This window comes from Brachycentrus maculatus, unplaced genomic scaffold, assembly GCF_059751285.1.
Source record: "Brachycentrus maculatus isolate JH-2025_06_01 unplaced genomic scaffold, ASM5975128v1 h1tg000206l, whole genome shotgun sequence".
Classification (NCBI taxonomy): domain Eukaryota; kingdom Metazoa; phylum Arthropoda; class Insecta; order Trichoptera; family Brachycentridae; genus Brachycentrus; species Brachycentrus maculatus.
This window is the reverse complement of record NW_028280957.1, coordinates 73301-361658: the sequence shown is the minus strand read 5'-3', so window position 1 is coordinate 361658 and position 288358 is coordinate 73301. Positions and strand designations below refer to the sequence as shown.

At 35.7% G+C, this 288358-nt stretch overlaps 5 protein-coding genes across 6 annotated transcripts in view; 3 read left to right on the top strand and 2 right to left on the bottom strand.

The window, feature by feature from the left end:
• LOC148307138 (sodium-dependent neutral amino acid transporter B(0)AT3-like) overlaps nt 1-35572 on the top strand; it is an 85328-nt gene extending 49756 nt beyond the window's left edge. The window contains exons 3-14 of one of the 2 annotated variants that reach the window (XM_088263854.1): nt 11696-11928; nt 14835-15056; nt 15760-15870; nt 17648-17889; nt 19283-19430; nt 22124-22325; nt 23430-23589; nt 26293-26455; nt 27237-27437; nt 31518-31595; nt 33335-33476; nt 34584-34708. In XM_088263854.1, coding sequence (XP_088119980.1) covers nt 11696-11928; nt 14835-15056; nt 15760-15870; nt 17648-17889; nt 19283-19430; nt 22124-22325; nt 23430-23589; nt 26293-26455; nt 27237-27437; nt 31518-31595; nt 33335-33460 — 1886 coding nt within the window. In that variant the 3' untranslated portion in view covers nt 33461-33476; nt 34584-34708. Of the gene's footprint in view, nt 1-11695; nt 11929-14834; nt 15057-15759; nt 15871-17647; nt 17890-19282; nt 19431-22123; nt 22326-23429; nt 23590-26292; nt 26456-27236; nt 27438-31517; nt 31596-33334; nt 33477-34583 lie in introns of both variants that reach the window. The other variant, XM_088263855.1, reaches the window with a different exon arrangement.
• A 19972-nt stretch (nt 35573-55544) lies between these two features.
• LRP1 (LDL receptor protein 1) lies at nt 55545-236673 on the bottom strand. Its single transcript, XM_088263885.1, has 93 exons — nt 236270-236673; nt 201931-202032; nt 198387-198533; nt 195635-195763; nt 193654-193770; nt 191862-191987; nt 189963-190104; nt 189581-189696; nt 188484-188646; nt 187393-187618; nt 186897-187071; nt 185824-185961; nt 184553-184730; nt 183499-183753; nt 181447-181602; nt 176716-176963; nt 175638-175815; nt 173371-173459; nt 172158-172241; nt 171994-172081; nt 170757-170836; nt 169996-170138; nt 167519-167646; nt 166306-166387; nt 164725-164962; nt 163886-164131; nt 163201-163401; nt 161633-161837; nt 160848-161018; nt 159395-159639; nt 158710-158838; nt 157502-157668; nt 156788-157023; nt 155868-155992; nt 154187-154284; nt 152988-153129; nt 150905-151078; nt 149471-149602; nt 148361-148492; nt 146531-146659; nt 138395-138534; nt 137978-138126; nt 136992-137108; nt 136436-136566; nt 134336-134438; nt 132877-133007; nt 131475-131679; nt 128882-129086; nt 127816-128005; nt 126741-126909; nt 126278-126369; nt 125193-125331; nt 124508-124758; nt 121725-121886; nt 120393-120509; nt 119078-119265; nt 117650-117848; nt 116925-117056; nt 116121-116286; nt 114805-114887; nt 113665-113891; nt 112700-112887; nt 111164-111381; nt 110049-110145; nt 109201-109370; nt 106854-107053; nt 105807-105968; nt 104726-104878; nt 104131-104255; nt 100945-101088; nt 99547-99648; nt 98284-98427; nt 95875-96102; nt 95214-95302; nt 94534-94614; nt 93601-93715; nt 93460-93512; nt 91800-91911; nt 91133-91286; nt 89285-89463; nt 86914-87137; nt 85057-85233; nt 82448-82566; nt 81158-81352; nt 79952-80069; nt 79027-79178; nt 78840-78948; nt 67071-67178; nt 64796-64944; nt 63043-63236; nt 60451-60612; nt 59065-59191; nt 55545-57592 (listed from the first exon to the last, which is right to left on the bottom strand). Exons 1-93 carry the CDS (start codon nt 236418-236420, stop codon nt 57434-57436), a joined length of 14214 nt encoding a protein of 4737 aa, XP_088120011.1. The 5' UTR covers nt 236421-236673; the 3' UTR covers nt 55545-57433.
• An 817-nt stretch (nt 236674-237490) lies between these two features.
• Nucleotides 237491-242318, top strand: ND-B12 (NADH dehydrogenase [ubiquinone] 1 beta subcomplex subunit 3). Its single transcript, XM_088263861.1, has 3 exons — nt 237491-237612; nt 241065-241220; nt 241906-242318. Exons 2-3 carry the CDS (start codon nt 241069-241071, stop codon nt 242060-242062), a joined length of 309 nt encoding a protein of 102 aa, XP_088119987.1. The 5' UTR covers nt 237491-237612; nt 241065-241068; the 3' UTR covers nt 242063-242318.
• Nucleotides 242319-249948: 7630 nt separating this feature from the next.
• Rae1 (ribonucleic acid export 1) lies at nt 249949-260497 on the bottom strand. Its single transcript, XM_088263863.1, has 10 exons — nt 260353-260497; nt 259753-259937; nt 256683-256775; nt 255775-255852; nt 254494-254589; nt 254043-254114; nt 253294-253450; nt 252884-253002; nt 251887-252093; nt 249949-250598 (listed from the first exon to the last, which is right to left on the bottom strand). The coding sequence occupies exons 2-10, from the start codon at nt 259930-259932 to the stop codon at nt 250512-250514; spliced, it is 1089 nt and encodes a 362-aa protein (XP_088119989.1). The 5' UTR covers nt 259933-259937; nt 260353-260497; the 3' UTR covers nt 249949-250511.
• A 1331-nt stretch (nt 260498-261828) lies between these two features.
• On the top strand, nt 261829-274125 carry Gmppa (GDP-mannose pyrophosphorylase A). The gene is made up of 9 exons (XM_088263872.1): nt 261829-261961; nt 262035-262233; nt 263613-263784; nt 265331-265542; nt 266966-267062; nt 268419-268604; nt 270658-270778; nt 271437-271580; nt 272724-274125. Exons 1-9 carry the CDS (start codon nt 261922-261924, stop codon nt 272822-272824), a joined length of 1272 nt encoding a protein of 423 aa, XP_088119998.1. The 5' UTR covers nt 261829-261921; the 3' UTR covers nt 272825-274125.
• Nucleotides 274126-288358: the final 14233 nt, after the last annotated feature.

The window sequence follows — 288358 nt, the reverse complement described above, 5'->3', positions numbered from 1 at the left end:
CCACTTACGAGTTTTATTTCATTACACACGAGTAGTTTCGAAAACTCCGTAGTGTAATGGTTAGCACGCTCGGCCACCGTTCTGGAGGTCCCGGGTTCGATTCCCAGGGGGGGGTGGTTAAATAAATATAAGTGATTTTTCACTCCGATATTTATTCAATATTACTCTGGACTGGTACCTGAAGCAGAGGGCTGATCACCTTTCCTACGTATTAACGATCAAGATAACACTGTGTTTATATAATGCAGTGCCCTATGCACCATTGGGGTGCGGATAAGAGTTAAGGAAATTTTTGAAAACTAGCACATGTTTATGTTTATGTATATATATATATATATATATATATATATATATATATATATATATATATATATATATATATATATATATATATATGTATATATATATATATATATATATATATATATATATATATATATATATATATATATATATATATATATATATATATATTATATATATATATATATATATATATATATATATATATTATATATATATATATATATATATATATATATATATATATATATATATATATATATATATATATATATATATATATATATATATATATATATATATATATATATATATATATATATATATATATATATATATATATATATATATATATATATATATATATATATATATATATATATATATATATATATATATATATATATATATATATATATATATATATATATATATATATATATATATATATATATATATATATATATATATATATATATATATATATATATATATATATATATATATATATATATATATATATATATATATATATATATATATATATATATATATATATATATATTATATATATATATATATATATATATATATATATATATATATATATATATATATATATATATATATATATATATATATATATATATATATATATATATATATATATATATATATATATATATATATATATATATATATATATATATATATATATATATATATATATATATATATATATATATATATATATATATATATATATATATATATATATATATATATATATATATATATATATATATATATATATATATTAGCCGATTTTCCACTTTTGGTGGAGTTGAATCGTCTTGTTTCAGTCAATTTTTCACTTTTGGTAGAGTTAAATGACGTCTAGCCATGTACATATTATGTATGACGTATGTTCGGATGGTGATATAAGGAAAGACGGGTGGAGACTGACCACGAAAGAAATAAACTGATTATCACATTTGTAACCCACGAAGAAGAACAACGAACCATCTTTTGTAGCATATTTTAAAAACTAAAAATAGTCCAGATTTTTTTTTTGGAAGACCTCATTATCTCATTTTGTGTGATGACAGTCTGCAAAATGAAATTACGACGAAGGATTATTTTCACAGGTATTGAAACAAATTTGGACAATTTCCAAAACACACATACGAGTACATAATCTTTACATACATCTAAAAACTATGTACTGTTTAGTGTTACCCCGTATACGTCAGTGTTGGCATATTAAATAGGGAGCTTATTCTGAATGCGTTGACAGATTGACATTGAAAAATTCATAGATCAATCTCGCCATAGATGTCTCTAGTGAAATTCTAGTGATTCAAGAAGTATGAAATTTTTATATATATATATATATATATATATATATATATATATATATATATATATATATATATATATATATATATATATATATATATATATATATATATATATATATATATATATATATATATATATATATATATATATATATATATAATAAATTGTATATATAATATGTGAGGAAATAATTTTTTATGTGTAAGATATATACAACAAAAAAATTCATGCATAGGGAATGAAATTTATTCCCGATTTTCCCGAAACTCAACTGGAGGATAAAGGGGAATGCTTAATATTAAATTATTCATTTTCATCCGTTTCGCTCAGATGCAGATATGTAGATACCTCCCTTGCGCTTAGTAAAACAGTACACGGAATAATATACGAGTACACATTACAGACCCTGGCCTCAAATTGCTTTGGGAATTTGGAAACTTCTAGCAAGGCCACCTCGAGTTGTGGGAAGCACTGACATGCAATTTGCTATGCGCTTTGTAACGAATATTTCATTTATTGATTCGGCAGTCGCTTTGTGGTGATATATATCCGTTTTCTAAGCACGTGTCACCAACCAAGCACACTCAATAAGAAAGCTTCTTTATCTCACCAATAGATGTCTCCAGTGAAAATTCTAGTGATTCAAGTACAATGTTTCGAAATTGGATCATATTACCACGTTATATATATATATATATATATATATATATATATATATAAATATATAAATATATATATATATATATATATATATATATATATATATATATATATATATATATATATATATATATATAAATATATATATATATATATAAATATATATATATATATATATATATATATATATATATATATATATATATATATATATATATATATATATATATATATATATTTATATATATATATATATATATATATATATATATATATATATATATATATATATATATATATATATATATATATATATATATATATATATATATATATATATATATATATATATATATATATAACGTGGTAATATTTTCCTTTTGAAAATTAAGTGTAAATAATATGTAAAGTGGGTGTATAATAATAAAATAAACAATGTGTTGCTTTGTAATAAAAGTTTATTCTAAATTTATCTTTATAATAATTTTATATCTATCTATCTATCTATCTATCTATCTGATTCTGACAGTTAATTATATTATCGGAAGTCTTTTGTTTTCTTCTGAGCGACGCATGCGGCATATGGTGGTAGAACTGTTTTATGTAGGTACTTTTGTAAGTACTTAATAAAATGTATAGGTAGGTACCTAGTTATTTTATTACATCTCCCCCCTTGGGGATGAAAATTCATAGTAAAATTTTCACTCGTCCTCCGGATCATCTTCTTGTAGTGAAGGGACTGGTATAAGTTTAGTGATATGATAAAGTTTTTTATTTTATTTTTCTTTCTTTCTTTTTTTTCCTTTTTTTTTCTTTCTTGTTTTTTTTTTCTTTCTTTCTTTTTTTTTCCTTCTTTTTTTCGTTCTTGTTTTTTTTCTTTCTTTCTTTTTTTTTTCTTTTTTCCGTTCTTTTTTTTCTTTCTTTTTTTTGTATTTTTTTTTTCTTCTTGACCCTTTTAAAGTAGACACAGTTTTTTTTCAATCCATTTGTTTTTTTCTTTTGAATTCCTTCATTTTTATTCTGATCTCTTAAAGTATCTTCTAATTTAACCAAATTTACAACTTTTAATTGTTCATCTGCATTTTCATTCAAATTTAATACTGGATTCCTGCTTAGACAATCTACTTCTAAATTCTTCTTTCCTGGAGTATAGTTTTTTCTACTTTATTTTTATTTTCATTTTTCAAGCACTGTTTCTGTGTTATTTGTATGTCTTCATTTTTATTCTGATCTTTTAAAATATCTTCTAATTTAACCAAATTTACAACTTTTAATTGTTCATCTGCATTTTCATTCGATTTTAATACTGGATTCCTGCTCATACAATCTGCTTCGAAATTCTTCTTTTCTGGAGTATATTTTATTTTATATTTTGTAGAAATTTTTTCCACATTATTTTTATTTTCATTCTTCAAGCACTGTTTCTGTGTAATTTGTAAATCTTCATTTTTATTCTGATCTTTTAAAATATTTTCTAATTTAACCAAATTTACAACTTTTAATTGTTCATCTGCATTTTCATTCGAGTTTAATACTGGATTCCTGCTTAGACAATCTACTTCTAAATTCTTCTTTCCTGGAGTATATTTTATTTTATCTTTCGTAGAAGTTTTTTCTACTTTATTTTTATTTTCATTTTTCAAGCACTGTTTCTGTGTTATTTGTTTGTCTTCATTTTTATTATTAATCTTATCATCCTCCTTTGTTTTAAACCAGCACGTTGCTTCAGAGTGATATCGAGTTCCCTTATTTAAATTTTCACAAATCTTACATGGACTTTTATCTTTAATTTTATCACTAGTTCTTAGATTTCCACGTCTTCTTTGATTATCTTCTAATCGTTTTCTTTGATCATCTTCTAATTTTTCTCTCTCACTCCGAACATATTGTAGTAATTGTTTTAATACATCTAATGTTTCATAATTCATTTCCAATTAACAAAATTGTCGTTTTATAACGTGGTAATATTTTCCTTTTGAAAATTAAGTGTAAATAATATGTAAAGTGGGTGTATAATAATAAAATAAACAATGTGTTGCTTTGTAATTAAAGTTTATTCTAAATTTATCTTTATAATAATTTATATCTATCTATATCTATCTATCTATCTATCTATCTATCTGATTCTGACAGTTAATAATATTATCGGAAGTCTTTTGTTTTCTTCTGAGCGACGCATGCGGCATCTGGTGGTAGAACTGTTTTATGTAGGTACTTTTTGTAAGTACTTAATAAAATGTATAGGTAGGTACCTAGTTATTTTATTACATATATATATATATATATATATATATTTATATAAATATATATATTTATATATATATATATTTCTATACCCAATTTACGAAGAAATATATATATATATGTATATATATATATATATATATATATATATATATATATATATATATATATATATATATATATATATATATATATATATATATATATATATATATATATATATTTCTTCGTAAATTGGGTGTAAATAATATGTAAAGAGGGTGTATAATAATAAAATAAACAATGTGTTGCTTTGTAATTAAAGTTTATTCTTAATTTATCTTTATAATATTTTTCTATCTATCTATCTGATTCTGATAGTTCAGAATATTATATTTTTTCTATCTGATGTCTTTTGTTTTATTCAGTGCGACGCATGCGACATCTGGGGGTAGATTTGTACTATATGTAGGTACTTAATAAAATGTATAGGTAGGTACCTAGGTATTTTATTACATATGACGATCGTAAGCCCCGTAAATGCCCAGATTTCTATACTCTTCTTCATGTATGTTGAGATGTCAAAGAAAAATACATAAAACTTTAATTAAAAATGCATAGATATTACCGCAAACTGACTGCTGAATCAATTAATGAAGTTGTTATGTTATTGTGTCCTGAAATTTCCATAGATTGGAGATAATCCAGATTTGTGAACAATTATTTGGAAACACTCATTAAGTAAGATTAACATAATTTTATTTAAATTTTATTTTAAACACTCATGACATACATTTTCCTACGTCACTCTTGGCAGTTCAAATCCACTCGATGCTAACGTCCGTCATAATAAATTTGTATCGAACAATTTGTACTGAAGAGACTCTCGGGGCTAGTGGATAGTGGAAGTGGTAGTCAGTGGCAGTGGTAATCAACTGTCATGCAAAATATTTCATTTGACAGCTGCAAGTTACGTGGACTGACGTTCGTTAGCTATTCTAAAACTAGGGATCGAGATCTCAAATCATTTGGCACAGGATTATTAACAGAACGTTACACATATAGCTCACTCCTTTCAAGAACGTCATAAATATAAAAAAATCGTCAATTTTCAGTTGTGCATGTTTTCCGGAATGCCCTGAAAATGTACTATATCCCAGCAAAAGAGGCATATTTTTAACTTAATATTTACCCGCCACAGGGCAGAATGTGTTGTTTTTGCATTTTAAAGAAAATATATTGTTATTATTTTTTTAATTATACTAAATTTTTTTCAAGTGGAGAAAAAACCTTCAGGTTTTACCTAAAAAGATCTGTCGCACAGTAAAAAGTTCAATAAGTGGCCTGATATTTATTTTTAATACATTGTATTATATATTTTAACTTTAAAAACTTTCTCATGAAAAATCAAGTTTTTTTATTTATGACGTTCTTGAAAGGAGTGAGCGATATAACATAACTTCAAAAGCACATAGGTGCACCCTATAGAGGGTGTTTTGGTTTTTAACCGGCAACATTGTTTCTACAGACAATTTGACAGTTGATTTGAAGTCAGTACGTTTTGCCATTTCACCATGAATTGACTGAATGACCATTATGCGCGTCGTGGGTTCGGTGAATGGGCCATAATCAATATTCAGCTTGATAATCTTTTTCAAAGTAAAATTTTGTTCACCTATGAGGCACATTTTTGGTCGAATGGCTATGTCAATAAGTACAATTGCCGAATTCGGAGTGGATAAAACCCAGAATCCTTTGTCGAGGCACCCTTACATCTATTAAAAGTCAGTGTTTGGTGTGCTTTATGGGCAGGTGGAATTATTGGCCCGTATTAAAAAAAAAACGTTTCCGACCAGAATGTTACGGTCAATGAAGATCGCTACAGAATTATGATTACTGACTTCTTCGTACCTCAGTTGAATGGCATTGATGTGACAGAACTGTGGTTTCAACGCGATGGCGCAACATGCCACACGGCGGGTTGAGGAACGATAAAAGGGTATAATAGCATCATATTTAAATAGATATTTATCCAAGTTTTTAACTAAATAATGGGGGTTTTCACACACTTTTGACAACCAACGATCTTGGAATCTAGGCTTTATAAAATTCGAACAGATGCTTACTTCTTTTCGAAATATCCGGATCTAAATTCGATATTTTGAGCAAAACATTTAAAATTGTACAAGAATTAGGGTATTATCAATCGGGAGGGATATCTAATTTAACATACTTAACCTATAATGGATTATGTAACACTCGTTTTGTGTTTATAACAGCAGATATAATCAATATTTTCATTCATCATTTTCTTTTGCAAAATTCGCCTTCGTAAAAACGTTGTTTTCGTAAGTTGGTAACAAATGACGTCACAGAAACGAATCTACACTACTACTATTACAGTTCAATAAAGCAGATACATAAAGGGATACACCCCATAACACACCCGATGATGTAAAATTTGATGACGTATAGCGGTGTCCGTTTTTCGTTTTATTAAAATATCTAAAGTTTAAACCTTCATATCTCCCTAAATTCTCTACAGATTTCAATAAGATTGTTACCGATTGTCTTGTGATTTTTTAATATTAATTTATTAGCCAATAATAATACACCATGAGAATGATCCATTGAAAATGATAGCTGTCTTTATTACGAAGCCGATCCTCGATCGAGCGGGAAAAATATTTCGTATTGTAATTTTCCATTGGCTTTACGAAATTTCATTGAAAATTTACGTACGGAATTTTACGATATTAGCAGTACCTGGCGTCAAAACGCTCCGATATTACGATCTAAAAATAGCCACCGCGCTGCAGTATTATAAGCCGTGGGTCTGTGTATACCTATGCACATATATATGTAGGCACTGGGTGCCTACCTACCCAAACAGTGAGTGAAGTTTGTGTGCGTGACGTCACCGGCTCGGTGATAGGCGGCGCCGACAGATGGCAGACGGCGCTATCGATCCGCATCCGGCTCGGAGGACCACCATTCATGGTTTTCGGTCTAGGGCGATTCAGTGAGGATGGAAAATTCTTCCAGATTGAAGTTGCACGTTCGTCGAGATATGATGCTATGTGTGCGTCTGAAACAGCCCTTCGGGTACCACTGGTTACGCTTTTCCAAACACAAACACAAGTATAGGGTGGTACAAAACTAATCTACGCTTTTCCAAACACAAGTACAGGGTTGCGCAATATTAATCACCCTATCGGAAGATGTTATAATTTTTGCAAATGGCGTCGTACGTCAATCGCATTTGTGAACTATGCATTCCAGACGAACAAGCTCTGATAGATGTCTCATATATCGATCATCTTTGAAAACTACATCTATAGCTATCCCAAACCCAAAAGCTTTATTTTTTTATTAGTAAACATTTATTTAAATCACAATTTTTACATATGTAGCACAATTTTTTTGCAGAGACCCCACGAAGCCACCTTGTGTGTCTTGTCGGTGGAGTTCTTTTTTATAATTTTTTTTATTGTTTTTAACGATTTTAGCCTAATATACACACAAAAAAGATTAAAAAAGTTAAGAATATAAACATTTTACAATTTTCATAAATTAAATCTTGATCATTTACCCATTCCTTTATTTTGCCTTGGCTCCATATTTTATTTTGACCTCTAACATCCGTCGGCAAAAAATTAAAAATGTTCGGAACGATGTATTGGAGTGTTCGACTCCCATATTTATTGTTAATTCTTGGGACTATCAACCCTTCGTTGTGTGTAAATCGTGTATCATGGTTGTGTACTAAAGGATTTCGATATTTTTGTCTAGTTTGTTGTTCAGCAATGATACTCATCCACAATATTCCACGTACCGGCAGTAATTCAATCAGGGTATTATCAATTTAGAGAGCGTGCATTTGCTGTTGAAGGCTCGTTGGCGTGGAATGCTTTTGAACTAGCATATTGTAACTGTAAGATTGAGTTGATCTTAAAATCCTCTTCCTTTTATCGCTACATCCCAATTTATCGACTGTTGGAGACAGCTCTCCCCGTTTTTAGTTTGTAGGTCCTTTTATCATATACGTATAACGTCACCTAGGCCATGCCTTCGAATTTTTTTGTCTTTTTGTAGCATCCATGATTTGTTTTAAATCTTCTGATATCGTCATAAATGCGTAGTACCACATACAAAGGCAGTGGCGGTACTCCATCACTAGTGACCCCGACGCTACTAATTTATAATAAAATTCAAAGCATTTTGACTCTTATTGACAAGTGTCGTTGGGATAATTATCGAATGTCAGGTACGTCCGCTGCTTTGTGAAACGCGCGGGAAACACCTGAATGGGTCCTCTCCATAGAAACGAGCCTTTCTTTTGTCTCTGGTTCCATTTTCGAATTGAATGGGCGAGGCCGTTCGGCAGCCCCCCAATTTCTGCAAATTGTAAAGGGAGCCGTACAGATAATGAAGGCCGGCACATTTTTCGCCGACGGTTTTTATAATAGGTACCTACCTACGTACCTACGCAGTTTGTTTATATTACTGGGTTAAAAGAATGGATCATTTGCAGACGGGAGGAATATCTGATTTAACATAATCAACCTATAAAGGATTGTATTAGACTCGTTTTGTGTTTAAAACAGCCGATATAATCAATATTTTCATTCATTCATTTTCTTTTGCAAAATTCGCCTTTGTAAAAACGTTGTTTTCGTAAGTTGGTAATGAATGTCGTCACAGAAACGATTGACTTTGACGAAATTGAAAATCATATTTTCCGGCGTCTCCCAGAATGTAAAATTCAAGAGATTGAAGATTTATGCGCTGGTTGAAGTGAAGCCATTTTAGTTCTGTGCGAGATAGTGAAACATATTACAAATATTAAGAGAAATATTATTTCGAGAAATGAAAATACTTTGTGTTTTGATTCACTCACATTTTTATAAACCAACTAGTTTCGGCAACAACCTGTTGCCCTCTTCAGGGTTTAATTTATGTCATAAATTAAACCCTGAAGAGGGCAACAGGTTGTTGCCGAAACTAGTTGGTTAATAAAAATGTGAGTGGATCAGAACACAAAGTATTTTTATTTCTCGAAATAATATATCAATATGATCCACAAAGTTAATGCTTTCAATATTCAAAACATTAAGAGAAATTTTTACCTCGTGGTTTTATGCGAAATAATATGGAGGGCACAGATTAATCGATTGAAAAATAGTGCCAATTTCGATTCTCATACTAATCTGTTTGAGCCGGTTTCATTTCGCATTTAATAATGTCACAGAGACGCGTGTCAGACTGGGGGTCAACTGCAGTCAATTGCAATATATGAAGACATAATTGAAGTGCATCGAGCGCATTAATTACAGAGTTCAATCAGTGCAGCGATATAGAGTGTGCCATCGTTTTTATTGTGTTCTCTTACTTGTGTTTGCAGCTTTGTAAACAGGTCGATGGGTGTGAGAGGATTACTTATAGACAGTTTGAAATAATACCACTATTTATTAATATTATACCCAATTTATACTGGTCATTTTTTATTTGTTGCCGACGGTTGTTAGAGGTCAAAATAAAATATGGAACGAAGGCAAAATAAAGGCAAAATAATGGTCGAGAGTTAATTTTATGAAAATTGTAAAATGTATATATTTTATTTTATTTATTTATTCAAAACATATTACATTCATTTATTACAATATTCATGTCTTGTAATATGTGAATGTTATATGTTTTGTATCATATATTCAAAACATATAACATTCACATATTACAATCATATTATTATTAAATATTTATTAAAACCCTTATCCGCACCCCAATGGTGCATAGGGCACTGTGTCTTATAAACGCAGTGTTATCATGATCGTTTTACACATGAAGGAAAGGTGATCAGCTCTACGCTTCAGGTACCAGTCCATGGTAATATTGAGTAAATATTACAGTGAAAAAAATACTTATAAATCATATATACATACTTATAATATTCCTGATGAGCAATTTCTATTTCTCATTTTGGGACATGGGATTAAGGTTAACAAGACTGGAATACAAATAATAAAGTACCTAACAAAAGAGATTTTTTTAAGTAACCAAAACTAATACATGGCAAAATATAAAAACAATAAACAGGTATAATATTATAAATCGGCATAAGAAGCATATTTAAAATAAATAAATGAGAAAATATAAAAAACATAAGGTAAAAACAAAATAAGAAAATATGACTGATCACTACAATATTCTTAATTTTTATATCTTTTCTTTTGTGTATATTAGGTTAAAATGGCTAAATACAATAAAACATGTATTCAAAAAGAATATATGTGTGTGTGTGTGTGTGTGTGTGTGTGTGTGTGTGTGTTTGTTTTGGGTTGTGGTCCCTCGGTTAGTGTCGCGGACTCACTGCCACAATTTAATACATATTTCTAATAATGAGCCACCTAGGCTTATTATTAGAAATGTACATATTATTATAAACTTAAAATTGTAAATACATGTATGAATAATAAATGATTTTTTTTTTAAAAAACGTACTAGTAAAATATGTAATAAAGCAGTAGAAATACCAAATATTTTTACTACTTAAGAGAATATCAAAAAAAATGCAAAACACATATACGGTAGTGTATTAGAATAAAATTTTGTGCCTGATTTTATGAATTCGTCATTCGTGAGTAAAGTTTAAGGTGAAAGAAACATGCTTAAAAAAACTTGGTTTATTAATAAAGTTCTACTCGCGCCTGGAGGAAAAGGTTATGCAATCCGCATAGCGCAAATGCCACGCGAGTTGCATACCTAAAATTCCCGCATACCTTCGTAAATTCTCGGTTTTGTTTTCTAAATAAAGCTGTATTTTTCTATTATAAAATTAAACTAACATGAAAGCACAAACTCACGAAACATTAAGAGTTTTTTTTGATTTTTAAAAATTACTATGGATATACATATCGCTCTTTCCTTTCAACAAGGTCAAATATCAAAAAACTTGATTTTTCAGGAGATCGTTTTTAATGTTTAAGAATATAGTAAAATGTATTAAAAATAAATATCAAGCCACTTATTGAACTTTTACTTTTTCAATTTCAAAAACACCGATTTCGGGGCACTGCTTTATGCTATACTTACTGTTGGTTTTCAATAACAATATGCGGGTTGTAATGTTAGTTTTCTTCTTCCCCAGGCGCCTTCCTGATCCCCTTCGCCGCCATGCTTATACTCGAGGGCGTCCCGCTGTTCCTGATCGAGATCGCCATCGGCCAGAAGATGCGCCTCGGCGCCCTGGGCGTTTGGAACACCATCCACCCCTGGCTGGGCGGCATCGGCATCAGCAGCTGCGTGGTCACCCTCTTCGTGGCGCTCTACTACAACGTCATCATCACCTGGGTCTTCTTCTACCTCTTCAACAGTTTGCAGGTGACCATTTTTCTCTCATTTTGGTATTAATCCCCTTTGATTATCTCTCCTGGGTGTTCTCCTACTTCTTCAACAGTTTGCAGGTGACCATTTTTCACTCATTTTTGGTCTTTATCTCCTTTGATTATCTCTCCTGGGTGTTCTTCTACTTCTTCAACAGTTTGCAGGTGACTATTTTTCATTCATTTTTGGTGTTAATCTCCTTTGATTATCTGTCCTGGGTGTTCTTCTACCTCTTCAACAGTTTGCAGATGACCATTTTTCACTCTTTTGGTCTTAATCTCCTTTGATTATATCTTCTGGGTGCTCTTCTACCTCTTCAACAGTTTGCAGGTGACTATTTTTTACTCATTTTTGGTCTTAATCTCCTTTGATTATCTGTCCTGGGTGTTCTTTTACCTCTTCAACAGTATGCAGGTGACCATTTTTCCCTCTTTTGGTCTTAATCTCCCTTGATTATATCTTCTGGGTGTTCTTCTACCTCTTCAACAGTTTGCAGTTGACCATTTCTCTATCTTTTGGTCTTAATCTCCTTTGATTATATCTTCTGAGTGTTCTTCTACCTCTTCAACAGTTTGCAGGTGACCATTTTTCACTCATTTTTGGTCTTAATCCCCTTTTAATTCTTTTTCTTCTGTTCGTGTGATGTCAGGTGCTCCCTGACGTCGACTATCACTTGAGAGTAATAATTGTCCTTGTCTTGGACAGCTCTAAACATCGCCTCGACGGTCCAATCTCGTATTTTCCCTATTAATTATCTCTGGTTATTGGTTTTTCGCGGTGTTGTTTCAAAATTTAATACCGGTCTGCGAATACCTATAGGAGACTTAAGATTTTGAAAAAACGTAGTTTGTAACATAAAATAAAATTTTAAATTGGAAGATTTTGAACAAAGGAACATGTTTATTTTTATGTAAATATTTTTATTTTACATTATAACTGTATATACTAAACATCTTATAACTGTTGTATGTTTTTTTTTACTTTAGCTCTATATTAATCTTCTTAACTTTTGCTATATTTTATTCTTGCTGTTTACTTTTAACTCATTTGTTAAATTTTGTAATTGGAATGTTATAATAACCTGTTTTATTTGTTATTCATTATTGTAAATTTATTTATGTTAATGTTCTTTTAAATTTCTAAATAAATAAAACATATAAATAATTTATTCAGGAATTTTTGATGTTAGTGAAGGGTTTCAGTATAGGCTCCACCTCTCACTGATCGACATTAAATTGAGAAGCGAGCTAAAAAATTGTAATGGTTTATCGCTTTATGATTTATTATATAATATTATGACTAATAAATATCCCTCTGTCACAAGGGATTACCAACTACTCGAGCGAAAGCGAAAAAACGCAAATTTCGTTATTTCCTTATTCTTCTTTATTTTATTTTATAATAGGATAAAAAATTCTGTATTCATTACTTTTGTATTGTTATTTATCCTTTCAAGGACGGCTTTCGTGAAACGACTTGGGAATTTGTAATTTAGATTGCTTTAAAAGACTTGTCCTTTTTCTTGAATTTTATAAGATATGTTTTAATTATACGGCCTTAGAGAGGAATAAATTTTACTTCATTTTTTATTTTAAATAACTTATTTTTTTGATTTTTTAGCAATCATTTAGTGTTTGTAATCTAATTAGAATAAACTGACCATTTATTTTTGTCCTCAAGACGGGACATCTACCAATTTTTTACGTAATAGTATGTATATAAAAAAAACAGGAATTTTTGTATTAATTATGTATTAATAAAAAGAAAAGGAATGTTGATAAAGAAAATAAGAGGAATAAATAAAATAAATATGAAAAAAATATTGTTGGGTAATATATCCAAAATTAAACACGGTTAATGGATTGAATTCAACATTATTTACAAATCGCTCACTCCTTTCAAGAACGTTCGTTTTATATCAAAAATCGTCAATTTTCAGTTGTGCATAATAATAATAATAATAAAATTGGATAACTTATATAGCGCCATTTTCGTAAAAAAATACCTCAAGGGCGCTTCACTGTGAATGAATTGGGGAAAATATTATGGTGGAAATGATTTAGCAAACAAATGTGTTTTTAGTCTTTTTCTAAAGATCATCTCACTCTCACTATTTCTAACCATTGGTGGAAGAGCATTCCACGCCGTCGGTCCTGCAACAGCAAAGGCACGCTCGCCAAATTTAGTGCGTTGGTTGCGAGCTGGTAAGATAACTTTGCCCATTGCAGATGTTGTCGCCGATCGAAGCGTGAGACGTCTATCAACCAATTCATCTGGAATACACAGCTCCTTAAGATACTCTGGAGCCATATTGTGTATTGATTTATACATGAGTAGGCAGAGTTTATACTCAACCCTTTCGGGAAAGCGTAACCAGTGGAGTTTGTGAAGTAGTGGGGTGATGTGACTGAATTTAGAAATTCCAAAAATTAGTCTCGCTGCTGCGTTTAACACTGATTGCAGTCGAGTCATTTTATTGTTTGGTAGACCCGTGTATATACCGTTACAATTTTACATGTTTTCGGAATGCCCAGAAAATGTACTATATTCCAGCAAAAGCTGCATATTTCAAATTAAATATCTACCCGCTACAAGGGAGAAAGTGTTGTGTTTGCATTTTGAAGAAAAGGTATTGCTTAATTATATTTTTTAAAATATACTTAATATTTTTCAAATGCAGAAAAAACATTCAGGTTTTACCTAAAAAGATCTATTACATAGTAAAAAGATCAATAAGTGGCTTGATATTATTTTTCAATACATTTCATTATATTTTTAAACTTTAAAAACGATCTCCTGAAAAAATCGTCTTCTTATTAGGTCTGATGTACGCCTTGAGAAGCACCTTGCCATCTTCAGGGATGGATATTAATTAGTCACTAACGAGTCCTTTTTGTCCCCAGTCCCCGCTGCCGTGGTCGTCGTGCCCGACGCTGAACGGTACCGCCGTGGCCGAGTGCGTCAAGTCCTCGGAGACGGCCTACTTCTGGTACCGGACCACGCTGGACGCGGCGCCCTCCATGGACGAGCCCGGCGGGCTTAAGTGGTGGATCGTGCTCTGCCTGCTGCTCAGCTGGACGGTCGTCTTCTTCATCGTCATGAAGGGCATCCAGAGCAGCGGCAAGGTCGGGAACAACAAGTGCTGCTAACTTGACACGTTGACTGGCAGTTGTTCAAGTGCTTTATGCTTACAACCCTTGAACTGTCGTTAGCATTTAAAGCTTTTGGACAGTTTGGAAACTAGAAGTCTTTAGGGATAAAACTTAAAACAAATCTAGATTTTAAAAAAAATTGGAAACAAGTTTTATCAGCTGGTGACGATTAGTATAAACGTATTCCACATTTCGCTCACTCCTTTCAAGAACGTCATAAATCAAAAATCCTCAATTTTCAGTTGTGCATGTTTTCGGAATGCTCAAAAAATGTACTATATCCCAGCAAAAGAGACATAATTTAAACTTAATATTTACCCGCTACAGGGCAGAAAGTGTTGTTTTTGCATTTTGAAGAAAAGGTATTGTTTAATTATTTTTTTAAAATATACTAAATATTTTTCAAATGGAGAAAAAACCTTCAGGTTGTATCTAAAAAGATCTGTTGCATAGTGAAAAGTTCAATAAGTGGCTTGATAGTTATTTTTAATACATTGTTTTATATTTTTAAACTTTAAAAACGTTCTCAACTTTGAAACACAGGCCATGCCATCCGTAATACATATAGTAAAAAAAAAATATATGTAACTATAAAATAAATAATAAAAAAAAAATAGAAATAAATATCGTTAAAATGGATTGATTTTAAAGTTTTAAATGTTTAATTTTGTTTCAGGTGGTCTACTTCACTTCGCTCTTTCCTTACCTCGTGTTGACCATCTTCTTTATCCGAGGAATCACCCTCAAAGGAGCCGGAGCTGGACTCATGCACATGTACACACCGAAGGTTTGTTATTTTCCCATATCTTTTATCTTGGTCTTGTACCATTGTCATACTCATTGTCTTACAGATTGTCATACAGCATTGTCATATTCGTATGTTATTGCTAGACAGTGTCTTTTGAAGTATACAATAAAGGAATTTTCATTTATGTTTTAACCCTTGACATGAGACTTGTTTCGATGTAGTAGCGTGTTCGGCAGTCCTTGGAGCTGCACGTCTTGTTACGCCCATTTTTTCTCTAGAACATATCGCTCACTCCATTAAAAAACGTCATAAATAAAAAAATCGTCAATTTTCAGTTGTGCATGTTTTCGGAATGCACAGAAAATGTACTATATCCCAGCAAAAGCGGCATATTTTTAACTTAATATTTATCCGCTACAGGGCAGAAAATGTTGTTTTTGCATTTTGAAGAAAATGTATTGTTTAATTATTTTTATAAATAAATTAAATATTTTTCAAATGTGGAAAAAACCTTCAGGTTTTACATTAAAAGATCTGTTGCTCAGTAAAAAGTTCAATAAGTGGCTTGATATTTATTTTTAATACATTGTGTTATATTTTTAAACTTTAAAATCGTTCTCCTGAAAAATCAAGTATTTTGATTTATGACGTTCTTGAAAGGAGTGAGCAATATGTTGATTTTTTTAAGGATGTATATTGAAAAAATGTATTTATATTTTTTTTTACTTTCAATTACTCTTTTCTTTTTAAAACCCTATATTTATGTCGAAGAATAGTTTATCTTTTTTCTTTACAAAAATAGTGTAAAAAATACAAGTTGCTATTTAACGAATACTTGGCTTTAACTTTAGCAACTTTTTATTTATTATTAATTTTATTTATTTATTTATTGGAATACCAACAGAATATTTAACAAAAATAACATAATATGATAAAATAAAAAAAATAACATTCCAATTAGAGGTTTTCTCTTAAGTAATCTAAAAATAAAAATAAACTGTCATGTACATAAAAGTAAAACTATATAATAAACTTACAATACATGTTTTTATCAAGTAATAGAAATTTTCTTTATCAACTAGTCGAATAGACGTCGACAATATTTGTCTTAAACGTATTAAATGAAACATTATTGACGTCTATTTCATTAAGCATTACATTACACATATCGCAGGCTCGATTTGAAAATGAATTTTGGTATGACTTGTTGTGCATTTTAGGGATTTTAAATAAATTTTTGTTTCTGGTCTGTGCTCCCGGGACTCTAAAATTGATGATTGATAAAAGCTCTGGGCAATCTACATGATTATGAAAAAAAATATACAAGAAAATATGTTTTCTTTGAAATAAGGTGGTTTTAAAAAACAGACGTAATCTTTGGGGAGATTATGTCTGTTTTATAGAATGGTGAATTTGGCCGAGTTGGACATTTCGGCTGTCCAAACTCAAAACACAGTAAGGGACATTTTTTTATGTTTTTTTTTTGCATTTTTGGATTAAGTAGATTCTACTTAGTCCAAAAGCGCAAAAAAACGTACCTACTACAAAAAATGTCCCTTACTGTGTTTTAAGTTTGGACAGCCAATTTGCCTCTTTTGTGATTTATGTATGAATGCTTTTAAAAAATGAAGAAAAAAAAAAACACTTCCCCGCTAAATCACTGTCTCGCTTTTTCAAATGTTTAATTTTTTTTATTTTTAGTGTAAACGTTTTTAGAAAGGCAATAGTTTTTTTTATGGTCGTAAATTTTACAATGGTCCCGTATCACGGTGTTTTGAAACAAGTCCCGTGATCTGTTCAACGTCTGATGACGCAGGTGGAGAAGCTACTGGACCCGACGGTGTGGCTGGACGCGGCCACGCAGGTCTTCTACTCGTTCGGGCTGGCCTTCGGGTCGCTGATAGCCTTCGGCTCGTACAACTCGCCCAAGAACAACTGCGTCAGGGACGTGATCCTCGTCAGCTTCTGCAACGCCTTCACGGCCATCTACGCCAGCGTCGTCATCTTCTCCATCCTCGGCTTCAAGGCCATGTCCAACGTGGACAAGTGCATCGACTCGTGAGTCATCTTGCTTCCTTCTAGATTGGCTTATTTTAATCACAACGCTGTGAGTGTGTCCATATTACAACACTTACAACATTTTGAATGTGTACAAATACTTGTTCACAAATTATTATCTCTTATTAGGAGTTATTTTTTATATAATTTTTTGATATCTCAACATGGATGAAGAAGAATATGAGCATTTGCTGGACTTACAACTGTCGTGGGTTGGAACTGGTCACTTTGTGATTATAATCCAGGATTCCTATCTCACATACAAATGAAATAGTTTCTGCTCAACAAAGGGCTTCTTTCATCTCACCTTATATGTCTCTAGTGAAATTCCATTGATTCAAGCACTTTGTTTTTAATTTGAACCATACATATAGAAGTTCCAAGAATTTGAGGAGTGTGGTTGTCAATCATGGGTAGAATTGGTGAATATTACACATGGAGTGTAAAGAAAGTGATCACTTAAACCAGCCGGTCAACCATGACGGTCGTAAGCCTCGTAAATGTCCAGATTTCCATATTATTCTTCATCCATGTAGAGATGTCAAAAAATATTATAAAATAACCCCCAATTGAAGATAATCCATATTTGTAAACAAGTATTTGGACACACTCAAAATTATGTAAATATATTTATATTTGTTATTTACTGCTTCGGCATTCGCTTAGTGGTATGACATGATTAAATTATAAATAAAACACTTGATTTTTACCACTTTCGTATCGTATTTTTTACCACTAGTTTTGGAAACTATAGATAGTTCCATTTTCAGGTTAAAATTAACCATTTATACAAGTATTTGGACACACTCAAAATGTATCGCCTACTTTCAAAATCCGCCAGATCCAATTTTATTTCTTTTTAAATATTTATATACTTGAAAACCCTGCTAAAAAATACTTAAAAACAGCGTTGTATTTCAAACTCCGCTATATTCATGAAACTTGCTTTCTGACCCATATCGGCCAATCAGAGAGCGGGCATAGGTCAAAAATTAAGATGACGTCATTATCGGTTTTTGTCTCGTGTTTTTTTGAAATACTGATAAAAAATCCAAAAGAACGGGAAAATTCATTTCATAATATTTTATCTAATGATAGTCAAATCTTTGAAACATAAATGTTACCTGGAATATTTGAATTTTTCGTAAAATCGACTTACATGGATCTGGCGGATTTTGAAAGTAGGCGACAGAAATGTGGTATATATATTACATTTTCTATTGGTTTTATTTGAGTAAGATGAAGTAACACTACGATACGCAGCTATTCACCGTGATTCCAGTCCAGTTATTGTCACCACATACAATTTTGAAGTGCGACAATAATTTGAGATGTAGGGTAATTTAGTCATTTCAGCCGCATGTTGTTATTTAGTTGTCGTTTTGCACTGCAGCAACATGGGCAAGATGTTCGAGCATCACATCATACCTGCCAGGAACGTGACCAGCGACATGTACGACGCCAAGCTGGCCGCTATGGACAACAGCACCTTCTACTCCATAGGACTTGAGGTCTGCAGCCTCTCCAAGCAGCTCGATGAGGTTTGACCAAAATTATTTTACCCGTCCATTCCATCCATTTCTAATTTAAATTTCACTTGGTAAATACCACTGTTTATTTTTTTTTTTTTTAAACCCCTATCCGCACCCCAATGGTGCATAGGGCACTGCGTCATATAACGCAGTGTTATCTTGATCGTTTGCACATGAAGGAAAGGTGATCAGCCCTCCGCTTCAGGTACCAGTCCAGGGTAATATTGAATAAATATTACAGTGAAAAAATCACTTATATTTATTTGACCCACCCTGGGAATCGAACCTGGGACCTCCAGAACGGTAGCCGAGCGTGCTGACCATTACACTACGGAGGCGGAGGCCTTTAAAAAAAGTGATAAAAAATTATGCATAGTGCACACGTGTCACAAAATAATTTAAGAAATTTAACCTGTTTTACAACATTTTGAGTATGTCCAAATACATGTTCACAAATCTGGATTATCTCCAGATTCGTTGTATATGTTGTAAATAAATTAACTGGTCAAATTATAAGCTAAAATAATAAAAATAAAAATGATATTTTCTGGCGTTTCTCATGTATGTGATTATAATCCAGGATTTGGACCTCACATACTAATATAAGAGTTTCTGCTGAATAAAAAGCTTCTTTTCATCTCACCAGTAGATGTTTGATCTAAAGTGCTGCATCGTAAGGGTATTATCTTTGTGTAAAGTACTGCGTAATATTTATTCAATATTACACTAGACTGGTACCTGAAGTGGAGGGCTGATCACCTTTCCTTCATGTGTAATCGACCGAGATAACACTGCGTTTATATGAAGCAGTGCCCTATGCACCATTGGGGTGCGGTAAAGGTTTTATTATTATTTTATTATTAAAGTACTGCGTTGTGTTATTGTTGTCTTTCAGTGTCGTGGTTAGGACTTTGTGCCAGGTTGTGAGATAGGGTTGTTCTTTATTATTTTTTTTATGTCCATCGTTTGTTAGGATTGTGATAGGCGTGTATCAAGAAAAAACATATGTGTATGTGTGTATATACGTATATATATGTGTCGTTACTTGTGAAAGGGATCCGAAATAGTGTCGATGAATAATGGTTGAGTGGAAATGCGATGACTGACCATTCTCTGTAAATGTCTTTGCACTGTTCCGTGTCTGTCTGCTGTGCTGGTCGGGGTTGTGGGCGTCTGTGTACCGGCCAACGTCGAGTCGGAATCGGATCTAGCTGACTAATTGAACTAAACACTAATCCCTTTCACTGCCTACACTGGGGTACTTCTAGAAAATTTGGTGATGGACTTACAATCTTATATTTATTTATTAAGATTGGCAGTGACAGGTATATTGAAAGCTTTTAAATGTAAATTCACAGCAAAATCGGGATACAATTTTATATTGTTTCAGATTTTCAATAAATTTCGCAACTTAGTTGAAAAAAAATTTGCTAAGCAAGAGCAGATCTGTCAGGAAGCCTAGATGCTTCTGTATCAGATCTGGGCATGCGGTGGGACAGCTTTCAATATGTATGGCAGCAGGATTCAAGAGATGAGAACAGATAATCTTTTTTTGTATAAGCTTTTGGGAACAAGGTAAAATTTTAACACGATTTGTGAATACGAATAAAATGTAGTTATCTCGAATGAACAACGCGTTGCTTACGTCATATTGCGTGTCAAAAATTTATCGTCAGATACTGATTGGTTTTCCAGTTGAAAGGACATTATCGACAAAATGGGTTAACGAAAGAAAAACGCTAAAATACACTCGAGTAATTTTTCCACACATTTAGCAATTGATCGTATGGAAATTTAGATAACACACGAAACTTTCGGTCGTAATACAATTTTTTTAAAAACAATATCTAGTTAAATTTATGAGTGAAAGACATTGGTACTACAAACCAAGCTAGGACACAAAATGCCGAACCCTCTTCTAGTGGAACGGAAGGCCTGTTGACGACAGTCAGCAGTCCGGCTTCTCCTGAGGAGTCCGCCTCCGTAGTGTAATGGTCAGCACGCTCGGCTACCGTTCTGGAGGTCCCGGGTTCGATTCCCAAGGAGGGTAAAATAAATATAAGTGATTTTATCACTTACATATATTCAATACTACCCTGGACTGGTACCTGAAGCAGGGCTGATCACCTTTCCTTCATGTGTAAACGATCAAGATAACACTGCGTTATATGACGCAGTGCCCTATGCACCATTTGGGTGCGGATAAAGGTTTTATTATTGTATATATATATATATATATATATATATATATATATATATATATATATGTATATGTGTATATATATATATATATATATATATATATATATATATATATATATATATATGTATATGTGTATATATATATATATATATATATATATATATATATATATATATATATATATATATATATATATATATATATATATATATATATATATATATATATATATATATATATATATATATATATATATATATATATATATATATATATATATATACATACGTATATGTATAGGTATATGTTTGCTTTGGAAATTTTGTTTTACGGCACGGTGTAAAATGGAATTTCTAAAATCTGGCCCAGCTGCTGAAAAGGTTGGCCACCCATGATTGAATTCATCCCATTATCAGTAATTTCTTTATCAAATTTGTCTTCCATGACGGTAATTGTTACTCACCTAACTGGGTATATCAACATAAATATTTTTTTTAAGGCTGCTGAAGGAACTGGCTTGGCCTTCATCGTGTTCACGCAGGCCATCGTGGAACTTCCCGGAGCTCCCTTCTGGTCCATCATCTTCTTCCTGATGCTGCTGTCGTTGGGGCTGGGCTCCCAGATCGGGATTATGGAAGGCATGCTCTGCACCATCTTCGACATCGAGATCTTTAAGAGGATCCGGAAACCGTACGTCACCGGTAAGAAAACGTCAACTCTCAAACATAGGGTGTACGTTGCGGACTGTATCCACCTTGCTGTGGTTCTATTGGTCACACATCGCGACCATTGGTAGACATCTCGACATAGATGAAGAATAATACGGATGTCTGGGTATTTACAGGGCTTACTATGACTTGTTGAAGGCTGGTTAAGTGATCGTGCAACATTCACCATTCTACCCATGATGGACAACCACACAACTCAAATATATCATTAATCTCATGACACACTACATGTGACATTTCACTCAATCCTTTCAAGAACGTCATAAATACAAAAAAACGACAATTTTCAGTCGTGCATGTTCGGAATGCCCAGAAAGTGTACCATATTCCAGCAAAAGTGGCATATTTTTAACTTAATATTTACCCACTACAGGGTAGAAAGTGTAGTTTTTGTATTTTCAAGAAAAGGTTTTTTTTTTTAAATACACTAAACATTTTTCAAACGTTCAGACGTTCTTGAAAGGAGTGAGCGATATGTAGGATTTCGGATGCGGTGACAGAGGCTCCACGATCGTTTACGTAGTATGGTCAAATTGTTTCTACAGACTGTCGATTTGACAGTTGACAGTTTATTTAATGTAAGTGTTTTGCTATTTCATCATGAACAGACTGAATGACAACTAAGCGCGTCGTAGGTTCGGTGAATGTGCCGAAAACAATATTCAGCTTGATCCTCTTTTTCGACGAAAAATTTTGTTCACCGATGAGGCACATTTTTGGTTAAACTGTCAATAAGCAGAATTGCCGGATTCGAAGTGGAGAAAACTCAGAAGCTTTTGTCGAGTCGCCCTCACAACCATTAAAAGTCACTGTTTGGTGTGCTTTATGGGCAGGTGGAAGCATTGGCCCATAATTTTTTTAAAGACGATGCCGGCCAGAATGATACGGTCAACGGAGAGCGCTACAGAACCATGATTACTGACTTCTTCGTACCTCAGTTGAATGGCATTGATGAGACAGAGCTGTGGTTTCGACAAGATGGCGCAGCATGCCACACGGCGGGGGCCACCATCAATTTATTGCGGGAGATTTGACTTTGTAAACCTATAAAAAAAAACACATACATTTTCCGTTTAGGTGCCGTCTGCTTGTTCTGTTTCCTCGTGGGCTTGATCTTCACCACAGGAGCTGGAGAGTATTGGCTGAAGATGTTCGACTCTTTCGCTGGAACCATCGGTCTCGTCGTGGTGGCCCTTATGGAGATGATCGCCGTCATCTACGTCTATGGACACGAGAAGTAAGTCAAAAAGCATGTACACTTTATATTTTATACCGTACCGTGACCTTGTTCTAGTTAGCTTCTTATATGACTAGAATATGTTTGAGTGACCAACGAGATACGAAATACGTCCTACAAGGGGTTTGATTTACGTTTCATAATATGTGTAACTAGAATATGCGTAATCAGTTTCATCTGGGTTTGAGTGACCAAAGAGATACGAAACTCGTTCTACAGCAGATTTTCTTCACGTTTCGTAATATGACTAGAATATGCGTAGTCAGTTTGATGTGAGTTTGAGTGACCAAAGAGATTTAGATCTGCGTTTGAGTGACCAAAGAGATACGAAACTCGTTCTGCGGGGGGTTTGTTTCACGTTTTATAATATGACTAGAATATGCGTAGTCTGTTTGATCTGGGTTAGAGTGACCAAAGTGATACAAAACTCGTTATATGAAGGGTTAGCTTCACGTTTCATAATATGACTAGAATATGAACAGTCAGTTTGATCTGGGTTAGAGATAAAGCGAAGAGATTTAGATCTGGGTTTGAGTGACCAAAGAGATACGAAACTCGTTCTACGAGGGTGAAAGGTTAGTTTCATATTTCATGATACGACTGCAATAAGCGAAGTCGGTTTAAACTGGGTTTAAGTGATATATGTACTTACATAATATAAATATATCTACCTTTTTTTTATTCCTGATAATAAAAACCCTATTTACTGTCTGTAAATATTAAATTCACGTAACACCTCTACTACGAAAATTGATGAGAAAATGCACAGTGGCAGATGGATGACGGGTGACATAGCAAAGATATCTTTTTTTTTAAATATTAAAAATGATTCTGTGATTATATATATTTTTTAAATGTATTCAATTTGTTCAATATTACTGTAATTTTCGCAATTTTTCTTGAATGTTGGACGTCACGAAGTACCTAGGTCATAATGTAGTACATTTTGTAGGGTAAGGCATAAAATTTCATGGATCGAGATATTTTATTTAATTTGGTTGGAAAATTATTATTTTTACGTTTCCGTTTCTACATTTACTACGGGTTTTACTGCCCGAGGTTATGTAGGACCATTTCTTACGAGTTACTAATGATGTGTCATCAAATTTTATTTATTCGTGTCCGACATCTTTATATATCATCCAATATGATCACTTTCAAAATTTTATGATTGAATTATTAAATTATTGTGTCGGGTTGTGGTCCCGTGGTTAGTGTCGCGGACTCTTAAGCCAGAGTTTCTCGGTTCGAACCCACTCTACCACAATTTCGTACCTATTTCTAATAATGAGCCGCTCAGGCTCACAGAAATAGTATGAAATTGAATAAATAAAAAAAAAACAAATATTTCTTTTAAAAAATGTATAAATATATATATATATATATATTTATATATATATATATATATATATATATATATATATATATATATATATATATATATATATATATATATATATATATATATATATATATATATATATATTTATATATATATATATATATATATATATATATATATATATATATATATATATATATATATATATATATATATGTATATATATATATATATATATATATATATATATATATATACATATATATATATATATACATATATATATATATATATATATATACATATATATATATATATATATATATATATATATATATATATATATATATATATATATATATATATATATATATATAAATATATATATATTAATACTAAAAAATTGAAAAAAAAGACACAAAATCTAATATAATGTCATAAAACATACACACGGACATTCGTGCGTTTATATGAACTTCCAGTTTATATGTATGTGCAAGTCAGCTGCTGGCTTTGAAGGTTGAAATCGATATTAGGTCTATTCAATATACATACATACATATGTAGTACCTACATGTACCTTCCAGACGGGAACCCATAAACTTCTGTAATAAAAACGTTTTATGGGAAACGCGACATCGCGTGACACGGTGTAATAATTATAATTGCGATCAGTTACTTCCGAATATGACTAAGTTCTGCCGACGACAAATTGTATGAGGAGATGCATGAACGTGGAAGAGGCGAAGAATGTTTGCAAGGACAGAGTGGTGTGGCGCTCTATTCTCTCTGCCTACCCCTGCGGGGAAGCGGCGTGATGGTTAGTTAGTTAGTTACATCATCAAAATATTTACGTTCTGGTAGCAATTTATACCGTCTTCTTCGTCTTGTCTAGAAAATATTGAGTAAGCATAAGTCAAATCTTAATTCATGTACATCATTAATTGGATCACTCTTTCTTGATTTTCACACATTTTCATAAATAATTTACCTCTACTGGCCATTTGACTTCGAATTTAGTCACTATGTTTCTCTAGAAACATTTAAATGTCAAATGTTTCATACAGAACTTTAACTAACTTCATGGCGTTGAAAATTGTTACAACAAGCAATAATGTCCAACTGTCACTTGTTCACTTTTGCTTGTAAAGAAAATAAACATCAATGCAGTTAGTCATTTTTAACAAGTCAAAATATTATACTTCCAAGTTTAAAATCGCTCTGGGATTTTTTACAGGGCAGTATTAAGCTAGTAAGATGTCAAATAGTTAATAATCACGTTTTTGTAAAAACTGCAGTTGGTCACTTTCTCCTCTATGACTACGACATGTAGGTATTCATAAAGTGTGTTATTGTTACAGGTTCACGAATGACATATACGAGATGACCGGCTACCGACCAGGACTGTACTGGCAGATCACCTGGCGCTATGTTGGGCCTGCCATCATGTTCTGCATCCTCGGGTCTTCCGTGGTGTTCATGTTCATCAAGAACCCCACCTACCAGGCTTGGAATGCCGACACTGTAAGTTTATATACAAGATCACTCAAAACACCCAATCCTGCATATATGTCTTATGTTCTGCATCCTCGGGTCTTCTGTGGTGTTCGTGTTCAAGAACCCAACTACCAGGCCTGGAATGCCGTCTCTGTAAGAGATGATGTGGAGAAATGGAAGTCTGAGCATTCCAATGCTTACAACCTGGCATTTGGCTGGCTTAAGTGATCAATTTATACACTTGTGTAACGTCCACCATTCTGCTCACTGTCGAGTAAGGGCTGAGATCCCCAGACTTCTATCTTCCTTCGTCGATAGACGTTTCATCTCAAATTGAGACACCTTTTATCAAAGGTGTCTCAATTGATGAATAATCCAGTAATCCGATAGAAAAAATAAAAATCACCAATAGATGTCTCTAGTGAAATTCTAGTGATCCAAGTACAATGATTCGAAATTGAATCATATATATAGAGCTTCCAAGAATTTGAGTAGTGCGGCTGTCAGTCATGGGTAGAATTGGTGAATGTTACACATGTTTAAAGTGATCATTGAAACCAGCCTATGACGGTCGTAAGCCCCGTAAATACCTAGACTTCCATATTCTACATCTATGTTGAGAAAAAAAAGTTTATTTCAGTTTTTTTCAGTTTTTTATCTGACTGCCATATAAGGCATGAGTGCGTCACAAACCTCTTTTTGAGAATATTTATATATGACCCGAGTTGGCAGTTGATCTCGGCTCATAGGAAATGAGTTTATTTGCCATTTTCGTAGTATTTGATTAGTTTTTTATTTCTTCTCCCAGGGTGCCTTGGTGAACACGGCCTATCCCAACTGGGTCATGGCGATAGCTCTCAGCATGATCACGGCCGGGGTCCTCCCGATCCCGCTGGTGCTGCTCCTCCGCAGCTTCCAGTGCCTGTCGCTGGACGTGGACATCCACCAGGGCAGCATCCGCCGCATCGAGACCACCGTCTCCACCAAGGAAATGATGGACGACCAAGATGTAAGTCTCATCAGATCAAAGAAACAACCTTCTCGTTCTCATTCCAGCCTGGGATCTGCTGACCTCTATTGTGACGAGTCTCCATCAATGAATATCACCTTTTAGACCTTCTTCTTCATGAGCTCTCTGACCTCAACTGCTGGATATAGGGCTTTTCCCATTCTTTCCATTTCCTCCGGATGGTTGCTGCTTGCAGCCAGTTTCCACCCTCCATAGCAACAATATCGTCGGACCATCTCCTTTGGGGTCTTCCGACACATCTTTTGTTCTCCCAAGGTCTCCATCGTAGACTTCTTGGAATTTATTATTAGACCTAGGTCTTTATTATACAGGTTTTATCCACAGAACTTGACTTTTTTTGTTTCCTGTATTGTGACCTTTCAAACGTTTTCTTTTTTTAAACCTTGTCCAAATTATAATGATGGGAAAAATAGAAAAACGCCGAGGAACTGGCAGAAAGCGAATATCGTGGCTTCACAACATTCCTGACTATCTTCTTTTAATTAAATGGGAATTGTATTTATTATTTACCTTACTTATGATGTACAAGGTTTATAGATCATTAAGTGGATTTTTGTTTCTTCTAACTAATTCAGTATGTTTTTATTTGAATATGTGTTGGGAACAGGAGGGATGATCTAGTGTGGGCAAGTCAGGAACTTGTCAGCATTTGCTCATTGCTGGGAGGAAACCTCATTGCACTCCTCAGGAGAAGGCGGACTGTTGACTATCATCAGCAGACCTTCCGTTCTACTAGAAGAGGGTTCTGCGTTTTGTGTCCTAAACATTTGCGACTGGACCGGAATGAGAGAGTTGTTCTGGACGGCGCAGGACGGCAAAGCCTTTGCTATAGTGATTGCCAACGTTGAGGGGACCTAACAAGGCACACAGAGAGAAAGAAGAAACCTTGTCCTCCAGTTGTAGGCGTTTAGAAGATCTGGCTGTTGATTGAGGGTTCCAGTTCTGCGACAAAACCTTCTATGATACAGAGAGTCACTCTCTCCACTTTTACATTAATTTTTCAGACTTTTCTGTATTTTTAAGTGCTGTGAGCGTACCCTAGAATCTTTCAGGATAAATGAATTGATATATATTCCAGCAAATCCACATTCACTGGAATTCTGAGGAGAACAATATGGCTTCATCTTGAATATCAACTTATTTGTTAATAAACATATACCATATCATTCCATTTCAGACTGTAAAAACATTGATTTTCCTGACTTCTATTTTTGGTGTTGTGTGATTTTTATCCTGTACGGTTTTGATCTTCTTTTGCTTAGTAGTTAGTACTTATTTTGTTTGTGACTATCCCACTATTCTGTGTGTTTTGTTGTTGTATCTTTCCTACAAAACCTTTCAACTTTTAACTAAAAACGTTGGTTGTCTGTCTTCTTTATCTTCAATACCTTTTAACATCTACTAAGCTTTAGCAAAATACCATGGTGAAAAGAATAAATTTAAATAAGATTATGGTAGTAGAGCGATTATATAGAGCAAAGAACATAATATCATTCTCAAAGAGGTGCTATATAAGATTTTACAAAATATTGTGTTTTGAAATTAAATAAATATTTTTTTTGAATACTGATGGAAAAATAAAGAATTTGTACTGGCATTTCTTGGTAGAGCTGCATTTTATATAATAAAATAACAACTATACAAATTTTTCCATATTTCGCTCACTCCTTTCAACAACGTCATATATCAAAGAACATGATTTTTCAGGAGATTGTTTTTAAAGTTTAAAAATATAATACAATGTATTAAAAATATATCATGCCACTTATTGAAATTTTTACTGTGCAACAGATCTTTTTAGGTAAAACCTGAATGTTTTTTTCTCCATTTGAAAAATATTTAGTATTTAAAAAAAAATAATTAAACACAAAACCTTTTCTTCAAAATGCAAAAACAACACTTTCGGCCCTGTAGCGAGTAAATAATAGGTTAAAAATATGCCGATTTTGCCGGGATATGGTAAATTTTTTGGGCATTCTGAAAACACGCATAACTGGAATTTGTCGATTTTTGATATATGACGTTGTTGAAAGGAGTGAGTGATATATTTTATTTGACCAGTGACTCGGTTTCATCGTTATAGACAACATCAGACCGGTATTTTATAAAATGTGGAGTAGTTTAGTAATTTTATGAGGGAAATAAATACGAAATAATTTGTATTAAATTACAAGGCAAAGTGGAAGACATGGGAAGAATACTTGTATCCTGGTTTAACACATTTAGACAGTGATTCCATTGTAGCACTTAGTCGCTGTTTAGAGAAAGCAAAAATTTATGAATTGGCGTTCAATAATTATGACAATTTTAAATAGTTATTACATTGTATGTCGCCTGATTCTTCTTCTTCTTTCAATCCTTATCCACTTCATCTGGTGTTTAAATTATATTCTCGAGGTGTTATCTTGATCGTTAGTTACACGATGGCAATTAGTATACTTTTCCAAAATGATATTAAGTAGATATTATAGACAGATATATAAAGACCCTACTGGAAATCGAACCCAGGACCTCCAGCATGGTATCAAAAAGAGCTAATCACTATGCCACGGAGGCAGACTTTAGCCTGATGCAGCCATAAATGATTGTTTTTCTCATCTGTCATTTCAAATGAGCTGTTAGAACAACGCCATCTTGCCTTTTTTAGTAGAATGATATCCTAATTAAACATTAGTATATTTTTTTAGAAAAACCCCATTGATTTATTACAGGGTTGTCCAAAGCACTGTCCATGGCTTATATTTGTGCGACCTGTGACGTATTTTTTATCTACCGAAAAAAAAATCCTTTTACGAAATACATATCATGGAACATTATCTTATTTTTATGGCATCCCAAATAAATAAATGAGATATTTATTTTCATTAATTGATTCGGCTGTCACTTTGTGGTACAATCTATCCATTTTTAATTAAATTTTTAGTTGGTAAATAACAGTATTTAAAAAAAAAATCTATTGAGACACGTGTTTCGATGCATTCTGCATCATTTTAAAGTACCGTGTCACAATAGATTTTAAGATATACTCGTATTTACCGAGTAAAACTTAAAAGAGATATTTATTCATAGGGCAAAAAGTTTTCTTTCACAATTATTAGGAGAATTCTCGAACTGTGTATTTGTTTGCGTTTTGACGTGTTTGTCAAACGTGACGTCAACCGTACCAGGGCTTCACGTGTTTCTGTGGCCCTCCAATATGTTTTCCATTTCATTCAAACCCTCATCCGCACCCGATGGTGCATAGGGCACTGCATCATATAAATCCATTGTTAACACATGGAGGAAAGGTGACCAGCCCTCCGCTTATTGAAGAAATATTAGAATGAAAAATCACTTATATTTATTTGACCCCCCCCCTGGGAATCGATCCCGAAATCTCTAGGTCGGTAGTCGAGTGTACTGACCACAACACTACAGAGCCGGACAAAATATTTAATCTTCAAATTAATAAAATTTATTTACAATTAACATATACATTACAAACTTAAAATTTAAAGCGTATACATTAAAATCGAAAATATGCAAGAATACTATTGCTAAAGGCGTAGAAGAATCCCGCTTCGGAAAACTCCTTCAGACAAATGGAACAGATCAATATCCTATGAGATATTGTTTAATATAGCGGTAGCTCTTCCTACAGGCATAACCATCGGCAGGTTGGTCCTGTATATAGGAATGTGAAACAATCTATGCCGACGCTGTCTTAGGTAACTATCGGGAACATACAGACCAATGCTCCGGATAATTTAATTAATTTGTTTTTATTGACCCGGGAACGTATGTGCTTTGGACAGCCCTGATTTATAAAATATCGATTGCTTGGAGTGAAAAATTGTTGGATTCCTAATTTGTCAGGGAATTTTTCACCTTTCAGCTTTCCATAAGGAACCTTGCGGTTTTCAGTCTTAAAACAGCAATGTGTGATTGAAGCTAGATTGTAATTTTGAGCTTTTTAGTACTAGCAACCTAACCCAACCCGACTTGAGTGTATTGTATTGGCCATGTACCTAACCTTCCGCTACTAATGTGACGTATTGCTTGATGCACCGTGATTGGCAGGTCATGAGCCCTGACTACTCCCCCGGAGCGCCCCTAGAGCCCCCTCTGATGACCAAATTCACCATAGGAGACTTTGAGGTAAGATAACATCTATTTTTCTTTCATCCTTTTAATCATAAACTGGCTGGCTTAAGCGATCACTTTATACACTTGTGTATAAAGTTCACCGTTCTACCCATTCATAAATATCAAGTAATGGTGTCACAATCAACCTACTTCCAAATCTATTGAAAAATGATTACCCACATGTGGAAGGGATCCATGAACATTGCATGTATACAAGTTCCAAAAATTAATGAAATTTGACATATAGTTCAAAAAATATTTTTTTATTCGTCGGAAATGATAACGTGTTAACTATGTCAATCACAATTTTGAAGTGAACCATCTTAGCTGGCTATTCGAAACTGTCACCAGTAGTTGATAATGCCCTAACAAGGCGAAACAATTGTTACAAATATTGTGTCTTATTTCTATATTTTCTAAAAATAAAATATACAACTTTTGTATGGTCTCATGGTTAATAAAAAAATCTCTAATTTTGATTAGGGCTTTACATATTATATTAAGGGTCTACCCTCAAATATACAAAGTCAGTAAGCGACCGGCTGCGAGAGAAGCCGCACGTGTCATCCACGCACAATTTCTTTTGGCAAGGTAAAACAACCTACCACCACTTGTCTCCACCGACAAGACACACAACGTGGCTTGGTGGGTCTCTGCAAAAAAAATAGTTCTTAATATGTGTAAATTGTGATATAAATAAATGAATACAAATAAAAAAATAAGTAAATAAAAATAAAAAATTGTTTTAACCTTTCCGGGAGTACGAAAATTGATGTCCGACTTTCTCTGGGGAGTGGGTTCTTTTTACATGGAAAAAATTTTTTTTTCATTAAATCGATGTATTATGAAGATAGAAATTATGTAAAAAAAAAATTTAAACACCTCTTCGAAATATTTTTCAATTATGACAAAATTACACACAAATATCCACAGATGTCATTGCTATACAAGTTACATCATACTAACTGACAGATGGCCTTTATGCTCATCAATGTCGATACTACTTTAACCGGTTAACTGCCGGCAGGTACATGTATGGCGGTACCCAGCACGCCGCGAATTTTACCACAAAAATAAAACCTTCTAAACATATCGTTATTGAAAGTGTATTAACGTTTATTTATAAAACTTGCCAAATAAATGAAGAGCGCGCCAGTCGTTCAGTCATTTATCCATAATCATAAAATTAATTGTTCATGGTGCAGAATTGTCACAAAATTTGTCATAGAAAATATGAAAACTAAATTATATGTCAAAAGTTATTGTTTATCTAAGTTTAACATTAAAATTATACACACACTTTGATTTAAAAAAATTAAAAATTAAAAATTATCGGAATCGACACTAAAATCACTGTCATCAGATTCGGCAGTGACGGCTACTCGGAGATTATTGGACAACCCTGAGCGCCGTTAGTTGTTCCGACGACAAAGCTCTCTTTAATTTACGTTTAAAGTGGCAAAAACAAATTCTGTTTCAATCTAAGTATGCAAAGATATTCTCAATAGATGTCACTATGCATTCAATACTTAATAAATAATAGATTTTCTTTACTAAAAGCCCATTTAAAACGGCGCGTCTTAAGACGTCATTTTTGTATGAGCGGCGCTCCGGTCACAGAAAATTATGCGTCTTAAGACGCTCTTGGCAGTTAACCGGTTAATGAAAATTCGCACCGACGTTCGTTTACGTCCATACTCCCGGAAAGGTTAAATTTGGAAATGTATTAAGAAGTTTGAGCTAATTTCCAGGGAGGGAGCAGCCGGGCAGACAGCCGCAAGTACGGGGGCGCCGTGCCGCCGCTGCCCGGCCCCGCCGACAACAGGCGCACGCCGCCCCCCTCCTCCATCGCGCGCACCCGGCCGGCCCACCAGTAGGGGCCCCCCGGCCAGGGTAACTAACCGCTGACCGCTCACAGCTCACAGCATAGCCCCTACCTTACTTAAGTTTATCACAAAAACTATTACTTTTTATTGAATTTATTCTTTCCACTTTATGATTTGTTTGATTTTAGATGTTATGTTATAATTTTTATGATTTTTTTTCGCAGATATGATCCTGATTTTAAAGTAATTTTAATCTATTTAAATATAAATGTGAATGTTCTTTTTTTTAAAATCTTATATCTTATCTTCTTCTTCTTCTTCTTTTTGTAGATCCTAAGGATCTGTTTGTGCCTGCGCTTGTCGCTCTTGGGATGCTGACTCCCAGCTGTCTTTCCATCTTTTCTTTTTCATATATATATATACCATTCCCTCATCAGGAACATCAGGTCAGCCTATACTTATCCTGGTGAGGGAATGATTATTCCGAAACCGTTAGCCGTGAAGTAGAATTTTTAATTTGTATTACACAAAGTGAATTTTGAATGTCATGGAGAGTAGCACTCTCCATGCAAGTGTTTTTTTATGATGATTTTTCTTCTTTTATTTTCTTCTTTTATTTTATATTAAAAAATCATTCCTTGTTATTCAAACAATTGTCAGACCCGTACTCTTCTATGGCTCCGAATGCTGGACGATGTAAAATATAACACCTACTCCTAGTTGCCTACAACTAGAAACTGCTGAAATGTGAATGCTTAGATAGTCTTAGATGGAATGTCCCTTAGAGACAAAATAAAGAGTTCACTCATTCGTTGAAGCCTGGGTGTAACAGGCATTAAAGGAAAAGGCAATTGAAATGGTATGGGCAAATCGAACGCAGAGAACCTAATTATATAGTGAACCAAGCAATCGTCATGGATCTTCCTCGAAATACATCTAGAGGAAGACCAAAAAATTCATGGATGCTGCAGGAAGATAACATGATTCGAAGGAATGGCCTAGGTGACATTGTCCATGATAGAAGGACCTACAACCTGAGGACGAGGAGAGCTGAAGAACAATCTACAAAGACAATAAGTTAGGATGGAGCCAGGAAAAAGAAGATTCCATCTTCTTCAAAGATTATTTCATATTTATTTCCATTTGGATCTGACTGATGTATTTATCTTTCCAGGGCGATGACGATGATTTCAACGACTCGCCAATCCACCGTCTCGGAGACTTCAACCACAACTCTTCATCAGATGACGAGTCCACTCCATCGTCCAACAACCGTCTTCGACCCCCGATGAGCCAGCAAGCTCGTCGGCCCTTTCAAATGGAAGTTTTGGAAGACTATTGACACACTGTGGTCATGACCTTATCCAAAGGCAACATTTATATAAATAAAATATATGTATTTTTATTTGAAAACAATCATTTGTATTGCCATACCGTTAAAAATGCTTTCCTACCCATCTTGTATATATTTTTTTAGTCTGGTAACATTATCTGCTAACCAAATTGAAGTTTTGGAAGACTATTGACACATTGTGGTTATGCCTTAACCAAGGTAATATTTATATAAACAGATGTATAAATAATATTAGTTTCTTTAAATACAATTAATTTGTATTGTCACACAGTCAAAAATACTTTCCTACCCATCTTGTGTCCATTTTTTTAATCTGACAACATTATGTATTAACCATAGAAGCACAGTAATTTATCAACAGTCCCCGTTTTCTCAAGAATTGTTTGAAATAACGTTAGTAAATACTTATGACTAGTGACATCTCCTATAGTTACTGTACTCTTGATCAGGAGTCGAATAGTCTATGTAGTCTCAAATTATAGATTGGTTTGGCAAAGTACTGGTGATACGGTGCATTACACAAAATAATGTAACAAAAATAATAATTTTATATAATTTATAAAGCGCTATTTTCGTGAAACACAATTTCGAAGGCACTTGAATATATATATGTGTATTGGTACACAGTTTTGTATCAATGTGTAGATATTTAAATTGTCTATGATTGACTGCATTATTCAAACGATGTTTTGAAAGCATGGCTTTATATTTAAATATGTATGATGGGTAGGAATATGAATGTAATTAAATATTGTGCGAAAGGAAAAAATTCACACAGTTTGTGAATTTATTGACTTCTTGTCGCATTAAATTAACCCCATTTATAAGAATATATATATATATATATATATATATATATATATATATATATATATATATATATATATATATATATATATATATATATATATATATATATATATATATATATATATATATATATATATATATATATATATATATATATATATACATATATATATATATATATTTATATATATATATATATATATATATATATATATATATATATATATATATATATATATATTTATATATGTACATATATATATATATATTTATATTTATATATATTAAAATAATAGTAACATTTATTTGTGATATTATCGTAACATATTTAAAAAATATATACATACGTGCAGAATATTTAAGCAGAGACCGATTCATATTTATTTATTTATTTTCCAATCAAATTGGAACACAAATCTAATCACAAAATGCGATATGATCATGAATTTAGCTTCGACTCTTGCCAGTAGTGCGCGAAGGGGAGAGTATAATAATTATTATTAGGAGTAAGTTATTTATATCGAAGTGTTGGCAACACTCGCTGAATATGCAATCGAGAGTTACTAAGTGTTGGCAGTACTTGCTAAATATGCAATTGAGAGTTACCAAGTGTTGGCAACACTCGCTCAATATGCAATTGAGAGTTACCAAGTGTTGGCAGCACTCGCTCAATATGCAATTGAGAGTAACCAAGTGTTGGCAACGCTCGCTAAATATGCAATTGAGAGTTGCTGATTACTAGTGATTTATTTAAGTGTTGACAACAGTCGCTAAATATGCAATTGAGAGTTACCTATGTAAATAAATGTTTGGAAAATTCGAAAAAAATATATGTAGATATTATTCGTAAAAACAAAAAAAAAAAACGACGATAGTTGACTTTGATTTGAGTCGTATTTAAGTTAGGTGAATTTCGCTTCAAGCTCTCTGTGCTTTGTTCAAAACAATTTTGATAGTAATTGATATATTTTTTAAATATTAATATATTTTTAATTTTGACGAATCTTTTTTACTTATAATTATTTTATAAAACATTTTATCATTTTTTAAATATTTTATTAATTAATTTAGCACTTAGTTTGTGAATGACTATGATGATTTAAATATAATAGTAAAACACTTGTCTAAGACCACTTTTGAGTATATTAGTTTATTTACTAAACACGGTTAGTTTCGAAAACTGTAAAATGTTCTCATCGACTAGTGATTAAAACATCTGTAGTTCTCAAGTCTAGTCGTGTTTACATTAATAAACTAAAAAAAGTGGTATTTGACATTTTAACAGTATGATTTTGTAAGTACTTTGAAATGAAAAAGGCTATCTTTAAAACAATTCTTCATAATACAAATTCAAGTGAATTTAACTATGGTTCTAAATTTAAATTAATAGCCATTCAAATTGTATTATGAATCTCAATATTCAAAAGAAAATACTACTAAATGATTTTAAAAACTTACCTTTTAAAGTTTAATTTCTACCCATATAATTTTTTTACATGCAGTTAGGACGGTTCTGCATTCAGGTAACAGCATACAAAAATAACATAAATATATATGTATATCAAATTCCATTAATATACTATTATCCCTATTCACAAATCCTGTTAATTTTTGATCTAGTAACGAAAACTCAATTTAAAAAATATATAATTATAGGCCAATCGTCATTCTGTTTTCTATCCAGTTTTTCAGTTAGGAGAGTTGTTTATTTAGGTGACAAATTTACATTTGAAAAAAAAATACTGCATAGTTTTAAAAAATCTGGAATGCTGGAAGGCTTTAGACTTCCACCATCTTTCGTATAAAAGCGATAGATGCTTTGTCTTAAGTTGTTACACCTATAATAATATGTGTATATTAATATGTACAGGTTTTTCATTTCAAATCGGACGTTCAACAAATCTAATTAGTCATTTTACAAAACAATTTAGACATTATATTGTATTTTATAAAAAGCAGTACTTATGATTGAAAGAAGTATTGAAAACCTTGTCTGAAAACTTGAGTACACATCGCGTGCACAGTCTATTACAGCGCGCCGCGCAGGCTTGCCAACTTGACGACAAACGCACTTGCTAGTCTTAAGAATAAATTATGGTGGCATGTTATTCACACTGACGGTATATGTCGTACTAATATGAATATATTTCTGAAAACTTTTCTATAAAATACAATATAACGTCCAATTCGGTTAGTAAAATGTCCATTTAAAGTTAAAAAAAAACCATTGTCATCTGTAGGGTGAGTAATCCAGTTTCTGATAACTAAGAAAAAGTCTATATTCTTGGTTAAACGCTGCTTTAAATAATTTAAAGCAGACAGAAGAAGCATATTACAAAATGATAAAATTTACTGTAGCTACTGTAGTCGACAGTTTTTTATTGAACAGTGTGCCGTTATTATTGGGCGGCCATTTTGAATTCAAAGTACTGTTTGAGGTTTGAGCTGTTAGTTTTTCCGTTGCGTATATTAGAGTATAATTATAATACTAAATAAACACAGTGCTATATATTATTTGAAACTGACAAAACAAGCTAACATAATTCAAAGTAAAACAATTTGCTACAGTCGACAGTTTATTATTACTAGCGTCCTTGGGTGGCCATTTTGAATTCAAAGTACTGTTTGTAATATAAGCTGAAGTTTTTCCATTGCATATAATAGAGTGTAATAATAATAATAATATGGAATTAACACTGTGCTTTACCTGATTTAAAACTGACAGAACTAGCTAATCGGATTCAAAGTAAAATAATTTGCTACAGTCGACAGTTTATTTTAATTTATATAAGCATGTCTTTGTTATTTGGTGGCCATTTTGAATTCAAAGTACTGTTTGAAATATAAGTTGATGTTTTTCCCTTGCATATGTTAGAGTGTAAAAATGATAATATATTGAATAAACAACAGCTTTTAGGTACAATTCCATAGTATATACGGAGTAAGCGGTAGTTGTAGGATTAGTGACAGCCTGGAATGGCTTCCCAACCGTGCTCAATGCATTTTTGTATGTAAGGTACTGTTGGCAGATTGCTCCTTATTCACGGTATTAACATAGGTACATAATTTAGTAACGATTTTTTTTATTTTTTTTAATTGCATTGAAAATGTTTGCGACCCCTTTTTGGAAACTATATTATTGTGTTTAACTATTATGACTTGTGTTCTGTCAAAAAAAAATTCAAATGTACAAATTTTGTTCAAATGTTTTTTAATAGATTTTTTTAAAAGTGTTTTCACAAAAACTGTAAAAAGTCATGTTGTCACATTGAACAATTTTAAAGATAACATTTTAAAAAGTCATCTTATCCCTCAGTACGCCCTAATTAATTATTTATTATTTTCTATGTACACCAAATTCTTTAATTTATTAATCATAATATTAATACAATGAGAAATCTCACATTATTTATCTTTATATTGTGGATTGAGAATTATGTATTATTCAATATTATATTAAAACTTAAACCACGTAATGTTGAGCCAAACTCGACATTATTTGGCTCAATTTATTGTTGAGAGTTGGCATTATAAAAATGTATGTCTAGTCCAGTGTTCTGCAATTTTTTCTGTTCAAATCAAGAAATTTCAGAGGTACACCAAAGAAAAAACAAACTTAATTTAAAATTGATTTATTATTGAAATTAATAAAATTTGAAAACATATAAGTATATAACAAATAATGTTTGATGCGAGTTGTAAGACTGCTTAACTGAGTACAGGCGATAAAAAATTGGAGCAATTGTTTATGAGGCTGCTCTCACCTCTTCGTTGATCATCCTCAGGCGTTCTTTTAAAAATATATATAATATAGTCAGAGTCGAAAATCCCCATAGCTTTCAGCTGTTTCTAGGTGTGTTATCTTCACAAAACTAGACTTTTTTCCGCGGCACACCAACTAATCACCACGGTACACCAGTGTGCTGCGGCACACAGTTTGCGGAACACTGGTCTAGAGACATCAGACAGAGTATTAAGGGTTAATAATATGCTTTTAAAATTCTGAAAAATTTGTTAGACAATTGTCTAAAATACCTTAAAAATTACATCTACTTACCCAGCACGTGGATTTGTGTATACTACTGGTTGACATTGTCAATGTCAATTCACATATGCATGTTATTTAAAAGTTAAATACAACAATATAAACCCTTTTATTATTGTTTTTTTTTTAATTATATTGATAGGCCTAGAATGTAATCGAAATTGGAATTGTTCTCATACATATTATATTTTCAGTAATTATAAATGTAAAAATATATAATTTATATTATATCAGCTGTAACGATTTGTTTAAAAACAGTCCTTAATATATTACACATTTGTTGACTACGGATTTTAGTTATACACTAAAAATACAGATATAATCAGAGTATAGGATTACGAATCGCACAGTATAGGTTCGTCTGAATCAGACCTAACATTGTAAGGAACGCATCTCGATGTAAAAGTAAAGTATTACTATAAACAACATTTTAAGTGTGTTCAAATACTTGGTTACAAATCTAGATTATCTCCAATTGGAAGTAATTTTTTATATTGTTTTTTTGACATTTTAACGCAGATAAAATTATAAGCTAAAAAAAAAAAAACATAAAAGGATGCTTTCTAGCGTTTCTCATGTATGTGAATATAATCCAGGATTCGGACCTCACATACAAATGAAAGAGTTTCTGTTCAATAAAAAGCTTAGTCAATGCAAGCAATCTGTTTCAAATTTGAACAGTTTGTAAGTTTCAAGAATTTGATTAGTGTGGTTGTCACTCATGGGTAGAATTGGAAGTTACACATGTGTAAAGTGATCACTTATGACGGTCGTAAACTCCGTAAATGCCCAGACTTCCATATTCTTCTTCATCTATTTTGAGATGTTAAAACGTAATTTATTATTAAATCTTTACGTTGGTAGTTATACTAATTTTTCAAGTCAATAAATCCAATATGTATGTATTATTAACTTTTAATTTATATTTGAAGCACTAACTTTGTGATTTTCCATTTTATAATTAAAATGTAACTTTGTTTTAAAATCACCATAAATATTATATAAGTATTAAAAGCAGTCTTGATAAAGAAAAATATAAATATATAAATATATAATTAAATCAGTATAAATACTTTATTATAACTTAATTGTAATGTCTACCGGTTTCAAAGCTAACTGCTTCTTTTTCGACTCTTAATACTATTAATCAGTCTTGAAAAAGAAGCGGTTAGCTTCGAAACCGGTAGACATTATAATTAAGTTATAATAAAATATTTATAGTGATTTTAAAACAAAATTACATTTTAATTATATTATTAACTTGTTATTATAGAGTAAGGGTAGAGCCAAACGACACGAATAGGGTCTCAATATGTGATTCAAAATCAAATGTATAGTATTTTGAGTAGATAGCATTTTTGGAATGGAATAGAATCTGCGCTGAGCGCAGAAAAGTTATTTTTGGTTTGAGCGAGGATTTTTAATGTGTACTAGTCAAAATTATTTAGTGGAATGATACGCGTTTTATAAAAACGAATGAGTCCTTAGTGGTTCGCTTCCGACGCAATCGTCGGTGAATGAATTACGAGATGTGTTGTTGAACCCACCTCACTGGCAAGCATTAATACAGGAAACAATTAGTAACCGTCAAAGAAAAATGGATGAAAATATTGTCAGGTAATTGCCGTGTAAAAAGTAGGAAGAATTACGCAAAATATCAAAGCCGGCTGATAACAATTTACCGTGAAAACCATTTTCTAATTACGCATTTCGTTGATAGCTTAAAAAGTCATCTGTCAATTCCTGGTCAGGCTTAGTAAACTAAAATTTCAATCTTTTTAATGTTCAATTTATTTATTTTCTTCAGTAAAATATTTCTTTGAACTTTCTTTTTTTCAATCAATTGTTATACGAATTTTGCTTTTTTCATTTTTAAATAGGTGAAAATAGTTTTTATTGTTTAAATTAACAATGTTTTAACTATGTAAAATATCATCCTTGTTTTTTTCATACATAAGTCATAAACAGTCGAACTTACACATTACAAAGTTGATAAAGTTGTAAAATTATTTTAATTCTTGGATTAATTCAGTTAAAAACTAACATTCGAAGTGTATATAAACGGTTGACGCATTTGGAATTTGATAATTTATCAAAAAAAAATTTGTATAAAATTGTGAAAAATCTTTTGTTATTGCTGTCGTGTCGTATTGGGCACTGAATATTTTATTAGTTTCTTGAATGTTGTGGCACATTTTATAAACTTTATAAAATAAAACAACTTTGTTTTTAACCACTTTTTATTGATTCGTTTTTTCTTGTGTACATGTTTTCTGAGTATATGTTTAACCCATGACAAGGTTTTAGTCGAAACCAGTCAGAGATAAAATGTACCCAAAAAAAGTAGTTAAAAACAATGTTGTTTTTTTTCATAAATTTCAATTATTGAATGGAACTCTCAATAGATATTATAGGAGACGAATCTCATTGAAATAAACGACGTAAGATATAAATTTGTATTTGTTACATAAAATGCAAAATATACCAGGGATAAAGTTCTATTTTCAATAAAAATATCAACCAAAGTGAGAACTTTCTTTAGTTTAAAATTCGTTCTGTGGACATTCTATTTTATATTTTGTTTGTGATTATCATTTGAAAATAAGTAATTTTTATAAAACAATTTATTTGAATACAAAAATATTCATCAATTATTATCGATAGTGAAAATTGTTCTACCATTTAAATGTCTTCATTTCTGAGTATAATTATGTGAGCAAAAGTAATTTACCTAATTTTAATATTAATTTTAAGTGTTCGTTGGCAGTGTTTCTTCTTATTTATATTAGAATATAACTATTTTTAAATTTTGTCAAGTTTAAAAAATTTAAGTTTTCATAAGAAATAATGTAAATAATCTACCTTTTTTTGCTTTCATGTAAAAATATATTTTGCATATCGTCAAATCGAAGGTTAAACTCATCACATACAGAACGAGATGGTCAAGATCTTAGTTTACCATTTAAAATATACGTTTGTAAAATGTGTTTGCACTAGTAATAACGGTATTTGCAATTAGTAGTATGAAAAATTACGGTAATTACAGTTAATAACTTACACCAGTAATAATGGTTATTGCAATTAACAGTATTAAAAATGACATAATGGTAGCATTTAAAGCAAGGGTGGCCAACCCGTGGCCCGCCGGGTGTCTACTTGCGGCCCGCAAATCACTCATTTTTACTTTAGTATACACAAAACCACCAAAAGGACATTCCATATATGGGAGTATTTCACTATCTTCATAATTTCAAGACCCATAATGGTGTCAAGTAGTAAAGACGTTGGACTAAAGAAGAGAAGAGTAACAGAAGAACTGAGAAGTTTTTAAGACAGATGGATTATAAACTATTTTTACGTGGAATTTAAAAACAAAGCCAACATGCCTGATATCCCTAATAAAGTAACTAATAAATATGCTTTGAATAATAAAATTAAAAAAATTACGGCCCGGTAGGTAATCTCATTTCTAAAATCTGGCCCAGCTACTGAAAATGTTGGCCACCCATGATTTAAAGGGTCATATATTCATGTGGATAAATGATGACCCTCGGATTCAATATGCTCTAAAATTTAATATTGTGTCCTGCAAAAGATATAAGTTGAAGTCAACTTTATTTCCTATGACTATATAATTTTCTTCAACCCTTCGATTTGTATTACTTGGAAGTGAAAGTTACCAAATAAAAAACATTACTTTTTCAAAGTAAATTTAATGTTTTCTTCACTACGTTATTAAAACATTAATTTCCGTATGTAATTGATGCTCTGGGTCACCGTACTGTACTTTATGAGTTTTATCTTTCAATTCATTAATTATATATAATTCTAATTCATTAATTATATATATCATTATATATAATTTTATTAATTGATTCAACAGTCACTTTGTGGTAAAATCTATCCATTTTTAATTTAAGTTTTACTTAGTAAATACCACTATTCCTTAAAATCTGTTGTGATACATGTTACGATGCATTCTGTGTGATTTTCAAACACCATATACGGTGTTTGAAAATTATACAGAATGCATCGAAACACGTGACAAAATAGATTTTAAGAAGCAGTGGTAATTACTTAGTAAAACTTAAATAAAAAAATAATGATATACAATTTTAAATATTATATAATTCTATGTTCTAATATTTTTTATATATGAAAATAGCTGATTTTTTTTAGATTTGTCGCTTGAAGCTTATTTTTTAAAAATGTTGTTAAAAGTGGAATGGATGTCTTTATCTATATGAAATAAGAAATATGTAAATTTAGATTTGCACAGCAAAATACAGAAAAACGTAAAATGTGTAGGTAATATTAATCAAGTGTCAAACACATGATATAGATGTGCCATAAAAATTAGTTAGAAATCAGGGCCGTCATCAGGGCTACACGATAAGTGCGATCATACGCTCTAAAGACTGGAGCAAAATCTATGAAAATTTTTATAAAAAAATTGGGCGGTAATTTTCGCTTTTTTTCGATTTCGCTTCATAGCAGACTATTGCACCAGACCTTGTATTCCCCACGGACGGCCCTTAAGTGAAGCGGAAAATAATGTGAACGAATTATTTTGAATTATATAATTTATTTCATTTTTTCATAATTTAAAAAAAAAGGTTACTTATGTATTTCTCTTTGTGGGGAAAAGATTTGAATAGTATTTTGCTCAAAGCACCAATGCCTGATCGTTGTCTTTATTTATATTAAAGAAATGTATCGAAGATGTCAATATACTGTAATGTCTAAATGTTAAAAATGGTTGTAAAAAAATATAGAATTTGGACCGGTTTCACTGACGAGATTAGTAGCAAAATGGAGACTTAGGTAAATTCATACTAGGGCAATGTGCGGGAAGGTTAATATTATCAACGGTAATTACGGTTAAAAGTTTACCATGTATGGTAATTAACGTCAAAATTTGCTAATTCTGGTTAATAATTCACAATTGCGTAATTAATGTTAATTATTAACAATTACGGTAATTACAGTCAATAATATCCTGTTTCGGTAATGACGGTTAAGAAACGTCACATATTGATAATAATTGCCAAATTCGGTAATTATGGTTACTTATTCATGATTATTGCATAGCAATTACGGTAATTACAATTACTAATCAACTGTTTCAGTAATGATGGTTAATAATAAACACTTATGGTAATTACAGATAGTAATTGACAATTCGTAAGGTTGCTTGAAAGCAGGAATTTTTAATAAAATAATAAATTTTCCAAAGCAACTTTACAAATAGTTAAATGGTGAAAAAATGTTTTTCTAAAGAAAAAAGTAATGATTGTTGCGAATAACTATAAAATAAGCCTTGATAGTGTGAAAAGTATAGTGAACTAGTTGATGGAGGGTATTTAACTTTCATTTTTGATACCCATTAGCCTTACTCTACGTTTTATAAATGAAATTTCAAACGTCAGTTGACTATCGGATGGCGGGTGACTAAATGAAGGTTAAATTGACTAAATCCGTACGTAATATGGACCAACGTTGGACAAAGCTTCATTGGTCAAATTTAAGAACAATTTATAACACAGCTTAACTTATTGGCATTACAACATTTTACTTAAAATAATTACAAAAACGAAAACATTCATATTAATTTTCTCACACAAATGTGTAAATGTATTGTAAAAATTGATGATCTTGGCCAACGTTGACCCATATTTTTTGGAGATTGCCGTAACGTTCCAAAAGTGATGAAACTTATTAGAAAATAATCCTCCGCCTATTCACAATGTGCTCTGAATATTATTATATTTAAGAGAACTAAAATCTAATGTATTCGCCCTAATTGTTGACAGGTCTTTCTTTTCGTCTAACGATTCCTTTTGGTGTTTTTATAGAAAACTAAAGTAAAAGGAATGTGTTCTTTCATCGATTTATTCAGCAGGTACTTAAAGTGCTAATATCTACTGGTTTTAAATTTCACTTGAACAGTGGTATTAACAGAGTAAAGGTTAAATTTAAAATGGAATGTGTTCTCCCTATTTTTAAGTACATTTACTGAATAAGGATAGTGAAAAAGATATGCAAATTATAATATCCTGGTTCAATTTATTCATAAAATACTTTTGGAAGATCAGTTTCCTAATAGATATTAAATCCAGTTTCATTAAAAAATGTTCTACTCAGTTATTCAATCAAACAATACAAATTGTTGGATGTGTTTCACATTTTTTGTTTGTTTATGAATGATGTGTTTTAAGAGTGAGAGCCTTAAATTTGTAAAGTCATTTGTAGCGAACCTAGTTGTAGGTAGATGGTACACTTCTACACGGGAGTGAGTACTGTTCACTCTTGTACTAACTATTTGACAATAATGGATGATTGAGGAGGCCGCTATTATTAGGGAAATCACATTAGAGGCTAGACGAAGTGCTATCGTTATAATTATCCCTAAGATTTGATGTAAATATGCTAGACTCGAACGATGGTCAGTGATTGACACAACAAAACTTATCATAATGCACTCAATGTCCAAGGAAAATTCAAGTATCTCGATAGATATTCGATAATAACAAAAAATAATATCAATCTGTCCCAAAATGAAACTTACAGTCACATTTTAAACCCTAGATTACTAAACTTTCCTACGAGTAACGTTGTTATTAAACATTCGTGAAAAAAACACGTCAGAAATAAAATAATAACAAAAAAAACTAAATATTGTGTGCCCATAAGCATTGTGATATTAAACATATTAGAAATGTGTGCTTTCTCTTTTCTTTACTTTCTATTTAACCAGACTGGGTCACAGAAACTCGTGACTGGATACAGCTAGTCTAAATGTCTTATTGGGAATCATTCAGAATCTGAAATCAGTGTTGTCAAAATCACAATTTAATATTTGCAAATAGTTTTCACTGGTATTCAGTGCATTAAGATAAGAGGTATATATTTTGTCTTTAATCAATCAATTTTAATAATCTGATCTCTCATGTGGTGACTGTTTCCTTCAGAGAATGTGCTATTATTTTTAAACCCATGTAAAGTACTGCACTGTAAAAACTGACACACAAGTTTCAAAAGTATAAATTCTCCCCTCAAATTTGAATAAAATATTCGCTAATAAACTTAGAATGCCGAGTAAAAAGAACTTTAAGCTTTGTTAGGGTAAATAATAAGAGGAATATTTAAAAGTACCTATTTTCAGACTAGAAAAACTAATGAACAAAACGTTGAATACTTAAATTGTGGATAATTTAGTGGACTTTGATGCGAGACACAGATTTATATTAACTTTTTTGAGATTTATTTTATATATTTTTTATTTTTTTACTAACATATATTGTATATATTTATTTAAAGAACAATTTTAAGCATATTTAATTTTTTGCAGAGATCCACCAAGCCACCTTGTGTGTCTTGTTGGTGGAGTTCTTTAACAAACATTTTTTACTGTTTTTAACCATTTTAACCTAATATACACACAAAAAAGAGAGAAAAAATTAAGAATATAAACTATTTTACAATTTTCATAAAATTAACTCTTGATCATTTTGATATTTTCTAGAACATGCTTGTCTAACATTTTAATCGATTTTTTTTTATAAATTAAAATTTTACTGCGTAAATTTTTGAATTAAAAAGTTTTTGAGTAACTAAAACTCATATAACATTATTATTTTTTTTATTTTGGGAATGACAGGAAGAATTATACTTAAAACAATTTATGCATCTCAAAACTATATGTGATTTGTTCCCTTCCAACTCTTATACACACCCAATTGCATCGATGCAGTGTGATCTTGGTCATAAATTAATAATTAGTCCTGCACTTCAGGACTGATAATAGAGTAATATAAAATTAACATACAAGTGGAAAAATCAATCATATTTATTTAGATCCCACCGGGAATTGATCCCGGGACGTTGCACATTTGGCATGGTAGCCACAAGACAAGAGGCGGACAAATTACCTCTACATGGATTTTTAACCCTCGATTAGTCCGGATAAAGATGTTCTACTGTATTCATCATAAATGTTTAACAAAATATAAAACAGATTTGTTTAAATATGAGTATGTACTAATGTACTAATAAATACAGAAAATCCTCTGTGAGAGTATGATCAAAATTGCAGATTCCTGCACAATCGTAACAAATAAAAAAAAAATCACTCAGAGAGCTTTCTGTATTCATGATTTTTTACTGCAAAAAATTAATAAATGTGTTCTCGTCTTAGTCCTCTTGCTTGTCCACAAAACGTAAATAAATTTATAAAATAAAAAAATTGACAGCTATAATTATGTAAGAAATAATTCTAATTGGTCCTACACATGGACGAATGTTTTCATACATGCGTATGGCATAATATCCGTTTTGTCTCTATCTTTTGGTATTGTCTATAGTGTTTCCCGTCAGCTTCGCATTTTGCGGCGATCCGTTCATCGTTGGTTTTTATTCGCACACCAAAGTGGCAGAAATTAATCTGTCTCCGTCATAAGTCTTGCCGTTGCGAGTTTACGTTATTCTTATTTACAGTTAATCATAGCGGCTAAAGAGACTTTCTGTGATGTCGCCAGGTAACAATTCTCACTGTATCCATGGCAGTCAGGTTGCAATTCTGAAAATACCGGGGGACAGCCATATGCATTTATGAAATCATTCGTACGTATGTAGCAGCCATGATACACAAATAAAATGGCCACACGAAATATTAAGAAAAACTAGATGATATTTTAAAAGCGGGAAATCTAGAATTTAGAAGTTTTCAAGAAGATTTAGAGTTATTTTGTGAGAAGTTGTACGCAGGTCGATACGACTCGCGTACGAAACGATGATAATACACTTTTTATTAGGAATAAGGTTAACTTTTAATTTAAGTATAGGAATGTGTATTTGACAAAACTTGAATATTCTACATTGAATACTTGAATATTCTACTTGAATATTCGTATGGAGTTCAACTTTGGGTTTGTTCAATGTCATAACGAATGAGATGTTGTTATATGTGAAAGTAAATATTATTACCAAATTATTGTAGATACATTATGTTGTACCAGAGAATGACTTAATAAAGTGATTCTATAAAATTAAAATTGAAAACCTACTTTTATTTGTGTCCCCTAAGCTTAACTCACCACTCGCCACTCATCAAATGGCAGTGGGCAGGACATATTGCAAGACAGGACCCCACAAGACGGACCCCAAGAATTCTACGACGGAGACCTTGGAAGAACAAAAGAGATGGTCCGACGACACAGTCGCTGTGTGTGAGTAGAAACTGGCTGCAATCAGCAACCGACCGGAGGAAATAGAAAGAAGGGGAAGAGGCCTATATCCAGCAGTGGAGGTTAGAGGGCTCATGAATATGAAGAAGCACAACTCAAGTTTTTTTTAAATTTGAAAAAGAAAAATATTTGTGTTTTTATCATTTGCAAAAATACTTCAATTTCATACTATTGGTGTGAGCCTAAGCGGCTCATTGTGTCGAATTGTGGTAGAGTGCGTTCGAACCCAGAAACTCTGACTCAAGAGTCCGTGACACTAACCACAGGATCACAACCCGACACAGCTTGATCTCTTTAAGGTCATTAGCGGTCTTCCGGGCCGCCAGAATCGCTGACGATTATTCACCGACTATACTCAGCGGAACTTCGGGATGCCGGACTGACCTGGGAGGAAGCCAAGGAGATGGCGCGTGACAGAGTGACTTGGAGACGTCTCGTGTTGGCCATATGCTCCAACTAGGGAGTGAACATGGAAAAAGAAGAAGAGAAGTTTAACTTTCGTATGGTGAGCATAAGACACTCCAATTTATGAATGAATCAGTATCTTCTTCTTCTTCTTTTTCTAGATTCTAAGGATCTGTTTGTGCCTCCGCTTGTAGCTCTTGGGATGTTGTCTCCCAGCTGTCTTTCCACCTTTTTGGACGTCTGCCTGGGGGTCTGCGTCCTTCGGGGATTCCTTGAAGGGCGATACGTGGATGTCTGTCATCTGACATTTGTTTACATGATCATTCCAATATCGCCTTCGTTGTCGTCCCCACCTCACGATATCTTCCGTCTTACACATGCTCCGGATGTCGGTATTTCTTACTCGGTCTCGCAATGTGTTTCCGGTTATGGATCGGAGAGTCTTCATCTCGGAGGTTCGAAGTCGAGATTTTGTTCTAGAAGTATCTGCTCTTGCCTCAATCCCATAAGTGGCTATCGGTCGAACACATGTTTTGTTTATTTTCATTTTAATTTCTATTCTCATGTGTTTATTCAATTAGAGAAAATTATTAAAATCAGTATTTTAATTACAGAAAATTATTACGATGTAAAAAATTATACAATTTGAAAAATGTACTCCAGGACTTGAACCCAGGCCTTGTAATGTCACCTCGACTGCTCTATCAATTGTTACCTTAGTTGAGAAATTCATTCACTTTTTCATTCTAACCTTTTTCAGCATCAAATGGTGCATAGGGCACTGCTTCGCATGGTAAATTCCAAATTATGGAGAAATAAATTAGGAATAACCCGCAAAGCCTCTGTTTTAGAGGCTTGACTGTAGGTAGGATAGTAAGGATAGGGAAAGTAAATATGAAAAATACATCACAAATACCCAGACCAAGTGAAAATAAATATTTCCAGATTTATTTTACAATTGACAGGAATCGAACCCGCGATGCCAGTTTCGCAGTCGAGCGTCTACCCAACTACGTTACGGCGCCTGTCGCATTTTGAAATTGACGGGAATCAAATCCGTGACATCAGTTTCAGCGGTTGAGTCAACCAACTATAATGTGCACAAGGGAGAAATGAGAGAAAAGAGGGAGGGGAAGGATTATGACTACTACTACCACTATCACGCCATTTCCCGCAGGGGTAGGCAGAGAGGATGGAACGCCACACACTTCTGTCCTGACATACACTCCTCGCCTTCTTTACTTCCATACATCTAGTCATACATGCCCTCCAATTACGCAGACTTTTGACACTGCCAGATTTTAGGTTCTGATTGGTCTGATTGCGCAAAGTTTTTTTTCGGTCGTCCTCGTTCTGTTTTCTGTTCTCACATTCGCAACAAATATTTTCTTAGTCATTCTCTCGTTATCCATTCGCTCCACATGTCCATACCACCGTAAAGAACTCTTCCTAATCTTTTCCATTATTCCTCGTTCAGCCTTACATTCCTTTCTTATATCTCCGTTTTTAATTCTGTCATACAATGATTTTCCACACATTCGTCTGAGGGAGCGCATTTCAAATTATGACAATATTTTAAAATAAAACAAAACGTTTCGGTGAAATGGCAATTTATTTTGGCACGTAAAGAATGGTCCACTAACATTATTGGAAGTCGAGTTTTCACCAAAATACAGCACAACCGTTTATGTAATCTCACATAGGACAATTGTTTCAATAACAACACACATTTTTACAGTATTCATGGCACCTGAATAACTCTGATAGATGCAATATATTGCTTGAAGGCGGAGACTGACCGGAGCATTTCGTCGTAACATAACGTCGTAACATCGCTCGCGGCGAGCATCAGCGAGGATCCGAAACTATGGATGGAGCGCTCGGCTCGCTGTACTGACTGCCTGAATGCTGGCATCGTAACATGTTACGTTACGACGAAATGCTTCGGTCAGTCTTCACCCTAACATGTATTATGTACAGACATTGGCGGGGTTCATTGCCCAATCAGTGTATGGCCACCAAGGATGGAACTGAAAAGATAATTCTAGCCCTTATCCACACCCAATGGTGCATAGGGCACTGCATCGTACTGACGCAGTGTTATTTCGATCATAACTTACATGAAGGCAAGGTGATCACTCCTGCGCTTTGGGGACCAGTCCAGGGTAATACAAAATAATTATTCAAGTGTAAAATCACTAATATTTGGTTTCACCCCCCTTGGGAATCGAACCTGGGACCTCCAGTATGGTAGCTTAACACGCTAACCATTACACCACGGAGGCGGACAACAATATGAGATAATTAAACCTATTAAATGTGATCTTATCATTTTAAAAAGTGTTTATTTTTATTGATATTTCAGCCTAGACGGAGAAAGTTGGGCGAGTATGGAAGATAAAGTAATTACAAGGCTTACAAATTATCCTTGTCTGGTTTAAGTGTTCACCTTAAGCGTAACATTCGTGATTCTGAACGTGATTGTACTGTACTGACTCTTATCCGCACCCAATGGTGCATAAGGCACTGCATTAAATGGATGCAATGTAATATGATCCTTTATGATATGCAGGCAAGATGAGCAATCCTGCGGTGCAGTACAAGTGTAGAGTGATACTAATTAAATATCAGAGTAAAGTAGAATTTATTTAGTTGGAAAAAAGAGCAGAGGAAGACCGAGGAAAACTCGGCACGATCGGGTATGTCAAATACTTGAAAGCGGCCGGGTCAGGAGCCAAAAGAATCAGCGGGTATGTATGACATGTATGAATGTGGAAGCGAGGCGAAGAATGTTTGCAAAAACAGAGAGGTGTGGTGTTCTTTTCTCTCTGCCTACCTCTGAAGAAGGCGGCATGATGGTTAGTTAGTTAGTCAGTATTTATATAATATTGCCCTGGACTGATACCCGAAACGCAAAGCTGATCAATCTTGCCTTCACATAATAAATGATCTAAATAGCATTCCATCAATTCGATGCAGTGCCCTATGCACCATTGGGTGCTGATAAAGGTCAATTTCAATAAAATGTGCTTATTAGACAACTATTGTATGTAATCAAAAGTGATAGGCACCAATGTGATGACAATAAACGGTTCACTTTTCTACAAAAATGTGACATACACTAATTGAACCCCGAACCCCGCATTTAACACTAAGACAATTAATTCAACATGTCTGAAAAAAAAGGAAGTTATAATACTTAGACACAAATATTATCATTTTATTTACGTACATGAATTGTATACATTTTATACAGCATCGAGAGATTGTATACACATTATACAGAATTGAGAGATTGTATACATATTATACAGAATTGAGAGATTGTATACATATTATACAGAATCGATACATTTAAAATTTTATTTTTTACCTATCTAGATTGCGAAATTATAATTATTAGGAATAGGTACCAAAAATACAATGCCTAAATATACAAAATGTCATGTATTTAGAAAAATAAGAGTCTTAAAATTAATTACGAGTCTGATTGCTTTCTTGTAAAAAATTATTACAAAATAAAGTGTAAAAAATGAGGGAAACTTAACACAACCAAAAAATAGCTTAGATATATATGTGTAAATAGCTGAAAAATATGTTTGTCAAAAGGATTTGTTCGATTATATGTCATGGTAATGAATAAGGTATCTGTTGTGGTCAGTTTAATAAATAAATACAGTTTTATGAATTCTTAAATGATGCGGCATGCATAGAAATACGTGTCACAATAGAATTTAACCTTCCCCTCCCGGTGATATGTATTTACTACAACTCCACTTTTCAAATGAGAATATCATTATAAAACATAATAGATACTGGCTCACAATTTTTGCATTCCTCCGTTATATAATCATGTATTACGTGAAAGTATTATGATATACAGTTATTCATTTGCAGCGACGGAAAGAAATAATTTGTGAAAAAATCAAAGATAAAACCACATATAGATACACAGACTTTCCCCTCCCAGTGATATATATTTACTACAACTAGACTTTCAAAGTGAGAATATCAATATAAAATATTATAGATCACCAATACATGTTTCTGATTGTTTGAGCGTGTGCCGTTGCTTTGTGTATACGCAAATATAATGAACTATAGTGTTGTTTCAAGTTTAGTAGTGGGCAGACCATCGTACGCAATGGTCGTGTCGCTATGCGACTATTCACGATGTGTTTTTTCTCACTTTCAGATAATTATCAAAGGTAACGTTTTTAAAATTGTTACGTTTCTACTTCAACTATGGTCAATAAAAGCAACATTAAGGAATATTCAAATTTTCCCCGTTTATAAACCACGATATGAGTACAAAATACATATCACAAGAACACGCGGAAGTTTTTAGCACCGTAAGGGAAGGGTTAAAAAAATAGTGGTATTTACCAAATCTAATTAAAAATGGATAGTTATTACCACAAAGTGACTGCCGAATCAGTTAAAGATATTATTTTTTATTTAACATGTATTGATATAGGAAAATGCATTTAACATAATGAACATTTTGCAAAACCAACTTGCATCTGGAACAAATTAAGTATGTTAAAAGAGAGGCATCGCTATATTATCAAGTTATGTTACTCTTGCTTTGGGTAGAGAAGTTATGTTATGTTATATAAATATGTACATATTTTTTAAGTATATGTACCAGGTTATGATATAACATATGGAGTTTCTATTGCAATACATATCAATCAAATTATAGCCAAATTGAATTATCTTACATACATTTAAAAAAAATTACAAATGGATATATATGTATAGAAAAAGCTGCACGAAGTAACAACCGAGTTTATTAATATTTATTAAAAAAACAAGAAAACATAATAATAAAAAAGAAAATTTTGGCACATTCTCAAATTCGATGATTTGATTTTTTTGTCACATTTATTTAAAAACATTTTTTTTTTATTATAATTGACTTAAATTTAAACTGTTTTTTTATTTTTTATGAGTATATCTTCGCGTATACTTAAACGAGTAGAAAGTTAACATATGAAAATAAAATTACATCTCATGTAAAAAACGCATAGAACAAAATACTACAAACTATAATGGCCACATTTAAATCTATATAAAAAGTTTTTACAAAATATTTTGAGTTTTCACAAATAAACAAAAAATGTCAATATAATAAAATTACAACGTCTTCTTAAAAAACAACTTTTGTTTATATATTTACGTTGTTTATTTGTATCAATAAGGGCAAAGTCGTTGTTTCAAAACTAACAGATTTGAATTTAAATTTTAAAAAGTGGTTTTACACCAAATATGCAATTTATTTTTCAAAATGAAAAACCACAAAAGGTTTCGGATAATAAATCATTTAGCGACGTGGCGTTGCTTTAATATTTAATATTACACTAAAATAAATGTATACATAGAATAATTGTAAAAAATATGTATCAAAAAGTAAAAAAATCTTAAAAGAAAACTTAAAAAATACACATATCATAGCTTATTTAGGAAATAGTACATTTGTGGCGTATGTTTCAAATATCCGCCATCTCCATCAGTGATATTTTATTTAAATTCAAGCACAATTACACGTGTTTGCAAATACTAATTATTTTAGCATATTGTGGTCTATATATATATAAAATATTAATAATTGCAATGAAAAAATGTGAATTTTTCAGGAGACCAAATTTATATTTTGGATATGTGTTTTAAATTTTTTTTATATTTGAACTTTATTGAAGTTACGTCTATGGAAAAGCTTCGTAAAATTTAAAGCCCTCAAAATCACGTTAACTTTCACCAAAATATTTCTATGGTTTAAAATACAAAGTTGGACTAAGCGAAAAATTCTAGGTGAACTGCACAAACTTTGATAAATTAATTCATATTTCAAATGACAATATTAAAGAATTAATAAAAATAATAACAAAACATAAACACATATTATTACACATTATATTTCCTTCATGTGTTATATTGATCATTAACACATGAAGGAAAGGTGATCAGCCCTCCGCTTCAGGTACCAATCCAGGGTAATATTGAATAAATATTAAAATGAAAAAATCACCAGCATTTATTTGAACCCCCCCCTCCCTGGGAATCAAACCTGGGGCCTCCAGAACAGTAGCCGAGTATACTGACTATAATACATTATATATATATATATATATATATATATATATATATATATATATATATATATATATATATATATGTATATATATATATATATATATATATATATATATATATATATATATATATATATATATATATATTTATATTTATATATATATATAAATATCCGTCCGCCTCGTTCGCCTCCGTAGTGTAATGCTCAGCACGCTCGGCTACCATTCTGGAGGTCCCGGGTTCGATTCCCAGGAGGGGTCAAATAAATATAAGTGATTTTTTCACTATAATATTTATTCAATATTACCCTGGACTGGTACCTGAATGAGGGCTGATCACCTTTCCTTCATGTGTAAATGATCAAGATAACACTGCGTTTATATGAAGCAGTGCCCTATGCACCATTGGGGTGCGGATAAGGATTTTTATTTATTATTTTATTTATATACATATATATAAATTTCTAAGGAGATGGCAGGTAGTTGAAATATTCGTCACATTTAAAAGAAATACATTTTTACACATCTTATTTTATGACCTAAGTAATTTTTTAAATTCGGACTGACGTAATAATCAATGTCACACATTCGGACGCGGTTTTGTTCAATTTCTCCGACCAGCACAAAACCGGCCGCACAATTTTAATTGAACCTAAGTCTTTGGCAAACTAAAGTACAGCCCATTAACTACTCCTCTACTAGAAACATCGCACCAAACATAAATCGTGTCAACTCATTTTAAAGGTCACACTTTGTTCCGCACCACTCGTATTAAACGCGGTGCATAAAGGTCACACCTTGTTATGTACAAAGGTCACACTCGTAAATAAATGTGGTGTTAAAAAGTCACACCTTGTTATACACCGCTCGGAGTAAATGCGGTGCAAAAAGGTCTCACCTTGTTATGCACCACTCCTAATAAAATAAAACGGTGTAAAAGGTCATACCTTGTTATACACCACTCCTGATAAATTAAAATGGTGTTAAAAGGTCACACCTTGTTGCACCACTCGTAATAAATGTGGTGTTAAAAGGTCACACTATGTTTTATGACACTGATAATAAATGTGGTTGTAAAAGGTTACTCTTTATTATAACACCATTAGTAATAAAGTATGTAATATAAAACGCAACCGGTAGTAAAGTGGTTATAACCACAACTAATAAATTAAATGAATTGCGATTATTTGTTTTACACCACTCGAAAATTCAATGTTTAAAGTCTGTTTAATACCATAACTAATAAATTTGATCAAATACGGCATTCAAATATTAAATTGTATAAACTAATTTGAACGTCTTACATATTTTAATCAATAAAATTAATTTTTAAGATATTTTAGTCACATTTAAAAGGTTTTAAATATCACTAGAATGTGAGTAAAACTTTAATGTCATTTAATGCTGTTGAAAATGTCTCACATTAACAAAAGTTAGACGATGTCAACACCATCAAAAAATTACATGGTAAAAAACAAAGTGTGAAATTCAGATAATCAATACCGAATCACAAAGTCAGCGGTACAAACATTACAATTTATCCGTCTGCCATGTTTTCGGACACACGGCTTATCAGTATACAATTTTTTTTCCACAGATTATACCAATAGACAATGCATTCGCAAATGCATCAAACAAAGTCCTTAAAAAAACTGTCTGGAAAAAAAAATAACGGAGATTTTCAATAAACAAGCTGGAATTGACCCTTGTCCACACCTAAGGGCGAATGTCCACTACCCTGAATTTGACCGTCTGGCAGTCCGGTTTTGAAAAATGAAAGCGACTATGACAGATTCGTGATCGAATTTACGCGACGAGAGCACATGCCAATCCAAGCCAATCGTCGTTTTAAAACGCTAACTGACGTGCCGGACGGTAACATTCCGTGTAGTGGACAAACGCCCTAAGGGCGCTAAGGCTGATCAATCGGATGATTTGTTGTCAAACTCATGTAGAAAAGTATTTGAATGTAAGAAAACAAGGATTAAATTAGCCGGCCCACTGATGCCTAAATGCCAATAGGGGATCAAGTGACGTTTTGGAATCTGCGAACAAGGTGTCTTGTGAAGATTACGCAAGAGGATCTGTCTCCTGCTCGTTTTGAAGAAGTCCCGCCCTTTCCTCGGATCCTGTTCCCCTGGGAGTGGACAGCCCCACCAGCGGGACGCCCCCGGATGAGTTGGGAGCCGTGTACATGTCGTAGACGGGATTCGCGTAGTGTCCGTTGTTCTGGAAGGTAAAAAAAGGTAAGGTAAGGTTAGTTATAATTCAAAATTAATATAATAATAATTTTAGTCCAAAATGTAGGGACTTTATACAATATTTTATATTATTTTTTAAATGAAGGTACCATAAACTATATTTCATATTATTTTTTTAATGAAGGTACTATAACCTTTATTTTATATTATTTTTTAAATGAAGATACTATAAACTATATATTATATTATTTTTTAAATGAAGGTACAATAAACTATATTTCATATTATTTTTTTAATGAAGGTACTATAAGCTATATTTTATATTATTTTTTAAATGAAGATACTATAAACTATATATTATATTATTTTTTAAATGAAGGTACCATAAACTATATTTTATATTATTTTTTGAATGAAGGTACTATAACCTATATATTATATTATTTTTTAAATGAAGATACTGTAAGCTATATATTATATTATTTTTAAATGAAGGTACTTTGAACTATATTTTATATTATTTTTTAAATGAAGGTCCTATAACCTATATTTTATATTATTTTTTAAATGAAGATACTATAAACTATATTTTATATTATTTTTTAAATGAAAGTACTTTGAACTATATTTGATATTATTTTTTAAATGAACGTACTAATTACTATGTTCCATATTATTTATCAAATGAAGGCACTTTAAAATATATTTTATATGTTATTTATTGTTTCGGCATTGACTTTGTGGTAAGACACAATTAAATTATAAATAAAACACTTGTGTTTTACCACTTGAGTTTTTTACCACTTAAATCAACGCAGGGTTGGAACTAGGACTCCATTGCGTACTGCCAATTTAGCTACTTCTTCTTCTCTAGCCTTCTGTCCTACACTGCTGTATATAGGACTCTTCCGTATCCTTCCATTCCCTTCGATCGGTTGCTGCTTGCAGTCAGTTTTTACCCCCCACAGTGGCTATGTCGTTGGACCATCTTTTTTTAGGTCTTTCGACGCCTCTTTTACACCCTTTGACGCCCCTCCCCCCAGTTAAGCTTACATATACATAAAGTGAAAGAAAAAGAGATTCCCATATCGCTCGCTCCTTTCAAGAACGTCATAAATCAAAAATCGCCAATTTTCAGTTGTGCATGTTTTTGGAATGCCAAGAAAATGTACTATATCCCAGCAAAAGAGGCATATTTTTAACTTAATATTTATGCGCTACAGGGCAGAAAATGTTGTTTAAGCATTTTGAAGAAAAGGTATTGTTTAATTATTTTTTTACATTTACTAAATATTTTTTAAATGGAGAAAAAACCTTCAGATTTTACCAAAAAAGATCTGTTGCACAGTAAAAAGTTCAATAAGTGGCTTGATATTTATTTTTAATACATTGTGTTATATTTTTAAACTTTAAAAACGTTCTCCTGAAAAATCAAGTTTTTTGATTTATGACGTTCTCGAAAGGAGTGAGCGATATGAGTTAAAGCTTGTGGATTCTTACCATATCGGGATCAAGGACATAGGAACGATCAAGTGGCTCAATGTCGTCTTCTGGTCCCCCTTGCAGATACATGGGGTTGTTGATCTCCACATTGTCCTGCAGTCTAGAGTGGCTGAATGAGTTATTCCTGAAAATTTAACCATAAAGTATGATATTATTTTTAGACATTTCATCAAAGATGAAGAAGAATATGGAAGTCTGGGCATTTACGGGGCCGACGACCGTCATAGGCTGGTTTAAGTAATCACTTTACACATGTGTAACATTCACCAATTCTACCCATTATTGACAACCACAGTACTCAAATTCTTGGAAGTTTTATATATATGAACAAATTTCGAAACGTTGTTCTTGAATCACTAGAAATTCACTAGAGACATCTCGGCTGTCCAAACTCAAAACACAGTAAGGGACATTTTTTTGTAGTGCTTTTTTTTGCATTTTCGGACTAAGTAGATTCTACTTAGTCCAAAAATGCAAAAAAAAAAAACGTACCACAAAAAAATGTTCCTTACTGTGTTTTAAGTTCGGACAGTCGATCTATTGGTGAGATGAAAAGAAAAAAATATGAAAAATAACTCCTATAACTGGATATAACCCAGATTTGTGAACAAGTATTTGCACACTCAAAATGTTGTAATTAAATATTTTCATTGCTTTGTAAACATTGTGGAATTATAAGCATATTAAAAAAGCGTCCTTTTTATTTTCATTCTTTTCCATTTAGCCAGACTGAGCCACAGCAAGCGTTGCCGGGTACAGCTAGTATGTACATAAAATTTAAAAATAAATACTAATTGGTAACACACCTTTGGGGTCCGCTGTGAAATCCAAAGAGAAAGCGTGTAATCAGAAATACATACATGTATTGAAGAAACCAAGTATATATTTACTATTAGTCTATTCTACAGTATAAAATTGTTGATTTAAAATATTCAAAAGAATATTATTACAATAAAATATTCAGCAACATCTTATGTTGAGAACCTCTGACTTGCAAAGGTCAAAAATGAGTATTTAAAAAGGGTCATAAATGAGTATTTTTTAATTCACCTTTTTGAAAAAAAAAAATATTTCACACATTTTTTAACATTTTCCCTACACAAAGGTAGGAAAAAATGGTTTAAATAAAATGGGACTTTTGTCAGTAAGTATTGTTTTTGAGTGATCATATGAAAAAAAAAACACACATTTTTTAACATTTTCCCTACTCGAAGGTAGGAATAATGGTCATAAATGTTTTTTTTTTAAATGTCAACAAGTGCAGTTAATAATAATGCGGGTATATACACAATTGTGGGACGTTGTTGTCACCAACATACCCGCATTCCTCACAGCTTGTTACCGATCTCTGCACATGCAACCTTGACAAAGCAGTATCCTTACCCCCTCCTCCTGTAGATGAGCAGCAGCGCGGCCACCAGCCCGAGCAGCAGCAGCAGCAGCAGCACGGAGACGCCCACGCCGGTCCACACGCGCCGGGAGTGCTCCAGAGCCATCTCCTGGGGGTTCTTGTCGCACAGCGCCCCGCCCCAACCGCCCATGCACCTGGGACATGTTCAATGGATCTTTGTCAGACGGGAGGAATATCTAATTTAACATACTCAACCTATAAAGTATTGTATTAGACTCGTTTTGTGTTTATAACAGCCGATATAATTAATATTTTCATTCATCATTTTCTTTTGGAAAATTCGCCTTCGAAAAAACGTTATTTTCGTAAGTTGGCAATGAATGACGTCCCAGAAACGATGGAGTTATTTTAATGTTGGTGTGATTGCAAAATTATTGGCGACTCTATTTGTTGATGTCTATGGTCCACCCCCCGACTCCCCCCCTGCCCTCATATTTGTATAACACAAATGGTAGTGTAGTGGTAAACAAACAATCCACACTACTACTATTACAGCTCCACAGACAATAAACCATATGGAGTCATAAAACATTAGATGATGGAAATTTGATGACGTATGCGAATGCACGTTTTTTGTTTTATACAAATATCTAAAGATCAAAGACTTCAATAAGAATGTCACCGATAGTCTTGTGATTTTTCATATTAATTTATTAGCCAATAATCACACATGGTGATATTTATCCATTGACAATCAAATCACAACATCCAACTCAACTAAAAAACAGTGGGGGCCATATTTTTTTTTACATGAGTGCCTACAGAAATAGTGAAATTATTTTGTATGGCTAAATTAATAGATAATAATAAAAACCCTTATCCGCAACCCAATGGTGCATAGGGCACTGCGTTATATAAACGCCGTGTTATCTTGATCGTTTACACATGAAGGAAAGGTGATCAGCCCTCCGCTTCAGGTAACAGTCCAGGGTAATATTGAATAAATATTACAGTGAAGAAATCACTCAAATTTATTTTACCCCCCCTGGGAATCGAACCCGGGACCTGCAGAACGGTAGCCGAGCGTGCTAACCATTACACTACGGAGGCGGACAATAGATAAAGAAGTGATTTTTATAACTAGAGCTGTGAGCTATTTTTCCAACGATGCCTATGTGGTAACTAAACTGAATGAGAAAGAAGAATATTGTTTTTATTACACCATGATGAATAATACTTTCTATTTTTTATTTTATTTAAAAAAATCTGAAAATAAATTTAAATGCATTAAAATATGATTACAACATTTTGAGTGTGTCCAAATACTTGTTCACAAAATCTGGATTATCTCCAATTACAGGAGTTATTTTCATATTATTTTTTGACATCTCATCAAAGATGAAGAAGAATATGGAAGTCTGGGCATTTACGGGGCTTACGACCGTCATAGGCTGGTTTAAGTGATCACTTTACACACGTGTAACATTCACCAATTCTACCCATTATTGACAACCACACTACTCAAATTCCTATATATATGAACCAATTTAGAAACCTTGTTCATGAATCACTAGAACTTCACTAGAGACATCTATTGGTGAGATGTAAAGAAGCTTTTTATTAAGCAGAAACTCTTATATTATTTCTAAATTGGTTCATATATATAGAACTTCCAAGAATTTGAGTATTAATGAAAATATGATTAACTAAGAATCCTACTTATCGAAAAATATATATAAATATAGTCCCGTTAGCAAGAAAATAATAGGGCACAATCCCAGTAGCCGTGATTTACATAATTGTGTGAAATCCCGAGAGCCGTGATATGAGTATAATCCCGAGAGCCGTGATATAAGTATATTCCTGGTAGCCAAAAATAAAGTATAATCCCAGAAGCCAAGATTGAGTATAAAATTAGTACCGGAACAAATTTCGGGTATTATTTTAGTAACTAGGATTTATAAGTGTAATCCCGCTAGCCGGGATGTAACTAAGTATAATCCTGGTAATAATACATTAAGCTCAATCTTGATGATCGGGGAATAATTAAGTAAAATTTCAGAAGGCGAGAAATATTTTAATATAATCCCAGTAGCCGGGAAACATTTAAACATAATCCCCGTAGCCAGGAAATATACAAATATAATCCCGGAAGTCTAGAAATATTTGTATATACACCCGGTAGACAGGATTATATAGGGCAAGGATGGCGAACTCAATATAAAAAAAATTGGCATCTAGCATCCAAAAGCAAAAATCTCACTAATTATGAAGTTTGAAGTGTCATTTTTATCATAAGGCTATTTTTTTGCCATTTATAAGTTACTATCTTTTTCGATGTATTAATGTTTTGTTTATATTAAAAATCTGAAATTATACAATCATTTGATGCATTTTTACTTCCATGGCATGTGGCACGCGACATATTATACTGTTGAAAAAAAAATATTTTGGCAATTAGGCTCAAAAAGGTTCGCCATTCCTGATAAAGAGTGTCATCCCGGTATTTGGGAAGGCTAAGTATAATCCCAGTAGCCGGGAATAAAATGGGTATAATCCCGGTAGCCGGGTTCACAACTAAAATATAATACTACATAGGATCACCGAATGCTAGTACAACTCACAGGCACTTGAGGCTGCCGTCGGCGCCCGGCGCGCAGCTTCCGCGGTCCACGCGGTCCTTCTCGCCGCACATCTCGCCGGCCCAGCCCTCCATGCAGTGGCACACGGGGCTGCCCGGGCTGCCGGGGCTCTCCACCTGGCAGATGGCCTCGTTCTTGCAGTACCCCGTGCACGGGTTGTCGTGCCCGATGTAGTCCTGCAAACACACGTCCGTCAGGGACCGCCTCACTCAAACTGAGGATCTCAGAAACTAAGGAATAACCCGCAGAGCCCCTACTCTGAGAGGCTTGTCTGCAGGTAGGATAGTAAGGATAGGGAAGGTAAATGCGAAAAATACATCACAAACACCCGGACTAATGTAGTCCTGCACCCAAAACATCCGTCATTCACCCCCAAATAGGGATCAGCGATATTTTGATACTTAGATGGTCACCGGTAATACTGGCGACCCAATTCTTTGTGAAGTAGTTACTCATTCACTGCGACAGCTCCAAGACAGACGTAGTATTGTATTACATATGTCTATTGTTAATGTTGATATTTGAATGATTTCGGCTCGGCTATGGCTCGAGTTTATCTAAACTCGGATAAACTCGTCAGTGGCCATGAGGATATCGACCGGTGTAGCGACGCGGTAATTGTCTGATCTTGTTTCCACTCGAAACAAGACCAGATATGCATTGCGTCTAGAGTTATTTTTTAAAATTGCAATGAAAATATTTAATTAAACATACTGATTAAATTAAACATACATTGATTGACCATGTTACTATTTTTTTATTTTATATATTTTTAGAGTGCTTTTGTTATTTTATAAGCGGGTTTTTTTAAATGAAATTTTATGCTCGTTTTTCCGATTTTTGGGGTATGAAATAGTAAATACATAAAAAATGTACCATAGAACGGGGCTACTTTGAAGTTTGATGTGTTACTCGAGTCCAGTACAATTTTTTTATTTATATTTGTATTTGGTCTACAATAATAAAAGTATCGACATGATTCATTGTTTCCTTGACAGGTCACACTTATACGTTCATTATTGTTGACCAAATACAGATTTAATTTTTTTTTGCACTGGGCTCAAGTAACACATCAAAGTTCAAGTAGCCCCGTTCTACGGTACTATTTTAAAATAAATGATTATAAACTTTTCAAATTTATTTTTTACATAGGTATCTGTATTAAAAATATAAGCGTACCTAGTTTAGTTCTCTTTAGTGTATAAATCTACAAATAATGTTATACTTAAGACGCACGGGGATGAACGAAGTGAAGCAGTGACCCAGTCACTGTTAAACGAAGTGGTAACTTACAAGTCACCGTCGCTGGTATACCGGTGACTCAAAACTCGCTGTTAAGCTCATTCTACTGAAGACACTTGAGAACGGACGAAGTGAAGCAGCGACCCAAGTTGCTGTTAAACGACGCAATGACATACAAGTCACTGTCGCCAGTATACCAGTGACTTTAATGTCGCTGTTGAGTTCATCTCTATCCACAGATCAACTATCCCGTCGATTCAGAGGGATACAGAACACAGGAAAAATGCAATGACATTGAGGTGGGAAAGCCCAGAAATGGATAAGCTAATCAGGTAATCAGATTGCGTTTAGAGACATCTATTAGCCTCCGCCATAAGTCAGTCAGCACCAATGAAAGAGCTAATCAGGTAATAAAATTGCATTTAGAGACATCTATTGGCCACAATCGTAAGTTAGTCAGCATCGGACAGTAGTGATGAGATGAGGTACTCACCTCGCAGTAGAAACCCCCCCACTGCGGGGGGCAGCGACACAGCATGTCCGCATCTCCGGTCAGGGTGCAGTTCCCGCCGTTCCGACAGGAGCGCTTCGCGTCCGAGATTCCGGGTTTGCAGTTCCCGTCACGGGCCATGTCTTCGTCGTCTGCAACGGGAAATGTGGACCAAACCATTACAAGTATCCGGAATTGGGAAGTATTATAGTGAAATTTATTAACACTCTCTTTATCATTCATCTTTCACTTTGGTATTACACAAAATGAAAGATGAATGAATGGAGAGTGTTATATTACCATACCACAAAGTTAACAAGGCTTTTCATTTACATATATTTTTTTTAATTTTAATTTATTATTATTATTTTTTATTTATATTTTTTTTGACATCTCATAAAGATGAAGAAGAATATGAAAGTCTGGGCATTTACGGAGCTGACGACTGTCATAGGCTGGTTTAAGTGATGACTTTACACACTTGTAACAGTCACTAATTCTACCCATTATTGACAACCACACTACTCAAATTCTTGGAAGTTCGACATATATGAACCAGTTTTGAAACATTGTTCTTGAATCACTAGAACTTCACTAGAGACATCTATTGGTGAGATGAAAAGAAGCTTTATATTGAGCAGAAACTCTTTTATTAGTATGTGAGGTCCGAACCCTGGATTATAATCACACACATGAGAAACGCCATAAAATTTCATTTTCATTTTTATTGCTTAAGCTTATAATTTGACCAGATAGTTTATTCACAACATGGAAGTCTGGGCATTAAATGCCCAGACTTCCATATTCTTCTTCATCTTCGATGAGATGTCAAAAAATAATATGAAAATAACTCCTGTAATTGGAGATAATCCAGATTTTGTGAACAAGTATTTGGACACACTCAAAATGTTGTGAATGCTTTTAATATACTAAATTTATTGAGGTCTAGAAGGATGGATATGAGATATTGAGGTCTAGAAGGTGTCCTATCTGCGGCATGTGCTTAGAGGAGACAAATACAAGCTATCGCACCTAACACAGGGTCATAAATCAATAATAGATACATGAAATAATTCATGGAATGAATGAATTTGACCATTATTTAGTAAGTATCTAGTTTTATTTCATGTTAATCAAGCCCTTATCCGCACCCTAATGGTGCATAGTACACTGCGTCGTATAAATGTTATCTCAATTGTTAACACATGAAGGAAATGTGATTAGCACTCCAGAGTAATATTGAATAAATATTATAGTGAAAAAATCACTTATATTTATTTGATCCCCCTTGGGAATCGAACCCGGGACCTCCGGCACGGTAGCCGAGCATGCTGACCATTACACTACGGAGTGGATTTATACTCATGTATGTAAATATAAGTGATTTGATCAATTCATTTAACCCCTCCCTGGGAATCGCACCCGGGACCTCCAGTACGGTAGCCGAGCGTGCTGACCATTGCACTACGGAGGCGGACAATGATGAAATTAATTGATATATATTAAATTGTAAATAAGGTATCCATAAAATTAGATTGTAAAATAATGAATTTGATTTTCCAAGTTTGGTAAGTGTGATTTGTATGTAGTTGTTTTCAATTTTAGGAACAATTTTAGTTTCTCATTTATAAAAAAATAAATAAAATAAAATAAATGATATAAAAATACTTAAGAAAAAAATTAAAGCACTATACATTTAAATCTTGAAAAAATATACAAAAAAAAACTATTATATCTTTTATTATATAACATTAAACCACGAGTGTAAGTCCCTCTCCAAGCACAAGAGCACAGTCTCTTTTATGGAGAGGCACAGAGAATCGAAATATAAAAATTCTCCATATGTATAAATGATTCAAATGTATTGTTATAAATAAAAAATGTAAATATATTATAATAAAACCCTTATCCGCACCCCAATGGTGCATAGGGCACTGCCATATAAACGCAGTGTTATGTTGATCGTTTACACATGAAGGAAAGGTGATCAGCTCTCCGCTTCAGGTACCAGTCCTGGGTAATATTGAATAAATATTACAGTGAAAAAATCAATTAAATTTATTTTACCCCCCTTGGGAATCGAACCCAGGACCTCCAGAACGGTAGCCGAGCGTGCTGACCATTACACTACGGAGGCGGACAAAAATATATTAAATGAATAAAAAAAAAAAAAAAACGATATTTCATACTCCTCTTGACAAGTGTTACACAGCGTACAAAGCGATCACTTGAACTGGCCGATGACGGGTAGTAAGTTAAGTAAAGAGAGCGTAATTACTGTGACTGGAGCAGTCGGGTCCGGCGCAGAGGACCTCTTCGCAGCGGCGTCCGGTGAAGCGTGCGGGACACGCGCAGCTGGCGTGCGTTCCTGACACGTGGCACGCTCCTGGAACAACACAAAACATTTGTAATATGAGTGAAAAAATATACAACTGAGATGGTGTTCCAATATATGATAATTTAACACATTTGTGATTTGAGTGAAAAAATAAACAACCTAGATGGTCTTCTGATGGATGGTAATTTCAACACATTTGTGATACGAGTGAAAAAATATACAACCAATATGATCTCCTGATGGATGGAATTCAACACATTTGTGATACGAGTGAAAAAATATACAACCAAGATGGTCTTCTGATGGATGATAATTCAACACATTTGTGATTTGAGTGAAAAAATATACAACCGAGATGGTCTTCTGATAATTTTATTAGGGAGTTATTTTTTAAGTAATTTCATAATTTTCAACCTCTAAAAATGAACCAATTAATTATTTCTTTTATCCATCACATTATTTTGCCTTGGAAATGCTACGCGACTGGTATACGTGAGAAATTTACACCAGAAATACCATCAACAAAAGATTCAGTATGCAAATTTATAATGCACTTCTAACGACCTTTATAAAACAGGGTTGGGAAAAACCAGATTAAGAAAATGATTATGGTAATTTTACAGAGGTTTTTTTTTTATTATTTATTGATGTTAATTTTACAGACGTTAAATATTTTTTTTTATCAATATAATTGAATACCATATGAAATTATTTGAAAGTATCAGAAATAATTTCGCTTTTCTGACATTCAAATTTCTATAAATATTTTTTGCTCGTTATACGAATTACTCGTTATGAGAGGTTTCACTGTATATATATATATATATATATATATATATATATATATATATATATATATATATATATATATATATATATATATATATATATATATATATATATACATACATATATTCCTGAAGCGCAAGAATGATCACCTTGCCTTCATGTAAATAACGATCAAGATAACACTGCGTCAATTTGATGCAGTGCCTTATGCACCATTGGGTGCGGATATGGATTATAAGTAATAAATATATAAATATATATATATATATATATATATATATATATATATATATATATATATATATATATATATATAATGATAACAATATAGCTCTTACCAAAATATAAAAATTATAAAATCGAATGAAATTCTCAATTTTATTCTAATCGCTTTTACGAGAAATTTGTAAATAAAAATTACTCTTATAATCGAAAAAAATGATTTAAAAATATATAAATAAGACAGACCCAACAGCCACGTTTGGAGGCAGCCTCAAAAGGCACGATAATGAAAAAATATGTGTGTGAAGAATGAAGAACGAGGCGCCAGAAATTGCACGGACAGTGTCGGACTCGAGTACATCGCAAGGTTCCCGGATTTAACGTTTTCCCGCCAATTGCGTGTAATTATTTCAGTCCGGATATATTTACTACCCGCATTTACGTTTTTACCCCCGGTTTGTGTCGAAAATATCCGGTCATTCGATTTTTAACTCGATCAGTAACGCTTTTATTTTTTTTAAACATTATTCGCGGTCATTGTTTACTTGCAGTTTTTACGAATTTGGCAGTTTTTATGAATGTTTGTCTTATTCGTAAAGTCATTACATTTTTTTAAAAAGTTTTTCAATACCGCCAATTTATATGAACGTTTTCTCTACTTAGATTTTTTTATGAAGAAAAAAACATCTAAATAATTTTCACAAAGCAATAATAATTAAAATGTTTTTTTATCAACACTCCATTTAAATTTTCTCTCTATTTAGGTTTTTGTATGCAAAAAAACGAAAACAAAACATTCACAATAAATAAATAGAAAAGTTTTTTCTTAAATGATCTCAATGATGGAATTGATCACTCTTTGTCAATGTAACTCTGGAATTGATCACCCGTTATCAAGGAACATGTCACACAGGAATTTATCACTCCTTATCAAGGAACATGTCACTCACTCCTTTCAACAACGTCATATATCAAAAATCGACAATTTTCAGTTGTGCATGTTTTCGGAATGCCCAGAAAATGTACTATATCCCAGCAAAAGCGGCATAATTTTAACTTAATATTTACCCGCTACAGGGCAGAAAGTGTTGTTTTTGCATTTTGTAGAAAAAGTATTGTTTAATTATTTTTTTAAATACATATACCAAATATTTTTCAAACGGAAAAAAACCTTCAGGTTTTACCTAAAAAGATCTGTTGCACAGTAAAAAGTTCAATAAGTGGCTTGATATTTATTTTTAAAAAATTTTATTATATTTTTAAATTTTAAAAACGATCTCATGAAAAATCAAGTTTTTTGATAAATGATGTTGTTGAAAGGAGTGAGCGATATAACACTGGAATTGATTAAGAATATAGCATTTTTATTACGTAAATAATAATTTTGTCCGCCTCTGTGGTGTAAGGGTCAGCGTGTTTAGCTACCGTGCTGGAGGTTCCGGGTTCGATTCCCAGGGGGGGGGTGAAAATAAATATTTGTGATTTTACACTAATATTTATTTGATATTACCCTGGACTGGTTCATGAAGCGCAAGAGTGTTCACCTTGCCTTCATGTAAGTAATGATCAATATAACACTGTGTCAATTCGATGCAGTGCCCTATGCACCATTGGGTGCGGATAAGGGTTATAATAAATAAATAATAATAGTTACACTTTATAAACAATAATTTGCTTAAAAATATAGCGTATTTAATTACGCATTTGATTATTTCTAAAAATACATTTTAATAAAATATGAAACTAAAAATAAATAAAAAAGCTTTGGGCCTTTCTCGACATAAATGAGAGCCTGCGCGCAGAAACCGGTTATAAAATATAATAATAATCATGGCTGTCCCACTGACGGATTGATTACACATACTTAAGACCGGTACCAATAAGTTTTGTAACAATAAGAAGAAACGAACCGAAAATTACCATAAACCAGTATAACATACTCAAAAGATGCCATTATATATATATATATATATATATATATATATATATATATATATATATATATATATATATATATATATATATATATATATATATATATATATATGTATATGTATATATATATATATATATATATATATATATATATATATATATATATATATATATATATATATATATACATATACATACATATATACATATATACATATATATACATATACATACATATATACATATATACATATACATACATATATACATATATACATATATACATATATATACATATACATACATATATACATATATACATATATACATATATACATATATATACATATTATAAAATATAATAATAATCATGGCTGTCCCACTGACGGATTGATTACACATACTTAAGACCGGTACCAATAAGTTTTGTAACAATAAGAAGAAACGAACCGAAAATTACCATAAACCAGTATAACATACTCAAAAGATGCCATTATATATATATATATATATATATATATATATATATATATATATATATATATATATATATATATATATATATATATATATATATATATATATATATATATATATATATATATATATATGTATATATATATATATATATATATATATATATATATATATATATATATATATATATATATATATATATATATATATATATATATATATACATACATATACATACATATATACATATATACATATATATACATATACATACATATATACATATATACATATACATACATATATACATATATACATATATACATATATACATATACATACATATATACATATATACATATATACATATATACATATATACATATATACATATATACATATATACATATATATACATATATACATATATATATATATATATATATATATATATATATATATATATATATATATATATATATATATGTATATATATATATGTATATGTATATATATATATATATATATATATATATATATATATATATATATATACATATACATACATATATACATATATACATATATATACATATACATACATATATACATATATACATATACATACATATATACATATATACATATATACATATATACATATACATACATATATACATATATACATATATACATATATACATATATACATATATATACATATATACATATACATCAATTACTCAACAGCCCCTCATACTGGAAGTCCTGAAGAGAAGAAGGTGGACATGGTTGGGACATGTCCTTAGAATGCCACCTGAGGGCATCAACCCCTCATGTCTCTTCTTCCAACCCCGAGGATTCCGGCGCCCCGGAAGGCCGCTGACGACCATTCACCGACTATACTCAGCGGAACTTCGAGACGCCGGACTGACCTGGGAGGAAGCCAAGGAGATGGCGCGTGACAGAGTGACTTGGAGACGACTCGTGTTGGCCATATGCTCCACCTAGGGAGCGAACATGGAAAAAGAAGAAGACATATACATATATATACATATATACATATACATATATACATATATACATATATACATATATATACATATATACATATACATATATACATATATACATATACATATATACATATATACATATATACATATATATACATATATACATATACATATATATACATATATATATACATACATACATACATACATACATACATACATACATACATATATATATATATATATATATATATATATATATATATATATATATATATATATATATATATATATATATATATATATATATACATATATACATATACATATATATACATATATACATATACATATATACATATATACATATATATACATATATACATATACATATATATATACATATACATATATACATATATACATATATATACATATATACATATACATATATACATATATACATATACATATATACATATATACATATATACATATATATACATATATACATATACATATATATACATATATATATACATACATACATACATACATACATACATACATACATACATACATACATATATATATATATATATATATATATATATATATATATATATATATATATATATATATATATATATATATATATATATATATATATATATATATATATTTATATGTATATATATATATATATATATCATATTACCACGGTGTCCCTCGAGGTCGAAAATAAATAAATAATTATAAAACTACAGTGTCCCTTGCAGTCTAAAATAAACAGTCTAAAAACCACGGTATCCTTTGAGGTCGAAAATAAATAGTCCAAAAACCACGGTGCCCGACGAGATTAAAAATGAATATGTAGTCAAGAAACCACCACATACCTCAACAAAGTCGAAGATAAATAGTAAAAAAAAACACGATATACCTCAAAGTCTCATATAAATAGTTAAAAAACCGCGATATACCTCAAAGTCGAAAATAAATAGTTAAAAAATCATGGTGTTCTCGAGGTTAAAAATAAATACGACAGGATGACATCACCTAAAATCCTAACGCGTTCTTCTTCGAGTTACTTGTTTTAATATAATCCATGTACTAAGCGGTTCTCAGAACTACAACCGCACGAGAGACGTCGTAGTGCGGTGGTTAGCGCGCTTGGCGACCGTGCCGGAGGTCCCGGCTCGAATTCCGAGATGTAAATGTAGAACTAAAACTAACCAAAACTTCCGTCCGCCGCCTCCGTGGTGTAATGGTTGGTGTGTTTGGCTACCGCGCTGGAGGTCCCGGGTTCGATTCCGATTGGGTAGGGAGAAAATAAATATTAGTGTTTTTACACTGTAATTTTTATTTAATATTACCCTGGACTGGTACCTGAAGCTACTATATATAATATATATATATATATATATATATATATATATATATATATATATATATATATATATATATATATATATATATACATCAGTGTCAATTAAAAGTTATACCTTCCAGTTCGCGGAATCGAACCACTGACCTTTGCATCGAGAATTTGCGTGTTTAGTTATCCTTAGTACGTAATAATATTTCTTAGTATTTACACACGGTAATACTTCGTATAACGAATTTAATTCGTTCCACGAGGTGATTCCCCGAAAAACTTAAATTTCTAATTTAAATTTTTTGTGTTACTGTTGTTCCAAAATATACAAAAGTCCACAGAGGAAATATTTAACCAATTACAACTAAGATATATAAAAAATTAAATCAGATAATATATTCTAAAAAAAAAATGCGTGGAGACACGTCTGGCCCCTTGCGGAACTGATCGCTTAATGAATTGGATATTTGCGAGTTACCCTTAAGTACGATAAACAAAATATGTATTCTTTTCGGCAAAAAATTACATAGTGAATTAAGGGGATATTCTCACAGAACACAGAATTCATTTAACCGGAGACCACCGGAGAGGTCACATGTCGCTCACTCCTTTCAACAACGTCATAAATAAAATAAAAAGATTTTTCAGGAGATCGTTTTTAAAGTTTAAGAATAAAATGAAGTGTATTAAAAATAAATATCAAGATCTTTTTAGGTTAAACTTAAAGGTTTTTCATCCATTTAAAAATATTTGGTTTATTTAAAAGAATAATTCAACAATACCTTTTCTTCAAAATGCAAAAACGACACTTTCTGCCCTGTAGCGGGTAAATATAAAGTTTAAAATATGCCGCTTTTGCTGCGATATATGTAGTACATTTTCTGGGCATTCCGAAAACAAGCATAAATGACAAATTGACGATTTTTGATATATGACGTTGTTGAAAGGAGTGAGCAATGTCTGTTCACGCCCGATTGGTTTTGATAATTTTTTGTTTTTCAGAATATATATAGAAAAAATATTTTTATGATTTTTTCAACTCCTTACCTTACAATAACTCTTTTCTTTTCAAAACCATATAATTATTTTAAAGAAATACTTTTTTTTCAATTTCTAAAACGGTGTATTAACGAAAATCAATGACAATAAAATGTTACCTGGATTTAGAGAAAATTATGTTACGACTTACGAACGTAGGGACCAATATTCGATAAATTGACTCAAACCCTTATCCGCACCTCAATGGTGCATAGGGCACTGCATCATATAAACGCAGTGTTATCTTGATCGTTAACACATTAAGGGAAAGGCGATCAGCCATCCGCTTCAGGTACCAGTCCAGGATAATATTGAATAAATATTAGAGTGAAAAAATCACTTAAATTTATTTGACCACCCCCCCAGGAATCGAGCCCGGGACCTCTAGAACGGTAGCCGAGCGTGCTGACCATTACACTACGGAGGCGGACTAAATTGACTCAATCGACAAAATTCGCTCAGTTGACAAAAAGACAATTGAAGTCCGATTAAAACAAATTTTAAAAAAAATACAAAACGGCGATAATTTACTAAAACGATAGAAAATCGTATTTTTCGAATTTCCCACAGTACGATAATGCAATAAATTTTAAAAAAATTGTGAATTAAGTACAATTACTCACATTAATGACCGTAGAGTGACTCGAAATAATAAAAAATACACATGTATTGTTCGCCGGAAATCATTAAATACAATGGCCACATAGAATTACCGGCAAAATTGTGATTGTCGATTTTATTATGTGGGTTATTTTTATCGTGTGAAGGCAAAAAATGTTGCTTTGATAATGAATCTTTGTCAGACGGGAGGAATATCTAATTTAACATACTCAACCTATATAGGACTGTATTACTCTCGTTTTGTGTTTATAACAGCCGATATGATTAATATTTTCATTCATCATTTTCTTTTGGAAAATTCGCCTTCGAAAAAAAACGTTATTTTCGTATGTTGGCAATGAATGACGTCACAGAAAAGTATAGTTACTTTAATGTTGGTGTCATTACTAAATTATTGGCGGCTCTATACATATATATATATATATATATATATATATATATATATATATATATATATATATATATATATATATATATATATATATATATATAAATACTACATTGTATGTCCGCCTCCGTGGTGTAATGGTTAGCGTGTTTAGCTACCGTGCTGAAGGTCCCCGGTACGATTCTCGGGGGAGGGGGAAAATAAATATTCGTGATTTTAAACTATGATATTTATTTCATAGTTTTAAATCACGGACAGGTCACTGAAGCGCAGGAGTGATCACCTTGCCTTCGTGTAGGTAACGATGAAGATAACACTGCGTCGATACGAGTGCCTTTTGCGTCGATACGATGTATGCACCATTGAGTGCGGATAAGGGTTAGAAGATAAAAATCGTCCACTATTTAAAATATGCACAAAGTTAATACTAAATGATTATTTATTTGTTAACCTTGAAATGCCCGGTGGTCCCGTACGGGACCGAGGAATTAGGTCGTCGATGCTATGCGGTCCCGTACGGGACTAGTCATTTATCAATACACTTTGCTTTAGAAACTGATTTATGATTATGTTTAAAAAAAGTGAAAAGATCACAAAAATATGTTCGGGCAGGTATAACTTCTTGAGAGAATAACTGTACATTAGTGGGCTTATTGCTAAGTAGCAATATCTTCCAACCAAAAACGGGCTAGTGATACTGGTCAAAGTTTGAACCTCATACAGCCGTTTGAAATTAGTGGGCAGATTGATATATATATTTTTAAATATTGTATATATGTGTATTATGTTCGAAAAAAGAAAACTACAAACATGAAATTTTCTCAGATCGATCGAAATCAAATTTTCAATTCACAGTTTATCCCGAAATTTATATTTTGGGATAAGCTGCGAAAAATTATTTTTAAATCTTTTTAATCTGAACGACATTGAAAGAACGTATATCAAATATTTATTTTTAGACCTGAACTAAAATCTGAAACCGAAAACTTAAAAAAAACTTGAAAGAAGAAAAGAAAAACACAAAAATTTGAAAATTGTAAAAGTAAAAAAATCGAAAATATGATAATTAAATAGTAAAAAGATAAATAAAAAATCAAATAACAAAAAAATCGAAGTTCAAAGTGGTTATTCATATAAGCCAGAGTTATTTACCATTATTGAAAAAAAATTGTACAATTTATATAGCGTCATTTTCGTACCTGCTCTGTTATTGGCCTAAACAGCCTAACTCTGTTGACCCGAAAGGTTCACCCTTGTTAGCCTACAAGGCTCCCCTCCTTTTCGAGCCAAAGATCCAACGGACAAACTGACACAGCTTAAATTATCCGAAATTCGATACAAAGTTGTTGTGGCGAAAAACGCGAGTGGAAATTTATAAAAACGTAATCTTAAAACTTGTTTGACAAATATTATTAATTGAAATATCGGTAGCCACTATGTAATTACTAAACGATTTAATCGTTAATAATCGTTACTAAGTTACCGATAGTGATCGGTAAGCGAAAAACACGTTCTCTAGAACGTCTATCGCCGATGGATGCCGATCGACTATTGGCGCTAATGACGTCCGATGATCAATTAAACCCTTCCTTGCATGGCTTTTTTTTAATAAAAAAAACATTTCTATTTTATCTTACTCTAAACATTAGCGAAAAAAAATGTAACTTTCTTCAAATCTGACATTTTAAGGATAAAAACGAATTAAAATTATTGTACCGCATGTAAAACACTTAAAATAATATATTTGAAAGTAATCCATAAAACGAGCATTACGAAGCTACAATTGGATGATGTAACAAATTTGATACAATATCAAAAATAGCAATTTCAGTGATATGATTACAAAATAATAAATTTATTTATATTATAAATGATAAAACACTTACATGACTACCTCTAAATATTTTTTTCTAAACCAAAATCCCTCCAAAAAAGTCGAAAACGCGAATTTAAAATCGCCGATGTGCACAAATTGACAGTTCGTCTTCGAGTGAAGTTATTATTTTGGCGCTCATAGCGCGTCTTGTTGCTAAATTATAAACTATATACGTGAGTGATGAATATATCTTACCAGTAATAACAAAGAATGGTTGCTTATATTTTTTAAGGACGTTTTCACTTTTGGCTTTGTAACAAATTTGATACACGATGCAGCGAAGGGTTAAAGGTCATTTTCTTTACATATCATAGCAGCATTTAGCGTAGTAATAAAACAAACAGTCATTTGCATGCATAAGACACAACAGAGAAAGTGGGTTTTAGTGCAGTCTGCGATGCGCTTTTTACTCAAGGTTAATAATATTTAACCTTAGCATACTAAACTGTCGTAAAAATTACGACGGTATAATGACGATTCCTGGAAAAATACAATGTTCGCGTCGTTCCCGCGCCCCCTACTTCACAGTGCCTTCCTAATGTACCTTAATTATTATTCGTTTTTTATATTTTTTTAAAAAATTCAATACAAATAAAAAGAAAAAATAAAAATTAAATTAATAAATAAAAATAAGAAACAGCTACTACCCCCTCTTCAACCTTCAACGTCCCAAGGAGCCAACTCTAAAATTTTGAATTAGCTTCACATACGGTGTTTGAAAATGATGCTGAATGCATCGAAACACGTGTCACAGTAGATTTTAAGAAATAGTGGTATTTACTAAGTAAAACATTAATTAAAAATGAATACAATTTCTTTACATTTCTACTTTATACAATCTTATAATTTTAATTGCCCTGAGCCTCTTCAAAAAAGAGACTGAGCTCTTGTACTTAGAGAGGGACATTTTTTTTACATTAATTATTACGTGATCTCTTTCTTTAACCCAAAGAATGTAACATTTTATTTTAAAATAATAAAAGTTTTTGATTTTCGCACTTATTCCCGTTTTATTTCTATGTCGTATTTTTTACGAATGTTTGGTAACAACGTCACTCATGGATAGTTTAGTAATCTAAGGTTAAGTAGATCGAAAGCCGAGATTATGACGGGTTAAATGGAAATATTTTAAATTCAGGTAACCTTGGACAGATATTATGGATAAAAGCGATAAATGCACGCGAAAAAAATATTCGCGTCTGATAAAAGTAAGTAGGAAATCGGTAAAAGAAACCACTAAGAATTTCGAAAATAATGAAAAGAAAAATTCGCTATTAATATCACTGAGAATTCCGAATGATTGCCGGTAATGTTATTGGAATAGAAAAATAATTATAAAAAAATTTAAATCCGGTAACAGGTAAAAAAAAAAGTAATTTAAAAAAATCACTTTCAAATCCGGTAACAGGGTGAGAAAAATAATTTTAAAAAATCAATTATGAATCCAGTAACAGAAAGAGAAAAGTCATAAAAAAATCACTTATAAATCCGGTAACAGGGAGAGAAAAATAATTTAAAAAAAAAAATCACCTTTAAATCCGGTAACAGGGTGAATTTTTTTAAATCACTCTTTAATCCGGCAACAGGGTGAGAAAAATTATGTAAAAAAATACTTTTAAATCCGGTAACAGGGTGAGAAAAATTATTTTAAAAAATCACTTATAAATCCGGTAACAGGAATAGAAGAATCATTAAAAAAAACACTTATAAATCTAGTAACAGGAAGAGAAAATAACTTTTAAAAAAATACTTATAAATACTATAATACTGTAACAGAGTAACAGAAAAATCATATAAATCCGGTAACAGGGAGAAAAAAATCACTTATAAATCCGGTAACGGGGAGAGAGTGTCGTAAAAATTCACTTATAAATCCGGTAACAGGGATTGAAAATTCAATAAGTAATTCAGATAAAAGCTTTTGTGAAAATTACTAAGAATTCAGATGAAAAGGAGTAGAAAAATAACTCACCTCCATTCTTGCAGAAATCTCTGCAGATGTTCATCTGGCAGCGGACTCCCGACCTGTCGGTGGGACAGTCGCAGTACGGCATTCCCTTCTCGTCGATTTTGCAGAATTCCTGGAACAAGACCAACCACATACAGTACCCGCAGATTAGGTGTAGAGCAGCTAGGGCGTTTGGGGCAGATAGACTTACGTTCTTGTCGCAGAAGCTGTGGCAGACGGAGGTGTCGCAGTACTGGCCGGTCCAGCCCGGCGTGCACAGGCAGTGCGGCTCCCCGAGGGCCCCCGCCATGCAGGTGCCCCCGTTCAGGCACATCACGTTGCCGCACTTCTCGCAGTGCTCGCCTGACAAAATGCAAATCAAATTCAAAATCAGTAATGAGTAATAAACACAAAATAAATAAAAAAAATCAGTAATAAGTAATAAATAAAAAATAAATAAAAAATCAGTAATGAGTATTAAATACAAAATAATTAAAAAATCAGTAATGAGTAATAAATAAAAAATAAATAAAAAAATCAGTAATGAGTAATAAATACAAAATAAATTAAAAATCAGTAATGAGTAATAAGAGAACAAAAGAGGTGTCGGAAGACCCTAAAAGAGATGGTCTGACGACATAGTCGCTGTGGGGGGTAGAAACTGGCTGCAAGCAGCAACCAACTAGAGGAAATGGAAAGAAGGGGAAGAGGCCTATATCCAGACGTGGAGGTCAGAGGGCTCATAAAGAAGAAGAAAGAAAAATGAGTAATACATACAATAAAATTAAAAATCAGTAATGAGTAATAAATACAAAATAAATTAAAAATCACTGATGATTAATTTGAATTGCCAAAGGACAACTTCAACATCCGAGCATACATGAGAAAGTGTGAGGAACCGATCCGCGTGTCGGTGTTGTCAAACAGCACGGCTGTCCAAACTCAAAACACAGTAAGGGACATTTTTTGGAGTATTTTTTTTTTGCATTTTTGGACTAAGTAGATTCTACTTAGTCAAAAAATGCAAAAAAAACGTACTACAAAAAAATTGTCCCTTACTGTGTTTTAAGTTTGGACAGCCGAGCACTCAAGTACATAAAAGTGGGGAATAAAATAAGGCATAATGTAAAAATGACCTGTGTATGGATGAGGACAGATGCAGCCTTCCTTGGCGCAAGTTCCGCCATTTTGACACGAGCACGGCACCAGCGGAACATCACAGCGCTCTCCGGTCCATTGGGGGGGACAGTGGCACTGCGGATACCAAACAAGAGAATTAAAAACAAGAAAATAGATTTCAAAGGAAGTCGGAAGTAGGAAAAAAGCTGTGAACATTACTTATTTTACTTGCTTATAACCCTTATCCGCACCCAATAGTGCATAGGGCACTGCATTGAATTGACACAGTGTTTTCTTGATCATTACTTACATGAAGGCAAGGTGATCACTCTTGCGCTTCAGGAACCAGTCCAGGGTAATATTAAATAAATATTAGTGTAAACTCACTAATAATTATTTTCACCTCCCCTGGGAATCGAACCTGGGACCTCCAGCACGGTAGCTAAACACGCTGACCATTACACCACGGAGGCGGACAAAAACATACAAAGGTATAAAATAGTTGTACATATAAACAAATCTAATTATTGTGAGGGATGCGCCTATAAATTATGAGACTAGTACCATATTTTGTAGTCGTACAGGAGAAAGTGACCAACTACCAATATGTAAAATGTTCAGGAGGGCCATTTAAGTCACTTTTGCTTGGCAAGAAAATAAACACCAATGCAGTTAGTCATTTTTAACAAGTCAATATAATATACTTCCAAGTTTAAAATCCTTTGGCATTTTTTCAGGGCAATATTAAGCTATTAATATATCAAATAGTCAATGATCACGTTTTTGTAAAACAATGCACTTGGTCACTTTCTCCTGTATGACTACAATTTGTGAAGAATGCACAAGATATGAAGTTGGTACCAATTCTGTAAAGAATGCACCCATACAATACAAAGCTAGTAGGTACCAATTTTATCAAGCATTTATCTATAAAAAATTAAGGTAGTATAGTACCATTTCTGTGAAAAATGTACCTACAACAAATGTACCATAAAGGTGGTGCAAGGTCCAATGTTGTGGAGAATGCACCTGTAAAAAATTATTGTGGTACCATTTTGTGAAGAATGTATCTATAGAATACAAAGATGGTACCATTTTTGTAAAGAATGTACCTACAATATATGAAAGTGCCACCAATTTCGTGGAGAATGTACCTACAATATATGAAGATGGTACCATTTTTGTGAAGAATGTACCGATAGAATAAGGCCCCCGAGGCTCACCTTGTGCTTCTGGCCCTGGTTGTACTGGCACAGGCCGTGCACGCAGTGAATGGAGCACTGGAAGCGCTGGCAGCGGGCGCCCCAGTAGCCCGGGGGGCACCTGCAGCGCTCTACGCCCCCCTCCACCTCGCACCGGCCCCCCGCCGCGCACTGCAGCGAGCAGGCGGGGGCCACGCTGGCGTGCACCACGCAGCTCTACGGAACGGGTTAACAGTTATAGCAAACCAACCAGCGGACGTCAGGGCATTATCGGGGCTGACGACCATCATAGGCTGGTTTAAGTGATCACTTTACACACGTGTAACATTCACCAATTCTACCCATTATTGACAACCACACTACTCAAATTTTTGGAAGTTCTATATATATGAACCAATTTCATTAATTGATTCGGCAGTCACTTTGTGGTAAAATCAACCCATTTTTAATGAATATTTTACTTAGTAAATACCACTATAAATATGAACCAATTCTAAAACATTGTTCTTGAATCACTTAAACTTCACCAGAGACATCTATTGGTGAGATGAAAAGAAGCTTTATATTGAGCAGAAACTCTTTTATTAGTATGTGAGGTCTGAATCCTGGATTATAATCACACACATGAGAAACGCCAGAAAATATCATTTTCATTTTTATTATTTAAGCTTATAATTTGACCAGATAATTTATTCACAACATTTTGAGTGTGTCAAAATACTTGTTCACAAAATCTGGATTATCTCCAATTACAGAAGTTATTTTCATATTATTTTATATGGAAGTCTGAGCATTAAATGCCCAGACTTCCATATTTTTCTTCATCTTTGATAAGATGTCAAAAAATAATATGAAAATAACTTCTGTAATTGGAGATAATCCAGATTTTGTGAACAAGTATTTGGACACACTCAAAATGTTGTAGATCATTATGGCTCATCCCCAGGTAGTTTTGGAAGAGTGTGTTCAGTTCAGAGTTGTGAAAGTTATCATTCAGTTTTCTTCTTCTTCTTCCCCTTTATATAGGACTATGTGCTGTCATTCTCCGGTCCGCTCCTGGGAGGTGGAAGACCAGCTATCTCTCAGTTTTAATGTAAAAAAAAACACTTGAAAGACAAACCGGCGAATCGCCGGCTTTGTGAGTCAGTGACAAATTGACATTGGCCGGCATTTCTCCGGATTTGTGTAGCAATGGGTTAATTAATACTCAACCTTTTCGGGAAAGCGTAACAAGTACGGTCCGCGAAGTGACTGAATTTAAAAGTTCCACAAATTAGACTTGCTGAAAATTGGTCTTGTTTCTAAACTCACGTTAGATGGTCCAGATATAAGTCCGTCGGGACAGAGGCAGGTCCACTTGTTGGCACCGCCAGTGGTGTGCAGGCACAGGGCGCTCACGTGACACGGGTTCTTCTCACACTCGTTGACGACTGCCAAACAAAACCACATATTAGAACGGTCAACATAAAAAAATGCAGCATCTCCGTGATAAGGGTTAAAATATTCCCGAAAACTGCATTGATATGGTCGCCCAACCAAATTTGAATACTAACTACTAACCCTTGTCCGCACCCAATGGTGCATAGGGCACTGCATCATATAAACGCAGTGTAACTTGATTGTTAACACACGAAGGAAAGGTGATCAGCCGTCCGCTTCAGGTTGGACTGGTGTCCAGGGTGATATTGAATAAATATTAGAGTGAAAAAATCACTTATATTTATAAGACCTCCCTCTGGGAATCGAACCCGGGACCTCCAGAACGGTAGCCGAGCGTGCTGACCATTACACTACGGGGGCGGAATTTGAATAGTGCCAGTAAATAAGCGACTAGTGAATATCATAATAGATTTTAAGAAATAGTGGTATTTACTAAGTAAAACTTCAAATTAAACGTATATTTAACCAGTTCGCTGCCAAACCGCGTTAAGGCGCTCTCCGATTCCATGCGCACCAGGCTGGTCATACAAAATGAGCTCTCCTTTGAGCTTGTCGCAAGCCAATATCAAATCCAATTGTAATATTTTTCAATTAGAATATATAGAGACATCTATTAGAAAGCTCTAGAAATACTAAAATATTATAATTTACCGATATTATCAAAGTTAGTCATCTTTCTAAAAGGTTTCACATTTTTGCTAAAAAAATCACGGCCTGCTGGGTACGGCCACATAAAGGGTTACCCTTCCGGCATTGAAAGGGTGAACCAAACTCAAAGAGCTAGCGATCTTTTAGTGATAATCATCCACCGCCTTGCCACACAAAAGTTTGTGTGGTAAGGTGTGGGGTGCCCATAACTTTACATAAGAATATTATTTATTGATTCGGCATTAACTTTGTGGAGTGACTTGTTGAATATTTTTTTAGAATTAAACACTTCAATATACCACTTTAATGAGTTTTATTTATAAATATGACTAGTTTTGAAAACTTAAAGGAAACATTGATAATAATGGTGACTTGCGGTGACTGCGATAAAAAATATACTGGCCAAACTGCGAGAAGTCTAAAAATTAGAATAAGAGAACATCGCCGTGGACTAAAAAGTAATTATTTTTCGAAATTTGCAAATCATATCATGGAAGCTAACCACTCATTTGACTCTCATACACTTAAATTATTACACCCTGTTACAAATAAAGGTCAAGTCATGAATAATTTAGAAAATTTAGAAATATAAAAAAATTTAAATTCAGATAAAACAATAATTAATAATATGGTATATTGTTTCAAAATACACCTCAAGAATAAAAAATATAATCATTTTAAAATCTTATTATTATTTGTTATTTTTATTATTTATTATTTCTTATTTTTACTTCTTATTTATATGTACAAACCCTGTAAGTTTATTTTTACTTCTTATTTATATGTACAAACCCTGTAAGTTTATTTTTACTTCTTATTTATATGTACAAACCCTGTAAGTTTATTTTTACTTCTTATTTATATGTACAAACCCTGTAAGTTTATTTTTAATTCTTATTTATATGTACAAACCCTGTAAGTTTATTTTTACTTCTTATTTATATGTACAAACCCTGTAAGTTTATTTTTACTTCTTATTTATATGTACAAACCCTGTAAGTTTATTTTTACTTCTTATTTATATGTACAAACCCTGTAAGTTTATTTTTACTTCTTATTTATATGTACAAACCCTGTAAGTTTATTTTTAATTCTTATTTATATGTACAAACCCTGTAAGTTTATTTTTACTTCTTATTTATATGTACAAACCCTGTAAGTTTATTTTTACTTCTTATTTATATGTACAAACCCTGTAAGTTTATTTTTACTTCTTATTTATATGTACAAACCCTGTAAGTTTATTTTTAATTCTTATTTATATGTACAAACCCTGTAAGTTTATTTTTACTTCTTATTTATATGTACAAACCCTGTAAGTTTATTTTTACTTCTTATTTATATGTACAAACCCTGTAAGTTTATTTTTACTTCTTATTTATATGTACAAACCCTGTAAGTTTATTTTTACTTCTTATTTATATGTACAAACCCTGTAAGCGAACTCCCTCTCTAAACACGAGCAATCTGCTCTCTTAGTGAGGTAGCACGTAAAAAAAACTATGTATATGTAACTATGTTGATTATTTTGCCATACAATGTATCTTTGATTAAAAAAATTTAAAAAAAAATTAAAAAAAAAAAATTATAATAATAATATTTGTTTCCTTTTACAAAAAATCTTGTTCCTCAACCCCCCTCCCTTACCTATATTTATTAACCTATATATACCCCTAAATATATTTTTTGTTCGTTAGTTTTAATTTGTACCAGAAGATGAAAACATCTGTAAGTTTTCGAAACTAGTCGTAAATATAAATAAAACTCATTAAAGTGGTATATTCGAGGGATTCATTTAAACAAAAATACACAAGAAGTTAAGTGGGACTCACAATAGCGCTCCTGCACGTTCTCCTGCAGCATGGCCATGCCGGAGACCCTGTTGAGGCCGCGCACCAGGTAGGTGGCGTTGTCCCGCCCGTACTTGTCCATGCGCATGAGCGTCTGCCCGTAGTACGTGGCCAGGTACACCCAGTCCTCAAACACCGACAGCTTGTAGGGCACCTCGTCTGCGGAGAGGAGAGAACAACCATCTCACAACATTATGATAAAAATGGCGAAGGACATTGGTACCATGGACCCATCTGTTGCAAAGAAAGGTATTATTTTTTTTTTTAAATTAAAGAAATAACCCGCAAAGCCTCTACTTCACTACTAAACCAGAGGCTTGTCTGCAGATAGGTTAGTAAGTAAGTAAGTAAGGAGCTGTGTATTCCAGATGAATTGGTTGATAGACGTCTCACGCTTCGATCGGCAACAACATCTGCAATGGGCAAAGTTATCTTACCAGCTCGCAACCAACGCACTAAATTTGGCGAGCGTGCCTTTGCTGTTGCAGGACCGACGGCGTGGAATGCTCTTCCACCAATGGTTAGAAATAGTGAGAGTGAGATGATCTTTAGAAAAAGACTAAAAACACATTTGTTTGCTAAATCATTTCCACCATAATATTTTCCCCAATGAATTCACCGTGAAGCGCCCTTGAGGTATTTTTTTTACGAAAATGGCGCTATATAAGTTATCCAAATTTATTATTATTATTAAGGATGGAGAGGTAAATGAGAGAAATACTCCACAAACACCCAGACCAATTGAAAGTAAATCTTTCTTGAATTTAGTATGCAATTGGTGGGAATCCAGTTTTGCAGTCGGGCATCTACCCAACTACACCACGGCGCCTGTTTGCGTTGTTCTACGGGCCTCCAAAATTCTCCATAATTGTACATTTAATTTGTGGTTTCACTATATGTTCACATTTCACACACCTGTAATCACAAATCAATGTATATGAATCCCTCACTCTCCCTAAAGATGTCCATCACCTGTTGATTTGGGGCCAAAGTTTCAGCTTTCAACAGCTGGAGGCGCGTTGCAGGAGCCTGGGTGAGGACCTATCCGACATCGGATCCGTGTTAGTTCATAAAGAACTCTCACGAGAGGTGGTATTATACATGATAAAACTAGTGAAGGACTTAAACCAAGCTAGGACACGAAAAGTGGAATGAAAGGCCCGTTAACGAAAGTTAACAGTCTGGTTTTTCCTGAGGTGGTTTACGTGGTTACCTCCCAGTAATGAGCAAATGCTGAGAAGTTCCTGATTGGTTCACACTAGATTATTCTTCCGGTTCCCAACACAGATTAAAATAAAACAAGTCCTTAGCTAGAAAAAACAAAAATCCACTAATTGATCTATAAAAATCTTTTACGTAATAAGCAAGGTAAATGATAAGTGCAACTCACATTTGAATAAAAATCACATCCCATGTCGGAAGCATATCGCTCACTCCTTTCAAGAACGTCATATATCAAAAAACTTGATTTTTCAAGAGATCATTTTTAAAGTTTAAAAATATAATAAAATGTATTAAAAATAAATATCAAGCTTGAACTTTTTACTGTGCAACAGATCTTTTTAGGTAAAACCTGAATGTTCTTTCTCCATTTGAAAAATATTAAGTATATTTTTAAAAATAATTAAACAATACCTTTTCTTCAAAATGCAAAAACAACACTTTCTGCCCTGTAGCGGGTAAATATTAAGTTTAAAATATGCCGCTTTTGCTGGGATGTAGTACATTTTCTGGGCATTTTGAAAACACGCACACCTGAAAATAGTCTATTTTTGATATATGATGTTGTTGAAAGGAGTGAGCGATATCTATGACAATATGTGGGAGTCAGAGGCGTACCTTGAGGCAAGCGCTTGACTATCTTCCTGTCGCTGCCGTCTAGCAGCACGCACTCCACGGTGAAGGCGCGCGAGTCGGCCCAGTAGAGGCGCGAGGCGGGCCAGTCCAGCGCGAGCCCGCTGGGCCAGCGCACGTGGCGCGTGACCAGCGCACGCCGCGCCTCGCCCGACAGGGAGGCCAGCTCGATGCGCGGGTTGAGGTCCACGCACGTGAACGCCATCTGCCTGCAGAACAAAATAACACAATCAGACTAGCCAACTAACTATCTACCTATCTTCACGATTTTCAACACATTCTAAACTAACTAACTAACCATCTCGCCGTTTTCCGCAGGGGTAGGCAGAGAGAAAAGAATGCCACACCACTCTGTCTTTGCAAACATTCTTCGCCTCTTCCACGTTCATGCATCTCCTCATACATACCTGCCGATTGTTACGACTCCTAACCTGACCACTTTCAAGTATTTGACATACCTGATCGTGCCATGTTTTTCTCGGTCTTCCTCTGCTCCTTTTTCCAATTACATTCGCCTCATAAATTTGTTTTACTGTTCTTTAAACACATTAATTGCGTGTATATTGATGTAATCCAGTGCAAATTTTTGAAAGCCTATAACTTTGTTCAAAATCAAATTCTACTTTCATAAATAAGTATGTGTATTCTTCTTCTTTTTGTAGACCCTAAGGACCTGTTTGTGCCTCCGCTTGTCGCTCTTGGGATGTTGACTCCCAGCTGTCTTTCCATTTTTTTATGTGTATTCCTTTTTATTAAATAGACAAATCTCCTTCAGATTATTAGAATCCTAACTGTCCATCAAACCCCCTCCCTTAGTTTCTTCCTCTAGCTCCTTCCCTAAACTCCCTATTTCTTTTGTTTTCCTTATTATCATCAATTTGTAATTTATGTTTTTTTTAATGTTCAAATACTATCTACCCTCTAATTGCACAGCTATACAAGTATATCAACGGCCCCTAGGTAAAGTATTCTATCTGCAAATCTGTTACTTTACAGGAGAAAGCTTAGATAGTTTTTCATCGTATTTCTTTTTATTAATTAACGGTTTTATCTGAAAATCTAAACTAGTATTATACATTAAAAAACATGATAAAATAATGTATTAAATCGATTAAAAATTTATGCTTTGTCAAAATTAAGTAGTTAGAGGAGTTCAGTTCATTTTGAAAATTCGATGTAGATAGCGTCTTATACGCCTGAAAACTAAGCATAATTTATTTTATATATTTTTTTGTTTATTTATATTTGTAGATAACGGTCTGTCGATAACGTACACCAAATATCTGAAAATTGACAATAATGTAGTTAGAGCACTTTACGTAGCACGTCGATATGGTATCAAACGTTTTGACCAATATCGCTTGTCTGTTTTTGGTTGGTGGGAGGATATTGCTTTTTACCAATAAGCCTATCAATGTACTTATTTATTTTCTGTACATGAAGTTATAATGAATAAATAAAACACGACTCCCATCCACGCGTGACTGCGATATTTATATGGACACAGGAGCCATGTTCGACGCGCAGAACATGGTAACCCATCGGCCTATCAGCCGCCAACCGTTGGCGGTAGGTTTGTTTTTACATTTGCAAATCAGCCGCCGTTTAAGCCACGCCCCCATCCGTGGTAGTTCATATTATAAAGATACTTTCGTGTGATATCTACATATCAGTAAAGAAAGCTTTTTGTAATGCATTATTTCTTATAATTTTAATACAAATTTATTGACGACACTTGACCAAAGATGTCTCTGTAAGGATAGAATTATCCTTTTGATTGAAATATTGACTAAAATCAGTGAGAAATCAAAACTTTACATCCGAGGAGTAATGTTTTATTGAGTTATTTTTTCAAGTTTTCATGTTAATTTATCACATTTCTGATCTAGACACACGATAAAATATGTGCATATTAGTTATATGTACCATATTTATTGGTAAAACAGTATGTATAATTTTTTTTTTATAAACGTTATAATTTTATGAGATAGTTTATTGTTATAACTCCGCAGCCACGCGGTGTCATTGGTCGGCTGTTGGACCGCGCACTAAACATCAAATGTTTAGTGTGCATTAAATTATTTATTGTGCCCTTTTCTGCATTAAAGATTATTTCTATGTTTGTTCTCGCTTTATCAGGTGCAAAATATTAGCGCCTCCTTGTTTGACAACCCATATCACCTCCCCTCCAGGCGGGGCAACTTTCTTACTTGCGGGGATACATTCAATTAGTGTCTTTATATACATGTTTTGAAAAAAACTGATATGCGGATGGGTTAACATGATTCATGGCCAAAAATGAGAAAACCATTGCCAAGAGTTCAGTAGAAGACATTCACTCGGGAAGCAGACTCACCGAATGCCGGGTATCACTACGATGTCCATGGGCTCGTGCAGATCCCGGATGAGCGTGGTCCTCATACGGCCCTGCAGCGTGGCGGCCCCGATGGACCCGTTCTGCCCCATGGCCGTCCAGTACAGGCGCCGGGACACCCACTCCACGGCGATGGAGCGCGGCTCCGACATGGGTGAGATCTGCACACATTTCACAAATCAATCAATATATCGTAGTTATACAAGTAACCAAGTGCATTGTTTTACATAAACATGATCATTGACTATTTCATATCTTACTGACTTAATATTGCCCTGAAAAAATCCCAAAGGATTTTAAACTTGGAAGTATAATATATTGACCAGTTAAAAATGACTAACTGCGTTGATGTTTATTTTCTTGCCAAGCAAAAGTGACTTAAATGGCCCTCCTGAACATTTTACGTTTTGGTAGTTGGTCGCTTTCTCCTGTACGACTACGATATCCTTATGGTATGTTATTTATTTATTTATTTTATTGTTATTTTATAATATACAAATACAATTAATTACATATAATGAAGAGCCCTCAGTGAGATTTCCCGTGCCGAGAGCACATTTTAAAATATTTATTTATAATTGGCAAACTTAAAACTTGTGTCCGACCCATCATGACATATGGAATCGAAAGTAGAGCGGACACCGTTGCCACAAAAAACGCGCTTACAGTGTAAGAAATGACGACTCTAAGAAGCATATCAGTCAAGAGTCTTCGAGATAGAATAAGAAACGCCAGGATCAGGGAAATATGCGAGATCGAAGATGTCGTTAGGTGGGGAAGGCAACGAAGGAGATTATGGTATGCGCATGTGAGGAGAATGGAACCATCCAGACTCCCCCACATCGCACTGCACGGCCAACCCCATGGTAGACGACTCCCGGGCAGACCGCCAAAGAGATGGGTCGATAGCTGGGAATCGACATCGCAGGAGGCTAATCCCTCTTAAAAACAGACCACAAGGCCTACAACAAGATAAAAAAGAAGAAGAAGAAACTCTGCAAAATATGGAGATTCCGACCTGTCTAAAAAGAAAAGTGTACAAATCCTGCATACTGCCAGTGAACACATATGCACTAGAGACTGCTCTGACAAAGAGAAATGCAGAGAAGATCAAGTGCACACAGCGATCCATGAAAAGAACCATGGTTAGTTTAAGCCTGATGGATAAAATAAAAAATGAATATACCAGGAAAAGAACCAAAATAGAGGATTCAATAGATTTGTGGCGAAACTCAAATGGAAATGGGCAGGACATATTGCAAGACAAGATGGACCCCAAGAATTTTTTGATGGAGACCTTGGAAGAATATAAGAGGTGTCGGAAGACCCCAAAAGAGATGGTCCGACGACATAGTCACTGTGGGGGGTAGAAACTGGCTGCAAGCAGCAACCAATCAGAGGAAATGGAAAGGGGAAGAGGCCTATATGCAGTAGTGGAGGTCAGAGGGCTCATGAAGAAGAAGAGTCATAAATCTCTTCTCCGTCTTATTCCTCATTGCTGAGGGTTGTGACCCTTGCAGAAGCAATGACTCTTCTCCAGTTATCCCTTGACTGCGCTGCACGTAGCGCTCCAATAAACAGATATTGGCCAGAGTCAAGCCATCCAAGCGTAGTTCAATTTTATTTCATAAATAATATGAAATATGAAATAATATGAAAGAGTCAAGAGTCATTGCTTCTGCAAGGGTCACAACCCTCAGCAATGAGGAATAAGACGGAGAAGAAGAAATATGAAATAAAATTGTAACCGATTGTTACAATTTAGGTTTTTCACCCATAGATGTCACCGACGAAGTTTATTAGTAAAAAAGAATAATAAAGGCGACTTACGATGGGGGTGTAAGGCTGGGCGGCGGTGAAGTTCTGCAGGGACAGGTCGCGGGTGTCCAGGGTGATCATGGCCAGCATCTGGAGACGCTGCTCCAGCCAGAACACCTGGGTATGGTTTGGTCCCCACAGGATGTCCAGGTCGCCGATCTTGAACCTGTATATGCGGCAATACTTTAGACACTTGACGCTTTTAATTGGAAAACATTGGAAACCTTTCGATAAATGATAAAATTTTATTTTATTAATTATTTAAAAAATAAAAAAAATATTTGTGTCTTTATCATTTACAAAAATACTTCAATTTCATACTATTTCAGTGAGCCTAAGCGGCTCATTATTAGAAATAGGTATCAAATTGTGGTAGAGTGGGTTCAAGCCGAGAAACTCTGACTCAAAAGTCCCCGACACTAACCACGTGACCACAACCCGACACTTCATTTATAGTTTTTTTTTTATTATTATAGGGTTTTTCCATAGGCATGAAACAATTTTAAATGATTTAAATGGCAACACTGCTATTTTTTTAAAGTTTCTTATGTTATTTAGAACCCACTCCCCAGAGAAAGTCGGACATCAATTTTTGTACTCCCGGAAAGGAAAATGAATGATAATTCGGAGAAGGAAACATCGCATCACGATTATATATTGCCAAGGTAAAAATACCAACCCTGCAATTTGATTTTTCTGCAAGACGTGAGTGTTGGACTCCTCTCCGGCCTTATAGGGGTTGAACGCACGGATGTCCACATCGCTCGAGATGATCAATTTGGCGGGAAATCCTGCAAGGAAAAGGAGATATATCCGCCTCTGCTTCTATTACCAACCACATTCGACTCATAAATTTCTCAAACTGTTCTTTATTTCATTGTCTTTACACTGTTCCGTGACTGTTCTGTGTCTGCCTGCTGTGCTGGTCGGGGTTGTGGGCGTCTGTGTACCGGCCAACGTCGGATCGGAGTCGGATCTAGCTGACTAATTGAACTAAATACTAATCCCTTTCACTGCCTGCACCGGGGTACTTCTAGAAAATGTGGGGACGGATTTACAAACTTGTATTTATTTAGATTGGCAGTGACCGGTATATTGAAAGCTTTTAAATGTAAATTCACAGTAAAATCGGAATACGATTTTATATTGTTTCACATTTTCAATAAATTTCGCAACTTAGTAAAAAAAAAATTGCTTTGCAAGAGCAGATCTGTCAGGAAGCCTAGATGCTTCTGTATCAGATCTGGGCATGCGGTGGGACAGCTTTCAATATGTTCTTTATTTTTTATATTTTATATTTATTTGACATCTCAAAATAGATGAAGAAGAATATGGGAGTCTGGGCATTTACCGGGCTTACGACCATCATAGGCTGGTTTAAGTGATCACTTTACACACGTGTAACATTCACCAATTCTACCCGTGATTGACAACCACACTACTGAAATTCTTGGAAGTTCTATATATACGATCCAATTTCGAAACATTGTTCTTGAATCACTAGAATTTCACTAGAGACATCTATTTGCGAGATGAAAAGGAGCTTTTTATTTGGACACACTCAAAATGTTGTAGATAAATAAAATGTTATGCTTATTTTAATGTCTTAGCCCACACTAGATTATCCCTCCTATTCCCAACACTGATTAAAATAAAACATGTTCTTAGCTAGAAGAAAAAATCCACTTAACCCTTCAACTGCGTTAACTTTGTTCCTAAGAGACGCCCGTGTGCGGCGGTATTTTGCCGTTTTTTAAATGATTACTTTTATCATGTATTTAGTTAAGAAACGATTTGTTTTCCTAAACAAAAACGTTCAATGGGATTCATTGTGCCTTTTTGGTACTCTATAATACACGTGTGTCACATTATTCTTGAAATATATCGTAATATAAACAAATTAGATCGTAACATAGATACCCACTGGCGATGCGTAGCGTCGAGAGTGAGACAGATATAGGGCATGATTATGGCGCGGACTAATTACCGACCGCAAGAAAAATCAGGGATCTGTTCTTTTATTTATCCTTGTGATGTTACAAATTATAAGTCAGATATTTCAACAGATGTCATAAGGCCAAGGATTGACGTATTATTTTATCCAAAGTTCCACACCATGAAAAAATCCCTCTAAGTTGAACTGAGGTTTGAAACTTGGAGCAATGTAAAAACACAAACGCTTATGTCAGCCGCATATGGGGCATGTTTTGTTAAAACACATACGGTTATGCGAGCCGCGTGGATCCGGTTAATGATATATAAACCTTGTTTATAATAAGCAAGATAAATAATAAATGCAACTCCAATTTTAACATATTTTAACAACAAAAAATGCTTACCTATTGCCTCACAGCTATGCTTATTGTTCAGAGACTGGTAGCCCGGGGTGCATCTGAAAAGGATAAAGATATATAAAGAGACCGGACAGAATTAGATGTAAATGATGCGTTTCTTTTGATTACAACGCTTGTATTGCCCACCTGCAGGATATGAACCCTTTTTTCTTCTCCACGCAGAGTTGGGAACAGACTCCGAGTTGACAGATGGAGTTGACGCAGTGGACCTCATCAGACATGTCTCCGCAGTTGTCCTCATCTACAAGAAACATTACAAATAATTATTAACACATTTCGGACGGGTATTTTTTATGCCTGCGGAGCGCTGGCGACGGGATTTGATAATTGTGTAGATATATGTAGTTAAGACCCTAACAAAGATATCTTTATATAATATTCATATTAAAACATAGGATAATTCCTTCTTTTCTGCCTTTGAATTGAGGGCGGCGCAGAAGGTAAAAATAGCCTTCCCGTCCTTAAGCATCAATCGAACAAATGGGTAGAAATACCTTTCCCGTCCAAAGTGTGTTAATATTTTTTATTTCAATTTCAAAGAGATGGATTGAAAGCTGGGAATCGACATCGCAGGAGGCTAATCCATCTCAAAAACAGGCCACAAGGCCTACACTAAGAGGAAGAAGAAGAAAAAAATACAACTATTTCTTAAATCTTTAAGAAATAGTGTTATTTACCGAGTGAAGAGATAGATATACATTTTTTTGTTTGAATTATTATCTGTTGATAAGAACATATGAAGTTCTCGAAACTAGTCATGTTTACATTAATAAACTCAAAAAAATGGTATAGTATAAATGTTTTTAAATATTTAAACAACAACACTGTATTGATGTGATGCAGTGCCCTATGTACCACTCGGTGCGGATTGAGGGAGAAGAAGTAAAGTGAGTATAAGGTGGCAAGATACCAATTTCAAATGGAGTCATAGAAAATAAATATGTAAAATATTAAGCATTTTTTCAAAGCATATTACATACATACATAAGTCATATATGTATATAATATTCCCGATGAGTAATTTCTATCTCTCATTTATTTATATAAAATTGTACTTACTGTTGCAGGTGAGGTTTTTGGCAATGCAGTGGTCGTTGGAGCACTTGAACTCATCCGATTTACAGAGCCCGGCTTCTTTGCCTGGATAAAAGAGAGAATAGCTTTCAATAAAAACCAGACAAAAGATGTACCCTGTGTGCGATTGTAGTGTAGTGTGGTTCAACAGTAGTGTCTGAACTATGAATGTAACACTTCAACAGTAGTGTCTGCAGTATGAATGTAACACTATAGTTCTGTCTGCACTACAATTGTAGTAGTGTCTGGGCTACGAATGTAATACTTCAATAGTAGTATCTGCAGTATGATTGTAACACTATAGTACTGTCAGCACTACAATTGTAGTAGTGTCTGAGCTACGAATGTAACTCTTCAATAGTAGTGTCTGCATTAAGATTGTAATACTTCAATAGTGGTGTCTGGGACTATGACTGTAACACTTTAAGAGTAGTGTCTGCACTACAATTGTAGCACTTCGACAGTAGTGACTGCAGTACGATTGTATCACTTCAATAGTAGTATCTGTACTACGATTGTAGCACTTCTGCAGTATGATTACACTATAGTAGTGTCTACACTGCTATATGAATTTAGCACGTAGCTTGACCTCAACACAACCCAATGCTAGTACTATGTGAGGACACCTGGAAAGTAATATTGTAGGAATCAAAAGCAGAACTTACATGCTCCGATATCTTCGTCCGAACCGTCTCCGCAGTCATCTTTCCCGTCGCACCAGTCGTCTTCAGCGATACATTTGTGATTGCGACACCTGTCAACATCAACAGTGTTTAAACTCAAGACAAATGTTGAAGGTGTGGAAGCTAAAACTTAGCAGCCAAAAGAACATGGGTGCAACAACTGTATGGAGAAAAAATGTAAAACAGTTGAACCTCGAACCTCAAGAGGATTTAAAAGAATTTGGAATATTCAGTGATTCGGTATATTGAGGTTTGGATGGCTAAAAGCCCATCAAATCATTAAATGTTTGCACAACCAGTCAACGCACTTATATATGAACACGTTAATTTTTGTCTGCTAACGACATATTATTTCTTTCACTCTGATAAATGTGATATTACCACAAGGAGAGAGCGAGACAACTAGACTGGTCAGTTGTTGTTTGATTCGATTTCTGGCCTTTCGCTTATTGGATGGCTGCCGTAAGTCAGGGCTCGGCTGCGCGTTAGGAAAGATGTGGAATATGTGACTCTGTGACTTTGAGTTACGAGTTGCGTAATACGACTTCCATACAAATATGCACCGAGGTCTTTTCACTTCGGATAACGTGTAATTTTTGGATGATGAGTACAGGAAAGGTTAAATTGTGTTGAATTAAGTCACCTGAAGGTGTCCGGCGGGCAGACAAACTGCTCGCAGACGGAGGGGACTTCGTCAGATGCGTCGCCGCAGTCGTCAATACCATCGCAGTACCAGCGCTGTGGGATGCAGCGGCCCTCGGGGCACAGCAGCAGGCCGGCCCCGCACAACCCCACGGGCGACTCCACGCGCGGGCAGCCCACCTCGTCCGAGCCGTCCGCGCAGTCGTTGTCACCGTCGCAACGCCACAACCTGGCGAGTGAGACATTGTTAGACGATAGGAATGTCGGACATAGTCATGTTGTCACACAGAGGTGTCCCACAAGGCAGTCATCTTGGACCATACATTTCTTGACCAGATACAGTACAGATTGGGCCATAGAGTAGTCTGCTTGTCCAATTTATTCTTGAACCTGAAGGCTATAAAGACACGGCAAGAAGTTTTAAGAATTACATTCAATTTTATATTTTACGTAGCATTATATTTACTATATGAAAACAAAGCCTGTATCAAGGCATTCATTTGCATTATTTAATTTTTTTGTTTACCATTTTAGTGCTGAGATTTTTTCTTGTGTGCTGAAATTGCTGAAGACTTTTTCACTCACTCCTTTCAAGAATGTCATAAATCAAAAAAACTTGATTTTTCAGGAAAACGTTTTTAAAGTTTAAAAATAAATATCAAGCCACTTATTGAACTTTTTACGGTGCAACAGATCTTTTTAGGTAAAACCTGAAGGTTTTTTCTTCATTTGAAAAATATTTAGTATATTTCGAAAAATAATTAAACAATACCTTTTCTTCGAAATGCAAAAGCAACACTTTCTGCCCTGTAGCAGGTAAATATTAAGTTAAAAATATGCCTCTTTTGCTGGGATATAAAGTACATTTTCTGGGCATTCTGAAAACATGCACAACTGAAAATTGTCGATTTTTGATTTATGACGTTCTTGAAAAGACTGAGCGAAGTGTGTACAGAATCAACGATATTAACATACATATTAGGTTTTGACAAAAATGGTATTTTATGTTTTTCACTAAAAATTAATTTCAATGGTTTATTTGTGAATATTATTGACGAATCAGAACTTAAGAAGCGCGTACGCTGCAACACAAACCTCCTAGCTTGACCGCTTTTGGCTAAGTATAACACAGTCGATATATTAATTGTCAGGTTGTGGTCCCGTGGTTAGTGTCGCGGACACCTGAGTCAGAGTTTCTCGGTTCGAACCCGCTCTACCACAATTTGATACCTATTTCTAATAATGAGCCGCTTAGGCTCGCAGAAACAGTATGAAATTGAAATATTTGTGTAAATAATAAAAAAAACACAAATATTTATCTTTTTAAAAATCTCCGCACTGTAACGGTTAATATATAATTTTATTAATTGATTCGGCAGTCACTTTGTGGTAAAATTTATCCATTTTTAATTAATGTTTTACCATTTTTGATTAATGTTTTTCATACGGTGTTTGAAAATGATGCGGAATGCATCAAAACACGTGTCGCAGTAGATTTTAAGAAATAGTGGCATTTACTAAGAAAAACATTAATTAAAAATAGTTAATATATAATGTTGTGATTATTAGTTCAAATATCATACTTTTTTTTAGTAGATGGGAGTTTTTTACTTGCTCATCCTTCATACCCAATCATAATACATGTGTTTAATTAATTATCGTTCCAGTGCCTACATTAAATTTAACAGCCCAGTTTAAAAAGAGGAAATTTTATGACGAATGATAGCCTTAGGGTGGGTACATTGTAATGAATATTTACCGGTAAAACCGGTAGCCAGTTCCCAGACTGATCAAATCTTACAGGGGTATCCAATCTAGCGACTATTTGTATTTATCCTCCTTAAAAACAGCCAAAAAAAAAAAAATATATATATTTATTTCGTATTTTAATTCTTAAAAAAGGTACGTAACAAATTAATACAAATATTTGTAAAATCAAATATCAACCTAAAAGTAACCACAAAATGTGCTTGAAATCATAAGCTGACCACTAATGCCAACCTATTAAACCACTGAATAGTGTACTATAGAAAATATTTTAAAATAAAAAAGAATCATAAATCAACTCGAAAATGGTTGAAATTGATTTCACATATTGTTAAAATATTGTAATAATCACTTTTTTTTTAAAGCTGTATAAAAAATATTCTTGATTTTTTATTCTCACTCGTAAAATTTTATAGTTACAGCTACCTACAATAGTCTTGAATGGATTAAAATTTATATTCTCTATTAAATATAGTAATATACTCTATTAAATAATTAAATATAGTACTATACTCTATTAAAATTTATTATTAACCTTGCTTATTATATACAAGGTTTATAGATCAGTAATCAGATTTTTGTTTCTTTGGCAGTCCATGTGTTAAAAAATTAATAAACCAAATGAAATATAAGGGGTACGCACTTCATAATGCAGTAGGGGGGGTTCTTGCACTGGAACTCGTCGTGGTCGCAGGTGGTGTTGCAGTGCAGCTCGTCGGAGCGGTCATCGCAGTTGAACTCCCCGTCGCAGCGGTGAGACCCCCGAATGCACTTGCCATCCATGCACCTGAATATTTATTGACATTCACTATTCTACCCGTGATTGACAACCACACCACTCGAATTCTTGTAACTTCTATATGTATGGTTCAAAATCAAAACAAAATTTACAACATTTGTGTGTCCAAATACTTGTTCACAAGTCTGGATTATCTCCAATTACAGGAGTTATTTTCATGTCAGCCCCGTAAATACCCAGACTTCCATTTTCTTCTTCATCTTTGATGAGATGTCAAAATATAATATCAAAACAAAATGCCAACAAAATCAATAGAATTTCACTAGAGACATCTATGGTGAGATGAAAGAAACTCTTTGCTGAGCGGAAACCATTTAATTTGTAAGTGAAGTCCGAATCCCTGGATTACAATCACAAAGTAACCACTTAAACCAACCCATGACGGTTGTAACCCACAAATGCCCATATTCTTCTTCATCTAGTTGAGATGTCAAAAAGTAACTCCTAATAGGAGATAATAATTTGTGAACAAGTATTTGGACACATTCAAAATGTTGTAAGTTATATTATGCCTTAATTTAAAAAATCTTTGGTACGCTACTTCTTCAGTGAGATGTATGGTTTAAATTAGTAAGCTTTTATTAGTAATTAACTTTTTTTAAATGTATGTAACATTCTTCTCAAATGATTGTATGTATTTAGAGACGCCTGAAAACATGCCAATGATAAGTTGTAAGCCCTGTAAATAGTCAGATTTCCACATTTTTATGTTTTCAATATTAAAATCAAACACTGATTTTTAGGTATGGGCATATAGGACGCAGAGAGCCTGAACATGTAGTTAACCAGGCAATAGAAATGGATCTTCCTCCAAAGTTATCTAGAGGAAGGCCAACAAATTCATGGGTGCTGCAGAAAGATAACATGATCCGAAAGCATGGCCTAGGTGACGTTGTCCAGGACAGAAGGACCTATAACCTGAGGACAAGGAGAGCTGACCCCAGCAGTCTACAAGGACAATAAACTGGAATGTAGCCAGGAAGAAGAAGAAGATATATGTATAAATGAATTATAATAGAATTGGAGCGAAATCCAGGATTTGTAGACAAAAATTTGTTGGAATATTTCGTCAAAATATTGTGGAATTCACATTAGTTAAGTAAGTACCTGAATTCGCTTTCTGAACAGTTCCTCGGCATACAGTCTTCTTCGTCACTTCCGTCGGTGCAGTCGTCATCGTAGTCACAATGCCATCTTCCTGGCACACACCTGAAAACAATGCACAGTATGATTATTTTGATTGGGCAAGGAGGATTTTCACCAAATCCAGTGTCGAAGTGAAGACTTTTACAGCTCTTTAAAACATATTTATGAGGCAAGTGTAGTTGGATAGTGCTGCATGACTATTAACTGTCCCGTTCCGAAGGGGGTATCAATTTCTTTACTAGCGCTGTATCTATCTCCACAGTTTAGTTATGGGTGGTACATTGTCAAATTTGCACGCGTGTGCATCGTGTTCTCGATACGCAAGCGTTATTTGGCAAATACAGAGTGTTTTTTTTCGTTTCTAATAAGAATTATAATTAATTGCATTTTTACATTTATTTTATGAATATCTGCCTTTTTACACTGTAATTAAATTGTCATAATTTTAATATTTACTTTACCCTGACAATGAGTGGAAAACAACTGATAGATGATATGATTCAGCAACTTCTGAGCAATACGGACATTGATGTATCTTTAAGTGATGATGAAAGTGATTTAGGCTTAGAAAATAAAGATGATGATTCCGACGCAGATAACTATAAAATCGAAGAACTTGATGATTTTGACTCAAACAGCATGGAGTCGTAGATATGGAAGACAACAGTAGAAATGAAGAAGAAAATTTGTTCACTTCCAAATCAGGCTACAGATGGACATATATTCCCAAACCCAAGTTTCACTGTCCTAACTGTTCTCATACAACGTAATGTCATTTTTGTATTGTTTCTCGCTGTCTAAATTTATTTAACATTCTTTTTTTTCACCAAAATATAACGACAAATCAAAAACCCGCTGTGTAGTATGCTTCTCTCTCTCTCTCTCCTCACCCCCTCTCGCACGCATCGTTTCCGGCCGAAGCGTGACTAGTGGCCAGTGATATTTGAACTTCGGGCGGAATTGAATGTCATTTCCGCAGAGAACTTGCTCGCAGCTATGTTTTTTTTGAAAATTATTATGTGTATTGCAGAAAATTCAAATTATAATGGAAAAAATAGAATAACAATAGCATGATAAACATTTTGACATAAGTCGAATTTGTGAAAAAACTGTATTTATAGCATTTTACTTGGGGTATTGCCAGTACCCCCTTCGGAACCCGCGGATTGTTTCGTTTTTACTCCAGACCGGAAAGGTTAATGGGAGGTAGCCACACAAAGACATAGACGAACTCTCGCGTTTCATCTACTTTCAATCTCTCCAACATTTTCCATGTCAAATGTCGTCAAATGTTTTTTTTTCACAGTTAAAGAGTACTGTACATTAAAAAGGGTTTAAAGTACAAAAAGGTACACTCACCTTCCGTTCCGGCACTTGAAGTAGGTGGGTTCGCAGGTGTGCTGGCGAGGGTCCCGGCAGGACTCCGGCTCGTCTTCAGCTCCGGGGCAGTCCGGATCTCCGTCACAACGCCAGGAGAGCGGAATGCAGCGCCCGGATTGACATCTAGACGATTCAACAATATGAACTTTACAAATGCAGAATAATAATACAGTGAAACCTCTGTCTATCGTTTTTAAAGGGACCTATTAAAATAAACTATGAATGCGGGAAAACAATGAATGCGGGATTAAGAGGTCAACACGCAAGTAGATACGACCGAGTAAAGATACCGTCCTCCCAATCTGCATAACCATTCGTAGGCTAAAATTCTAAGAAGAATACAGGTTTCAGATGCAAATGTATTTATTTGAAAACAAAATACAAACCTGAATAGAATTTTAAAATAATACTAAAGCTTATTGATCAAAATTAGTTTTTTTAACTGTTTTATTTTCGTAAGTCAATAGTATATTTTTGGCTTTGCAAATAGTATTTTTTTCAGCATCGGTTATTGAATGTGCGTTGTAGAAAGTTTTCTTTCAAAGAGTGTGCATGCTTCTGGAAATGAAGATACAGGCGGCGGCTCCTTTCCATCAATATGGACCTCTCCCGCTATCGGTTACACAAGCTTTCGATAGTTTCTATCCCATACGTTGCCGTTGAATGTAAGAAAATTGAAAAGAATGTAAAAAAACAGACAAAATGTATCAAATATGCAGCTTAATTCGAACGATAAATGCGGTAAATGGTGATAGAGAAACGATCAATGCGGTTTAGTTTAGTATGAAATTAATTCGAGATAGAAGAAATAAACGACACATCCGGGAAAACGATTATTAGAGGAACGATAGATAGAGGTTTTACTGTATTTGGTATTAGTAAGGTAGAGAAAAAGCAATTCAGATATTTTTTTGTTAGATGTATTTATTATTTAATAATAATAATAATAATAAAACCCTTTTCCGCACCCCAATGGTGCATAGGGCACTGCGTCATATAAACGCAGTGTTATCTTGATTGTTTACACATGAAGGAAAGGTGATCAGCCCTCCGCTTCAGGTACCAGTCCAGGGTAATATTAAATAAAGATGACAGTGAAAAAATCACTTATATTTATTTTACCCCTCTTGGGAATCGAACCCGGGACCTCCAGAACGGTAGCCGAGCGTGCTGACCATTACACTACGGAGGCGGACATATTATTATTTACCTTGCTTATTATGTACAAGATTTATAGATCATTTAGTGGATTAATGTTTCTTACAAAAAAATAAATATGTTTTTATTTGAATCTGTGTTTGGAACAGGAGGGATAATCTAGTGTGGGCCAATCAGGAACATGTCAGCATTTGCTCTTTGCTGGGAGGAAACCACGTTGCACTCCTCAGGAGAAGGCGGACTGTTGACTGTCGTCAGCAGACCTTCTGTTCCACTAGAAGAGGGTTCGGCATTTTGTGATGTTATGGGTACATAGAATGTTAAGAACCTGAACATATTGTAAACCATGCGATCGCCATGGATCTTTCTCGAAAGACATCTAGAAGAAGACCAAAAAATTCATGGATGCTACAGAAAGATAACAGTATTTGTGGGCATGGTTTAGGTGACGTTATGATAGAAGGACCTACAACCTGAGGATGAGGAGAGCTGACTCCAACAGTCTACAAATATGATAAGTTGTGATGGAGCCAGTAAGAATACGAAGGTATTAGTTTGTGAGAGAATCCGTATATTGTATAAAATGATGATATTGTATGGCTATGTAGCGCTGGCGTGAGCAGGACAAAAGCGTTGCGAGACGAACGAAACCGAAGATTCCCGAGCGGACACGGCGCTAAAGCGAGAGAATCTTCGAAACAGCGAGAGCTGCTTGGTTCGTTGAAACAGACAGACGTGTAATTGCGACTTTCACTTCACTTCTTTAACTATATATAAATATATATACATATATATATATATATATATATATATATATATATATATATATATATATATATATATATATATATATATATATATATATATATATATATATATATATTGTAAAGTATTTGTAACAATCTAATTCCAGTGTTATCGCATTTATTTAAATAAAAGCACTAACTGTAAGTACAGCATTCTTTCATTTTTACTCTTGTCACCTAATCCACATCACAACACGCAACCAAAAAACCAGCCAGAATTAAAATAGCAACTAGCTATAAAATTGTATGAAACGACATAAGAGTGAAAACGGTACGTATACATGAATGCCGAATAGAATGTGTTAATTATTTATCGACAATGTATCAATGGTAAATATCATGGTATTTTCTGGTGTTTCTCATGTGTGTGATTATAATCCAGGATTCGGATCTCACATACTAATATAAGAGTTTCTGCTTAATAAAAAGCTTCTTTACATCTCACCAATAGATGTCTCTAGTGAAGTTCTAGTGATTCATGAACAAGGTTTCTAAATTGGTTCATATATATAGAACTTCCAAGAATTTGAGTAGTGTGGTTGTCAATAATGGGTGGAATTGGTGAATGTTACACGTGTGTAAAGTGATCACTTAAACCAGCCTATGACGGTCGTAAGCCCCGTAAATGCCCAGACTTCCATATTCTTCTTCATCTTTGATGAGATGTCAAAAAAAAAAATAATAATATGTAAATATCATGTTGGCGAGGTTGACTTATCCACTTTTATAGTGATTGGTGCATTTGACTACCATACTGGACAACCCATGATCGTTTCCCAGGGGTTCAAAATAAATAAGTGATTTTTCACTCCATTATTATTATTTATTTTTTAAGAGAAATATTTGTGTTTTTATTATTTACACAAATATCTCAATTTCATACTTCTGTGAGCCTAAGTAGCTCATTATTAGAAATAGGTATCAAATTGTGGTAGAGTGGGTTCAAACCGAGAAACTCTGACTCAATAGTCCGCGACACTAAGCACGGGACCACGACCCGATACGATTTGATCACTTCATGCTGGTTTTTACAAAAATAGAACTAAAAATATGAAACAAAATGCAAAATGCTATGCAGTGCCCTATGCATCAATGGGTACACATGAGAGTTAGAAGAAAAAGCTTGAACATGAACTTTTTTCAAGATTTTTCTTTTATCAATAACATTAACCATCTGACAATGTTGAACAACTGCGAATACCTGAAGAAGTCGGCAGCACACTGCCTATCGCTACACTGCTCCGTCTCATCAGAATTATCACCGCAATCGTTGTCCTTGTCGCACACCCACACTTTGGTTATGCAATTCCCGTTGTTACACAGGAACTGTAAAAAACACACAAAGTCATTAAAAAATCACATTTAAAAAATAAAACAGATTTTCAAGGCATATTTGACTGCTGTTCCTTTTCAATTACCCTTTGGCTGTCTCCCATCAAGAGTGTAGTACATATATTGTGTAATCTAGCAAATGTTCAGATAGTTATAATAATAAATAATTTGGATAACTTATATAGCGCCATTTTCGTATAAAAGGTAATTATAGTTTGATCTATAACTGAGCCCACCATCCACCCGCAGCAGTTATAGAGTCCTGAGGGACTCTCTGTCAGCTGCACATAGAGGAAAATCTTCAAAATATTTCTGAAGACTTCTTTATATAGTTTGATCTAGCAAATGTTCAAATGAATAGTAAAAATTACCATATAAACATCATGAAAATCAAGAGTCTAGCATGATAGATACATCAAAGCATGATTTGATCCAGCAAAGGTCAGATAGTTAGCAAAAATTACCATAGATGGAGGGCAGGTGCTCGCAGGACAGTCCTTCTCATCATCCCCATTGACGCAGTCTCTCTTCCCGTTGCATCGCATCGAAGCAGGAATGCAGCGGTCTCCGATGGTTCCGTTGCCCTTGCATTTGATTTGGGAGGAAAGGCACGTAAACTGAAAAAAAAAACACAATATTTTGAGCGTGTCCAAATCTTTGTTCACAAATTGGAGTTATTTTCATCAAAATAAACGTCCCAGTTTTTGCAGTGATAGGAATTAACACATTGGAAAAAAACCGCTAAAAAGCGTCTCTTATTACATACTGATGGTAGAGAGCAGGAGACGCTTATAACTGTTCTATTTGCTTACTTTTGGTAGAGCGCGAGAGACGGCAAAAAACAGTGTACAGATCGAAATCGCGTTTGCAGTTACTTGTGATAAGGTTACTTGTGATTAGGTTACTTGTGATTAGGTTACTTGTGATTAAGTTACTTGTGATTAGGTTACATATGATTAGATAACTTGTGATAAGGTTACTAGTGATAAGGTTACTTATGATTAGTATACGCCCCTAATTAGTATACTAATTACAGCCAGGGACGATGAAAAAACCACACGACAACAATGTGTTAATTTGACGTTTCTCATGTGTGTGATTATAATCCAGGATTTGGACCTCACATACTAATGAAAGAGTTTCTGCTCAGTAAAAAGCTTCTTTTCATCTCACCAATAGATGTCTCTAGTGAAGTTCTAGTGATTCAAGAATAAAGTTTCAAAATTGGTTCATATATATATATAGAACTTCCAAGAATTTGAGTAGTGTGGTTGTCAATAATGGGCAGAATTGGTGAATGTTACAAGTGTGTAAAGTGATCACTTAAACCAGCTTATGACGGCCTCAGCCCCGTAAATACCCAGACTTCCATATTCTTCTTCATCTTTGATGAGATGTCAAAAAATTATGTGTTAATAGCAAGCTAGTTCAGTTAGTCAGCTAGGTCCGAGTGCCGACCCTATAGTAGCTATATGCAGACTCTCCACAGCCTGACACGGAGCCCTGCCAAAGCACCACCTCATCATTCAGATATTCAGGGTTTACCTTGTCACAGTCCACCTCGTCGGAAGCGTCTCCGCAGTCATCGACGCCGTTGCAGATGTTGGAGGGCTGGACGCAGTGCTCGTTGTTGCACTGGAACTGCCCCGGCCAGCACTTGTACTTTGGGCAGGAGGCCGGCTCATCGGAACCGTCGCCGCAATCGTCCTGCAGTCGGGAAGGATACACTCACATTAATAATTTATGTATAATAATAAATAAAAAAATCTTGGATGATTTATATAGCGCTATTTTCTTAAAAAAACTACCTCAAGGGTGCTTATACAGGTATGGATTATGATATGAAAATTATAATCTGAGAAAATTAAAAAAATATATTAATGAAAAACGTTGTCAATCGGCTGAGTCTGAAGGCAGGAAAGTGGAGCCGCCGTATTATTGCGCTTTCTTCTCGGTCTTCTTGGGCTGGAGCATGGCCAAGATGTTGGAAAGGACGCCTCACTGTGTAATGGCAATGCCGGAGAACAGCTTGTTAAGGTCCCGTCATTGTGGATATTCAAATGCAGATGGCGGAGGTAATGCTGGTCTTCTTGTTGTCACTGGAGACATTGATGGGCATTTCCAACACCTTGCCAGCTAGGTACTCCATGACGGCGGCAAGGAACGCGGGCGCACAAGCCCAAACTTTCTCAACATAGTAAAAGGTATTGTTTAAAACCCTCAGGTTTTACCGTGTCACAGTAGATTTTAAGAAATAGTGGTATTTACTAAGTAAAACATTAATTAAAAATAAAAAGATCTGTTGCACAGTAAAAAGTTCAATAAGTGGCTTGATATTTATTTTTAATATATTGTATTATATTTTTAAACTTTAAAAACGTTCTCCTAAAAATCAAGTTTTTTGATTTATGACGTTCTTGAAAGGAGTGAGCGAAATATGTACTATGTTTAAAAGAAAAAGGAACTTAGATGGGTTTTTTCAATAAATGATTTAAGCAAAACAAAGCTCTATTATAATAGTTCTATTATGGTTCTATTCAGTTCCATTCTGAATGCTGACAAAGCATCGACTGAGCACCTATCACAGGGTACCTGTGTGTCGCACCGCCACCAGAAGGGGATGCACTTGAGGGAGTTAGCGCAGACAAAGTGCGCCATGGTGCAGTTGGGCGAGCAGGTGCGCCCGTCGGGCTGGAGCACAAAGTTCTGCGGGCACGCGCACCGCGCCCCGCCGCCGCGCGTCAGCAGGCACAGCCCCGTGCAGTTGAGAGACGCGCACTTGAGACTGCGATCTGCGCAAGGGTTAACCGGACAATCAGCTCTACATTCAACTAAATTCGCAACATTTTGAGTGTGCTCAAATACTGGTTCACGTACTCAAAACCTTTCCTGTACTCATAATCGAGGCGGGGTACACATATTTCTAACAGTATTAAAATTAAGAACTGCGTTTTTAATTTTAAGATTGTTAGAAATGTTTAGAAAATGAATTCAAATTAATTAAAAACATCGTAACTTTATTAAATAAATAATAAAAATATATGTCTTTATAAAATAATAAAAAATAGTCAAATTATTTTTTGACATCTCAACATAGATGAAGAAAAATATAAAAGTATGGGCATTTACTTACAATCGTCAAAGGCTGGTTTAAGTGATCACTTCACACAAGTGCAATATTCACCAAATCTACCCATGATTGATCACTTAAACCAGCCTAAATGAAATTATAAAAATAAAAAAAGGAAAATTTTCATCAGTATTAATTTTTGAGATAAGGAAAAACATGGAGTGAGTAGCTCTTATAATACAAAATTTATCAAATTAAAATTCGTATATAGCGGATTTCAATTCCTCTGTTTGAGCTGGCTAGGTGAGGTTAGATTAGGTTCGGTTAGGTTAGGTAAATTAATTTTTAAGATAACAAAAAACATGGAGTGAGTAGCTCTTATAATACGAAAGTTATTGAATTAAAATTCATATATGTATAGGGAATTTCTATTCCCTTGTTTGAGCTGGCTAGGTGAGGTTAGATTAGGTCCGGTTAGGCTAGGTAAATTAATTTTTAAGATAAGAAAAAACATGATGTGAGTAGCTCTTATAATACAAAATTTATCAAATTAAAATTCGTATATAGGGGATTTCAATTCCCCTGTTTGAGCTGGCTAGGTGAGGTTAGATTAGGTCCGGTTAGGTTAGGTAAATTAATTTTTAAGATAACAAAAAACATGAAGTGAGTAGCTCTTATAATACAAAATTTATCAAATTAAAATTCGTATATAGGGGATTTCAATTCCCCTGTTTGAGCTGGCTAGGTGAGGTTAGATTAGGTCCGGCTAGGTTAGGTAAATTAATTTTTAAGATAACAAAAAACATGAAGTGAGTAGCTCTTATAATACAAAATTTATCAAATTAAAATTCGTATATAGGGGATTTCCATTCTTTTGTTTGAGCTGGCTAGGAGTGGTTAGGTTAGGTCCGGCTAGGTTAGGTAAATTAATTTTTAAGATAACAAAAAACATGAAGTGAGTAGCTCTTATAATACAAAATTTATCAAATTAAAATTCGTATATAGGGGATTTCCATTCTTTTGTTTGAGCTGGCTAGGAGTGGTTAGGTTAGGTCCGGCTAGGTTAGGTAAATTAATTTTTAAGATAACAAAAAACATGAAGTGAGTAGCTCTTATAATACAAAATTTATCAAATTAAAATTCGTATATAGGGGATTTCCATTCTTTTGTTTGAGCTGGCTAGGAGTGGTTAGGTTAGGTCCGGCTAGGTTAGGTAAATTAATTTTTAAGATAACAAAAAACATGAAGTGAGTAGCTCTTATAATACAAAATTTATCAAATTAAAATTCGTATATAGGGGATTTCCATTCTTTTGTTTGAGCTGGCTAGGAGTGGTTAGGTTAGGTCCGGCTAGGTTAGGTAAATTAATTTTTAAGATAACAAAAAACATGAAGTGAGTAGCTCTTATAATACAAAATTTATCAAATTAAAATTTGTATATAGGGGATTTCCATTCCCACTGTTCGAGCCGGCCAGGCTAATTCAAAAATGATCCCTAACCCTTTCCACTCTGACCATTTTTTCTCATAACTGTTCAGCTAATGTCATCAAAAAAATGCGACGTTTTTCTACCATTCAAATTTTTTTTCCCTAATTTTGGGACAATCTGTCTGGCAATTCGTATGACCATGTTAATAAAGAATAACTAACTGTATTTATCTGAAATATTTTTTGGTAGAATATACTTGGGTGATAAAGAAATCAGTGATTAAAGTTATACCTGCGCCGGGCCAGACATTGTGGCCCACGGAGCTGCCTACTAGAATCATACGGGCCATAATGTCTGGCCTACAGAGTGGTAAGAGTTAAACAATTCCCATGGCATCTAGCCGCGTAATCTCATCACTGGTGACATGGCACTTGACTCACCGGGAACGGGGCGCTGGCGGTACGGGTGATAGATCCTGATGTCCATGGGCTTGTGGACCAGCTTGGCCATGGTGTGGCAGTGGGCCGACTGGTTGCCGGGAGCCGGAGTCGGAGCGGAGAGGCTGGTGTTGGAGAGGCGCGGCTGGCGCCACTGCGAGTGCCTCTCACACCTGTAACAAAACAACATTATTGCGAGATATTATTTTTTTGATATCTCATAAAAGATGAAGGAGAATATGGAAGTCTGGGCATTTATGGGGCTGACGACCGTCATGAGCTGGTTTAAGTGACCACTTTACACACGTGTAAACGTTCACCGATTCTACCCATTATTGACAACCACACTACCCAAATTCTTCTATATATTTGAACCAATTTAACAACTTTGTTTTTGAATCACTAGAACTTCACTAGAGACATCTAATGGTGAGATGTAAAGAAGCTTTTTACTAAGCAGAAACTCTTATATTAGTATGTGAGGTCCGAATCCTAGTCGAATCGTAAATGCCCAGAGTTCCATGTTCTTTTCTTGAATGTTTTCCGCAGATACATTTAAATAACTTAGTTTTAACCACTTTTTTATTAATACAATTTAACCTACCGGTTTCGACAAGAAAATTAGGATTTTCACGGAGTGTGGTGAGAGTATTTAATGTTTTTTAAATAAAAATAAACCCTGATGATGACAAGGTTCTTGTCAAAACCGGTAGGTTAAATTGTATTAATAAAAAAGTGGTTAAAACTAAGTTATTCAATTTTATAAAGTTCCATATTCTTCTTCATCTTTGATGAGATGTTAAAAAAAAAAATATATGAAGCATAGGACAAAAAAAATGTCGGTGTGTTACCTTTCAATAGTTTTAGTTTCCCAGTCGCTCCAGTAGACGTGTCCCTCCCAGACTGCGATGGCGAAGATGTGGTGCAGGTTTAGAAGAGAATTCTTGGCTGTTGAAGAGAGAAAACTTTGCGATCAACCATCTCATCTTCGAGAAGTTAAAACGTATATCAAATTCTCAAAAAGTTCATTAATTGATTCGGCAGTCACTTTGTGGTAAAATCTATCCATTTTTAATTAATGTTTTACTTAGTAAATACCACTATTTCTTAAAATCTACTGTGACACGTGTTTCGATGCATTCCGCATCATTTTCAAACACCGTATGTGAAGCTAATTCTAAATTTTAGAGTTGGGTCCTTGGGACGTTGAAGGTTGAAGAGGAGCTAGTAGCTGTTTCTTATTTTTATTTATTAATTTAATTTTTAATTTTTATTTTTATTTCTTATCAGAGGGAACATAGACAAAAGGGGGGAGGCTTTAGTCATTAACCACAATAACGTAGAAATCCTAAAAATAATCAATACGAAAAGCCATAAACTGCAGCATTTTGAAACAATAGAAATTCATAAGAATATAAATAACAGTAAACCCATAATTAACAATATGACAATGACTAAAGCCTCCCCCCTTTTGTCTATGTTCCCTCTGATAAGAAATAAAAATAAAAAATAAAAATTAAATTAATAAATAAAAATAAGAAACAGCTACTACCCCCTCTTCAACCTTCAACGTCCCAAGGACCCAACTCTAAAATTTAGAATTAGCTTCACATACAGTGTTTGAAAATTATGCGGAAAGCATCGAAACACGTGTCACAGTAGATTTTAAGAAATAATGGTATTTACTAAGTAAAACATTAATTAAAAATCTTAAAAAGTTTTTGGACAGCCCTGATCTCCTAAATCAAATAAATCTGACACTTTGGTCAGTGTTTGATAATGTCTTAATAAGACGAAACGCGTGACGTATTAACATATACATAAATAAATGTAGAATTCAATCCAATAAACCTTGTTTAATTTTGGATATACTACCCAACAATTCAATATGGAATTCTACCAACTGTCTTCAGTTACAATAAATATATTAAAGTTTTGTTTAATTTGAAGTTGGGAGATGGGGTACCTCTCCTGAAGAGGTATCGGATGTTCTTGCCGTCCAGGTCGGCCACGGCGATGTAGTCCTCCTTGGCGTCGGCGAAGTACAGCTCCCGGGACTCGTGCGAGATGCACAGCGCGTTGGGCCACACCAGCGAGGAGTTGATGATGACCTGCGGCTCCGCGCCGTCCATGCCCGCGCGCCCTATGTGCGCGTGCTCGCCCCAGTCCGACCAGTACATCATCCTGCGGAAGGAGAGGAATCAGTCTTAACACACTAAGGACGGGAAAAGTATTTCTACCCGTTCAGTCGTTGATGACCTAACCTAACCTAACCTAACTTAACCTTTCCCTTCCGGTGATATGTATTGTATTTACTACAACTCGACTTTAAAAATGAGAATATCAATATAAAATATTATAGATACGGGCTCACAATTTTTGTATTCCTCCGTAATATAACTATGTATTACATGAATGTATTATAGTATAAAGTTATTCATTTGCTGCGACGGAAATAAATTTGTAAAAAAATCAGAGATAAAACCACATATAGATACACAGACATTCCCCTCCCAGTGATATATATTTACTACAACTCGACTTTTAAAATGAGAATAATAATAATAATAATAAAACCCTTATCCGCACCCCAATGGTGCATAGGGCACTGCTTCATATGAACACAGTGTTATCTTGATCGTTTACACACGAAGGAAAGGTGATCAGCCCTCCGCTTCAGGTACCAGTCCAGGGTAATATTGAATAAATATTACAGTGAAAAAATCACTTATATTTATTTGACCCCCCTGGGAATCGAACCCGGGACCTCCAGAACGGTAGCCGAGCGTGCTGACCATTACACTACAGAGGCGGACATATCAATATCAATCAATGAGAATATCAATTTAAAATATGATATTATAGATACGGACCCACAATTTTTGTGTTCCTCCGTAATATAACTATGTATTACATGAATGTATTATAATATAAAGTTGTTGATTTGCAGCGACGGAAATAAATAATTTGTAAATAAAATCACAAATACACGCCACGCGCGTACACACTTTTCTGTGTGTACGCGCGTGGCGTGCTTTGTGTACCTATACGCGCATGTCGTAACGTGTTGACTGCGTTAGTAGTGCGCAGATCGTCTTATGTAGCCATTGTGTCACTACGCCAGCTATTGCGGCACTTGCGATGTAGTTTTTCCCATTTTTAATATACTTACCGGGGCTTTACTTACTTTACTTATAACCCTTATCCGCACCCAATGGCCCAATAGGGCACTGCATTGAATTGACGCAGTGTTTTCTTGATCATTACTTACATGAAGGCAAGTTGATCACTCTTGCGCTTCAGGAACTATTACAGAAATATTACAGTGTAAAATCACTAATATTTATTTTCCGGGGCTAACATTACAAAATTATTACATGGACAATAAAAGCAGCATTTAGAAATATTCACATTTTTTTATTTACAAAATATTCATCATCTATGTTGAGACATGTACATCTATGTTGAGATATCGATAGAAATGTTGATAAAAATTCCTCACCCGTGTTTGGGATCCAAGGCTATGGCTCTGGGTTCCTGCAGCCCCTTGTTGAGCAGGATCTTGCGGTGCCGTCCGTCCAGCCGGGACGCCTCGATGGTGTCGTGGCCCTTGTCACACCAGTACAGGTTGCGGCCCACCCAGTCGATGGCCAAGCCGTCGGGGTTCTGGAGAGTCGCCGAGTGGAGAATCTGGAAACGAGGTTTGAGATTACAGCCAATGGTGTATTTTCCGTGTCTGTCTGCAGTGATGGTCGGGGTTTTGGAGGCGTCTGTGTACCCACTGTGGATACTCACAGCTGAAGTGATCTGGACGTCATGCAACTGTACTCTAAGACAGTGTTACGTAAGGTGTGTGCCGCGGCACACTGTTGTACCGCGGTATTAGTTGGTGTTCCGCGCAAAAAAATCTAGTTTTGTGACGATAACACTAACTTACGAATTTCGATTGCCTGTGCTCAGTTAAGCAAGCTCACAATTTTAATAATAAATCAATATTAAATAAGCTTTATAATTAAAATGTAACTTTGTTTTCAAATCACTATAAATATTTTATTATGACTTTATTATAATGTCTACCGGTTTCGAAGCTAAAGGCTTCTTTATCAAGACTGATTAATACTAAAAAAAATGGAAAATCACAAAGTTAGTGCTTCAAATATAAATTATAAATAAGCTTTAGTTTCTTTGGTGTACATCTAAATTTTTTTGATTTGGCGGGTGTCCCTTGAACAGAAAAAGTTTGCGGAACACTGCACTAAGATACTTTTGTATTTTATATGTCAAAGCCCAATTGGGGCGTTAATATTTAAAATAAAAACATTAATATTTAAAATAAAATAATTTTTTATGAAAACTTGTTTTTTCCATGGGATTATTATGTGGAGAATTTGTGGGGAATCGGGACTTTGTTCTTTCCCAATTTGGGGAAATTGACCAAGATTTTTGGGTTGGCAACGCTGCGAGTACCTGGTAGGTGGCGTTGGCCCCCGAGCTGGTGGTGTTCATGTCGCACATGCGGCGGATGGTGGAGCCCTGCCGGTTGACGTCGGACCAGTAGATGCACTGCCCCGCCCAGTCGAAGTCCAGCGCCACCGCGTTGGTCAGGTTGTGCGCCAGCAGCGCCGACTCCCCGGAGGCCAGGTTCATCGTGCGCACGTAATACCGGTTCGAGAAGATCAGCGCGGGCGGCGTTCCTGGACAATAGCACACCAAACTAATGAACGAGGCACTACGAATAACCCAAGGAAGAAAGCACCTACTTGCGACTATCTCAAAGAATTGGTCACGTGTTTCAACAGGTAGGTTTCCTGCACCTGATAATAGTAATTAAACAATTTGTCTGCCTCCGTGGTGAAATGCTAAGCGTGTTTAGCTACCGTACTGGAGGTCCCGGGTTCGATTCCCAGGTGGGTGAAAATATATGTCGGGTTGTGGTACCGTGGTTAGTGACGCGGACTTTTGAGTGAAAATAAATGTCGGGTTGTGGTACCATGGTTAGTGTCGCGGACTCTTGAGTAAAAATAAATGTCGGCTTGTGGTCCCGCGGTTAGTGTCGCGGACTCTTGAGTCAGAGTTTCTAGGTTTAAACCCACTCTACCACAATTTGATACCTATTTCTAATAATGAGCCATCTAGGCTCACAGAAACAGTATGAAATTGAAGTATTTTTGTAAATAATAAAAACACAAATATTTTTGTTTTTAAAAAATAAATACATATTACACTCTAATATTTATTTAATATTACCCTGGACCGGTCCATAAAGCGCAGGAGTGGATCACCTTGCCTTCATGTAAGTAACAATCAAGATATCACTGTGTCAATACGATGCAGAGCCCTATGCACCATTGGGTGCGGATAAGGGTTAGAGGAGAAACAAACTAATTTTAAAGGTCTAATCTTGATATGAAATCAGTTAAATGCAAGGGTCTCAATTACCATCCACACGCAGGTACAAGTTTCTTATGGTTGATTGTGGCTTCAGCAGTTGAGAGATTTGTGATGTACATATTAATGTAGCTTGATCTATTTGAACATAGGTGAGATTCATTCCGAAAAAAGATATATTTTTTAGAGGCTATATATACAAGGCGTTTGAAAACTTACTGCTGTTTGCTCGGCAGGTGATTCTGTCATGGCTGAGGATGAATCCATCTTGACAGGAACACACAAAGCTCCCCTGGGTATTTCTGGAATAGACATATATTAAATATATTTAATACTATTTAAAAAAAGTCAAAAATTTAATTTAAAAAAAACAGTGCAAAAGAGAGAGAGAAAAGAAACGTTAATTTAACAACAATTTGAGTGTGCCCAAATACTTGTTCACAAATCTGGATTGTCTCCAATTACAGGAGTTATTTTTCATATTATTTTTTGACATCTCATGAAAGATGAAGAAGAATATGGAAGTCTGGGCATTTACGGGGCTGACTCAAAATGTTGTAAATAAATTAACTGGTAAAATAAACTAAAATAATAAGAATGAAAATGATATTTTCTGGCGTTTCTCGTGTATGTGATTATAATCCAGGATTCGGACCTCACATACTAATATAAGAGTTTCTGCTCTATAAAAAGCTTCTTTTCATCTCACCAATGGATGTCTCTAGTAAAGTTCTAGTGTTTCAAGAACAAAGTTTTTAAATTTATTCATATATATAGAACTTCTAAGAATTTAAATAGTGTGGTTGTCAATAGTGGGTAAAATTGGTGAATGTTACACGTGTGTAAAGTGATCACTTAAACTAGCCTATGACGGTCGTCAGCCCCGTAAATGCCCAGACTTCCAATAACACCTTCAAAAAATAAAATTAATTTAAAAACGCATAACAGTAATTTTGAATTTGCTACATCCCTCGCATTTACTTACTACTCAGTACTATGCGCAGTGAATTGATTACGCATTTTTATCGATTGTTGCGCGGTATGATCGATAATCCTGAAATTATCCGGAGCATTGGTCTGTATGTTCCCGATAGTTACCTAAGACAGCGTCGGCATAGATTGTTTCACATTCCTATACACAGGACCAACCTGCCGATGGTTATGCCTGTAGGAAGAGCTACCGCTATGTTGAACAATATCTCATTGGATATTGATCTGTTCCATGTGTCCGAAGGAGTTTTCCGAAGCGGGATTCTTCTACACCTTTAAGTCTTCTTGCTTACTTTTACTTTTAATATATACGCCTTGAATATTGTTTGTTATGTATGTATTATTTTGTTATTGAATAAATTGAATTGAATTGAAAAATTGAATTGAATCATTTTTATACCTTTGATTTTTAAAATAATATTGAATTTTGATTTTTTTGTGATATCCTGAATTGATTTTCATGCAACGAAACCTATCCACCATACTTTTATTTCAGTATAATTTTGTACATGTAGAGTTCTGGTTAACATTTTGAATTGCGTTACCTGCAGACCTGACCGCAGGGATTCTCCAGGCACTCATCGATGTCTATGCAGAGGTGCTTGTCCTTGTCGGAGACTCGGTACCCTCGGTTGCAGGAGCAGGTGTAGCCGATCTTCTGGTCCGTGCAGCGGTGGGCGCAAACTTCCGGAACCAGACACTCGTTTATATCTGCAAATAAACAAGTGTTACTACAAATATCTTCTTCTTTAGCCTTCTGTACTACACTGCTGGATAAAGGCCTCTTGCGTATCCTTCCGTTTTTTCGGTCTGTTGCTACTTGCAGTCAGTTTTTACCCCCCACAGCGGCTATGTCGTCGGACCATCTTTTTTAAGGTCTTCCGACACTTCTTTTATTCTCCCAATGTCTCTAATACTTGAGTCTTGCCATACGATTCATGATATCCTCTATTTCGATTATGTTCCTGATTTCTTCATTTCTTACTTTATCCCTCAGGCTTAAACCAAACATGAATCTGTCCATGGATGAATGTATGCTTATTACTATGCACTCCCGATTTTCTGGGATGGATAGTGAAAAAAATCCCATGTAATCGATTTCCTGGTCAATCCGAAAACATGAAAAAAATGTAAACAAGGAGAAATTTAAAACTGCGCTTTATACGTTTATGTATATCTCTACATGCTTAGTAAGACGCACGTGTTGACAGCGTGGGGGGTAGAAACAGGCTGCAAATAGCAACCGTTCCAAGAAATTGGAAGGACACGGAAGAGGACTATATCCAGCAGCGGAGGACAGAAGGCTAGAGAAGAACAAGATTGTAATAAACAAATAAAAATTAACTTACTGCATTTGGTCTCATCGCTGAAGTCGCCGCAGTCGTCCTGCCCGTCGCACAGCTGGGTGACGTTCACGCACACGCCGTTGGTGCACATGTGCTCTCCGCGGCCGCACGGAGTCAACTCCTTGCTGTGTTTCTCTGCAAAATGCCAGCCGAATCGCCCAAGTCATTTTACAGTTTGAATTCGGCCATAAAAACGTCAGGTGGGATAACTCTCTTCTCACAATAGAACGAGAATCAAACCTCGATATAACAGACCTCTATTTAATGAATTTCGGATGAAACGGACGAAAATCCGGTCAAACGTGAACGAATTAAAAACGTCCAGTTAATATTACACATGCTAAAATTTAAGCATTATCACATGTAAAAAAAATTTACCATATCATGGTCATGATCGTACGTGATCACAAATTATGTCAAAGCAGGATTACTGTAAGCAAGCGCGTTGATATCAAACAGCAACGTCACTTCATGACGAGTGTCCAAAGACAATCAATTGAATTTGGTTTGTGTTTTGTATTTATATCTAAATACAGTATTTGTATTTTCAAAAGATTTTTTATTTTCAAAAAGTTTTTTACTAAATTTAAACCTATTTTTATAAAATGGACTTTTGGTTTTAATGGACTCCCCCTCCCCCCAATTAGTTCATCATATTGAGGTTTTATAGTCAATTATTGAACTTGTCAAAGTCAATTTGGATGAGAAATATTAAAGCGTCATCTTACCGCATATTTCGGGGATTTCGTCGGTGCCGTCGCCACAGTCGTCGTAGCCGTCGCAGGCCCAGTGCGCGAACACGCACAGCCCGTTGCCGCAGGCGATGCGCCCCGGCAGGCACGCCTCCCCAGCACCCCCGGAGCCGACGCACCACGCCGGCTCGTCCGAGCGGTCCGCGCAGTCGTAGTCCCCGTCGCAATACACGTACTGCGACAACATATTATATTAACGCCGCATCCTTTTGAGGAGCAGTTTGGGCCAGTCTATTTTCTTGCATTCCATTGACAGGGCATTCCCGAAACGTCTTCACTGTTTTCCCCATCTGACTATATCCTACATACTTATTTAATTTACTAAGCTCATGTGCAAAGGCAAAAAGCCGCAAGTTAAAAACAGTAGTTTTCAGATAAACGAGTTTGTAGTGAACTTAAAATTATGCTTTTTGCCAACACATGTATCAAATTAATACCATTTTACGGCTATTTGGATAATGAATATCTCGGTAAAGGAAAGAGATAGAGAAAAATCTATGATTGTATATGATGGAGGCTAGTTATAAGAAAATAAAAATAAAATAAAATAAAATAGTTATAAGAATGATTTGACCCGTGTTATGCCAAACAGCCGCAACTTGAGTTACGTCTAATTGCCTTTACACATTAGTTAGGTCTCCTTCTGTGGTCTGAATCCTGTAAATTGGTCTGCAGCAACAAATGACTTCATCGCCATTCCGGTCTATTTTGCAAAACCCTCTTTAGCTCTCAATGCGTTGAACAATCCATGCTCGTACAAGTCGCAAAGATATTCATGGCGTGGGCGTCCTCTGGCATTTGTTCCCTCGATTGTTGTCATCTGCAAGAAACCCTGAGATCCATTTGGCGCATCTCTCGGAGATTGGTCTCGCGTCGCGAGTAGGTGCCTCCTTTCTTCGATTATTCGTAGTACCTCGTTCAAGATGTGGTCTCTCCAGGGTATCCCTAGCATTCTTTTATAGGTCTTAGATTATATCAATAATAATAAATATGGAATTGTAGAAGGTGAAGATGAAATAAGGAAAGAATGTGAGGCTGAGATAAACATTATCGATAAAATTAAGAAAGTTGTGTTGAGATGGTTTGGACATGTGGAAAGTATGAGTGAAGAAAGAACGGTTAAAAAACTTTGAGGCCAAAGTAGTTGGAAAAAGAAGCAGAGGACAACCGAGGAAAACTTGGCACAATCAGGTATGTCAAATACTTGAAAGCGGCCGGGTCAGGAGTCATAATAATCGTCGGGTATGTATGAAGAGATGCATGAATGTAGAAGAGGGAAAGAATGTTTGCAAATACAGAGTGGTGTGGCGTTTGATTCTCTCTGCCTACCCCTGCGGTGAAGCGGCGTGATGGTTAGTTAGTTTAGTTAGTTAAATGATGAATGATGATTTGGAGTGTAGCTACCTTGGGCACGCAGGCCCCGTTGGTGCACTGCAGGCTGTCCGGGGGGCACGGGGAGGGCAGGCAGGAGGCAAGAGCACCCTCGTCCTCGCCCCCCGCGCAGTCCTCCTGCTGGTCGCACACCCACGCCATCGGGATGCAGCGCCACGTGTTGCCGCAGCGGAACTCCTCCTTGGAGCAGTTTCTCTCCACTGCAAACAGACAATTCAATTCAATTCAATTTATTTTATTTATATATAATATACACATTACAAACTTAAATTTAAATCGTATTCATTAACAAAAATAGAAAATAAGCAAGAATATTATTGCTAAAGGTGTAGAAGAATCCAACTTCGGAGAACTCCTTCAGACACATGGAACAGATCAATGTCCAATGAGATATTTTTCAACATAGCGGTAGCTCTTCCTACAGGCATAACCATCGGCAGGTTGGTCCTGTGTATAGGAATGTGAAACAATCTATGCCGACGCTGTCTTAGGTAACTATCGAGAACATACAGACAAATGTTCCAAATAATTTCAGGATTATCGATCATACCGCGCAACAATCGATAAAAATGCGTAATCAAATACACATTCCTTCTAGTCTCTAAACTATTGTAACCAAGCATACCCTGGAGAAACTAGGTCAGGTAGAGCCAAGGATAATAAATAGCTGTACTCTGTCATGTAGAGATACCTCAGAAACTTCTTTTGGACTTTCTCTACCATAAGAGAGTACTTAAGCTCGTGTGGCCCCCAAATCATGGAGCCACTCTCGAGTCTACTTCGCACCAAGGAGTTATAAAGAGTTCTCAGCACGCGGGTATTTTCGAAAACCCTGGCAGTACGCAGAATAAATCCTAGCATTTTCAATGCATTACCACTGACCGTGAAATATCAGACAACATTCAGGATGTTACAAGTCCCGGATATACACGCCTTATATATACACTTGGATGGATTGACTCTGGCCAATGGATGTACATAACAGATTCTCCAGTTCTTGAATGAAGATAGCCTGGAACGACTGGTTGTGATCAGAGCCTGGGGGGGAAGAGGAGAGGAAAACCCCTCAATCCATTCGGCGCGTCTCTTGGAGATAGTCGCAAGTAGGTGCCTTCTTTCTTCAATTAATCTCATTATGCGCATATTATTACAAACCATGTACTCGTATAAAATAATTCACAAATATATTATTTTTAAAAACCTTTAAAAACAAATTAATCACAGAAGTAGAAGATGTGCTGTAGTTGTTACTTAATTATATCAAACAATGACTTTCCGGAAGTGGAGAATCGGAATGAACTCTCATGATGCAAGCAAGGGTACTTACTGCAATGCAGAGTCTCATCAGATCCGTCGGTGCAGTCGGGGCTGCCATCGCACTGCCAGGAAGCGGGAATGCACTCATTGTTGCTGCAAGTAAACTGCTCCTTATGGCACTGGTGTTCTGTAAGTGACCAAAATTACGGGCTGTGAATACAATTACTAAAGAAATCAGAAACTGGACAGGTCTTGCGGTGGAACATTAACACATTGCTTGCGGGAAATGCTTAAATGCGTCTTTTAAATACTGTTGATATCAGCGGGAGGCGCTTATAAGCGTTCTATTTGCTTACTTTTGGTAGAGCGCCAAAGAACATTGTATAGATGAGAATTGGGTTTGCGGTTACTTGTGAATAGTATACGACCCTTATTAGTATAGTAAATATGGTAGGGGTTGATTGAAAAGTTGTCCGACGACAATGTGTAAACAAGATTCATGACCAAAAATGGGAAAATCATTTCCAAAAGTTTGCAGACCCCTTCGTGGTGTAATGGTCAGCGTGTTTATCTACCGTACTGGAGGTCTCAGGTTTAGAGACGCTAAAAAACATTGTACAGACAGGAATTGGGTTTGCAGTTACTTGTGATTAGTATACGACCCTAATTAGTATACTAATTAGGGTCGGGGTTGATGAAAAAAACCTCTCGCCAACAATGTGTTAAGGTAATTTCTGTTTGATTGTGCGATTGATATTATTGCTTAAAGGGAATTTCACAACCAGCCCAATATCCGCTCTTAGTTTATACATTATATAGTGCATATAATGTGCAATTAACATTGGCGTTCATTAGTCGTGGAAATTTAAAAGTAGACTTTTAAAATTGCTGTTTACAACAGATATATTAGTAGTTTTATCATATCCTGTTATTTTTGTTTTGTATAAACCTCTGTAGTGTAATGGTCAGCACGCTCGGCAACCGTACTGGAGGTCCCGGGTTCCATTCCCAGGGGGGGTCAAATAAATATAAGTGATTTCACTCTAATATTTATTCAATATTACCCTGGACTGGTACCTGAAGCGGTTGGCTGATCACCTTTCCTTCATGTGTTAACGATCAAGATAACACTGCGTTTATATGGTGCAGTGCCCTATGCACCATCGGGGTGCAGATAAGGGTTTGAAGATGAAGAATAAACCTCTACAAGTGTCAAGAGGCAACTGGTATTATTACTAACATTATTTTGTTGATTTTTTAAATGCATTTATTTCCTATAAGTTTGATTTAAAACAAATAAGAAAACATGACCTAAATCGTCCTTCCGAAGCAAGGACTTCACCCAAAAATGGCACTGCCAAAGCCATGAAAATGCAAGATGTCCGGAATCGTTTGTACTCACTGCAGCCGGCCTCGTCGGAGCTGATGCCGTCGGGAGACTGGTCCCCGTCGAAGCAGTCGTCCTCCCCGTCGCAGCGCCACTGCAGGTAGATGCACACGTCCGGGTTCCCGGCGCAGGCAAACTTGTCCGAGGCACACTTGGTCACCGGAGCCACGGTGGTCACTGAAATATTATCATTTTAAAACACATTTCACAAACATATTTCTTTCTATCTTCTTTAGCTTTCTGTTCTCCGCTGCTGGATATAAGCCTCTTCTGTATCATTCCATTTTTTTCGGTCTTCTATCATAATTTCTACCCCCACAGCAGCTATGTCGTCTGACTATCTTTTTTGAGATCTGAAGACGCCACTATCATTCTCCCAAGGTCTAAAACTAACTAACTAACTATCACGCCGCTTCCCCGGAGGGGTAGGCAGGGAGAATAGAACGCCACACCACTCTGTCTTTGCAAACATTCTTCGCCTCTTCCACGTTCATGCATCTCCTCATACATACCCACCGATTGTTAAGACTCCTAACCTGACCACTTTTAAGTGTTGTCATACCTGATCGTACCATGTTTTTCTCGGTCTTCCTCTGCTCCTTTTTCCACTTACATTCACAAATTTGTTTTACCGTTCTTTCCTCACTCATTCGTTCTACATGTCCAAACCATCTCAACACACCTTTCTTAATTTTATCGATAATGCTTATCTCAGCTTTGCATTCCTTCCTTATTTCACTATTCGCACATCTATCATACATCGTTTTGTCGCAGACTAGTCTGAGAGATCGCATTTCGACTGCATTCAGTCTATTTTCATCCTTCTTTTGCCAACTCTATGTTTCATGTCCAAACCATCTCGACACACCAAGGTCTCAAGGTCTCCATCTCAAAAATTTAGGGGTCCATCTTAGTCTTGCAACACGTCCCGCCCATTGTCACTTGTGCCTTGCAATGTGATCCATAATACTATACGCTACTCTGGTTCAGTTCCTAATTTCTTAATTTTTTCTCTCAGGCATGGATTTGAGCTTCTCTGCGTTTCTTTTTGTCAGAGCCATGGTCTCTGTGCATATGTTTTCCCGGGCAGTGTACAGGATTCATACACTGTACATTTTTATCTCTTTACTCTCTAGTTCCAACCCTTATGTATGGAAGCGAAGCATGGAGTTGGCAAAAGAAGGATGAAAGCAGACTGAATGCAGTCGAAATGCGATCCCTCAGACGAATGTGTGGCAAAACGATGTTTGATAGATGTTCGAATGATGAAATAAGGAAAGAATGTAAGGCTGAGATAAGCATTATCGATAAAATTAAGAAATGTGTGTGTTGAGATGGTTTGGAAATGTGGAGCGTATGAGTGAAGAAAGAACGGTTAAACAAATTTATGGGGCGAATGTAGTTGGAAAAAGAAGCAGAGGACGACCGAAGAAAACTTGGCACAATCAGGTATGTCAAATACTTGAAAGCGGCCGGGTCAGGAGTCGTAATATTCGTCGGGTATGTATGAGGAGATGCATGAACGTAGAAGAGGCAAAGAATGTTTGCAAAGACAGAATGGTGTGGCGTTCGATTCTCTCTGCCTACCCCTGCGGTGAAGCGGCGTGATGGTTAGTTAGTTAGTTAGTTGCTCTCTAGAATGTGTTTGAGTTCGCCAAACGCAAACATCGTTAGATATTCTACATTAAAATTAAAAACTAATTCACTGACCATTACGCCACTCCTCCGCAGGGTTAGGTTAAGTTTTAGTTACTAGATTTTTTTATAAAATGAAAACCTGCAGTTGGAATTCGAATTTTATTTTAATATTATAATAATAATAATAAATAATAAAACCCTTATCCGCACCCCAACGGTGCATAGGGCACTGCTTCATATAAACACAGTGTTATCTCGAACGTTTACACATGAAGGAAAGGTGATCAGCCCTCCGCTTCACAGTCAGTCCAGTGTAATATTGAATAAATATTACAGTGAAAAAATCACTAATATTTATTTTCAACCCTGGGAATCAAACCCGGGACCTCCAGCACGGTAGCTAAACACGCTGACCATTACACCACGGAGGCGGACAAATGGAATATTATTACTAAGTTAAATTTTAATTTTAATTAAGTTGAATTTTAATTTTCACCTGTCAATGAAAACATCTGTTAGTTTTCGAAACTAGTCGCGTTAAATTAAATAAAACTCATAAGTGGTTTATTTCAAGTGTTTAACTGTCATTCCGCAAAGTTAATGCCGAATGAATAAATAATATTATTTTTAGTAAATATTCTATTAGTTTTCCAATAAATAAATAGGAAATGCATGAGTTCTGGCCAGCATAAAGCCTTCTTAGAACAACCGAAATGAAGACTCTACGGCCCAATGCAGGCCTAAAAACACATTTGTTTGCTAAATCATTTCCACCCTAATATTTTCCCCAATTCATTCACAGTGAAGCGCCCTTGAGGTATTTTTTTTTACGAAAATGGCGCTATATAAGTTACCCAAATTTATTATTATTATTATTATTAACACTTCGCGACAGAGAAACTCTGAAATAAGGAAAATCTGCGATGTTGAAGATGTTGTGCGATGGGGAAGAGAGAGAAGTTTCTGGAGAAATCATGTGGGAAGAGCGAGTTCGGATCGAGTGGTGAGGATAGCAGCGGACAGCAGCATAAGAGGAAGCAGACCCCCAGGAAGACCACCTAAACGATGGAGAGACAGCTGGTCTTCCACTTCCCAGCTGCAGACCGGAAAATGACAGGAATTAGTCCTAAATAAAGAGGGAGATGAGCAGAGTTAGGTACCGGTGCAGTTCTCCTCGTCGCTGTTGTCCAGGCAGTCGTTGTGGCCGTCGCAGATCCAGGCGGGGTGCAGGCAGGGCGAGGTGCGGGGGCAACGCTGCGGCAGGCGCGCGTCCCCGGGCGGGGGGGCCCGCGCGCCCAGCGAGCCCGCGCCGCACGGGCCCAGCGCGCACCCGCGCTCGTCCGACGCGTCCGGGCAGTCCGCCTTCAGGTCGCACGCCAGCAGCGCGTCGATGCACTGCCCGCTGCCGCATCTGCCAGTCATACACACACACACACACATGCATATTATTTTTTTTTAACATATTTATTTATTTAACTTGCTTGCTAACTTTTAACTTTTTACTTTTTCATCTTTTTTATGTTTTTCATTTTATTTTTAAAAAAAAATTGTTTTCTGATAGTCAAGTATTTTTTGTATTTTATAATAACACTATTATTGTAGTTCTACTTATAATACCTATACCTTTATACCCTTTACTATGATTAAATTATATTGTATACCCACACACAGGCCATGCCTTAGTGGGATCTTTTTTTTTAATATTTATATTTATATTTTATTCATATTTTTTTGTATTTGAATTCATGTCATGTAATGCAAAAGAATTTAATATAAAGAAAAAAAACCTTTCTGGGAGTATGGACGTAAATGTATATATGAGAGTTTGGCCAAGTTAGTCGTTACCTGAAGAAGTCGTCCTCGCACGGGCAGTTGAGCTCGTCGGAGCCGTCGTTGCAGTCGTTCTCCTTGTTGCACACCTGCGACTGGTGCACGCAGCGATTGTTGGTGCACTGGAAGTAGTCCTGGGGACATTTGCGGGTGGCTGCGGAGAAACAAACCATTACAGAACAGCTCAACAAGAGTCCATCAGAGTTGAAAAAATTAGACAATATTTAAAAAAAATTTAAAAAACAGTTGATGTATATTTTAAGACAGACCACAGGATGGATCCCAAAATTTTTAAGACGGAGACCTTGGGAGAATAAAAGAAGTGTTGGAAGACCTCAAAAAAGATGGTCCGACGATATAGCCGCTGTGGGGGGTAGAAACTGGCTGCAAACAGCAACCAACTGAAGGAAATGGAAGGATACAGAAGACACCTATATTCAAGATGTATATTTCTTTGTTTAGAATGGAATCTTTACTGGTAAAAGATAGATAAAATAAATTAAAACACCTAACTTATAGGAATACCGACAAAAGTCTTCACGGCGGTATTCCGAAACGCTGTTAAAATTTTACCTACTAATGAAAAGTAAATACAAAAATATATATATGACTGGTCATGTGTCAGGTTGTGGTCCCGTGGTTAGTGTCGTGGACTCTTGAGTGAGAGTTTCTCGGTTCGAACCCACTCTACCACAATTTGATACATATTTCTAACAATGAGCCACTTAGGCTCACAGAAATAGTATGAAATTTAAGTATTTTTGTCTTCTTCTTCTTCTTATTTTAAGACTAGGTCCTGTCATTCTCCGGTCCGCTAGTGGGAGGTGGAAGACCAGCTATCCTTTCATTGTTTAGGTGGTCTTCCTGGGGGCTGATCCCGCTGATGCGTATAGTGTTTTTGTAAATAATAAAAAACACAAATGCTTCTCTTTTTTTTTAAATTAGAAAAAACTTATGAAAATGTAAGAAATATATACGTATATGGAAGAAAAAGACTTCTTCAATAGACTGAATAGAAGTGATTGACACCAGGAAGATAGGGATAGTCAGTGGTCCAAACAAAAAGTAAAGGAGGATGGAAAGAGTCAGCACAAACTTACAGCAGTAGCTCTCTTCTTCGTCGCTGCCATCGCTGCAGTGTTTTATTCCGTCGCAAGTGGACTCCATGGAGATGCATCCTCCGGAGGCACACCTATTAACAAAACAAAATTGCATTCAATTTTCTTCTTCTTCTCAACCTTGTGTGTACCCAATGGTACATAGGGCTCTGCATCGTATAGAAGCAGTGTCATCTTATGCGTCAAATACACGAAAGCAAGGTGATCGGCCCAGCTTTTCAGGTACCAGTCCAGGGTGATATCAAATAAATATTTTAGTGAAGTAATCGAACAACAAGGAATCGAACCCGGGACCTCCAGCACGGTAGCGTAACGCGCACACCACTATGCTAGGGAGGCATTCAATTTTAACAATACACAATACCATTTCTCCAATCATTTTTGATATTCTCAGTTAAAATTTTTCCACATTCCAATAATTGTAGAAAAAACGAAGTGTCCTTACTGGAACGTGAGCTCCTTGTACTCGCAGAGTATGTTCTCGTTGATGCAGCGCTGGCCGTCCGAGGCCAGGACCTTCCCCCTGGAGCAGCCGCACACAGGGCTGCCGCGGGGATCCACGTTGCACAGCTCCGAGCAGCCGCCGTTCAGCACGTAGCACGGGTTCAGCATGCCTGGGGGGAAGAAAACATATATAAATAATAATATTTATATCATTTTTTAACATCTCATCAAAGATGAAGAAAAACTTGGAAGTCTGGGCATTTACAGGGCTGACGACAGTCATAGGCTGGTTTAAGTGATCACTTTACACACGTGTAACATTCACCAATTCTACCCATTATTGACAACCACACTACTCAAATTCTTGGAAGTTCTTTATATGAATCAAATTTGAAACCTTGTTCTTGAATCACTAGAGACATCTATTGGTGAGATGAAAAGAAGCTTTTTTTATGATAATCCAGATTTGTGAACAAGTATTTGTACACAATTCTATCAAACAGTTATTTATTCACAATGTTTTTAGTATGTCCAAATTTCCACTGAGGAGTTATTTATATTGATATAGATGATGATCATTTAAACCAGCCCATGACAGGACGTAGGCCCTTTAAATACCATGTCTTCCATTTTCTTTTTTATCCATGTTGAGATATCAATATAACTAACGATCCATCACGCCGTTTCTCCACAGAGGTAGACAGAGAGGATAGGACACCACACCAATCTGTATCCTACTAGCTTAATAATGCCCAGAAAAAAATCCCAATGGATTTTAAACTTGGAGGTGTAATCTATTGACTTGTTGAAAATGACTAACTGCATTGATGTTTATTTTGTTGCCAAGCAAAAGTGACTTAAATGGCCTTCCTGAACATTTTACATTTTGTTAGTTGGTCACTTTCTTGACACCTGTTGTTTAATTTCCTTATTATTTTTTACTGTGTACCTGTGTATTGAAATGTATTCTCTTCATCTTACCCTCTTTTGTTATTTTCCTAGTTAAAAAATGGAGAATCACAGAGTTGGTGCTACAAGTAGTGATCTATGTTCTATGGGACACATTTGGGACTCACAGTTGTCGGTGTCGTTGGCAATGGCCACGATGCCCATGGGCCGGAGCACGTCCTTGCGCAGGCGCGTGAGGCTGGCCCCGCTGGCCTTGTCCGTGCGCAGCACCGCGTGCAGCACCCAGTCCGTCCAGAAGATGTAGTCCCCGTGCACGGCCAGGTCAAACGGGTGCGCCGGCATGCCCATGGTGATCACCTAGAGACAGAACGCTGGCATTCAGAGATATTCAGAGGGATGTGATCACTCGAAGATAGAAAGCTGAGATTGAGAGAGATGTCATCACCACCCAGAGACAGAATGTTGAGATTGAGAGAGATGTCATCACCGCCCAGAGACAGAACGCTGAGATTGAGAGAGATGTCATCACCACCCAGAGACAGAACGCTGAGATTGAGAGAGATGTCATTACCACCCAGAGACAGAACGCTGAGATTGAGTCACTAGCCTACATTGATGACGATCTAATTTAATTCACCTTTCTTTGACAGTGGTATAAACTACCGCGTGCAACGGTGATATGTATTTTGTACACCATAAAAAAATGTGATTTAAAAACGATGTGTGAAAGATGTGGAATTCGTAAATGTTGCTTTTATTGATCGTAGAAGTTGTAATAATTTTGCAATGTTAGCTCTTCTGGTAGGTATCTGAAAATGAGAAATAAATACATCGCAGGTAGCCGCAATAGCTGACGTAGCGACACGACTGCCGCATAAGACGACCTGCACGCTACGAAACACGCTACGATGTGCGCCTGTATGCAAAGCACGGGACACACGCACACACTGGGAATCGTTTGTGTTTGGGAATCATCTGGCCTACAGAATGGTAAGAGTTAATATGTTTCTAATAATAAAATACAATTTAGTAGACTAAAAATCAGCGTGTGATTTTAATATTTAATATACCAATTAAAATGGAGCTCCAAAAATCTCTGAGTTAAAAACTATTCATATTCAGTTTAACCCTCCTGGGAATCAAACCCAGGTATTAGCATGTTAGCCAAACACACTATGAAGACGGACAGCTGTTCTTTCCGTGGATTTAGCGGCTGACGGGTGGCACACTCACCACTCGGTGGGAGCCGTCGTACTCGGCCCGCTCGATCTTGTCCAGGCGGGCGTCGGCCCAGTAGAGCTTCTGCGCCCGGTGGTCCAGGGTGAGGGCGTTGGGCATGCGGATGTCCGTGGTGATGATGGACTCCAGCTGGAACCCGTTGCTGTGCGCGCGCTGGATGCTCGGCGACTGGAAGTTCCAGTTGGTCCAGTAGATGCGCCTGGAAGACAGACACCTCCGCATTTACAAACTTACACAATAGAATAAAATACTTACTTACTTATAACCCTTATCCGCACCTAATGGTGCATAGGGCACTGCATCAAATAGACGCAACGTTATCTTGATCATTGCTTACATGAAGGCAAGGTGATCACTCCTGCGCTTCAGGAACCAGTCCAGGGTATCGAACCTGGGACCTCCAGCACGGTAGCTTAACACGCTGACCAGTACACCACGGAGGCGGACAAGAATAAAATAACAATTATGTAATTTAATAAACATTAATTTTAATTGACCAGCAACCGGGTTTCGTCGTAACCGACATCATCACACTGGTGTGAGGCTAGACAAAATTCTATGTTATATACACAACAAGGCAGGAGTTGCAAACCATGATTTTATGTAATTTTTCTGATAAAACAAATTTAAATTGAATGAGTTTAAGTATTCGCTCACTCCTTTCAAGAACGTCATAAATCAAAAATCGTCAATTTTGAGTTGTGCATGTTTTTGTAATGCCCAGAAAGTGTACTATATCCCAGCAAAAGAGGCATATTTTTAACTTAATATTTACCCGCTACAGGGCAGAAAGTGTTATTTTTGCATTTTGAAGAAAAGGTATTGTTTAATTATTTTTTTAAATATACTAAATATTTCTCAAATGGAGAAAAAATATTCAGGTTTTATCTAAAAAGATCTGTTGCACAGTAAAAAGTTGATATTTATTTTTAATACATTGTATTTTATGTTTGAACTTTAAAAACGTTCTCCTAAAAAATCAAGTTTTTTGATTTATGACGTTCTTGAAAGGAGTGAGCGTATTGTATTATAATAATAATTAGATGTGAATTATGGTAAAGGTTTTAGGCATGATTTGATATAATTATATGAAAGAAATGGATTTTGCATGTAAATTTAAATGATATTATTTGCAGTAAATTATTTATTAATTAGTGTTATTTGCTATAAAATGCAGTTCCACCAAGAAATGTCAGTACAAAACTTAAAACTTACACAAATAGCCCAAATGTGTAAATTAACACATTGTTGTCGGGCGTTTTTTTCATCAACCCGGACCCTAATTAGTATACTAACTAGGGTAGTATGCTAATCACCCTTATCCGCACCCCAATGGTGCATAGGGCACTGCGTCATATAAACGCAGTGTTATCTTGATCGTTTACACATGAAGGAAAGGCGATCAGCCCTCCGCTTCAGGTACCAGTCCAGGGTAATATTGAATAAATATGACAGTGAAAAAATCACTAATATTTATTTTACCCCCCTTGGGAATCGAACCCGGGACCTCCAGAACGGTAGCCGAGCGTGCTGACCATTACACAACGGAGGCGGACAATGCTAATCACAAGTAACCGCAAACCCAATTCCCATCTGTAAAAAGTTTTTTGACGTCTCTTGTGTCCTACCAAAAGTAAGCAAATAGAATACTTATAAGCGTCTCCCGCTCTCTACCAACATTATATATATTGCTTCCTCATACATAACTACTGATTATTCTGACTGAAACCTTCTAAAGTTATTCACATAAACATTGATCATGACAGCAACATGTTTCTTGACAGCTGCCTTTCTTGACATATTGTACAAGCATTCTGAATTAAAACATATCGTCCTCATACAGGGGAAAATGACCAAGCGCATTTTTTACAAAAACGTGATTATTGTTATATGGTTGACCTGGATAAATCCCAAAGCGATTTTAAACTTGGATGTATAATATATATATAACCATATCCGCTCCCTAGGTGGAGCATATGGAGTCCACAAACTGTCTCCAGGCTTTTCTGTCGGCTGCCAGCTCCCTTGCATCCTCTCAAGTCAGATCCGCGTCCCGAAGTTCTGACGAGAACTGCCGACGAATTGTCAGCAGTGTATAATATATTGACTTGTTAAAAATGACTAACTGCATCGATGACCAACGTGAACGGTTCAATGGCCCTCCTGAACATTTAATGTATTGTTAGTTGGTCACTTTCTCCTGTACGACTACGAAATTAGAACTGCGAAAACTAGAATGTGAATTAGGAGAAAGAACAGTAAAATGAATTTATGAAGCGAATGTGGTACGTAATAGAAGCAGAGGAAGACTCTACTGTATGGTGTACTGGCTACATTATTCGGGCGGGATACTACAGACTGCTGTATTCTTAAATATGAAAGTGGGTGTTGGCTCACTGCAGACAGCTGTCCACGGCGATGCCGCGCGGCTTGTCGTTGGCCTCCAGGCGTATGACCCGCTGCATGAGGGAGTGGTTGGTAATAGAAGCAGAGGAATACACTACTGTATTGGTGTACTGGCTACATTATCCGGGCGGGACACTACAGACTGCTGTATTCTACAATATGAAAGTGGGGGTCGGCTTACTGCAGACAGCTGTCCACGGCGATGCCGCGCGGCTTGTCGTTGGCCTCCAGGCGTATGACCCGCTGCACGAGCGAGTGGTTGGAGTGCGTGCGCGGCGCGAACACGGCCGACAGGTTGACCTTGTTGATGGTGGCGTCGTTGTTGCACGTCCAGTACAGGTGGCCCGTCACCTGGTCGTACGCCAAGCCCTCCACGGAGCCTTGCTCTGGAAACCAAGGTAACACTGTGTCAAGTCCTATTTTACCCGATTCATAGACATTCATTTGTGATGGCGTTTAAAATTTGGACATTTGCAGAGGGCCATAGAACACGGCAAGACAAAATACTTTCATTTGCAGTAGATGGATCTTACATAAACTGCAACATATTGTGGTTTCATTAATTGATTCGGCAGTCACTTTGTGGTAAAATCTATCCATTTTTAATTAATGTTTTACTTAGTTAATACCACTATTTCTTAAAATCTACTGTGACACCGCATCATTTTCAAACACCGTACGGTGTTTGAAAATGATGCGGAATGCATCGAAACACGTGTCACAGTACATTTTAAGAAATAGTGGTATTTACTAAGTAAAACATTAATTATAAATATTGTGGTTTGTTAATGTTTTCATTGGTGATTTGTTTGTTGTTCATGTAGATTATTACTGGTGTTTTCTGTTTAATTTTTTATCGGTGACTTGTGTGCTGTTTTCAAGTAGTTTATTGTTGATAATTTGTGTGTCGTTTTCATGTAGTGTGATACATACTGGTGATTTCCGTATCATTTTCATGCAGTGTGTCATTGGTGATTTGTGTGTCGTTTTTAAGTAGTGTGTTATCGGTAATTTGTGTGGTGTTTTAATACAGTTTATTACTAAAAATGTCCACCTCCGTAGTGTAATGGTCAGCACGCTCGGCTACCGTTCTAGAGGACCCGGGTTCGATTCCCAGGGGGGGTAAGAATGTGTTATGAATGATTTTTCCATGTAATATTTGTTCAATATTACCCTGGACTGGTACTTGAAGCAAAGGGCTGATCACCTTTCCTTCATATGTAAACGATCAAGATAACACTGCGTTTATATGACGCAGTGCCCTATGCACCTTAGGGGAGCGGATAAGGGTTTTATTATTATTATTATATTATTACTAATGATTTGTGTCTCGTTTTCATGTTATTGGTAATATCTGTATTGTTTTCATAGTGTATTATTGGTGATTTGTGTACTGTTTTCAAGTATTGTGTTATTAGTGATTTGTGTGTTGTTTTTATGAGGTGTGTTATTGGTGATAGATAGGTTAGGTTGCTGGGCAATGTTAAGTATTGTTTGTTATATTCAGTGATGTGGTGTACTTGATTGATTATACATTTAGACACTTGCGGACCCTTTGAGCGGAGCTTTTTGAATATACTCACGATCCACGATGACGGAGTGGCCGGTCCCGTTGAAGAAGACGGTGTTTATGGAGCCCTTCTGGATGTCCGAGTAGAAGAGTCGGGAGCTGGCGTAGTCAAACGACAGCCCGATGGCATTGCGCATCAGTTCTCTGCAAAGGGCGACAGGAATTAGTGCAAAAATACACAGGATGTAATAATTCCATAACACACACCTGTGCTGGGATTCAACACGGAAGATAAAGTTTCATCTTCAAGGTGTTCTTAACTTTAACTTCATTTCTTCTTCTTCTTCTTATTATTATAGGCCTTGCGGCCTGTTTTTAAGAGGGATTAGCCTCCTGCGACGTCGATTCCCAGCTATCGACCCATCTCTTCGGTCTACCATGGGGTTGGCCGTACAGTGCGATGTGGGGGAAAAAATTTCATTTCTACTTGATGAAAATATTTGTGTGGGGGAAAAAACTTGTTCATATTAAAATGGTATCTTTACTTGACGGATACACACGCGGTTTCAAAATCCCAAATTTATTGGAAATAAAAGGACAGTAATGTCAAAGCTATCTACGCTACAAAGTGACTTCTTTACAGAATACCAGACCCGAACTGGGATCACAGGTTGATATACTAATAAAAATAATAAAATTTGGCTAATTTATAATTTTACAAAATACTCTAAATACGCTTTACAGTTTTCTTACATAGTCTGCCAATATGCAATGGCATGGATGGCTTATGTTTTGCAAGACTGGCATAGTAAATATTTACCATATTGAAAGAGAAAAGGAAGATTTATGTATGGAAGCGAAGCATGGAGTTGGCAAAAGAAGGATGGAAGTAGATTGAATGCAGTCGAATGTAGTTGGCAAAAGAAGCAGAGGAAAACTTGGCACAATCAGGTATGCCAAATACTTGAATGCGGCCGGGTCAGGAGTCGTAATAATCGTCGCGTATGTATGAGGAGATGCATGAATGTGGAAAAGACGGAGAATGCAAAGACACAGTGGTGTGGCGCTCGATTCTCTCCGAAGCGACTGATGGTTGGTTAGTTGGTTATAATAAATAATAATAAATCCCTTACCGCACCCCAATGGTGCATAGGGCACTGCTTCATATAAACGCAGTGTTATCTCAATCGATTACACACGAAGGAAAGGTGATCAGCCCTCCACTTCAGGTACCAGTCCAGTGTAATATTGAATAAATATTAGAGTGAAAAAATCACTTATATTTATTAAACCCCCCTGGGAATCGAACCCGGGACCTCCAGAACGGTAGGCGAGCATGCTGACCATTACACTACAGAGGCGGACTAGTTAGGGTTAGTTGGTTATAAAGAAGATTTTCTACAAAATATTAGCAGATGGTTTGGCACTGCATTCGGCTCTGTAAACGGTGAATTCGTTGCGGTCACAACCTCGTGACTATTGGCCGTGGCACTTATAAAACAGTCGACTATTAAAAAGCTTTCAAGGCTCACCTGTTTTGTATGGCAGGGTACGGCGCATTCATGTCTTTGGCGTCAGTCATGTGTATGGAATCTATCCTCATCACTCGGGAGTACATCAAGAATGCGTCGTAAGCTAGAATAAATCAAATGAAAAACAGTAGGTAGTTTTCTTATGTATTTCTCAGTGAAAACAGGAGTAGGTAGTTTTATTAAGAAAATCTTACTTTCAAATGATTTTTTATCAATGAATAAAATCCTTATTGACCGTTTTAGTGTGGACCGTCAATATATCGACGCTTTATTAATAATAATAATAATAATAAAACCCTTATCCGCACCCCAATGGTGCATAGGGCACTGTGTCATATAAATGCAAAGTTATCTCAATCGTTTACACATGAAGGAAAGGTGATCAGCCCTCCGCTTCAGGTACCAGTCCAGGGTAATATTGAATAAATATTACAGTGAAAAAATCACTTTAATTTATTTTACCCCCCTTGGGAATCGAACCCGGGACCTCCAGAACGGTAGCCGAGCGTGCTGACCATTACACTACGGAGGCGGATATCTTAATCTGACGCTTTATTACTGCGCGAAAACTGCGTACCGTCCAAATATTGACTATCGCTAAGTTTGATTTTAGATATCCACCTGTGGAGACGTGTCGCGTAAATAAACTTTTAAAAAACATATCGCGGTGAAAATAATATTTGATGAAAATGTACAGAATTTTGTGTAAACGATCAAGATAACACTGCGTTTATATGACGCAGTGCCCTATGCACCACTGGGATGCGGATAAGGGTTTTAATCGAAAGGTTATTTTTCTCTATTGAAGGGCATAATATGTGAAGAAAGGCTCAGCAGAAAAATGGGTAAGTGTGACATCAACTTTTATTGGGTGCAATCTCAATTTAACATTGGTCTAAAATTATTTCATCAATTGATTCGGCAGTCACTTTGTGGTAATATCTATCCATCTTTAATTGAAGTTTTACTTTATTTTTAAAGAAAACACTTGTTTTTTTTACCACTTGAGTTTATTTTTGTGACAACTAGTTCAGAAGCTAAGCTTCCGCCTTCAGGTCTAAATGTAAACAAGTATTTTCTTTAATAATATCATCATGTCTAACCACAAAGTAAATGCCGAAAGAATAAATAAAATATGTTTTACTTGGTAAATACCACAATTTCTTAAATTTTATTGTGATATACAGTGTTTGAAAATGATGCAGAATGCATTAAAACACGTACGTGGCAAAATAGATTTAACCGGATCCACGCGGCTCGCATAACCGTATGTGTTTTAATAAAACATGCCCCATACGCGGCTGACATAACCGTATGTGTTTTTACTTTGCTCCAAGTTTCAAACCTCAGTTCAACTTGGAGGGATTTTTTCATGGTGTGGAACTTTGGATAAAATAATACGTCAATCCTTGGCCTTATGACATCTGTTGAAATATCTGACTAATAATTTGTAACATCACAAGGATAAATAAAATAACACATCCCTGATTTTTCTTGCGGTCGGTAATTAGTCCGTGCCATAATCATGCCCTATATCTGTCTCACTCTCGACGCTACGCATCGCCAGTGGGTAAGAGTGACACACGATGCGTGCTTTGATTTATTTATGTTACGATTTTATTTGTTTATATTACGATATATTTCTAGAATAATGTGACACAAGTGTATTATAGAGTACCAAAAAGGCACAATGAATCCCATTGAACGTTTTTGTTTAGGAAAATAAATCGTTTCTTAACTAAATACATGATAAAAGTAATCATTTTAAAAACGGCTAAATACCGCCGCGTACGGGCGTCTCTCAGGAACAAAGTTGACGCGGTTAAAAGGTTAAAGAAATAAGTAGAAATAATGGTAATTACCAAGTAAAACTTCAATTAAAAATGTCTAAAATTATAATAAAGATGTACTAGAATGGCTTTCAAGAATTATTTAATTTGTTGTAATATACATAATTTTACTCTAATAAGTTTGCCGACCGCTGGCCTAAGCTAAGCATCCGGAGAGCCGCCATCGAGTGTGTCTCTTTCACAAGGCATCAGGTTCCCGCCCGCTGTTGGCGATTCGTCGGCAGTCCCGCATTTACAGGAAGAAACTTACGTTCGCATTTCTTCCCGTCAGCAGCCACATTCCCGTGAGGACATGCGCAGATGGCTTTCTTCCCGTCAAACAAGCACAGCTCCGCACAGCCGCCATTGGCAGGGGCGGCGCAAGGATTAGTACCACGTTGTCTGAAATAAAACAGTTGTATTAACACTTGTTATTAGTTGGATGCTTCCGCCTCCATAGTGTAATGGTCAGCCCGGGACCTCTAGGCTACCGTTCTAGAGGTCCCGGGTTCGATTCCCAGGGGGAGTCAAATAAATTTAAGTGATTTTTTCACTGTAATATTTATTCAATATTACCCTGGACTGGTACCTGACCACCAAAGAGATGGGCCGATAGCTGGGAATCGACGTCGCAGGAGGCTTATCCCTCTTAAAAACAGGCCGCAAGGCCTATAATAATAAGAAGAAGAAGAAGACTATCTGCTCTTACAAGTGTTTTATCTATTCCAATACACCTCTTTCGTACTTCATTTGGACCTTAAATGTGAATTTGATAACACTATCACGGATGATATGTCCTGCAGCTTCGAGTATCAAAATGAACAAACCTTCGCTTGGAAAATATCTGAATGTCCTTGAGGGAGTCTCCGACATTTTTGGCAAGAGTCTGGATGTTGGTCATGTTCGATATGGAAGCCTTGTTGATTGATCCCCGATCGTGGACGCTGTAATAAATTAAAAAATTTATAAATTTCAAAATTCTTCACCATTGCTTTCCATTTTTCCTTTGTTTTCAAACTCCGTCCCTTGACTAACCCCTTCCCCTTACTTTCCCCTCTCCTTATTTATTGAACAATTTTATATTTTATATTTTAGTTACTATACAGACCTGAATGATGGAAGTTTAACTTCTGAAACATGTAGTCTATAATGAAACTCAAGTGGTAAAAAACGAAATGTTTTCTTTAATCATTGTAATAAATTAATATGTATAAAACAAAATTAATAAAGCCTAAGTAGGGTCATGATAAGCGGTGTTGCATAATACATAGCTAGATTTCAGAGAGACACTTGGACGTTAGGTAATCAAAAATCGACTTACATGGATCTGGCGGATTTTGAAAGTGGGCGACACATATCGCTCACTCCTTTCAAGAACATCATAAATCAAAAATCGACAATTTTAAATTTGTACATGTTTTCGGAATGCCCAGAAAACGTACTATATCCCAGCAAAAGCGGCATATTTTCAACTTAATATTTACCCGCTACAGGGCAGAAAGTGTTGTTTTTGAATTTTGAAAAGGTATTGTTTAATTATTTTTTTAAATATACTAAATATTTTTCAAATGGAGAAAAAACCTTCAGGTTTTAGCTAAAAAGATCTGTTGCACAGTAAAAAGTTCAATAAGTGGTTTGATATTTATTTTTAATAGATTGTATTATATTTTTATACTTCAAAACCGTTCTCCTGAAAAATCAAGTTTTTTGATTAATGACGTTCTTGAAAGGAGTGAGCGATATGCCACACTTAGTCACTGAGGTCCGAGGTTATATAGAAATACCGCGTGACGAGTGTTGGGTGTTCACTTACGTGTCGAGCCAGAATATCTCCCCGTCGTGGACAGTGAGAGAGAAGGGGTTGTCAAGGCTCGCGTTCAAGACCACTTTCTGCGAGGAGCCGTCGTAGTCCATGGACATGATGGCCATCTGGGCAGAGTCCGTCCAGTACAGCTTCTTGTTCTGAAAAATCAATCCAATCAATAGTGAACTAGCTAACTAACCATCACGCCGCTTCACCGCAGGGGTAGGCTGAGAGAAATGCCCAGACTTGCATATTCTTCTTCATCTTTGATGAGATGTCACATTTATTATTATCAGAGGTAGTAGACCCCCAGGAAGACCACCTAAACGATGGAGAGATGGCTGGTCTTCCATCTCCCAGGAGCGCACTCCGAGAATAACAGGACACAGTCCTAAATAAAGAAGACATTATTATTGGTAAACTTACATCGTAATCCAAAGTGATATCTGTGACCGTGCGAGATTCGTTATAGAGAAGAGACAAGTGAGATCCGTCCAGACCGGCTCTCTGTATCCAGCCGGCTCCGGCGAAGAAAAGGAAGCCTTGCACGGGATCCACGGCTAAAGCTGAAACCAACAGACAAAGCAAATCAAAACCTCATACTGAGAGACACCTGAAAACATGATTTTCAATATTTATGCAGTTATAATTTGACCAGATACACAATTTATCCACAACGAAGGTTTGATAGTCCCAAGAATTAACAATAAATATGGGAGTAGGACACTTCTCACTGGAGTATCTCACCAATAGATGTCTCTAGTGAAGTTCTAGTGGTTCAAGAAAAATGTTTCAAAATTGGTTCATATATATATAGCACTTTCAAGAATTTGAGTAGTGAGGTTGTCGATAATGGGTAGAATTGGTGAATGTTACACGTGTGTAAAGTGATCACTTAAACCAGCCTATGACGGTCGTCAGGCCCGTAAATGCCCAGACTTCTAATTCTTCTTCATCTTTGATGAGATGACAAACAATAATATGAAAATAACTCCTGTAATTGGAGATAATCCAGGTTTTGTTAACAAGTATTTGGACACACTCAAAATGTTGTAAGAGTAAATTCAGTAAAAATTATAAAAGAAGTTTTTATTTCTAATTTTTTTCTTTCTTTTTTGTGTGTATATTAGATTGAAATACATAAAAACATTTTTTTTAAAATGTATGTAATAAGAAATCCACCGACAAGACACACAAGGTAGCTTAATGGGTCTCTGCAAAAAAATATACTTTAAATATTATTTTTTGACATCTCATCAAAGATGGAGAAGAATATGGAAGTCTGGGCATTTACGGGGCTGATGACTGTCATAGGCTGGTTTGAGTGATCACTTTACATACATGTAACATTCACCAACTCTACCCATTATTGACAACCACACTACTCTTTTTTTTTTTTAAATTACCTAACGTTGAAGTGACTCTGAAATCTAGCTACGGCTTATGCAACACCGTTTATCATGTCCCTACTCAGGCTTCAACTTTATAAGTTTCATAGCCTATGCCTACTCGTGAGTGGATTTACTCTTTATGTTTAAAGTTACTATAGTTTCATGTAATTCATGGGTGAAAATGCTAGACAAAAACACTCGCAACCACACTACTCAAATTCTTGGAAGTTCTATATGTATGAACCAATTTTGAAACATTATTCTTGAATCACTAAAACTTCACTAGAGACATCTATTGGTGAGATGAAAAGAAGCTTTTTATTGAGCAATTGAAGCATTGAACTCTTTTATTAGTATGTGAGGTCCGAATCCTGGATTATAATCACACACATGAGAAACGCCAGAAAATACCATTTTCATTTTTATCATTTAAGCTTATAAATTGACCTGATAATTTATTTACAACATTTTGAGTGTGTCCAAATACTTGTTCACAAATCTGGATTATCTCCAATTATAGGAGTATTTTTCATATTATAATATGAAAAATACTCCTATAATTGAAAATAATCCAGATTTGTATTTGTGATAAGTACTTGTGATTTTGATAAGTATTTGTGATAGTGGATTTTGATAAGTATTTGGAGTTGGCAAAAGAAGGATGAAAGTAGACTGAATGCAGTCGAAATGCGATCTCTCAGAAGAATGTGCGACAAAACGATGTATGATAGATGTACGAATAGTGAAATAAGGAAGGAATGCAAAGGTGAGATAAAACATTATCGATAAAATTAAGAAAGGTGTGTTGAGATGGTTTGGACATCGAATGAGTGAGGAAAGAACGGTAAAACAAATTTATGAGGCGAATGTTAGCGGGAAAAGAAGCAGAGGAAGACCGAGAAAAACATGGCACGATCGGGTATGCCAAATACTTGAAAGTGGTCAGGTTAGGAGTCGTAACAATCGGCGGGTATGTATGAGGAGATGCCTGAACGTGGAAGAGGCGAAGAATGTTTGCAAGGACAGAGTGGTGTGGCGCTCTATTCTCTCTGCCTACCCCTGCAGAGAAGCGGCGTGATGGTTAGTTAGTTAGTTAGTTTTGTGATAATGACACACTCAAAATGTTGTATTTTAAATATGTTTAATTTTTTTTTTAAATAAATGTATAGTTTTTGTAAAAATAAAAAATAAAATAACGTTATTATGTGTTCTGAATTGATTTCTGGAGTCCATCATGAGAGAAGCGTTCATTTTCTTTTCCGTTATCGCGGTTTCTACTGTCTATTCCTGGGTCAGTGTCCTACTCTATGGTCGCTTTGTCCGTTTCCGCTGATTTGGTATCCGGTCATCCATGGATTTGGGTTGTTCATAAAGCGTCATTTTCCCATCGTGTAACGACGTTCGTTGATTTTGTCCGATCAATTCGAAAAAATCGTATTCATTCCTGGGCAGTATATCGTAGATAGTGTTATAAACTTTGAAAACATATTTAGTTCTTTTAACTTACGTCATTAAAACGTCAAGTTCTTGTGTATAACGGATAATTATCGTGTTTATTTTGATTGCGAGACGCCGCCGCCATTTTGAGTGCGCGGTAATTGTTTACAAACACCGTGAGAAGTGTGTGAATCTTATTATTATTAAGTGTCTCGTCTTCTATAAAAACAAAACTAAAGAAGTGCTCGTATTATAAACTTTCGCTTCAATCCAAACGGCATTGTCGCGCATTTACCGAAAAAACTTTTCATTTCGAATATTTTATAAACAAAACGACGCCATCTTGAAACACGTGTTTGTTGTTTACAAACATCGTGCGAGTCAAGATTTTCAAGGGCGACGGATAGTTAATTAAATTTTTATAGAACTTTATGCTTTGTGCCTAATTTCATATAAATTTTCACATCTGTCCGAAAACACCGATCTTTATAGAAAATGAGTGATACAGAAAATGTTTCGCCATTATCGCCGGTAGCTGGGCCTTCTCAGCGCAGTGAATCTCGAAAAAGATCCCGCGATCCATCCGTTTTATCGTCAGATTCAGAGTCTCCTGAACCGCGTCAGCAAAAGCGCCTTAAAGTGTTAATGGACCCACGGATAGACTATCTAGTTCAGCAGATAGGACTTTTGACTGACGCCGTGTTCCAAAGTCAAACCGGGGCTAAGGTCGCGGCGCCAGGCGACACTTCTCCCGTAGACTCGGGATCGCAAGAAGACGACGACGGTTTTCTACAGCAGCCTCCTGGACTAGAGGAACACGAGGATCCTCAGGATATCCAAGAAGAGCTGCAGCTGGATTTCCAGGAACCCAGCACAGTAGTCAAGGAACCTATCCATCCAACAGCAAATCCCATCAGGATTCGAGCCTTAGAAAAGCTGCAACACTTTGGTAGTGAAAACTGGGCAGGCGTGCGATATGCTGATGTCCAGAAGAAATTTCTGGCAGAGCCATCGTTTGTTGAATTGAAAGTCAACGACGAGCTCAGACGCTGCGATGTCAGCTCCCCTGCCCAGGCTTCGCTGGAAAGGTCTTTCGCCGCTCTATCTCATGCCCTCCTCATACAAAAAGAGGAGTTTCAATCAGGGCTCCAAGAACTGGTCAATTGGGCCGCTGATAAGAACACAATTCTTAATAAAAGAAACGTATTCGATAAAGTAAAAGTTTTGTTTGCTCCTGACTCCGCATACCAGAAGGTTTCCGAAGATATTCTTCAGATGGTATGTGGCAGGCGCACAGAGGCGGTACAATTCCGCAGAAAATCCATCCTCGGGGAAGTCAGAGACGAGCATGTCAGAGAGGGACTTTGCAAAATCCCTCCTTGCTCAGAATATCTCTTTGAAAAGGGGAATCTGACGGCCTTCCTCTCTAGGGTAGGTACCTCTGACAAGCTTACGATAAAACCTGCAACAACCCATCCTTTATCAAGACCCCAGGTTCCTACCAGAAAAAAGCCAGATAACCAGTTTTTTCGTGAACAGCGAAGGCCTCTCGCTAACAAAAATAACGGTCCTCCCAGAGGAGAAGCTGGCCCCAGCAAATTTTCCACCAAGAAAAAAGGGGGAGGCAAGTCTACTTCTGGTAGTTCAAAAGGAAAGTTTAGAGGAAGGCACACTCGAAATTGACGCCAGAAGGAATCCATTTCGCGGGGGATGCTTAAAGTTATTCCAGGCAGCATGGGCGACACTGGGAGCACCAGCATTTATGCTAAAAATGATAAGGGGGACACGAATACCATTTGTGTCAAAACCTCCTTTGATAATGCCACACAAGAATACTTTAAATCACTTCAGCACACCCCCTTCTGCCGAGATGGACTCCCAAATAAAGGAACTCACCGAGAGCGGTGTTCTGGAAGCCGCGGATCTCACTCCCAGCTTCTTATCAAAAATGTTCCTAACACCAAAATCGGACGGCTCCTCACGGGTAATCTTCAACTTGAAGTCCCTAAACCTGTTTTTAAACCCTGCTCCATTCAAACTCATAAGCCACTGCAAGGTTCCGGAATTTTTGCAACCAAACGATTGGTTGACAAAGATAGACCTCTCACAAGCATACTACCATCTCCCGATCGCATCAAAGCATCGGAGATTTTTGCGCTTGGTCTACCGAGGAAACTTGCTTCAGATGACAAGTCTGCCCTTTGGCCTTTCATCTGCTCCCAGAATGTTCGCGACCCTTACAAATTGGGTAGCCGAGTTACTGCGTCAGAAAGGTATACGGACAATCGTGTATCTCGACGACTTCCTCCTTGCGAGCCAATCCAAGGAAGATCTAGGCCGACAAACGCGGCTAGCAGTAAACACTCTACAATATCTGGGATGGAATGTAAATTTCCAAAAGTCAGTGCTCTCCCCAACACAAAAGTGCGAATACCTGGGGGTCGTATGGGACATGCGCAACAATCGCAAGTCCCTGTCAGAACGGAAGTGTGCGGCATTCCACCAATCACTTCGAGCAATACTGTCTTCTCGCCGATGGTCACGAAAGCAAGCGGAAAGTCTCCTGGGAAGGTTTAACATCTACTAAGTTTTAGCAAAATACCATGGTGAAAAGAATTAATTTATATAAGATTATGGTAGTAGAGCGATTATATAGAGCAAAGAACAAAATATCATTCATAAAGAGGTGCTATAGAAGATTTTAAAAAATATTATGTTTTGAAATTAAATCAAGTTTTTTTTTTTAATACTGATGTAAAAATAAAGAATTTGTACTGGCATTTCTTGGTAGAGCTGCATTTATATAATAAAATAACAACTTTACAATTTTTTCCATATTTCGCTCACTCCTTTCAACAAAGTCATATATCAAAGAAAATGATTTTTCAGGAGATCGTTTTTAAAGTTTAAAAATATAATACAATCTATTAAAAATAAATATCAAGCCACTTATTGAATTTTTTACTGTGTAACAGATCTTTTTAGGTAAAACCTGAATGTGTTTTTCTCCATTTGAAAAATATTTAGTATTTAAAAAAAAAAAATTAAACACAATACCTTTTCTTCAAAATGCAAAAACAACACTTTCAGCCCTGTAGCGGGTAAATATTAAGTTAAAAATATGCCGCTTTTGCCGGGATATGGTAAAATTTCTGGGCATTCTGAAAACATGCATAACTGGAATTTGTCGATTTTTGATATACATGTATGACGTTGTTGAAAGGAGCGAGCGATATATTTTATTTGACCAGTGACCAGGTTTCATCGTTATAGACAACATCAGACCGGTATTTTATAAAATGTGGAGTAGTTTAGTAATTTTATGAGGGAAATAAATACGAAGTAATTTGTATTATATTACAAGGCAAATCCTAGCTTAACAATTTTAGACAATGATTCCACTGCAGCACTTAGTCGCTGTTTAGAGAAAGCAAAAATTTATGAATTGGCATTCAATAATTATCACAATTGTACATAGTTATGACATTGTGTGTCGCCTGATTCTTCTTCTTCTTTCAATCCTTATCCACTTCATCTGGTGTTTAAATTATATTCTCGAGGTGTTATCTTGATCATTAGTTACACGATAGCAATTAGTATACTTTCCCATAATGTGGCATTCAAACCGAAAAGAGTTGTTCGCAGTGCTTGCAACCCTTCAACACTCAGCTCACAACCTCTCCGGTTCAGAAGTCTTAGTGCAATCGGACAACAAATCAGTGGTTGCGTATATCTCCAAGGAAGGGGGCACCAGATCCTTAACACTTTTAAATCTGACCCAAGACCTCCTGATCCTTGCAGACAAGTGGGATATCTCGTTGACAGCTCAGTTTCTTCCCGGAAAATACAACGGAGACGCGGATCACCTATCTCGGGGAAAAACACCTCCGGAGTGGCACCTTTTACCGGCAGCAACCCAACCGATTTTCAATCTCTTCGGGCAACCCGATATAGACCTATTTGCTTCCGTAACGGCACACGTGACTTCGACATACGTGTCAAGAGATTGCACGGACTCGTGCGCAATCTTTCAAAACGCTTTCAGTCAATGTTGGGACTTCAATCTGGCCTGGATCTTTCTTCCGCCAAATTTAATACCAAGAATCCTAGCACACCTGAACAAGGCGACCGGAACATACCTTCTCGCAGTCCCAAGGTGGCCGAGGGCGTTCTGGCGACCAGACCTAATACGCCGATCATTAGCGCCACCACTCAAAATAGCAAACCTGGAATCGGTACTAATCGACACATCCACCGGCAAACCTCCGCCCAAAATCCAAGAACTGGAAATAGAAGTTTGGAAAATTGGGGGTGGGACGGCGTTTTGAGTAGATGGAATCCTGAGGAAAAGAATTTGCTTTTATCAGGGTGGCGAGCTTCGACGCTAAATACCTACAAGCCAGCTTGGGATAGATGGTGCCGCTGGGCATCAAATAACAATTTCCATCCTAACAAACCGTCTGCAAACCAGGTGGCCAGATACCTGGCGCAGTTGTTTATCGAAGAGAAATTGTCATACAATACTATACTAGTACATAAGTCAGCGATAGCAACGTTCTGTAACCCAACAGCTGAGGAAAGTCTCAGCTCTAATTTTTTGGTAAAACATACCCTTAAAGCAATAGCCATGGCAAAGCCTACTCTTCCAAAATCTCCAATCTGGAATCCACAGATTGTTAAAGATTGGCTCTGTAAAAATAGCCCTAAACTAAACTCCTTATACGAGATATCGTGTAGAGTGGCAACACTATTGCTGCTCTCGTCAGGACGAAGAGTACACGACCTGACGTTACTAAACATCTCGGATGGAAACCTGCAGGATGAAGGCACTTCTATTATATTACATCCGTCTTTTGGATCAAAGACTGACACCCGGTTACACCAGCAATCCAGCTGGAAACTTTTAGAATCACCGGAGCTTAATATAAACCCAGTCTTTTGGACAAGAAAACTAGTAGAATTGTCCAAGGATCGAAGGTCGGAAGTGGATAACCTTAATAACCTATTTATAAGTACGAGGGGCCCCGTAAAAGCGGCTACAAGAACCATAATAGGAGGATGGGTAAAGAGCACGCTGAAAATGGCAGGAGTGGAAGCTACCCCCGGCAGTACACGCTCAGCGGTCGCATCCCTCAATTGGTTAGAAAACTACCCAATTGATAATATCTTAGAGAGAGGAAATTGGAAAAGTGAAAATACCTTCAGGAAATATTACCAAAGAGAGTTGCTTAATCACACCGTCTCAAAAGACTCCTCTCTAGCAAGCCTGTTTCAACCAGTTAACATCAAATAAAGGCATCACCCGGTCACCAGGAGATAACAGACAGATCTCTCATGATGGACTCCAGAAATCAATTCAGAACACATAATATCGGAGTTTTACCTACCATTAAAACTCTTATTATGTTTCTATTGATTTCTGGAGTCCAGGTAAGACCTACCTGGTGCATCATGAGCTTTATGAACAACCCAAATCCATGGATGACCGGATACCAAATCAGCGGAAACGGACAAAGCGACCATAGAGTAGGACACTGACCCAGGAATAGACAGTAGAAACCGCGATAACGGAAAAGAAAATGAACGCTTCTCTCATGATGGACTCCAGAAATCAATAGAAACATAATAAGAGTTTTAATGGTAGGTAAAACTCCGATATTTTATTCACAACATCCCAAAAAATTGTGTGTCCAAAAAATTCGGATTTCAATTTCAAAGAACTTCAACGACTCACCAGTAGGGGTCTCCATTTCATTAGCCAGGACGACGTATCGTGAGCTCCCGTTCAAACGTGACACTTCAATGACATTCCTCTTCGGGTCCGTCCAATACATGTTGCCAGCTATCCAGTCCACTGTCAGACCTGTCGACAAACATTTAAAAACAAATAAAATATAACACTAAAACAGTTTTAGTGTTGCGTTTGTTTCTTATATCGTAGTCGTACAGGAGAAAGTGACCAACTAACAAAACGTAAAATATTCAGGAGGGCCATTTAAGTCACTTTTGCTTGCCAAGAAAATAAACATCAATGCAGTTGGACATTTTTAACAAGTCAATATATTATTTTTTAACATCTTATCAAAGATGAAGAAGAATATGGAAGTCTGGGCATTTACGGGGCTGACGACCGTCATAGGCTGGTTTAAGTGATCACTTTACACACGTGTAACATTCACCAATTCTACCCATTATTGACAACCACACTACTCAAATTCTTGGAAGTTCTATATATATGAACCAATTTAGAAACCTTGTTCATGAATCACTAGAACTTCACTTTTTATTAAGCAGAAGCTTCTTTACATCTCACCAATAGATGTCTCTAGTGAAGTTCTAGTGATTCAAGAACAAGGTTTCTAATTTGGTTCATATATATAGAACTTCCAAGAATTTGAGTAGTGTGGTTGTCAATAATGGGTAGAATTGGTGAATGTTACACGTGTGTAAAGTGATCACTTAAACCAGCCGATGACGGTCGTCAGCCCCGTAAATGCCCAGACTTTCATATTCTTCTTCATCTTTGATGAGATGTTAAAAAATAATATGAAAATAACTCCTGTAATTGGAGATAATCCAGATTTTGTGAACAAGTATTTGGACACACTCAAAATGTTGTAAAGTCAATATATTATACTTTCAAGTTTAAAATCGCTTTGGGATTTTTTCTGGAATTTCATTTTTTAATTTTTTCTTTAATTTAGTTAGTAAGATATCAAATGGTCAATGATCACGTTTTTGTAAAAAATGCACTTGGTCACTTTCTCCTGTGTGACTACGATATGTACATTTTTCTTACATTTTTATACAAAGGTTATATTTATTTTTGTATTTACTTTTCATTAGATGGTTAAATTTAATAACATTTCGGAATACCGCTGTGAAGACTTTTGTCAGTATTCTGATAAATTAGGTGTTTTAATTTATTTTATCTATCTGGTACCAGTAAAGATCCCATTCTAAACAGGAAAATATACACGATATGTATGCTAAAATTGGTGAAGATTTTTTTGCTGTAGCAAAAATGCTCCTTTTTATTCCTCCTCATCCTCAAACCTTTATCCGCACCCCAATGGTGCATAGGGCACTGCATATAAACGCAGTGTTATCTTGATCGTTAACACATGAAGGAAAGGTGATCAGCCATCCGCTTCAGGTACCAGTCCAGGGTAATATTTTATTTTACCAGTCCACTTATATTTTATTTGACCCCCCCCTTGGGAATCGAACCCGGGACCTCCAGAATGATAGTCGAGCGTGCTGACCATTACACTATGGAGGCGAACTTTTTATTAGGTGTATACAAAATCAACAATTTTATCAACACTGTAAGGGAAAGGTCAATGAATTTTAGAAAGTGAGTTTATCAGTCCTGTCCATCAGACACCAGTCCAGGGTGATTTTGAATAAATATTAGAATGAAAAATCATTGTCCCCATGGGAATCGAACCCGGGACCTCCAGCGCAGTAGTCAAACAAAAGAAAAAACTCAAAGAAGATAAAATGGCAGCCATGGGTATCTCTGCGTAAAATTTATGAATCCTAGGATGAAATGACTTGATACCTGTCAGCCAATCGATGGGCACATTCTCCACAGACTCGGTCTGCTCCACAAGAAGTCGGCGGCCAGTTCCGTCTCTTCGAATACGGCTGATGGTTCCGTGATCAGAGTCTGCCCAGTAGATGAAGTCTTCGGCTGGATACAAAAAAGACAATATTAATATATTAGGCGCATGATTTAAATAATGATATAGAAAGGAGAGTGAATGCCGATAGTAGAAAAGATCTTCAGGTGCTGGTGACAAAGGTGTTTGATGTGTACAAGCAATGATGAATATTGGCAAATCCAAGGTCTCGGTTTATGATAGCGATGAATGTAGATCTGGGTGTAAAAAAGTAGTAAATAGGATCTGGTAGATGATTTAGTACAAGGGTGGCCAACCCGCGGCCCGGGGGCCGCACGCGACCCGCCAGGTGTCTTTTTGCGGCCCGCGGAGCGTATCACACATTTATTCTTTAAGTGTACATAAAACTAGGAAAACATTCTATCGTGAGTAGTTTGTATCATATCCCATTTATGAAAATATCTCATTATCTTCCACGGTATATTCGTTTTAACAAACAATCGCAACATTTTGCGATCAACTTTAAAATACACATTGATGCTGCTTTAACCAACTGACTAGACTCTAGTAACTAGAATGATTCAAAAGTCAAAATACTTTGTAACAGCTACTTAAGCAAAAGCCATGATACTAGCAAAAAAATAGAACCAATATTCAGATTGTGAAATGGGTAAAAAATGTTTGTAGAGTGTCATTAAAATTCTGTGTCTAGAAAAGAAAACTGATTTCTCGAAAATAAGCCTGTCCCTAATTTAATAAATACGTTTGATTATTGCCTAACTCTAATTTAATAAATATGTTTAACTATCGTTTTTTATATCGTCTTTAAAAAGCAATATATTTCATGTTTGCTTTAAATAATTAAATAAATCTTGTTTTATGGCCCGATAGGAAATCTCATTTCTAAAATTTGGCCCGGCTGCTTAAAAGGTTGGCCACCCATGATTTAGTATATTTGGGAAGTATGTTTTCTAGGGATGGAAAGATTAATAAAGATATTGAAAGGGGAGTGAATGCTGGGAACAAGGAGAAATAAAGATAGTTTGTACCTGCGTGGAAGTCGATGCTCGTCGCCATGGAGACGTGAGAAATGGGTCCCAGCACGGCCGTCTCGTTGTTCCCGTCCATCCGGAGGCCTCTAATCTCCCAGTTGATAGAGTAGAACATGAACTCTTCGATTCCTGCGGGAAAAGGCATTGCCGACATGTAGCGAGAGTGACACCTGCTTGGCTCAGACGCACTAAAGCCATTTATAACCAGATACCAAAAAATGAAAAGACAGAAGTACAGTAAAAACTCTATTTAAAGAACTTTGGATGTAACGGACAAAAATAAGATTAACCTTTTAAACGCGTTAACTTTGTTCCTAAGAGACGCTCGTGCGCGGCTGTTTTTCGCCGTTTTTTAAATGATTACTTTTATCATGTATTTAGTTATGAAACGATTTATTTTCCTAAACAAAAACGTTCAATGGGATCCATTGTGCCTTTTTGGTACTCTATAATACACGTGTGTCACATTATTCTTGAAATATATCGTAATATAAACAAATTAGATCGTAACATAAATAAATCAAAGCACGCATCGTGTGTCACTCTTACCCACTGGCGATGCGTAGCGTCGAGAGTGAGACAGATATAGGGCATGATTATGGCGTGGACTAATTACCGACCGCAAGAAAAATCAGGGATCTGTTGTTTTATTTATCCTTGTGATGTTACAAATTATTAGTCAGATATTTCAACAGATGTCATAAGGCCGAGGATTGACGTATTATTTTATCCAAAGTTCCACACCATGAAAAAATCCCTCCAAGTTGAACTGAGGTTCGAAACTTGGAGCAAAGTGAAAACACAAACGCTTATGTCAGCCGCGTATGGGGCATGTCTAGTTAAAACACATACGGTTATGCGAGCCGCGTGGATCCGGTTAATATAAATATAGGTGTAAAAATGATTTTCGAACAGGTTAAAAAAAAAAATTCAAACAGGTAGATTATTTAGTATATTTGGGAAGTATGTTTTCTAGGAATGAGTGTCGGGTTGTGGTCCCGTGGTCAGTGTCGCGGACTCTCGAGTCAGAGTTTCTGGGTTCGAACCAACTCTATCACAATTTGATACCTATTTTAAATATTGAGCTGCTTAGGCTCACAGAAATAGTACAAAATTGAAGTATTTCTGCTAAATAATAAAAACAGATTTTTTTTTGTGATATACCAATCTTATTGATGCTTAAATTCAAGTGTCGCCGCATGAATAAAAATTTTAGCGGCCATGATATTCACAAATTATGTCTCACAACTTCATGAGTACATACAAAACTTGATTCCTTTTTCAAGCCAGGATTTACAGCAAGATCAAGACAAACAGCAACATGACTTCAGGACGATTGTCGCAAGACAATAAATGGAATTTTGTTTGCTTTTGTATAAATAATACATAGTAATATTCATTTTGTAGCCATGTGAAGGTGGGCGCACTCACCGATGCAGTTGTTGGGTCTCGCCGGGTCCACCCTGTAGCCGGTGGCGCAGGCGCAGGAGCGCGTGTAGGGCCCCGTGGGCAGGCAGAGCTGCTGGCACCCGCCGCGCCCGCCCCCGCACGAGTTGTTGCCCTTCTGCAGCGCCGCATCGTATATCTTGATGGACAAGATGTTGGCTGCAAGGGAGGAGGGGTAAAGCGACCATGAAAGTAGACTGCGGCGCGGTAAAACCGTGCACGATGGATGTTTGAATGGTGTTATAACAGTTTTGAATGGTAATTGTAAGAAAAAGTGGGTATGTTGGTCATATTGGTGAGAACAACATCCCACAACCGTGTCTGGCAAGAGACATTCTGGGATAGTCTCTACAAGTAGCCATTCACTTAGAGTTCCTAGTAACTTAAATATTATTATTATTATTATTACTAAACCATATCCGCTCCCTAGGTGGAGCATATGGAGTCCACAAACTGTCTCCAGGCTTTTCCGTCAGCTGCCAGCTCCCTTGCATCCTCCCAAGACAGATCCGCGTCCCGAAGTTCTGACCAGAACTGCCGACGAATTGTCAGCAGTGGTCGTCCTGGGCGGCGCGAACCTGATGCTTTGTAAAAGAGGCAAGCTTGATTAAGGCTCTCAGGAGGCATGCGGAGTACATGGCCAAGCCAACTGAATCGCCTTTTCTTGACGACAGTTGTGACCGACAGATTTGCTGCGTCCTACGCCTTATCTCTTCATTCCTCACAAAGTCAAACCACCGCACGCCTAAAATTCTCCGCAAACACCTATTCTCAAAGCTTAGTACACGGCTGCTCTGGGCCCTTGTAAGGTGCCATGTTTCACAGCCGTATAAGAGAACAGGAGCAATACAGGCATTGTATAGGCGGCATTTGGTCTTCACCGAGTATAAATCCGATCTCCAGATAGCCTTTATACTGTTAAATGCGGACCCTGCGAGACCTAATCGCACTACCAGTTCCTTTTGAAGGCTGCCATTTTCAGTCGACTGAAACTTAAATATACATAGAATAAACCAAAGTCAAAGAACTAGCAGTATTTTCTTGTCTCGGGCAGCTCTAAACAGTGCTCCGACGGTTCTGATCCCCCATCCATTCACATATATTCAATATGTTCAAAAAGAGTAATCAATTAATTGACACATTGTTTGCGGGAAATGGTTAAAAGAGTCTGTTTTGGCGCTCTGTCTCGGCGCTTATAAGCGTTCTATTTGCTTACTTTTGGTAAAGCGAGATGCCAAAAAAACATTGTACAGATCGGAGCTGGGTTTGCGGTAACTTGAGATAAGTATTGAACATTATTTTATATATATTGTTGTACTGAGCTGAGGAGCGTTTTGCAAAATAGACCAGAGTGGCGAAGGAGGTGTCATATGTTGCTGCAGACTAATCCACAGGATTGAGACAAAAGGAGAGTGTGTGATTAGTATATGACCCTAATTAATATACATGTGGTAACATCTTTGCGTTGTCGCGCTGACGTAAGCAGTACAGAGGCGTTTCAATACAAACTAAACCGAAGATTTCCAAGCGGACCCGACTCTGAAGCGAGAGAGCTGAAAAGCCGGGAGAACTGCTTGGGTCGTTGACGCGAACAGACGATTAATTTAGATCTGAACTTTACTTCTTTAACTCCATAATGATTAAAGAAAACACTTTGTTTTTTACCACTTGAGTTTTATTATAGACTACATGTTTCAGAAGTTAAACTTCCATCATTCAGGTCTGTATAATAACTCCATATATTGTAAATGATTTGATCCAGTATAGAATCGCATTTATTTCAATAAAGGAACCAACTGTAAGTACATCATTTTGTATTAATTCTGTGCACTACTCCCTTACATTAACAAACACGATCACCAACACGTGATCACAAAACGTGGCAACACGCCGCTCCCAAAATAGCTGTTCCCGAAACCCATTGCTATAAAAGCTAACAAACAGCTATATACTATTTAGGGTCGAGGCGGATGAAAAAAACTGCTCGACAACAATGTGTTAAGCTAAAAACCTGTGATATGCCAGCCCTGTACAGTATTCGTGAAGAGATAAGATGATAGGGTCTTACGTGTGTTGTTCCTAAGGACCTGGTCATCATTGCAGGAAGTCTTGTCACAGACGTGGATAGCTTGATCGTCCCCCACGGCGTAATACATCTTGTCGAAGTACGGCACCACGGCCAGGGGATCCCTGCCCTTCGCAATCGGAACCTGAAAGAAACGAGAGATTATTCATGACTTTAGTGCTGTGGCCAAGCCGGGATGGTTGCGGTCTCTCCAACATTGGCAATGTGAAGTTAGAGGAGAATGAAGAGGATGAGCTGGGATGAAAGAGAGCGGAGAAGATATATCGCTCACTCCTTTCGAGAATGTCATAAATCAAAAATCGTCAATTTTGAGTTGTGCATGTTTTCGGAATGCCCAGAAAACGTACTTTATATCCCAGCAAAAGAGGCATATTTTTAACTTAATATTTACCCGCTACAGGGCAGAAAGTGTTGTTTTTGCATTTCGAAGAAAAGGTATTGTTTAATTATTTTTTTAAATATACTAAAATTTTTCAAATGGAGAAAAAACATTCAGGTTTTACCTAAAAAGATCTGTTGCACAGTAAAAAGTTCTATAAGTGGCTTGATATTTATTTTTAATATATTGTATTACATTTTTAAACTTTAAAAACGTTCTCCCGAAAAATCAAGGTTTTTGATTTATGACGTTCTTGAAAGGAGTGGGCGATGTGTACCCTTGAAACTATTGAAAACGCCAACTAAGTGGGTGGAATGCAAGTTGAATTAGGTTTTTTTTCTTCAATTAGTAAATTTTTTGGTGAATTTCTGGTTCGATTTAAAACATTGTTTCGCAAAGTGTGCGCCACGACACAGTGGTGTACCGTAGCAATTAGTTGGTGTGCCGTGGAAAAAAGTCCAGTTTTGTGAAGATATTACATAAACTTTGTTATTATATCATATGTTTTCGCATTATATTTTGATAATAAATAAACTTTGTTCTTTTTTCTTTGGTGCAACTCTGAAATTTCTTAATTTCGCAGGTGTACCTTGAACAGAAAAAGTTTGCGGAATACTGATTTAGAAGATGTTTTTTGTGATCATCTTTAAACTGCGAAAATGGATTTGCGATGTTTTTATATTAAATATCATTTATGTATTTATTTTTTTGGGGAAAATTCCATATTTTAATTAAAGTAGAAATTGCCACAACGATGAAGCATGGAATTACCAGATGAGAAGGGGAAGTAAACAATACATACCGTCATGACTTTATTATTAGCAAAGTCGTAATACTGGATGGTGGAGCTGTGTGCGTTAACCCAGTACAGCCGGACCGATTCATAATCCATGCAGAGACCTGAAACCAATTACACACCAGTTATTATGTAAATATTAGCGATTTTTCAGTCTTCGTAAATAATATTAATATAAAAACATGGGATAATTCCTTCTTTTCTGCCTTTGAAATGAGGCCGGCGCTGAAGGTAAAAATACCCTTCCTGTCTTTAAGCATCTATCGACCCAACGGGTAGAAATACCATTCCCGTCCGTAGTGTGTTAAGGTCTTAACAATTTATATTTTAAATATTAAAATCAAACACATCAGTGTTTCGCCTTGTTATAGCATTTTCAAACTAATTGGATAAATGGACTATTGAAAGCTGTCCCACCGCATGCCCAGATCTGATACAGAAGCATCTCTAGGCTTCCTGACAGATCTGCTCTTGCTAAGCAATTTTTTTTTTAACCAAGTTGCGAAATTTATTGAAAATGTGAAACAACATAAAGTTGTATCCCAATTTTACTGTGAACTTACATTTAAAAGCTTTTAATATCCCTGTCACTGCCAATCTAAATAAATATAAGTTTGTAAATCCATCACCAAATTTTCTAGAAGTACCCCGGTGTAGGCAGTGAAAGGGATTAGTATTTAGTTCAGTTAGTCAGCTAGATCCGATTACGACCCGACGTTGGCCGGTACACAGACGCCCACAACCAGCACAGCAGATAGACACAGAATAGTGCAAAGACAGGATAAATGGACTGAGGGTCTTTATACAACAGGTACTTAATTAATACTTAAAAGATGTGCAGTAATAGTTTATGGGGGAAAACAATAGTTGAGGGTACGGCCGAGTGCTCAATAGGCAATGGTGCATGTAGGTACTTAGATTCATTTAAAATAAAATACAATTTAATACAGCAGACTCTCAGTGTTTGATTTTAATATTTAATAAATAAATTGAAATGGTGCACTGAAATCAGTTATAGCAAATAAAAACCTATCAGCGGAAGCTAAACTGGCAGTGCACAACGGAGTCCTGGTTCCAACTCTATTGTATGGAAGTGAAACATGGAGTTGGCAAAAGAAGGATGAAAGTAGACTGAATGCAGTCAAAATGCGATCTCTCAGGAGAATGTGCGACAAAACGATGTATGATAGATGTACGAATGGTGAAATAAGGAAGGAAAGCAAAGCTGAGATAAGCATTATCGATAAAATTAAGAAAGGTGTGTTGAGATGGTTTGGACATGTAGAACGAATGAGTGAGGAAAGAACGGTAAAACAAATTTATGAGGCGAATGTTAGCGGGAAAAGAAGCAGAGGAAGACCGAGAAAAACATGGCACGATCAGGTATGCCAAATACTTGAAAGTGGTCAGGTTAGGAGTTGTAACAATCGGCGGGTATGTATGAGGAGATGCATGAACGTGGAAGAGGCGAAGAATGTTTGCAAGGACAGAGTGGTGTGGCGCTCTATTCTCTCTGCCTACCCCTGCGGAGAAGCGGCGTGATGGTTAGTTAGTTAGTTAGAAATGGAGTTCTACAATTTAAATGCCAAATCTATAAATAAATGTCTTAACCATTTGTACATAATTATCATATCCCGTCGCCAGCGGTCTACAGTCATATAATAAAATAAATAATAACTATACGCACTTGATGGCAGAGCCAACTCCTTGGTGGTGTTCTGCGACACCAAAACTTCCCTATCCGAGCCATCCATGTTGCTCTTCTCAATGGCGTACAGACTGGTCCTCATGTGCGCCCAGTACAATTTGCCCCTGCCAGAGAACAAAACATTTCAGTAAACGATGTAAAGAAATACAATGCAACGGTGGGCGTCAGTAGTTGGTGAAACCGTAATAACAATAGACCAACAACATATTAATTTGATTTTAAAATGCCTCATCCTCACAGAATTAAACAGTGCCTAAAGAGTACTTATTCCCACAAGTAGAAACTGTCTAAAGATATTTAATTCTCTTTAGTAAACACTGTCTAAAGATTTATCATTTTCATAAGTAAATACTATCCAAAGATGTCTGATTTTTGCAAGTAGACACTGCTCAATTGTGTCTGTATCTCTTAAGTAAAAACTGTCTAAAGATGTCTCATTCTCACAAGTAAACAATATTTAAAGATGTGTCATTCTCACAAATAAACATGTCTAAAAATATCTTATTCTTACAATTAAACACTGTCTAAAGATGCCTCATTCTCACAAGTAAACACAGTCTAAACATGTCTCATTCTCACAAGTAAACAATGTCTAAACATGTCTCATTCTCACAAGTAGACACTGTCTAAAGATGTCTCATTCTCACAAGTAGACACTGTCTAAAAATGTCTCATTCTCACAAGTAGACATTGTCTAAACATGACTCATTCTCACAAGTAAACACTGATTTAAGTTATAAACTCTAAAGTAAAGTATATTTCTCTCTCTTAAGTAAACATTCTCTGAAGTAAACACTCATTCTAAGTAAACACTGTCTAACAATGTATCATTCTCATGATGAAGTCAACTGCGTGGACTGACTTGCATTAAGCATTGAGAGTGTGAAGAGCAGCCCTACCTGGTGGGGTCCACGGCGAGCCCGGAGACCTTCTTGAGGCCGGGCCCGGAGATGAGCACGGTGGTGTACTCGCCCTTGAGGTTGCACACGGAGATGTGGTCGCGGCTGCCCGACGAGGAGAAGAACATGAGCCCCGAGATCCAGTCCACCGCGAAGCCGGCCGGGCTCTCGATGCCCGTGTCGATGATGCTCTGCGTCGGGCCCGCCGTGAGCCCGGTCTTCTTAATCTCGTTTATCTGGAAAGCGAGTGAAGAAAACTTAGCATAAATTCACTCGCGGTGTTGGTTGATCTGATTCCTAGCAACACCAACCAGTACGAGACGCAGAAAACCACTTACGCTTTCCCCAAAGGGTTGAGTATAAACTCTGCCTAGTCATGTTGTCCGCCTCCGTAGTGTAATGGTCAGCACGCTCGGCTACCGTTCTGGAGGTCCCGGGTTCGATTCCCAAGGGGGGTAAAAATAAATATAAGTGATTTTTTCACTGTAATATTTATTCAATATTACCATGGACTGGTACCTGAAGCGGAGGGCTGATCACCTTTCCTTCATAAGTAAAACGATCATGATAACACTGCGTTTATAAGACACAGTGCCCTATGCACCATTGGGGTGCGGATAAGGGTTATTATTATTATTATTAGTCATGTATAAATCAATACACATGTGGAAGAGTAGAATGATGTTTGCAAAGACTGATCGGTATTGTTTTTACCTGAGTGTCAGCCCAATAGATGGTGCTGGAGCCCGCCACGAAGTCTATCTGCTGCGGGGTGACCACCTGCGGCAGGCTGATGGTCGGGATGGTGTGGTAGTACGGCAGCGTCAGGTCCACGCCGCGCAGCTCGTTGGGCCTAGATATCAGCAAGACCTTCTCGTTCACTGCAAAGAAAATTCACAAAAAAAAGTTAAAAATTGGCTTCTTGATATGGGACACAAGTGTTGCCTAAAGTTGGTCACCCCACCTAAATAAAGTTAGCTAATCAAGTTATTTTATATATTAAATATTAAAATCAAACACTGATGTTAAGACACTGTTGTTTTATTATTAAAAACACATAAAAATTAAATTTGTGACAATTGTTTCGCCTAGTTATGGCTAACATTTTCAAACATTAGTTTAATTACGCCATAACAAGGCAAAAGAATTAGCATACCGTAGAACGGGGCTACTTGAACTTTGATGTGTTACTTGAGCCCAGTACAAAAAAGAGATTTAAATCTGTATTTGGTCTACAATAATGAACGTATCAAGACAATAAGTGTCACCTGTCAGGGAAACAATGAATCATGTCGATGCGTTCATTATTGTAGATCAAATACAGATCTAAATATTTTTTTGTACTGGGCTGTAACACAACATAGTTCAAGTAGCCCCGTTCTACGGTACTAATTCTTCTTCTAACCCTTATCCGCACCCAATGGTGCATAGGGCACCGCATCGTATAGAAACAGTGTTATCTTGATCGTTAAATACACGAAAAAAAGGTGATCAGCCTTCCGCTTCAGGTACCAGTCCAGTGTCATATTAAATAAATATTACACTGAAAAATCCATAATATTTATTTGGACCCTCTTGGGAGTCGAACCCGGGACCTCCAGCATGGTAGCCTAGCGCGCTAACCACTACACTATGGAGGCGGACAAAATTACTAAATAGGGGCGTATACTAATCACAAGTAACCGCAAACCCAATTACGATCTGTACAAGGTTTTTTGCGTCTCTTGCGCTCTACCAAAAGTAAGCAGATAGAACGCTAATAAGCGTTTCCCGAAAACAATGTATTATATAAATAAAGTATGTCCGTAGATCATTCAGCACTAGTATTGCGAGCTTGAGGTGACCTCCCGTCCATGCTCTTTTGGGACCAGATGAGGTTCCTGCTTGCTCCGGGAAAGGTAAACAGTGGTCACAGCACTCACCGACGCAGTCCCTCATGTTGGAAGTTAGACGCATGACATGCGGGCAAGCGCACTGGTAGGATAGCGGCCCGTCCAGCAGACATAGGTGAGAACATCCCCCGTTTGTTTCTCCGCACGGATTCACCCTGTCTGAGAAAAGAAAACACAAAAACAACAATCAAAACAAAATGTTTTCAGACAAAAGTGCAGCAGAACAATGCATAATAGCAATAGTGATATAAGGAAAAAATGCAAGGCTGACTTAAGCAATATTGATAATATTACTACTACTTATAAAATTATTAAATGTTGGCTTGTGAAGAAGCATGTGGGTGCAGATAAGGGTCAGTAGGCTGTTGGTTTGTGAAGAAGCATGTGGGTGCTGATAAGAGTCAATAGTATGTTGGTTGGTAAAGTAGCATGTCGATGCGGATAAGGGTCAGTAGCATGTTGGTCGGTGAAGCGAGTACCATTGCCCTGGTGGCTGGGGTGCATGATAGTGATGTTGAAAGGCTGCGTGTAGGTGCGTAAGTGAAGTAGCATGTAGGTGCGAATAAGGGTCAGTAGCATGTTGGTGCAGATAAGTGTCAGTGGCATGTTGGTGCGGATAAGGGTCAGTAGCATGTTGGTGCGGATAAGGGTCAGTAGCATGTTGGTGCGGACAAGGGTCAGTAGCATGTTGGTGCGGATAAGGGTCAGCGCGTACCATTGGGCTGGCGGCTGGGGTGCATGATGGTGATGTCGAAGGGCTGCGTGTAGGTGCGCTGCAGCACCAGCACGTCGGAACCGTTCCACTTGTTGGCGCGGATGAGGGAGTTGGAGCGCCAGTCCGTCCAGTAGACGTGGTTCTCGAACAGGGCCACCGCGAACGGGTGCGACAGGGTCGCGTGCCCGCGCAGAACCTCGTGGTACTCCGTGCCCTCGTACGTCACCGTCTGGATGGAGTCCGACCTGAAGGCACACAAGGATCACAGACTGCCCCAACTCTGCCATCGAAAACCTAACTTTTCAATGCCATTTTCAGAATAGCAGAGCATCAATCAACTAAAATGAGATAGTCGGAAACAGTAAGAAGCCGTGTGCGAGTGTACATAAAGTGTGGCACGCACGCATACTCTGAGAAACATTTGTGTATTGGTGATCCATTAATTTATTTATTTCCGTTGCTGCAAATGAATAACTTTATATTATAATACTTTTATGTAACACGTAAAAGTATCACGGAGTAATACAAAAATTGTGAGCCCGTATCTATTATATTTTATATTGATATTCTCATTTTTAAAGTCGAGTTGTAGTAAATACATATCACCGGGAGGGGAAGGATATTCTTCTTCATCTTTGTTAAGACGCAAAAATATTTCCAAAGTAAACAAGTCTAAAATCATTTGTGAACAAGGATTTGGATACACCCGAAATGTTGTGAAACCTCCATCAACTAATGTAAGTAAGCTCAAGTTTACGGAAAAATTACACAATATTTTGAGTGTCACCAATTTTTTCTTCACAAATTCTGGACTTCCTCCACTTAAAATAAGCCATGTAAGTAAGCTCAAGTTTACGGAAATATTACACAATATTTTGAGTGTCACCAATTTTTTCTTCACAAATTCTGGACTTCCTCCACTTAAAATAAGCCATCTCCTTTTTAAATTTAATAAAAACTATCTTTTTCTTTTGACATCTCATCAAAGATGAAGAAAAATATGTAAGTCTGGGCATTTCCGGGGCAGACGACCGTCATAGGCTGGTTCAAGTGATCACATCGCACACATGAAACATTCACCAATTCTACCCATTATTGAAAACCACACTTCTCAAATTCTTAGAAGCTCTATATATATATATGAAACAATTTTGAAACATTGTTCTTGAATCACTAGAACTTCACTAGAGACATCTATTGGTGAGATGAGAAGAAGCTTTTTATTTAGCAGAAACTCTTATATGTATGTATTAAAAATAATTTGAAAATAATTATCATTAGTATGTGAGGTCCGAATCCTGGATTATAATCACACACATGAGAAACGCTAGAAAATATCATTTTCATTTTTATTATTTAAGCTTATAATTTGACCAGATAATTTATTTACAACATTTTGAGTGTTTCCAAATACTTGTTCACAAAATCTGTCTTCTGACCTAGCGAGACTTACCTGGCATCGACCCAGTAGATTCGCCGGGCCGTGTAATCCAACGTGATGCCGTTGGGCCACGCCCCGTCCGACACGTGATCTACGCGAACCAGCACGCGTCGCGCGTTACCCGCGAGCGTGCAGCGCTCGATGCGGGGAGACGACACTTCCCAGTCGGTCCAGAACACCAAACTGGAACAGATCAAAGATATAAGCAGCAAGATCTACAAGAGGCGGCCAGTGACTGAAATTGTAGGCAACTAACTAACCGGAGGGGTAGGCAGAGAGAATAGAATGCCCCACCAACCTGTCTTTGCACACTTTGCATTCTTTCCTTATATCACCATTCAAACACCATCGAAGAAGTTCCTGATTGGCTCACACTAGATTATCCCTCCTGTTCTCAACTCAATTCAAACCCTTATCCGCACCCCAATGGTGCATAGGGCACTGCATTATACAACCACAGTGTTATCTTGATCGTTAACACACGAAGGAAAGGTGATCAGCCCTCCGTTTCAGGTACCAGTCCAGGGTAATATTGAATAAATATAAGAGTGAAAAAATCACTTATATTTATTTGACCCCCTCCTGGGAATCGAACCCGGGACCTCCAGAATGGTAGCCGAGCGTGCTGACCATTACCCTACAGAACTCCTGTTCTCAACAAATTAAAATGAAACATAATTTTTTAGTTACAAGAATTAAAAATCCACAACAAAAAAAAAAAAACACCATTGAACATCTATATTTCAATGCAGGTAATATCACACCATCTCTCTTCATCAATTATAAAAAGGTCTCACCCGTCTCTGGGGTCCACTGCAATGGCCCTAGGGCTCTCCATGTCCCCTGCCACGAGGGTCCTCCTGAAGCTGCCATCCAGCCGCGCCACCTCGATCTGGTCCAGGTTGCTCTCCACCCAGTACAGGTTCTTGGCTATCCAGTCCACCGCCAGACCCTCGGCCGTGGCGAGACCAGTCTGCACCACTACCTCGATATTGCTGAGAGCTGGAAGAGACCATGAATTAGAGGGGTTATTGAAAGCTGTCCCACCGCATTCCCAGATCTGATACAAAAGTCTCTAGGCTTCCTTACAGACCTGCTCTTACAAAGGATTTTTTTTTTAAACTTGTTTCCATACTTGACGGATTCTTTAGTTCTTTGGACACTTTGCGCATGGCAATCAGTATAGCCTGGAACGACTGGTTGTGATCGGTAGCCTGGAGGGGAAGAGAGGAAGAGGACGATCCCCCAGATGATGGACCGATCAAGTTAAGGCAGCAGCAGTAACCCCGGTGATTGGTGATATGTGCAGCGCAGTCAAGGGATAACTGGAGAAGGGTCATTGCTTCCACAAGAGTAACAACCCTCAGTATTGAAAGCTATCCCACCGCATCCCCATATCTGATACAGAAGCATCGAGGCTTCTAGACAGACCTTCTTCTTTTTTACTTGCGAAATTTAGAATTTTATATATAATTTAAGTTTTGAAATTTCTTAGTTGCGAAATTTATTGAAAATGTGAAACAACATAAAGTTGTATCCCGATTTCACTGTGAATTTACATTTAAAAGCTTTCAATATCCCTGTCACTGCCAATCTAAATAAATACAAGTTTGTAAATCCATCACCAAATTTTCTAGAAGTACCCCGGTGTAGGCAGTGAAAGGGATTAGAGGGATTCCGAGTTCCGAGGCTAGAAGAGTAGGAGAAGATGAGTATTCGGCACTGAACTGAGTTTCGAGGCTAGAAGAGTAGGAGAAGATTAGTATACGGCACTGAACCCCAGCTGACCAAAGCGTGTCAACCATTCGAGAGAAAATGACTTGAACAATACTAATTTTGAGTATGTTTCTTTTTTTTTATCTTTGTATGAAATTCAACAAAATCTGAAAATGCACAAATCTCTTAACAAGTTGATCGCCTATAGGATTTTCGTAAAATGTCCAAAAAATGTTGTCGTGTATGTCCAACTCAACCACATTTATCGTATAAAATGTTTCAATAAAATACATCGATTTTAACTTTTGACTTTTTGTTCTCATACTAAAAATGTTAATTTTCATAATAAATAGACATTAACAAATAGAGCCGCCAATAATTTAGCAATAACACCAATATTAAAATAGCTCCATCGTTTCTGTGACGTCATTCATTGCCAACTTACGAAAATAACGTTTTTTCGAAGGCGAATTTTCCAAAAGAAAGTGATGAATGAAAATATTAATTATATTGGCTGTTATAAACACAAAACAAGTCTAATACAATCCTTTATAGGTTGAATATGTTAAATTAGATATTCCTCCCGTCTGACAAAGATCCATTGGTGCATTCCCCGCTACTCGGAGAGAAGATGAGGCGGACTACTCACATCCGCTGATCATGGTGCCCCGGTAGATCTTGTCGTCCAGCACGTCGGTCCAGAAGATGAGGTTGGCCTCGGGCGTGTGGTAGAAGTCCAGCGCGATGGTGTTCTTGAGCGAGGAGATGAGCGCCTTGCTCTGCAGGTTCTGCAGGTCGATCCCGCGGAGCTCGTGCCGGTTGCTGAATATCACGTACGGTATCGCGCGGTCTGAAACAAACAGATTTATTTCATTCAAGTTTCGTACTGACATTTTGAGCACTGCTGTGAGATTTATTTGTGGCTATGAAAAGGTTAAAGAACTTACAAGGGTTTAATTTCAAACCGTCTGATTGTTCCTTTTCTTTGATGGAAATTTACACATCATGTATAAATGTGGAGGTCCTCACCAAAACGTTAAATGAAATGTAACGTTTTGGAGAAGACTTCCACATTTATAGACATATAGCTAGCCTAGTCTATAAACTCTGATATCCAGAGCATGTGTAAGATGGAAGATATTGTGAGGTGGGCACAACAACGAAGGCAAGGAAACCCTGAAGGACGCAGACCCCCAGGCAGACTTCCAAAAGGGTGGAGAGATAGCTGGGAGTCAACACCCAAGAGCGACAGGCGGAGGTACAAACAGATCCTTAGGATCTACAAAAAGATGAAGAAGAAATTCACACATCAATTTATCCTAATACATGCTTACCCATGCTTTTGCAGGTGAAACCGTCGTCGGCGAGGCGGTATCCCTCCAAACAGCCGCACTTGTGGCGCGCCTTGAGGTCCTGGCACACCTGCGAGCACACGCCCCAGCGCCGGCAGGGCTGCGCCGACTCGCAGGCGCGCTCGTCAGCGCCCAGCTGGAGCCCGGCCGGGCACGCGCACACGCGGCCCTCGGGCGCGTTGTGGCACGCGTGCGAGCAGTCGCGGAACCGCTCGCACAGCTTCTCGCCTGCAAGAAGGCCGCCTTACTTATACAGGGATACTTATACCACTCATATCACAATAGCAGAGGGGTTTGTCAAGTTGCTGACCGTGCAGCGATTTCAGTCCTATGAAAGGTCATATTGCTCACTTCTTTGAAGAACGTCATATATCAAAAATCGTCAATTTTCAGTTGTGCGTGTTTTCAAATGCCCAGAAAATGTACTACATCCCAGCAAAAGCGGCATATTTTTAACTTAATATTTAACCGCTACAGGGCACCAAGTGTTGTTTTTGCATTTCAAAGAAAAGGTATTGTTAATTAATTTTTTCAAATATACTTAATATTTTTCAAGAAAAAACAATCAGGTTTTACCTAAACAGATCTGTTGCACAGCAAAAAGTTCAATAAGTGGCTTGATATTTATTTTTAATACATTGTATAATATTTTTAAACTTTAAAAACATTCTCCTGAGATATCAAGTTTTTTGATTTATAACGTTCTTGAAAGGAGTGAGCGATATGTCACGCGAGTAAGCAAGGATAGGGACTGCCTTTTTGCCTATATGAAATGCACGCCTCAGCCAGCATGATGTTAAACAAAACAATAATGTCCGTACCGCATCGCATGCCCTCATCGCTGCCGTCAGCGCAGTCGTCGATCCCGTCGCAGAGGCGCTCGGGCGTGATACAGCGCGTGGCGTTGTCGCAGCGCCGCAGCGGGCGCTCGCAGGCGGCCAGCGGTGCCTCGGTGGTGGCGGGCGCGCTGCCCTCGGGCGCCACCGTGGCGCCCGCGCCCGCGCAGCCCTCCTCGTCCGACCCGTCCAGGCAGTCAACGCGCGCGTCGCACCTGAACTCCTGAAAAGATTTTTTCCATTCTTGAGAAATGCACACAGCAACTCTCTCCGATAAATACCGAAAAATAACTGTGCGTTCAAAGTGGTGGGAATTTCGATGAGTACCTTTCAACGCCTCCGCCTCCATAGTGTAATGGTCAGCACACTCGGCTACCGTACTGGAGGTCCCGGGTTCGATTCCCAGGGAGGATCAAATAAATAAAAATGATTTTTTCACTCTAATTTTTATTCAATATTACCCTGGACCGGTACCTAAAGCGGAGGGCTGATCACCTTTCCTTCATGTGTTAATGATCAAGATAACACTGTGTTTATATGATGCAGTGCCCTATGCACCATTGGGGTGCGGATAAGGGTTTGAATGACCTTTGAACCCATCCCCAAACACATGCCCAAATTTTTATTGGCAATGACTGCCATCTTCATGCTGAGATCGGAAACATTTCAGACAGCTTATGTACAGTGGAACCTCTCATAACGAGCACCTTTCGTAACGAGTAATTCACATAACGAGCAAAAAAATGGGAAAAAGTTGCTCCCTTAACAAGCGACGTTATGCATAACGAGTTACAGAAAAAGGACAAATCCCTTTTTCATGACATTCACTTATGAACCGGGACTTCTGCACTAGTCAAAATAAAATATATTTCACATAATGAGTAAGATTCTGGAACGAATTATGCTCGTTGTGAGAGGTTTCACTGTATTATTTATTTATTTATTTATTGAACAGCTAAAGCCTTTAACATAATACATACACACACACACACATATATATATATATATATATATATATATATATATATATATATATATATATATATATATATATATATATATATATATATTTATATATATAATAATAATAATAATAATAATAATAAACCCTTATCCGCACCCCAACGATGCATAGGGCACTGCGTCATATAAACGCAGTGTTATCTTGATCGTTTACACATGAAGAAAAGGTGATCAGCCCTCCGCTTCAAGTACCAGTCCAGGGTAATATTGAATAAATATTACAGTGAAAAAATCACTCATATTTATTCTTACGCCCCCTGGGAATCGAACCCGGGTCCTCCAGAACGGTAGCCGAGCGTGCTGACCATTACACTACGGAGGCGGACAAAATATATATATATACGTATATAAAATATATAGAGAAAGTACAGACTTCAAGGTGGATAACAATATATTAAATAAATCTATACTATCAAAAGCATTATCATTCTATATACATATGTTAATATGTATTTATGTACTATCATTTAAGGTACTGTAGTGAAGAATAATTAGTTTGTCAAATAAATAAAGAGTAAGAAGAATAAGAAGGAAGAAACAAACCTGTCTGATACAATCCTTGTTTAGGCACTGGAACTCGTGAGGTTCGCACGGCACCTTCCTGTCTTCCGGAGATTGGTGATGCCTGCAAGACAATTCGCAAGGTTGATGATCATACAAAGCGGAATGCACACACTTCCATCTTCACTTCCCATAAAAACAATAGATGCTTTGTCGCAAGTTATGACATATCGCTCACTCCTTTCAACAACGTCATTTATCAAAAAACTTGATTTTTCAGATCGTTTTTAAAGTTTAAAAATATAACTTGTTATATTTTTTAACTTTTTACTTGATATTTAATCCGTAGTGTGAAAAATCCAGTGTCCAAAATAGAATAAATTAATTCATTTTTTTAAATGAAGCGGTTAGCTTTGAAACCGGAAGACATTATTATTAAGTTATAATAAAATATTTATAGTGATTTTTAAACAAAGTTGTATTTTAAATATTAAAAAAAATAATAAAATAAAAAAAAAATTCTTTGAAATAATTATATGGTTTTGAAAAGAAAATAATTATTAAAAAATAAGGAATAAAAAAATACACTTTTCCTAAATATATTCTAACAAAAAAACAAAAAAGTATCAGATATAAATTCTTTAAAAAATTGAGCGTAAGGACACGTCGATCCCTGAGCGCGGCTCTGCAAATTCTGATTTGAAAGCTTGAGATCTGGGCCTTAAGTGCGTAAAGCCAATATTTGAAAAAAATAATTAATTTTGTACACAGCTAATGAAAAGGACAATTTGACAAAAAAGTCCTCAGCAAATATAGCATACATATCACTCACTCCTTTCAAGAACGTCATAAATCAAAAATTGTCAATTTTCAGTTGTGCATGTTTTCGGAATGCCCAGAAAATGTACTATATCCCAGCAAAAGTGGCATATTTTTAACTTAATATTTACCCGCTACAGGGCAAAAAGTGTTGTTTTTGCATTTTGAAGAAAAGGTATTGTTTAATTATTTTTTTAAATATCCTAATTATTTTTCAAATGGAGAAAAAACATTCAGGTTTTATCTAAAAAGATCTGTTGCTCAATAAAAAGTCCAATAAGTGTCTTGATATTTATTTTTGATAATTTGTATTATATTTTTAAACTTTAAAAACGTTCTCCTGAAAAATCAAGTTTTTTTATTTATGACGTTCTTGAAAGGAGTGAGCGATATAAGAAAAAATCTTGGTAAGAAAATGGTTCAGAGCATTATTCACCTGTTATTGTGACTCGGGGGAGGTATTTTGGTAGTACAATTGGCCTCGTCCGAACCATCGGGACAATCTACCACTCCGTCGCACTTGTTCTTCAACGGATAGCAAGTGTCCTGCGGCACGCATGTTATCTAAGAACAACAAAATGGATACATTATAATGTTGCACAGAAAGCAGTGTTACCTAAATTCCCTGATCTGGTACTGGAGCTCTAGGCTGCCTGTCAGTGCCGCACTGGCAAAACAATTTATTTCAGGAACTAAGTGGGAAAAATTATGAAAAATGTGATTATATAGAGTATTATAGGTCAAGTAAAGTAAAGTATTATAGGTCAGTCCATATATAGCTGTAAATGTCCGACATTTGCCATCTGTCATCAGGGATAATGATATGAATAAAAAAACTGGCAGTACATAATGGAGTTCTGGTTCCAACCCTTATGTATGGAAGCGAAGGATGGAGTTGGGAAAAGAAGAATGAAAGCAGATTGAATGAAGTCGAAATGCGATCCCTCAGACGAATGTGTGGCAAAACGATGGTTGATAGATGTTCGAATGATGAAATAAGGAAAGAATGTAAGGCTGAGATAAGCATTATCGATAAAATTAAGAAAGGTGTGTTTGGACATGTGGAGCGTATGAGTGAAGAAAGAACGGTTAAACAAATTTATGAGGCGAATGTAGTTGGAAAAAGAAGCAGAGGACGACCGAGGAAAACTTGGCACAATCAGGTATGTCAAATACTTGAAAGCGGCCGGGTCAGGAGTCGTAATAATCGTCGGGTATGTATGAGTGGTGTGGCGTTCGATTCTCTCTGCCTACCCCTGCGGTGAAGCGGCGTGATGGTTAGTTAGTTAGTTAAAAAAATTGTCATAGTTGGGATGGAGAATCGTTTCAAACTCTCCGAGACTTACGTGTGATGCTTTGCCCTTTTTTCAGCGTTCAAAGACAACAGCTGGAGGTGTGTCGCAGGTGCCTGGGTGAGGACCTATCTGACATTGGATCCGTGATAGTTCATAAGGAACTGTCACGAAAGGTGGCATCAAACATGATAAAAATAGTGAAGGACATCGGTGCTATAAACCAAGCTAGGACACAAAATGCCAAACCCTGTTCTAGTGGAACGGAAGGCCTGTTGATGACAGTCAGCCAGCATGGTTTTCTCCCAGCAATTAGCAAATGCTGAGAAATTCCTGATTGGCCCACACTAGATTATCCCTCCTGCTCCCAACAGATTAAAATAAAACATCTTTTTTTTAAGTTAGAAGAAACGAAAATCCACTTAATGATCTATAAACCTTGCACATAAGGGTGGAGACTGACCGGAGCATTTCGTCATAACGTAACATGTTACGTAGCAAGCATTCAGGCAATCAGTACACCGAGCCGAGCGCTCCTTCCATAGTTTCGGATGCTCGGTGATGCTCGCCGCGAGCGACGTTACGACGAAATGCTCCGGTCAGTCTCCACCTCAATAAGCAAGGTAAATAATGAATTCAATTCCCATCTAAAAAAATAAAGTTGGGATAGAGCCAGGAAGAAGACTAACCCTCAATAATAACTACCAATCGTAACCATCAATAATAAATATCAATTTACAACATTTTGAGTGTGTCCAAATACTTGTTCACAAAATCTGGATTATCTCCAATTACAGGAGTTACATATTTTCATATTATTTTTGACATCTCATCAAAGATGAAGAAGAATATGGAAGTCTGGGCATTTACGGGGCTGACGACCGTCATAGGCTGGTTTAAGTGATCACTTTACACATGTGTAACATATTTTTCTTCATCTTTGATGAGATGATATGAAAATAACTCCTGTAATTGGAGATAATCCAGATTTTGTGAACAAGTATTTGGACACACTCAAAATGTTGTAAATAAATTGTCTGGTTAAATTATAAGCTTCAATAATAAAAATAAAAATGGTATTTTCTGGCGTTTCTCATGTGTGTGTGATTATAATCCAGCATTCGGATCTCACATACTAATATAAGAATTTCTGCTTAATAAAAAGCTTCTTTACATCTCACCAATAGATGTCTCTAGTGAAGTTCTAGTGATTCAAGAACAAGGTTTCTAAATTGGTTCATATATACAGAACTTCCAAGAATTTGAGTAGTGTGGTTGTCAATAATGGGTAGAATTGGTGAATGTTACACGTGTGTAAAGTGGCCACTTAAACCAGCCGATGACGATCGTCAGCCCCGTAAATGCCCAGACTTCCATATTCTTCTTCATCTTTGATGAGATGTCAAAAATAATATAAATATCTATAGTAACTATCGATAATAACCATTAAAAACAGCATCAATATAACTATCAATAATAGCACAATAATTATGAGCAATCAGAATATGAATGGCCTAAAAATCTAAGAAATTAACATAGTCAAACTGTCTACACTACTGGGTAGTAGCAGATGTGAAATCTCAGGATGGTTCGGTGGAACAGCATAGCAAGGCAGACTCACCATCGTCTTGGGATCGCAGATGAAGGTGCATTCCTTTTCGTCCGAGTTGTCTCTGCAGTCGTCGTGGCCGTCGCAGTAATAGTCGTTCGGGACACAGTTGTTGTTGTCGCACGTGAACTCGGTCACCGAGCATTGAGGGTACTCTGAAAAAATATGTTTATTCAAATTGATGTAACCTAAAACTTGTTTGAGAGTTTCTATGTTTCAAATTGAAGCAATTCGAAACTTGTTTGGTGCTTTTTTGAGAGCTTGCATGTTTCAAATTTGAAAGTCTAGATCATGGGTGGCCAACATTTTCTATAGCCGGGCCAGATTTTAGAAATGAGATTTCCTACCGGGCCGTAAAACAAAATTTATTTTATTATTCAAGGCAAACAAGATCAAACAAGAATCATTGCATATCAGGCATGCTGGCATTGTTTTGAATTCCACAAAAAAATAGTTTATAGTCCATTTGTCTCAAAAACTTCTCAGTTCTTCTGTTACTCTTCTCTTCTTTAGTCCAACGTCTTTACTACTTGACGCCATTATGGGTCTTGAAATTGTCAGGATAGTGAAATACTCCCATATATGGGATATGATACGAACTACGAACAATGGAATGTTCTTTTGGTGGTTTTGTGCACACTAAAGGAAAAAATGTGTGATTTGCTCCGCGGGCCGTAAGTAGACACCCGGCGGGCCGCATGTGGCCCGCGGGCCGCGGTTTGGCCACCCTTGGTCTAGATATTTTTAAAAAAAACTGTCGTAGTTTTACTCACTGCAATCTCCATTTTCGTCAGAAATATCGGAATCGCCGCAGTCAAAATCAGAGTCGCATTTCCAAGCCAGCGGGATGCACCTGTGGTTAAGGAACGATTTAATCAAATTGTATTCGTAACTATTTTTTAAATTTTGGCAAAATACTTTGAAATATGTTGAATTTTAAACTATCACATTTTTTAAAAATATTTATGGATTTTTATATTAAAACCAGTACTGGTAGTATACAGCGTTAAACTGAAATTTCATGAATTGATTCTGTATTTGAAGTTTATATCTTACTTTGTAAATACCATGTAAAATCATTCATGTGTAAATTTGTAATTCTGATCATACAAATATGTAAAAAATCATGATGTAACTGATCAAATGAATATTAAAAAAATTATGATGTAACTGATCGTATGAATATTGAAAAATAGTGATGTACTGATCATATGAATATTTAAAAATTATGTTGAACTGATCATATGAATATTGAAAAATTATGATGTACTGATCATATGACTGTTGAAAATTATGATGTAATTGATCATATGAATATTTAAACATTATGATGTAACTGATCATATCGACAGCCCCTACGTAAAGTACTCTATCTGCAAATCTATTACTTTACAGGAGAGAGCTTAGAAGATTTTTTAAAAGTTTATTTATTTATTAATAAACGGTTTTATCTGAAATTCTAAACTAGTATAATACATTCAAAAACACGATAAAATAATGTATTAAATCATTTTAAAACTTTATGCTTGTCAAAATTAAGTAGAAACCGTTTTAGGAGTTCGGTTCATTTTGAAAATTCGATGTAGATAGCTTCTCATACGCCTGAAAACTAGGCGTAATTTTTTTATATACTTTTTTTGGTTGTTTATATTTGTAGATAACGGTCAGTTGATAACAGACACCAAATATCTCAAAATTGACAAAAATGTAGTTAGAGTACTTTACGTAGGGCACGTCGATCTGAATATTTAAACATTATGATGTAACTGATCATATGAATATTTAAACATTATGATGTAACTGATCATATGAATATTTAAACATTATGATGTAACTGATCATGTGAATATTTATACATTATGATGTAACTGATCATATGAATATTTAAACATTATGATGTAACTGATCATATGAATATTTGAACATTATGATGTAACTGATCATATGAATATTTGAACATTATGATGTAACTGATCATTAGAATATTTTTTTTAAAAATGAGCATAATACCTTCCGGACACCTTGCAAGTGAACTGAGTAGAGGAGCAGGTATTATTTTTGCAGTGTTTAGGCGCCTCGTCCGATCCATCAATACAATCTAGAAACAAACAATATTATGTATCTTCTTCTTCCTTCTTATAGATCCTCGGATGACTAATATCATTTAAAAGAACCTTTCTCTCCGTCGCAGACCCAGTAGTTGGTGATGCAGCGGTTGGTGTCGCACTGGAACTGATCAGCCCGGCAAACACTGTGCTCTGTAAGAAGCAAACATTACTATCAGATCTTGTCAAATAAAGTTTTGAAAATAGGTGCCTGAGGCGAATACTGGGTATAAAGTGGTATGACTTGGTCAGGAATGACGATGTGAGAACAAGAACTCAACAGCCCGTCATACTGGAAGTCCTAAAGAGGAGAAGGTGGACATGGTTGGGACATGTCCTTAGAATGCCACCCGAGAGCATCAACCCCTCGTGTCTCTTCTTCCAACCCCGAGGATTCCGGCGCCCCGGAAGGCCGCTGACGACCATTCACCGACTATACTCAGCTTTGAGACGCTGGACTGACCTGGGAAGAAACCAAGGAGATGGCGCGTGACAGAGTGACTTGGAAACGTCTTGTGTTGGCCGTTTGCTCCACCTAGGGAGCGAACTTGGAAAGAAGAAGAAGAAGAATTGTCAGACCAAAGTTATATTTTTTGAAAGGGCTTCATCTTCTTCGTGTGCCTTGTAGTCGGGTTGTGGTCCGGTGGTTAGTGTCGGGGACTCTTAAGTCAGAGTTTCTCGGTTCGAACCCACTCTACCACAATTTGATACCTATTTCTAATAATGAGCCGCTTAGGCACACCACCCTACATACCCAGTATGCAGATTTTGTATGGAAGATAACGAAACGCCAATCCACATTCTCTACAATTGTGACGCACTCGCTCGCAAACGAAGTCACATCCTTGGAGGACCTCTACTGGACTCCGAGAAGGTAAAGCTCCTACCACCAAGACAGGTCGTGAGTTACATGACTCACATAGGTCTTGGCAGTGAGCTGTAATACAGAGGGAGGTCACAACAGACCTAATATGGTCGCAGTGACATAAGGGATGCAAGATCCCTTGACCTCAAAAAAAATGGCTAAGACTTCGCGGTCTTGCGCCATCTGGAATAACCCCTCAACTCCTATCATCCCGGTCCAGTTGCGAAGCCACAATGTTTGCTTGCTACCAGGTCCTCGGTGTCCTTCTATTTTTCCCATCATTATAATTTTCAAAATGTAATATTTTTCTGCACGAAATACGTGACCCAGATACGAACCTTGATATTGGACAAGAGTTCTCTGTGAAAGAGCTTATATAATAAAAAAAAGCATATGTAATAATAAAAAAAATATTACCACAAACGCCTTTGGGATTGGCGTCCTCATCGCTGCCATCACTGCAGTCATAATCGCCATCGCAGACATACTTTCGGTTGATGCAGTTTCTGAAACCAAAACCAGGCGTGAAGATCGCACGTAATGTCAAAGTATGTTGGCTTAAGTTTATGGATATATATTTTATAATTTCAGCATAGAACTAATATATAAAATAAAACTGTGTGTATACCAGTAGTATGTACATATTTATATTACAATGTGTTTATTGTATTATTTTCATATCACATATCGCTCGCTCCTTTCAAGAACGTCGTAAATCAAAAAACTTGATTTTTTCAGGAGAACGCTTTTAAAGTTTTAAAATATAATACGTTGTATTAAAAATAAATACCAAGCCACTTATTGAACTTTTTACTGTACAACAGATTTTTTTAAGTAAAACCTGAGGGTTTTTTTTTCAATTGAAAAATATTTGGTATATTTAAAAAAGTAATTAAACAATACCTTTTCTTCAAAATGCAAAACCAACACTTTCTGCCCTGTAGCGGGTAAATATTAAGTTAAAAATATGCCTCTTTGTTGGGATATAGTACATTTTCTGAGCATCACAACTGAAAATTGACAATTTTTGATTTATGACGTTCTTGAAAGGAGTGAGCGATATATTAATTGTTTTAATGAGATTGAACGAGAAGAGTCTTGAAAAACTGGTAGTAACAGGTACAGTTGAAGGCAAGCGGGCAAGAGGACGGTCTCCAACAAGATGGACAGACCAAATAAAGGAATTAACCGGATCCTCGCTAAACGCTGCCATCAAGTTGGCCCAGGACCGGGAAGAATGGAGAGGACTTGTGCACCAAGTGCCTGACATTCCAGAAGACCACGACGCTCAGCATTGAGCAAGAAGATGAAGAATGAGATTGAATTCCATAGAATTGATTATAAAGAGGTCAACAAATAAGAGTGTGAACAATATAACGGGTTTTCAGCCATCCAAACTTCAATATATATATAACAAATGACTAAATATACCAATTTCTTTAAAAATCCCTTGTAGGTGTACCTTGAATAGAAAAAGTTTGCAGAAAAACTTTTAGAACACTGCAATAGCATGTAAAGAAAGGAATTTTTTTTTAATCGTGTAAGTATAAATTCACGTAAGTCTAAATCGCGCAAGTAGAAGACTTGCTGTACATTATAATCACTGCTGTATTCTATGATATTCTGTAATATTCTATAATGTTAGTTGAATATACAGTGGTGGCCAAATGTATTAGGCATCCCCTTCAGAATTGGTTTGTCTTTAAATACTGCGGCTCTTGGAATTCTTGCAATGTTTTCGGATCGTATCATTTTTATTTTTTATTTTTTTTATTTTATTTATTGAACGGCTAATGCCTTTAACATAATACGTAAATACAATATCTAATATAAAAATACACTAATAGAGAAACAAAAAGTCTTAAACATAAAATAATAATAAAATAACAAATAGTAAGCACTGGTATATACACGTCTCCTCCACACACTATCAGCGAGCAGCGAGAGAGAGTGAAACACAACATGGAGAAGAAATGCTGAGAAACTACAGACTTCAAGGTGGATAACTATATATTAAATAAATCTATATTTTCAAAAGCATTGGCTAACTAATTGTGAAGCCGCGGAATCGGAGAGAACATGGCATAGTTTGCATTATGTACAAATACTGCGAATATAGATTTTTGTCTAGTACCTCTTCGACGCACGCTAAGCTTTATTTGATTTAGGAGATCAGGGCTGTACTAATAGGGCTGTAAGAATTTTATATAACAGGACCGAATCAGTAATTACCCTTCTATCACTAAGGTTTATTAATTTTAGCCGCTTCATTATGCGATCATAATCTAACTCACTTACTTACTTACTTATAACCCTTATCCGCACCCAATGGTGCATAGGGCACTGCATCGAATTGACGCAGTGTTTTCTCGATCATTACTTACATGAAGGCAAGGTGATCACTCTTGCGCTTCAGGAACCAGTCCAGGGTAATATTAAATAAATATTACAGTGTAAAATCACTAATATTTATTTTCACCCCTCGTGGGAATCGAACCGGGGACCTCCAGCACGGTAGCTAAACACGCTGACCATTACACCACGGAGGCGGACAACTAACTCAACTATGGGCATATTTAGATGGATTTTACCTACTACTTACTACCTGCTATCCGACCTACGACATTTGGGGATGCCTAGTACATTTGGCCACCACTGTACGTATAAATTAGGCAAATATTCACCCGATGGTGCACTGGAACATCTCTTGGCCGCAGGTGGTGGGCGCGGTGTAGTTGGTGATGTTGACGCACGCCTTGCCGCCAGCGTCCAGCGTGCGCCCGTCTGCGCACGCGCACACCGCGCCCTCCGGCGTGGCGAGGCACATCTCCGAGCACGTCGCCGTGCTGCACGCGTTTATACCTGTCCGGGAATGCATCCGCAATTCAATTTATTTACAATCAATAAATTAATCCAATCATTCTGCATTCAATACGTATTTTTATACTCAATAATAATCCAATCATTCTGCATTGAATACATATTTTTATACTCAATAATAATCCAATCATTCTGCATTGAATACATATTGTTTTACTCATCCGCATCTTATGGTGCATAGGGCACTGCATCGTATTGATGGTATCTTGATAGCAGATATATCTGCAGTGGTATCTTGATCGTTACTTTAAGGCAAGGTGATCACTCCTGCACTTCAGGGGCCAGTCCAGTGTAAAGTCACCAATATTCATTTTCACCCCCCCCCCTTGGGAATCGAACCTGGGACCTAAAGCATGGTAGCTAAACACGCTAACCATTACACAATTCAGTTAGTTAAATTCACAATACATACTCAGATAATAGTGCTTCTCAGACTTGGCAAGGTTAGGAGTGTACTCATTGGTCTGCGCGAGGTGGTCTTAGACCTTGAGGTGAACTCACACAATGGTGCATAGGGCACTGCATCATATAAACGCTGTGTTATCTTGATCATCAACACATGAAGGACAGGTGATCAGCCCTCCGCTTCAAGTACCAGTCCAGGGTAATATTGAATAAATATTACAGTGAAAAAAATCACCTTTATTTATTCGACCCCCCGGGGAATCGAACCTGGGACCTCCAGAACAGTAGCCGAGCGTGCTGACTATTACACTACGGAGGCGGACTGAACTCACAATACTCGGGTAATTATGCTCCCTAGAGTGGGCAAGGTCAGGAGTGCACTCACCGGTCTGCGCAAGGTGGTCGTACACAGAAGTGAATGCACAATAGTAGGGTAATAATGTCCCCCAGAGTTGGCAAGGTCGGGAGTGCACTCACCGGTCTGCGCGAGGTGGTCGTACACCTTGAGGTCGTAGAGCGGCGGGCTGTCGAGCGCGAGCGTGGTGATGGCGCGCGTGCGCAGGTCGAGGCGCCGCAGCCCGCCTTGCTGGTACTCGCTCCAGAACAGGAAGCCCGGGTGGAAGGCCAGCCCGTACGGGTGCGCCACGCCCGCGCCCTCGCGCACCACGCGCCGCTCCGTGCCCTCCAGCTCCGCGCTCTCTATCTTGTCCAGCATCACGTCGCACCTGACCAACATTTATTTTCACATTAAACAATATCTATTTCTCTCTCCGGTCTGAATCCTGCGGATTGGTCTATAGCAGCAGATGACATCTCTTTCGCCATTCTCGCCTATTTTCGGAAGTCCTCTTCAGCTCTTTTTATTTACAAAAAAAAAAAAATAATTACAATTCATACAAAATTTCATAGTTTAAATGCATTTAGCTTTATCATTTTAGAAATTATGCCCGCAATTCTAGAATTAGGTTCAGAAAGAAGGGTGGATACTTGGGTAGGGAGTTGGATTCCTTCCCGTGAAAGTTTTCCTTCTCTGTTGTGAGCGGACACTGAAAGAATATATGGTTTGCATCCCCTATATCTTGTCCACATTCCCAATATGGTGATGTAACGCACTCTTATAGAGATGCACAGGCAGTGAGCAGTGCCCAGACCTCGAATAAAGGTTAATTGTGCAAATTGTGCATATATGTGTGTATGTATGTGTGTAGTGTGTCTGTAGGCGATCTAACTACACCGTCGAGTTGACAGCGCTGACAGGACGAGTAACAACGAATGAGAACGGAGATTGCCGAGCGGAACCAACGCTGGAAGGGCCAGAGCTAAAACGCGTTGAGAGCCACCTACAGCTTTGATATCATCGGACGTTTTTATTTAGATTTTCATTTTGCTTCTTTAATTCATATATATATAGTATTAAGTATTTTGTAATTATTCTGATTTCAGTGTGCGCACTTATATAAATAAAACAACTACTTCTTCTTCTTTTTCCATGTTCGCTCCCTAGGTGGAGCATATGGCCAACACGAGTCGTCTCCAAGTCACTCTGTCACGCGCCATCTCCTTGGCTTCCTCCCAGGTCAGTCCGGCGTCTCGAAGTTCCGCTGAGTATAGTCGGTGAATGGTCGTCAGCGGCCTTCCGGGGCGCCGGAATCCTCGGGGTTGGAAGAAGAGACATGAGGGGTTGATGCCCTCAGGTGGCATTCTAAGGACATGTCCCAACCATGTCCACCTTCTTCTCTTCAGGACTTCCAGTATGAGGGGCTGTTGAGTTCTTCTCCTCACATCGTCATTCCTGACGAAGTCATACCACTTTATACCCAGTATTCGCCTCAGGCATCTATTTTCAAAACTTGCTAGTTTCTTGCTTTGAGCTTTGGTGAGGTGCCACGACTCACATCCGTACAGCAACACTGTTAGGATGCAGGCGTTAAAGAGACGACACTTGGTTTTTGTCGAATAAAGCAGTGAGTCCCAGACATTGCGCATTTTATTGAATATAGCTCCTGCCATTCCGAGCCGTACATTCAGTTCCTTCTGGACACTACCATCCTCCACCATGAGTGTTCCAAGGTATCTGAAGGTGTCGACTCGAACGAGCGCTCGTCCCTCACAAGTAAGATGTTGATCTCGGTCCGGACAGGCTGAGTTGCACATGACATTGGTCTTTTTGGCGTTCACTCTTAGGCCTAACCGAGCGGAGTTTATTTGGAGGGAGTCAATTATATCTTGCAGGGCTCCGATCGATGTATCTATTAGAACTGCATCGTCCGCATATTCTAAATCGCATAATTTCTGAGCAGGACTCACTGCAATTCCTCGATCCGGTGGAATTGACATTCGTAGGATGAAGTCAAACATGATGATGAAGAGAAATGGGGCTAGTACACAGCCTTGCTTCACCCCAGTAGAGACCTCAAATGGTTCACTGCACACATCATCTATTCTAACGCAGCATTCGCTGTTAGTGTGAAGCGCCCTGATAATGGCCACAATTTTGACAGGAACTCCATATGCTTCTATGATATTCCAAAGAGAAGACCTATGCGGGCTGTCGAAAGCTTTTTCGTAGTCTACAAAACAGCAGGCAAGGGCGCAGTTCCATTCGTTACTTTGCTGTAACAGGCATCGTAAGTTATGTATATGGTCAGCGCACGCCCTACCTGGTAGAAAGCCCGCTTGGTTCTCTCTGAGGACTCGCATTATTGGTTTTTGGATTCTTGCCAAAATTATTTGTGCCAGAATTTTTCCAGGAACGCTTAAAAGAGTAATGCCACGGTAGTTATCACACAACAGCGGATCACCCTTTTTGTGGAGGGCTATAACTTCCCCGTTTACCCAATCCTTCGGGCACCTTTCCTCTTCCCATACCTTTGAAAGTAGGTGATACAGGGGGTCGAGGAGAGCGTCCATGCCACTCTTGACGTATTCCGGATGTATTTCGTCGACACCAGGCGCCTTTCCGTTTTTCAGCTTTTTAATAGCTGATATAATTTCAGTATGCGTTGGAGTGCTTTGCGAAATATCGTGTGCTCGCGGAATGTTCAGTTGGGCAGAGACTGAGGGCACATGGAGGGGGTCTAAGGGGGGTGGACGATTTAGCACGCGGCAGAAGTGATCTCTCCATATGCTTTTCACGCATTCGGGCTCAGACTCGATTTGGCCGCTCGGGCCACGAACTGGGCCTGCGGTCGGGGGCCGCTTACCACAGATTTGGTGCGTAATCTTAAAAAGCTTAGAAGTATCACCTCTACGGGCTGCTTGTTCGGCTGCTGCTATTTGTGTGTCCAGGGAACGGCGTTTATCCCGCCTTGCGGATCTTTTGACAGCCAGGTGCTTCCATTTATATTGCGCTCGGAGACTTTCGAGCTTACCCTGGTCAGTTTCCGCATCTTTTAAGAGTTTTATGTTGGCCCTTTCTTCTATTAATTCCCACGTTTCATCCGACATCCATTTGGGTCGATTTGACGACTTCATTCCGAGAACCCTTTGAGCTGACGTAACTATGGCTGTTTTGATGTTATGCCATGTGCTTTCGATAGGGTCATTATCATCGGAATGTTGCTGCTCGAGTCCCTCCCTGACGGCGATATCATAGTTAAGCCAGGACATTGTCTCCTTCAGCTTATCAATGTTGACCTGACTCCTCTTCTTTGGCTTGGCAGTGCGGTTTAATTTCAGCCTTATTTTGCCTGTGAGTAGCTCATGATCACTATAGATATCGGCGCCTCTGTATGTGCGGACGTCTAGGAGTTCTCTACGATGGGCTGCAGTGTAAAGAAAATGGTCAATCTGCGTTTTTGTATTGCCATCGGGAGAAGTCCAAGTATACTTGTGGATATTTTTGTGAGGAAAAATTGTACCACCTATTAAGAGCTCATTTAAGGTTGCGAGTTCAATGAGCCGCTCACCGTTATCGTTAATGCAACCGAGGCCGTGGCTACCCATCACTGTTGGACCGAGTGCTACGTTGGTGCCGACTCTTGCGTTAAGGTCTCCCATTACAATGACGCGGTCCCTTTTCGGGACCGAGGATATTGCGGAGTGCAGAGAGTCGTAAAAAGCATCTTTAACGTGATCGTCGGCATCTTCTGTGGGGGCATAGCATTGGAGTATGGTTACAGAGCTATCTGTGGTTTTGAAAGTTGCGCGTAAAACTCTTTCAGAAATTGGTTCCCATTTTTGGAGGCAGCGAGCCGCTTTGTCTGTCATTATAAGTGCCAACAACTAACTGTGAGTAAAAACATTCTTTAAATTTCATTTTGGCATTCCCCTTATTATACTAAAAAAAAATGATCCCTTCACGTGATCACTAAACACGGCAACATATGCCCAAAAACTCAAAAATAGCAATTCGCTATGAGTGGCGACCACGAAGAAGCAATCTGCTACATATGGTTGCTATATGTCCATGTGAGCGTATGTACGTGTGAGTGTGTTTGTTGCAAATGAATGTTTTTTTTATATACCATGTATCTATTTGTGAAGACTTGTAATTGGCTTTGTGTTAATTGTTTTCTTTACTGTCATGTATTTGCAGCTTTTGGTTTTCCTAAATAAACAAAATAGGGTATTAACCGGATCCACGCGGCTCGCATAACCGTATGTGTTTTCATAAAACATTCCCTGTACGCGGCTGACATAACCGTTTGTGTTTTTACTTTACTCCAAGTTTCGAACCTCAGTTCAACTTGGAGGGATTTTTTCATGGTGTGGAACTTTGGATAAAATAATACGTCAATCCTTGGCCTTATGACATCTGTTGAAATATCTGACTAATAATTTGTAACATCACAAGGATATATAAAAGAACAGATCCCTGATTTTTCTTGCGGTCGGTAATTAGTCCGCGCCATTATCATGCCCTATATCTGTCTCACTCTCGCCGCTACGCATCGCCAGTGGGTAAGAGTGACACACGATGCGTGCTTTGATTTATTTATGTTACGATCTTATTTGTTTATATTACGATATATTTCAAGAATAATGTGACACGAGTGTATTATAGAGTACCAAAAAGGCACAATGAATCCCATTGAACGTTTTTGTTTAGGAAAATAAATCGTTTCTTAACTAAATACATGATAAAAGTAATCATATAAAAAAACGGCGAAATAACGCCGCGCACGGGCGTCTGTTAGGAACAAAGTGAACGCGGTTAAAAGGTTAAGTATACAGTTTGGAGAGGTGGGGAGAGGTGTCGGGTGTTACCAGTAGATGCGGCCGACGAGGTAGTCGATGGTGAGCCCGTTGGGCCAGTGCAGCTTGTCCTGCGCGAACACGGCCCGGTGGCTGCCGTCCATCCAGGCCCACATGATGCTGCTCACCTCGCGCAGCTTCCCCGGCCACTCCGTCCAGTACATCAACCTGCCAAATGCCGATCCAGATGTTAACACTCATTTTGACAAATAGGTCGGATACAATATTTTGTTTTCAAATATTCACACATTTAGAGTGATGTTTCGGTTTTTGTTTGAGAAAGTCAAATACATATATCTATTTAACCCGTAAGCTGCGCATCGCATCTATTGTCGTTTTTTATAGAAGAATCGTTGACTGCGCATCGCATGCATAGTCGTTTTCAACTTTACGTACTTATATCAACACCTATGGATAATTTTATGCACTTAAATTTGTTTTGAGGCATGGATGAATTAGTTCTCTTTGATTTAGTGTCATAAAATAACAAAATTATTTTAATTTAGTGTCAACTTTATCATAAATACTTCCGGTCGTCTCGTGGTCGGCGCGTGCTCTCAGTATTGTATAGTCTGTTCAAACGGTTTAGACGATCTAAATTATCATTAACTATTTTCATAATTATTATATTTATTAACTGTGTGGAACGAGAAGGATATTATAATTAACTAACAAATGATTGTGTAACACGGTGTTTTGTGATATTTTTGTAGTATTTTTTTGTTTATTATCGTGCCATGCTTCGAATACTGGAAGCATTTTACTATACGACCGCCAATTTTCTGCCGGGAGTCCATAAATGTTAATATGTATTTTTGTGTAAATACACTATAAAAACATAATAAGTAAAATGAATTGTGTACTGTGAACATCCATAATGGATATTAGAGTGACTTCCGAAAGTTTCATTACAAAAAATAGGCAAATGTATGTTTTTTTTGTCAAAAATATTGTAATGTAAAATAATCCAGCACGAGACGGAAAGTTTGACACTCGTAATTGAGCAGCTTAGAGGTTCAAGAACTGTCATTTAGGATTTGTAATTACCTACCAGCAATTCCCTAATACATATTTATTTAAAAAAAACACAAATAATATGGAGGAAACTTAGTGATGCAAAATTTACACACATATATTTTTTCTTGATACACGCCTATCACAATCCTAACAAACGATGGACATAAAAAATAAGAACAACCCTATCTCACAACCTGGCAAAAAGTCCTAACCACGACACTGAAAGACAACAATAACACAACGCAGTACTTTACACAACGATAACACCCTTACGATGCAGCACTTTAGATCAAACATCATTTAGAAGTGACAAATACAACGTCCGCTCTGTCAATTCCACAGCTGAGAGTCGAGGAACGACGCGCCACCAGACGCGGAGCGGTGCCGGACTCAGCTCTACAAGTTAGTAAGGTTAAATACCTTCAACAACTCCTTTAAAGATAGGATAGTTCAATTCAATTTATTCAATAATTAATATATACATTACAAACTAACATTTAAGGCGTATACATTAAAAGAAAAACAAATTAAAAAGTAAGCAAGACTCTTGTTAAATGTGTAGAAGAATCCCGCTTCGGAAAACTCCTTCGGACGCATGGAACAGATCAATATCCAATGTGATATTGTTCAACATAGCGGTAGCTCTTCCTACAGGCATAACCATCAGCAGGTTGGTCCTGTGTATAGGAATGTGAAACAATCTATGCCGACGCTGTCTTAGCTAACTATCGGGAACATACAGACCAATGCTCCGGATAATTTCAGGATTATCGATCATACCGCGCAACAATCGAAAAAAATGCGTTATCAAATACACATTCCTTCTAGTCTCTAAACTATTGTAGCCAAGCATACCCTAGAGAAACTCGGTCGGGTAGAGAACAAGGATAATAGCCGTACTCTCTCATGTAGAGATACCTCAAAAACTTCTTTTGGACTTTCTCTACCATAAGAGAGTACTTAAGCTCGTGTGGCCCCCAAATCATCGAGCCACTCGAGTCTACTTCGCATCAAGGAGTTATAATAATATAGTTATAATATAGTTACCCCCTGACTGGATGCAGCGCGATGGCGTGCGGGCTGGAGTGCAGCTCGTCGCGCAGTAGCGTGCGGCGGCGCTGCAGCGCGCCCAGCGGCGCCGCGGACACGCTGCCCAGCACCTCGTCCGTCCAGTACAGCAGCCGGCCCGCCCAGTCTACCGCCAGCCCCTCGCACGAGCCCAGCGCGCGCGCGCCGTGCCGCTCCGCCGATAGCAGCGTCTCGCGCCCGGTGCCGTCCACGCGCTGACGCTGGATGCTGTCCCTGAGGCCAAACTCCGACATATGAAACTATCGCTTCCAAACAGGAGCATATTTTTCAATTTTTCAAAACTCTGAGCCCGTATCTATTATATTTTATATTGATATTCTCATTCTAAAAGTTCAGTTTAAGTTTTTTTTTTTAAATATATGATGGCGATGCGAATATATTACTTTTGACAATGTCAAGATAATTTAATAATATTGCTTAATTATAAAATATGATAGACTTATCATTAAACTATAAATTAATTTCATATTATTGAAAAAAAATAACTAAAAGTTTGTAGATAATTGGGTTCCTGCTCGCCAGGATGAGATGGATATCTGTAGGGAGGGGAATAAGCGGGGCCGGAGTTTAAAAATTTTTTGGCATTTGGTCATTTATTGGGCAAACAAATAATATACGGTTGAGGTCTTCCTCTTCAAAACGACACTCGCAAATGGGGGAGTCAAAGACACCAATCCTCGAAAGGTGCTCTCTTGTACGGCAATGTCCCATCCTCATTCGACAAATGGCGGATGTATCTTTCTTGTTCATTGAAATTTTCCTAAACCAAAGACGGGATGGGACAGTAGGCTGAATGAGAGAGTAATGTTTTCCTTTTGATGTTTTGGAGATGTTCCGTTTGAGGGACCAGCTGGAAGACATATCAATATTTGGAATTGTTAAAAGGTCATCAGATGGGTAGTTAGAGAAATTTGAACTTCCATTTAAAACGCAGTTGTAGTCAATACATATCACCGGGAGGAGAAGGTTAAAAAAAATAAGATTTCTTTCCGACACTTGAGGGTGGACTCACTTTTGAACATCGGAGAAGTAGATGTAGTTCTCCTTGAGGTCGTAGTCCAGGGAGGAGGGCTGGCTCAGGTCGGTGATGGGGATCATGACCTGATGCACCTGCTCCGGGGAGATGGATATGGCCTTGATCATGGCGGGCCGACCCTTGCCGTATATCAGGAATTTGGGCTTGGTTATCACTGAAACAAATACAGATATACTTATTCATTTTACTAACCAACTTACTAATCATCACATCGCTGCCCGCAGTGTAATAAATTATGATTAAATTATATAAATTATATTATATTATGAGTCCATTCGCCAGGAACTACGCTTGAATGGCTTGACTCTGGCCAATATCTGTACGCGACGGATTCTCCAGTTCTTTGGACACGTTGCGCGTGGCAACGAGGATAACCTGTAACGACTAGTTGTGATCGGTAGCCTGGAGGGAAAAAGGGAGAGAGGAAGATCCCCCACACGATGGATCGATCAAATTAAGGCAGCAGCAGGCACCTCAGTGGTTGGAGCGCTACGTGCAGCGCAGTCAAGGGATAACTGGGGAAGAGTCATTGCTTCTGCAAGGGTCACAACCCTCAGCAATGAGGAATAAGACGGAGAAGAAGAAGAATTATATTATATTAATATTAAATTTTGGCTATGTAGCCACACCGTTGGGTTGCTGCGCTGACGTGAGCAGGATGGAAGCATTTCTGATACGAACTAGACCGAAGATTTCCGAGCGGACCCGACACTGAAGCGAGAGAAAGCGGCGAGAATTGCTTCGATCGTTGATTAGAACAGACGCTTTAACTAGATTTTAACTTTACTTGTTTAGCTCCGTATATTATAAATTATTTGTCATTATATGATTCCAGTATATAGTGTAAATTTTCATTTATTTAAATAAAGGAACCAACTATAAGTACATTCTTTCATTTTTATTCTTGTCACCAAATCCACATCACAACGGCAACACGCCATAATAAAACCAGCCGGAATTAAAATAGCAACTAGCTATAAATGGTGACCCCAGCTATAACATTAACTATACATTAACAAACACAATCACCAACACGTGATCACAAAACGCGGCAACAGGCCGCCCCAAAATAGCTATAAAAGTTGACCAAACAGCTATAATTTAGTAGCCGCGCTTTTAATTTAAGTTTGTAATGTGTACGTTAATTACAAACAAATAAATTGAAATTGAAAATTGAAATTTTCTGTAACTGATTTCAGTGCATTATTCCAAAACCGCAAATTTAAATAACCGAAACACAAACCGACCTTTGCATTCACCGTGCTCGTAGAGCATGAAACCCGGTCTGCACATGCAGTTGGCGTATGGCTGCATCGTCAGGTCTTTATACCCTGGAATGCATATATGAGCGCATCCCCCGTTGTGGATCTTGCAGGGGTGTTTCACTGAAAACAAACAATAGCAATCAACATTTTTTTCTTATTTGTTTGGGTACCGAGGTCCCGGGTTCGATTCCCAGAGGGGGGTCTAATAAATATAAGTGATTTATTCATTTTAACATTTATTCAACATTACCCTGGACTGGTACCCGAAGCGGAGGGCTGATCACCTTTCCTTCGTGTGTTAACGATCAAGATAACACTGCATTTATATGATGCAGTGCCCTATGCACCATTGGGGTGCGGATAAGGGTTCGAACGAATGTTTGGGTATTGTACAGCTTTGCATTTAAAAAAGTATATAATAAACAATAGTTACATTAACCTGTTAACCGGGCGGGACGCATAAATATGTCCAACGCAAACAATATCGGGTACGGAAAGGACATATTATGAATACGTCCTTGAAATATATGTTTATTATATTATATATATATGGACGTATATTTTTGGAAAAACAAAGATATTAGTCATCCATACATGTCTCGACATGAGTTTAGGACACGGAGTGAATCAGTATTCGCGCCCGTTACAAGTTGCGTAATTGGACAGCGGACCGCCCGGTTAACAGGTTAGCAATAATAAACATTACATTACATTAGCAAAAATAGTTACATTAATAAAAATAAAGCCAATTAAACAATTCCACATTTACGATATAATAACTATAAATAAAGAGATAAAAAAGGGTATGGTATAAAAATTATTTTGCGGGAAGGAGAAGGAAAGGAGAGGAATTAACGAGAGTGGTTAAAGGATTTTAAATTATTTTTCTATTATTTTTAACCCTATTGCACTCTTATTTTTTTTACACGGAATACCATCTACTCAATCGGGTATCATGTAAAAATATGAGGAAAAATTACAAGAGATAGTGGGGAGTACATACTATCAGCCTGCATCTGCTGGTGAAACATGTGCATGGCATATAAAGTACGTACCATCAGGCTGTCTCTGCTTGTGAAACACATGTACGGTGTAGGGCCTGGATATGTTGTTGTTGATGAAGACATGGTCCACGGCGTCGCGCTTGTTCAGCCTGATGATGGAATGGTTGTGCCAGGAGGTAACAAACAGGCTGGACTCAAACACGCTAACCGAGTATAAGTTTTGGACCTAGAAAGAAAAGATATGACATTATTTACTACACCATAACGGTAAGCTTGCCATGCTACCACCCAATGGTGCATATGGGACCGCATGACATTGATGCAGTGATGACTTGAATGTTAATAATACAAAGGCGAGGTGATCAGTTCTAAACTCCAAATTCTTATGGAAGAGGAAAATTTTCAATGTTACATAGATGACATTTTTCAATGGGCAGATAAAATTAACACATTTCCAATGCCATTTTTATCATTTTCCGTGTTATCCGACCTTGCCATGGGCCCTTTAGGTTGGATAATCGAGACTACTGTAGTCATACAAACTTACAGGGTGTCCCTTCTTCACGGTCTTCCTGTTGGCCCCGTCGTAGTCCACCCGCTCCACGAAGTCCAGGTAGGTGTCCACCCAGTACACGTGCTTGGACGGGATGTCCACGGCCACCCCGTACGGATACACGATCTTCTGCTTGACGATCGGCTCGCGATTGGTCCCGTTGAGGCCGCAGCGTTCCAGCGTCGGCGCCGAATGGCCCCACTTTGTGAAGAACATAATTCTGGAAGCAAAAATGGCAATTCCACAATTAGTTTTTTGTTTTATTTTAACCCTTATCTGGACCCAACGGTGCATAGGGCACTGCATGGTAGCGACGCAGTGTTATCTTGATTGTTAATTGCATGAAGGCAAGGTGATCAGCCCTGCGCATCTTGTACCAGTGAAGGTATTAAATCTTCTTCTACATCTTCTTTTTATAGATGTGCCTCCGCCTGTTACTCTTAAATAAATATGAGAGGGAAAATCGCTCATATTTATTTTGACCCCTCTGAGAATCGAACCTCCAACCTTATTATTATTATTTCTTAAAATCTACTGTGACACATGTTTCGATGCATTCCGTATCATTTTCAAACACCGTATGTGAAGCTAATTCTAAATTTTAGAGTTGGGTCCTTGGGACGTTGAAGGTTGAAGAGGGAGTAGGAGCTGTTCCTTATTTTAACTAACTAACTAACCATCACGCCGCTTCCCCGCAGGGTAGGCAGAGAGAATAGAACGCCACACCACTCTGTCTTCGCAAACATTCTTCGCCTCTTCCACGTTCATGCATCTCCTCATACATACCCGCCGATAGTTTCGACTCCTAACCTGACCACTTTCAAGTATTTGGCATACTTGATCGTGCCAAATTTTCCTCAGTCTTCCTCTGCTTCTTTTTCAAATTACATTCGCCTCATAAATTTGTTCTATTTCCATGAAATATTACCTGGGTTTAAAGAAAATTAAGTTGCGATTTATCATATATTGGGCCTTAAAAGTACAAAAATAAACAGATTTTGTTTTTGAATTTCACAAAGGGGAAATGTAACATAACTTTTTAGGTGGAGTTTGAAATAAATAATTTTTTGGTGTAAATATCTTACCCTCGGGTCGGGTCCAACGCGATTCCTCTAGGTTTACTGAGTTCAATCTCCAGGAGTACGTCGCAGGCATCCAGAGTGCTGTTGCACAGGATAATCACCTCTCTGAAGTCGTCCAGAAAGTACCAATTCCCCGACACCCAGTCCAGAGCAATCTGGTGGATAGCTGGAAATGTGGACCAATGATATACCGTCAGTAAAAAATTGATATCTATCAAAATTACAACTAACATGTGAAAGAAATACAACAACACGTACAAAAGACGAAAGATGTATAAACATCTTTCGTCTTTTGAAAATTAATACAATATGGAAGTTCAATAATGGGCAGAATAGTGAATGTTACACAAGTGTAAAAAGTACTCACTTGAGCCACTCAAATGTCAGGTCGTAAGCCCTAAATTGCTCAGACTTCCATTTTATTCTTGTATAAAAACGACAGATGGTTCATCTGAGTGGAGACACCTATAGTTATTATTTTTTTTTTTAATACTTGTATTTTTATTATTTACAAAAATACTTCACTTTCATACTATTTCCGTGAGCCTAAGCGGCTCATTATTAGAAATAGGTATCAAATTGTGGTAGAGTGGGTTCAAATTGAGAAACTCTAACTCAAGAGTCCGCGACACTAACCACGGGACCACAACCTGACACATTTTTATTGACATATATATTTTAAAATAAGGAATAACCCGCAAAGCCTCTACTTTTGGAGGGATAAGGATAGGGAAGGTAAATGTGAATATACATCACAAACCTGACGAATTGAAAATAAATCATTCTTAGAATTGGCAGGAATTGAACCCGTGATGCCAGTTTCGCTGTCGAGCGTCTACGCCACAACGCCTATCATCCGTAGGGTGAATAATCCAGTGTCCAATAGAATAAATAATAAGGATATTTCTTTTATTACTATTGTTAGGGATGGTACCAGGACTCTAAAGGTGGGGACTGACCGAGCATTTTGACGTAACGTCGCTCGCGGCGAGCACTCCGACTACGACTATACTGACTATACGAATGCTCGCATCGTAACGTGTTACGTGAAATTGCTTCGGTCACTCCTCACCATAATAGGAGTGATATTAATGACTTACATTCCAGTTCCGGAAACATAGTGGGAGATGGCATCACCCATCTCACATTCAAGTCATCCACGCTGGAACAGCTCAGCCATGACTTGGTCACCTTGTTGTGGATATAGCACACAGATCTGTGAACAGAACAAACAAACACAATTTCAAACATTTGCTAATGAGATGAAATTTTATTTATTGTTTCGGCATTAACTTTCACAAGGAGATCGGTTCTGTGTATAAATATTAAATAAATTTAAGATTAAAATAACCTCTTGCAATTATTTAGACATCTGAAAGTGTAATGGTTAGAACGTTTACATACCGTCACGGGTTCAAATCCCAGGTGTGATGTAAATATTTACAGTGAGGTTAAAAGTGAAAATAAAATTAAATGAAAGACCTGTTGGCAAAGTTGAAGTCCAGGGCGTGCGAATTGAGCAGCTTGACCGTGGAGTTGCCGGGCCACGGGGATCCATCCAATTTCACCCGGCGGATGTCTCGCTGGGTGGAGAATACTAGGGACGGCTCTTCTTCCAATGGTTCTGAAAGAAAACATAAAAATGTAAGAACATATCGTCAAAGCAGACAAAAATTAACCCTTTGCACTGGAATGTGTATATCGCCAACTTAGTCAAGATTAGAGACATCAATCACTCCTTTCAACAAAGTCATAAATCAAAAAATTTTACTTTCCAGGTGAACGTTTTTAAAGTTTAAAAATATAATACAATGTATTAAAAATAAATACCAAGCCACTTATTGAACTTTTCACTGTGCAACAGATCTTTTTAGGTAAAACCTAAAGGTTTTTTCTCCACTTGAAAAATATTAAGTATTTTTAAAAAAAAAAATTAAACAATACCTTATCTTCAAAATGCAAAAACAACATTTTCTGTCCTGTAGCGGGTAAATATTAAGTTAAAAATATGCCTATTTTGCTGGGATATAGTACATTTTTTGGGCATTCCGAAAACATGCACTACTTAAAATTGTCGATTTTTGATATTTGACGTTCTTGAAAGGAGTGAGCCATGTTACTATTCCATTATACTTGTGTGAATCTTTTTTTTTTGCATTTAATAATATAGTATATTACAAGTACAAAATATACTATTACATTGACAACAACAAAAAAAGATCCCACAAAGGCATGGCATGTTTGTAGGTACCGTAGAACGGAGCTACTTGAACTTTGATGTGTTACTTGAGCCCAGTACAATTTTTTTATTTAGATCTGTATTTGGTCTACAATAATGAACGTATCGACATGATTCATTGTTTCCCTGACAGGTGACACTTACTGTCACGATACGTTCATTATTGTAGACCAAATACAGATTTAAATCTCTTTTTTGTACTGGGCTCAAGTAACACTTCAAAGTTCAAGTAGCCCTGTTCTACGGTATACATTTTATTTTAAGTTTTATATGATGGTTATCAAAATAAAAATAAATTTAAAGTGCTAATATTACGTACAAATATTTGTATTTAACAGAAAACAAAAAACCAATAATTGAAAAAATAATAATAATGAGTATATGTATATTTCATATGCTATTCATCAAAAGAAGAAGCTACATAGATCCATTTTATTAATCCATTATTTCAACAAAATCTTAAATCGAAACAAATTTGAATAATTGGTGTCCATTATATAATAATAATAATAATAAACCCTTATCCGCACCCCAATGGTGCATAGGGCACTGCGTCATATAAACGCAGTGTTATCTTGAGCGTTCACACATGAAGGAAAGGTGATCAGCCCTCCGCTTCAGGTACCAGTCCAGGGTAATATTGAATAAATATTAGAGTGAAAAAATCACTTATATTTATTTTACCCCCTTGGGAATCGAATCCGGGACCTCCAGAACGGTAGCCGAGCGTGCTGACCATTACACTACGGAGGCGGACAAAAATATTATATAGTTATTATATAGTCCATTATATAGTCCTTACAAAATTAATTAAACAGTTTTAATTATATTGAAAAGTAAAGTATTCAAACATTATTTTCTTGGCGGCACTCAAGTAGTATGGCAAACGATGCATACCGCCTCTATGGTGACACTTCACTGTTTAGGTAGAGACGACCGGAGCATTTCGTCGTAACATAACGTCGTAACATCGCTCGCGGCGAGCATCCAAAACTATGGATAGAGCGCTCGGCTCGGTGTACTGAATGCTCGCATTGTAACGTGTTACGTATGCTCCGGTCAGTCTCCACCATTAAAGAAAAATCACCCGCCAAAAATCGGTTCAAACGACGATTGACCTTCCACGTATTATAATAGATTACCATTGATGGCAGTGCAGTGCGTGGAGTCCGTGAGTCGGTAACCCTCGACGCAGGAGCATATGAACGAGCCCACTGTGTTCCGGCACACCTGGTCACAGCTGCCGTCCAGCAGACATTCATTCAGATCTGAAAATCAACAATGTATACGTCTGTCGTTTGGAAATTTGGAGAAGCGTCAGTCACCCTAGGAGCGAGGAGGTATAAAAATATAAAAATTCAATAAAAATAAAACTAAAAATATAATTTTTTCATTAATTGATTCAATAGTCACTTTTTGACAATATCTATTCATTTTGAAATTTAATTTTACTTGGTAAATACCACTATTTCTTAAAATATATAAATAAAATTCACCGTATACGGTGTTAGATAATGATGCAGAATGCATTGAAACACGTGTCACAATAGATTTTAAGAAACAGTGGTATTTATCAAGTAAAGTTTTTTGAAAATAATAACAGGATATTTTTCATGAAAAGAGTTATTACATAATTTAAAAATTGTCCAGTAAAAAAATCAAAACGTAAGCAATAAAAAAATTTGAAAACGTAACAACAACAAAAAAACAAGCCTTACTGTAATAATAAAAAAAAGTGATGAAAATAATTTGATAATTTATCAGAGAATTCCTAGTAAAAAGTCTCAAGTGGCAACTGGCGATCTCAGTTGGGTTGTTTACCTGGGGAGGTCTTCACCAAAACGTTATATTTCCATTAAAAATGATTTTAAGTAGTCAGGAATTCTAGCTTGTAAAATTGTTACGTTTTGGTGCGATTTAATGGTTTCATATTGGTTTAACACAGGATTGGTTTTGTCGCAACTTTAATAAGATTTTGATACAATACAGTAAACAGAACAGATTCGCATTTAAAAGATTTTTGTATGCAATATTGGGAACCAAGTGAATGGTGCACTGAAATCAGTTATAGCAAATAAAAACCTATCAGCGGAAGCCAAACTGGCAGCGCACAACGGTGTCCTGGTTCCAACTCTAATGCATGGAAGTGAAACATGGAGTTGGCGAAAGAAGGATGAAAGTAGACAGAATGCAGTCGAAATGCGATCTCTCAGAAGAATGTGCGACAAAACGATGTATGATAGATGTGCGAATAGTGAAATAAGGAAGGAATGCAAAGCTGAGATAAGCATTATCGATAAAATTAAGAAAGTTGTGTCGAGATGGTTTGGACATGTAGAACGAATGGGTGAGGAAAGAACGGTAAAACAAATTTGTGAGGCGAATGTAAGTGGAAAAAGGAGCAGAGGTAGACCGAGAAAAACATGGCACAGGTATGCTAAATACTTGAAAGTGGTCAGGTTAGGAGTCGTAACAATCGGCAGGTATGTATGAGGAGATGCATGAACGTGGAAGAGGCCAAGAATGTTTGCAAAGACAGAGTGATTTGGCGTTCTATTCTCTCTGCCTACCCCTGCGGAGAAGCGGCGTGATGGTTAGTTAGTTAGTTAGTTGACTTTTTGGTGAGAACCTCCACATCTTATGTGCTGCAAACAAGTGGAAACATGCAAGCAGTACTCGGCTGTCCAAATTTAAAACACAGTAAGGGACATTTTTTTTTTAGTAGGTTTTTTTTGCATTTATGGACTAAATAGACTCTACTTAGTCCAAAAATGCAAAAAAAACCTACTACAAAAAAATGTCCCTTACTATGTTTTAAATTTGGACAGCCGTACTCTGGCTGATGCAATACGATACTTGCGCCGTCCGTGAACACTGCTCGTTCATAAGCATTGAGTATTTTATATGATATGAATAAAAAAATAATTTACATACCCACGCACTTGTCCCCTTTAGGCTCCTCCCCGAGCGGGCAGAAGCACATGGGGCCGTCGTTGGTGGCTCGGCAACCGTGCGAGCACTGCAGGCTTTCACACATGGCCGTGGAGTTTCCTGAAAAACATCAAACTCTATTGAACTATGACACAAATAAAAATGATCAACCTTCCCGTACTAATCAAACAAAAATTACACAATCCATATTTGTATGGAAATTGTAGTACGCAGAACCCAGCAGGTACCAACTCGCCACAGCATCGATAGTCATAGATTCCACGTCTGTCCCAACGCGCCGTCAGGCAGCAACTGAACGCAGTTCAGTTGTATCACTCTCTCATTACTCTCTTTGAATTCTGGAGATGTAAATTATATTTACTTATTATTGTTACATTATATTAATTTATTATTGTTACATTATAATGTGGTATTATTGTTGCATTTTTATAAGGAAATATATTTATAAATTTTCTTACTTTTTCTTTGCTACAGGGAGATCACAATTTTTATGAACCAAAAAATAGTCACTGACAAATAATTTTTTTATTTAATTTTATTACGTACCGACACTAATGTATGGAAGCGAAACAAGGAACTGGCAAAGGAAGGATGAAAGCAGAGTGAACGCTGTTGAAATGCGCTCCCTCAGACGAATGTGTGGAAATCTTTGTATGACAAAACTAAAAACGAAGATATAAGAAAGGCTGAACAAGGAATAATTGAAAAGATTAGGAAGAGTTTTTATGGTGGTATGGACATGTGGAGCGAATAGATAACGAGAGAATGACTAAAAAAAATTATGTGGCGAATGTGAGAGGGAAAACAGAACAAGGACGACCGAAAAAGACTTGACACTATCAGATGAATCAGAACCTAAAATCTGGCGGTATCAAAAGTCTGTGTAATCGGAGGGCATGTATGACTAGATGTATGGATGTGAAGGAGGCGAGGAGTGTATGTCAGGACAGAAGAGTGTGGCGTTCCATCCTTTCTGCCTACCCCTGTGGGGAAACGACGTGATGGTAGTAGTATTTAAACTGCATTTTTAATCAAATATAATTTTTAGGTAAAAATTGCTCAGGAGCTCAGAGAGCTCAAGGTTCAAACGGATAATAATTAATGTAGACTTATCTATAATAGACTGAGAAAGATAATGGATGCAAAATGATAAATTTGACTGTCTGTAGCCTTTTGTATGCTGACGACGCTGTGCTTCTTGCCGATAGTAGAGAAGACCCGCAGGCGCTGGTGACAGGAATGAAAAGATTGATATACATCTTTAGCTAATGATGTCAATTAGTGCACTTGCGTATTGTGTATTTCTAGCTATAATATATTTGACAATTGGCATAAAAATACTTCACGTGCTAAACCATGTGTACAAGCAGAAGCCATTATTTCTTCTTCTTCCATGTTCGCTCCCTAGCTGGAGCATATGGCCAACACGAGTCGTCTCCAAATCACTCTGTCACGCGCCATCTCCTTGGCTTCCTCAGTCTGCGTCTCGAAGTTCCGCTGAGTATAGTCGGTGAATGGTCGTCAGCGGCCTTCCGGGGCGCCGGAATCCTCGGGGTTGGAAGAAGAGACATGAGGGGTTGATGCCCTCAGGTGGCATTCTAAGGACATGTCCCAACCATGTCCACCTTCTTCTCTTCAGGACTTCCAGTATGAGGGGCTGTTGAGTTCTTCTCCTCACATCGTCATTCCTGACGAAGTCATACCACTTTATACCCAGTATTCGCCTCAGGCATCTATTTTCAAAACTTGCTTTAGCCATTATTTAGGTTATATATATTTCTTAATTCAATACTTTGATTTCTCACATAATTTTTAAATATATGTATTAACTTTGAAAACATATCTCATATAACTTCATATTTTTTAAGAAATGGAAGGATACGAGAGAGACCTATATCCAGCAGTGGAGGAAGTAAGGCTAAAAAGAAAGAAGAAGATAAATGATCTAAAGGGAAAATCTTACCACAATAGGTCCATTCGTCACTATTGTCCGGACAGTTGGCGACGCCATTGCAGTACAGGGAGATGGGAATGCAGGTGGACCTCTCAAAGCAGCGTGCTTCATTCGGCGCGCAGCTCAGCCCCATGAAACCTGCAAACAAATCAAATCCAGCTAGTACGTAATTACCGCATGATGTGTTGGCCACGTATCCAGATGAGGAAATGGTAGGTGGGGGAGAAAATTTCTATGAGAAGGCGACCGAGAGCTGGATGAAGAAACCAGAGCGATGGGTGGTACTTCTTCTAACCCTCATCCGCACCCAATGGTGCATAGGGCACTGTATCTCATTAAACTCATTGATGTAGTGTTACCCCATTGTACCAATTACGAGAAGGCAAGGTGATCAGTCCAGAGTTTTAGGTAGCAGGGTGATATTAAATGAATATTAAAGTGCTAAATCACCCTATGTTCATTTTGACCCCGCTGGGAATCGAACCAATGACCGCCAGCATTGAAGTCAAACGCGTTATCCATTACTGGTGGACATAATAACATTGTACATAATACACTAGGATAATACCGTAGGCTGACTTTGATTTTTATACATTTAAGTCCTTGAACCGCTAAGATGCATTGGAAATGTGGTTGCATCGTGGAATGCCACGCATTTCACTAACTGATATGGTTAGCAACGCAAATGTACTCCAAAGAGCAAGAGCAGGGAGACAGTTGCTGACTGATATCAAGGTCCGGAAGGTGTCCTATCTGCCTAAGGGAGCAAACTACTAGCTATTGCACCTAATAGAGGGATAAGTTATTCATTGTTTCGGCATTCACTTTGTGGTAAGACATGGTTAAATTATTTTATTTTTATTTTATTTTATTGGAAGGAAGAACAACAGTTACAATATATGATACATACAGAATACAAAAAATAAAATCATGAGTACCAATTATAGTTCTTCACAACTATACATAAGAGAGGTCTATATAAAGGAAGAGACATGAGACAAGGATGGGATAAAGAGAAAAGGAGATGGCAGTGATAGGAAAAGAAGAAAAGGAAAGGACAGTGAATAGAATTACTTTTTTTGGTTTATAAGATTTCGAACAATTTAGCTTTAAATTTTGAAAGATTGGAGTAGAACATATCAAGGTGGGTACAACATTCATTAAATTTCCCACAACTTCGATAAATAAAGGAATTTTTTGAATAGTTCTTTGTTGGTGCTGGATTATAAAAGGTATGACTATGCCTATTGATTCTAATTGGACAGTGAAAAGGCATCTGCTCAAGAAGATAGGGGCTCTCAGTCATATTATTTGTAACTTTATACAAAAAACATAAATCTGATATATTCCTACGTTTACTAAGTGAAGATAATTTATGGAAGGCTGAAGATTCTTCGTAAGAGTTGAAACTTAAATGAAGCTTACCATCCAACATTTTTAGAAATTTGTTTTGAATACGATCAAGTTGAGCTATATATATATATATATATATATATATAGCGTACTGAGGGTTCCAAACGACTGAGGCGAATTCGAGGTGACTACGAACATAAGCGTTATATAAAGTTACAAGAGAGGATGTATTTTTAAATGGTTTAGTGGTTCGAAAAATAAAACCTAAGTTTCTGTAGGCCTTATTAATTAACGCAGGCTTCAAAATGTGAAGAAAACAAAAGTTTCTCGTCCATTATGACACCAAGGTCTCTTAATTCAGTTTTCCTGGTCAGCCGACTATTGTTAATTTCACATTATAAATAAAACACATGTTTTTTACCACTCGGGTTTTATATTTTACAATTAGTTTCGGAAGCTACACATGCTTAAATGGTAGCTTCCGAAACTAATTGTCGAAATAAAAAATTATCTGTGGTTTAGTCTAATTAACTCTGTATTTTCAAACATCTTAACTTTAAAAATAAATTTATTAAATCGCCATATATATCGTGGGTATACTGGCTAAAAACGTTAACTTTAAAATCCCTGTTTGAATAATCCGTGTTATTTAAAGCTTTTCACCTGAGTAAAATTCTTCTTCTTCTTCAAACCCTTATCCGCACCCCAGTGGTGCATAGGGCACTGCATATAAACGCAGTGTTATCTCGATCGTTAACACATGAAGGAAAGGTGATCAGCCCTCCGCTTCAGGTACCAGTCCAGGGTGATATTGAATAAATATTAGAGTGAAAAAAATCAATTTTATTTATTTGACCCCCCCCCCTGGGAATCGAACCCGGGACCTCCAGAATGCTAGCCGAGCGTGCTGACCATTACACTATGGAGGCGGACAAAATACCGGAGCAAAATAACGGAATAAAATACCCGCTATTAAACTTAATAATATCCCTCAATATATTTTTTGACTTCTTACATACCTTGTGTGAGAAATATTTTTTATATTTTATATATTTACAATTTACAAACAATATTAAAGTTGAATTTACTTTTAAAACCACATAAATATAATATTTCAAACTGCTAAGTGTATTTTAACAGTTTATATAGTATAGAAGATTAAAATTTTCAAGGACCGTCAGTCCATTTAATCTTCACATTCGTTTGAAAACGCCCGTAAATGGAAACATGGTAGAAAACAAGCGTTTTATTTCTAATTTAATAGAGAGTTGACAAAATGTGGGCAGAATGCAGATCTGACTCCGGAATATACGAGATTGGACAGAGATCAACTGCCCGAGACAGCGATACACGCTCTCAAGTGATAGAAGACCTGACATGATCTATGAAGAAGAACAAGAGTCCTTACACTCGCTGGGCGACTCGTCCGACTTGTCCGGGCCGAGGGTCTCGTGGATGCCGCAGTCGGGCTCCCCGTCGCACACCCATCCGGAGGGAATGCACTTGTTGGTGAGCGTGCACTCAAACTGGTTCTGCTTGCACGACGTGCTGTTGCCTGCAACAGAAACATTACATTACACATGCGTACATATAATATACTAATTTATTCCATCATACACATAATAACAAAGTTCAACAATCATCTCACACCATGTGTTACATCAGTGTTCAATTTCTTTCTTTATCTGTTCAAGGTACACCTGCGAAATCAAGAATTTTTAAGGTGGAGACTGACCGGAGCATCTCGTCGTAACATAACGTCGTAACATCGCTCGTGGCGAGCATCAGCGAGCATCTGAAACTATGGATGGAGCGCTCGGCTTGCTGTACTGACTGCCTGAATGCTGGCATTGTAACATGTTACGTTACGACGGAATGTTCCGGTCAGTCTTCACCCTTAGAGGTATACCAAAGAAAAAAACAAAGTTTATTTATAATAATAATAATAAAACCCTTATCCGCACACCAACGGTGCATAGGGCACTGCGTCATATAAAAGCAGTGTTATCTTGATCGTTTACACATGAAGGAAAGGTGATCAGCCCTCCGCTTCAGGTACCAGTCCAGGGTAATATTGAATAAATATGACAGTGAAAAAATCACTTAATAATATGAAAATAACTCCTGTAATTGGAGATAATCCAGATTTTGTGAACAAGTATTTGGACACACTCAAAATGTTGTAAATAAATTATCTGGTCAAATTATAAGCCTAATAATAAAAATGAAAATGGTATTTTCTGGCGTTTCTCATGTGTGTGATTATAATCCAGGATTCGGATCTCACATACTAATATAAGAGTTTCTGCTTAATAAAAAAGCTTCTTTACATCTCACCAACAGATGTCTCTAGTGAAGTTCTAGTGATTCATGAACAAGGTTTCTAAATTGGTTCATATATATAGAACTTCCAAGAATTTGAGTAGTGTGGTTGTCAATAATGGGTAGAATTGGTGAATGTTACACGTGTGTAAAGTGATCACTTAAACCAGCCTATGACGGTCGTAAGCCCCGTAAATGCCCAGACTTCCATATTCTTCTTCATCTTTGATGAGATGTCAAAAAATAATATGAGATGTGCTCATTATGAGAGGTGCTCGTTACGAGAAGTGCTAGATATGAGAGGTGTTCCTTATGAGAGGTGCTCGATATGAGAGGTGATCGTTATGAGATGTGCTCATTATGAGAGGTGCTCGTTATGAGAAGTGCTCGATATGAGAGGTGTTCCTTATGAGAGGTGCTCGATATGAGAGGTGATCGTTATGAGATGTGCTCATTATGAGAGGTGCTCGTTATGAGAAGTGCTCGATATGAGAGGTGATCGTTATGAGATGTGCTCATTATGAGAGGTGCTCGTTATGAGAAGTGCTCGATATGAGAGGTGCTCATTATGAGAGGTGCTCGTTATGAGAAGTGCTCGATATGAGAGGTGCTCATTATGAGAGGTGCTCGTTATGAGAAGTGCTCGATATGAGAGGTGCTCATTATGAGAGGTGCTCGTTATGAGAAGTGCTCGATATGAGAGGTGCTCATTAGGAGAGGTGCTCGTTATGAGAGGTTCCACTGTGTTTCCTATTTCTGCCCACTTCTTCAGCCCAGTTGATAGCTATATTAATTTATTATTAGATTAAAACCAATATTTTTAGCTTTTCCACTTTTTTATTTGACCAGCGACCGGGTTTCGTCGTTACCGACATCATCAGACTGGTGAGAGGCTATACAAATTGTTATGTTATATGTAAAAGATGGCAGGAGTTGATAACCATGATTTGATATAATTTTATGAGAAATTAATTTAATTTGAGTGAATTAAATTAATTTCTCATAAAATTATATCAAATCATGGTTATCAACTCCTGCCTTCTTTTATATATAACATAACAATTTGTATAGCCTCTCACCAGTCTGATGATGTCGGTAACGATGAAACCCGGTCGCTGGTCAAATAAAAAAGTGGAAAAGCTAAAAATATTGGTTTTAATCTAATAATAAATTAAAAATGCAATTCCATCACGAAGTGTCAGTGGATAGTATAAATCTATTAAAAAGATAGCTATATTGAAAGCTTTCATGGCTTTAGAAGGCTTTTGAAACTGGCGTCGTGCGGATGACAGCGCTTTTGGATTTTGGAGGGGAAATATAGTACGAGGGGGTTAACATAAAATAAATTGAGTTCAATCTGCATCCTTCAAACATACAATTCTGTTAAAATCATTTTTTAGTACATTATCCTCCAGTCTTATTTCGCATGATACTGTTTACATTACAGTCTGTAAACACTGAAAATGTTTACGAGCGACACCAAAAAGATAAAAAATAAAATAAATATACATTAAAAGTAATCATTTTGGTATTATTGTCCGATTGCCTCCATTAATTTCGTTTTAATTAATTACTTATTTTTATCGACAATAAACAAGCGAACTCTAAAAATGATTATTTTTAATAATTCATTATTAGAATACAATTATTTTACAAAGATAACACCAGAGACATGGATGGTATCTTTTATTAAATAAAATAATAAAATAAAGCTGTCAGCAAACAAGACATTTAGTCAATAATAAAAAATAAAAGTAATATCCATATATTCTTCTTCTTCTAACCCTTATCCGCACCCCAATGGTGCATAGGGCACTGCATCGTATAGAAGCAGTGTTATCTTGATCGTTAAATACACGAAGGAAAGGTGATCAGCCTTCCGCTTCAGGTACCATTCCAGGGTCATATTAAATAAATATTAGACTGAAAAATCACTAATATTTATTTTGACCCGCTTGGGAATCGAACCCGGGACTTCCAGCAAGGTAGTCTAGCGTGCTGACCATTACACTACAGAGGCGGACGAATACTATAATAATTCCCGTCTGTACAAATTTTTTGGCGTCTCTTGCGCTCTACCAAAAGTAAGTAAATAGAATGTTTATAAGCGTCTCCCGCTCTCTACCAACAGTATTTAAAAGAGGATAGTTTCCTAATAAGGACGTTTGTGCAATATACGGAATTTTACTGTCCGGCAGTCCGTTTTAAAAAAAAATTAAAGCGACTACAACAGATTAACGTGATCGAGTTCACGCGCACCGTGATCGTGCACCAATTGAGCTCACCGATCCGGAGAAAGAGGGACAAGTGCACAAGACAATTATCCGTTTTTTCATGCTAACCGGACTGCCGGACAGTAAAATTCCGTGTAGTGCACAAGCACTCTAAGGGCAATGTCCACTACCCGGAATTTGACCGTCCGCCGTACGGTTTTGAAAAACGAAAGCGACTACGACAGTTTAGCGTGATCGAATTTACGCGCACATGTTCACGCACTAATCAAGAGCTCCGATCTGAAGAAAGATGGACAAAAACACAAGCCAATCGTCGTTTTAAAACGCTAACGGACAGTAAAATTCTGTGTAATTCCGTGTAGTGGACAAACGCCCAAACAGTGTGTTAATATTTACCGCACAGATCTGCGCATTGTGCCGTGGTAGCGCACTGCCATCTCCCTATACAGCTGCCATCATCGCACCGATACTCGTTAGGACCACACGTGGCACTCTCTTCTGAAAAATAAAAATAAAAATATTTACACACCACTCGGAACGGTTTGCGGAGAGAATAAATGATAAAAATGATATATCAACGAACAAAATTAAACTAAATTATAAGAAGTATATTCAGAAATAGTGAAATAGTCGGCCTTGACCGATGACAATCGACGGCACTAGAAACAGTATTTTAATTATACATATATCGCCTACTCCTTTCAACAACTTCATATATCAAAAAACTTGATTTTTCAGGAGATCTTTGTTTAAGTTTAAGAAGATTGAAAGCCACTTATTGAACTTTTTACTGTGCAACAGATTTTTTAGGTTAAACCTGAATGTTTTTTTCTCCATTTGAAAAATATTTAGTAAATAAAAAAAAATAATAAAACAATACCTTTTCTTCAAAATACAAAAACAACACTTTCTGCCCTGTAGCGGGTAAAAATTAAGTCAAATATAAGCCGATTTTGCTGGGATATAGTACATTTTCTGGGCATTCTGAAAACATGCACAACTGAAAATTGACGATTTTTGATATATGACGTTGTTGAAAGGAGTGAGCGATATGTTCTTCAAGAGATAACTGGAGAAGAGTCATTGCTTCCAAAAGGGTCACAACCCTCAGCAATGAGGAAAAGACGGAGAAGAATGTTCTTCTTCTTCAAACTCTTATCCGCACCCAATGGTGCATAGGGCACTGCATTGTATTGACACAGTGTTATCTTGCTCGTCATTTACATAAAGGCAAGGTGATCACTCCTGCACTTCAGGGACCAGTCCAGGGTAATATTGAATAAATATTTTAGTGTAAAATCATTAATATTTATTTACAATATATAATTGAATGAAACTTTGTTTTAAAATCACTTTAAATTTATAGTTATTTTAAAACAAAGTTATATTTAATTATTAAATGGAAAATCACAAAGCTAGTGCTTCAAATATAAATTTTATCCTAACTTTTAATTTACTTATAAGTTGACCAGTTATTTTATTCACAATGTTCTTAGTATGCCCAAAACACAGTCTCAAAAGGGGAAATTCTGTATTGAATTTTGCTTCAGCAGTGGTTGTTTGGCAGATTATAATGATTGCGGCACTCGTATAAAGTGATGCGGTGTTTTGATAGTTGGCAGTGATTGGTGAGACGATCCGCCAAGTGGTCTGTGAGGAGAAGCGATCCGGCCCTCTCGTTACATTGGATAATGACAGCGCACTCTGTGTAGCTATAATGGCCCAGTCTGATTCGCTAATAGCTCCCATTGTACACAGACCAGGAGAACTTCAACAACATTGCTACCGTTTATTTATTGATTTGGCGTTTAATTTGTAGAACTCCATCTTTTCATCAGCGGTTTCGAAGCTAACCGATTCTTTATCAAGTCTTGATAAAGAAGAGGTTAGCTTGGAAACCGGTAGACATTATAATTAAGTTAAAATAAAATATTTATAGTGATTTTAAAACAAAGATACATTTTAATTATAAAAATTAGGATATTATTTTTTTACATCTCAACATAGATGTAGAAAAATATGAAAGTCTGGGTATTTAAAGGGCTTACAACCGTCATAGGCTGGTTTACGGGATCACTTTCTTCCTTCACCTATGAAATGTTAAAAAATAATAAAAATAACTCCTGTAATTGTAGATAATCCAGATTTGTGAACAAGTATTTGGACACAAAATGTTAAAAATTAGGATATTTTCAAGAGTCCTTTAGTATGTAAAATAATTCGGGAACCCGTGTTATTGATAATTGCGTAATTCATGATGGACAAATTCATAGTCACATTTTTTTTACAACATTTTTAGTGTGTCCAAATACTTGATCACAAATCTGGATTATCTCCAATTAGAAGTTCTCTCGTGAAGTCTATCGAGTTCAAGAACTGTGTATCAAGTTTAATCAATATATCTAGAAGTTCCAAGAATTTGAAAAGTGTAGTTGTCAATCATGGGTAGAATTGGTGAATGTTACACGTGTGTAAAGTGATCACTTAAACCAGCCTATGACGGTAGTAATCCCTGTACATGCCCAAACTTCTATATTCTTCTTTACCTATGTTGATTTTGTTTTTAAATGTAACCTATATAAAATCCAGTAATTACTTATTAAGACACATTATTGTAAATATGAAATTTTAAATATCCCTATGAAGGCTGTCTGGAGATCGGATTTATACTCGGTGAAGACCAAATGCCGCCTATACAATGCCTGCATTGCTCCTGTTCTCTTATACGGCTGTGAAACATGGCACCTTACAAGGGCCCAGAGCAGCCGTGTACTAAGCTTTGAGAATAGGTGTTTGCGGAGAATTTTAGGCGTGCGGTGGTTTGACTTTGTGAGGAATGAAGAGATAAGGCGTAGGACCCAGCAAATCTTGGTCACAACTGTCGTCAAGAAAAGGCGATTCAGTTGGCTTGGCCATGTACTCCGCATGCCTCCTGAGAGCCTTAATCAAGCTTGCCTCTTTTACAAGGCATCAGGTTCGCGCCGCCCAGGACGACCACTGCTGACAATTCCTCGGCAGTTCTCGTCAGAACTTCGGGACGCGGATCTGACTTGGGAGGATGCAAGGGAGCTGGCAGCTGACAGAAAAGCCTGGAGACAGTTTGTGGACTCCATATGCTCCACCTAGGGAGCGGATATGGTTTATATATATATGAAGAAAAAACAGCTTATGCAATAAAGGTGCTTCCACTATCCATAAAGTCATTAAATAACAAAATTATATATTTTTTTTTAATTGGATAATGGAGGTGGGTCGATTTGAAAATGATTGTAGAATTCGGCCATCTCATCGATTATTATTAATATTTTTTTTAAAAGAGAAATATATGTGCTTTTATTATTTACACAAATATTTCAACTTCATACTATTTCTGTTAGCCTAAGCGGCTCATTAGAAATAGGCATAAAATTGTGGTAGAGTGGGTTTGAACCGAGAAACTCTGACTTAAAAGTCCGCGACACTAACCACGGGACCACAACCTGACACTATAAAATGTCCCCTCGGCAAGTGAAAACCCAGTGAGGACAGATTATTTGAAATTCTAAATATGTGTATTATGAAAAATAAATAAAAATAACTGTTAAAAAAATCGGACAAAACTAGGAATCGAACCAGGACCCCAGCGCATTCAAATAATTAAAATGCATTTTTTTTATTGCATTTTAAGTCAAAATAACAATAATTTTTTAACAATTTATTTTTTCTTTATTATTTTTTTAGTACAAAAATATTCTATTATATTAATACAAATAAAGATCCCACAAAGACATGGCCTGTGTGTGGGTATACATTTTATTTCAGGTTACAATAAAGGGCACTGGAAAGAATACAATAGATAATACTATCTTGTTGCTCAAATTTTGCTTAGCGCTACCTCAAAATAGCTTTAATTGAAATATGAAATAAAAAGTTTGATAACATTTACGATGAAAACATATTGGCAGACAAAACACAGATAAGCGCTCCGTGGAAGAACGCAAGGTGATAGAAAGATAACCTTGTTCATTGAACAGAAACTCTTTCATTCAATTTTACAATCTAAGTATGATTTGGCAAACTTCTCGAGTGGAATTAATAAAAACGTAGACAAATTCAAGGGTGTTCGTTTGATCACCCTACTCTAGGGTTTTTTTTTTTAAACACGCAAAAAATCATATTACTTTCCACAGAACTATGAAAACAATGTTTGTTGTTTTCATTATTTTTTTTTACTTGAAAGTGGTCAGGTTAGTTGTCGAAATAATCGGCGGGTACGTATGAGGAGGTGCATAAACGTGGAAGAGGCGAGGAATGTTTGCAAAGACTGAGTGGTGCGGCATTCTATTCTCTCTGCCTACCCCTGCGGGGCAGCGGCGTGATGATTAGTTAGTTAGTTTTTTTCTTTCTTTTAACCCTTATCCTTAGCCAATGGTGCATAGGGCACTGCATCGTATAAACGCAGTGTTATCTTGATCTTTAACACATTAAGGAAAAGTGATTAGCCCTCCGCTTCAAGTACCAGTTCAGGGTAATATTGAATAAATATTAGAGTGAAAAATCACTCATATTTATTTGACCCCTCCCCCCCTGGGAATGCACCCGGTATGACACTGCACATGTGAGTTCACTGGACCCCTCTATGGTTGGACTGGGAAAGCTTTTATTCAGCAGAGACCCGTTTATTTGGATGTATGTACACACATTGAACAAAATAAATTGTTTAAAATAAATTTTAAATTGCTTGTTTAAAATAAATCATCTGCCCGCAAAATCAAATAGCTGAATAAGTGACATACTTGAATATGATTCGCTGTATTTGGTTGGTTGGAAGATATGAGCAGTCTACTTGTAAACCACGTTATGTTAAAAAATTATGTTTAATAACCAATGGCGGCAATCGGTTGAAGATTAAATCTTCTACCGATTTGAGGTGTCGGGTTGTGGTCCCGTGGTTGGTGTCACGGACTCTTAGGTCAAAGTTTCTCGGTTCGAATCCACTCTACCACAATTTGATACCCATTTTTAATAATGAGCCGCTTAGGCTCACAGAAAAAGAATAAATTGAAGGATTTTCGTAAATAATAAAAACACTTATATATATTGTGTATATTAAAAGCATTGATAACTATGTGGTAAAGTAATAAAACACTCCTCTAATCATCCATTGTTTACTTTGTGTAATACCACTTTTTTAAACACTTATTTGTGACTACCGGTTTCGGTTTTGAAAATATTTCCATTGTGATTCTCAAGTGAGTGTAAATATTAAGTTAAAAATATGCCTCTTGCTGGGATAAAGTACATTTTCTGGGCATTCCGAAAACATGCACTACTGAAAATTGACAATTTCTTATTTATGACGTTCTTGAAAGGAGTGAGCGAAATGTCAAATCATAATAATTTTATTTTAATGTCCTGATGATGGTATAATTTTTCAAAACCGGTATTCAGAAATAAGTGTTTAAAAAAGTGGTATTACACAAAGTAAACAATGGATGATAAGGCGAGTGTTTTAAAAACACTAATCTTTAACATTAAAAAAAAATCTTTTGGAAACTAAACTGTCGATCGGCATAGTGAGTTTTACAAGAGTATTAATTATTCTATTCCTTTTGTTCCTAAGAGTTTTGACAGATTATGTTAAATACGGACGTTAATATTTTTAATTTTCTGCCGATTGGCGCCATTGGTATAAAAATTAATTTTTTAATGTAAAAAATATGCGAGATCAAAGATGTCGTTAGGTGGGGAAGGCAACGAAGGAGACAATGGTATGCGCGTGTGAGGAGAATGGAACCATCCAGACTCCCCCACGTCGCACTGTACGTCCAACCCCAAAGTAGACTTCCGAGCAGACCGCCGAAGAGATGGATCGAAAGCTGGGAATTGACATCGCAGGAGGCTAATCCCGCTTGAAAACAGGCCACAGGGCCTACACCAAGAAGAAGAAGAATATAACTATATATAAATATGAATATAACTGCTGTAATTGGAGATAATCCAGATTTTGTGAACAAGTATTTGGACACACTCAAAATGTTGTAAATAAATTATCTGCTCAAATTATAAGCTTAAAAAAATAATAAAAATGAAAATGGTATTCTCTGGCGTTTCTCATGTGTGTGATTATAATCCAGGATTCGGACCTCACATACTAATATAAGAGTTTCTGCTTAGTAAAAAAGCTTCTTAACATCTCACCAATAGATGTCTCTAGTGAAGTTCTAGTGATTCAAGAACAAGGTTTCTAAATTGGTTCATATATATAGAACTTCCAAGAATTTGAGTAGTGTGGTGGTCAATAATGGGTAGAATTGAAGAATGTTACACGTGTGTAAAGTGGCCACTTAATCCAGCCGATGACGGTCGTCAGCCCCGTAAATGCCCAGACTTTCATATTCTTCTTTATCTTTGATGAGATGTCAAATAATAATAAGAAGAAGAAGAATGTGGTTTGCAAGTGGACTACTCATGTATGCTAGCGATATGCCCGCCAAGGTACATTTATTATTTAGAAGTTTGTTTAAAATTCGACTGGCCATGTCTAGTTCCGTACAATGTAGCAAGTTGGCCAGACGCCAATATGCCTATGTTTGCTTATGGAAATGGAATTGGAATTATGGGAAATATAATAACTTGTTTATAGTACCTAAACAGACTCTAAACATTACCTACTCTTCGTTAGTAGAATTTTAAGATCTTCTTCTTCTTTTTTTCTAGATCCTAAGGATCTGTTTGTGCCTCCGCTTGTAGCTCTTGGGATGTTGACTCCCAGCTGTCTTTCCATCTTTTCGGAGGTCTGCCTGGGGGTCTGAGTCCTTCAGGGATTGCTCGAAGGGCGATACGTGGAAGTCTGTCATCTGACATTCTGTTTACATGATCATTTCAGTATCGTCTTCGTTGCCGTCCCCACCTCACGATATCCTGCGTCTTACACATGCTCTGGATGTCGGTATTTTTTACTCGGTCTCGCAATGTGTTTCCGCTTATGGATCGGAGAGTCTTCATCTCGGAGGTTCTAAGCCGAGATTTTGTTCTGCAAGTATCTGCTCTTGCCCCAATCCCATAAGTGGCTATTGGTCGAACACATGTTTTGTATATTTTCATTTTAATTTCTATTCTCAAGTGTAATGGTCAGCACGCTCGGCTACCGTTCTGGAGGACCCGGGTTCGATTCCCAGGGGGGGGTAAGAATAGATATGAGTGATTTTTCACTGTAATATTTATTCAATATTACCCTGGACTGGTACTTGAAGCGGAGGGCTGATCACCTTTCCTTCATGTGTAAACAATCAAGATAGCACTGCATTTATATGACGCAGTGCCCTATGCACCATTGGGGTACTGATAAGGGTTTTATTATTATTATTATTATTATTCTCATGTGTTTTTTCCTCCACACCGATTTTCTGAGGCATCCGGATATAACTGCAGCCTTATTAATTTGTTTCTGGGTCTCACCATAGAGGTCACCGTAATTTTAAGATATGGAATAAAAACAAAATAAAGGAATGGATAAATGTTCAAGAGTAAACACTATTTTTTTTGACATCTCATCAAAGATGAAGAAGAATATAGAAGTCTGGGCATTTACGGGTCTGACGACCGTCATAGGCTGGTTTAAGTGATCACTTTACACACATGTAACATTCACCAATTCTGCCCATTATTGACAACCACACTACTCAAATTCTTGAAAGTTCTATATATGTGAACCAATTTTGAAACATTGTTCTTGAATCACTAGAACTAGATTATTTTATTAAAATTAAACACTTGAATATGCCACTTTATCGAGTTTTATTTTTATTTACGACTAGTTTCGAAAACGACAGTTGTTTTCATCTTCTGGTACAAATTAAAACTTAATTAATTTGTTTTAATTTGTACCAGAAGATGAAAACAACTGTCGTTTTCTAAACTAGTCGTAAATAAAAATAAAACTCGATAAAGCGGTATATACAAGTGTTTAATTTTAATAAAATAATCATGTCATTCCACAAAGTTTTTGCCGAATCAATAAATAATACTAGAACTAGAGACATCTATTGCTGAGATGAAAAGAAGATTTTTTTGAGCAGAAACTCTTTTATTAGTATGTGAGGTCCGAATCCTGGATTATAATCACATACATGAGAAACGCCAGAAAATATCATTACACACCCAGACTTCCATATTCTTCTTCATCTCTGTTGAGATGTCAAAATATTAGAAGCGTAGTTTGAAATGTAAATAGGTACCCCGAAGATAAAGATCGCATTCGGAATAGAAAGGACAGTTTAAAAAAAGTACCTACAACAATATATTTTTTTGTTGCCAATGTGACCCCTCTGCCCCGGTGATGACGTCACGTCATGTGCGCCGCACTGAATGGCGTGGAGCGCATATGACTATATGGACCGTGTTATGCAGAAACCACCCAACCCACAATTCGAAAAAAACTTTTTTTATGAATGCTACTTCATGTCAATAGTAATTTTTTTTATTTCGTGGTGTAATGGTTAGCGTGTTTAGACTACCGTGCTGGAGGTCCCGGGTTTGATTCCCAGTGGGGTGGAAAAAAAATATTAGTGATTTTGCACGAATATTTATTTTATATTTAACCCTGGACTAGTCCCTGAAGCGCAGGAGTGATCACATCACTTACATTGTGTAGGTAACGATTAAGGTAACACTGCGTCAATGCGATGCAGCGCCCTATGCACCATTGGGGGGGAATAAGGGTTAGAAGAAGAATAACAAAATTTTAATTTGCTGAAAACACCCAACCCAAAGGCAGCTTGTGCACTACACGGAATTTTACCGTCCGGCAGTCTGTTTTTTAAAATAAAAGCGACTACGACAGTTTAGCGTGATCGAATTTACGCGCAACGTGTCCACGCACCGATCAAGAGCTCCGATCCGAAGAAAGATGGACAAAAGCACAAGCCAATCCAAGCCAATCATCCGTTTTATATGCTAACTGAAGAGCCGGACGGTAAATTCCGTGTAGTGCACAAACGCCCAAAGAGGATCACCACAATATTTTTAGAGAACTTTTTTCAAATCCACAACCAATACATCCATGAAAAACAATATGTTAGAAACATCCATGTGGGTTGACAGCTTTTAACATTTTTCACGATAAAATTATTTATTCTTCTTTAAACCCCTGTCCGCACCGGATGATGCATAGGGCACTGCATGATAATAAAAAAATAATAAACAAACAGTTTTATCTTGATCGTTACCACATGAAGGAAATGTGATCAGCCCTGTGCTTCAAGCAGTATTGAATAAAAATTAGAGTGTAAAATCATAAATTTTACTTTCATCACCTTCCTGGGAATCGAACGTGTCGGGTTGTGGTCCCGTGGTTAGTGTCGCGGACTCTTAAGTCAGAGTTTCTCGGTTCGAACCCACTCTATCACAATTTGATACCTATTTCTAATAATGAGCCGCTTAGGCTCACAGAAATAGAATGAAATTGAAATATTTGTGTTAATAATAAAAACACAAATATTTCCCTTTTTTTAAAAACGAAAAAAAACCCGGGACCTCCAGTACGGTAGCCAAAGACGCTGACCATTTCAAAATGTACTTAAAAATAATTATAAAAACTTAGTAAACTCCATTTTTCCTTTGCATTCCTTATTATCGTCAATTTGTAATTTATGTTTTTTTTTAATGTTCAAGTACTATCTACCCTCACACACTGTTGAATAGTTTACTATCTACCCTCTGATTGCAAACAGCTATGTAAGGTATCAAACGTTTTGACCAATATCACTAGTCTGTTTTTGGTTGGTTGGAAGATATTGGTTTTTTTAAATAAGCCCGCCAAAGTACTCATTTTATTCCGTACGTGAAGTTAAAATAAATATATCATCATTTTTCAATTGGACCATAGACATCAACAATAATCGCCAATAATTTAGCAATGTTACCAATATTAAAATTACTCCATCGTTTCTCTGACATCATTCATTGCCAACTTACGAAAATAACGTTTTTTCGAAGGCGAATTTTCCAAAATAAAATGATGAATGAAAATATTTATTGTATCGGCTGTTATAAACACAAAACGAGTCAAGTACAATCCTTTATAGGTTGAGTATGTTAATATTATTTTTTGACATCTCATCAAAGATGAAGAAGAATATGGAAGTCTGGGCATTTACGGGGCTGACGACCGTCATAGGCTGGTTTGAGTGATCACTTTACACACGTGTAACATTCACCAATTCTACCCATTATGGACAACCACACTATTCGAATTCTTAGAAGTTCTATATATATGAACCAATTTAGAAACCTTGTTCTTGAATCACTAGAACTTAACTAGAGACATCTATTGGTGAGATGTAAAGAAGCTTTTTACTAAGCAGAAACTCTTATATTATTAGTATGTGAGGTCCGAATCCTGGATTATAATCACACACATGAGAAACGCCAGAAAATACCATTTTCATTTTTATTATTTAAGCTTATAATTTGACCAGATAATTTATTTACAACATTTTGAGTTTGTCCAAATACTTGTTCACAAAATCAGGATTATCTCCAATTACAGGAGTTATTTTCATTTAGATATTCCTCCCGTCTGAGAAAGATCCATTCTAGGAGGAATTTCGGTGAATTTAGGTGGAAAAGGTTGCGTAGCATTCACTGCAATGAACAATCAGTTCGCGAAGTGCATATTGCAATCCAAGACTCGATGTCCACGCATCAGCAATCGCGAAACCGGTACTCGATGTAACAGCGATTACAACACGTTTTAAATATCCGACTTACTTAACGATCTTATAATTGTAACTTACGACCTTCGCGAGTATTCATTTACATAATAATCTTCGATGTACCTCGTTTATTTAAAGCAATATTTATCATTTACTGATTATTTACTGGCTATCTATAAAAAAGAGACTAAAATTAAATATGCTGATCTTTATAAGTATATTAATTTTTAAACAATAAATTACCCAAATATTTTAAGAATAAAATAGTGTTAAACAAAAAATTTCATGAACATATTACTAGAAACAAGGATAGAATAAGACTGCCATTGTTGAAAAAACCGAGTCACAAAATTGTTCAATGTATAAGGGTTTGAAAATGTATGATGAGATGCCTGAATGTATGAAGAATAAAAAGAGTCTGAAAGAATTTAAAAATAAACGTTATATTTACTGTAAAAAGATGTAAATATACACACACACACACATATATATATATATATATATATATATATATATATATATATATATATATATATATTATATATATATATATATATATATATATATATATATATATATATATATATATATATATATATATATATATATATATATCGTTGTCATACAGGAGAAAGTGACCAAGTACATTTTTTTAGAGATCACGTGATCATTGACTATTTGATATCTTACTAGCTTAATATTGCCCTGAAAAAAATCCCAAAGCGATTTTAAGCTTGAAAGTATATATATATATATATATATATATATATATATATATATATATATATATATATATATATATATATATATATATATATATATATATATATATATATATATATATATATATATATATATATATATATATATATATATATATATATATATATATATATATATATATATATATATATATATATATATATATATATATATATATATATATATATATATATATATATATATATATATATATATATATATATATATATATATATATATATATATATATATATATTAACTTGTTAAATGACTAACTGCATTGATGTTTATTTTATTGCCAAGCAAAAGTGACTTCAATGGCCCTCCTGAACATTTTACGTTTTGTTAGTTGGTCACTTTCTCCTGTACGACTACGATATACATATTAGTGTAATATAAGTTAATTAAAGAAATAAATTAATTAATAAAAATAATTACCCACGATTTTTTATTATTATTCAAAATAGTTTCATTTTTTGCTACATGGCTCCGAACCAACTAGAATCCGCTGAAATGCGAATGCTCAGATGGTCAGCTGGAGTGTCCCTTGGAGACAAAATAAAGAGTTCACGCATTCATGGAAGCCTGGACGTAACAGACATTCATAGGTAGAGATTACGGCTAGTTGCCTTTACACATTACTCTCACTCCTTTCAAGACCGTCATAAATCAAAAATCGGCAATTTTCAGTTATGCATGTTTTCAGAATGCCCAGAAAATGTACTATATCCCGGCAAAAGAGGCATATTTTTAACTTAATATTTACCCGCTACAGGGCAGAAAATGTTGTCTTGTATTTTGAAGAAAATGTATTGTTTATTTTTTTTTTAAATAAACTAAATATTTTTCAAACGGAGAAAAAACCTTCAGGTTTTACCTAAAAAGATCTGTTGCACAGCAAAAAGTCCAAGGCTTGATATTTATATTTAATACATTCTGTTATATTTTTAAACTTTAAAAACGTTCTCCTGAAAAATCAAGTTTTTTTATTCATGACGTTCTTGAAAGGATTGAGCGATTAGTGCAGTTGAAATTAATACATATCGCTCACTCCTTTCAAGAACGTCATAAATCAAAAAACTTGATTTTTCAGGAGAACGTTTTTAAAGTTTAAAAATGTAACACAATGATTAAAAATAAATTAAGCTTATAATTTCTGGTCAAATTATAAGCTTAATAATAAAAATGAAAATGGTATTTTCTGGCGTTTCTCATGTGTGTGATTATAATCCGGGATTCGGATCTCACATACTAATATAAGAGTTTCTGCTTAATAAAAAAGCTTCTTTACATCTCACCAATAGATGTCTCTAGTGATGTTCTAGTGATTCAAGAACAAAGTTTCTAAATTGGTTCATATATATAGAACTTCGAAGAATTTGAGTAGTGTGGTTGTCAATAATGGGTAGAATTGGTGAATGTTACACGTGTGTAAAGTGATCACTCAAACCAGCCTATGACGGTCGTAAGCCCCGTAAATGCCCAGACTTCCATATTCTTCTTCATCTTTGATGAAATGTCAAAAAATAATATTAAAAATAAATATCAAGCCACTTATTGAACTTTTTACTATGCAACAGGTCGTTTTAGGTAAAACCTGAAGGTTTTTTCTCCATTTGAAAAATATTTAGTTTATTTAAAAATATAATTAAACAATACCTTTTCTTAAAAATGCAAAAACAACACTTTCTGCCCTGTAGCGGGTAAATATTTAATTAAAAATATGCCGCTTTTGCTGGGATATAGTACATTTTCTGGGCATTCCGAAAACATGCACAACTGAAAATTGACGAATTTTGATTTATGACGTTCTTGAAAGGAGTGAGCGATATAAATTTTATTGAGTATCTTTATATTTTGACAGTATCTTTTTTATTTCTGGGCGCCATAATGGTCGCAATAAATTACAGCAGCGACCGCGTCCGAATCTAAATGGCTGATTGGATTACATTTCAAGTTCACATTGTTCAATCCGAATGCTGTATTCCGAGAAATTAATTTGATGATCCCAAATGTGCGAGTGTGTGTGTGTGTGTGTGCGCGAGCGTTCGGTCTGCGCAATGTGTCATTGGTTCGTGACAATGCGTCAATTGACGTCTTGTGACGCGGGGTTAATTTTTTAACCCTGGAATACTGTACACAATATTGTCAGCGTATTCGGCTACCGCACTGGAGGTCCCGGGCTCCATTCTCAGGAGGGGTCAAATAAATATAAGCGATTCAATTTTTCACTCTAATATTTATTCAATATTACCCTGGACTGGTACCTGAAGCGGAGGGTTGATCACCTTTCCTTCATGCGTTAACGATCAAGATAACACTTCGTTTATATGATGCAGTGCCTTATGCACCATTGGGGTCCGGATAAGAGTTTGAAATGAAAACTATCAAGATAACATTGCGTTTATATGATGCAGTGCCCTATGCGCCATTGTGGTCCGGATAAGAGTTTGAAATGAAAACGATCAAGATAACACTGCGTTTGTATGATGCAGTGCCCTATGCACCATTGGGGTGCGGATAAGGGTATGAAATGAAAAAAATTCAAAAGTGGTATTACACAAAGTAAACGATGAATGATACGGAGAGTGGTATTACACAGAGTGAACGATGAATGATAAGGAGAGTGTTATTTCGGTAGTATAAAGGCAAGGGGGTATATCTGTCTCAGACCAAGTTTGACAGGAGACCAAAAACAAACTTGTGAAATTAAATAACTCATCTGTTTTATGTATTTTTATATGCACATATCTTAATAAAAGTAAATAAGTATTGCAACTACAGCTATATCCTTTTGCCAGATTATGGAATACACTATTTTAGACATTTTGTGGAACAAACTTAGAAAATGAAAAATTTTACAGATATACCCCTTTGCCCTTACACTACCGTGTTAAAGGGAAATGAAATAAGTAAATTAAAAATGTGAATTGAGCGAAGCGATTCTATGAGTACACAAGGTAAATATAATGGCGGTTCACCGAACTGTGAGATTGTGAACGCCTTAAGAAACCGAAGGAAATATTTCATAATGATACGAAAAAGTATGTATAATTATTTTCCATCCGATCTGTCACGAGTCACGATACAATTTCTCCGCTGCGAGATTAATTTCCACGCCGTTTTTACTTTGACTAACTTTCTTATCGAATACCCTGACAAATAAAAGTCTGGAGATAAGAAAAACGACAGCCGACCCAAAGAACCAATCACAATCGAACACGACATCGATGTAACTACACCGTGTAGCCCTCGGAACAAACAAAAAATATTACGTTATTTATTGATTCGGCATTAACTTTGTGGAATGACATGATTATTTTAATTAAATTAAACTCTTGAATAATCCACTGAATTGAGTTTTATTTTTATTTACGACTAGTTTCGAAAACGACTATTGTTTTCATCTTCTGGTACAAATTAAAACTAACGAATAAAAATATATTTAGGTGTATATATAGGTTAATAAATATAGGTAGGGGGGTTAAGGAACAACATTTTTTGTCAAAGTCAAGGAAAATATATATATAAATCACAAACTGGCACAAAGTCAAGGAAAAAACAATCCTAACTCACAACCTAGCTCAAAGTCAAGGAATAAAAATATCTAAATCACAAACTGGCACAAAATCAAGGAAAAAACAATCCTAACTCACAACCTAGCTCAAAGTCAAGGAAAAAAATCTAAATCACAAACTGGCACAAAGTCAAGGAAAAACAACCCCAACTCTAACCGCAACAAAGAATAAGGGTTAGAAGATGAAGAAAAAATGAGAAAATTAGCGAAATTTTGCATTATTTTCAACCTTCCCATTATATTTCAGCGATGCATCTCACGAGCACATGCATAGGATGCGCTTAATTATCCTGATTGGCATTCATCAATCCGGGACATCGAATGCTCTCAGGAGCAGGGACAGGACACTCAAAGGACATTCAACCCCGCCACAGGCTAGACACAATACTCATTATTAAAAATTAGTTATGGGAACCCCATATCGCAAGACCCTCCTTTCAAGAACGTCATAAATCAAAAATCATCAATTTTTAGTTGTGTTCCAACTCGAATGTATGGAAGTGAAACATGGAGTTGGCAAAAGAAGGATGAAAGTAGACTGAATGCAGTCGAAATGCGATCTCTCAGAAGAATGTGCGACAAAACGATGTATGATAGATGTACGAATAGTGAAATAAGGAAGGAATGCAAAGCTGAGATAAGCATTATCGAGATGGTTTGGACATGTAGAACGAATGAGTGAGGAAAGAACGGTAAAACAAATTTATGAGGCGAATGTTAGCGGGAAAAGAAGCAGAGGAAGACCGAGAAAAACATGGCACGATCAGGTATGCCAAATACTTGAAAGTGGTCAGGTTAGGAGTCGTAACAATCGGCGGGTATGTATGAGGAGATGCATGAACGTGGAAGAGGCGAAGAATGTTTGCAAGGACAGAGTGGTGTGGCTCTCTATTCTCTCTGCCTACCCCTGCGGGGTAGCGGCGTGATGGTTAGTTAGTTAGTTAGTTAGTTGTGCATGTTTTCGGAATACCCAAAAATGTACTATATCCCAAGAGGCATATTTTTAACTTAATATTTACCCGCTACAGGGCAGAAAATGTTGTTTTTGCATTTAGAACTAAAGGTAATGTTTAATTATTTTTTTTAAATATACTAAATATTTTTCAAATGGAGAAAAAAACCTTCAGGTTTTACCTAAAAAGATCTGTTGCACAGTAAAAAGTTCAATAAGTGGCTTGATATTTATTTTTAATACGTTGTGTTATACTTTTAAACTTTAAAAACGTTCTCCTGAAAAATCAAGTTGTTTGATTTATGACGTTCTTGAAAGGAGTGAACGATATATCGCTTTACCATGGAGCTATTCACAAACGCAACCATAAATTTACGACATTTTCAGTGTCCTTTAAATGTGTCATTTAAGTGTGTAAATACTTGACAAATCTGGATTATCTCCGATTAGGAATTACATAATAATTTTTTTTTTACATTTCAACATTGATGATGTGGAATATGAAAGTATGTGCATTTACGGGGCTTACGACCGTCATAGGCTAGTTTAAGTGATAATTTTAGACACGGGTAACATTCACCAATTCTACATATGATTGACAACCACACTACTTAAATTCTTGGAAGTTCTATAAATGTACATGATCCAATTTCGAAACGTTGCACAATATTCCAGACTTCCATATTCTTCTTCATCTATGTTAAGATGTCAAAAAATAATATGAAATAACTCATATAATCGGAGATAATCCATATTTGTGAACAAGTATTTGGATACACTCCAAATGTAGTAAAAATATATATTTTTAAATTTACCCTCTATAACGTTCTCTTCGATAACGCGTTACTTATATCAACGTTATAGGGGTACTGTATCTACACTACGTAGTTGACGAGTTATCTCTCGACTGTGATTCCAGCCCTGGTAGGTATGATTAAACGAATACTAACATTTCTCGATGTGTCAAGTCCGACCTCCGACCCTCGGAGATAGCTCTCGGCTCGCAGAGACATCGCGGCGGGGTACCTAACCAAACCGATGACGAGTGACGTCACTAGAAAAATATTACTATTTATATATAAAAATTATTCCTGGCTACATCCCAGCTTATTGTCTTTGTAGACTGCTGGGGTCAGCTCTCCTCGTCCTCAGGCTGTAGGTCCTTCTGTCCTGTACAACGTCACCTAGGCCATGCCTTCGAAACATGTTATCTTTCTGCAGCACCCATGAATTCCTTAGTCTTCCTCTAGATAACTTTCGAGGAAGATCCATTTCTATTGCCTGGTTAACTACTGTTTATATATCGTAGTCACACAGGAGAAAGTGACCAAGTGAATTGTTTTACAAAAACGTGATCATTGACTATTCGATATCTTACTAGCTTAATATATTGCCTTGAAAAAATCCCAAAGGATTTTAAACTTGGAAGTATAATATATTGACTTGTTAAAAATGACTAACTGCATTGGTGTTTATTTTCTTGCATTCTTTATTTTCAATGGCCCTCTTGGACATTTTACATTTTGGTAGTTGGTCACTTTCTCCTGTACGACTACGATATATTCTTCTTCAAACCCTTATCCGCGCCCAAATATCCGTGAACAAATAGATCTGTTAATAATTTAGCAATGACACCAACATTAAAATTGCTCCATCGTTTCTGTGATGTTATTCATTGCCAACTAATGAAAATAACGTTTTTTCAAAGGCGAAAATGATGAATGAAAATATTAATTATATCGGCTGTTATAAACACAAAACGAGTCTAATACAATACTTTATAGGTTGAGTATGTTAAATTAGATATTCCTCCCGTCTGAAAAAGATCCATCGAGTCTAAAATTACTGTCAGAATTTGGTGAATAATTTTAATAATAGCATTTCATAAATAAAAAAATTCACAAATAAATGGACAAAAAAGTGCCAATAAAAAACTCATGAAGGAGTTTGTCACCGACTTCTTAAAGTATATACATTTTTGACAATAAAATAAAAGTATATAAGGTTGAATAAAAGTATATACATTTTTGACATCTCAACATTGATGAAGAAGAATATGGAAGTCTGGGCATTTACAGGCCTTATGACTGTCATAGGTTTGGTTAAGTGATTATGGTTAGGTACACATGCGTAACATACACCATTCTACCCATGATTGACAACCACACCACTAAAAATATTGGAACTCTAGATGTATTGGTCAAACTCGTGACACAGTACATGTGAGTTCACAGGGTGCGTGAACAGCCATCTTTGTTGACATAGAAAATAGAACAACGAGAACAAAAATTATGTTACATCATACTTTTCATTTACATACATACGTATGTCAATGAAAATCATATATTCTTCTTCTTCAAACCCTTATCCACACCCGATGGTGCATAGGCCACTGCATCATATATAAACACAGTGTTATCTTGATCGTTAACACGTGAAGGGAAGGTGATCAGCCCTCCGCTTCAGCTACCAGTCCAGGGTTATATTGAATATTAATATTACCCTGGACTAGAATTATCACCATAAATAGGAAATAAATAAAATATTATACATTGGTTTTGAAATTTCAACGAAAACTAACTCAGAGTAAATTATAACTAGACATCGGGTGATCGAATTAAGAAAATAAAAATAAATTAATGAGTTTTTTAAGAAAAGCTGTTTTAATTTTTATTTTTTTTTTAACAATTTTTCAGCTTTCTATAAAAGCACGCCCGTATTCGAATATATCATTGTATGTTCGAATATGGGCTTGACATATCAAAGAAATCGACAACCTATTTGTGGAAATTTAAGATTTTAAATAAACGAAAATTTATTTATATATGTTTGCCGAAACGACTTGAAATTACGGTCAAGTAAACACTTGTGTGTGATCAAAGGAAAACCGGAAAAAGCAAAGCGATAATTATAAAATTAATTGTAAATTTTCGACTCGGTTTTAGCCAGAAAACAGGTAGAAAATTTAATCAACGTTTAAATTGGATACGAAATTTAATTTAAATAGTCATTTTCTTGATTGAAAAATAATTGTATCGAGTCTTGACGTCATTTAAGCAATATTATGGGAAAACTCCCAAAATCAATCTTATAAAAACACAAAATAGATTTTTGTCACGATGTTGGTTTAGCTAAAAAAAATATATGAAAAATCACAAACTATCGGTAGCATTTCAATTGAAATCTGTAGAGAACTAAGGGAGATATGAAGGTTTAAACTTTAGATATTTCAATAAAACGAAAAACGGACACCGCTATACGTCATCAAATTTTACGTCATCGAGTTTGTTAGTAGTAGTGTGGATTCGTTTCTGTGACGTCATTCCTTACCAATATACGAAAACAACGTTTTTACGAAGGCGAATTTTGCGTACGAAAATGATGAATGAAAATATTGATTATATCGACTGTTATAAACACCCGATATAATCAGTAATATAAGTGACTTTTCACTCTAATATTTATGGTACCTGAAGCAGAGGGCTAATCACCTTTCCTTCATGTGTTAACGATCAAGATAACACTTCGTTTATATGATGCAGAGCCCTACGCACCATTGGGGTGCGGATACGGGTTTTAAGAAAAAGATATAAACACAAAACGATTCTTACACAATCCTTTAAAGGTTGAGAATGTTAAATTAGATATTCTTTCCGAGTGATAATACCCTATCCTGAGGATTGCTGTGGCAGTCAACGTGTGAAGATAATTTTGGAGACGAAGGTTATGTTCAGATCCCTTATATCCGGGTTCGGCTGTACTCCACATTTTGATGCACCACATCCGACGGTGGACGACAGTGGCCTCTGAAGACATATATATCAGGTCACACAGATGTCGCTCACTCCTTTCAACAAAGTCACATATAAAAAAACTTGATTTTTCAGGAGATCGTTTTTAAAGTTTAAAAATATAATGAAATGTATTAAAAATAAATATCAAGCCACTTATTGAACTTTTTGCTGTGCAACAGATCTCTTAAGGTAAAACCTGAATGATTTTTTCTCCAGTTGAAAAATATTTAGTATATTTAAAAAAAATAATTAAACAATACCTTTTCTTCAAAATGCAAAAAGAATATTTTCTGCCCTGTAGCGGGTAAATATTAAGTTAAAAACATGAAGCTTTTGCTGGGATATAGTATATTGGTTCATATTTATAGAGCTTTCAAGAATTTGAGTAGTGTGTAATGCGCCACAGTATCTGCGAATAACATTCAAGAAACAAAAAAGGTTTATTTTCACCTGTTGATGAGTAGTGAAGTTGTCAATAATGGGTAGAATTGGTGAATGTTACACGTGTGTAAAGTGATAACTTAAACCAGCCTATGACGGTCGTCAGGCGTAAATGCCCAGACTTCCATATTCTTCTTCATCTTTGATGAGATGTCTAAAAATAATGGGATATAGTACTTTTTATTTTTTGACATCTCATCAAAGATGAAGAAGAATATGGAAATCTTGGCATTTACGGGGCTGACGACCGTCAAGGCTGGTTTAAGTGATCACTTTACACACGTGTGACATTCACCAATTCTACCCATTATTGACAACCACACTATTCAAATTCTTGGAGGTTCTATATATATGAAACAATTAAGAAACCTTGTTCTTGAATCACTAGAACTTCACTAGAGACATCTATTGGTGAGATGTAAAGAAGCTTTTTACTAAGCAGAAACTCTTCTATTAGTATGTGAGGTCCGAATCCTGGATTATAATCACACACATGAGAAACGCCAGAATATACCATTTTCATTTTTATTATTTAAGCTTATAATTTGACCAGATTTATTTACAACATTTTGAGTGTGTCAAAATACGTGTTCACAAAATCTGGATTATCTCCAATTACAGGAGCCATTTTCATATTATTTTTTGACATCTCATCAAAAATGAAGAAGAATATGTATGGGCATTTACGGGATATAGTACATTTTCTGGGCATTCCGAAAACATGCACAACTGAAAATTGACTTATCGATATATGGCGTTGTTGAAAGGAGTGAGCGATATATCAGGTCACACACATGTATCCGAATACGCGGACGAGGTCCGAGGCAAGGTCGCGGGACCGGTTTTGGCGAATAACGCGAGCCATTGTCCGCAGGAGGACCCTTCTCGCCCGCCTTCGGCCGTATAACTCGCCGATAATCGAACCCGTGATCACTTCGCATCAAAGTGTTCATTATAACTACTGCACATTATAAATCATCAATTTGAAAATACAAAAAAAAGGTTTATTTTCACCCGTTGATGAGAACATCTGTAGCTCTCGAAATGAACTAAATACTAATCATATTATTTTTTGACATCTCATCAAAGATGAAGAATAATATGTAAGTCTGGGCGTTTACGGGGCTGACGACCGTCATAGGCTGGTTTAAGTGATCACTTTACACACGTGTAACATTCACCAATTCTACCCATTGTTGACAACCACACTACTCAAATTTCGGAACTTAGATTTATTTTTTAATTGACACATTCTTTCTTATGTGAGTTCTCGGCACCATCTTTTGCTGAGTTTAGTTATATTCTTTAGTTTTGTATAAATGTCAGAGCTTAACAATTGAACTGTAGATGGAATGATTATTCCGAAACCGGTAGTCACGAAGTTGTGTTTTTTTAAGTTGTATTGGACAAAGTGAACGATGAATGATAAGGAAAGTGTAAAAAAATGGCGTTGCATTTTCACTGCATACCCCTGCGGAAAAGCAGCGTGTCGGTTTGTAAGCTAGTGTTACTTTGTATAGCTATGCGATAAAAACCCACAGCGAGAAGGTGCATTGTAGTTACATATCGCTCACTCCTTTCAAGAACGTCATAAATAAAAAATCGTCAATTTTCAGTTGTGCATGTTTTCAGAAAGCCCAGAAAATGTATTTTATCCCAGCAAAAGAGGCATATTTTTAACTTAATATTTACCAACTACAGGGCAGAAAGTGTTGTTTTTGCGTTTTGAAGAAAATGCATTGTTTAATTTTTTATTTACATAAACTAAATGTCTTTCAAATGGAAAAATAACTTTCAGGTTTTACCTAAAAATATCAGATACAGAGTAAAAGGTTTAATAAGTGGCTTGATATTTATTTTTAATACATTGTATTATATTTTTAAACATTAAAAACGTTCTCCTGAAAAATCAAGTTTTTTTTATTCATGACGTTCTTGAAAGGAATGAGCGATATATATTATTGATATATTCGAATCACTATCAACACAAATATAACTGTAGATAAGAGAAGAAAGAAATGTATATAAAAATGAATAAGAATTCCTATTTATCTAACTTCTTCCTATCTCTCGTGCACTTACATTATGAACTCATCGTTTTCCCTAAGTATTCATATATTATACTACTTGCCAGATGTCCAAAATATAACTGACATTTCAAATGGGAAAAATCAAAATATTGACAGTAAAATATTGTCATCACATAACATACGCATGGCTGCATGGCTGTTTAAACTTAAAACTTTTTGTTAATTAAATACAACTTAGCAACGACTCAAAAAACCTGTGTTTCATTTAAAATTAATACATAAATTAAAATGGGGTTCTACAAATTAAACGCCAAATCAATAAATACAGTAAGGGATAATTTTTTTGTAGTACGTTTTTTTTAGCATTTTCGGACTGAGTAGAATCTATCTAGTCCAAAAATACAAAAAAAACGTACTACAAAAAAATGTCTCTTACTGTGTTTTGAGTTTGGACAGCTGTGTGGTGTTGGCAATATTAAAAATTAGTAATAATTGAACCAGTATCTTATTATCTATAGTTATTTTTAAAATATGTCAGTAATATATACTTGAAAGCGGTCAGGTTAGGAGTCGAAACAATCGGCAGGTATGTATGAAGAGATGCATGAACGTAGAAGAGGCGAAGAATGTTTGCAAAGACAAAGTGGTGTGGGGTTCTATTCTCTCTGCCTACCCCTACGAAGAAGCGGCGTGATGGTTAGTTAGTTATATATACTAGGGGCCTTTACCTTATATACATATTTTAAAAAAAAATGACATCTCAACATAGTAATAAAACCCTTATCCGCACCCCAATGGTGCATAGGGCACTGCTTCATATGAACACAGTGTTATCTTGATCGTTTACACACGAAGGAAAGGTGATCAGCCCTTCGCTTCAGGTACCAGTCCAGGGTTATATTGAATAAATATTACAGTGAAAAAATCACTTATATTTATTTGACCCCCCTGGGAATCGAACCCGGGACCTCCAGAACGGTAGCCGAGCGTACTGACCATTACACTACAGAGGCGGACAACATAGATGAAGAAGAATATGGAAGTCTGGGCATTTACGGGGCTTACGACCGTCATAGGCTGGTTCAAGTGATCACTTTACACACGTGTAACATTCATCAATTCTACCCATGATTGACAACCACACTACTCAAATTCTTGGAACGTCTATATATCGTGGGTAAACTGGCAAAAACGTTAACTCTGAAATCCCTGTTTGAATAATCTCTGTTTTTTTAAAGCCTGAATAAAAGACCCGCTATTAAACCTTAAGTTGAATTTACTTGCTAAACCACATAAATATGACATTTCAAACTACTTAGTGTATTTTGCCAGTTTATAGAACGTAGAAAACTTTACATATATTACTGTATCATTAGTCAAAATTGCATATTTTCGAGTTAACGTTGTTTGCCAGTACATCCACGATATATCGTTCGAATTCGAAACATATCTGCTTGAATTCACTAGAACTTCACGAGAGACATCTATGATAGGATTAGAGAAGCTTTTGATGGAGCACAAACTCTTTCATTTGTATGTGAGGTCCGAATCCTGGATTTTATCAACATACATGAGAAACGCTAAAAAATATCTTTTTTTTTTATTTTAGCTTATAATTTCACCAGTTTATTTAATTACAACATTTTGAGTGTGTCCAAATACTTGTTCACAAATCTGGATTATCCCCAATTAGGAGTTATTTTTACTTTTTTTTTTGACATCTCAAGTGATCACTTAAACCAGTCTATGACGGTCGTAAGCCCCCTATATGCCCAGACTGCCATATTCTTCTTCAACTATGTATGTTGAGATGTCAAAAAAATATATATGTAAGTAAAAATGAATAAGTTTCCCTATTCATCTTACTTTATTTCTTCCTATCTCCCGTGTACTCACATTCTGAACTCATCGTTTCCCCTAAGTATTCATATATTTTAAATTATGGCGATTTATGGGGTAGTTATGCCGTACCTGCTTTCACGATTCCCCCCTACATACAACTTCTTTCATTCCTCGCTTATAAAAAATCCAGTCATAGTTGAACGTACTCTACGCGGGAGATTCTGATAGTTCGCATATTAAGGTCTTGCTTCTTCATATGCTTCTTCAACTATGTTGAGATGTCAAAAAATAGCTAGTAATTTATTTGGTCCTTTAATTAATAACAATACAATAAATAAAACCCTTATCTGCACCCCAATGGTGCATAGGGCACTGCTTCATATGAACACAGTGTTATCTTGATCGTTTACACACGAAGGAAAGGTGATCAGCCCTCCGCTTCAGGTACCAGTCCAGGGTAATATTGAATAAATATTACAGTGAAAAAATCACTTATATTTATTTGACCCCCCTGGGAATCGAACCCGGGACCTCCAGAACGGTAGCCGAGCGTGCTGACCATTACACTACAGAGGCGGACAAAAATAATTTAATAATAATATAATAATAAATAATAAATTAATAAATATATTATGATTTAACGGAGCTGAAACATGCACATGCCCAAAATGAGAAGCGTGAACCGGTTGGAGGCATTTGAGATGTTTGCCTCGGATGCATCGAAGAATGCTTCGGATACCCTGGATGAACATGGTCAGCAAAGACTTAAGTTTAAATTAAAAATGGGACTTTGACATCAGTTTATTTCATTGTTGATTATATTTAATATTTATATAATAATAATAATAATAAAACCCTTATCTGCACCCCAATGGTGCATAGGGCACTGCGTCATATAAACGCAGTGTTATCTTGATCGTTTACACATGAAGGAAAGGTGATCAGCCCTCCGCTTCAGGTACCAGTCCAGGGTAATATTGAATAAATATAACAGTGCAAAAATCACTAATATTTATTTGACCCCCCTGGGAATCGAACCCGGGACCTCCAGAACGGTAGCCGAGCGTGCTGACCATTACACTACGGAGGCAGACGAAATATTTATATATATTTATATATATTTTGTATATTTTTCCTATAAAATCAAACCCAACCTAAACACAGTTATCCCCTTCCTTGCTTCTACCCCACCTTAAAACACCAGCATCCCCACCCCTATCCTTATCGAAACCCAATAATTTGTACACTGTTTCATATATTTATGTTTAGTCATAAATAAACCCTGAAGAGGGCAACAGGCTGTTGCCGAAACTAGTTGAAACTGGTTGTTAATAAAAATGTGAGTGGATCAAACAACAAAGTTTTTTATTTCTCAAAATAATATATCACTATGATCCACAAAGTTAATGCTTTTAATATTCAAAATAATCTATGCCGACGCTGTCTTGGGTAACTATCGGGAACATACAGATAATTTCAGGACTATCCACAGTCATCAAATACACATTCCTTTAATACATTACACTTGGGTCTCTTTTTATGCGATAGAAACGTTCCACGGGGAGTCGCATAAAAAAATTCGCGCAAAAAAATATTTGGGACTACATACAAAACTACGGGATAGGTACCATTATTTTTAAAAACCCCATAATTTCAATTCAATATGATAGAATGTACCAAAAATAGCATAATTTTTTTTTATGAAAAATCATAAAGATAAAAAAGGAAGAGCTTTTTCCTTAATTAAATATGCACATATCGCTCACTCCTTTCAAGAACGTCATAAATAAAAAATCGTCAATTTTCAGTTGCGCATGTTTTCGGAATACCCAGAAAATATACTATATCCCAGCAACACCGGCATATTTTAAACTTAATATTTACCTGCTACAGGGCAGAAAGTGTTGTTTTTGCGTTTTGAAGAAAATGCATTGTTTAATTTTTTATTTACATAAACTAAATGTCTTTCAAATGGAAAAATAACTTTCAGGTTTTACCTAAAAATATCAGATACAGAGTAAAAAGTTCAATAAGTGGCTTGATATTTATTTTTAATACATTGTATTATATTTTTTAACTTTGAAAACGTTCTCCTGAAAAATCAAGTTTTATGATTTATGACGTTCTTGAAAGGAGTGAGCGATATGGGAAATCGTTTTTGAGATACATATTCAATCCAAATTACAAGTGATTTTTTTCTGTTTTTTTTTTCAAATAAAGTATCTCCTGAATACGATGTAAGATTTGAGCTTGACTTTGTGCCAGTGACACAATTACACTTTAACGGTTGTAACCTGCACTAGTCTAAATTTTAGATTTTTTTTATGCGAATTCACATAAAAAAATACTTGAACTACCTACAAAAATAAGGAATAGGTTCCATTACATTTGAAAATCGCAAAAAAAAGATCCGCATAAAAACAGACTGAAGTGTATACTACTTGCATACAATCCGGAATGCATGCGAACTGTTTGAAGCCCCCTCGCATTTCGGCTGTTGGCCTACCACGCGAGTGTTTTTATGCGCGCCTATAAAACGTAGAGAACAAAAAATTGGGAACATTGCTCCCAATAGGTTACTCGGGCCATTCCGTTCATTCTCTTAATCGATTCGCGACGGGCTCGGGACCCCGCGGGACCAAGTCCCCGGAATCTGCATACGTTACTTGCGCCGCCTTTAGCCTGGATCCGATTCAATACGTCATGTCGGCGCTGCATATTCCATTTATATATTTATATACTATATATTTATATGCTAGACGCACCAATGAGTCCATTCGCCAGGAACTACGCCTGGATGGTATGACTCTGGCCAATATCTGTACCCGACGGATTCTCCAGTTCTTTGGACACGTTGCGCGTGGCAACGAGGATAGCCTGGAACGACTAGTTGTGATCGGTAGCCTGGAGGGAAAGAGAGGGAGAGGAAGATTCCCCACACGATGGACCGATCAAATTAAGGCAGCAGCAGGCACCTCAGTGGTTGGAGCGCTATGTGCAGCGCAGTCAAGGGATAACTGGAGAAGAGTCATTGCTTCTGCAAGGGTCACAACCCTCAGCAATGAGGATTAAGACGGAGAAGAGATTTATATACAGTGAAACCCCTATTTTACGTTTTTGAAGGGACTGAAAAAAAACTGAAATGGAGGGAAAATGTCATCATCCCTCCATTTTTCCTTTGCCTTCCTTATTATCATCAATTTGTAATTTATGTTATTATTTATGTTCAAGTACTATCTGCCCTCTGATTGCAAACAGCTATAGAAGGTGTCAAACGTTTTGACCAATGTCACAGGGAGTGTTTTCGCCTAGAATTTTCACTCATGAATTACATGAAATTATATTGTAGTAACTTTAAACATAAATAGTAAATCCACTCACCAGTAGGCATAAGCTATGAAACTTAAAAAGTTGAAGCCTTAGTAGGGTCATGATAAACGGAGTTGCATAAGCGTCACTTGGACGTTAGGTAATTAAAAAAAAAAGACCAATGTCACTAGTCTGTTTTTGGTTGGTTAGAAGATTTTGCTTTTGATCAATAAGCCCGCCAATGTACTTATTTCTTTTCTGTACACAAAGTTTAAATAAATAAATAAAATGTAAATGCGGAGTATTGAAAAAAAAACATTTAAGTTTTATTTATTTTTTGTGAACACCATGTAGATGATTTTTTTTGTTGCATACAAAAACCTACATCGAGGGAAAATGTAAATGGGAGGGGGGGGGGGGATATTGAAAGACATACATGTTAAGAAAGAAAACCAAGAAAACCATGTACATGAGATTTTTTGCATACAAAAACCTAAATTGCGGTAACGTATGAATTAGAGGTATTGAAAAAATATTTTGAATTGAATTTTTTTGTAAAAATTGTAATTTTATCCGCCTCCATAGTGTAATGGTAAGCGCACTAGGCTACCACGCTGAAGATCCCGAGTTCGATTGCCAAGAGGGTCAAAATATATATATATATATATATTTGTGATTTTTCAGTCCAATATTTATTTAATATGACCCTGCACCCGTACCTGAAACGGAAGGCTGATCACCTTTTCTTAATGTATTTAACGATCAAGATAACACTGCTTCTATATGGTGCAGTACTCTATGCACCACAGGGTGCGGATGGTGGTTAGAAGAAGAAGAAAAATTGTAATGACTTAACAAATAAAACAAACGCAATAACGTAAAAACTGTACGTGAACGATGATGGCGATTAATGCCAAAAAAAACCTATATCGCTCACTCCTTTCAACAACGTCATGTATCAAAAAACTTGATTTTACAGGAGATCGTTTTTAAAGTTTAAGAATGTAATAAAATGTATTAAAAATAAATACTAAGCCACTTATTGAACAGTTTACTGTGCAACAGTTCTTCTTATGTTAAACCTGAAGGTTTTTTCTCCATTTGAAAAATATTTAGTTTATTAAAAAAAATATATTAAACAATACCTTTTCTTCAAAATGCAAAAACAACACTTTCTGCACTGTATCGGGTAAATATTAAGTTAAAAATATGCCTCTTTTGCTGGGATATAGTACATTTCCTGGGCATTCCGAAAACGTGCACAACTGAAAATTGACTTTTGATATACGACGTTGTTGAAAGGAGTGAGTTATATGTATGCGATCCATTGCATTAAATATCAAGTTCTCATTGTATATTGAATGCAATCACAAAAAAAACAGACCGCAGAAAAGCCAAAATGTTACGAAACCAACCAGTTTCATTTTTAAACGAGCGATAATTAAAAAAGCGTTTTTGGCGCTAAAGAACCTGCCCTAAAGCATAGCTCAGGGGTGGCATAACTTTTGATCAGTCTCTGGCGTCATTTTTCAAACATTATAACGATTACTGATACTTAGTGACGTGTACAGATAATTAATTAGGGCAGGCAGTAGAGGTAGGTAGTAAGGTAATCTAGATACCACTTACAACATTTTGAGTGTGTCTAAATTTCATTTCGTTCATTCGAACCCTTATCCGCACCCCAATGGTGCATAGGGCACTGCATTATATAAACGCAGTGTTATCTTGATCGCTAACACACGAAGGAAAGGTGATCAGCCTCCGCTTCAGGTACCAGTCCAGGGTAATATTGAATAAATATAAGAGTGAAAAAATCACCTATATTTATTGGACCTCCCTCTGGGAATCGAACCCGAGACCTCCATAACGGTAGCCGAGGTATGTTTTAATTATTTTTTTAAATATACTTAATATTTTTCAAATGGAGAAAAAACCTTCAGGTTTTACCTAAAAAGTTGTGTTGCACAGTAAAAAGTTTAATAAGTGGCTTGATATTTATTTTTAATATATATTATATTTTTTAACTTAAAAAACGTTCTCCTGAAAAATCAAGTTTTTTAATTTATGACGTTCTTGAAAGGATTGAGCGATATATAGAACTTCCAAGAATTTGAGTAATGTGGTTGTAAATTAGTAATGGGTAAAATTGGTAAATGTTACACGTGTGTAACATTTGTCACTTTGTTTCAAATGTTCAAATGCTTTGTTTCAAATTTTAAATGATCACTTTGATCATTCAAAATTTAACCAACACATGACGGTCGTCAATGCCCAGACTCCATATTTTTCTTCATCTTTGATGAGATATCAAAAAATAATATGTTCAATTTTTAATCATCGTGTTATTTCACCAACTTAATGCCAAATCAATAAATAAAATATGTATACGGCATACCATTGTTTTTTTGAGCGAAGGAAAACGTTTCATCGTAGACGTAAAGGTCAAAATAATAAACGTTGACCAATGTATGTACGTATATGTATGAAGTATATACTAGCTGTATCCGGCCACGCGTAGCTGTGGTTCAGTCTGGTTAAATGTAAAAGAAGGCATATAGAAAGCACACACAGACACACACACACATATATATATATATATATATATATATATATATATATATATATATATATATATATATATATATATATATATATATATATATATATATATATATATATATATATATATATATATATATAGAGAGAGAGAGAGAGAGATAGAGAGAGCTGTAATAGTAGCAGTGTGGATTATTTGTTTACCACTAGACTACCATTTGTGTTATAAAAATATGAGGGGAGGGGGAGGGGTGGGAAGGTGGACCATAGACATCAACAAATAGAGCCGCCAATAATTTAGCAATGACATCAACATTAAAATAACACCATCGTTTATGTGACGTCAATCATTGCCAACTTACGAAAATAACGTTTTTACGAAGGCGAATTTTGCATAAGAAAATGCTTAATGAAAATATTGATCGGCTGTTATAAACACAAAATGAGTCTAATGCAATATTATAGGTTGAGTATGTTAAATTAGATATTCCTCCCGTCTGACAAAGATCCATTGGTAATTATTATAAGTATAAGGCCATTTGGTCACTTCTACCAGTATGATGGGTGTCACAAGAGTGGTGAATCCGGTTAATGGTCGACAAAACCATGGGGGTCTAACCGCCAACCCATGGTATGTAACTCATTCAATTAAGCAGTATTTCATTCGGTATTTTGGTCAGTTGAGTCAGTTCATAACTATTTTCTTTTCAAAACCATATCAATCACTCCTTTCAACAGCGTCATACATCAAAAATCGTCACTTTTCAGTTGTGCATGTTTTCGGAATGCCCAGAAAGCGTACTATATCCCAGCAAAAGCGGCATATTTTTAACTTAATATTTACCCGCTACAGGGCAGAAAGTGTTGTTTTTGCATTTTGAAGAAAAGGTATTGTTTAATATATTTTTTTTTAATATACTTCATATTTTTCAAATGGAGAAAAAACATTCAGGTTTTACCTAAAAATATCTGTTGCACACTAAAAAGTTCAATAAGTGGCTTGATATTTATTTTTAATACATTTTATTACATTTTTTACTTTAAAAACAATCTCCTGAAAAATTAAGTTTTTGATATACGACGTTGTTGAAAGGAGTGAGCGATAAACAGTGGACCTCTCATAACGAGTAATTCGCATAACGAGCAAAAAAACTGATAAAGTTGCTTTTTCGGCCGTCCTCGTTCTGTTCTCCCGCTCACATTCGCCATATTCAATAATTCATTCTCTCGTTATCCATTCGCTCCGGATGTCCATACCACCTTAAAGAGATCTGAATCTGTCCATTTATCCGAGCAGCCTTACATTCCTTTCTCATATCTTCGTATTTTACTCAAACAATGATTTTCCACACATTCGTCTGAGGGAGCGCATTTCACCGGCGGTCCGTACGATCAATATAAAACAGCGATGCCCTGTGCACCATTGGGTGTGGATACCGATCTAAAGAATGCATTCAAAGTGTTTGTTTGTCTGAGTTTTTCCCTAATAATAAAACGATATGTAAATTCGTGATCGTAAACAGCTAGAGTTTTTTGAAACACGAAGCAAGGGTCATCTATTTATAGAGTATGTAATGGATGGATGAAAACATATCGCTCACTCCTTTCAAGAACGTCATAAATAAAAAATCGTCAATTTTCAGTTGGGCATGTTTTCGGGATGCCCAGAAAATGTACTATATCCCAGAAAAAGAGGCATATTTTTATCTTAATATTTACCCGCTACAGGGCAGAAAGTGTTGTTTTTGCATTTCGAAGAAAAGGTAGTGTTTAATTATTTTTTTAAATAAACTAAATATTTTTCAAATGAAGAAAAAACCTCCAGGTTTTACCTAAAAAGATCTGTTGCACAGTAAAAGTTCAAAAAGTGGCTTGATATTTATTTTTAATACATTGTATTATATTTTTTACTTTAAAAACGTTCTGCTGAAAAATCAAGTTTTTTGATTTATGACGTTCTTGAAAGGAGTGAGCGATATGAAAAGTTTGAAGAACGATGGTTTAACCGATTTACCAAGGATTAAAGAACCTGTTGACTATACTTTATTGTTATTTTATATATCTTACAGTTATCTTTTTACAAAAAATGTTAGTAATATTTTATTTTATTATGTTAGTAAACTTTTTTTTTTTTTTTAGGGAATTGTACAGCTTTACATATAAAAAAAGTACATAATAAACTCCTCCCTCCTAACCCTTATCCGCACCCCAAAGGTGCATGGGCACTGCATCGTATAGAAGCAGTGTTATCTTGATCGTTAAATACACGAAGGAAAGGTGATCAGCCTTTCGCTTCAGGTACCAGTCCAGGGTCATATTAAATATATATTTGACTGAAAAATCAATAGTATAAAAATATAATAAACAATAGTTACATTAACAATAATAAACATTACATTAAATTCACGAAAATGGTTATTTCTTTAATGTTTTCCGCAGATACTTTGTGGTACATTTTATAATATTTTTTGGTTGAATTGGATGTATAAAAAAACTGGTGAAAACAAAGTCTATTAATTTTATAAAGATATCAAAAATAGTTACATTAATAAAAATAACGCCAATTAAACAATTCCACATTTATGTGATAATAACTATTTTTAAAAAAATCAGACATTAAAAAAAGGGTATGGTATAAAAAATTAGATTTTGTAGGAAGGAGAAGGAAATGAGAGGAATTAATGAGGGTGATTAAAGGAATTTTTTCCTGGGTAAATTAAATATGCCTCCGTAGTGTAATGGTCAGCAAGCTTGGCTACCGTTCTGGAGGTCCCGGGTTCGATTCTCAAGGGGGGTAAAATAAATATAAGTGATTTTTTCATTGTCATATTTATTCAATATTACCCTGGACTAGTACCTGAAGTGGAGGGCTGATCACCTTTCCTTCATGTGTAAACGATCAAGATAACACTGCGTTTATATGACGCAGTGCCCTATGCACCATTGGGGTGCGGATAAGGGTTTTATTATTATATATAAATCAAATATTAGTATATACCGAGATTTTTATGTCTACCGGTTTCGAGACGTACCCGTCTCTTCGTCAGGACAATCACTACCACAGCATGCAAACAATACTACCCTTCACTACCATAGCACTATTAACACACTTAAAACTACACAGGATATTTAACACATGCGATTTTTGGTCGACCCGAAGACCAACATGCACTATAATGGTTGCAGCACAAATATGCATTAAGAGCCGAGTCCATGTTAGACTTCGGGGTAGTATTGTTTGCATGCTGTGGTAGTGATTGTCCTGACGAAGAGACGGGTACGTCTCCAAACCGGTAGACATAAAAATCTCGGTTAGTGGTTATTTACTAATATTACTTTTTTTAATATTATTATTAAAAAATAAATAAGTAAAAATGACTAATTATAAAGTAAATGCATTAAATATTAATAATATTGAGAATATTATATTTCTTTATTTATGTGTATTTTTCAAACCCTTACCCGCACCCCGATGGTGCATAGGGCACTGCATTATATGAACGCAGTGTAATTTTGATCGATAACACGCGAAGGAAAGGTGATCAGTCCTCCGCTTCAGGCACCAGTCCAGGGTAATATTGAATAATTATCAGAGTGAAAAAAATCACTTAATAAATAATAATAATAAAACCCTTATCCGCACCCCAATGGTGCATAGGGCACTGCGTCATATAAACGCATTGTTATCTTGATCATTTACACATGAAGGAAAGGTGATCAGCCCTCCGCTTCAGGTACCAGTCCAGGGTAGTATTGAATAAATATTACAGTGAAAAAATCACTCATATTTATTTTTACCCCCTCTGGGAATCGAACCAGGGTCCTCCAGAACGGTAGCCGAGCGTGCTGACCATTACACTACGGAGGCGGACAAATACGGTATATAATACATAGTTAACAAATAAATGTTTCAATTACAAAATATATAAACATTTGTGCAAAGGATGTTTTTTTAGAGGTACACAAATTCTAATTTCCCGTGTGGCATGTTGCGCCATCCCGTTGAAACCACAGCTCTGTCACATCAATGCCATTCAACTGACGTACGTAGAAGTCAGTTATCATGTTTCTGTAGCGCTCTCCATTGACCGTAACATTCTGGCCGACATCGTCTTTTAAAAAAATGGACCAATGATCCTGCCCATGAAGCACACCAAACAGTGACTTTTAACGGATGTAAGGGCGTTTCGACAAGGGTTTTTGGATTTTCTCCACTCCAAATCCGGCAATTCTGCTTATTGAAGTAGCTATTTAGCCAAAAATGTGCCTCATCAGTGAACAAAATTTTGCGTTGAAAAAGAGAATCAAGCCGAATATTGTTTTCGGCGCATTCACGAACCTACGACGCGCATAATGGTCATTTAGTCTATTCGTGGTGAAATGGCAAAACTACAAATCAACTGTCAACTGTTAAATTGACAGTCTGTAGAAACAATGTTGCCAGTTTAATATCAATACTCTAAAAAAACACTATTCATAAAAATAGTTGAAACAAAACAAACACTCGCCGAAAACATAAACAACACGGTAACGTGTAACATTATTATCGTACGGAAATAACGTCTTCCACAAATAAAATCCCAACCATCCTATCTAGAACGTTGAAAAAAGGATACAGTGATCAATTTGATATACTGTAACTCGTAAATGTTTATTCCTCATTAATCAATATCAAAATCAATCGAATTTCATAACTATACCGATATTCAGCGACATAGCCGCCGCAGTTAGTAGATATTAATTTAGTTTCTTCGTTTAATTTTACTATTTACCTCGCCACCGGGGAGAGCTCCAGTCCAGGGGGAGCTCGTCGATGTCCTTTAATACGATTCCCAGCGCATTTACGAGTAATCCAAGGAGAATAATCGAGACAAGTGATGTCCAATTACGAGCACTGGGGGATGCGTGTGCCTTATTTCGCATCTTCGTAAATGAAAATTACCACTACCACTTCACACACAGCGAGAAACGTGCATTTTGAGTATTTGGCTAGATTTTCACCGAACTATTTTCGCAATAAAGCGTGCGGGATCAGAAAATTCACTCGCGTTCACAAAGGCGCGAACTATTGGTATTGACAGCCGGAGCAAGTCCACTTGTCACAACAAAATACACAGAAATAGCAAGATGAGAAATGTTCGGCCGAGCTACACAAACACCGGCTTGCGCGTGCGCACTGCGCACTCAATATTTTCTAAAGGCTCATGTACACCTGAAAAATTATTTTAAAAAATTGATGGAATCATTTGACCACACACGAAATTAATACATATAAAGTATTTTTTGTATTTTGTTAAAGATTGTGAAGCATTTAAATATATGTTTGTATTTCAAAAGTGCCCTCGAAAAATATGTCTTATAAATTATTTATAATAAAGATGTTGTTTAATGAAAGATCTATATTCTGTTTAAAAAAAGTCATAAATTTAGTTAATATTTACTATTTTTTGTCAGTCGTCTCTCCACAGTTAGATTTGGACTTTTTGAATTCACTCTCTACCTGCGACGGGGTTGAAATGCTTAAAACCTTTTTTTGAACAATAACTTCGATAAATTTAAAGACTGACAAATAATTAAGTCGTTGGAATTGTTAAACAGCCATTTTATCTGATTTTCGCTTGATGTTTGCTGTGTAATTAGCTTTTATTATATAGCACAAGGACAACACCAGCACCCTCAATTCTTTACAAATATATTTCGATAGGCTTTACCTGAAGAAGAAGGAAAACTTGATTGAATTAATTTGTGCAAACAACATCATACAAAATTGGTCTTACCTTTCTTTAGATTGAAATTTATATTCTTATTACATGAAAATACACATATGAATTTTGAATACTTGTGAACATGAACAGTATCTGTTGAACAGGGATTGAAAAATATTTTTAAAAAATCTGACACTATAACTTTAAGCCCCGTTTAAATTGTTAAGTAGGTGTTACATGGACGGGAACTAAAAGAATTGTAGGCATCCGTACATTTTATCATCTGTCACTTTTTTCTCATTTTCTACTATAATCATAGATGAAAATAATTTTCTCGTTATCTTGGTCCTCGTTACCCGAATAAATATATATTTTTAGTAGTATTAATTTACTTATCTTGATATTTAAACGTAAGTATTCAGAAAATAAAAAGTATTAAGCATTCTTCCACACTTTATCCAATCTTTCTGAAAATATTAGCTAAAAATATTATGTAATTTCAGAAACGTCAAAATAAATGTTTCCTTGAAAATATAAATTTTATCGTATTTTATAAAAAAATAACATTTATGAATTTGCTGTATCTACGTCGTTATAAACACGTTTTTTTCTGTATAATCAAAAAGACATTTTACTGTAAAATATGGCTTTTCTCGTATATACCCGCCGATTATTCCGACTTCTGACCTGATCACATTCCAGTTTTTGAAATACTAGATCATGCCAAATTTCCTCGGTCTTTCTCTGCTTCTATTACCAACCACATTCGCCTCGTTTTATTTTACTATTCTTTCTTCACTTATTCACTTCGTATGCTCAAACCATATCAACACACCTTTTTAACACATTGTTTGCGTGAAACGCTTAAAGCATCTTTAACATATGGCTAAAGATGCTTTTAAATACATACGTAGAAAGCAGGAGACGCTTATAAGCGTTCTATTTGCTTACTTTTGGTACAGCGTGAGGAGCCAAAAATCGGAGTCGGATTTGCAGTTACTTGTGATTAGTATATGACACTAATTAGGGTCAGGGTTGAGGAAAAAACCAACAATATGTTAATTTAATCAATAATGCTTATCTCAACCTTGCATTCATTCCTTTTATCACCATTTGAACATCTATCATATATTGTTTTGCCACACAATGTCTAAGAGATCGCATTTCGACTGCATTCAGTCTACTTTCATCCTTCTTATGCCAACTCCATGCTTCGCTTCCATATAAAGGGTAGAATTTGGGTTTCAAAATTAAATAAAAAATTTATTGCAAAGGATATACATTTATTTCAATAACTAATACAAAGAAGAGAAGTGCAGATTTTATTTCATAAATATTGTTTTGTCTAAATGTAGACCGTCACGTCAGACTAACTCTTGGAATCTGGCCTGAGTATTCTGTACTAATCGCTAGAGAAGTGACATCAGGATGCCATTAACTTTGCAAACGATATTTTTTTTAATGCAGAGATTGTTGTGGGGTCTACATTTAGACCATGGGTGGCCAACCTTTTCAGCAGCCAGGCCAGATTTTAAAAATGAGAAATCTTACCGGGCCGTAAAACAAACTTTCTTTTATTATTCAAAGCAAACATGAAATATATTGTTTTTTTAAAGAAGATTTTACAAAAAAGGTTAATTAAACATATTATTAGATCAGAGTTAGGTAATACAAATAATAATAATAATAAATAATATAAAAATTAAATTATTTAGTGACATGTCTGATTTTGTTTGTCAGAATTTTTTCAAATTATCTTCAATTTGTTTTCTAACGTAGTCCACACGCCAAGTAATAATTTGTCGAGACAGTCTTTTTTTTTGAGAAATCCGTTTTCTATTCTGGACACAGAATTTTAACAACACTCTTAACATATTATTTTTTGACATCTCATCAAAGATGAAGAAGAATATGGAAGTCTGGGCATTTGCGGGGCTTACGACCGTCATAGGCTGGTTTAAGTGATCACTTTACACACGTGTAACATTCACCAATTCTACCCATTATTGACAACCACACTACTCAAATTCTTGGAAGTTCTATATATATGAACCAATTTAGAAACCTTGTTCATGAATCACTAGAACTTCACTAGAGACACCTATTGGTGAGATGTAAAGAAGCTTTTAATTAAGCAGAAACTCTTATATAAGTATGTGAGATCCGAATCCTGGACTATAATTACACACATGAGAAACGCCAGAAAATACCATTTTCATTTTTATTATTAAGCTTATAATTTGACCAGATAATTTATTTACAACATTTTGAGTGTGTCCAAATACTTGTTCACAAAATCTGGATTATCTCCAATTGCAGGAGTTATTTTCATATTATTTTTTGACATCTCATCAAGGATCTCACATACTAATATAAGAGTTTCTGCTTAATTAAAAGCTTCTTTACATCTCACCAATAGGTGTCTCTAGTGAAGTTCTAGTGATTCATGAACAAGGTTTCTAAATTGGTTCATATATATAGAACTTCCAAGAATTTGAGTAGTGTGGTTGTCAATAATGGGTAGAATTGGTGAATGTTACACGTGTGTAAAGTGATCACTTAAACCAGCCTATGACGGTCGTAAGCCCCGCAAATGCCCAGACTTCCATATTCTTCTTCATCTTTGATGAGATGTTAAAAAATAATATGAAAATAACTCCTGTAATTGGAGATAATCCAGATTTTGTGAACAAGTATTTGGACACACTCAAAATGTTGTAAACACTCTTAACCATTTCACCATCTGAATATTGCTTAGATTTTTTGCTAGTATCATGGCTTTGCAAACTAGCATTTACATAGCATTTTGGCTTTGAGTCGGTCTAGCAGTCGGTTATAGCAGCTTGTATTCTTATCAATGTGTATTTGAAGGTCAATCGCGAAATGTTGTGATTGTTTGTCAACACGAAATTGCCACTATAGTGAGATATATCCATATATGGAACTACGCACAATGGAATTTTCTTTTGGTAGTTTTATGTACACTTAAGGGAAAAAGTCCGCCTCCGTCAGCACGCTCGGCTACCGTTCTGGAGGTCCCGGGTTCGATTCCCAAGGGGGGTAAAATAAATATAAGTGATATTTCACTGTCATATTTATTCAATATTACCCTGGACTGGCACCTGAATCGGAGGGCTGATCACCTTTCCTTCATGTGTAAACGATCAAGATAACACTGCGTTTATATGATGCAGTGCCCTATGCACCATTGGGGTGCGGATAAGGGTTTTATTATTTATTATTATTAAGGGAAAAAAGTGAAATGCTCATCGGGCCACAAGTAGAAACCCGGCGGGCCGCATGCGACCCGCGGGCCACGGTTGGCCACCCTTGATTTAGACGATATAAATTTTTAAGAAATAGAACCGCACTTCTTTTTTTTGTAATAGTTATTGAAAATAATTTTAATTCTTTGCAGTTTATTTTTCATAAAAAATTTTAAATCCTAATTCTGCCACCGGACACCCTTTATTATAATATTGCATTGATTGTGGATATATTACGATTGTTCCTTCCAAATTTGTGTATTTTTTATAATAATTTGTGTATTAAAATTGTATTCGTAAATGTATGCGAGAAGAACAAAGAGACGCAGTTCATCGACTTTATTTGTTTATAATATTGTCCCCACCTCATGCAACTCCTTTCAAATCGTATATAAGGGGAAGAGGACAAATTTGTGTGTGCTCGGATAAGATTAATATTCAAACATAAACCGTATATTGGCTTCGCTTTGTTCTTCTCGCCCTTATAACTTTGTTATTTTCGGAATAAATAATTGACTTTCATTTGCGCGTTTCCTTCTTCCTCATCATAAGTGTTCCAGTACCATTAGTCGTAACAACGATGACTTTGATTACAGAGCAATGGGCGGCGACGGTCACGGTCACGGGCACGGGCATGGACACGCGCCGTACGTGGTGCCAGACTACTCCATTTACAAGGTGGAGGATGTGCCTAAACTGGTGGCCGTCAAGAAGAGATTGGCTGCCAAAGGACTGTCTGACCCGTGGCTGAGGTAAGAGCGGGTGATGTGTGGAAAAATATCTTCTTTAGCCCTCTGTCCTTTACTGCTGGATATAGGCCTCTTCGTCTTTTTGTCAGTCGGTTGCTGCTTGCAGCCAGTTTTTACCACCCACAGCGGCTATGTCGTCGGAACATGTCTTTTGAGGTTTTTCGGCGCGTTTTTCACTCTACCAAGGTCTACATCTTTAAATTTAGGGGTCTGTCTTGTGGGGACTTGTCTTGCAATATCGTTCACTCCTTTCAAGAACGTCATAAATAAAAAAACTTGATTTTTCAGGAGAACGTTTTTAAAGTTTAAAAATATAATACAATGTATTAAAAATAAATATCAAGCCACTTATTGAACTTTTTACTGTGCATCACATCTTTTTAGGTAAAACCTGAAGGTTTTATGTCCATTTGAAAAATATTAAGTATATTTAAAAAAATAATTAAAACATACCTTTTCTTCAAAATGCAAAAACAACACTTTCTGCCCTGTAGCGGGTAAATATAAAATTAAAAATATGCCGCTTTTGCTGGGATATAGTACATTTTCTGGGGAATCCGAAAACATGCTCAACTGAAAATTGACAACATGTACAAATCTTTCACATACATTTTTTTATATTTCGATATCCATTTATTATAGACGTAAATGTGTGCCTACAAATAATCATGTCATGTTTCATTTTTAGAAATGAAGTATGGAGGTACAACCGGAAACATTTCAACTCTCCAGGAACTAACATAAGAATGTACCTAACCCGAGGCGTACCCACTGCGTTGGTACTCTTTGGCCTCACTCTTGCGTACGATGCACTCACCAAAAAAGATGACCACGGACACCATTAAATCAATCCTGATGGAGAAATAATATAACTCTTTCAGGTCCGCTAATTAGTTCAGTATATACAATTTCAAAACCCATTGGATTATGTTTTTCAAACCACATTACATTTTTCAGTCAATCCAATTATTGAATGAAATTCGGTGTGAATATCAGTTGTTAAATATAATCATTAGGTGGGTTAGTTGTACTTTGCCGTAATATTGGCGCAACTTGTAAAAATATGTATTTAATAGATAAATAAAAAATTATTTGAATATGTTTGGTTTCATTTTATTATTTTCATTTCTATTAATTTACTTCTTCCAACCCTTATCCGCACCCCAATGGTGCATAGGGCACTTCTCTTTCCTTGGAGGATAAGTTCTGTAAGGTTATGATTGAGATCTCGAATTTATAATTAGAACGCGATTAGCCACGCTAGGGTTTAATCATCTTTCCGCAGTCAATTTTTTTTAGAACATAAATTGGAATTTGACACTTTTGTATGAATTTGTATTGAAAAAATATTTTTATAATTTTTTTAAACTCCTTACCTTTCAACATCTCTTTTCTTTTAAAAACAAAAAAATGAAAACTATGTCAAATGTTTTTATTTTTTTATTTATAACCCTTATCTGCATCTAATGGTGCATAGGGCACTGTATCAAATTGACACAGTGTTATCTTGATCATTATTACATGAAGGCAAGGTGATCACTCTTGCGCTTCAGGAACCAGTCCAGGGTAATATTAAATAAATATTACAGTGTTAAATCACTAATATTTATTTTCACCTCCCCCCCTGGGAATCGAACCTGGGACCTCCAGCACGGTAGCTAAACACGCTGACCATTACACGGAGCCGGACATCGAATGTTACCTGGGTTTAAAGAATATTAAGTTGCAGGCTTTCGATTGTTAAGTTTATCCGTAAACAACGGTTGTAATAAAAAAAATTCAATGCAAAAACGGTATTTTAAGCAAGGAATTCAATTACAGTAAGTCTTTTGGCTTGGCGCTGTACAGCTGCCGGCCGAAGCTGCTCCATAAGTTTAAATATACTCCCCCGGATATTTGCAACTAAAGTCCATAAATTTTTGCATATATAGTGTGATTGGTGATAAATTGAAAAAGGTTTAAAGTGAAATAAGCTCTAAAGTTTAGCCAATATTTGAGAAAAATGCATCAATATGTAATATTGATATACTATAAAGCAATGCATCTCAAGTTGGCTTGTTGAATTGTGATCCAATTCCGAGAAATGGACCGTTTTCAAGAGCGGTTGCTCTCGAAAAAACATGTGTTAAATGCATCCCTGCGACCTTGTCAATATAGTGTATACAATAGACTCAAAAACATATGCTTACTCCAACTTCTTTTTGCGTAATTTATTATTAAAGCTTCATAAAAAAATATCCTTGCAGTAAAAAACACATAAAATGATGTATATTTAATTGTTGGGTATTATATCCAAAATTAAACAAGGTTTATTGGATTTGAATTCTACATTTATTTATGTATATGTTAATATGTGACGCGTTTCGTCTTATTAAGACATTATCAATCACTCCTATAAGACAAAACGCGTCACGTATTAACATATACATAAATAAATGCAGAATTCAAATCCAATAAACCTTGTTTAATTTTGGATATATGTATTACCCAACAATTCAATATAGAATTCTACCAACTGTCTGCAGTTACAATAAATGATGTATATTTATTGGAATATCGGGACAATTTCATGCACCCAAAACACGCCAGCTCGCATCTACTAGGCTGAGAAAGTTAGGGCTTGTGCGCCGGTATACTTCGCCGCCGTCATGGAGTACCTGGCTGACAAGGTATTGGAGATGTTCAGCAATGCCACCAGTGACAACAAGAAGACCAGCATCACCCCCCGCCATCCGCAGTTGACTATCCACAATGACGGGAGCTCGACAAGCTGCTCTCCGGCGCTACCATCCCTCAGGGAGGGGTCTTGCCCAACATCTTGGTCATGCTCCAGCCCAAAAAGACCGAGGAGGTGCAATAATACGGCGGCTCCACTTTCTCCCCTTCAGACTCAGCCGATTGATATTTCGCTTTAATATTTTTTCTCATTATTATTTTCATATCATAATAGTAGGTAGTTTTTTACGAAAATGGCGCTATATAAATCATCCAAAATTATCATGTACATATTATGTATTACATTAAATGATACCTGAGTTTAAAGAAAATTAAGTTGCGATTTATCATATATTCGGCCTTAAATATAATAAAATCGGCGGGTATGTATGAGGAGATGCATGAACGTGGAAGAGGCGAAGAATGTTTGCAAGGACAGAGTGGTGTGGCGCTCTATGCTAGGATTATGTTGCTAGGATTTGTTCTGCGTACTGCCAGGGTTTTCGAAAATACCCGCGTGCTGAGAACTCTTTATAACTCCTTGGTGCGAAGTAGACTCGAGAGTGGCTCGATGATTTGGGGGCCACACGAGCTTAAGTACTCTCTTATGGTAGAGAAAGTCCAAAAGAAGTTTTTGAGGTATCTCTACATGAGAGAGTACGGCTATTATCCTTGGCTCTACCCGACCCAGTTTCTCCAGGGTATGCTTGGCTACAATAGTTTAGAGACTAGAAGGAATGTGTATTTGATTACGCATTTTTATCGATTGTTGCGCGGTATGATCGATAATCCTGAAATTATCCAGAGCATTGGTCTATATGTTCCCGATAGTTACCTAAGACAGCGTCGGCATAGATTGTTTCACATTCCTATACACAGGACCAACCTGCCGATGGTTATGCCTGTAGGAAGAGCTACCGCTATGTTGAACAATATCACATTGGATATTGATCTGTTCCATGTGTCCGAAGGAGTTTTCCGAAGCGAGATTCTTCTACACATTTAACAAGAGTCTTCTTGCGTAATTTTTAATTTGTTTTTTTAATGTATACGCCTTAAATGTTTGTTTGTAATGTATATATTAATTATTGAATAAATTGAATTGAATTGAATTGAATCTATTCTCTCTGCCTACCCCTGCTGGGAAGCGGCGCGATGGTTGGTTAGTTAGTTAGTTAATATAATAAAAAGACGAACATAAACCTAAAATGTTTATTTTACAAATTATTTTTAACACTTAAATTATTGCATACATATATGATTTCAGAAATATGTATTTACTTTATACATTGTAATATGTAGTTACGAAGGATGACAAATTTCTAGATACATAATTGTATATGGAATGCTATTCAATGGCTTGCATCATTTACATTAATGGTGATTATTATTACATACAATAAACAGTAGGAAAAACTTTTTCATGGGTGCATTCTTAACGCTATTTATAAGATTTAAAAAAAATATGTAAAAAAATAATCAAGTTTGGGAAAAAATATTTTCATTGATATTAAATAATATTGAGTAAAGTCAAAATATAAAAGTGAGTTTGAAGGAAACTTGTTAAATTTATATATTCAGCATGTCATTAACATGTTCAAAGTCACTTGTTTTGAATAATTACTTTAACTAACTTCCCACCATATGATGGTTTTACACAAATTATAGTATAATTTATATTTGAAGCACTAACTTTGTGATAATTAAAATGTAGCGTTGTTTTGATACAGACTTAATTCACGTTTTTATTTATTTTATGGTGTTTAAAACTGATGTGTGGTGTGTACTTTAAAAACCCTTTATATAATACAATATGTAATCTTCAGATAGTTATGGATTCCCCTATCTAACTTTTTCTTAATTTTCGATCATTTATCTGTTTTTTTTTAATGTTAAGACTACAACTTCAATTTTATAAATTTTAGGTAATTTATCACCGAATTTTACCTTTAATAGTCGATTTATAAGATATAATATAACTAATAGCCTCAATTTGACTTTCCCGTACATATCGCTCACTCCTTTCAAGAACGTCATAAATCAAAAATCGTAAATTTTGAGTTGTGCATGTTTTCGTAATGCCCAGAAAATATACTATATCCCAGCAAAAGCGGCATATTTTTAACTTAATATTTACCCGCTACAGGGCAGAAAATGTTATTTTTGCATTTTGAAGAAAAGGTATTGTTTAATTATTTTTTTAAATATACTAAATATTTTTCAAATGGAGAAAAAATATTCAGGTTTTACCTAAAAAGATCTGTTGCATAGTAAAAAGTTAAATAAGTGGCTTGATATTTATTTTTAATACATTGTATTTTATGTTTGAACTTTAAAAACGTTCTCCTGAAAAATCAAGTTTTTTGATTTATGACGTTCTTGAAAGGAGTGACGATATGCCAGAATTAATTTTCAGCTAATACGCAAAAATGGTATATTTTCAATTATATTTAAATATTAATAACAATTAATAAATAAAAACGTGAATTCAATTGATAAAGAAAGTCTTGATAATGAAGCGGTTAGCTTCGAAACCGTTAGACATAATAATTGATTTATAATAAAATATTTATAGTGATTTTAAAAAAAAGTTACATAAATTATAATGCTATTTTTTTCATGTATAGAGGTTTGTTTATGACATTTTGTTTTGAATATGCTTGGATTCTTTATGGAGTTAATTGCATTTAATGTCAATTTAACAAATCAAATATCTGCCTACATGGTGCAGTGGTTAGCGTGTATGGCCAATGTGCTCGAGGCCATGGGTTGGTACCCAGGAGGGTCAAAATAGATAGTGATTTTTCTCGACTGGTGTACGAAGCGCATGACTGATCACCTTGCCTCGCATTATTAACGATTATGATAACAATGCATCAATGAAGTGCAGTGGACTATGCACCATTGGATGTAGATAAGGATATGGTTACAAATTTATGATAAAAATTAATTTTATGATGAAAGTAAAAATAATTATTTCTACTTAACTCAAATAAACCATTCATATTTTATATAATAAAACCAAATAGGTTTTCTACTTTTATTTTATTTGACAAGTGACCTGGGTTTTGCTGTTACTGACATCATCAGACTGATGATATTAGTAACATAATAGGGTAATAATGAAGCCGGGTCACTGATCAAATAAAATAAAAGTGGATAAAGCTGTATAGTTTATGTTTTATCATATGATGAAATGCAAGAATTATAAATAAAACACTTGTTTTTTACCCCTTGGGTATTATATTTTCATTTTTAACTAATGTTTTACTTAGTAAATACACTATGAGTTAAATAGTGGTATTTACTAAGTAAAACATTAATTAAAAATGGATAGATTTTACCACAAAGTGACTGCTGAATCAATTAATGAAATTATATTTTACAACATTTTGTGTGTGTCCAAATATTTGTTCACAAAATCTGGATTATCTCCAATTACAGGAGTTATTTTCATTTTTCATGAACAAGGTTTCTAAATTGGTTCATATATTTAGAACTTCCAAGAATTTGAGTAGTGTGGTTGTCAATAATGGGTAGAATTGGTGAATGTTACACGTGTGTAAAGTGATCACTCAAACCAGCCTATGACGGTCGTAAGCCCCGTAAATGCCCAGACTTCCATATTCTTCTTCATCTTTGATGAGATGTCAAAAAAAAAAATAATAATTATATTTTAACTATATTTATAGATACATAGCAACTAAATATTTGTCAGGCGGACTACGCAATTAAAAACGTGAAAATCATCAAAAGTATTTATTAAAAATAGTAACTGGTTACATGACACTTAAGTTTGGTTTATTAGGAATGAATGTAAGAGACATTTAATAATAAATCAGTATTCCGTTAACAACGCCTGGCGGGTGCGGGGTGCAGGGAAGTAAGTGCACTTGACTTTTTCGGAGAAAGGCGTTGTCACGCGGACGAATGTTTAGTAATCTAGGGTTAATGACGAGTTTGGAAGCTACAGATGCTGCCATCTACGGGTTTGAATATTAACTAAAGTAGTAATAAAGATATATAATTATCTATACTGATAGATTTACCGGTATCAGTACAGAATCAGTCGATGGTTGCTTAGCATTGGAAGGGACAAGGTAGAAAGTGAATTAATTAAAGTCCAGGTGTAATTATCTTATTGAAAAACCTTTAAACTGTAAATTATTTTTGTATCTCCTGTATGTTATGTTTATAATCTAATAATTAAAAAAAAAAAATTAAAAAAAAAAAAATAATATAAAAATTGTATTAACACATTGTGTACGGTGTGCACATATTTGTGCGTTTCAGAAACCTTGTGTGGTGGCGGGGTGCACATTTTTGTGCATTTCGGCTACCTTCAATTTAGTATACAAAAAACACGTCATAAACTTCTAATCTCTTGGCCTTTTTGCTTTTGTTGTGTAGTGGATAGATGTCGTTGTAATATAAAAAATAATACTGATATTTACTGGTTCAAAACATGGCTAATGGTCGTAATCTGTTTTGAAGGAAATGTTACAAATTAACTTTAAACAATAGATACAGACGGTGCGTTTTTTTCTTTGTCCTAAAATGAAATAAAATACAAAGATCATTGTCCTTTACTTAAGTCGGCAGTTGGTACTTACAAAGCAATAAACGCGTGTGGGGAAAGCCCATAAATCATTTTTTATTCGCAGATTTTGAGTTTTCAGCGGTTGTTAAACTATGTTGTTATTTTCTAATATTTTATTAGTGTTTTTAACATTTTTTTTACTTTTGTGATTTGTGGACTAACATGATTTTATTTTGAGACGTTAGAGACCATTTAACCGTTTTTGTATTGTTTTCGAGTTCAACCTCAAGTTCAAAATATGAAGTTCACTGACATATTTTATATTTCCGGACAGCTGTCTAATGTCGCCCGCCTCAAGATACAGTTTTATCAAAACATTGCCGTAGCTAATGTGTTAACATGTTAGTATTCGGCTCAACACAGGCCATGCCTAAAGAGCCATAATACGTATAATAAATGTATATATGAAATGAATTTATGAATAAATGTATATATGAAATGAATCATATTGAATGTATCTATGTATTATGAAATAAATAAATAAATATAAAAAAATAAAAAAAAGATAATTATTGATTCTCTAGTTTACAGGCGGACCTTATCTTTCGCACATTTAAAAAATGTTTTTTTGTTGTTGCAATAATATTTTCGTGCAATTGTTTCCATTTCACACTTTGAAATGCATATGAACCAGATCCGTACTGTGAAAAATGTTAATGAAATGACCGTATTATGGAAGAATGTGGTCACAATGGAGAACGCATATCTCAAATGCGTAGGGCGATCCATAATAGTACTTCATGTTACACAACTCTCTATGAAGAATAGAAAAAAAATAGTAAAATACTAAATACTAACCCTTGACAAGTTAATTAAGTAAATATATTTTTTATTCAACATGTACTTAGTTGGTAATTTTTGATAAATATAAATTTTACAAAGTTTTGTACAATTTTTGGTGTTTTTTTTATTATATATTTTTTTTTACATCCCTTTACTGTCCGCCTCTGTAGTGTAATGGTCAGCACGCTCGGCTACCGTTCTGGAGGTCCCGGGTTAAAATCCCATGGGGGGTCAAATAAATATAGGTGATTTTTTCACTCTAATATTTATTCAATAATACCCTGGACTGGTACCTGAAGCGGAGGGCTGATCACCTTACCTTCGCGTGTTAACGATCAAGGTTTATATAATGCAGTGCCCTATGCACCATTGGGGTGCAGATAAGGGTTTGAATTGAATGAATTACTTTCCAACATTTGACTTTTGCACACATTTTCAGGAACCAATCATGTGCGAAAGTTGAGGTCTACCTGAATATTCAAACCCATAGATGGAAGCATCTGTAGCTTCCAAGACTAGTCATTAAAACATAATACTCAAGTGGTAAAAAAAAACAAGTGTTTTATTTTTAATTAAATCATGTCTTACCACAAAGCGAATGCCGAAACAATAAATAAAATAAAATGCAAGAAATGATAGTACAAAACTTACATTTATATTTTAAATATTTAGTTTTTTGTGACACCTAGACATTTTTACATTTTTTACATTTGTCCGCCTCCGTAGTGTAATGGTCAGCATGCTCGGCTACCGTTCTGGAGGTCCCGGGTTCGATTCCCAGGGGGGTTTAATAAATATAAGTGATTTTTTCACTCTAATATTTATTCAATATTACACTGGACTGGTACCTGAAGTGGAGGGCTGATCACCTTTCCTTCATGTGTAAACGATCGAGATAACACTGCATTTATATGAAGCAGTGCCCTATGCACTATTGGGGTGCGGTAAGGGTTTTATTATTATTATTAGACTTACATTATTGTTTTCTTAATCCTGTGTGTGAAACAAACATATCACATATATACGTATACATAAAATTGATCATTCGTTTAATTTTTTTAAATACATTATGAGTAATAAAAATAAAACACAATAGCTGAAGATCATCCCAGACGTAGAAAAAATAAAGTTAGGATTATTTGACTATGATATCGGTACAGAAATGACTGGATTATCGTAACGCGCTGGTTCCTGATTCATGAAGACGACCTCGGTTTCAGTTCATCGTAACACGATCTCAGGAAAATGTAGTTTTTCTTGGCAGGGTTGTAATGCTCGTAACCCTGAAACATAATAATATACATTTACACCATTTTTTAACAACTACAAATATTTGTTCGCCTCCGTAGTGTAATGGTCAGCACGCTTGGCTACCGTTCTGGAGGTCCCGGGTTCAATTCCCAACGGGGGTAAAATAAATATAAGTGATTTTTCACTGTCATATTTATTCAATATAACCCTGGACTGGTACCTGGAGCGGAGGGCTGATCACCTTTCCTTCATGTGTAAACGATTGAGATAACAATTCGTTTATATGAAGCAGTGCCCTATGCACCATTGGGGTGCAGATAAGGGTTTTAAACAAATAGTAAAAATGTTCTATAAAAAATGAGTTCATCCTTAAGCCGGAAACTTAATTTTCTTTAAGCCCAGGTAACTTTATTATTAAACCATATCCGCTCCCTAGGTGGAGCATATGGAGTCCACAAACTGTCTCCAGGCTTTTCTGTCGGCTGCCAGCTCCCTTGCATCCTCCCAAGTCAGATCCGCGTCCCAAAGTTCTGACGGGAACTGCCGACGAATTGTCAGCAGTGGTTGTCCTGGGCGGCGCGAACCTGATGCCTTGTAAAAGAGGCAAGCTTGATGGCAGCTCTCGGGAGGCATGCGGAGTACATGGCCAAGGCAACTGAATCGCCTTTTCTTGACGACAGTTGTGACCAAGGTTTGCTGCATCCTACGCCTTATCCTTTCCTCATAAAGTCAAACCACCGCACTCCTAAAATTCTCCGCAGACACCCATTCTTAAAGCTCAGTAGACGGCTGCTCTGGGCCCTTGTAAGGTGCCATGTTCCACAGCCATATAAGAGAACAGGAGCAATGTAGGCATTGTATAGGCGGCGTTTGGTCTTCACCGAGTAATTTAACATTTAATGTATTATTAAGTAAAATGTTAAATTACTCGGTGAAGAACACAATAGGCACCTTTATTCCACACAATGTAACATTAAAATATACACCCGTAACAGCTTAAGATATGTTTTTTGGGATAACATTTTTTTAATATAATGGCAGCGCCATCTGTTGAACGCGACAGCAACACACGTTGCGTCTGGTGGAAAGCGAAAGCATTATCGACAGATGCTTTAACTTAGCATTTATATTGTTTCACAAGCACTGTGAAACTAATTATTATTACAAAAGTGTGATTCCTATTTTCTTCCTTTTCCATTTAAGCAGACTGAGCCACAGCAAGTGTGGCCGGGTACAGGTAGTAATTGATAATTTGTAGCGTCAGTTTTTGAAATTGAGTAGAATTTCCAAAATTCTTCTTCCAGCAGTTTGGGTACAGACCTTGGACCAGTCGTAGCTGACTGCGTAGGCGAAGATCTGGCCGTTGCTGTTGAAGGCGCACTTGGTGATGCTCTGGTCCATCTGCTCCGAGGACTTGAGCTTAGTGCGCGCGTCCTTGTCCCAGAAGGAGAACACCCCGTCCGAGCCCACCGTGGCCAGCGTGCCGTGCTCGGGGTGGAACGCTATGTCGTTCACGGAGAAGATGTCCTGCGCACACAAATCCCCATCTTTCTTAAACCATTTCAAAACTTGACCTTGATTTCAAGTATAATTTTATTATTTTGAATTTTACTTATTTATTGTAACTGCAGACAGTTGGTAGAATTCCATATTGAATTGCTGGGTAATATATCCAAAATAAAACAAGCTTTGTTGGATTGAATTGTACATTTATTTATGTATATGTTAATACGTGACGGGACATTATCAAACTCTAAGAAGACGAAACGCGCCACGTATTAACATATACGTAAATAAATGTAGAATTCAATCCAACAAACCTTGTTTTATTTTGGATACATTACCCAACAATGCTTTACTTAGTAAATACCACTATTTCTTAAAATCTACTGTGACACGTGTCTCGATGCATTCTGCATCATTTTCAAATACCGTATGGTGGTATTTACGGTGTTTGAAAATGATGCGGAATGCATCGAAACACGTGTCACAGTAGATTTTAAGAAATAGTGGTATTTACTAAGTAAAACATCAATTAAAAATCAACTACGCCACGGCGCCTGTTTATATTTTATTCATGTATTTGATGACCCAGATGATGCTTTTAATAAAAGCTTTCTCAAACCAACCATAGATGGCTCCCACGAAGTCATACATAAAGTGTCATGAGCTTTATGAGTAGTGTGGTTGTCAATCATGGGTAGAATGGTGAATGTTACACTTGTGTAAAGTGATCATAGCAGGTCATAAGTCCTGTAAATATACAGACTTCCATATTCTTCCTCATCTATTTTGAGATGGCAAAATGAAGAAATACCTGAGCCCCGTTCTGGACACCGTTGGAGCGATGGCATTTGAAGGTGAAGTTGTCCTTAGGATTAGCGGGATTGACGTACTGTATGGCCACTCTCCCCTCGATACTTCCCAGCGCAAAACCTGAAATTGGAAAATATATAAATATTCATCAATCAAAATAAATAACATTTTGAAAGGGAGAAAGAAGACAAATGAATTTTTCTTCTTTCTCCTTGATGGACCGATTAAATTAAGGCAGCAGCAGGCACCTCGGTGGTTGGAGCGCTACGTGCAGCGGAGTCAAGGGATAACTGGAGAAGAGTCATTTCTTTGACAAGGGACACAACCCTCAGTAATGAGGACTAAGACGGAGAAGTTGTAATTTTTTTATATATGCTTTTTGTCCATTTATACTTATATCCTATTCTATACCTGTGGGCTGTTTGGTAGTCTTGTCCTTGAAGATGGCCACAGCTCTGTGCTGGTACTTGAGCGGGGACTCGATCCGCTTGTACTCCTGAGGCTTCCCCTCCAGGGTGTATAGGATCAGCCCTCGGCCAGCCGTGCTCACCACCGCCATGGGATAATCCTGGAATATAAGTGCAATGCATTATAACGCATATATATAGTATATATGTATGTTTTTTTTTTTTAATAAGTTGTACATCGAAATTTAGAATTAAATGATTATTTATATCTAACAATTAGTTGTAATATTACAAAAATACTTGAAGAGAAACAAGAGACACAAAGCACATAAAACAAATTTTTCTTTAGATTAGACTCAATTTGAAAAATTTGGTTTAAAATTGTTAACGAAGGTTTTTTTAAAGTATTTTTAATTAAAGTTTTACTTGGTAAATACCACTATTTCTATAAATCTACTGTGACACGTGTTTCGATGCATTCTTTTTAGTACTTACTAAGTGGGAGTAAGTTAATTGATTTTTTTTTTTAAATTTTTTAAAGAAGAGTTTTTAATAAATATTTAAGTTTTTATTATTTACAAAAATAATTTAATTTCATACTATTTCTGTGAGCCTGAGCAGCTCACTATTAGAAATAGGTTGCAAATTGTGGTAGAGTAGGTTCGAACTGAGAAACTCCGACTCGAGAGTCTGCGACACTAACCACGGCACCACATCCCGACACTTATTTTATGGAAATGAATGAATACTAACCACGTCTGCACTGTAGCACTTTTCCATCAGGTTTATGGTCATCATCGGCTGTGCAGATCTTGTATCCCAAAACTGGAGAGAGAAAAAAAACATTAGCTGCATTTACACAAACACACTTCATCCCATGATTAGGGCAGTCTTCTCTATCCCTAAGGATAAACTAAAAAATCTCAGGTAAGGTTCATGCTAGCTCTACTCAGCCACGTGTTGCTATGGCTCAGTGTGGTAAAATGGATAATAAAGAAAATATAAAGCACAAATTTTTTATAGGTAAGAGGAGATGCATGAAAACGGAAGAGGCGATGATTGTTTGTAAAGACAGACAGAGAAGGATGAAAGTAGACTGAATGCAGTCGAAATGCGTTCTCTCGCATGATTTATGACGTTCTTGAAAGGAGTGAGCGATATCTCTCTTCAAGATTTTATAATTATAAATTAGAGAAGAACGAACCTTTATTGTTTTATCCCAGGAGCCGGTCATTAAACAGGAATAGTTGGAAGCTTTCATCCAATGACAAGTCTTCACAGGAGCGTCGTGTGCAGCAACCTACATAATAAACAGCTTTATAGAATTTTATCACTTGATTTAGCAGACACTTTGTAGTTATTTCAAAACAATTTTAGCATTATTTCATAATACTTGATAAATATCACTATTTTTTACGTGCAGCACAGTCAAGGGATAACTGAAGAAGAGTCATTACTTCTGCAAGGGTCACAACCCTCAGCAATGAGGAATAAGACGGAGAAGATTTTTTTAAAGTGGTACAATTTAAATATAAAAAATAGCTCTATACAGCTGTACACAGTAGCTGAATTATTTTTTATTTGGCATTGACTTTGTTGAATAACACGAAAAATTAAACAGTTTTATAAGACCACTTTAGGGTTTATTAATGCAAACACAAGTACTTTGAGAACTACAGATGTTCTCATCAATGGGTGAAAATATAAATTTTACTTATTGATGAGAACATCTGTAGTTTTCAATATTTACCAATCATGTTTACATGTTCATGAACATTAATAAACTCAAAAGTGGTCTTATATAAGTATTTTTATTTATAAACTTTATAAAATAAAACAACATTGTTTTAACCACTTTTTATTGGTACACTTTATCCAACCGGTTTCGACAAGAGCCTTGTCATCATCAGGGTTTATGTACTAAATTCTAAAACCTTGAAATACTCATAGTTAGGTTATGGTTAGTTAAAAGTATCTGCGAAAAACATTCAAGAAATGTTTTTATTTATATTTAAATCATAATTAACCTCTTTTGCATTCGCAGATTTATGATTTGTGGCATTTTCATTGATAATAAGCATACACGATAAATAAGCCTATATTTAGTAAAGCTATTTATATTCTAATAAGCTTGATAATCTTGCGTTCCATACTTGGAGGACAGGAGACAACTCGTTGTAGTGGGAGCAGTCTCAAAACAACGAGTTATCAATTCTTACTTAACAATAATAATACCACCATAATAATAAGACCAGAGGGATATCCTGATCAAGTGAGGCACGTCTTGTGTGACTGTGTCATCACAAACACTCCCGGCTGCCTCCGTTAATCCAAAACGGCAAAGGTATTGACAAAATGCACCATGCCCTGTTAGTGTTTGAGTGCGTTCGTAATTCGGATGGTATCGTGATTGAAATTTCAAACAATTCCCCATTGAAAAAAAAATTGAAAATTTGCCAAGTTGACAAAAATTCAATGTGCTCACCTGAACTGTTTGATTAGTAGCCAGGTCCCAACATTTCACTTGTTTGTCTCCGGAGGCGACGAAAACTTTAGTTCCATCCTAATTCATTAAAAAAACAAAAGTATTAACAAATATTTTAATATTTAATAATTCCGCGGCTTCATATGTTACCCAATGCTTTTGAAAGAATAGATTTTTTTAATATATTGTTTTCTACATTGAAGTCTGCACTTTTTCAGCATTTCTTCTCCATGTTATAATGGATAAATGTAAACGTTGTGTTTCACTCTCTCTCGCTGCTCGCTGATAGTGTGTGAAGGAGACGTGTAATTACCAGTGTTTACTATTTGTTATTTATTATTATTTTATTTTTAACATTTTTTGTTAAGTTAGCCAAGTTAAAATACATATTTTTTTTTAATAATATAATTTGTATACAAATACAAAACTTTGATAAGTACCTACATAAAAGCAATAAAAAAAACTAGAAAGGATCCATTTTGTTAACCTTTCCAGGAGAACAATAATTGATGTCCGACTTTCTCCGGGGAGTGGGTTTTTATTTTACATTAAATATGTATTTTTTTTTAAATAAAATCTTTGTATTATGAAGATAGAAATTATGTAAAAATAATTTAAATAAAAAATAAAGCTCACCATCTCTAGGTTTTATATTATTTTATTTATGACAAAGTTAAATACAAATATCCACAGATGTCATTACGATACAAGTTACATCATACTAACTGACAGATAGACTTCGACGTTCATTAACGTCCATACTCCTTTGAGAAAAATTCGCACCGACGTTCATTTATGTCCATACTGCCGGAAAGGTTAGTAAAAAGAGATGTCTTACGACTAGTCAAAATGCCATTATTCTTCATAATTTTTAAAAATATATATTAATTTATAAATTAAAAACTTACATCGTGCCAACAAACGTCTAAAACGGGCCCTCCCATGGTTTGCATAGATTTTGGATTTGTTTTTCCCGTCATTTCTACATCCCAACATCGTACCTGCAATAAAATCCCCATAGTTAACAAAAAATACTGTACAAAATACAAACATAATTGAGCTTTTTTATGTATTCATTTTTAAATCAAACGCAGATTTTTTTGAGTCTACTAAGTTGTATTTTATCAACCCTCTCTCTCTGGTCTCAATCCTGCGGATTAGTCTGTAGCAACAGATGGCATCTCTTTCGCCATTCTCGCCTATTTTTGGAAGTCCTCTTCAGCTCCTCATACGTCGAGCAGCCCATGTTTTTGTAAAGTCGCTTAGGTATTGGCGGCGTGGGAGTCCTCTGGCGTTTATTCCCTCTATCGCCCCCTCTTTATTTGGTGCAGGAAACGTCGCAAGAAAACGGTACAAGAAAAATTCGGCGTGTCTTTTGGAGATAGTCGCGAGTAGGTGCTTCCTTTCTTAAGAGAGACAATTATCTCCTCCAATAAAAGCAGGTGCCAATTTACTGGTAAACAAAATTGTATAAAGTATTGTGATTAAAAACAAGCGACCGCTACATCGCAGATTATATGGCCCGCTAAATTTTCCTTTTGTAAAAAATATTGTGCAAAATAAAATAAATATAACATTGTTTTATTATTAAATTATAAATAAAACAGTTTTTTTAGCCACTTGTAATAAAGGGTGATTTTTTAGTAGCTATCGGTTTTTTTATTTTTAAAAACACATAAAATTCAGAAAAATGCATGAAATCTTTATTTGAATCGATAGTACGGTCTATATAATTTAATGTTTGAAGATTATTTCATTCATTAACCTTTTAAACGCGTTAACTTTGTTCCTAAGAGACGCTCGTGCGCGGCTGTATTTCGCCATTTTTTTAAATGATTACTTTTATCATGTATTTAGTTATGAAACGATTTATTTTCCTAAACAAAAACGTTCAATGGGATTCATTGTGCCTTTTTGGTACTCTATAATACACGTGTGTCACATTATTCTTGAAATATATCGTAATATAAACAAATTAGATCGTAACATAAATAAATCAAAGCACGCATCGTGTGTCACTCTTACCCACTGGCGATGCGTAGCGTCGAGAGTGAGACAGATATAGGGCATGATTATGGCGCGGACTAATTACCGACCGCAAGAAAAATCAGGGATCTGTTGTTTTATTTATCCTTGTGATGTTACAAATTATTAGTCAGATATTTCAACAGATGTCATAAGGCCGAGGATTGACGTATTATTTTATCCAAAGTTCCACACCATGAAAAAATTCCTCCAAGTTGAACTGAGGTTCGAAACTTGGAGCAAAGTGAAAACACAAACGCTTATGTCAGCCGCGTATGGGGCATGTCTTGTTAAAACACATACGCTTATGCGAGCCGCGTGGATCCGGTTAAATTCAGCCGCGGTCAACATTTGAATGAAATAATCTTCAAACATTAAATTATATGGACCGTACTATCGATTCAAATAAAGATTTCATGCATTTCTCTGAATTTTATGTGTTTTTTTTTTTTTAAATGAAAGCTACTAAAAAATCACCCTTTATTACTCTGGACTGGTCCTTGAAGCGCAGCGAGTGATCACCTTGCCTTCATGTAAGTAACAATCAAGATAACACTGCATAAATATGATGCAGTGCCCTATGCACCATTGGGTGTGCATAATGGTTATAAGAATAATTATTTTATAATTGATGTTAATTTTTTTCTTATATGAAACGCGAAATGCGTATTTGATGGATATTAGGAATGTGTATTTGATTACGCATTTTTATCCTGATACGATGGATAATCCTGAAATTATCCGGAACATTGGTCTGTATGTTCCCGATAGTTACCTAAGACAGCGTCGGTATAGATTGTTTCACATTCCTATACACAGGACCAACCTGCCGATGGTTATGCCTGTAGGAAGAGCTACCGCTATGTTGCACAATATCTCATTGGATATTGATCTGTTCCATGTGTCTGAAGAAGTTTTACAAAGTGGGATTCTTCTACACCTTTAGCAATAGTATTCTTGCATATTTTCGATTTTAATGTATACGCTTTAAATTTTAAGTTTGTAATGTACAGTGAAACCTCTATCTATCGTTCCTCGAATAATCATGTTCCCGGATGTGTCGTTTATTTCTTCTACCCCGAATTCATTTCATACAAAAATAGATCGCATCGATCGTTTCTATCCAACATTTTACCGCATTCATCGTTTGAATTAGGCTATTATTTTTTGATATCTCATCAAAGATGAAGAAGAATATGGAAGTCTGGGCATTTACGGGGCTTACGACCGTCATAGGCTGATTTAAGTGATCACTTTACACACGTGTAACATTCACCAATTCTACCCATTATTGACAACCACACTACTCAAATTCTTGGAAGTTCTATATATACGAACCAATTTAGAAACCTTGTTCATGAATCACTAGAACTTCACTAGAGACATCTATTGGTGAGATGTAAAGAAGCTTTTTATTAAGCCCCGTAAATGCCCAGACTTCAATATTCTTCTTCATCTTTGATGAAATGTCAAAAAATAATATGAAAATAACTACTATAATTGGAGATAATCCAGATTTTGTGAACAAGTATTTGGACACACTCAAAATGTTGAATTAGGCTACATATTTGATATAATTTGTATGTTGTTTTTTACATTTTCCCAATTTTGTTATATTCGACGACAATATTTCAACGTGTGGGATACGGACTATCGAAAGCTTGTGTGATGGATACAGCAGAAGAGGTCTGAAGATCTTTGGGTTCTGTTCAACTTTGTATTTTTTTTTAATTGACACATTTATTTACATCTAAAACTTGTATTCTTAAAATTTCAACCTACCAATGGTTATGCAATTGGGAGGACGGTATCTTTACTCGATCGTATATCCTGGTGTTTTGACTTCTTTATCCTGCATTCATAGTTTATTTCACTAGGTCCCTTTAAAAACGATAGATAGAGGTTTCACTGTTTACGTTAATTATAAATAAATAAATTGAATTGAATTTTCACCTGATTGTCCCAGCTGCCTGCGATGAGAAAGTTTTGAGCTATACTTGGAGGGGAAAATGCTAATGCTGATATAGAATCTTCCGGCGGCGCAGTCACTTCGAAATCTTTATTCGGGTTCACATTGGGTTTCGCCACAGACGACCCAAAAGAAGTATTGCTCAGGGAATTATTCTGGAACATACTGTCTGCAACAAGCGGAAAAAAAAAACGATAAACATAACCTCTCTTTATTGCGTCGTTTCCAATACTAGGGAATATATAAATATTTAGTCCTATCCACTGACATAAACAAAATGCTAAGGCTGCAATAGAAAAAAATTATGCGCGGCGTTATCCAAGAAAACGTGTTTACATATTTCATTTGACGTTTGACAAATTCGGCGGAGTCGCTTAAAAAACAACATAATGTCAATGGAACAAACTATTTCGAATTAAATGCTCGATACGAATGCTACGAATTGAGATTCAGATTAATAGCAATATCAAAATCTCTAGTAATGTAATTTTTAACTGAATTGTGTACCGATCAATCGTGAATGTCGAGACTTTTAAACGTAGGAAGATATGTTTCTAAAACATATAAATGTTTATACCACTCACTTTCTCTTAATATATCTTAAACACTAGACTATAAGAACCGTTCGGGCCCTTTAATATGTAATTTTACAGAAATAAAATTACGGCGGCAAAGAATTTTCCTCCGGCTACAGAAACAAACTTTTTTTTTCTATTTTGGCAGAAAAGTGTTACCAGTTACCATTAACAATTTTTCATAAAATGTAAATGACGTGCTGGTGGCTGGTACCTACGTTATTCTGCGGCAAGAAGTACCACCTACTTGAGCTCAAGAATGAATAATAAAAAAATAGTAGTATTCATTTGAAATATACCGGTATTTACCAAACAGATTTTAAAAACTGATAAGTGCCGTACTACATAAAACCTATATGAAAAACTCAGACAAACGTTAAAAAATAAACTCAGACTTTGAAAATTGGAGTTTTTCACATGTTGAAAAATAATCATTTCTCATGAGATTGCAAGAATTCCATTGATTGTTATGTCCATCCAATTGCAATAATCATTATTCTTACAAGTTCCTAGCTTTGGATTGTTTTAGACAGAAACGATTTGACTGTATGATGATTTGACAGGAATGATGATGAGATAGAATTGATAACATTTTGTAAACAAATCCATGGCTTTTATTTCATAGTCCCACATTTTTACAATGGTGTTCGATGTAACCCCTGTTTATCGCTTTACGAATAAACAATCGCTAATTTTATAATTTAGGAACTGATACACATTAGCGGTACGAGCCATAAGCCAGTACGAGCAATCTTTAGTGCCCTAGGCATTATTACTATTTTAATATTCCTACCTTTATTTACTGCTTATTTTTCTTTCAAGTATATCATTCATGCTTTTAATCGAAATGCTTTTACTTTCGTTTTCTGTATTTCTTTAAGTTTATTCAATAATCTTGAGCGCAGAACTAATCACCTTTTATAATATAATAAAAGGCCTCCACTAATAAATGATCAAGTCAACACCACGTCGATTTGATACGATCCCCTGTGCACTATGTGGGCGGATAGGGGTTAAATAATAATTTAAAAAGAATAAATGATTAAAAAAGTGTAATAGAAATGAATTTCAATAAATTTCCGACTAAGCCCCGATATTCGTAATTATTTTGATTAAAGCGGTCAAAGAAAACTGTGAATTTAAATATGAAGTTACCCAAATTGATTGTATCGCTTTTATTCCTTTGGAAGGACTGAAAAACTTGGCACGATCAGGTGTGTCAGATACTTGAAAGTGGTCGAAATAATCGGCGGGCATTCTTGAGGAGATGCGTGAAGGTGGAAGGGGCAAATAATGTTTGCAAAGACGGAGTGGCGTGGCGTTCTATTCTCTCTGCCTACCCCTGCGGAAATGCGGCGTGATTAATATTATTGCTTTTATTCATTTGCAGTCTGTAGTAGGTACCTACCTATCCACAAAGATAATAAGCATTTGAAGAATTTTTTTAATTAAAAAAAACCGCTAGATGTCACTGGTCATGATTTTGTAAACGTCATAAAAGTCGAACTGATAAAGATGTAAACAAACTGCAAACTATTGACGTGCATCATTCATACGTGTCCTATCTCGTATTTAAAAATGTTGAAAGCGGTCATATTAATTGGAGGGCCCGAAAAAGGTATGTTGTATCGAGTAAAACTACCTATATATGAATTGATCTCGAGATTGATAATGAAATAATGTCTTTTTAGGGACCCGGTTTAGGCCCTTGTCATTGGACGTCCCCAAACCATTGTTTCCCGTGGCTGGTCTGCCGCTGATTCAGCACCACATAGAGGCCTGTGTGAAATTGGAAAAATGTAAAGAAATTCTGATAATCGGCTCCTACCCGACGGCTTCCATGCAGCAGTTTTTGGCTGATATGCAAAATGAGTATCACACTATTATAAGGTTTGTTCTATTATTCCACATTTTAAATTTATCTAACAATAATATTATAGTGAGGTGTTTTTCACAGAATGTATATCGTGAGTATGCTGGCAAAAAACATTAACCCTAAAATCCCTGTTATTTAAAGCTTTTAGCATAAATAAAATAATAATAATAATAATAAAACCCTTATCCGCACCCAAATGGTGCATAGGGCACTGCGTCATATAACGCAGTGTTATCTTGATCGTTTACACATGAAGGAAAGGTGATCAGCCCTCCGCTTCAGGTAACAGTCCAGGGTGTAATATTCAATAAATATTACAGTGAAAAAATCACTTATATTTATTTGACCCCCCCTGGGAATCGAACCCGGGACCTCCAGAACGGTAGCCAAGCGTGCTGACCATTACACTACGGAGGCAGACAAAATAAATAAAATACCCGCTATTAAACTTAAAGTTGAATTTACTTTTAAAACCACTTTTTTATGAAATTTCAAACTACTTGTATTTTGTCATATTATAGAACGTTGAAAACTTTGTAATTTGCATTATTAAGTCAAAATTGCAAATTTTCGAGTTAGCATTTTTTGCCAGTACACCCACGATACATACACGTGCATTGTGGAGGCGGTGCATTGTGTAATGGTTAGCGTGTTAAGATACCGTGCTGGACGTCCCGGGTTCGATACCCAGAGGGGGGGTGAAAATAAATAATAGTGATTTTACACCATAATATTTATTAAATATTAACTCTGGACTATTTACTATATATCACCTCGCCTTCATGTAAGAAACAATCAAGATAACACTTTGCTAATATTCGATTTCCCGGGTTCGATTCCCAAGGGGGTTAAAATAAATTTAAGTGATTTTTTTCACTGTCATATTTATTCAATATTACCCTGGACTGGTAATATTGAAGCGGAAGGCTGATCACCTTTCCTTCATGTGTAAACGATCAAGATAACACTGCGTTTATATGACGCAGTGTTATCTTGATCGTTTACACATCCCCTCAAACCCTTATTCGCACCCTATGCACCCTTAGGGTGCGGATAAGGGTTTATTATTATTTATTATTAATATGATACAGTGCCCTATGCACCATTGGGTGCGGATAAGGGTTAGAAGAAGAAGACAATGCTAAAATATAAGCAACATATTTTCTTGGATAGTAAAATATTAACACTAGGAAACATATTTTGTACAAAAATTATCAATAAATGTCCATTTTGTTGCAAGAGGACAAAATGGAGCAGAAGATTTAGTATGTTTGATAGATTTTGTTGCTGAAATTGTTTAGTCTATGAAGAAACGTATTCCGATAGCAACTGTTTTTAAAGGAGTTTCTAAAACAATCCAGAATGATAAAATGGTAGATATTTTCTTCCGTAGATATCTCCAGGAATTCACGGCACTCGGTACGGCTGGTGGGATGTACCATTTCCGCGACCAGATCCGCGCCGGCAACCCGGCCGCATTCTTCGTCCTGAATGGTGATGTCTGCGCGGAGTTTCCCCTTCAGGAATTGTACAATTTCCATGTCGAGAGAGGTTCGGATGCCCTGGTAAGTTGGCTTTTCGACTTAGGCGCATTTTATAAGTATTAAAGTGCATAAATCAATAGTTTTTTCATCCCACCAATAGATGTCTCTAGTGAAGTTCTAGTGATTCAAGAATAATGTTTCAAAATTGGTTCATATATAAAGAAATTCCAAGAATTTGAAGAAAGAGTAAATCCACTCACAAGTAGGCATAGGCTATGAAACTTATAAAGTTGAAGCATGAGTAGGGACATGATAAACGGTGTTGCATAAGCCGTAGCTAGATTTCAGAGTCACTTGGACGTTAGGTAATTCAAAAAAAAAAAAATTGAGTAGTGTGGTTGTCAATAATGGGTAGAATTGGTGAATGTTACACGTGTGTAAAGTGATCACTTAAACCAGCCTATGACGGTCGTCAGCCCCGTAAATGCTTAGACTTTCATATTCTTCTTCATCTTTGATGAGATGTCAAAAAATAATATGAAAATAACTCCTGTAATTTGGTGATAATCCAGATTTTGTGGACAAGTATTTGGACGCACTCAAAATGTTGTAGATAGTTTTCTGGTTGATAGCTTGTAGATAAGATTTGTTAATGGATATTTTATTATAGTGTTATCTTTGGTGTCACTATGAAAACAATAATATTTTCAGCGTATTCTAGATGTTTTTAAATGTTTGCTTTTTATAAACTTATTTACCCTTGCCAGTCTAATGTTGAATCTCATTTGACATTAATTTTTTCCTCGTAAGTCCAATGTTGAATATCATTCAACATCTTTTTTATCATTAACCGGTTAACTGCCGGCAGGTACATGTATGGCGGTAGCCAGCACGCCGCGAATTTTACCACAAAAATAAAACCTTCTAAACATATTGTTATTAAAAGTGTGTTAACGTTTATTTATAAAACTTGCCAAATAAATGAAGAGCGCACCAGTTGTTCAGTCATTTATCCATAATCATAAAATTAATTGTTCATGGTGCAGGGTTGTCACAAAATTTGTCATGGAAAATACGAAAACTAAATTATTTGTCAAAAGTAATTGTTTCTGTTAGTTTAATATTTAAAGTATACACACACACACACACACACACACATTGATTTAAAAAAATAAAAAATTGAAAATCATCAGAATCGACACTAAAATCACTGTCATCAGATTCGGCAGTGACGGCAACTCGGGGATTATTGGACAACCCTGAGCGCCATTAGTTGTTCCGATGACAAAGCTCTCTTTAATTTACGTTTAAAGTGGTTAAAACAAATTCTGTTTCAATTCTAAGTATGCAAAGATATTCTCAATAGATGTCACTATGCGTTAAATATATTTGAATATTTTAAATAATTGATTTTCTTTACTAAAAGTCCATTTGAAACGGCGTGTCTTAAGACGCTCTTAGCAGTTAACCGGTTAATATTATTAATTTAAAATGCAAGCTCACATTTTTTCACTCGTATCATTACAACAGCATGATGACAATTGCCCATTGAATGAATTTAGGACATGTAAGATTTAAAACAAAAAATATTTACATTGTTATTTATATACGTACTGTTTATTTTAAGGTGACAATTATGAGCACAGAAGCGACAAAACAGCAGTCTCTCAATTACGGCTGTATGGTGGTCAGCAAGCCAGCGTCCTGTGTGGATCACTACGTTGAGAAACCAAACAGTTACGTGTCAACCATCATCAACTGTGGTATCTACGTCTGTTCCTTAGATGTCTTCCAAACAATGGCCGCCGTTTTCAACAAAAAACAAGACGGATTTTACAAGTAAGTTGTACCAATTTTTTCAAAAAGATTTTTATTTATTTGTTGTAACCACATTGTTGTCAGGCAGTTTTTTCATCGACCCCGACCCTAATTAGTATACTTATCACAAGTAACCACAAACCCAATTCCAATCTATATAATGTTTTTTGGCATCTTGCGCTCTACCAAAAGTAAGCAAATAGAATGCTTACACGCGTCTCTTGCTCTCTACCAATGGTACGTAAAAGTCACTTTTAAACGTTTCCTGCAAAGAATGCGTCAAGTCTTGATCATTTACCCATTCCTTTATTTTGCCTTTGGTCCATATTTCTGTTTGCCGTCTTACCTCCGCCAGCAAAAAATTAAAAATGCTCGGAATTATGTATTAAAGTGTTTACTTCCATGTTTATTGTTCACTCTTGGGACCATCAACCCTTCGCTATGGGTGAAGCAGTATCATAGTTTTTTTTTTATTTTTAAAAAAGAGAAATATTTATAAAAAATCAGCAATATCTGCTAATGCCATCATTATAGCAGAATCCGATGATGACATCCAAAGAATGCTTCTCAAGCTCCACTTGACATCGGAAAAGTTCAACGTGATAATATCCATTGACAAGACTAAAAACATGACCATTCCAAAGAGTCCAGTTAGATGCAAATTAGTCGTTAACAACAGAACCGTTGAACGGGTGATGAAATTCAAATATCTCGGAGTCGACATCAGTAGCTACGGTGACCTATATGGTGATATTCAGAAACAAATAAACAAGGCTGCAGTTGTATCGGGATGCCTCAGAGACTCGGTGTGGAGGAACAAACACATGAGAATAGAAAGTAAAATGAAAATATACAAAACATGTGTTCCACCAATAGCCACTTATGGGATTGAGGCAAGAGCAGATACTTCTAGAACAAAATCTCGACTTCGAACCTCCGAGATGAAGACTCTCCGATCCATAACCGGAAACACATTGCGAGCCCGAGTAAGAAATACCGACATTCGAAACATGTGTAAGACGGAGGATATCGTGAGGTGGGGACGACAACGAAGACGATACTGGAAGGAACTTATAAACAGAATGTCAGAAGACAGACTTCCACGTATCGCCCTCCAAGGCAACCCTGAAGGACGCAGAACCCCAGGCAGACCTCGGAAAAGATGGAAAGACAGTTGGGAGTCGACATCCCAAGAGCGACTGTGGAGGCACAAACAGATCCCTAGGATCTACAAAAAGAAGAAGAAGAAGAAGAAATATTTGCGTTTTTATTGTATACAAAAATACTTCAATTTCATACTATTTCTATGAGCCTAAGGGCTCATTTGTGTATTACATTTTTATGTTTATACATATTACATATTGTGGTCCCTCTTGTGTTTGTGTCATATTTACATATTGGAGAGTCCGGAACTGTATTTCATGAAATGAATATTCCGTTCTAGTGGTTGTAATGGATCAGGCCGAGATGCCGGCTACATAGCTTGGGAGCAGGAAATATTGGCCCCTCTTGCCGGTACCAGCAGACTCTACTCAATGCAGGTTGTTACATTAATCAATAATAATCTGTACTTTGAATATTTCAATCGAACACTAATTTTAGTCTATGAAAATGTTTATTTTATTATAATTTATATTTGAAGCACAAACTTTGTGATTTTCCATTTTATAATTAAAATGTAATTTCTAATTTCTTCTTGAACCGCTTCTTTATCATTAATTTTTTTACTAAAACTAAAAATCTGTGACAATTGTTTCCTCTTGTTAGGGCATTTTCAAACTTAGAAAGTCTCTAGAATTACCTATATATAAAAGCTATTTATAGCTATAAAAAGCTGTATATAGCTATATAAAGACCTTCATTCCATTCGATCTTCACATTAGTTTGACAATGCCCTAACAAGGCGAAACAATTGAAGACTGAATGCAGACAAAATGCTATCTCACTCAGTGCGGCAAAACAACGAATCATGGATGTTCCAATGGTGATATAAAGAAAGGATGCAAGTCTGAGATAAGCATTATCAATCAAATTGATGAGGGTGTATTGAGATTGGTGGAATAAGTAGAAGAAATACGTTAGAGAAGAATGGTAAAATAAATATACGAGGTGAATGTAGTTTGAAATAGGGGGCATAGGAACACCGAGAAAAAATTGCTGTGATCATAAAATGCATGAATGTAGAAGATGCGAAGTCTGTTTGCAAAGACAGAATTGTGTGGCGTTCTATTTCCTCTGTCTACCCCTGCAGAGGGGCGGGATTATGGTTAGTTAGTTATATGTATTTTTCATGGTTTATGTGCTCTTACTAATATGTACAATACTATGAAGTCTGGCAATCTTTTTTCCTTTCTTGAATGTTTTCCGCAGATACTTTGTGGCACATTTTATAAACTTTATAAAATTAATTAACTTTGTTTTCACCACTTTTTTTTATTAATACAATTTAACCTACCGGTTTCCACAAGAACCTTGTCATCATCAGGGTTCATACTGTTTTTGGGTGATTCCATTAGTTGTTATCTGGGGTTGCTATGCAATGAGTAATAAAAATAACATTTAGGATTTTTAACGAGTGTGTGGAAGTTTTTGCTGAGAGTATTTTAATGTTTTTGAATTAAAATAAACCCTGATGATGACAAGGTTCTTGTCGAAACCGGTAGGTTAAATTGTATTAATAAAAAAAGTGGTGAAAACAAGGTTAATTAATTTTATAAAATCTTTTTTCCTTTGCCTTACTCACAAATTCACATTGTCGATCCGTCTTTTCATCTGGAAATCAACACCCATAACATTAAGCTCACAGTAAAAAGTATATGTAGCAAGGCAGCTAATCTCTTCAAATCCCGGAATCATGTCCCGCTTTGTACTTGAGAGATTTGTTATCATCCTCGTAGGTGTCGTGCTGGTGGTCTCAGCTAAAGACTGCGGGGTCTGCTATCTACGCCAACCGCCACTACCTGGAACTCTTCAGACAGAAGACTCCGGAGCGCCTGATGCCTTCAGAAGCGGGAGATTCCAGGTGCACCATTCTCCCGGATGTACTCATACACCCTACGGCCCGAGTTCACCCCACAGCTTTGGTAATTTATTGATAAATAAATATCTTTACAACATTTTACAACATTTTACTAATATAAGAGTTTCTGCTTAATAAAAAGCTTCTTTACATCTCACCAATAGATGTCTCTAGTGAAGTTTTAGTGATTCATGAACAGGGTTTCTAAATTGGTTCATATAAATAGAACTTCCAAGAATTTGAGTAGTGTGGTTGTCAATAATGGGTAGAATTGGTGAATGTTACACGTGTGTAAAGTGATCACTCAAACCAGCCTATGACGGTTGTAAGCCCCGTAAATGCCCAGACTTCCATATTCTTCTTCACCTTTGATGAGATGTCAAAAAATAATAATAAATATCTTTATATATTATTTTGAGAAATAAAAAGACTTTGTGTTTTGATCCACTCACATTTTTATTAACCAACTAGTTTCGGCAACAACCTGTTGCCCTCTTCAAGTTGTTGCCGAAACTAGTTAGTTAGTAAAAATGTGAGTGGATCAAAACACAAAGTCTTTTTATTTCTCAAAATAATATATCTATATGATCCACAAAGTTAATGCTTTCAATATTCAAAACAAAATATCTTTTTTTTTTATGATTTAAAAATAATACTAAGCATATTTTTAAACCCTCATCTGCACCTGATGGTGCATAGGGCACTGCGTCATATAAACTCAGTGTTATCTTGATCGTTTACACATGAAGGAAAGTTGATCAGCCCTCCGCTTGGTACCAGTCCAGGGTAATATTGAATAAATATAAGAGTAAAAAAATAACTTATATTTATTTTAAGCCTCTTAAGAATCGAACCCGGTATCTCCAGTACATTAACCGAGCCTGCTGACCATTATATGAACTACGGAGGCGGAGGCAAAATATATTATGTATTAATTCAGCATTAACTTTGTGGCACGAGATGTTGATAACTTAGTTTTACTATTCACCTGTCGATGAATGCAACTGTAGCTCTCGAAACTAGTCGTGTGATGAAATAATGAAACAAAACTCATATTATTTTTTGACATCTCATCAAAGATGAAGAAGAATATGGAGGTCTGGGCATTTACGGGGCTGACGATTGTCATCAGCTGGTTTAAGTGATCACTTTACACACGTGTAACATTCACCAATTCTACCCATTATTGACAACCACACTACTCAAATTCTTGGAAGTTCTTTATATATGAACCAATTTAGAAACCTTGTTCTTGAATCACTAGAACTTCACTAGAGACATCTATTGGTGAGATGTAAAGAAGCTTTTTATTAAGCAGAAACTCTTATATTAGTATGTGAAATAAAACTCATTAAGTGTTTAATTTTTTTTGAACATGCAAATAATAATAATTTCATTGATTGATTTGGCAGTCACTTTGTGGTATCATCTATTTTATATTTAAATTCTACTCGGTAAATACCACTGTTTCCTAAAATCTATTGTGACACGTGTTTCAATGCATTCCGCATCATTTTCAAACACTGTAAACGTGTCATGATTGATTTTAAGAAACAGTCGTATTAACTGAGTAAAACATAAATTGATAAAAAATAATTATATTTTTAAAATCTTAACACAGATGAAAAGGAAAGGATGTCTGGGCATTTACGGGGCTTACAACCGTCATAGGCTGGTTTAAGTGATTACTTTACACACATCACTCACTTCTTTCAAGAACGTCATAAATAAAAAACACATGATTTATCAGGAGAACGTTTTTAAAGTTTAAAAATATAGTACAATGTATTAAAAATAAATATCAAGTCACTTATTGAACTTTTTACTGTGCAACAGATCTCTTTAGGTAAAACCTGAAGGTTTTTGCTCTATTTTAAAAATATCTAGCATATATAAAAAAATAATTAAACAATACCTTTTCTTCAAAATACAAAAACAGCACTTTCTGCCCTGTAGCGGGTAAATATTAAGTTTAAAATATGGCTCTTTTGCTGGGATATAATACATTTTCTGGGCATACCGAAAACATGTACAACTGAAAATTGTCGATTTTTTATTTATGACGTTCTTGAAAGGAGTGAGCAACATGTAACGTAGTGTTTTTTTTTTAATTACAGATAGGACCGAATGTCTCCATCGGTCCGGACGTGGTGATAGAGGCCGGAGTAAGACTGAAAGAATCCATCATTCTAGCCAACGCGACGATACGTCAGCATGCCCTGGTCATGCATTCCATACGTAACTATAACTTGACCAGTTTATGATAATTTTATAATCATATGTTTAGAAGTGAAGCCTGGAGCTGGGAAAAGAAGGATGAAAGTAGATTGAATGCAGTCGAAATGGGATCTCAAGTTTGGCAAAACGATGTTTGATAGATGTTCAAATGGTGAAATAAGAAACGAATGCAAGGCTGCAATAAGCGTTATTCATGAAATTAAGAATGTTGTGTTGAGTTGGTGTAGATATCGCTCACTCCTTTCAAGAACGTCATAAATCAAAAAAACTTGATTTTTCAGGAAAACGTTTTTGAAGTTTAAAAATATAATACAATGTATTAAAAATAAATATCAAGCCACTTATTGAACTTTTTACTGTGCAACAGATATTTTTAGGTAAAACCTGAAGGTTTTTTCTCCATTTGAAAAAATTTAGTATATTTAAAAAAATAATTAAACAACACCTTTTCTTCAAAATGCAAAAACAACACTTTCTGCCCTGTAGCTGGTAAATATTAAGTTAAAAATATGCCTCTTTTACTGGGATACAGTACATTTTCTGGGCATTCCGAAAACATGCACAACTAAAAATTGACAATTTTTGATTTATGACGTTCTTGAAAGGAGTGAGCGATATGTATAGCCTTGCAAGTGTGCTGAGAGCCGTGTTGTTTCAGTCGGCAGGTATTCCGAGGTTGGAGAGTGGGCGCGAGTGGAAGGAACGCCGACAGATCCTGACCCCAACAAGCCCTTCGCCAAGATGGATAATTTATCCCTTTTTAACTCCAATGGCCGACTGAATCCGTCCATCACTATTTTAGGTATCAAAATTTAAAAAATTAACCTGTAATATTTATAAATTAAGTTATTTTTTTATAATTAAACACTTGTATATCTATTTATTGATTTGGCGTTTAATTTGTAGAACTCCATTTTAATTTATGTATTAATTTTAAATCAAACACAGATTTTTTGAGTCTACTAAGTTGTATTTTATTAACAAAAACACATAGAAAATTATATTGTGACAATTGTTTCACCTTGTTAGGGCATTATCAAACGAAACAATTGTCACAATATAATTTTTTATGTGTTTTTGTTAATAAAATACAACTTAGTAGACTCAAAAAATCTGTGTTTGATTTAAAATTAATACATAAACTTGTATATCTTCTCAACTTCGACTTCGTCCACCTCCGTAGTGTAATGGTCAGCACGCTAAGCTACCATTCTGGAGGTCCCGGGTTCGATTCCCAAGATGGATAAAATAAATATAAGTTATTTACCTGAAGCGGAGGGCTGATCACCTTTCCTTCACGTGTAAACGATCAAGATAATACTGCGTTTATATGATGCAGTGCCCTATGCACCATTGGGGTGCGGATAAGGGTTTTATTATTATTTTATAACCACTTAATGAGTGTTTTATTTCATCACACACGACTTTTCGAAAACTAACAGGTGTTTTCATTTACACGTAAAAAGCAAAATTAAAGGGAAAAAAATTAGTTAGTTTTACTTTTCACCTGTAGATGAATCTGTTAGTTTTTGAAACTAGTCGTGTGTAATGAAATAAAACTCGTGAAGTGGTTATACAAGTGTTTAATTATAAAAATAAATAAAATCAACATCTCATTCCATAAAGTTAATGCTGAATCAATAAATTTTTTTTTTGGGTGTTCGAATTCCTGGATAATTATTATGATTCATCAGAATCAGAAAAATCAAAATAATACTACTTCTTTGCAATTCAGCGCCTTATGCACTGTTGGGTGTGTCTATAAGGATTGTCCGCCTCCGTAGTGTAACGGTCAGCACGCTCAACTATCGTTCTGGAGGTCCCGGGTTCGATTACCAGGGCAGGGGGTTCAAATTTTGTATTGCATTTATTCCTTTTTTCTATAAAATGGATCAATTAAGTCAGCCAAAGATGTAATTTATTAATAATTTTATTTTTATTCCAGGTCGTAGCGTAATAGTTCCTCCTGAAGTAATTGTGCTGAATTCAATAGTTCTGCCGCACAAAATTCTTTCTAGGAGCTTCAAGCACGAAATCATTTTATAGGGACGGCCTCTGTACACAACACCAGACTCCCGATTATCCGAGGCGATGGGAAGAAAAATATCTATTAAAAAAAGAGGATTCCAAGATGCTACACATTTATAACCTTAGTCCTCTAAGCCAGGTTTTCAGGTTCACATAATTTCTGCAAAAAAACTTTGATTATTTTGTTGTATCCCTGTAAATCTGCAACTCGTTCGATGTCGCCAGGATAATTAGAAGTCTACAGGTGGGGACTGACCGGGGTCATTTGGTCGTAACATAACACATTATGATGCAAGCATTCGTGTAGTCAGTAAAGTGTTCCGAGTGCTCCATCCGAAGTCGGATGCTCGAATGTTATGTTACGACAAAATGGTCCGGTCAGTCCCCACCTTACTTTTTTTTTAATATGCATAATATTCATGCATAAACTGAAAATTTACACAGCATTTACGATTCAAATTATTTGAAAAAATTCATGTCTTGGAATTGATTAAAGTTTTTGTATGTAATTGTTCATTTTATGTTATTTTTATTGATTTTTATAGTTTTTACTTCATGTGGAACATACTTTTTTTTAGAAATTTAGGATGCATTTTTTTCAAAACTTAAATTAATTATAATACGAATAAGACAGTCTTCCTTCATGGATTGAAAAATTGCATAATAGTATTAAGGAATTTTTCATTTTAAAATATGTAAAAAAAAGGTTTTATTGTTTTTTTTTTAAATGGTCACAATGATGTCTTAAGGGTTTCTTTTAACATCTACTTTGGCGTTGGAATAATCAGAGATAATAATAAAATTTAATATTATTGTACTAAAAAATAAAATGTTTGGAGCGGGACAGTTAGTGAAGCCATTTACATCTGTACATTGCTAACTTGTGGCTGACTAGGATAATCTTATAAATTGGTAAAGACGGCAATATATTTTAGATTATAAATGTTACAAAGTCACTTTTGCTATCACCTAACCTAACCTAACTTAATGCATAATCACTTTTCCACAGCTGCATAAAATTTCATTTCTAATATTTATCAATACTTTCTGAATTTCGTTTTTCAACCCATCCGCATATCAGTTTTTTTTTTCAAAATATGTATACAAATACACTAATTGAATGTATCCCCGCAAGTAAAAAAGTTGCCCCGCCCAGAGGGAAGGTGATATGGTTTGTCAAACAATGAGGTGCTAATATTTTGCACCTGATAAAACGAGAACAGACATAGAAATAATCTTTATGCAGAAAAAGGTACCACACACTAAACAGATTGATTTTTGTGGTACAAATCATTCCGATTATATTATTATTATATAGGTACCTGTCCGCCTCCGTAGTGTAGTGGTCAGCACGCTCGGCTACCGTTCTGGAGGACCCGGGTTCGATTCCCAGGGGGGGTAAGAATAAATATGAGTGATTTTTTCACTGTAATATTTATTCAATATTACCCTGGACTGGTACTTGAAGCGGAGGGCTGATCACCTTTTCTTAATGTATAAACGATCAAGATAACACTGCGTTTATATGACGCAGTGCCCTATACACCATTGGGGTGCGGATAAGGGTCTTATATTTATTATTATATAATATAAATAAATAAAAAGTTGATAAAAAAACACTATATTCTTCAATACTTTGATAATTTTATTATTTAACCTGAGCTAACCAAACCTAATGCATAATCATGTTTCCACAGTTGCACTAAACTTAATTTCTAATGTTTTTCAATATTTTTTTACTTTTGTTGTTTTGTAAACTCATTTATTATTCAGTGCCGAGAATTATTTATTTATTCTCAATTAAAGCGATGGATAAAATTTCTAACAATAGTAAATTTCCTAATCTGCTATCCTTAGTAAGAAATCAATCTCTAAAGGCACAAGTATTTAATGTTTTATTTTTGAAATATGTATTTTGAAATGTGTATATATGTATTTTTTGAAATGTGTATTTTGAACTATGTATTCATACTTAAATCCCCTGTACATATGACAGCGATTGTCACACGTCTATCGTGCATCTCATGTGAAAAGCTAACGGCAACTCAGTGGATCTAAAGATGCATCTCCATGTGAGAGCTTCTGTGGACGAGCTTAAAAGTTATAAATGCGTGATTATCGCATGACAATCACATGTTATGTATATCATAGTCGTACAGGAGAAAGTGACCAAGTGCATTTTTTATAAAAACTTACTCATTGACTATTTGATATCTTACTAGCTTAATATTGCCCTTAAAAAAATCCAAAGGATTTTAAACATGGAAGTATAATAAATAAACTTGTTAAAAATGACTAACTGCATTGATGTTTATTTTCTTGCCAAGCAAAAGTGACTTAAATGGCCATCCTGAACATTTTACTTTTTGTTAGTTGGTCACTTTCTCTTGTACGACTACGATATGTATGGGATCTAATGAAGCTGCCACATTCCTAATCTTATTTTTTCTCCGTACTAGATTGTTAACCTCTTATTTTTAGTACTTAAGAATGAATATATACCGTTTAATAAAAATATTTTAATGTGTGCGGAATGCACTGGTCTTCCCCAGTGTAGTGAAATGAATGTTACCAATATCTTTTGATATTTTATTTTACATATTGTAACTGCTCTGGGTCAAACTTGTATCTTCAAATGTGAATTTTAGTCATATATCGCTTACTCCTTTCAAGAACGTCATAAATCAAAAAACTAGATTTTTCAGGAGAACGTTTTTAAGGTTCAAAAATATAATACAAAGTATTAAAAATAAATATCAAGCCACTTATAAAACCTTTTTACTGTGCAAAAGATCTTAGGTAAAACCGGAATGTTTTTTCTCCATTTGAAAAATATTTAGTATATTTTTAAAAATAATTAAACAATACCTTTTATTCAAAATGCAAAAACAACACTTTCTGCCCTGTAGCGGGTAAATATTAAATTAAAATTATGCCTCTATGGCTGGGATATAGTACAATTTCTGGGCATTCCGAAAACATGCACATCTGAAAATTGACGATTTTCGATTTATGACGTTCTTGAAAGGAGTGAGCGATATATGAAGATCTTTAACACTTTCTGCTATGGATTTTACTGTAAATATGGTAGTTTTATTTTATTCATTTATTTGTTATTATGTGCATTAATGACGTGTTATAATTTTCATTAAAATGTGAATAGTAGGTCGGTTGTCCAAATTTAAAACACAGTAAGGGACATTTTTTTTGTAGTACTTAGTCCATAAATGCAAAAAAAACGTACTACAAAAAAAATGTCCCTTACTGTGTTTTAAATTTGGACAGCCGAGGTGTGTACATATATGTTGATATCTACACAAATTGTCAACACAGTATATTGCTAATTTGGTGAAACAATGACGTAATTACACTTTTTTTTAAAACAGGTTAAATATGTCAAAATGTGCGGAAAGACGATTTACATTGGGAGAAACATGGACAGAATTGATTTTGTGGTGAAATGCTACGAGATGGCGCAAGCCTCATTGAAGAATCGAGTAAAATGGCGCCATTTTTGTTGCTACAACGTCTGATTGGCATCTTCTGTAATATTTATAAAAGTGTAATTACTCCATTGTTGCACCAAATGATCGATATGTTAATGACTACGATCCAAAGTACATACTTATATTCATCTACATATTTTTCGTAAAAAGATAATAATCAAATTTTTAATGGAAAAATATTATAAAAATTTTAATATTTAAGTAAAATTAACAGTTTTATAGTCTCTTCGAAAAATATGTTTTTTGTTGATACAAGAACAAGTTTTTTTTTTGTCAGAGCGGCAACAATATTTACTTTTATTTATTAAATTTATATACCATAGTATAACAGCATTTCTTAAGTCTTTTTCAGGGGATCATTGGTAGCCTATGTCTAGGTTTTAAGGATTACAATCCTGTTGCATTAGACACCATTTTGAATTTGAATTTTTGACCTAAGGTTGAGAATGGCTAGAAATTTTGAACTTCTATAACTTTAGTTATTATCATTTTCTAACTTGGACCTGAAAAAAGAGAGGCTAAATTTTCTTAAACCCTTACCGCACCCCAATGGTGTATAGGGCACTGCTTCATATAAACGCAGTGTTATCTCGATCGTTTACACATGAAGGAAAGGTGATCAGCCCTCCACTTCAGGTACCAGTCCAGTGTAATATTAAATAAATATTAGAGTGAAAAAATCACTTATATTTATTAAACCCCCCTGGGAATCGAACCCGGGACCTCCAGAACGGTAGCGGAGCATGCTGACCATTACACTACGCGGAAATTTTAATACATATTATGATAATCTAATGTTTTATGTTATAGAGAAATAAATTTCCTAAAGTGTGGCATTATAAGCACTTTTTAATGCCTTGTTAGCACTTTTAGCCTTATGTTAAAACTAAGCCTAATTCAAGATGGCCGTTAATACAACAGGATTGGATTTAAAAAAATACTACAATACAAAATAAATTTTCTCACAATTGCGAAAGAAAAACTGTCATATTTTATTAATGCAATTTCAACTATTTTTACACTGTAGAAACTGGGCAATAATGTATTAACTTATAAATAAGTTTTAAAATATATTTTTGCGTATTAAATGTACCTCAATGATGCACAAAATTATATAAGGTATTTTAAATGGATTATTGTATATAGTATGTAATATTATACTTTACGCAAAAATGTTCATTTATACTTATAATTTTGTGACTTATAATTCCGAAAAATTCTTTATTTTTTAATAAATAAACTGAAAATAAAAACATTGGTTCATTGTTATTATTTCTCCTCTTCGTATTTTGTAGCTGGAATTCTGATTGAGAATAAAACTATTAAACTTATTAAACCATTTAACAAACTTTTAAATATGCTTCTTATGCCTATTTATTATACCTGTTTATTGTATTTATATTTTGCCATGTATTAGTTTTGGTTATTTAAAAAAAAATCTTTTTTGTAACTTTATTATTTGTGTTCCAGTCTTGTTAACCTTGATCCCATGTCCCAAAATGAGAAATAAAAATTACTCATTGGGAATATTATATAAGTATATGACTTGTGTAGGTTATATGTTTTGAAAAATAAATGTTTAATAAGGTCTAAAATTGTGGCTGCATAGGCCTTTAACCACCCTACCTTCGGGTTATTTTCTGAGTTAATTCTGTAGAAAAATTCTCCAGAATTATGAAAATAGTTTTTTTTTTGCCATAATAGGTGCTTTTAGGACAGTACTGATGTACTTTTTCATGTTGAATACAAAATATTGTCATCGAATGTAACAAAATTGAGAAAATTGCAGTGCCCAATGCATCTATGGGTGTGGATAAGGGTCAGGAAAAAAATTTACAACTAGTGAAAAAATCACCTAACTTTTTTTCTTCATATAATTGATTAAAAATAAAATTGAAAAGAAATTAATTACATATTGTGGTTGGTAATAGAAGCAGAAGAAGACAGAAGATAACTTGGTATTTCAAATACTTCAAAGTGGTCAGGTCAGTTGCGCGTATGTGTGGGAAGAGGCATGAATGTGGAAGAGGCGAAGATTGTGTGCAAAGACAGAGTGGTGTGGCGTTCTATTATCTCTGCCTATCCCTGCGGAGAAGCGGCGTGACAGTTTATAAAAACAAATATATTTAATGTTTGAGAATAAAATAATAATTTTGCTACGAAAATATACTTTACTCAAATAGGACATAAGAGCTATTTTTAAATAAAACAAATAATACGTTAAACATGAAAATAATAGAACTGTACTACAAATATGTATATACAAATAAACACAAATTCTTTTACAAAATATTTTTTAGAGGTTAGGTTGGGCCGAGGTTACTTCTTCTTCTTTTTTATGGCTTTTCACCCTTCTTGGGTGTTATAGCCAGTGTCGAGTTATTCTTTATTTACACTTTTTACATTTGACTTATAAGTGTTAGTATTCCTGTTAGTGGGGTTAGTTTTATTAGTAATGTTAGTTTGTTTAGTGAGTTATTTTAGTAAGTTATTGGGCCGAGGTTAAAACGTACGTGCTGGAATAAATATTTTAATTTATTTTTATACAATACACATTGCTTATTTGGTTCTAGTACCTCGTCAGCTGTCACTGTCAATATCACGTGTCACGTCGTTTCAATATCATAGATTGATAATAATAAATTCGTTTGGATAAATTAAACAATAACAATGATAAAAATACACTCGCGTATGTAAGAAGTAATGTCAGTATTCACTGTTCATTACAAATAATCAGTTGGTCTGAATACGTTCATAGACAAGCTTTGAGCTATACGGTAAAAAAACAAACGTTATTATTAATTATATAGTATTATTTATATATATTTTCCTGCCTAAGGATGAATTACTAAAATAAAAGATTCGTTTGTCAAATACTTGAAAGCGGTCAGGTTAGGAGTTCATTTATTTATTGGAAAACCAACAGAATATTTAACAAAAATTACAAATTATAATACAATTAAAAAAATAACATTCCAATTAGAGGTTTTCACTAAAGACTAACTAACTAACTAACCATCACAGGCAGAGAGAATAGAGCGCCACACCACTCTGTCCTTGCAAACATTCTTCGCCTCTTCCACGTTCATGCATCTCCTCATACATACCCGCCGATTGTTACGACTCCTAACCTGACCACTTTCAAGTATTTGGCATACCTGATCGTGCCATGTTTTTCTCGGTCTTCCTCTGCTTCTTTTCCCGCTTACATTCGCCTCATAAATTTGTTTTACCGTTCTTTCCTCACTCATTCGTTCTACATGTCCAAACCATCTCAACACACCTTTCTTAATTTTATCGATAATGCTTATCTCAGCTTAGCTTTTTTCACTTAAGTAATCTAAAAATAAAAATAAACTGTCATGTACATAAAAGTATAACTATATAATAAACTTACAATACATGTTTTTATCAAGTAATAGAAATTTTCTTTATCAACTAGTCAAATAGACATCAACAATATTTCTCTTAAACACATTAAAAGAAACATTATTGACGTTTATTTCATTAACCATTACATTACACATATCGCAGGCTCGATTTAAAAATGAATTTTGTTAGGACTTGGTGTGCATTTTAGTTGAAATAATCGGCGGGTATGTATGAGGAGACGCATGAACGTGGAAGAGGCAAAGAATGTTTGCAAAGACAGATTGGTGTGGCGTTCTATTCTCTCTGCCTACCCCTATGGAGAAGCAGCATGATGGTTAGTTTGTTAGTTAAAGTGATTCAAGAACAAGGTTTATAAATTGGCTCATGTATATAGAACTTCCAAGAATTTGAGTAGTGTGGTTGTCAATAATGGGTTGAATTGGTGAATGTTACACGTGTGTAAAGTGATCACTTAAACCAGCCTATGACGGTCGTCAGCCCCGTAAATGCCCAGACTTCCATATTCTTCTTCATCTTTGATGAGATGTCAAAAAAAAATATATGAAAATAACTCCTGTAATTGGAGATAATCCAGATTTTGTGAACAAGTATTTGGACACACTCAAAATGTTGTACCAATTTATTTGGCTACAATTTTGCTTTTCAAATTATTTTATAAAAAAAATTGTTTTTTACTGCGATATTGAAATTTTCTCTGTGAATGACGAATATGAATTATTGTTTGCAAAATTCAATATAGTAGAGTAGAGCGGTACAGGAGGTACAAGGACCAACTGAATGCCACGTTGAGGTTTGTACGGATTGATGGTGTCTGGGAGTCGCGGGCTAGAGACAGAGGTGGATGGAGAAGCTCCGTGAACGGTGTTCACGAGGTCTCTACCGGCACAACAGAAAAGACGAGGATATGGAGTGCGCAGTGTGTGCTTGAATAGTGTGGTATGTTCAGCCACTTGCGCTGGCTCGTAATCATAGATGAGCCAGGGGTGGGAATCAGCCGGATCGCACAGGTTCGCTAGAACCGGTGCCTAAATTTTTTAGTTATTTTTTTGAGTTCGTCGGTCCTTAACCCTTACTGGTCCAACGTCAAATCTCATTCGACATTGATTTTTTGCTATTAGGTCCCATCGGATGTTATTTGACTTTTTTTCATCATTAGTATTATTTATTTAAATTCCAAGCTTACATTTTTGTCACTCGTATCTATTACAAAAGTATTTTTACGAAAGATTTTTTTCAGTATTATTTATTTAAATTCCAAGCTAACATTTTTGTCACTCGTATCTATTACAACAGTATTTTTACAAAAGATTTTTTTCAGTATTATTTATTTAAATTTCAAGCTTACATTTTTGTCACTCGTATCTATTACAACAGTATTTTTACGAAAGATTATTTCCAATTGGAATGTAACTGTCTACCTAGATTTTTTTTTGGGGAACCGGAAAGAGTTAAACCTTCGTTGTCACACAATATTCCGATATGTCCGAAAAAAATGTTGAATAAAATCCGACATGGGACCCAGGAGTAAATAATCGATGTCGAATGAGATTCGACATGGGGCCAGTAAGGTTAAAGATGAATTTAATTTTAAAACCACATAAATATGATATTTCAAATTACTTTGCCAGTGTATTTTGCCAGTTTATAATAATAATAATAAATAATAAATTTGGATAACTTATAAAGCGCCATTTTTTAGTAAAAAAATACCTCAAGGGCGCTTCACTGTGAATGAATTGGGGAAAATATTAGGGTAGAAATGATTTAGCAAACAAATGTGTTTTTAGTCTTTTTCTAAAGATCATCTCACTCTCACTATTTCTAACCATTGGTGGAAGAGCATTCCACGACGTCGGTCCTGCAACAGCAAAGGCACGCTCGCCAAATTTAGTGCGTTGGTTGCGAGCCAGTAAGATCACTTTGCCCATTGCAGATGTTGTAGCCAATCGAAGCGTGAGACGTCTATCAACCAATTCATCTGGAAAACACAGCTCCTTAAGATACTCTGGAGCCATATTGTGTATTGATTTATACATGAGTAGGCAGAGTTTATACTCAACCCTTTCGGGAAAGCGTAACCAGTGGAGTTTGTGAAGTAGTGGGGTGATGTGACTGAATTTAGAAATTCCAAAAATTAGTCTCGCATAGAACATTGAAAACTTTATAATTTGAATCATTGAGTCAAAATTGCATATTTTCGAGGAAACATTTTTTGCCAGAATATAAAATGATAACAGTAAATATTTAAAATGATATAGCAGGTATGAGGTGCAATCATATCGTAAAACATCTTCAAAGCAAACAAAGATAACATTTTTAAAGAGATAACGATTTAGTAGCTTTTTAGCAGTTTACTTAGTTAGTCAAATTACAGTTACATACTAAAATTTTGTTGTTACTGTATGGTAAATATTCATTTTATTTTATTTATTATTCACACGTTTTGTCCGCCTCCGTAGTGTAATGGTCAGCATGCTCGTCTACCGTTCTGGAGATCCCGGGTTCGATTCCCAGGGGGGTTTAATAAATATAAGTGATTTTTTCACTCTTATTTTTATTCAATATTACACTGGACTGGTACCTGAAGTGGCGGGGCTGATCACCTTTCCTTTATGTGTAATTGATCGAGATAACACTGCGTTTATATGAAGCAGTGCCCAATGCACCATTGGGGTGCGGTAAGGGTTTGATTATTATTATTATTATTGTTTACACACTTTCCTCTTCTTCCTCTTATTAAAGGCCTTGCGGCCTGTTTTGTTTATTCATATTAACACAATGTTGTCATGCGGTTTTATCATCAACCCCGACCCTAATTTTACTCTGGCAGTCTGCCGCCCGACCCTCAGTATACTAATCACAAGTAACCACAAAGCCAATTCTGCGTGCTTTCTTCTCTTTAAAAATTTCTCTCGCGCTCTACTAAAAGTTAGCTAATAGATGTTTATAAGCATCTTCCGTTCTCTACCAACAGCATGAAAATACGCTTTTAAGTATTTCCCGCGAATAATGCGTTAATACTGTCATTAAAATATAAATCAAAAGCCTCCATTAATCTTTACACTGAATTAAATTTTTTCCTCAGTAGATTTCAATTTTCAATTTATTCAACAAAAAAATAATATATACATAACAAACAATATTCAAGGCGTATATATTAAAAGTAAGCAAGAAGACTTAAAGGTGTAGAAGAATCCCGCTTCGGAAAACTCCTTCGGACACATGGAACAGATCAATATCCAATGTGATATTGTTCAACATAGCGGTAGCTCTTCCTACAGGCATAACCATTGGCAGGTTGGACCTGTGTATAGGAATATGAAACAATCTATGTCGTCGCTGTCTTAGGTAACTATCGGGAACATACAGACCAATGTTCCCGATAATTAGAGACCGCTTCCGTAGTGTAATGGTTAGCGTGTTTAGCTACCGTGCTGGAGGTTCCGGGTTCGATTTCCAGGGAGGATGTAAATAAATATTGGTGATACTACACTCTAATATTTATTTAATATTACCCTGGACTGGTCACTGAAGCGCAAGAGTGATCACCTTGCCTTCATCGTTAATGATCAAGATAACACTGCATCAATACGATGCAGTACCCTATGCACCATTGGGTGCGGATAAGGGTTAGAAGAAGATACTTTCTACACATAAATTAAATTTATGAGACAAGTGTAGTTGAAAATAGGAGCAGAGGAAGACCGAGGAAATCTTGGCGTGATCAAGTATCTCCAATACTGTGGTCAGGTCAGGAGTCTTCTGTAATCAGCAGGTACATCAATCTGTCTTTGTAAACATTCTTCGCCTCTTCCACACTCATGCATCTCCTCATACATACCCGCCGATTATTTCGACCCCTGACCTGACCGCTTTCATGTATTTGACAAACCTGATCATGCTAAGATTTCAAAAATGTTTGTAACTTTAAACATAAAGGGTAAACCTACTCACAAGTAGGAATAAGATAAAAAAAAATAATTCATGTTTTACTTGGTAAATACCACTATTTCTTAAAAATGTATTGTGACCCATGTTTCAACGCATTCCTACCCTCTCTTCAACGTCCCAAGGACACAACTCTAAAATTTATACTAAGCTTTAGGTAAGGTGTTTGAAAATGATATGGATCGTATCGAAACACGTGTCACATTAGATTTTAAGAAAAAGTGGTATTTATCATAAGTATTTAAGTCGGGTTGTGGTCCTGTGGTTAGTGTCGCGAACTCTAAGACAGAGTTTCTCGGTTCGAACCCACTCTACCACAATTTGATACCTATTTCTAAAAATGAGCCGCTTAGGCTCACAGAAATAGTATGAAATTATTTGTGTAAATAATAAAAACACAAATATTTATCTTTTTAAATTAAAAAACTTAATTTAATCAAGTAAAACTTAAATTAAAAATGGATAGATATTTCCACAAAGTGACTGCCGAATCAATTAATGAAAATAGGCCATATCTATAATGTTGGAACCTATATAGAACCATGGTAAGCAGTGTTATATAAGCCTTAGTTAGATTTCAGAGTCACTTGGACGTCAGGTGATTAAAATAAATTGTCAGCTTAGAATTATTATGGCAATTTCTAAATGCTGTTCCTTCTCCGTCTTCCTCATTGCTGAGGGTTGTGACCCTTGCAGAAGCAATGACTCTTCTCCAGTTATCCCTTGACTGCGCTGCACATAGCACTCCAACCACTGAGGTGCCTGCTGCTGCCTTAATTTGATCGGTCCATCATGTGGGGATCTTCCTCTCCCTCTCTTTTCCTCCAGGCTACCGATCACAACTAGTCGTTCTAGGCTATCCTCGTTGCCACGCGCAACGTGTCCAAAGAACTGGAGAATCTGTCGGGTACAGATATTGGCCAGAGTCAAGGCATCCAAGCGTAGTGTCAATGCTGTTTAGCCAGAGTCAATTCATTATCATGATGTTTTATTATAGATGGGAGATTCGGAAAACAATGGCAAGTTTCAGTTTGCGATTGATCGCGGTGGTACCTTCACCGACGTGTTCTGTCGCTGTCCCGATGGTACCGTCAGGACCCTGAAGCTTCTATCTGAAGATCCGAGGAACTATGACGACGCTCCCACCGAGGGTATTCGAAGAATCCTTCAACAGGTATCAATGAGATTTCTGACATCTAAAATATTGGATGTAAACCATCCCAATGGTTTGTGCTTTCTTGTCCGCCTCCGTAGTGTAATAGTCAGCACGCTCGGCTACCGTTCTGGAGGTCCCGGGTTGGATTCCCAAGGGGGGTAAAATAAATATAAGTGATTTTTTCACTGTAATATTTATTCAATATTACCCTGGACTGGTACCTGAAGCGGAGAGCTGATCACCTTTCCTTCATGTGTAAACGATCAAGATAACATTGCGTTTATATGACGCAGTGCCCTATGCACCATGGGGTGCGGATAAAGGTTTTTTTTGGGCATTTATTTCTGTTTATTTTATTTATATATTTAATAAATGAGAAAATAGCACGGACTATAATTATTAAAATTGTTCACCAAAGTTTGACTCAATTATGCAATAGTTGACTATTTTTCTCTCACAGGTGACAGGGAAAGCTATGAACAGATCCGGAAAGGTAGATGAGTCGCTGATTGACTGGATTAGGATGGGGACGACTGTCGCCACCAATGCCCTTCTGGAAAGGAAAGGAGAGAAGATGGCTCTCGTGATAAACAAGGGGTTCAAGGATTTGCTGTTCATTGGGAATCAAGCCCGGCCTAGCATCTTTCAACTGGTAAGGGAAATGATCAATTTTCATTTCTTTTTTTTATTTTATTTGTTCGGGAATTGTACAGCTTTACATATAATAAACATTAACAATAATAAACATTACATTACATTAACAAAAATAGTAACGTTAAAAAAAGCCAATTAAACAATTCCACATTTATGTTATAATAACTTTTAAAAAACATTAAAAAGAGGGTATGGTATGAAAAAATCGATTTTGTAGGAAGGAGAAGAAAGGAGAGGAATTAATGAGAGTGGTTAGAGGATTTTTTTTTCTAGGTTAGAACTTTAAAAATAAGAATATATTTATAAATATACATACAATTCATTTCACAACATTTTCATGATTTTTTAATGTCAAATATATAAGGAGCTAAAAATATGCATAACAGAACGCCACACCAGTCTGTCTTTACAAACAGTCTTCATCTCTTCTACATTCATGCATCTCCTCATACATACCCGTAAATTATTCCAACTCCTGACCTGACTACTTTTAAGTATTTGATTATGCTGAGCTTTTCTCGGTCTTCGTCTGCTTCTATTTCCAACTACTACTACTACTATCATCATGCCATTTCACGGCTTAGGGAACTATGCGAAACTTTAGCTGGAAATGAGAATAAATTAGCATAACAGGACACTGAGGTGAAAAGGGTACTTTAACTAACTAACTTACCATCACACTGCTTCCCCGCAAGGGTAGTCGAGAGGATGGAAAGCCACACTCTTTAGTCCTAACTCCTCGCCTCCTTCACATCCATACATCCAATCATACATGCCCTCTGATTATGCAGACTTTTGACACCATCAGATTTTAGGTTCTGATTGATCTGATCGTGCCAAGTCTTTTTTGGCCGTCCTCGTTCTGTTTTCCTGCTCATATTCGCCACATATTTCCAACTACATTATTTGTATATCTGCTTTAAACATGAATTTTGATGGTAAAGCTGCTATAGAGAACTACCCTTCAGCAAAGCCAATAATAACATGCTGATACTTATGTTGATCATTTTTAACACTGTATTTCAATAATAATGCATTGTTTTTTTCCGTATCATTTATTTAGAATTTTTTAATGATTTACTTTTTTAACATGTTTTCTGCTTTCAATATATTGCAAACAATCACGTGATGCTGACGAAACAGCATTTTTCAAAATGTTAAAACTGTATTCAAAATATGAAATGGTAAAAAAATTATTATATGCCAGTACATGTTGAATTTTTTATGTGTAGCATTCAAGCACGATTCATTTTTTGTTTTTTTTTTTTTTTTTTTCATTTAATATATTTACATTTTTATTTATAACATAATAACATTTGAATCATTTATACATATGGAGAACTTTTATATTTCGATTTGCTGTGCCTCTCCATAAAAGAGTCTGTGCTCTTGTGCTTGGAAAGGGACTTACACTCGTGATTTAATGTTATATAGTAAAAGATATAATAGTTTTTTTTTTTTTTTTTTTTTAAGATTTAAATGTATAGAGCTTTAATTTTTTTCTTAAGGATTTTTATATCATCTTTTTTTAAATTTCTTTAGGGAGTTTATTGAAATGTTTGATTGCCAAATATTTGAAGTTTTGCTGAAATTGCTTGGTGTTGCATTTTGGAGTAGACAAATCGTTTGAGAATCTCGATGATAAATTTTTTGTTAGATTTAAATAGTTGTCACCCTTTAATATTTGAAAAACTGCAGTTTTTTTTATAAATGGATTCTATATTTGGGACTTGAAATTTTTTGAATAATAATTTTGTTGGAAATATGTTTTTTTTTTCAAGATGACTTTAATTATGGTTTTCTGTACTATTTTCACTGAGTTCAGTATGTTGTTGTATGAGCCTCCCCATGCAATAATGCCATACTGTAGTAGTGAGTGTACGATAGCATAGTAAACTCTTTTTAGGTTGTCGATGGTTAGTATGTTTCGGATTCTAATGAATATATATATGCATTTTCTTATTTGTTTTACTAGTTCATTAATGTGACTATGGTATTTCAAATGTTGATCTATTATTACACCTAGATATTTTATTTATTTTTTTGGACATAAAACAGAATTTTCATGATTATATTCGCTTTGAGGCAAGTCAGTAAAAACATGAGTCGTTCAGGAAACTAAAGCTGAATTTACACCCTCAAATTATACATTCATACATGAAATTTAAAATATTGTGTCAAGACTGTAAGGGTATACTTTCAATTGCGCAATAATACCTATAAGCCATTTTCAGCCCCACACAACGTTTTAAAGAACAGAATGGAGTTGTTTACCTTTGGGAACTATGTTTCAATTCAATTCAATTAAATCTATGTTTTAAAGAATGAAATGGAGTTGTTTTCTTTTGGGAACTATGTTTCAATTCAATTCAATTCAATCTATGTTCGAACTATGTTTAGGCTATACAAAAACCCGAGGTCCTGTATTCAGAAGTTTTGGAGGTGGACTGCCGCGTAGTTCCTGCCTTGAAGGACAAGTGTATGCTGGATGGGAGTAAACCACTGTCTGAAGGTGGCAAAGGCTGGAAGACAGTCACCGGTAAGTGTTATACTGTATCTATTTTTATTTTAAATTTAAAAAGATAAATATTTGTGTTTTTATTATTTACAAAAATACTTGAATTTCATAGAATAAAATAACAACTATGTATTTTTTTCCTTACTTACTTATAACCTTATCCGCACCCAATGGTGCATAGGGCACTGCATCGAGTTGATGCAGTGTAATCTTGAACATTACTTACTTGAAGGCGAGGCGATCATTCTTGCGCTTCAGGAACCAGACCAGGGTAGTATTAAATAAATATTACAGTGTAAAATCACTAATATTTATTTTCATCCCTCCTGGGAATCGAACCCGGGACCACCAGCACGGTAGCTAAACACTCTGACCAT

What these genes read in the sequence shown, in the direction of transcription:
- Rae1 (XM_088263863.1), bottom strand. Translation starts at nt 259,932, where the DNA reads ATGTTCCAGAATAATTCCCTGAGCAATACTTCTTTTGGGTCGTCTGTG. An exon ending in CAGGCAGCTGGGACAATCAG is followed by an intron (nt 256,776 to 259,752) that starts GTGAAAATTCAA and finishes ATTTTATTGCAG; the next exon opens with GTACGATGTTGGGATGTAGA. An exon ending in TCAGCTACGACTGGTCCAAG is followed by an intron (nt 250,599 to 251,886) that starts GTCTGTACCCAA and finishes ATTATGTTTCAG; the next exon opens with GGTTACGAGCATTACAACCC.
- ND-B12 (XM_088263861.1), top strand. Translation starts at nt 241,069, where the DNA reads ATGGGCGGCGACGGTCACGGTCACGGGCACGGGCATGGACACGCGCCG. An exon ending in CTGTCTGACCCGTGGCTGAG is followed by an intron (nt 241,221 to 241,905) that starts GTAAGAGCGGGT and finishes TTTCATTTTTAG; the next exon opens with AAATGAAGTATGGAGGTACA.
- LRP1 (XM_088263885.1), bottom strand. Translation starts at nt 236,420, where the DNA reads ATGCGAAATAAGGCACACGCATCCCCCAGTGCTCGTAATTGGACATCA. An exon ending in TGACGAATGGACCTATTGTG is followed by an intron (nt 193,771 to 195,634) that starts GTAAGATTTTCC and finishes GATGTTTTTCAG; the next exon opens with GAAACTCCACGGCCATGTGT. An exon ending in ACGAGGTGGACTGTGACAAG is followed by an intron (nt 104,879 to 105,806) that starts GTAAACCCTGAA and finishes TTTTTTTTTCAG; the next exon opens with TTTACGTGCCTTTCCTCCCA.
- Gmppa (XM_088263872.1), top strand. Translation starts at nt 261,922, where the DNA reads ATGTTGAAAGCGGTCATATTAATTGGAGGGCCCGAAAAAG. An exon ending in GAGTATCACACTATTATAAG is followed by an intron (nt 262,234 to 263,612) that starts GTTTGTTCTATT and finishes TTTCTTCCGTAG; the next exon opens with ATATCTCCAGGAATTCACGG. An exon ending in CCTGGTCATGCATTCCATAC is followed by an intron (nt 270,779 to 271,436) that starts GTAACTATAACT and finishes GTGTTGTTTCAG; the next exon opens with TCGGCAGGTATTCCGAGGTT.